At 41.9% G+C, this 288,358-nt stretch overlaps 1 protein-coding gene across 5 annotated transcripts; it reads left to right on the top strand.

Annotated features, from left to right (window-relative positions):
• Positions 1–77,874: 77,874 nt before the first annotated feature.
• On the top strand, positions 77,875–280,376 carry XYLT1 (xylosyltransferase 1). 5 transcript variants are annotated; one of them, XM_075105158.1, is made up of 12 exons: positions 77,875–78,320; positions 133,154–133,192; positions 183,609–184,140; positions 215,171–215,343; positions 215,991–216,193; positions 241,586–241,666; positions 254,106–254,322; positions 256,421–256,597; positions 258,602–258,861; positions 262,375–262,570; positions 268,889–269,222; positions 277,392–280,376. In XM_075105158.1, the coding sequence occupies exons 1-12, from the start codon at positions 78,087–78,089 to the stop codon at positions 277,712–277,714; spliced, it is 2,769 nt and encodes a 922-aa protein (XP_074961259.1). In that variant the 5' UTR covers positions 77,875–78,086; the 3' UTR covers positions 277,715–280,376. The 5 variants fall into 5 exon arrangements, with proteins under 5 accessions (XP_074961259.1, XP_074961258.1, XP_074961261.1 ...); XM_075105157.1 differs by having other exon boundaries at positions 258,599–258,861; XM_075105161.1 differs by lacking the exon at positions 77,875–78,320 and adding an exon at positions 124,848–124,892 and having other exon boundaries at positions 258,599–258,861.
• Positions 280,377–288,358: the final 7,982 nt, after the last annotated feature.

Here is a 288,358-nt window from a genome sequence, read left to right as displayed (position 1 = left end):
TCTTTACAATTGTTAATCACATGATCAGATGGTGAAACCCGATGGGGATTAGCATCTGCTCTTCACTGATTTTTCTAATTTGAGTAGTTTCTTCTGTGAAGAATCTAGAAATTATAATTTCTTTTTAGTTCACCACACCTACCGCCGCACGCATACCGCCATCTTGCCATGGGTTGTACTTCCAACTTATCTCAAATCAGTGGCAGTCACAAGAATTGTTCCTTGATTACATGGGCACCACAGATCAGCATGGACATCTGGGGTCCAGGTCATCTATTTAAATTTTATTTAAACAATGAGATTAATGTTAAATTTAGAGGAAATGAAGATGTTGGGGGGGGGGTGTGTGTCTTGTTTGGAAGTACAATAAGTTAGAATTTCTGAGTTAAAGAAAATATTTTCTATCCTTCATAGTGCTAACATTTGTTATGGGTTAGGGGAGCTCAGTGGTTCCAGCAACACAATACTAAAGCTAAAGTGAATATCACAAGCTTCCTGGTAGTCCTTCAACTGTTTAAACTGTTCAGCCCTTGGAGTTCAAAATAGGAGTTAAAGGAATCCTCAGTCTGACTCGGTTAAGACTGCTGTGGATTTGGAGCAATTCCATAAAAGCCAGAAGATGTCTCATGATGCAACTTCATTGTAAACTCTGAATATTGGATTCAAGAGTTTCAAATGAGGTTACATTATATACTATAAATGCTTCAAACAATGAGTAAGAAAGGAAAACCCACCAAGGCAGTGGTATAAAATATGAGCGCCAACAGAAATGGAATGAAGAAATCCCCTCGATCTATGCCTTTGAGCACTGGCATTCAACCTGAGGCAATCTTCAATAATGTTAAATGGTCAAGAGACAGCTAGATCTATTTCGTAAAAACTGAACTACCCACATCCACCCTGACTTTTCTGTAAACAGCCCTGCTATTGATCCTATGATATGGTGATACGGAAGGATAGGTAACAGTTGTTACCCAAAGGACATCTGACTGAATGTAAACAAGTTCTAACTTTTGGCAATGGAAAGAAACAGAAAATGTTGTGACTCTGAACTGAAGAAGTTTGGAGCTGACACATCAATGTATTCATGGCTGATTTTGACTTGTCCATGATATGTTCTAAAAACTCTTTCTTGTTGTGAGGTTTTTGGAAGCAGCTAATGGCAGTGGGATTCTCCCCTACCTGGCATCTTACTTGGGATGTGCTGCCACAGCAAGGCTGATAAAGCTAAGTGACCATCAGTACACATTTAACTAATTTAGGGCAATGTGAAACCCTTCATGTTCCACACAAGTTTTGTGTCAGGGTTCTGTTTGCCCCAGAAGATAAGAGAAAGACTCTGCTCTTATTCGTTAGCAGTTTCCAGAAATTTAAGATTACTTTCATTTAACTTGAGATCCATATGTTCATCAGATGGTGATCAATGATAAATAATTTTGAATCATGACTGGTATTTTAAACATATGACATTCCTCATAAAATTATTTTGGACACTGTTATTCCAGGCGTACAGAGCAGTTTTCATTCAAGGTGAACTACATCAGTCACCAAAATTAGGTATTTATTGCTAGGGGAAGAAATTCCTTCTCCCTCCCCTAGAAGTCAGCAATGTATGCCAGTATGTATTTTTACAATGTTGGTTTTATAAGAACAGTTTCTCACTTTTACTCATTTGAGAATTGAATTAGTTTTTGCTGCTGCTTCACTGACTTCACAGAACATTTCCCCGCAATCATTTAACACGCTATTAAATTCTAGAGTATGTTGTCTGTACATCTGATAATTTGATTTTGAGTGATGTTTGTGTCATTACTAAGCATTTTAGTCAGCAACAACAATGTTAGTAATATGTAGTGAGGCTTTTAACAGTGAGCTCAAAAAGAGATGTAGAAACCCCGGCGTAAGGCTGGCAATGACCAGAATGGATTACTCCCGAAGCCATTATCTTCCAACAGCTTCTGAGGGCCAATTCACTTAAACTTGCTGCTTTTGCATTTTCATCGGCTTATTTAGTTTCTTCTAGTTAGTCCAAACTGTGCAAAATTGGGTTTCATAAAGCTATTTTTAAACAGCTTGAAGCTTCCAATCTACAAAACAGGAGGTACTCTTGAGGATTGTGCTTCCCTCTAAATGTCTTTATATTGCATGTTGTTATTCAGGGGCTATCAAATGCCAGAGAAGACCTAACAGATCATTAACATGTGGCCATCTATTCATTCTCCTATTCTGGGCCTTGTCACCCAGTGCAGCTCATTCCACTGAAAATGAATACTATTGAAGTCATACCAGTTTGAAAGTATTGAGCATGAGACAAAATTTGGTGTCTAAATACCAAATTTGACAGAGAAGTTACATCGGCTTTAGCAATTTATCATGCAGAAGAGTTGAACGAAAGGGAAGAAAAAATAAAATCCTGTTTAGTCAACAATGCAGATTTATCTTTCTGCCCACAAACATTCATGTTAAGGCAAAATACGTTTATGCCTGGGGTACCATGTTACCAATTTGTCAACAGCAGAAGTAGTTTATGATGTCTCCATCCCTACCCAAGAGCTCCTTAGTGGCCTCCTCTCTAGTCTCTCCCACTGGAGGGGTGTCTGCTCTCAATGAGTGTTTGACTGATTGTGCTTTAATGCAGATCTCTGATGTGATCTAATTAAAAGAAACCATCAAAGTATCAGTGACTAGAAGCCAGTGTGGCTTTATTTCACCCTTGCAGATTCTGGAAGTGCTCAGGCCCTGATCTGGCTCCCTGTAAAAGCCAACACGAGCTCATATACCGAATGGTGATGATTCCAAGAGCAGGTACCTTTCCTGCATGCAATCAGCAAGTAGAAAATGCATGGTCAGTTCCCATTACTGCCTCTTGCTCTGCTGACTTTACCATTTATGCAAAGGTTCACTGAAAAAGCTGGAGGTCACTGTTTGCTGGGTTTGTATTGCCTATCCAAACCTTTCTGGGTGTTGTGACAACTCAGCTTTCTTGTAATTCAGTATATCAGCAATAACTAACTGAAGCCATATGCTAAAAGGAAGCAGGCTCTGCTCTGCACTCGGTGCCGAGGCTGGTGTGGGTATCATTAGACTGAGCAGGAGCAGCATGAGAGGGGACAGGGCTGAGGCTGCCCAGCCCTGGCATCACTTCAAGTCCATGCTGCTAATGAAGAGACAGCAAGTGAATACAGTCGAGTACTGAACCCTGAGTAGTCACACAGCTCTGACTGGCGCTCACTTGGACACAACTTTCTTCAGACCTAAGGCATGTGGACACGAAATAGCTGGTACCTTTTCTACTAGTTTGACTTCAGACCCAGAATCCGTCCCTGGCACTCTAAATTAGCAGGACAAACAGCTAATAGAGATGGTATTGCGTTGTTTGCTTTCTGTTGGTGGTGGTTTTTTGGGTTTTCTGTTTTTTGTTTTTTTTTTTTTTTTCTGGGGATGGGAAAAGTGATATGCTCTGATTAGCAGAAAACTTATTTTGCTGCTTATTGGGTTTTGTGTATTTTTGGTTTCTCCCTACAAGTCTTGTCCTAGATAATTCTCCTGTGGCTTGTGAATGCTTTGCTTTGTGAACATGTAATCCAGTGTGGGCTTCAGCAGTAATTAGTAACGTGGCTATTTATGGAGACATTCTAACCTGCATTGTTCATGAATATTTCACCATGGTGGAAATTTCACACCCAATAAATCACTAAGGAAAATGTCATTTCCCAGTTGCATTTACCTGACGTGCTGTTAATCTTGCTGTATCCATTGGAGGAAGAATTACTGTCAGATTTGCAATACAGAAAGGAATTGATTTTTAATTAGTGACCCCAATAGTGTAGGTTAAAAATTATTTTTAAATAGTGATTTAATGGCCCTTTTCATGTAATGCTATCAGCTTCATTGCCTGTAGTAATGTTTTGTAGACTTCCATTCAAACAGCTGCTTTGAAGGACAGTGCAAAAACTGTTGGGATCAAAGGGATTAAGAAGAAGAGCAGTAGTATGGGGAAAGTGCCTCTGAAAGCAGGAAGTGTCAGAGGGACCCCATGAAGCCCCCTGTGTTGACAAAGCTCACAAGGCAAAAGTGCTAGTCTCCTGGTATTCAGTTTCTTCTGACAGTGGTCCTGAGCCAAAGTGGTCCTGAATTGGGCCATCTAACCCTTGGATGACATTTCATGACAGCAGTTATTACAAGACAGATTATGGTGTTTGGAAAGATTATAAATTATTTTGCCTAATTTATGATTTGTGTCCTTGGTTTTTTCATAATGTAATTTATATCATTGCCAGCGTTCATGTTGTCAGACTGCTCTAACTTATGGGATAACAGAATAGCACAACACAAAAAAGGGTACAGCTTCCCTAAGATCATTACTGCAAATTAACTAATTGACTAAATGAAGAAAGTTAATAAAATATTAGAATAGGACGGTTACTGTTTGAAAAAAAGCTCATGAAAAAGGATATGAATCATGCCATATGAGGGAGCTATAGCATTCTGCTTTCTTGAAAGTCATACTGCCTAGCTACATTTTATTATCCTGTATATTGCTGACTGTAGATGCTCACTGAAAAAAAAAAAATTTAGACACTGGTTGGTGTCTGTGAAGGCTTCGGCTTAGTAGATGCTGAGAAAATCTGAATTTCCAGAAATCAAGCCCTGCTGCTGAACTTGTAGGTGTGCGTACCCTTGTACAGACTGGTGCTTCCCAGTGAGCACCTCTGTAGTCAGCCAAGTGATTGTGATTAGGGAATGATAAGGCCATCTCCTTCTCTCAAAGGAAGCCTTGGGATTTTCATGTGAATTTTGAATACTCCATAATTAAGGGTTCTCTTCATCTGTGGTGATTCAGCCCTTGATAAGGTCATAGGCTTCTTATATCTACTGCTATGACTTGTCCTCCAGGAAGGATAACCCAGACTATCTGTGGGCTAAATTTTGAGGTCGTTTGTTTAGTCTTTAGTCTTGATCATTAAACAGACAAGTTTGCCACAATTTAGCTGATAGAGCAGGTATCTTGACATGTCTGAAATAAGGCCTCTTTCTATAACTGCCACTAATATGAATTTAAGAGTTGGAACCACCCAGGTTCCACTGAAATCAAACCCAGTTTTTCTGTTCATGTTGCTAGGTTTTTGATCAAAGCTTAATTCCTGCATTTAGAGCACTCATGTTTGAAAACTTTATCTTTCATGACTAACAACTCCGTCATGTCGGAGACCGTGGAGCTGAGGCAACACTAAACACCCCTTCCCCAGACTGCAGGCTTTTTTATATTTTATAGAGGTTCATAACTGTGGTGTTATTCACTGCCTTGAGATAACTCCTCTCTCTGAGGTACTTTGTCTGAATCAACACTCCAAAAGCAACTGTCTCTCACATTAGTTGTACTTGCCTTCAGCAGTAACACAGGGCACTCTGCTTTTTGAAAGGAGAAAGCAAATATCTTTTTGAGAAACATATTAACCATAGGAGTCACTTTTGATTTCTTAAACGGGGTGGGGGTGGGGGGTGTTAGCTGTCACAGAGGAAATGCACCGAATAAGAAAAGCAGCCTACTCTGTACATCAAATCATGTCAAAGGGAGTTGTAGGGCTAACATAATACATTGCCTCTTTGAGGGCTTGTCCATTTGTATTCTGTCTTAAAGCGCATTTGCACCTTGTGGGGAGGTTGTAAAGCAGTGTTGATTCAGAGCCATGCGCTTTCTAAGTCTCCATGCTCCCATACTGAGTACAGAAGGTGGAACGAACCCACCAGTTCTTTCCCACTTCTCACAACATTGAAGGGCAGCCCCACTGTACCTCTGCTCTTAGGCAACATTTTTCTTTAACCAGAATTAGTTATTCTGTGTTGCTGCAGTTTGCAAACAGATTTGTTCCTCCTGTGCTGATGTGAGAGCTCCAAGCAGCCTCCTGGTGAATTCAGCAGACCAAACCCTGCAGGGCAAGGCAAGTTTGCAGGAATGGATCCCCAAGTATGTATTGTCAAACAATTTGACAAAATGGCAGATGAAATTCATTGTTGATAAATGTGCAGTGATGCACATGGGAGGAAAAACACACTCGGTGATGGTCTCTGAACTAGCTATTAACTCCAAGATCTCTTTCCTGAGTGGTTTTATAGAACTATCCATTATATTGTCAATTCAGCAGCAAAGCAAAACAAACTAAAAACCCAGCTAGAATGGGAGGAATTACTAGGAAAGGACTGGACAATAAAGCAGAAAACATTGCTGTGTGGCTGTATAAATCTGTTCTGCACCCACATTTTAAACACTTTATCTAGTTTTGGTCTCCCCCCGCCCTGTTTCAAAAAGGTATGGTACATCTGGGAAAAATGCAGGCTTTCAGTGCTGAAAAAGAGGGTGTGTAAGAATGGATCAATGGACTCATGCTTTTTATGACAGTAAAGAGATAGGTGAGGAGGGATATGTTTGAGATGTATGACATGATGAGTGGCTTGGAGAACGGCCACGGGAACTTAGTGCCAGAACAAGCCACCTTCAGGTAAGATGGTCACATATAAGATTTAGGACAACTAAAATGATGTACTTCTTCACACAACAGTTCAGCTGAGCTGAGAAACTCTGCCATTTATTGTTGTGGATATCAAAAGTTAATTTTGTGTCAGAGCAGGTAGGTACATTCTCAGAGCAAATAGGTACGTTAATGGAAGACTGGTCTGGCAAAGGCCACTGATTGTGTGTATATCACCCCTGGCTCTGGAAGACTGAGCCACTGGTGAATCAGGGCATATAGAAGGGAAGTATCACTCACTATATGATTGTCTTACACTTGCACTCTATCCTTGGCATCTAGACACAGGACCCTGGATCTCTGAATCATCTTTGAATCGTCCCATACAACTTTCCTTAGCTCAGTTCCAAGACACAGATATTTGAAAAGGCCATTCCTTTGAATGCAAGCTGGCTTGCTACTTCACTTTTCCATGTTGTGAGCTCCCAGATGTTACTGGTGGAGCATCAGTTTTTCGAGTTGAAATGTAGTCTTTCATCTTTCATTAGTAAATTTTCTCAGGAGAAAGGGTGATGGTATTTAACTGTTAGGACAGGCAAGGAAATGGTTGTAGAAGCTGAAGATTCTGCATATTTGCCACAAAAGACTCTTCAAGGCAACAGAGGTCTCAGACCCCTGTAGAGGTACAGTCAAATTAAAAAGATCTTCCCCTGAAGGCCTGGACCTTTTCAGAGAACAAAACCAAACCAACGACCAGAGCACTCTGCTTGTGAAGGTTCTTCTGGCATATGCAGCTGTCCTGGCTTTGCACTGAAATTTCCAGAAAGAAGCAAAACAGACACCTCACCTAGTTTGAACTGAAATTGTTGCCTGTCCCTCAGCTTCCAACTTTTTACTCCTAAAGTCACAGAAAAGAGTATTTATGAACCTGAAGACCTCTATCCTTAAAGTTTTTATCACTTTGTAGTTGTATCTGAGCACCTTGTTTGATGAACTGAGAACTACCCTTGGCCTGATGGGTCCAGATCTTGCTGTCTTCCCATTTGGGAAGCACCTGCATTTGATCCAGATGGAACCTGGTCTAGGCGGTGGGGCTGAGGGATGTGAGATGGCCCTGTAACGCTGCACACTACCATGTCCGATGCTGTTCAGGTGGGAAAAGAGTTAGGTATAGAAAGAGAAGAACTGATCTCACAATACAGCTTTGCAAATCAAAAGCCTTGAGTCATCTGTTTAAATCTGGATTATATCACAAGCTAATATAGATATCCTAGACAGAAGTCAGATTTTCTGTCTGCCAAGTTAATAAATTTATTCTTAAAACAATGTCACTCCTTCGAAAGGCCAGAAGGACACCTTTTAAAAGTTATATTGTATACTAAGAAATAACTGAAGAGAATATTTCCTACAAAAAAACAAATTTTGAAAATAAACTCATTAACCAAACCCAATAACCAGCTAGAGGTAAAAGCGTTCTTAGCTTGTAAAGCAACATAGGGAGGAGCTTCACGCATGGCTGTGCAAGGACTTATTTGAAGAGATGGGGAGCTGTTTTATTCTTAACTGTGAACTTTGGTGACACCAGTAGGAAGAAAAGATGACAGTGGGCCCACTGCACGAGGGTCTATTAACATCATACAGATTATGATGAGTTTTTCCAGGATATTTTTCTTCACACCTCATTTCAGATAGGTCTCTGAAATTTCAATGGTCCATTCAGGCTGAGTCCTAAGAGAAAAGCGAAAGCTACAGAAAAACAATCTGAGGTTTAAAAACTGGATTCTATGTATTCATGTGTCTTTTGGGACTGGTTCAGATACGTGCTATGCCATGTAAACAAAGCTCTTATAACATGATTTTTTGGCCTCGTGTTTCACATGGGTAAATATAGCCTTTCATATCTGATGTATTTAATTTAATTACTGGAGATCTTCAGTATGTAAGGGAAAAATTTATATAATTTGGCTGATAAAGTCATGAAAGACTAGCAGATAGTGAAAAATGATGGGAGGTTCTAAGAGGGAGAAGGCTGAGTGTGTGATAATTTTTTTTTACTCTAAAAGGATGTCACCTTAGCTCATTTAAACTTCTGATCATTGCAGTTCATTATTTAAGGAAAGGGGGGAAAATCCCACATGCATAAAGCTTTAGGAAGTTTTTAATAATTTGTGATTGGTCCAGACATAAATGCTGTACTCCAAAAGGGCTAAGTGTATTTGAAGCCAAGATTTTAATCTGATCATGGGATTAGCCAAAACATTAAGATTGCGATTTATGTTTCAGACTCTGTATAGTTCATTAAAATGAATCAAAGGAAGAAGAGCCAAGGGAGCCACGGGGACCACAAAGGACTTCTCAGTTAGGCCACTATTTCAGCGCTTATTCAGAATTGTGCAGTAAAAGAGACCTTGATGGTTGGAAACTCTGGGTGATAAGAAAGAGAAATTGTGGCCCAAACCCTTTCTGTGCTCTTTTACGATTTATTGATGACTTTGAGAAGGGTAACATAAGCTGAATACTGAAGCAGCAGTTTTTTCACTATTTTTCTTCTTGAACAGCAAAGTGAAAGGGAGAGCAGAGGGAAGCCAAGAGGGACAGTGTCTCCCTTCCCATCTGAAGACCAGGGAGCTCGCTGTGGGACTGGAGGTCAGAGAAATCCTTTAAGACATTGAATGCAAGAAAGGCAGGTGGCTACGCTAAACTGATTTATAGATGACTAAGCAAGATTCTTACACAACTTGATGTCTCTGCATACTGTGATACCTGCCTACCTTCTGAGCATCAGCAGTTGTGCTTTGGCTGAATCAGTCTGTGAAGCAAAAAAACACAGCTGGCACTGTGCTGGAGAGGGCTAGGAGCACTCGCACAATCTGTCGCAGTATTGCAGGGCTGAGGGCAATAGCAAGATCTGCAGGAGCATGGTGTCCTGCAGCCATAGACAAATGGGTATTTTGTTACAGATGTAACAAAGCTGTTACTGGCATGTACAAAGGGATTGGCACACTTTAAAATTTATCCTTTCTAGGCTGCTACATTCCAGCAGTATGTATCCAGAAAGTGAATTTTTCTTCTGCTTTGTCTGGTTTCACTGCCTTGAATCAGTCTCCAGTACCCAGGTCTTGGAGTTGGTACCTGGCCCATCTGATGGCTTCACGAGACATAAGAACAACCAAACACTTGAACTCTGCTATGCCTTTTGCACAACTTTATCACATGTAACTGGCTCTTCTGCGTCTCAGTTCATGAAGGGAGCGTGGGTCTTGTAATGCAGGAGTGGAGGAAACCACAGGCTTGAAATCCTTCTTCCCTTGTTGTGCTAAAACTGAGCACCTGCAAAAGGAGAAAAGAGGGGGAATTTGTCAAGACTGGGAGAAGATAAAGATATAGGTTCAAAAAGGAATTGAAGCCTATAAAGATACAGAGAAGTTTCTGATAGCTTCTCAAAGGCACATATGAAAAGTCAGTACACAGTTCCCATGGGAATTAGGCATTCAGCCTGAGAATTTATGAAAATCCTTGGAGATGCATGTTAATTATAACTGCATGTTTAGGCACCTAAATACATATGGCTTTTGCAGGCTGAAAGACCTTGGTCTGGAAGGGAGAAGGGGATTGTGTGAATGCTGAAGGCAGACCTCTTCAAACTGTCTAGAAAAGGAAGTTGGAGTGATGCTCCAATTCACAGCCCTCCATACTCTTCTGTAAAGTGTTCTGATGCCAAAGAAGGCTGTTGCCAAAGAGCTGTAACAGTAAACGGAGTGCTCTGCAAAATATTTGTCCTCCTTTTGTTCCTGGTTGTGGGAAGAAGTGCAGTGAATGCAGGAGAGGTTCAAGGTTTGGTGAGCTAGAGCAGGAGCTTTGGCTCTAATGGTAAATGTGGTCTGGTAAGGGCATTAGTGTGTACTGCAGATGAGTGATCCCTGTGAAAATCTGTCTTTGGCTGGTTAGATAAATCCTGTGAGCTTATATAAAGGTGGTGACCAAGACTCTAGAGAGCCCAGTTCCACTCTGCTGTTCTAGAGAAGTCTTTGTGTGAGCGTGAACAAGTGTCTGCTCCTCCTTTCCACCATTGCCCCATTTCTGGTTATAAATGTGCCAACTAATGGTCTGGAGCATTCCTTTATACAAAACAGCCTGCCTTCAAGTTTAGTTGCGGTTTCTGTAAGCTTTCCTGAGATAAGGCAGACAAACTGCCCTGAAAAACATCTGGCTTGTTGTAAATCTCTTCCCAGTACCTATCAGACAATTGGATGATGACTTGCTGTAGCTGAAACATGTATTGGAAAAAAATGTTTTATCCATATCAGTCAGATGCTGTCCTAAAAGAGAAAACATTCATTGTTAAACAATATACTTAATGTGTAATTCAGGAAAAGTCTAAAGGCACTTGTCCTTCCCCCATTCTTAGTTTGCACTAAGACTTCCAAAACCTGTGTCCTGCGGAGAGCCTGCCCTGTCCACACTCAGCCTGGCTGCTCCTCACACCCTTACCAGCTTTTGGGCAGAGCAGCCGCAGCTCAGCTCAGAGCAGGGCACTGGTTCTCCCAAGCACCACGGTTTTACTTTATTTCTTGCTGCCAGCTAGCAGCACTATATGAATACTGTGCTGAGGTTTCTAAAGCTGCGTAGGGTGTGTAACACAGGAGTAGACAACTAGAATGGGAGAAGGATTGAAAACTGATTTGAAGTATTCATTTAGATTTCCGTTGTAATGATAACATTTTGTAATTTTTTTTACTTCATCTTCAGTGCTTAGCTGCTCCGCTTTTTTATTGTCTCATTACTGTATGGCTGCATTGCTGAAAGGCCTATAGCTATTTGGTTTTATGTCCCTTTCAAGATGTAATTCAGACTGATTTGTGAGAATCCTCACCCTATCCCTATCTCCTAGCCTCTAAGTGTGATTTCTTGACAAGTTGTACCTTTTCCCCATTCTTTGTGCGTTCTCCCTTTACTTATGATATGCCTCTTTGAGTGATTTTTCATTTAGACTTGGAGCATTCCATAGGGTTTTTTATCACACCTGTGACAAAAGCTTTTGGGAATTTCACCATCCTGAATTAAAGAACTTCCAGGCCATCACGCACCCACAGACCCTAAACACATTGGCCCAGATGGCATCTAGGTTCTTTAATATACCAAAGATTGTCCTTACAGGCTTGTTTTTGTTTATCTTTCAATTTAATTTAAACATAATCAACTTCTTGTTACTCAATGCCAATTTATTATTCACAGCCAAATCTTCTGTCATGTCCCCATTACTTACAAAACCAAGAGTAGAATAGCAAAAGCTCTTGTTGGCTCAGTGTCTCGGTGTGTTGGACTTCATGTATCTCACATCAATAAAGGCCTTCAGAAATGCACGTAGAATCTGTCTCCCAGCTTCCATGAGAAGTAAATGTAGCTAAATCGTCTTTCTGCATTTGAAGGCTTTCCTGTTAGTGTTTTGTTGATATAATTTAATCATGCATAGAAAATTAAACAGGTTCTGATCTTGGCTTTACCAGTGTTTCCTGTTACACCCTCTGTCAGATACTTTTGCCCCTACTGACAGCCGGCATTCTCTGTGCCATGCTAAATGTTAATTCCCTCCCATAATTCTTTTGTTGCTGAGCTTTCAAAATGTACAAACTGCTTTCTAGCAACTTGTCAGGCATAGTCATTCTTATGAATCCATTCAGCTGACCCCTACAAAACATACTTACTGTTTTAAATCTTGATTGTCAGTGATGGATTTACAAACTCCTATTCCCCAGGCTTCTCCCTGGTCCACCCCTAAGGCACAGGGCAGCAGATGGTGTCCCTTGGGTCACTCTGAAGTTGTCCTGATGGATACCTGTGGGAAACATTGCTTCACTTTTCCACACAGCAGCCTCCGTATCAATCAACACTGTTTAGATTAGAGCTTTCAAAACTGGGTGCATAGCATTCTCCATTTGGATCACATTTACCCATCTGCTCTCAATGTGTTGCTCTTGAGAGAAGGTTTGGTGACTAAACATTAGCAATGTAGTGACTGTGGCGGGTGTCCATGAGTCAGAGTTAGCTTATTCCTTTGTAATGGAAGAGACGTTGAGTCAAAACATATTTGATGATAATAGAAATGGTAGTACAGCTCTTTCATAGCCATGGTTTATAACTGAAGGTTAAGATATGCTCCTTACTCATCCTTCCTTCCCACAGCGCACAATTTTGGAAGGCAAATTTGAAGGGGAGAGCACTGGAAAGCAGAATGGCTATGCATGAAATGCCTGTCACTGAGAGGGCTGGTGCATCCCATGGCACGTTCAGAGGAGGCAAAGAAGGGCACAAGGCTGGTGGGACTTGTTGGACTGAGGATGGTTGTGTTGCTTTGCCTTGTTCCTCTGGACAAAGCAATTTCATGGGGAGACCTTTGTGTTTATCATTACCTAATCAGACAGATGGCTTTTTCACAAGGAGTTTTCTATGCAAAAAAAGTACTACATAAAGAGAAAAAAAAATACAGAGTCTCTCTTCCCCCTTTCACTTCTCTTTTCCTCCTCACTTGGCCTCAGATGAAGAAAACCCACAGCTGTATGGAGGAAGAGAAGAAAAGTAAGGGCCCAGATTTACTAAGTGTTGGGAAGTTTATCAGGGAGCCTGAAGTGAGGAAAGATCATTTAATTCTAATGCGAGAAATGCTAAGGAATTCAGTGAAGTGGTACATGGTTGGAAATATTTGCTCTATAGCTATGCAACTTGTGGAAGACCAGCTTAGATCTGGCAGCTGAAATCATTGGCACAGTTGAGGCTGCCAAGAAAAAGTATAAGAAGCGACTAAGCGGTGAGCTGCTGAGCTGTGGAGCTCATTCTTCGCAGCCGTGTAAGCTGCAAGTGGCGTAACAGTGCAGTCCACAGTGGAAATACTGGTTTTTAAAAGTACTCAGCATCAGGCTGCAGTGATCATTAATTACAGTGACTGCAGAAGTTAATAATACTAATAATTAGATTAATAATGTTACTAACTGCTTGTGTTACAGTAGTATTCAGAGATCATTTTCCTGGATGGAATATAAGTAAGTGATTAGGAGACATGTAGCTGATCTGTAGGTGCTGTGCTGGTAGCAGGTAGTTTGACACTCTGAATGCCTGCCCGGGTGTAAGATGGCTTCATAGCACGGCTGGTGTGGTCAGTCAGGGAGGATGTGGCAGAGCTGTCTTTTTGAGTAGATGGCAGTTACTGTACAGATTCATTGTACCTTCCAAATAATTTGAAGATGAAACACATTCCTTCTTGGTCCATCTCTTTCCTGAAAAGATCTCACTGAAATCTGAAAGTCCTGGACAATGCAAATTACCCACTTGTTACATCCAGCAATTGTGTCAAGCGGTGAATTTTAAATATATTAGAAAAGAGGTCTTCCTGGATTGGAACAATGGCTAGGTTTTATCTGAAAGCACTGACCTAGGCTCATAGCCTCACGCCTCCCCAGGTGCACCCACCAGAGGCAGCTTGGCCCCTGCACCTGCGCATCTCTGATCACTACAACCTTCATGTGTCACCTCGTGGGCATGCCTGGGCTGGATGTCAGCCCCACTGTGGGTGATATTTGCCCATATGCCGGAGAACAGAAAATGGGAAGGCACACTTCACCCCATGGCTAGCAGCAGGTGAGATGGTGTGACTCACCCTCTGACTGCATGGTCTGCCCCTGGGCCCCAAAGGCAGCCATAGCTCAGCGACAGTGTCTAACCCATACTTTCTAGTGACCTCGAGAATGAACGCAGTGTTTGCTAGAGCATGAAGCTGATTTGTTTTGGCGCTGTTCACTCATTGCATGAGAGTGACAGCAGCCATCATAAGTGATAAGAGTCTTTGTGCCAAAGGCTGAGAGGGTGAGACTCGCTAGCTGGGAGCAATAGCAGACGTGTGCAGTTTCAAGCAGGAGTAATTGGGGGGCACACAATCTGGTGGTGTCCTGCTTCTTGTACAGCTGTGTCGCTTCCCTTGTCAGTCCTTCCACTACCAGCAGTGCTGGTATTGCAGCTGGGGGACTGCCTTTTGTCGTGAGTCATCACTGAAACCCAAGCAAGGATAAAATTTGCAGATGGCTTTGGCCCACAGTAGCCACTGTGAGGTGAAGGGTGGCAACCAACTGCAGCGGTCTACAACACACCCTGTGTCCATGCTGCTGGAGGATGGTGCCAATAGCATTATTCTGGTGAGGGCTTAAGCTCATAGAGAATTTGAACAAGACAACCTAGCTTTGCTCAGGGAAAAAAATTAACTTAGCACTTTGTTTTATGATAATGATGTGGAATTCAGATATGAACAGACTGTGCCCTACATTTTACATCTTTCACTCAACTTCACTGTAAAAACTGCTATAAAAATGAATTAAAAGACTTGCTTCACTTGGGTTAGCTCAGTGTAACTTTTACTCTGTAAAGTGTAGGCATCTAAGCACGTGTCAGGGACCTTTAGAGTGATGAGGACACTGACCCACTGAAACGCAGGGTGCAGAGTTGCTATGAGCAGTGGTCTGCCTCAGCATGTAACTGTTAACCTGAGCTACTGGAAAACCCAGCCTTTGCCATGTGCAGGTCTGAAAGCCTCTCTGTGCACTAGGTAACAGCCGCATCCATTCCCAAACTACTGTTTCTCCCTACATCTGACTTTCCAGCAGCACACTATTTAACTAGTAACTACAAACCCCTTTAAAGCACAATCCTTGTCTCTAAATCACTCCCAAAGCCAGTCAAAAAAACCTTGTTTCCAAGCCGCTACCTGCAAAGGCTGCTAGAGGTGTTATACTTTTGGGCTTTGACCCTTTATCAGATTTAATTGGGGTTTTAGCTCATTGCTTACATTACCGAGCACTCAGCATTACAGTTACCCAGCACAGGCCACCTACTAATGACCCATCAGTTGCTGGGTGTTATTCAGAATCATCTTTGATTGCCTGAGCATCCACATCCCTAACAGGCACGTCTGCTCAGAGTAGTTCCCGTTCGGCTGTCCAGGATCCTCCTCTGCATTGTGCTGCTATTCCAGTCTCGCTCTCTGCCTTTTGCGTTACTGTTCACGTGATGTTTACCCCCTAGTCCACCATGGTGTGCAGATGATTCACTGTCCTGCTTTTTGGTTTATAAATATATTTTCTGCCTTCCTATCTAAATAATTACCTGTCTGGAAGCTACAGATTTTCATATCAGCTTGTGCCCTCTTCCACGCCCAGTCGCACCTTGACTCTGGAGACCCACACCTTTGGTTAGGAGAGCAGGTCCTTCATCCCTGCACACTGAACAACTGACACAGCATCCAGTGCTTTCTTTGGAGAAGAAGCAGTCTCAGGTATGACCTGTTTTCTCAAGCAATGACCAGTTTTATTCTGTTTGCTCCCAAGTCTGATGTACAGAATTCTTTCAAAGTTTGGCTGGGGGCTAACCATTTGATCCCTGCCAAAAATAGAAAGGAAAAACTGGTTGCAGTCACTCTTCTCACTTGATCTTGGTAATCCCAACTGAGGTTAATTTGTCAGCAATACAATTAGGGGAAATGCAGTGTGCCTGGTCTGCATGAATGGAGCAAGAGAAAATACACAGTGTTCTGATTTAAATTAATATTGATTCCACTAATGGGATTCAGAGGACCAAAATAAATTACATAAATGGAGTTAATCAAGACAAAAAATTTCCAAAGAGTAACCTTGTGTTAATGGAGCTGATTTTGCTGATGTCAAGTAAAGACATAGAGAAGGATAACAGACTGTTGGGAAAGACACTGGGTAGTTCTGCCTCCTGCTCTGCCTGCCCAGGGCTGCCAAGGTGGGAAATTATTTCTGAGGACCTAATACATTACTTTAAAAATCCCTATTTTTTTTTCCTATTTTACCTGACACTGAAAATACCCACAAGCCTGAGGCTGCCAACACGTTCGCTGTGTCTAATTGATAGCCCTAATTCCCTTCATTTGTGGAGTCTCCCCAGCTTGCAGGTGTAAGTAACCTTTGCTGGCAGGAAGCTCTGGTAATGCTGGCAGGCGGTGCCTGTGAGCTCTGTGCTCCAGTGGAAGGGCAGAGTAGCAACATGTGTGGCAAGCAAACAGGTAGGGATGAACAGGAGCTGGGGGCAAGGGAATCAGTTCAAAGCTTCTTGGCAGAGCAGATAACATTTTAAAATGCTTCTGCTCCTACACTCAGCCCTTGCTGCATGTGACATTGCTAAACAGATGTTGTTTAACCTGCCAATCCAGCTGCTGAGCGTTGAACTTCCCTTCCCTGGGGAGAGAGGGAGGAAGGAAATGGTTGCAGGAGGAGCGCACTCTGGGCTCACTGGCCTGGTGACCAGCACAGGGCCTTCTCCCAAGGATCTCAGAGTATGTTTTTCAGCGTTGTGCTCTGCAGGTAGCAGAGAACAGCAGTGGCAGGGTTTGTGCAGTACAGCTTGTGAGCATCTTTCCTGTCTGCGGGCAGCCTGGTACAGAAACAGGGCACTGCCACCGCTGTCCTGGTAGGTGGGGCAGAGGAGACAGAGCTGGTTATTTCTCTGTTTGCCAGGTGGTAACTGCTGTACTTTGGGAGAAGGAGTTCAGGAGACTTCCCTTGCTGAGGAATTGAGGAAGTGGTACTCAGGCATACTTTGTCTGCCGTGGGAAAACCTGGCACAGTAGAAACATTCAGTCCCCCCCACGCTCACCTCTGAGTCCTAACACAGCCAGGCACCAGAATCGTTTCACAGAATCCCAGGTTGGAAGGGACCTCAGGGATCATCTAGTCCAACCTTTCTGGGAAGAGCGCAGTCTAGACAAGATGGCCCAGCACCCTGTCCAGACAACTCCTAAAGGTGTCCAACGTGGCCAAGTCAACCACTTCCCTGGGGAGATTATTCCAATGGTGACTGTCCTCACTGTGAAAAATTCCCCTCTCACGTCCAGTCGGAATCTCCCCAAGAGAAACTTGTGTCCATTCTCCCTTGTCCTCTCCATGTGACCCCTTGTAAAAAGGGAGTCTCCATCTTCTTTGTACCTACTCCTTAAGTACTGGTACACGGTGATGAGATCCCCTCTGAGCCTCCTTTTCTCAAGGCGGAACAAACCCAGCTCTCCCAGCCTATCCTTGTATGGCAGCTTCCCAGTCCTCTGATCATCTTGGTGGCCCTTCTCTGGACCCCTTCCTGCCTGTCCACATCCTTTTTGTATAGTGGGGACCAGAACTGTACACAGTACTCCAGGTGTGGCCCAACAAGCGCTGAGTAGAGAGGGATAATGTTTTCTTTATCTCTGCTGGTGATGCCCTTTTTGATGCAACCCAGCATCCTGTTGGCCTTCTTGGCCGCAGCAGCACCCTGTTTGCTCATGTTGAGCTTTCTGTCCACCAGGACCCCCAGGTCCCTTTCCACAGAGCTGCTCTCCAGCCAGGTGGATCCCAGTCTGTGCTGCACTCCCGGGTTACGTTTTCCCAGGTGCATGACCTTACACATCTTGTTGAACTTGATAAGGTTCTTGCTGGCCCACTCTTCCAGCCTATCCAGATCTCCCTGCAGAGCAGCTCTCCCTATCTGAGATACTGTATCTCACAGCATTCAGAGTAGGTCTTCTAAGCCTGTGTTTCAAAATGGCAATGGTGGCTTATGGGCTGCTTGTTTCAAACTGCTCAAAATGTGTTTGGAGACTGCCTGTCACTTCTCCGGCTCAGCAGATCAAGAATTTGTTACTACTCCTTACATAGCTCTGTCATCTGAAGCTCAGGAGGTATCCACCAGAGTACATTCAGAGGGCTATAGTGTATGTTGCCTGGGTGTCCCCCAGAGCAAATCAGGAATATGGCGTCTCCAGTTCCACCAGTTTGATCCGTGCCCTCCCTTACTGAAGTCTTATGTCACCTTCTCCCACCACTGCTACCCCTGACAGCAATAGTGGTGAAAAAATTTTAGAGTGTGGTGAAAAAAAGACTTTAAACAAAGTCTGGCATTCACTGAAGCTGCCTCCAGTGACTTTGCAACAGTTCAGGGAATTTGGACATGTCACTTTAATTCTTTCTGGTTCAGTTCAATTTTTATTCTATAGATTTTATTTAAATGTCTCACACTGCATCAGACATTGCTATTACTGGATGTGGAGCTGTACTGTGTTGTTTGTTGCTAAATGTATTACAGACTGGTGCTTGTTCTTGAATTCTAACATTTTTTCATCACATTTTTCTGACATTATAACTTTAGTAATTCAAACTTCATGTCACGTTAGTACTTTCTTGCATATTTAATACATTTCAGTTTTGTCTCTGCAGCGGTTGTCAAAGTCTTCAAAAAAAATCTTGAAAAAAACCTAAAAAGTGTAAATCTTAATTAGAAAGTTATAAGATTATTCCAGGTATTTTCCTGTGGTAACAATTTCCATGTGTTTGGTAGAGAGCTTGTTTGCTGTTGTGTTCTGGGACGCTGTGTGCACAAATTCAAAGGACATAAAAGAAAGCCTGAGATAGTGTGTCTATAAAATAATATGGCTTCATAATAAGTGAAAAGCTACATTATCCCAAATACTCAGAAACAAATCTTTCCTATCCATTAACTATACCATTACTAGCAGAACATTTGCTATCAAAAAGGAATAAAAACAGTCAATATGGACATCTTAAAAATATTAGCTGGAGGGATGCCAGGAAGTGAAGAGGAAAGCGTGCACATATGCAGTGTACAGATGTTCTCCACTGCATTATGTGGCCAGCAGAAGCGTGCCCAGACAGTTCTGTTTATCATGATGTCAAGTTAGTAATTTGCATTTAACACTTGTAAGATCTTCTGTCATCCCTCCATTCCTTCTTTATTTTCATAGAAAATCCTTCCAACATTAAAATAATTTCTTCCAGCTTTAAGTTAGTAATATATGCCCAAAATAATCTTCTGACTACTTGAGATAAATGCAAAATGCCACCATGTAATAAAGAACTAAAGTTTTCAGCAGAAGAGAGCGGCTTTGCCTACCTTGGGGGTGCTCTTTGTCTATGGTCTGTGCTAGAAAAACATCTCTCAATCAGCTTTCTTCCATTGCAAAGGCCCTGGTGCTGCTGTACCTCCATCTTCTTTTGGTACACAGATAATTCATCTCTGGGGAACTGCAGTAGCGTGGTTGCCCCCAGTTACTGAGCTCAGTTGAGGGGTAAATATATAGTATTTAATGGTTTGTGCTTTACAGAGGGAAGGAGGAGAACAGTCAGATTTGATAACCAAATAATGTCTTCTGACTTTTAAGTTCTGTGAAATCATTTGAGCTGTCATTAGATCTCAGGCATTTGAGAAACTCATGCAATGAAAGCAGAGGAATGGAGATCTGAAAATTCTCCTTCCCAATAAAATCAAAAGCTACCAGCTGGAAAAAGAAATGAGGGTAATTTTTTAGGACTTAAAGAAAAAAAGGGGAAGAAAAAGAAGAGAAAAGTGTCTTGGATAGTTCTTGGCTTTGCAATTATGGAAAAACTCTTTCCGTCCCAGGATTTTGGCTACTGTCCCTCCAGATGAAGCCCTCACATTGTTCCAGGTTCAGGAGATCCTGTTGCACACAGGGAAGGCGTGTAGAAATTGCTGAGTAAAAGGGAATAGGAACACATTTAGGCTTTGATTTAAAACCAGTGGACCTCACTCGTCACTACTTCCAGCTTGTCCCAGCCTTTTCTACCAGTATAATGACAAGGGCAAGATGTATTTCTCCTTTGACACGCAACCTCTTCTGATGTGACAGCAGAAGGTGCAGGTGACTGAGAATCAGTGTCATCAGGAAAACACACAAAACACTTGAAATTCTGGCTGTGTCTTATATTCCCCTTGTACCAGACCAGCTCAGAAAGCCTCAGTTATCATACCACCACAAGGCCTGGAGCCTCTGCTTTTGAGCAGGGACCTGTGAAAGAGCTTTGCCTCCAGCCCTGCGGGCGCAGGGTGGCTGAAACAGGCCTGGGACCCCAATTCCCTGAACTCTGGGCCCCGTGTGCTGCTGGACCAGCTCTCTTCCCATCAGTTCTTGATTTATAGAAGGCAGCAGAATAGCTTGGCAGGGAGAATGATGTATGAATGTGGAGAGTATTGAACACACTGCATGAAAAAATCATCAGTTTCCAAAATCGGTAAATCGACTTAACTGAAAGCTGTGCCTATAGAACCCCCAGAATATGGAATATTGTAATTAATTGCAATTAATAACTAATGGTAGGCAGTTAATTAACTGATTGGCATTTGTACTGAAATGCAGAATGGTGATCCACAATAGCAGAGGCTTGTTATTTTTGGCCAGCTGTTTTTTAGCTGACATCACAAGGTGTCCGACGCACACCAGGCAGGATCGCTGCACGTCAGGGACCCGCAGAGGGTGTGGGGGAGACCTCTGACAGTCAGAAAAAACTTCCTTCAGCCCACCTCCACCTTCCTCTTTACATGGAAAAAGCAAATTAACCCAAATTCAAGTATTTAAAATGCTAACACATAATCATTTGGCATTTTGAGAGATGAAGGAATGGTCAAAGCAGAAAATTATTCAGGCCTGACGTGTTCAAGGATATGGACTTGGCTGGTCTAAATTCTAACACTAATTATCTCATAGAAAACCTGACTACAGAAAGGCGAGAAAAAAGTAGTATTCAATGCCAAGGCATTCAAAGGGTTTTAAAACCTTTCCTTAACCTGTAGGTCAGAAAGAATGGTAACCAGTGACCTGGGTGCTTACAGCTAAAATGTCCTTAATTTCATTCATCCCCCTCTCCCTTTTTAGAATAATTTATTTGAGCAGAGAATTTTTGCTAAAGATTAGGCTGCTTTTAATTTTACCCCTTTATTGTGCATTCATACGGCTGCCTGGCACGTGCCCGCATTTTGTTTACATGAGCATGTCTAGGGGACGCTGCACCACTGATGCTAATTAACACCCCCAATGTCACTTTCTTCCTAGTTCATGTCACTCATTATGTGATGCTGCTAGTGGGAAAACAAGAATTCAGGGGAGAATATCCTGCCTGAACTTTGAGCTGTAGCAAAGATGAGGTGCCTGCAGTCTGAGGCAGAATGTTTCAGATATCTATGAATTTTGCTTGACTGAGTGTGTGACCAGCCTGAGCCTCCTTAAGCACTCACAGCTCTAGTTAAAGAAAACCCCAGTCTGCACTCTCTTACTTGTAAGTGTGTATTTGTTGACCATCAGCTGGGATGCTGTGCCTGCAGGGCCAAATCAGAGGCAAAGGTGTAAGCAGGAAAGTGGGAGGTTAGCACAAACCCACAGGAAGATTTTGCAAAAAGCAAGTGTGGACATAGGACCATGGGAAGGAGGCGTGAAGGACACGGGGACGTCGTGGTGGGGAAGCGGGAATGCAGGGGTGAAGGAGCTGGAAGGAACTGGAGAACCGTCACTGTTGGGAGACAGCGATTGCGTGTCTGGTTGGGGACTGAGGGCATTGCACAGGTACGGACAGGCCTGAGGGATATTGAAGCAGATGGAGAAGCAATAATTCCTATGAAATTTTTATAGAAATATTTGAACCTCTTATGTATGAATCTGTGTGAAAGTCTATACCAGCTATAAATATAACATATTCATCCTGGGGCCTATAATAATGTTTTATGGAAAATAAGATAGCACTTGTTTCATTTCTTCTTCATGCTTGTGAAGGGCAAGTATTCAAGTATTCTTTGGTAAATTTTCCTAGCACTTTTTAGAGCTGAAATACAATCGGTCAGTAATTTATATTAAAACTATTGCTAAAATTCAGAATTAATTAATGAGAACAGTGTTAACTCACTGAACTTTAGAAAACTGAGAAGGGAACACAGAAAGAAATCTGCCTTGCTGTCCTTTTCACCGAGTTTCTGTCTTTCACATCATGATGCCGAAAGGCCAAAGCAGCACTGGGGAAATAAATTGTTGAAAGAGGAAGTCGTTCTTCCCTCCTTAATTAAAGAAAATGAACGATTTAAACACTCAGTTGATGGTTAGAGAACCAAAGCCAGACTCATGAACTTTCCAAACGTACTTAAGTTCCTCAAAGTCTGCATCAGAGAACTGGCAGGGGCTTTGTCTGTAATTGCTCAGCTGGATTACTTGGTCTATCATTTTTTCCTTTTTCATGTCTGACTCTGGCGAATAAACTCCAGCAGAAGGACCTACTTTTGCTGTTTTATGGGCAGGGTCCTGTATGCAGCAACTATTTCAGTGCTACATCCAGCCTACATAGCGTGTGCTGGGACTGAGGTTGCACTGGGGCTGGTACACCACTGCCTCCTTGGCAGTGTCAGCATGACCCTCCAGAGGTCTGTCCCTGTCTAGAAAAAAAACCTCATCTCATGGCTACAGTGTAAGAGTACTTGCTGCATTTTTCTCCGTACCTCACACAGACAGGGTGAAAAACATTTGCAGTTATTAATCTCGCTTTCAGCCAGCCTTCTTAACTGCTTGAGCAAGTCCAGTAGAGAGCTACAAAGATGATCAGGGGGCTGGAGCATCTCCCTTATGAGGAAAGGCTGAGAGGCTTGGGTTTGTTCAGCCCGGAGAAGAGAAGACTGAGGGGGGATTTCATCAATACCTATAAATATCTAAAGGGTGGGTGTCGGGATGATGGGACTAGGCTCTTTTCATTAGTGCCCAATGACAGGACAAGGGGCAATGGGCACAAGCTGGAACACAGGAAGTTCCACCTAAACATGAGAAAAAACAGGCTGCCCAGGGAGGTTGTGGAGTCTCCTTCCCTGGAGACATTCAAACCCCGCCAGGACACGTTCCTGTGCCCCCTGCTCTGGGTGTCCCTGCTCAAGCAGGGGAGTTGGACAAGATGATCTCCAGAGGTCCCTTCCAACCCCTACCATTCTGTGATTCTGTGATTCTTCACAGCTCTGGTGTCCAGCTGTTTACAAGGAGAGCACCATTAGACCATCATCTGTGGACAGTCATTCACACCAGCTGCTAGAGGGGGATTAGGCACATTTCTGTACAGATAATAGCCATTGAGATGTTTGGGGTTTTTTCTCAATGAGCATCAGTTGTGGTTTTGTCCTTGGTGGACACGCAAGGCTTGCAGCAAGGTATTAAATGAAATCAAACCAAAAAGCAGGAGCAAATATATGGATCTCTAAACTTGTCAATGTGTTCGATATGCATTGCAGGAAACAAAAAGAGGGATGCTGTAAATCAGAATTTGACTTTCCTCCCTTCCCTGTATCATAGAACATAACAAGTCTTTATGGGCAGGCAGGAAGGCCCCACCTCCTTCCTTGTGACTGAGCGATGCTATAGACTGTAGTTGTATAGAGATGACTCTGTCAGGTTAGATGGGCAAGACCTTGACAGAGTTGTTTAGGGCATATCTGCAGAGCCAGACATGAAAGCAAGCTCAGCCCAAGCTAAATGTGAATCTGCAGGGGCAGGGGAGCCGGGCTGGGTTTTGGGCATCTGCTGCTTTATGGCTGTGGGCTGGCACTGCTCCAGGCAGACTCAGTGGCAGGTTCAGTTCCTTGTGGTGAAGGCATGCCAGTGCTTCCCAGAGCAGGGAAACTATAAGGAGATATAACCTGCCTCCTCCTCAAGAGCACTATGAGAATAAATATGTGGTATTCTGAAAGTACTGTAAAGGAATGCTATCAGTGTTTTTACCAAAAATCAGTTAGATGAGACTCAACGATTTACTGTGCTTAAAATTACTAAGAACCAGAAAGCTGCCTTTGTCTTCCAGTTAAAATTTGCATCTGCTCTAAAACAAACAAACAACATAAAAATGCCCCAAAACCAAGGAACTCTCTTCTACTTCTGAGCCATCTTTTATCTCCTATGAGTTCTCCTTAAAAAAAAAATCTTTTATCAAGTCCCCTGACAAGCAACAGAGCTGGATTCCGCAGGCTCTGATTTACTGACTGGAATTCACTTGCCAACTTTTGCTAGAGAGCAATCCGGCCTGATAAAAGTTGTGTGTTTTTGAATAAAGTTCTCATGCAAATGCAGTTTGGAAGAGCTTTAAATAAACAATAAAAATCTTCTATTATATATATGCATATATATTTACATTAATCTGCATCGAAGTTAACAAATGCTGGTTTTGCCTTAAATAGCAAAACAGTATTTTGTGCCGAGCTGGTTATAATGATCATGCAATTCAGAAAATATATGAGGTGTTAAAAATCTGTCACATCTTCTTCCCATGCTGAAGACTGTAAGGGGGATTGATGGGACCAATAAATCCATTCCCATAGGGAAGAATGTAGAAAAACTAGGAAGCAGTACGAAATATAGCCCACCTGGTAGTTTTATGGCCCTATCTGAATGCTGTAATCATTTTAAAGAGATGCTGGTTAGTATCAGCAACAGGAGTTGAATTGGCAGCATCAGCAGCATCAATTTCAACAACAGGACTGGAGGTCCTTAAGTTCCCGTTTGGTGACTTGGATGCAAATGATTCATCCAGTCAGCAGGTGCTGTTCAATCTGTACTAGAGATATATAACTAACAGATAAGGAAATGCATGATTTGCACTTAAAGAAATAATTGAATACCTCAACTGTCACCAAAATTCAATTATTTGAAAGGACATTTTAGAGTACAGACAGAAAGTAGACAGAAAAGATACAGGCCCAGCTCTTCAGTGAAGTGACAGCAGCCATGCCAGTTTATCCTAACTGGGAGTCTGTCATGGAGATGGTTCTTTCACTTTTGTCATGAGTTTCTGCAGGTTTCCACAACCAAAACTGTCTCTGCTAAAACCCAGTCAAGCAGCAGCGGTTGACTCCAGCCAGATCATCAGGATTCATCTGGATGAGCCTGAAGGAGAAAAGGCAAAGCTTTGTAATTCAGAAAAGCAGAAACACCTTCCTGCAGCCAAGGATGGTTTTCAGCTTAGAAGCTGCATAAATGTGTTTCATGAACCTGAAAACCAGCATGACAGCATGATGCCATCAGCAAGAAGCATCAATGATTATGCTTTGCAAGCTATTTGGGTCTTTCATTTGATCCTGTCTGGGGTTTGCGTGTTTTCAATATCTTCCAGAATGTGGTGTCTGAGACACACAGATACACGCTACATATATTTCTTGTGAAGGGAGGAATAGTCCAGTAGTCCACAGGTTTGCTGTGAAATGAGGTCATTAGAGGGTCAATGATGTTGATGTTTGTCATGTACTTGATATTCAGCTGCAGATGAAAATCACATCCTCATAAGTCAGTTTGTTTTGAAAAATTATTTTTAAATTTGATTTTAGATATAATAAAAAATACCTTAATATAAAGCTGACACATTGAGTTCTCCAGCCGTTTGAGATCCGGGAGGAAGGACTTTCTCCAGCAGACTGTTCCCATCTGATGTTGTCCCTTGTGCTGCACAGAAACACTTGGCTGTCTTGCAAGCAAACCCACTGCTGTCACACTAGTCAGGAACACAGACAATACATTCCTGTGCCCACTCTGCTGGGGATGACAAGCCGAAGCGAGGAGTCTTGGAGCTGCTCCTGTTTAAGGGGAGGAAGAGGTTATAGGGGTATGCATCTCTGGCATGCTCCTCCTTCTATGAAAAGTTGTGGTCCGTGGATTGGAGAAGGAATTGGGCACAAAGCAGACCTAATTTCACCCTCTCTGATCTTAGATAGGTAGCTGGCATGCAAGGTGAAGAGTCAAGTGTCCCCATGTTGTCTTTCTAGTCAGTCATGCAGGCGGTGATGCTGATCTCTGCGTGATGTGCCAGTGTTTGTTCAAGGCACAGCTTCTCTGGGATCTTGTCTCGCTTGCACTTTGTTCATTTTTGCCTCTTTTATACAAATGGGCAAAAACTCTTGGAAGAGCTGCTAATGGAAACTTGTGCATGTGTCTGTAGTTTTATCTGGAGCTGATGTTTTAAGGGGAAGCATAATAGGTTTTTGTAAGTATCCTCAGTGAAAGGTGGGTGTCGCACCATTCCTCTAACAGCCACCAGTGATAGCTGTTTGTACAACTGTACATGTTGCTATGGACCTGGCAAAGTTTTATTCTCCAAAAAAAGAATTGAAAGTTCACAAGCAGTAAATGATGGTGTGTTGTTTATCCAAGATACCATATAGGCTTTGAAATGGGCTGTTGGTGTTTCACCTTCCTGCTGATAAAGGGCCAGGAGACATACTGCATTGAGACTATTTGTTACCAACATTTTTACATTCAAGCTGTCCATCAGGAAGTTTTAATGTGCCAGGTCTATAGCACATCAAAAGTAAGATGAGTTTGTAGGAGTTGTGTAGGGCCATCTCTGAATACCAGACGTGGAGTTCTTAGGGCTCAGCAGGATTTGCAACAACCCACACCTGGGACATGCAGAGAACATATGGCCCTTGGACTAAACCAGTCACATTTTCACCTGCAGCAGGTGAAGCAAGAGAACCGCCAGTGTACACATGGTCCTAGCACAGTGAACCCCACTTATTTGTAGGCTGTAAAACATGCATTTTTCTCCTTACAACCGTTTGGGGCTCCAGCTACGGTGTCTCATAAATACAACTTTTGCTGTACTGATTAGCCTGGCACTTTGGTTTTTTGCACTCTTTTCTGTGGAACCAGTTTCTACAGAATTTAATGACAGATGGGACTTACATCAGCAAAGCCTTGAGTGTGCTGGCCATTGATCTCGTGGCAGAATATATTGGCTCCGTTATTCATGGTGGTTTGGTTCCTATCACCGCTTCTTTTTTTCATTTCTTTGTCATTAATAAAAGGATGGTGGGAAACACCTACTGTGCTCATTATCTTTTCTATTCCCAGATTTTTCTGCTAATTTCCTGATATTTTAATTTCTTCCTTTCTCGTTTTGGTTCATTTTCCTTTAAGGCATTGTAATTAATGGACTGTTCTAATTTCCTTAGAGACGACATTCTTAATTGCTGTAATTCTCACTTATGTCTTTTAGGCATCCCTGCTGGCATTGATTCATTTCAATTTGCGTTCCTGAATGCTGCAACTATAAATACTCAGTCAATACATGTAGCGAGCTAGTCTCTTGTCCTTTTGAATGCTTTACAGGTTTTTCTTTGCTTTTTTTGTAGCAAAACTAAATGGTGACTTACGGTTGTAACATCATCTTAAAAGCTGGCATATGTGTGCCTTTATCCTGTTCAGTAGGTTGTGCTTTGGGTGGGTGGTGAAGTGACGGGGAGTTTTACGTGATGTGTTCCACTGTGCACACCTGCTGTTTTTTTATTATTTTGAGAATAACAACCTTGAGGGTTTTTTTAAAAACCAAATAGTCCAAGCAAATGGGTTTTCCAGGGATAGAAATTATACGTTATGAAAAGGACTTGCAAATCTGGAAAAAAATAATATGTGCTGGTGACACAAGATTTCTTTTATAATGAAAAGGAGTGTATAAGATCATATGAAGCTAAAGATCTCCAGCTTGGGTGCTTAATAAAGGCAGCAGGAAGAGCACGGCGAATGCCATTATGCAGAAATGTTTTGCCATCTCTGCCTCTTTGCACTTGTCCTGGTGCCAGCCATGACTCCCACCCCAGGGATCAGCCTCTCACAGTTTGCAGGAGAAAGCAAGTCAAGGGTCTCCTGCCACTGGCCTCCTGACCCCATCTTATGTTAGCTTTGGACTGAACAGCTTTGAGTAGATGTTTTTCCGCTGTCAACTCATAACCTACAGGTCACCAGAAGAGCCACAAGGAAAATAAGTTTTAGTCACAGCTGTAAACAAAATGAAACAAAGCAAAGCAGCTCTGTGTCCTGTTACAAAAACCCTGGGTCACTTGGTCCTTGTGGTTTCTTGTTTGGCCTTTCACACTGGTACAATTAATTCTTGCAGGCACAGAACTTTAAAATGAGATGAAAAATACTTGGTTGAACTTTAGGATAAATACATCCAAATTGCTCCAAATGCAATACAAATATCCCCTACAGAGGAGTCCTATCTATAGATCAAAGAAATACAACAAATAGTCCACTATATTTTTAGTATCCCTACAAGTGCATTCCCATGAAAGGAGACATGAAATGCAGTTCTGTGATCAGCACTTGAAGCAGTTCCGTTTTCTGTAATCATAACAGAGAGCTGCAACAGGGGAAGATTGCTGGGTTGCAGTAAAGTGGAAAAGGATTGACTGATTGTCTTCTTAGCAATTAAGATGATTAATCAACAAATTAGGACAAGAATTAAAAGTCTAATGCATTAAAATAATACTTTTACTGATGATTTAAACTGCTTTCATAGATTGCTTCCATTCAAATTTGTGTTCGCTGCACATCATTTACAACTAGCACGTGATGGGCAGCACCTAGAACGGGCAGGAGGCCGAAAGCAGATAGATCCGTGCTAACGTGTGCGCTTACAGGGCAGCCACTGGCAAGCCTCCACTGCACCCTCTCCTACTCCCACATGTTTTTACTTGGAATTGTTTAATTGTTTTTGAGTATGCTGATTTTTTTAAATGGAAAATGTTTGTGAACTATAATCATGTTCAAGGAAGATTCCCATTTTGCCCCACCCCATTTATTTTTGTTGTCAATTTTCCATTCATTGACAAAAATTAATTCTGATTACCTTGTTCTTTATAAAACATATAGTAAAGGGGTTTCATTGCAACCAGCTTAAATGCTGATTAGAATGAAATGCGACATCAGCAGGCAGGAAAGCTTACCGGCCAGGCAGCCAGTGAGTCCAGATAGAGTCCAGATAAGGCAGTAATGTGCTCTGAGAACAGTCTGTGCTGCTGTTACACCTTTTGTTGTCACCTTTGCTCTTAAATAATGTGCTTTTACACTGCCCTGGGTGCTTGGTGGCAGATCACGCTGCCAGCCCAGGGCAGACGCATCTCACGCCTCCCCCCAAGAACGCAGAAGCAGGGAAATGGTGGGGTAAACTACAGCTCCCGTTTCCACCTCCTGCGTAATATAAGTCTCCTCCAAGCTGAGGTCAGTTGTTGCCAGCCAGCAGTCTTTGAAATGCTACCAAATGCATGGTGCCTTGCAGGAGGTGCGCTGACAGCAGGGTCTCTGTGCGAAATCAGGTTGGTTACTCAGAGCTGCAGCTCTGGGTGCTCTAGATGGCACTATGGGGCTTAGAGGGCATTTGAGGCTTTCCCTGTCCTTTTGCAGTAGACTACTGGGCCTAATCACCTGCCTAGGTCCATACCATGTGTCTGCGAGGCACTGAAGTCCCTGAGTACTGGCCCCTTTGCAGCCCCGCTGCCATGGGTGGCTCCAGCGTGGTGCCCACCTCTCTGGTCCCAGCAATGCTGGGGGGCTCAGGGGTGCTGTCTGCTGGAACAAGTGCTAATTACCAAGTCCTGAGGGCAGCTGTAATTAGATGGGGTTTGCATCTTACTTCTTATCTCAGGAATTTGTGCGGGGTGAGCATGAGGAGAGCAAAGGAAAAACCTGTCACACGCTTTTACACTAATTCACTTTCACACTTTCTTCATTCTTATTAGCATGACAGGTTGTCAGCAGGATGGAGAAAAACCCCTAATAAGAGTGCTGGAAAATAGAATACAAGCATCACTGCGAAGAGCACAGGCTGTGAAAGGGGAGGTTCAGGGAAGAGATGAAAGCAGTGGTATGAAAGGGTAAAAGTAACTTAATTATTACTTGGCAAAAAGTATATACAGCCAGCCACAATGTTCAGCGAAGTCTGTTTATTTTCAGGTCAGTTGCAGTACTCTGGCAACTGCCCTAGAAAATTCTTGGTGGTCACAAGGGGTTGTGATCAGGGACATGATGTCCTGCTGGAGACCAGGCACTAGTCATGTATGCCTGGTGTCAATACTGGGGCCAGGGAGGTTTAACATCTTTGTTCACAGTCATCACTGACAGTGTCCTGTTAGGGTAACACAGAAGTAAAGCCCAGGAAAATCAAAGTAACTTTAGTTATAGGGATGGTTGAAGCAATGGAAGGCCTGAGAAAAAGGTTGCATGAGAGAGAGGAACGGCTTGGTTGGGAGACTTCATTGACTAGATTCCCTGTCCTGGTGGGTTACAGACCTCTACAGACCAGACCCTGCCCTAGCAGTTTTACACCAACTCCAGACTCAGTTCACTTCTCAGCGGAGCCTGCTTGACCCAGGTCCCACTTCGCTTGGTGATGCATGCTGCCCCCAGGGTGGAGGGAGCGATCCCAAGCCAGAGGAGTAGGTGGGTTTGCAGCAGAAGTATGGTCATTCCATGGTGACAGACAGGGAACATTCCCACTCAAATTTTGAGGGGCACTGACTTTCAGACCTGCTCTTCACCAGCTGTAACTGATTTCTTTTGCACCTGACAGAGGGCAATGGTAATGGTACACCAATGGTGGCCAGCCAGAAGGCTATTTAGTATTTCATTGACCCACAGGGCAAACGGATCTGTTCACTGCATCATCTATTTGACCATTGATGCATACAGTATTTGTAGCATCTTTCCAAAGTGGGCTATCACCATACAGTGAGTTTTGTGCCCCCAGTTTGCTTACCTGCACCCCTTCAAGTCAGCATCCCCACTGAGCTGGACATGCTGAGATGTCCCGAGAGTGAACAGACCAGGCTCTCTCTGCAGATTTGTTTTGTCTTATATTACTAATAAATTGGCTCATTCTCCTTGTGGCTTGGGTTAAAAAAGAGATAGATATCTTCAAATGAGAGTAAATTAAAATTCAAGATGTGTTGGGAGCTTGAACAAGCTGGGCTGGATTCCAGGATGTTTCATGAAGAGACAAAGACAGGAGGGGAGGCAGCAGAAGTGGTGTGAGCAGACAAGAGAAAGTAAGTGGTAGCTGGCAAGGGGCAGGGAAGCAGCGATTCCCCCTTGCTGGCAGCGGAAGTGATACAAAGGAGGTGCTGCTGTGCCTGTGCTCTGTGTAGAGCTGACTTGTATTTTAAATTGCTTTCAAGTTAATCAAACTAGGAGGGAAATGCTTGAAAAACATTGCTTCTTTTCCCTTTCATTCCTTCCTCCTGCTACCGATGCTATTTCAGTCTTTGCCATTTTCTCATTTTTCAAAATCCAAATGTTTCTACTGGCTCTGTGCAAAATGAAGGAAAATACTACTTTTTCCCTGATTACTTTTCCCCCAAAACAGTCCTTCCTAGGATGAAAATCTGAAAACACCTGTACGTAGGCAAAACACTGCTTCTTTCTGGACAAGCCAGATGTTAGGGCACAGATAGCCTGGCCTCGCCTGTGAGAGCATGGCTGCAGCCTGCAGCGGCTGGGAGCCCCGCCAGCCCCCGGGGGGCTGTGGCCAGGCGTCAGAGGCACGTTGCAAATGCTGAGTGCTGAGTAGCAGTGGGAGGAACAATATCTGAGAAAAACAGCAATAACTTGGTATTTCTTTGGGCAAAGCAATAGGTTGCATGGTAAACCGACAGCATGACATCTTGTCTCACCTTTTAAAAAGTCTTCGGAGGGGTGTGTTTAGGTAATGCAGCAGTACCTGGTTGACTGAACTGCGTAGGAAAGTTGGTTTTTTTCCAAGTATCTTTTTAAGAGAGGAAGAAAGTGTCAGTTCTTTTTTTTTTTTCCTACTTTTGTAATTAGTTTGCATTCATTGGTATTTTCTTATGAAGAAAATGATGAATGGGTCTTAAGTTAACACCACTTTGCTTGCAAATGAACTTAAAATAAGTCCATTTAATAAATGATAAAAAATTCAGTAGAGCTGAAGGGAGGGCCAAGTAATTTATTGGGTTTTTTTTCCAAATTAATATATAAAAGAAATTTGAGCAATATAATTTTCAGCTGGCTTCATAAAAATAAATAATCATTTTCTGCAAAGCACTATTAAAGCAGGAAGAGATGTAAATAAGACACATTGTACTATGGCTGGGATTCCATTTTTACAAAAGAATGACATACTTAGGCAAAGGAAATTATTAATGAGTGCTTTTATCCTCTGAAATACAAAAGGACATATGAAAGATTTTCTGTTATTATGCACAATTTTCAGTGAGGAAAGCATATGCAAAAGGTAGCCAACCTGCACTGTAAGAATTGCTCCTCCAGCACTTTTTCTTGTCTATAAAGTCACAGAATTAATTGTATTCCTCTCTGCTCTTTACATAAAGTTAATGCGTACATGTATGGCTCAGCTTGCCTCCTGTACGCGTAGCAGCCTGTAGCCCTGTGAACTTGTGTGTTGTTGTTTAGATGGTCATAATAAATAGCCCAGAAGCTAGTCTGACCCAAATGTTAAATGTAGTTAACTTGTTATCCTAAAGGGGCACAAAGAATTAAACCAAATGGCTGAATATCGGTGGCTGCATCCTGCACTGTGAACCTGGACGGCATCTCTAGCAAGAGTAACCCAACTTTTCGTCCTTCCCTGAATTTAGCATCTGCCTCATAAATTCTCCTTCCTGGAACTGCCTGACATAGGAGCACACTTATTTAAGGTCAGAGCTAGCTTTTTGATAGCTTCCATAATAGTGACTGCCATTCTTAAGAATATATACTGGAAGAAATATAAATTGACTGGCCTTTGCTGCCTGCCACTGTTTATCACAGTTCTCAGCTGTAACAAATAAATATCATCGTGCTCTTCCATTTGCTGCTAACACCACTGAAGCCAGGCACTGTGGGGCTGACGAATAAGTGGCTAATGGGTCTGGTTTTAACTGCCTGGCTGCTGCCGGAGTGTTACTAAAGCCATTTGTTTGGGAAAGGAAATGCCGCTTGTGTCTCAGCAAGCACTAACTTTCCTAAGAAAGTGCAGGAAATCTGTATTTAAATTCTATAATAGTTTGCACCAGTGTAACACCATGGAGGTTCACTGTGCTCCTTCCCCAGCCTCTGCTTCTGCCTTGGTAGTCTCTTCACATTAACATGCATAAGTGGGGGAAGTTAAGCAGGGCTTTCTAGATAGCACTTCACCGAGTAAAAATGAAAGCCAGAACACATAACTTCAGAAGCTTTTGAGAGCAGTTAAGTGTCTGAGAGAGTGATGTAATGTGCAAGAAACAGTAGAAGTTCACCATGGAAAAAACAAGCTGATGTGCTGGCAAGATTTGTCTGTTCACATGCTAAAGCACAACAGAGATCCATAAAGGTGGCCTTCAATATTTGTGTGATTCATGAAATTCAACTCTTCCTTGCCCTTTATGAGTGGCAGCAAAGGCACTGGCTGAGACTTGCTCAGGTTGGCTGGTGTGGCTGCGGAGCACAGGGTTTCTCCACCGGCGCAGTAGATCTCTTTGGGCATACCACTTCTTCAGCACTTTTCTTTTGGTCCTTTGTGTCCAGGCTCTTCTCCTGGAAGAAGACAAAAAATATAGTAAAGAATGCTGATGCTACAGAATAAGTATTTTCATGTGCTGTGCAAAGTTACTTCTCTTTGGAAGACTTAACTGTGCTGGCATAGCGAAGTTCTGGATACCTGTGCCTGTCCCTGTTGTCCCAGCCAGGTATAAAGAGTCAAACCTGAGATGCGCTGTTGATCCTTAAGGGCTGCTAAAAATGCCTAAGTGACTCATGGATTCTTGGTTCAGTTGTTCAAAGAATTGTTACAGCAAAGGTTGAGATGTACAGATTGTTTAGTCATGTCTTAAAGGTAGATGCAGTACCATAGTTAGACAGAGCCTATAGTGTTTAAGATTTACACATGATATGCAGAGAGGCTCAGTAACACACATCAAACTCTTTTCCCCTAAGGAACAGTATAAGTAAGTCTGTGGAAACATCTTTGGGAGAAATAGCAAAAAATCTGTACCTCTAGTCCAAAATTCAAAGTGAACTGAAACTAAAACATCTGGGGCATTTTGGAAAGGTTAGTTAACTTTTGTAAAAATGTAAATATGTCCCTACACTCCTGATTTTCAGGTTTGACGTTATCTTACCTGTAGCTCTTGACAGAAATCTGCCATAAGTTATTGGCTGGATCGCTTTGATCTTCTCACATTCATTCATCCCCGCTTGCATGACACCACTTTCAGGTTTGTTAAAGCCCCTGCGACTGGGCCATTGATTGCGCATGTAGGTTTCTCTCAGAGTTTTTAGAAGAGGTCCCATGCAGTGAGCTCAGGTTGTAAAATTCACAGTGGCTGAAAGGTGAACTGAGAAAAATGCAAATGTAAGGAACACTTTACATCTCTCTGCTGGTTGCCTTTTTATGGTATGCACCTCTTATTCAGGTCCTTAGTATAGAAGATCTTATAAGGATGAAACTGTGTCTTTTCTGTCACAGCCCTTTAGCATAACAAGACCCGTATTTTCTTCAAAGCTTCTGAGTGCAACCTAACATAAATATTAAATAAGTTGCACTGATAATATTCCTTGGCTTCCACTTAGAGCTATTACATCATCCTACATTTCATGTGTGAATTTTCCCCAATTGGACGTAGCATTTGGCGAGGCTGTGAGCGCTGGAGATGATACTGTATGCAAACTTCCCGGCTCCGCCCGCACAGCAGAGGGTGGCTTCAATATAGGTTCTCCTTCCAAAAATACACTAAGATCGGTAAGTGTTATAACAGCACCCTTCTTTTTTATTAACACAACCTCATCTAAGCTTGAGTGAAAGCTTTTGCGAGCCTCTGGTGAACACTTCTGTGGTGTAGGCATTTTGCTAATGACCTCTAATGAGCGGCAGCACTTACATGGAGCAAGCCGAGCGGCTAACGGACTCGCACCCACGTGCGGGGGTGATGCTGCACACCGCGCGCAAACAGACCGAGCGAGGATGGGCTTTGTCACGAGAAGTGACTAACTGCGAAGTGTACAAAGTTGAAAGCCTGCTGGCTCCCGTCCCAGCTCTTGGCTGGGAAGAAGAAATTGGAGGAGGGAAGAGGCTGCAGCTAGCAAAGGCATTTCTCTGCAACACGGTAGGGTGTGAATCAGAAGTAGCGAGGATGGCTCTTAGCAAGCTGTTCTGTAGCTGTTTTACTTTCTACAGCAAAGCTCCTTCGTCTAGCACCAGAGCAACTTCCCCTGGGTTATGGCATACAGTCACCAGTGGCTTCAGCTGTCCCTTCATGGGGACAGATTTCTGCCCTACTGCTGTCATCTACCATCTCTCCCAGTCAGTGACACCTTGTACCCTTCTTGACTTCTCCCTCCTGCCCATCATCAAGCAAAATGCATGATAAACCCATTTTCAGCCTGACAGAGGCCGTGCTGTTTCTCACGGCGCAGTGGCTGTGCAGAGCCACGGGGTTTGGGTCGCAGTGCACGTGGTCGCCGAGTGCTGTGTGAAGGTACTGGCCCCGAGCCTGACGTGCCCCTGCATATGAGTCTGACAGCTCTACCGTCCTGCCATGGCATGCTTTGAATGAAATCTTTGAAAATTAGAGGCTGTAGGACTGAAACAACCTTCTCACCACCCTCATCTTCATTGCTGCACTCCTTCCTTTGCTTATGTTCAAGAAGTTCTGAGATGCAGCTGGAAATCTTGACCAAAGGCTATTTGCTTGTGTCCTTGGCTGTTTGCTGGGGTGGGGATGTGCACAGCGCGGCTTGCTGAGAGCCGTGCCTGTCGGAGGCTGAGCTCTGCAGCTGCCAGAGCCTTTAGTGAGAATGAGGAGGGGCTTTGCTGTTTGCTGGAGTACATGGCAGTTGCAGGAATCAATTCCTAATGTGGAAGGAAGCAGTTTATTTCCTAAAATGAAGAATGCGGGGAAGTCTCAGATACCAAGGTCAGATCTCTACAATGACAAGACGAGCTGTCTGTCAACTCTTAGCATCAATATGATGTCCTCTTGTAGAGACTAGCAGAGGTGTGTAAACTCTGCACATTACAAACCACTGAGGAACTACCCCTTCCTAATCCATGGAAAATTAGGAAAGATTTCAGCCCATACCTCCATTGCACTGTTTTATTCATGTAACACACACCGCATTAAAATCACATTAAAAACACTTAAAGCCAAGTAAACAAGAGAGGGAGGAAGAAAAATCGTGGTGAAGGCTGAAACAGATTTTGCTGTATTGTGTCCCTCATTACCCAGTCACCGAGGGGTGCTATTTGACAGCTTTTTCCTGCACCCATTTGTGCCAAGATACTTGAGGAAATACGCCTTATTCTGTCCTTGGCTATGAATTTCTTTGCCTTTATGGTTCTTATTATCACCTTAATGTTTTCTTACTGTAGTTTTTAGAGTGTGAATAAAACCAGTGGCAGGACACATGGTGCTTAGAAAATGATATATTGTGTGTCTGGAGTTCCACTTATGGCTTTTTGTTCTTGCTTCAACAGTCTAACACGTGGCTAGAGGAAGCGTTTTAATCTCTTTCAGATGTTGTCTGCAATAGGGGGAGGAGAGAAACCTTCAAACAAGCAGGAAGGCTAGTGAACAAGAGATGGCTGAATGCTGCAACACATTGTTATTCAGGCCATGCCTTCCGAAACACCCTGGTTGGTCAGCATTTTTCATGTGTGCCATATCTGAGGTTATGACTCACTTGACATTGGACCAGCACTGAATTACTTAACCCAGGCGTTGGGCCTGATTCTGGGCTTCTTGAGCAAAACTTGTCATCATGCAAGGTTGACATGGGCAGCAGATCAGATTGCCATGTTGGGCCTCTGTCTACAGCATGTTGCTACTGTTGGGAGACTTAAATATTTGTGTTTTGTTTTGGTCTTTTTTAATTACATGCTTATTTAATTTATTGGCAGTCATATTTCCTTTTCTTTTAGCACTAACACTGTGATGCTGCAGGGCACTCTGGAGGGGATGAGGGTTTGCAGGGTGACTGGGTTAAAAGACTGACCATCCAAATTCAGGCTTCACTGGGAGACCTGTAGGGCAGCAAGCAAGCCAGGTGCTGCAGAAAACTTTAAAAGCTTTCTTTTTAGAACTGAACTCTCTGTGAAGCTTTGCACTTGTACCTGCAAAGTGCCACTACTTCTGGCAGTGTGTAGATGTCATGAGAACAAAATTCAGACAGATTTTTCTACCTGTGGTATTTTGCAGGTGATTGTCAAGGAAACATAACTTCAACTCTGTTTAGGAAGTATACTTTTATAACCTTAACATAGGTAAAGCAGTGTTTTTGTTACATAGCAGATGGGAAGAGCCCAAACCTTTTGAGTGTTTGTGAAACTTCACAAGTTCTTCCAACCACTTATAAATTTTCTTTGAGAACTGAAGCTTATTTCTGGAGTTATCCTCCACACTTTGATGCCTTTATAAATGCTGCAAAAAATGTCTCCCTGTCTGCTGTGGCTCTACATTTATAGCATGCTTACAGCAAAATCCTATTTCTGTTTGTAGTTTTAAAAACTCCCAAGCTGATCCTTAAATAGAGTTGATTGCTCTGTAGTCCTTACTGTCTCAATTTGTCTTAAAAATATTGGTCTATCCTTTCCAGTCATTAAACATATGCCCCTTCTGTCTGCCACCAAGGATTTTGTTGGTGTAAGCGCAGAATATTTCATATTTTCCACATGGGGATTAGAACAGGCTTAATGGAGTGTAAATCTTTATATTATTTGAATAAACAGGTTTCTGCCTTTCCCTTGATTGTTAATTTTGTTCATTAATTTTTGGCATTTTGTTCCATCTAGCAGGCCTGCCATAGGGATCGGTGAGACCTGAGGTCAAGAATTGCTGGAAATGAAGGGCTAGAGGCAAGCTGTGGTTAGAACAGGTTTTCCAGATCTGACTGGGAATCCTGAAGAGCAGGGCTGTCCTCTTACGTAAGGAAGGCTCTGTGCATGGAGCTGGCCCACTGCTCCAAGCTCTTTAAGAGACATGGCTGTCATTTTTATTACCTTATGTATATTTACTGCTGGCTTGAAATACCAGCATTTCAATATGAAGTGAGTTTCTCATTTTATTAAATGTTTTAAATCCTGAATGTGGGCAAAGATGTCAAACATACAGGGGAAAAGCAAATAATAAAAAAAAATCCAGGGTTTTTGCAAAAACAAAGGATTTGTTGTTTTTTATCTGCCCCGTTTAAGGACTGCCTGCTGTCTGCAAGCTCTGGCCCAGGGGAGGGCTGTGAAGGAGCCCAGAGCAGTTCCTCTGGAGCTGGTGCACCAGCCCTCCCTGCCTCGTCCATGCCAGGCCAGGGGTACTGCTGCTGGACCAGAGCCTTTCTGGGGTAAAGTACCCTCACCAGCTTGTGCCCCCACCAGCCCCTGGCACAGAAGATCAGCTTGTGGATGGTCAGGTCTTCCACGGCTGATATTTGCACCTGTTCTGCAGTAAACAGCCATCATATCAATGGATCTGTAAGGTAATTTTTGTAATTGATTTTGAGGTCAGAAAGATGTTTTTGATGTGTTTTCACTTGCCACTCTTACGGTTTCTCCTGACATCATCTATGGCACTGTCTTGGTGTCCCAGGTTGGGTTTCCCTGCTGGAAGGATTATTGTCACATCTGTGTCACTCCTGTAGGCGCACACCATTACTGTAATTACTCTGGTGCCATTATAAGCTAAATGTAGTGTACTTTCTTCTCCTTTGGTGTTGTAAAATGATATTAATAGGTATGGTTTGGATAATGTTATTTATGCTAAAGAAATTATTGGAACTGTTCTGCTACTTAAAGCTTTCTTGGTTATTTTCCTTGTGCTCTTTATACTTAGCTCTTTAACTCACACTTAGGGCTGGGTGGTTGAGAAAAGGATCTGTGGCAGAGTGAACTGAGGTCTTTGGGATTAGTGGGGAGTTTTGTGTCAGTAAGTTATTCAAATTAATCCTTAAAAGAGAACAAGTCTGGGGGGAAGGAGGACATCTGTCAAATGATTTGAAGAAATTTGAAAGAGTGAAGGATGCTGGTGAGAAATTAAGTGCTGTTGCTGATAGACATTTCTTTCAAAAAATGACAAATAAACAGATGTTGAGATCTGTTTTTATAAAATGTTGTGTTGCCTGTCTCAAAAAGAAGAGGCATGCATCTGAGGCCCAATATTGCTGTGGGCTTTATCCAATTTGCCAGGGGAGGAAATTTTTTAGGAGCTGTCATTGTAGAGCATGTGGCCTCTCCAAAGATGTCCCCAAGACAAGAGCTCTCCTTCCTGAGCAAACCTTGCGCACCACAGTGGCAGCCATTGAGAGTATGTGTCGTCTTTTATATATCTGTTTATGTTACAACGTCCCACTCGTTTTTAATAGAAATACAATGTGGAATAAAACTCATTAGTTTCTTGGGTTTTTTAGCTTTTTAATCAGAAATTCTGGGAACAATGCTTCTGTTTCGTCCCTGCAGGTTCTCTAGTTGAGGTCCATAGTGACATCCTAGGGACGTCTACATTTCTTCCAATACAAGCTCTCTCAGATTACCTACTGTGGTTCACCCTATTAAAGAAACAGCTGAAAACCTCTCTTTTCATTTCAGAGCAACTTGCACTTATGTTTTGTCCCTCTGAGATATTTAAAGCTCAAGCGCTGTGCAGTGTTTTAACATAATTGTTGTATACAGTTCTCCCTGTGTACTTGCTCATCTCAGCAAACAAAGAATTGCACATCATTGATGTTCAGAGTCTGCAAAACTTAGTCCCTAGGGTTGTTTATACACTATGCTTGTTTTATTTTTCTCTCCCAATGCTCATATCTGTCAGATAACAGCTGGGAAATTCAAGATAGTAGCGTCTATATGAAATGAGAAACAATTTTCTGTTGGTTTAATAGACAAGGCAGCAGTTCACATAGGGAGGTACCATGGTTTTGTCTTCCCCAATTTAAGGCCTGAAAATAAACAAATAAAAACTCTGGATATTTCTTGTTCTTCTGTGAAGCGAGGCTTCCTTTCCTGTGCAGGCAGCGGCAGGATCAAGCCTGGGAGCCCAGGCTGGAGCAAGAATTGTGCCCAGGTTTTAGGTGATGAGCAGGGTAGTTGTAACACTGAGTGTCAGCTAGTGGTTGCCTCCGAATTTTGCTCTAAAGCAGTGACCACATGGAAGATATTTGGCATTCGTGTAGGTGATAATTACATATGTGAAGGTTAGTACTGTTTTCTGGCGGTTGAGTCAGGTATGAAGCGCTCAGATGTGCTTCCATGCTGCCCATACTTGGAGTCTCTAACACTACAGTTACAGAAATTGGGTTGTTCTTTACATCTAGAGGAGCTGCGTTACACGGTGTCATATCATATGCTGCATGTCAGCACATACCACATACAGATACAAAGTGTATCTGTGTTTTTTGGGGGGTTTGCTTCATATTCATGAATAAATGGAAAGGCAGGAAGGCCCATGGAAATGGGCAGCAGATCAGAAATCTGCTAGTGATCTTCTGAAATGTGAGGCTGTCCTCTCGCTGAGGAAAGCCACCCGGCATGGCCAGAGCTGGCCCCAAGCATGAGAGGTCCCCTTGCCAGCCTGCCTTTGCCTCTCGTTTTGTGGTCTTGGGCAAGACAGAGAGATGTGCCACTGAAATGTCCCCATCTGTAGAGGAAAGATAACAATACTCTTCTTCCAAACAGGGATTTTGCTAGGATTAAACAGTTAATGTTTCTGTGGGTCTTCAAAATATAAAGTGTTACATAAATGATGAGTGTCCCTGTTAAACAACAAGGACATCTGTGTTGCTGTATAAATAGCAAACAATAATAAAAATATTAACTTGGGTAGACTTCTTAAATAGTTATTTCTCCAAGCTATCAGTAACATCTTTTTTTAATCTTTCAGAAGTAAATCAGCATGCAAGTGCTTCTGCCTCCATTAACAGATGATTTTGCCAGTTTTTACTGTAAAAGATGAACTATACAAGATTAGAAGTTAGAGCCTGTTGTTCTCTGGGTGACAACAGAAATCGGCTGTCAAAAAGAATCCAAGAGATTTCTGCTTCTCATTAAAAAAAAAAACCACCCACAATTGCTTAAAGGAAGTCTAGAGAAGAAATGCCATCTAAGATCTGGTGACCTCAAGGACCAAATAACTAAATACAGAATAATTTTTAAAACTTGCCTACACCCACCATGGGAAGGCAGTGTATCTAGTAACTTCTCTGCACATGATCTACCTTTTGAATTTTGCAAGGTTATACATGTTTAGTCTCACCCAAGCACACAAATCAATGAAACCCAGCAGTGGGTTATGACTGACAGCCCCGTTTGTAGTTAGGCTGTAGGATTTTGAACAAATCCTAAATGAGTTCAGAGTTAGTCTGAAGCAACATGAGTGAAACAGATGGGTTTTGCTTCATATGAGTGAAAGGAAAAACAGATCTATTGCCTGGAATCAGAGCGTATTAATGGATCTCTCGGCTATTTTTGCATACCTTTTTCTGCTTATCTCCAGTTTTCACTCTCTTCCTCAGCATTGTTTCTGGCTTTCAGATTATATAAATATCCTTAGTCCCTTTAAGGTAAAGTCTTACGTTACACCTAAGCCTATTTAACGGCAGCTGCTGTCAGAAGTGCTCCCAGCTCCACTCGTGTCTTTGCATTCCTGTGGTCCCTTTTGCTTTGGTTCTTGCCGAGGTGATTGGCCAAACCTGATGGAAAACTAACTCACATAAAAAGTCCCACAAAATCCCAAACCCTACCTTTTCCCTCTGATTAGCCCAGTCATCAGATTCAACACAAGCAAGGGGACAGGAGCCTGGAGTTTGACATTCTATGATTCTATGATTCTAAAGGTGCCTCGATCCCCGTATGCGACTTCAAGGCACTCTGTGGTGGGTGACAGAAGCAGCCAGACAGCAGCCTTCTGTTTTCTGCTGAGGCTGGGACACTGTAATAGTAAATTGTTCAACACAGCAGCACCTCAGCTTTCAGGAGGGAAAAAGGAAATCCTTTGTTCCCTCTGTTACTTCTAAAAATAATGAGAAGCAGCATACTCGAGAGATGTAGGTAGCCAGTGGCCTTTCTGAAAGGTAGGCTATGAGTGAGTGTATATATGTACCTCTGCCCAAAACATAAATGTGCCCTTCATCAGAAGTGCGGTCCCCACCTCCTCACAAGTGGAGGAGATCACATAAGTTGTTTTCATTTGCAGCATCTTAAAAATCTGTTCTGCCTTAATCATCAGTCTTTAAAAAAAATCTTTTTATGTGAGTAGTTTTGTTAATATTGGGACTTGATCTCTTGTGTAATATGTTTCATGAAGTATTCTAAGATGTAAAAAATGCTATCACTCATTTAGAAATAACTAACAGTTTGACTGACTGACTGAAGAAGAGCCGTGCAACTTTGTCTGGCAGCAAAATAAGATCCCATTTTTTGTTTGGGACTCTCTGTGTACTGTGTGGTTTCTGTAAGTGGCACGAGAGGAAGGGATGAGTTAATCTTTTCCTGTTGAAACTTCTCTAATGCCTGCAAACTGAATCAAGTTTGATGTATTTTTAATTAATAGCTCCATACAGGGACACGGTTTGGGATGGTCAGCGAATGAGGAGCTTAGCATAAATCATTCTGTTTGTTTTTTTTCCCTGTCATACTTAAAACTTGACTGTTTTCTGCATGGTTTTCATGTCATTTCCTCCACCAGGATGAAATAAAACAATTTTATCCATGATAAAGAAATCCCTGGTCAGTTCAGTTCTGAGAGACCAGTGTTGGAAGCCTTAGAGTGAGATAAGTGAAAAGACGACATAACTTTTCAATATTTATTTCAAAGAATTTTATCTTGTCACATCTGATATAATTTTGATCGCTAATGTATCCACAGTGCTCTGAGGTGATGGGGGGTAGTATCTACCCTTACTAACTTGGAGGCACCAGTCTCCTGCAAGGTAAACTGTAGTCTCTGGTATTTGCAATAGCCTCTCATGCACAGGTACAATCAGCAGGAGTTGGCATTCAGTGTAAACCTGACAGCGATCAACAAAAAATCCAAACAAATAACCCCCCTCCAAACACTCTGAAAGCATTCGATTTAAAGCAAGTGGTTTGGAAATTAATTCCTTAGACATTTCTAAATGCAGAAAAAGCATCATGCCTTTGAGTACTAATTGGATGCAAAGCTCATGATTTACGTGTGTATTTGTGGCAGGCAGTGATTGCTGGAGCGATGTGCCTTGATGCCAGGTGCCCAGTGGATTGGCGTTGGCCTCACAAGATGGATTTTGTGTCTGATGTCGGCTCATCCCTCCAGAAAATGCTGGTGGAATGACTCTGCTGCAAAGTCTGACTGCACGTCACCAGTAGCTTTACCGCTCTGTTTTGCTCTTTTTGGTGTTTTAGGAACTCCTGTTACACCTGGGAGCAAGAAATTTCAGTGCTTTCCTGAACTGTGTCTAAAACAGTTTCCCCATCCCATGAAACTGGGTGCTAGGGGATTTCTCAGTGCTCAAATCCTACACACCCCTGGGCCCCATGTGCAGCCAGGCTGCCAGGGGCCGGGAAGGAACATGCTGCCATGGGACACCTCACAAAATCACCCCGCTGCTCTCTCACAGCAAGCAGAGGTCGATCATGCTCTGTTGTAAGTGAGCTCAGATTCAATCTCTGTCTTTGAAAGTGCACAAAGCCTACTCAGCCTTCCTCACAGCTATTCATCAGAACTTCAAAGTAGTAATATTTTTCCTGCAAGGTAGGGGGACAGCCTGGTGTCCCATTTTCTCTTTTTACTTAAAGCAGTAAATCTTCATTTTCTTAGAGCTCTAGGAGCAATTTCTCATCTCCATATATCCCTGTTTACAAAGACGTTACTTATGCAGACATCTCTTCTGCAAAATCTTTTCTGCCTCAAAAGGCTCAGTACCCCTTCAAGCGCTATATTCCCCTTTTAATGCACGTCTTGTTTCCAGCCCAGTACCCTGCGTAGCCACAGGACTCTGCCTTCTGCTGTGGCTTCAGCCTTCTACTGACAGCAGGTAATTTGCAGCTTGTTCCCCTCCATGCAAAAGCAAAGCTGATCATCAGCTTCTTCCAACCCATGCCTCTTACCTGAGATAAAAGGCTGTCCTTCTTCACAAGGCAGCATGTGAAATGTGTCAGAAGAGCAACTTATCACGTGGCCGGACTTGTCACGTTACAGGAGAGTCTGATCCTCTCCTTCGGGACCTGTCATTCCATGTTACAGACCAGCCCAAGCAGCTACAGGGCTCTCTCATTAGCATTCACGGTATTTAATGCAGAATTGTAAAACACTGAACTCAGATGAAAACAGACTGCCTTAAGTTACATGGCCAACTGCAAGCTATCATAGAAACATGCTCTTCCTGTGATAGTGGAGCAGCATTAGGCCAAATCTGAATGCTTGTGGCAATCCCATCTGGGTTTTATTCAGACATAATTTGATAATACTTGTGGGACTAAAGAAGCAAATAAACACCAACAGGTAAGCAAATGCTGGGGGTATTTTCAGGCACATTCTGAAGATGCTGTTGAAACACAGTGGGACAAAGGAGAGAGGTTGGGGTGCTGAGTGCATCTGGGGGGATAAAGGCCCTCAGCCCAGCACCTCTGCTGGGCCTTTACTGACCTGGTTTGATTCCACACCTGCCCTGCACTAATCAGGGTTTAATGGCTTCACCAGGAGGCCACCAAAATTACAAATGTAAGAAAGAGGAAAATTTGATGCTAACCATAATCACGGTAGAAATACCAGCACTTGCTGCTTACGGTGGGAGGGGAAGAAAAAGGAAAAAAGGGGGGGAAAAAAGAGCAAAGACTGAGCAGAGACACTGTCTGTAGGCTACCTCTAATAGCACAAGTGCTGGCAAAGCAAGGCATGAAGATTTAATAGAGATCAGACCTTCACAGACTGAAGCCCTGGTGGCTGCGGACCTCGCCATAGCAGGAAGGCACCATATGCTGCGCTGGTCTTCACTTTAGCTAACCTTCCCCACTTAGTACTTTCTTAATTCTAGTCCAGGTGCTGCATTTTTCCAGCTCATAGTCAGCCTTACCCCATGTTTGCTACTGTACTGATATTCTAGTCTTTAGAACTGACAAGTCTGAAATCAAGCAGATGAGAACCATCAGCTCCATCCCCAGCTCAGTGCAGGCGCTGCATGGGAAGGAGCTTTGCACTCCCTGCTCTGTTATTATTTTGGTACCTCCAGCTTTGCAAACCCTTCTAGCATGGGCCGATTCTTGGACACAGTAAATGCCACCATGCTGCAAAGACACCAACAAGTTCCCCAGGACTCAGCTACATCAGTGAATGGCACAACTTGTAATTCATCCTGTCGATAAGTGGGTGTGTTAATCAAGGGGAAAATCTGTGCAATTGGCTGATCTTGATTCCAATTAATTTCCCGTTAACAGATTTCCTAAATCATTAACAGAATGCCTAGTTACAGATGATGCCAATATGTCTTTGGCACATATGGCCTTCCTGCCATTACAGGAGGGAGTGGGCTGGTTCAGCCTGAAGGGAGAACTTTGAGGATCCTGGTGCCTTTCTTAAAGTAAAGATTTTTATCTGAATATCTTTATAGAGGGGTCTGCTTGCCAGAAGACCTGTGTGTTGGTTAACCCTGATCTCTTTGTAAAGGGAAATTAGGTTTTCTGTGATAAGAAGTAAAGTTTACAGTAGCATGTGTATTGTGAAGTTTGATAATTTTGATTTCTATCTGAAATTATTGTGACTTTATGCAAATCTGAAAAAATCATGTTTTGTTTTTATCCCTTGCTTTTTTTTCCTCTAAACAATGAGGACTTTTCACAGGTAAATACAAGGGCAAGTGGGAAACATTATGTGGATGAAGTATATCTATCCTTTTCTATCCATCCTAAAACAGGGCTATGGAAAAGCACTTTGGAGTTGTTAATAATTGGGGTATTGATCAGGTAGCAGGGAGTCAAGATTCTGCCTTGTGATTCAGAAGACTTGCTACAGAATCAGACCTTTAAAACGTGCAGTACTCAGTGTGTCAGAGAAGGAAGAAAGTTTTAGGGTACATAGGTGTTTTATAGTGCTTCTGGTTCCTGCTGTTCTACAACACTCCACTGTTGAAGAGTTGCATTAAACTCAGCCTACCAGGTGGGACTTCTCAGCAGAGAGGAAGTTTTGGGAGCTGCTAGGTAGGAACAGTGGATTTAGACCATGAGCAGGATGCCATAGCAAAGAAAGTTAAATTTCATGGAATCTTTTTATAGTTCTGGATATCTTTAAAAATCCCTCTTTGGTATGTTAGATTTCAGTTGGTAGAAATAAGGCCTTTTTTCATGGGGGAGTTCCTGGTGCCTCTGAAGTTGGTGGGAGTTGTGCTGTGGACTACAGCTGCTGAGACCGTGACTTTATCCTTCAGCTTCATGGGTTGCGGTGTGCCACCAGGGCTCACCTCTGCTTCTAGACAGTCTGATTTAGGATGCTCTTCACTTCTAGCTGTGCTATAGACCACTGAGTAAGGATTCTGCTATTGACAGAGAAAACCCTTAGGACTAACCCCAGTGGAGTTAAGACTGGTATCTTCATTGTGGGCACTTCATTCAGAGCCTCCATCTCAAACAAGCTTGATGTCATTCCCATCATTGAGGGTTGATTCCATTAAGAGTTACTAGACCTCTGTTTTCTACAGGTTTGTTGCCTCTTTCTACCTGGAAACTGTTTAAGCTGTCTGTTTTCGGGGAATGTGGCAGCCCCCATTGTGCTGTAGAGTGACTGGGTAGATGCAGAACATCACAAGTCATCACCCAATAACTTAAATAGTCCTTTGACTTTACAATAACGGCAGACTTTAGCTTAAACATGATTCTCTTTCAGCGTATCTCAGATTCAACTACTTAGAAGCATGGTTTAGGACCCTCGCAGTGTATGCAGCTTTTCGTACGAGCGCTGCATTAACCACCAGCCCTGGGAGCAGCCACTGAAGTAGGACCTAACGGATCAGTTACACAACCCTGGAATGTAAAACAGCAGCATGAGGAAAAAAAAAAAAATCCAGAGCAAATAGTCTGACTGGGGGGAAGGAAAATAATTTTATTTTATAATTAAGCTACAAAGCAGGATGACAGACTTCATACACTGAGCCCTGTTTCCCTAGAAAAGCCAATTAATGTACATGGTTGGAATGATACGTGTTTTAGCAAGCAGCATGAAAAAGAGTGTGATTCAAGTTAGGAAAGTTGCATGAAAAGCCTTTAACATGCCCAGTCAGCTAGATACAAAACACCAACAAATCTATCTTAACAAGCTTTTAAAATGTATTTGGTGTAATGAGGATAAAATATAGGAAGACTTATAAACACACATGAAAGTAATTTCAGCAGTTATAGATTGCATAGCACAGTGAAAGCATTTTACTTACTGAGCAGCAGTAAAATGTGTTGACTGTTTAATTTGTACACAGTTTTATTTTATAGCATTTTTAAAGTTGCCTTTTGGCAGAGAGAATACATAAGGATGTAGACTTATTGTAAGGAACACGACTGATGAGAGAGCTCAAGTTGTCTTCAAGGTTAGAACTATTGTGGGAGAACAATGCTCCTGAGGATCTGGGATGTACGTGGCCGTGTCTATAATCAAATCCAGGTATGGATCCCACCAGCAAAGGTACACTTGGATTCTTGCTGTTCATTAACAGCTATGTTTCAGATACTTTGGAGGGCCTGATCCTGGCCTCATGCTGGGCAGCCTGCTCTTCATTCCATGGACTTCTGATGGAGCCTTTAATGAGAAATTGTCTTTTTACAGATGTGCTGTAATTAAATAGAACAGGTTCCTCATTGCTGTTTGTGAAATGGCTGTGACTTCCCGCATATTCATTTTTATCTAACAACCGCACAGGAGTCCAGAGTCCTTATGAGGTCTAGAAACTTCATTATGGATAACTTTACAGTCAGTATCTTCAAGCATAGCTCAGATTAAAAATAATGCACTTTGAATAGTATATAATAGTTCTTCACCCTAGCCAAGAAGTTTGGGTTCCACTCTTCCATCTGAGGCAAGTGCTTTTGAGCTGTAAGAGCAGTAGTTAGAAAGGCAGTAATAAAATTGTATAGAACTACTTGATCATGTATGAAGTCCATGTAGCAGGGTGGGCAGTAGTTACACCTACTGCATATTAGAAAAGGGAAAGAGGATGGTAATGTTTAACTAGCTTCAAGTCTCAAGAGAGGAGGCATCAGTCCCTAATAACTAAATGGCAATATAAATGAGCAAAAGCAGACATTACACTTTCATAGCTGAGCATGTTGCTCTCTCTGCATGCTGCAAGGCTTATTGATGATGAATTTTTTTCCTCTCCTACCCTGGCAATGCCTGAGGAGAATATCTGATCTGAAGGTGTGTGAAAGGGGCAGCCTGGTTCGGGCCAAGGGCAGAGCTGAGCTCCTCCAAATCCAGCAGCCCTGGAAGCACCACACTGTGTGAGTGCTTGCAGTTGTTGCCTTCTGTAAGGAATGCTTGGCCACTTGGGCTTGATACCAACTGAAATAGAGCCATCAATGTTTCAACTTGGAAAGTGCTCGATCAGTGCTCGCAAATCTCATGCTCTCATTCATTGTGTTAAACTGTTGTTTCTTGACTGCTCCAAGATAAATGCACATGATCAGCAGCACTGTTTTTTTGCTGTTCTTGGAGTTCACATGTGACACCCATATACTGTAGGCACAAGCCAAGGAGTCATGGGTGAGCTCTGTACCATCAAACCCATGAAAGACTCTATTCAGTTGTGTCATTACTACTGAGTGAATGGTTGGAGGAAAAGCTCTGCTGTCCTGAAGATTAATAAGAGCTCTCAAAATAGCTGCCCAAAATTTACCTCTCTCTGTGGTTTGGTGCAATATCCTATGAATCAGCGGTGGTTAAGGCGGTTTCCATCTATTTTATTTTTTCCCCTATGTGAGATGAAAGACCAGGACTCCACCCTCCTTAAGTAATAAAGTTTCACCAGCAGTTCGTCTCCGTGGTAGATGGACCAACTGCCTTCCATGAGCAGACAGCCAGTTTCCAGCCGTCTCTAGGCCAAGTTATGCTGTAGCATCTGGTTGTCATTATATAAAAGTGAATAGGCCTGTTTTTCCATCTCTCTTACATACGTTAATATAGAACAGCTGGACTCCAAAACATGGAGGGAAGCTCTTTGCAGAAGCATGAGACCAGACATTTGCCACTTTCTGTTGCGCACAGTCCAGCTGTGGTGGTGGGCAGGCATCAGTGCTCCTGTTCTTCCCAGGGTTAACCTGCTGACGTAAGCATGCCTCAGACCCCACAGAAAACACCCTGTATTGTTAATGCTGCTGAGAATCACTGCTTGGACAGAGCAGAAAGTGGCCTTTCATTAAAATTATTTAGGAAGAGTGCCATTTCCATGTGGTTGGTCATCCCCATCACCTGGTACCTGGGTGCGCAGTGTTGGGAACCACCTGCAGAACAGCTCAGAGAGGCTTCTAAGCAGCACAGGTCCCCTTCCTTGTCAATGTTATGCCTCGTTTGCTCTCTCCGCTGCCTAACTGATATGTAAAAGAAGTACCAAACCAAGCTGCTACAGCCTCCATCTGTTCTCCTTTAAGCTCAAATCCCATAAAACAGCTCTGCATGTGTTTAATGCTCAGCATGGTCTGGTCATCTTGCTGAAGTTAAAGATCTGGATGCTCAGTCATGTGCAGGGCTTGTATGGGAATACCAGCATGGAGCGAGTAGTGTAGGCACAACTGCCACTTTGGAAGCCAGATTCAATAAATATCCTTGCTGTGCTTTGGTCTCTTCCTCTTCCCAGTACTTAACATCAATTGATGTCTCCTGCTTACCTTCCTTTTTGAAACACTACAAGCCAAGCATGTACCTTTTATTACACTAAAGGCAAGGTAACATGGAGGTGAGCTCAACTTGCAGGATACACAGAAGCCTTAAATGTAATCTGACATACCTTGATGATGGTCCCTTAAATGTAACCTGAAAAAAGGAAAATAGATCACAATTTCGGTTTAAGTTGATAGCTTCATTTCTCTTACTTTCTACATGTATAATTTATCTCAACATTCAGAATTCCTCATGCAAATTATCACTGCCTCTGTTTAACTAATTGGTACTTGTATATGCAGGATTAGTGATCAACTATATTAATATTATTGACCCCTGTTTGCCTCTTAGTGCCATCTATTTTTCCCAGGTGAATGCAATTAGAGTGTAATTAATTATCAAATAGCTATGTTCCTTTTATTCCAAACACTGTAACAACTACACACTGAAATCAGCAGAAAATCCTGGATACATAATTCATTGTTTTATGCTTTCCCCATAGAATCCATGGGAGATTTGTTAGAAAACAGACACAAGTAGTTGATACATAATGTATTTAAAGACCTATAAAACTTTCATCCTTGAGGGTCCACAGGGAATAGGATGGTTTGAATTTAACTTTTAATTGTATAGCTGAGAAATGAAACACAGATAAAGGGATGGTTATTGTGACTGGCACCAGACCAGAATTTCTCTTGATGAAAAGCTAACTACCTGGACAAGGTGTGCATGTGTTGATGACCTGTTGTGTCAGGTGGCTGAGTCGCAGGAAAGAGTTAAAAGGCTGTGCAGTATTAGCAGAGCCAAGGCAGAGATCGATAGGTGGTTTCAGAACCATGTTCCTGTAGCGGACACCACTGGACCCACAAAAACAGGGCTCCGCTTCAGTCTCTGCCCTCATCATCACTACCAACAATAGATATGAAGCTTTAGCAGCTGCACTCACGAGCAAGGTCTGCAAGGTGCAACTGTACCAGCAGCACAGAGGGGATACTATAAAAAAGAGACAAGTGCTTGTAGTGGGTGACTCTTAAAAGGCACTGAGGCGCCCATGTGCCAACCTGATAGGGAGTCACGGGAGGTCTTCTCCCTTCCGGGAACTATGATCCAAGACATCACTGAGAGGGTGCCACAGCTTGTCAAGAGCACAGATTGCTATCTGCTGTTACTCTTCCATGTGGGAAAAAAATGATGCTATAAGCCAGGGCCAGGGCAGAAGCAAGGAAGACTATAAAGCCTTGGAGGAACAAGTGAAAAATATTGGTGCCCAAGTCATCTTCTCCTCCACTTTACAAGTTGGAGAAGAATGGGCAGCAAATAACAGAGGAATAATGCAAATCAACTCTCGGCTACATGGCTGGTGCTGTCACAAGGGTTTTGGCTTTTATGACAATGGGACTGTCCCCAGGAACCATAGCCTATTAGGGGGGGATGGAATCTACCTGTCTAGAAGGGACAAGGGAATCTTTGGCAGCAGGCTGGCCAGCTTGGTGAGGTGGGCTTTAAACTGAAGGACTCGGGGGATGGGGTCCAAAGTGGCAATGCTAATGCCATCACATCCAATGGGGGAATAAGCCAGGCCAACCAGAGCAATGACAAAGGTGCCTTAGCTGCTTCATGGGATGACAATCAGAAGACCAACCACGTCAAGGGTGTGCATGGCTGTAGCAAGTCCTTGTGCACCCCTCCAGGGAAACCTGCATGCTCGGTTACCTCTCTGCAATGCCTGGTCACCAATGCACACAGCATGGGGAATAAACAGGAGAAACTAGAGGTCTGTGTGCGGTCACAGAGCCACGATCTCATTGCAATTACAGAGACACGGTGGGATAGCTCACATGACTGGAATGCTCTCATGGATGGCTATATACTTTTCAGGAAAGACAGGCCAACAAGGCGAGGTGAGGGAGTTGCTCTTTATGTGAGGGAGCAACTGGAATGTATTGAGCGCTGCCTAGGGTGACACTGTTGTAGGTGTTTCCTACAGGCCACCTGATCAGGAAGAAGTCAATGACGTCTTCTGCAGACAGCTGGAAGTAGCCTTACAGTCACAGGCCCTGGTTCTCATGGGGGACTTCAAACACACTGATATTTGCTGGAAAAGCAACATGGTGAGGCGTGTGCAAACCAGGAGTTTCCTGCAGAGCATCGAGGACAACTTTTTGACAGAGGTGGTGGAGGCACCAACGAGGTGAGCTGTGCTGCTGAACCTTAGACTAACAAAGATGGTCTGGTTGAGGATGTGAGAGTGGGGGTAGCCTTGGCCACAGTGACCATGAGATGGTGGAGTTCAGGATCCTGCATGGTAGAAGCAGGATGACAGGTAGGATTACAACCTTGGACTTCAGGAGAGCCAACTTTGGTGTCTTCAAAGGCCTGGTTGGAGGAGTCGCATGTGTTAGGCCTCTAGAAGGTGGGGAGGGTCCAAGAGAGCCAGTCAATATTCAAGTACCATTTCATCCAAGCTCAAGATTGGTGCATCCCCATAAGAAAGAAGTCACGCAAAGGAGCCAGGAGACCTGCGTGGATGAGCAAAGAACTTCTAGAGAAGCTCAGATGGAAGAAGGAGGTTTACAGTATGTGGAATAAAGGGACTGGTCACATGGGAGGAACCTAGGAACATTATCAGGGTATGCAGAGATAAAATGAGGAAGGCCAAGGCCCACTTGAACGACATCTGCAAGGGGTGTCAAGGATAACAAGAAGGGCTTCTACTGATGTATTTAAAGTAAAAGAAAGACTGGGGAAACCATGGCTCCGCTGCTGAATGAGGTGGGTGCCCTGGTGACACAGGATGCAGAGAAGGCAGAGTTACTGAATGACTTCTTTCCTTTGGCCTTCACTGCTAAGGCTGGCCCCCAGGCATCCCAGCCCCCAGAGGAGAGAGAGAAAATCTGAAGAAAGGAGGACTCCCCCTTGGTTGAGGAGGATTGGGGTAGCGATCATTCAAGCAAACTGGATCCTCGCAAATCCGTGGGCCCGATGGGATGCACCTGTGAGTGCTGAGGGAGCTGGCAGATGCCATTGCTAAGGGACTGCCCATCATCTTTGAAAGGTCATGGGGGACAGGAGAAGTCCTGAGGACTGGAGGGCAGCCAGTGTGACTCCAGTCTTCAAAAAGGGCAAGAAGGAGGACCTGGAAAACTATAGGCCAGTCAGCCTCACCTCTGTCCCTGGAAACTGATGGAGCAGTTCATCCTGGAGGTCATCTCCAGGCATGTAGAGGACAAGAAGGTTATCAGAAACAGTCAGCATGGATTCACCAATGGAAGGACATGCTTGACCAACCTGATAGCCTTCTATGATGGCATGACTGGCTGAATCGATGAAGGGAGAGCAGTGGATGTTGTCTGTCTTGACTTCAGTAAGGCATTTGACATTGTCTCCCTTAGCCTCCTCACAGGCAAGCTAAGGAAGCTTGGGTTGGACGAGTGGACAGTGAGGTGGATAGAGAACTGGCTCAGCAACAGAACTCAGAGGGTTGTGATCAATGGAGCAGAGTCTGGATGGAGGCCTGTCACTAGTGGTGTTCCCCAGGGGTCTGTGCTGGGTCCAGTCCTGTTGAACATATCCATCAATGACCTGGACGATAGGACAGAGTGTAACCTCAGCAAGTTTGCTGATGATACCAAGCTGGGAGGAGTGGCTGATATACCAGAAGGCTGTGCTGCCATCCAGCGAGACCTGGACAGGCTGGAGAGCTGGGCTGAGGGGGAACCTCATGAAATTCAACAAGAGCAAGTGCAAGGCCCTGCCCCTGGGGAGGAACAACCCCATGCACCAGCACAGGCTGGGGGCTGACCTGCTGAAAAGCAGCTCTGTTGAGAAGGACCTGGGAGTGCTGGTGGACAACAAGCTGACCCTGAGCCAGCAATGTGCTCTTGTGGCCAAGAAGGCCAACGGTATCCTGGGGTGTGTTAAAAGCAGTGTGGCCAGCAGGTCGAGAGAGGTTATCCTCCCCCTCTACTCTGCCCTAGTGAGACCACATTTGGAGTACTGTGTCCAGTTTTGGGCCCCCCAGTTTAAGGACAGGGAACTGCTTGAGCAAGTCCAGTAGAGAGCTATGAAGATGATCGGGGGCTGGAGCATCTCCCTTATGAGGAAAGGCTGAGAGACTGGGGTTTGTTCAGTTTGGAGAAGAGTGAGGGGGTATCTTATTAATGCTTATAAATATCCAAGGGGTGGGTGTCAAGAGGATGGGACTGGACTCTTTCCAGTGGTGCCCTATGACAGGACAAGGTGCAATGGGCGCAAGCTGGAACACAGGATGTTCCACCTGGATGTGGGAAAAAACTTCTATCCTGTGCGGGTGCCAGAGCAGTGGCACAGGCTGCCCAGGGAGGCTGTGGAGTCCCTTCCCTGGAGATATTCAAACCCCGCCTGGACGCGTTCCTGTGCCCCCTGCTCTGGGTGTGCCTGCTCAAGCAGGGGGGATGGACATGATGATCTCCAGAGGTCCCTTCCAACTCCAACCGTTCTGTGATTCTGTGAAAATAAATGTCAGATCCAACTGTCCATAGCCTTGAATACAAGAGTAACTTTATGATCCTGGGTTGTTTAATTTGATTCTGTGGGACTCTGAATTTGAGTAGACTTATTCCTGCATGGGTATTTTTTCAGGATCAGGCTGTTGAAAGTACTTTCATTGTTGAACAGAGGACGTGACTGTAGATGAGGCCATGCGTTTGACTCTGGGGTGTCAGGTCTGGTCTCACACAGGGAGTGCTCTTGTGCATTCGGCATCAGTGCACTGGAATCCCACTTACCTGGGCACCAGCTAACTCTGCAAGGGCGAGTACACTAAAATTGAAACATTAGAAGAAGAAATTATTTCTGTCCTTTCAAGGCCAAATCTAAATGTAAATTGGATTCTTCATTTGAAGTAAAAACAGTGATAGAGTAGGAAGCCTGTGTACTAGGGAAGGATACCTCACATCCAAACCATCACAAGCCACAAGTTGCATCAGCTTTATATATCTTGTCCAAGCCAAGCCCGGACGCTCGTCCTGGTGCAGGGTACGCTGTTCCTTGCCTGCTGCTGAGCACCGAGCTCCAGCAGCGCAGGGGGAGGCTATGGCCACAGCGATTCAGAGCAGGAGTCAGACCCTTGTGCTCACTGGAATGCCTTCAGCTTTCCCACCACCCAGTTAGTGTGTGGCATACTTGGGGATGCAGGGGGATGGATATTAAGAGTGAATATAGCCCTTTTACCTCGGGTAAAAAGCTTTTTGACATATTGGGATTAAAAATTAGATGCATGCTGCAATAGTTGCAGGTTTCGTTTTTCCCCTTTAAAAAGGCACAGAGGAGCAGAGCAAAAGAAAACCGTATGTTTGGTGAGAAAGATTGGCAAGAGTGATGAGAGTTCGCATGGGGTGTGCTCTCAGAGCAGACTCTGGATTCACTTAGGCCCTTACAGCTGTGCCTGTGTGCATTAAAGACAATGCAACTAGATACTTGTCTTGGGGGGCCGGGGGGTGTTCCACCTCTCCCATTTACAAAGGACCACTGGAGCATGCTGCACAGGAATGCAAAACACCTTGATTTTTCTGGTTTTTGTCTGGGTAATTTAGATAAATTTCTGTACCCCTGTGTGTCCAAGCTTTCCTGCTGCAACAACACAAATATATGCAGCAACATAAATATTATTTTTATAAAGTCCTTTGAGACTTTTTTTTTAATTACTGTGACAGCCTGGGATTTGAGGGCACAAACATATGAAGCCTCGTAGAGCACAATGTTTCCCTAAATTTAAATTACTGTTCTGAAATGTGGGTTTAAATTACCAAAAAGGGAAGAAGGATCTGTTTATGAGCTTTGGCCAGTTCTCTCCCCACCCGTCCCCTAATTAGCTGATTACATCTTAAGCTCGCCAGGCTGCAGTGAACAACAGCAGGCGCTTTCTGAAGGTTTAAATACGCCGGTGTCTGGGTCGGGTTTTCCCCTCGGTGGTTCTCTTCGCTTCCCTTGCCTTTTCAGCAGGTCTGGGGCAAACCGGCTCAGTACCGCCGAGCGGCGCCTGGCCCCCGCCGAAGCGCGGGGCGGGCTGGGGCTGCGCTCCCTGGCAGGTCGCCGAGCTGCCGGCCCGCAGCACCTCCTTACCGGCCCCGAGCGGCTCCCCTTGCGCGGGGCCGGCCGGACAGACGGACAGACCCCGGTCCCGCGCGGGGCTCGGCGCCGCCCCCGACGCCGGTGCTGCGGCGCCACCTGGCGGCGCGCGGAGGCTCCGGCGCTCCCTCCCGCGCCCGGCGGCTGGGGGCCGGGGTGCGGCCCGGTGCACTCGCGGGTTTCCCTGAACTCGGGCACTTCCCCCGCCCTTCAAGGCCCTCCCGGTTCCCCCCAGCCGTGCTGGGAGCGGGTGAGGCAGTCGGCGGTGGCGCCACCTATTCGTAACCGTTCCTCCGCCCTGCGTGGCTCCCGCGGTTCGTACCGCGGTACAGCTGGTAACAGCCAGGAGTCGGCATTCGAGAACGGTGCCTCGTTACCTGTTTTAATAGTTTCCAAGAGATTTTCCGGGAGTGGTGCTTTACTAATGCTGAGCTCAGCTTTCCACGGCAGGTTCTACTGGTTTGAGATGGAAAATAGCTGTTAAAAATGAGAAGGTGGAGAGGGAGGAAAAAGTAAAGAAAACACCCCAAACTCTAGTGATGACAGGTTGGAATACAATTAGCTGAACTTCCCGTGGCTGGAAAGCCCAGAATACTGAGGGCTGCAGGAGACTTCCGGAATGGTATTGCAAGAAGTTTGAAAAATATATTCCATGTGGCCCCTAGGTTTTAATTGGCATGGATGAGTAAGCCCAATTTTATTGGTAGAAAAGCGCATCAGTTCTGCATATAATTGTCCTCTCTCATTATGGTACTTTATATATGTTTTCTAGCATAAACATTTATTTGAATATGTGCTGGGCTGTTCTAAAACCTTTTCATTAGGTTTCATTAAGGCACTGCTCTTCTTGCCAGCTTATATGGCTGAGAAATTGTGAATAAGAAAATGTCCAGCTTTCTAATATCCATAAACACATCCTGGGGCAGAGAGAATGATTCCAGGTCCATCAACTCTGTGTGTGGCCTTAGTGATTCTAACTTCAGTTGTCTCTATGTCAGAATCTGAATCAAGTAGAGCAACGAGCCAACCTGTCTTTAACTCCTCCTTCCAATTATCAAAAATATCAGCACATGAAGGTAAAGCTTATTCCCCTAAATCAAGAGGATTTGGTATCTGGCTGTCATGAAAATAACTCTAGAACAATAGCTGGAGATACCAGACCTCTCCTCTTTCACTTGTATCACTTGGAAATTTCTCATTTGCTAAATTAAGGTTATGCATGTCTTAGCTTGACCCAAGGCTCTGGATTACATAGCGTTCCTTCTGCTGGTTTTCAGTGGTGTTTACACGAGAAAAGATGATGTTCTCCACCCTCCCGCACTTTCATTTCTGCTTCTCATTGAGAGCTTTTCTTAGCCTTTTGCAATTCTGAGAACTGTTTTTTCTTCTCATTGAGGGAAGGCTGTTGTCTTTGACAGCTGCCAAGGTCTACATAGCCTGTCACTCACAAAAGAAAGTCACAACAACTAAAATTCTGGCTGCATGTCTCAAAAATAGTAGTTTTGAGAGGTAGTTAGCAGAAGCATTAACAGAGCGATTCCTTATAAATTATGATTAATTGAGCATGAATTATGAATTATAGTTCACATTTGGTGCTCAGCATGCTGCTTAAGAACACTTGTCACATGTGGTACTCTTCCATTTTCCAGAAAGAATTAAAGGATGTTTATAGAGGAGAAGGAAGTATTTTGATGTTGCTGTGGCATAAATTGGAACGGCTCCACCGTTCAGTGATTTTAGCCTGGATTTCATCCAGCATTACTCAAGAGAGAATTTTACCCAATTTTTATTGCATTTCTTCCTTCAGATTTTGTTGTTGTTGTTGTCATTCTTGTTGGTTTGTGGGTTGTTTGTTGTCCCTCCACCCCCATTTCAAGCGAGCTCCTGATGCTCAGCTTTGTGGCCTCACCTTTGTTCCTAGTCCCTATGTTGTAGGGCAGGCCAGTGATACTCTATTTTGGGAGGAGAAATCAGGTTGTAGGCTTTTCGTCTATTTTTTTTGAACCAGGTAGAAAATGAGAGCTTTAAAATCAATGTTATATCACTGTATCATTACCATAATGCGGTAGGAGGGATGAAAGAACTGTAGTGAGCACAGAAGGAAAATTAAAAATGTAGTACACTGCATTAGATGTAAATCAGGGCAGGTATTTATTCCACAGGTTAAAAAAAAAATTCTCAGTAGGCAAACATTACTACATACTGGGACTGAAGATGTTGTTGTTCTGTTCTCATGTTATGCTACCATAAGGTTTTTCAGTTGAGTGCTAAAGAGTAATTCTGGTTAAACACACACACACAAAAAAGTGGTCTTTTATCCAGACTTACCCCAGCTTCTGAATCTTCTAATCTCAATCCCACTCTGTTTATGCCTCTTGCATATCTCTCCGGGATACCGCTGTCCTCTCCACCCCACCTTCTGCAAAATCCTGGTGGTGGAAACTAGATAGGTTGGGCTGGAGACAAAAGCTGATTTAAGTCCAGCGACCTTTGATGGTCAGGTGCTGGGTAGGACTTTTAGACCAACAGAAATGCTTTGACTGTGGCATAGCAGAATCAGTTACTCCAGCCTGAAGAGCTGGTCCAAAGCCTTCTTTCAGCTGCACAGATTTCCACTTCATTACATGTTACAAATCACTTAAATCTTTTTTTGGATTTGTCCTTCCTTGATTTTTTTGTTATTATTAAAACAATCATCAACACTTATAAGCCCGCAATGGGATGAAGAAGGGGAAAGAGTTCTTCAAGTCACTGATCTGTTTTAGAAATAATGCTGCCCTACACTTAGTTATACAGACAAATCCATGCTCCTAATTAAAAGGGCTATTACTGCACATGCGAATGTAAATGGATGTTTGCTTACACCCTGGAGGAGGTGCAAATACACAGCTCTTGAAACTTCTTTGTAAGCCTCATGGCTCTCCCATGGGAAGTTCTCCCTTAGGAAAATCGTGACTTGGCTAATCAATTGCAAAGCACAAATTATGGCAGTGAAACAGGTTTCAATAATCCATTTGTTAAGTAATTGTGAAGAGCAAATTCAGAAGCAAATGGGCTTTCCTCATCAGAGAAAGTGATTATATTTTGGAAGTGGGGATTTGCTGAAAATGGTTCACCCAGTTTTAGAGACCTTACTTTCACAGGCTCTAATGCTTTTGATTTTTAGGAAGATCTTGTGAAATAAGATGTTATTCCTCATACTGAGTAAAGCTGTGCTAACTTCCTGTTTTCGGTGGAATGACTCGTACTGTGCAACTCAGCAGAATTTCTCCCTAAATTCTAGAAAATGGCATTGCTTTTTTTTTAATTTTTTTTTTTACTATGTTATGTTTCAGATGCATCTGGTTTGTACTACCTTCTCTATTTGGTTAAAAAATTACCTGGTGTACAAATCAGCACCTTCAATGATGCAAGAATACAGAGGAAATATTAAAAATGCAATTGAATAATAGCCACTGTGTCCTTGTTTAAAAAAAAATTATAGGTAGTCGATCCCATATTTGTCCCTGGGCTCTCAGATTGAGTCTCTGTGTTGGGTCAGTATGGGGACTGTGAAGCTGAAGGCTGTGATGGCAGCAGCATGGGTGCCAGTTCTCTAATTAGCCCACAGGAATTACAGGTGACGTTACTGTTGTTATGCATATTTTGAGCTTTGTAGCTATGTCTGTGAGCACTCTGACATTTTTGGCACCCTTATGCCCCATTAGCATTTGCTTTAGACAGATATTCCTCTATTAATCATTCTGGCACAAATGATCTACAGAAGAATATTCCAACGACCCAAGCAGAAAGCATTAACAAAATAAGCCTTGCTGCAGTTGTTAGATGAAAAAGGCTATCATTGATCTGACTGTAGAGGGTTGACTATTCAAAGCTGAAGCTCATGGCACTGGGAGGGAAGGTCTTACATTGGAAATGACTGTGGAGAATGCTGGAAGACAACTGAGACAGAAGGGTTTTTTTTTCTGGAAGTCTAAATGAGCTAGATAGCCACTGATGCTTGCTTTCCTTTGCGACTGCCAAGAATAAGTCACTGCACTGGTGTGAAAGGGTTGTTTCTGGGACCAAAACCAGTACCTTCATACCATACCCTGTGTGCTGTGTGGACAGACACATCATCAAGATACATTGAGTATGAGGGCTGCTTTTACCTTCTTCACAGTATCCTTGGATTCACTTAATTTAAGTTCCACCAGAGGAATTAAAAGTTAGAAGATTACCTTCTGCTCAATACATATGCATCAAATGAGAACATTGCTAAAGTTTACATTAAAAATTCCCATAATAATCTAAATAAACACTTTCAAGGCTAAGAGTTTAGCTTGTTCACAAAGTGGACTTTGACATCCATGCTTCATTTCCTCTAGATAACATTACTGTAGCATGTTGCTAAGAGCTCTTCCCCTGCCCCGAGTTAGCTCACTAAATTGCCCCCAGTTCCTGCAGATAGGACTGTAATCAGAATACAAGGTCTCTTTGCAATCTACCAGCCTCAATAGATTAATTCCCATTTCAAATGCATTGATTTTTGCAGCACTCACTATAGTGACAGCATTCTGCTCTCCATGCTTTGTACCCTTGACAGATCAATGTTAGTCTTCAGCTGGAAGCCTGGATGTATCTCTGGTATGAACTTCAGCTTTATGTTCAGTTAGAGTTTACAAGCCTGAGGAGTTTCAGCCTGAAATATGACAGTGAGTTATTAGCAGCTCATAAAGGAGGTTTGTCATGAAAATACGTGGGAACCTGAGCAGTCGCTGGATCAGGTGGATCTATAGTGTCTTCAGCCACATCTTCTTTTATTACACTCTTCCACAGTCATGCTGACATCAGCAATGAGAATCATGACAGTGGTATTAATGAGTCCTGTTTCCTGACCTGACATCACACCTAGCACAGCAAAAAAAGAGAAGTTTTAACTGACTTGTATTACTCAAGTACTGAATTAAAGCTTCTTCTAGTGCTTTCTGTCAGTCTTTTGGTCTGCAAATATTTTGCCTGGAAAAGTATCCCGCTCTTCCCCTGGATGTAATAGGCTAAATTTATTTAGAGGCAAATATGTGCCAGAAGAATACAGGGCATAAACCAGAAAATGTAGAATCACAGTGAAATCTGAATGAAATGATCTTGTCAGCAAAGAACATGGCATCAAGCTTCTTATTACAAGAAGATACAAGGATGGAAAGAAGGGTCATCTGGATGTTACCCACAGATCCTCCTAGAGACAAGTCTCGACAAGCCTAGAAATCTAATGTTGTTTATTATCTAAAGGTCAAGAGCACAATAGCAGGGGAAACAGGACATATTACATCAAATCTAAATGTTTTAGAGGTAGTTATGGTTTTTGTATACAGAGTATAAATACACATTACTAGAACTCTTGAAAGGGTGGAACTGGATTGCTCTGGAAGTTCTCAGTTAATGTCCTCAGTTCCTACAAACTGGCAACCCATACCTATCGGCACTTAGTGCCACACTCTTAACTTGTCCTACCTCATCATCATTTTATTAATATTTGTTTCTGTAACACTTATTTTAATAGTTGGAACTTTAAGCATATGAACTAATGTGAAATTCTTTATAATTAAAGTAGAACGTATCACTAAAAATTATAATCTGTCTAGAACAACCTTTTTCCTATGTTCATAAATTAAAATAAAAACCACAGAGACCATTGTTGTGATCTTCTCTCACCTTGCACTGACATGAATTATTTATGTCTTGGACCTTTTAGGAGGATTTTTTTTCCTAAACCTGACCTTAAAACTACAGATGATGAAGATTATTCCCTAAGAGTCCTCAGGGAGAAGCTCTACAGGCTATTTCGATCACTGCTGCTGACCTTTCCTTAAGATGCCCAGCTGCAGTGTCAGCCAGCCGATCTTGCTGACCTTGTAAGCCATGCTAAACAACCTAGTCTCAATTTTTTGTCTGAATTTGGAACAACGGTCTTAATTCTTTTTTTATTTGAATAAACATTTTCAACTTCCAGAAACTTTCAGCAGAAAGGGTGTTCCTCCTAACCACCCTCCCCACTCCCCAACCCCCCCCATTATTCCTTTGTTTGTTTTTTTTTTAACACCTTTCAATTTATTAACTTCACCAACTGTGGATTCTGGTGCTGGATGTAGTATTCTGACAATGGCTGAGACAGTATAGAGTCTATATAAATTTCTTAGTCTTCAAATATTCAAACGCTTGAGGCACATCAAGGTCACATAAAACAGTCTTCATTTTGGCCAGGAGGAGGGAGGAAGAGGAGGAAGATGGCCCTTGCTCATAACACTTCTGCAGTTTCTGTGCCTACTGTATTTGTCTGAACTTATATTGTACCTTTATTGCTGATACAGTTTCTTGCAGAGGGGGGATATACTACAGTACTTCATCTTCTCTGTGCTTGTGCTGGCTCTCAGGGGAAATTTGGTCTTTTTAGTATGCAGTTCAAACACTGTCTGAAAAGGCGTCATGGTTTGGATAACAATTTTTCAAACAAATTTAATACACTGATTTCCTTGGGATGAAGATCAAGTAGTGTTCCATCTAAGATGCACCTAAAGGGCAACTTGTTTAAGTTTACTGAAACAGAAGTGACAGAATATCAATTTGTTTTCTAACTTCATGTCATATTTGAGAATCAAATAAGCAATTACATGAAAGTAAATTGGATTTATTTCAATATCAGATTTGCAGTCCACTTGTTGTTTTATTTGATTGAGATAAAACAGCCCTTCATTTTACAGTAAACATGCTCAAATATTATATTTCTTCCTTGGCTTCTTCAGAGCTTGTAGTTTCTCAGCCTTAAGTTGAAAATATTACCAATATTACCAATAGGTAACCAACTTACAGGGGAGGCTTCTGCTGTTAACTATGAAGGTGAAGAATAGTCCCAAATCTCTTTCTTTGCGATGAGGCGATGTGCAAACTGGTGCCAATGTATTCATGTCAACTTTTTCCGTCATTTGCATTTACCAATATCCCAAATTTGAATGTAAAAATAAAACCTCACACATATATCTGCTTAGTCCACAGGTGCAGCCATGTGTAAATATAGGTCAAAATCTTATGACCCAAAAAGGGTACAATTTTGTCTTTTGTCTTAGAAAATATGGCATTTTCAGATTCTTCCCAGACTTCTCCAAATGTTCAGATGCCTCCAAATAATCCAAATTGTCCTACTTAAAGGAAGCAGATTTCAGCAGTCTTGTCCTTTCTGTTGTTCATCAAAGAGCTTTTACTGTAATTTGGTTTATTACTAGGTATGATTCAGAGAAGTGTTTCTGCTCCCTAACACTATGTAAGGATCCTAGACAACTCAAAGGATTACTGAAAGGAAACTTAAGTGGTTCACCTCTAGGCCTCCTGCTCAAGATTAATGCTAACAGAATTGCTTCCTTCCCCTACTTTCACCCACAAAATATTTTGCAAAATGTGTCAAATCAGACTTCCAACTCCATATGTTTTCTGAATCTGAATTAATTCCCATGGTGGGGAGACAAAGATCATTTTGCTTTTGTCTTAGTTCATAATTTACACAGAATTATTTTGGAACTTATTCTATTACAAATTACTTCTGTATAAAAAAGCACATTCTTTATCTAGAATTGTAACACCCCTCTAGGCCAAACAGAATTTTTGTGAAATATGTGAACCTCTGCCAGATCCCTGAACCACTGCAAGTCACTTGTTCTACACAAATCAAACTCATGCATTTAGAATAAACGTTAAAGAAACTCCAAACATGACAACTGAGGTTTTACCAGCCTGAAAATTATAGCCCAGCCACTATAAGTGAAGTTCTGACAGCAATGAAACTGAAATTTGGCTGCCAAAAGCTGTATTTAGCTGTTCATTCTAACGGTTGTGATCACCAAGGGTTCTCAAGGGAATTGGCGATCTCAGTCCAGAAGCAGTCGCAGTGCGTGCAACGTGCATGAAACAGCCAGGTATCCACATGCAAAATAACTGTTGTCAACTGAAGGAATGATCTTGGTCAATTAAAGGCTAAATTAGTCTCCTAAATGAACTACTCAAAGGAGTTGCCTACAAAGGCCTTGGCTGAAGCTCATTAGTGCTGTAGCATCTCATACTGCCATGCCCTCTGGAGTGGTAAATGCAGCGCTTGCTCACTGGGTGCAGCCAGCCTTTCAGAAACACTGAATTCATATCTCCTTTTTCTGATAGATAAAAAATGCTCATTGCAAATGTTTCTTAAGCCATGATTTTGACCACCTTATTGCAATTGTTTCTTTAGATCCTTTCAGTAAAATCATACCATTTATTAATACATGTGACTATGAAAGTATTTTTCTAGCACGCTACAATTTGCAGACAGGAAACATTGAGTTCATGTGTGTTTCCACGTGGAATTGGCAGGGCTCCTGTCCCTTTCATTCACCCACCAGCATATTTTGTAGAACTATAGAATATTGGGTGGGAAGGGATCCTGAAAGTTCGTTTTACCCTCAGAGAAAATCAGAAACACTTACGCCATGCCTGACAGCTTATTTGTCTAACCTGCTTTTGTGGAGACTTCACAGCCTCCCCAGATGATCTTACCCATGCGTAGAAAGTTCTCTTAATGTCTTTCTAAATATTTTTTGTTGCAGTTTCCTTGTGCTATCTTCATTTGGACTCAGAGAACAATTTATTGCCTTTCTCTTTGCAACAGTCTTACATGTATTTGAAGGCCATTAGCATATTTACTAGTATTTTGTCCAAGATGTGTAATGTATATTTTCATTTATTGTTTCTTTTTGCATTACAGGATGTGCAGTCAGACAGGCTGTGTCATAGAATTTACCCCCTCTGGTGTTACTCCATACTGTGGTGAGGACTTAGATAAAGAGTTTGCCTGTTGGCTTTTAGTGAGAGGTGCTGTAAATGTATATCAGCTCAGGAACCGGCCGAGGATAAAGTCCTTATTGTTCTACCCTCTTGGGTGCCTCATTGCTTCAGTCGGGAAGTAATTTCCTTCAGTTTATATGCTGTTAGCACATTCCTTCCCAGATGTAGGGACCGAGTTGTTATGGCTTCGTCAGTGGCAGCAGAAAGGATTAAAACCCAATCTTTTGCCCAGATCTGGTGACAGTGGGGAAGAGAGAAATTGAAATTAATTGGACTTCAGAGACAGCTCTTTGCTATGCTGGCCCAGGCAATATTTTGTTCAGAGTGGAAGAACTGTACACAGTGAACAAAAGGCTTGTCTTGAGACATACCTTAATTATTGCTTTTCTTGCCAGTATCTAGTATTATTTAGCAAATGAAAGTTTTCTCCCCCCCCACCTTTTCTGATGAAGCTGTGGGTATGTCTCTGGGCCACAGAAGGTAGGTCAGTCATTGGTAGCATCTATGCCTGCCTACGGGCTTGGCTTCCTGACTGTCTACTGATCTCTTCAGTAGCTGGAGCAGCTCACCCACACGTTGTTTCATAATCTCTGTGTGTCTTCATTGCCTTTTGTTGCCTTATCCTACCACCTTTCTTTTTTTGACTTCTCACCTTTCTTATCTCTTCAGCAATATCTCAAAATTCAATCAGCTGAACTGTTCATTTAATAAAAAAGAAGAAAAGCCACTTTGAGGTGTTCAAAGCTATTTTGTCAACTTGAAATGTTTTCAGTATGTATTTCTGTGTACTAAGTGCAAATGCATTATGTGATTCTCTTTTGTAATTATTTAAGGCCCTTTCGTGATATTGCACGTCAGTTTAAATTTGCACCACTGCTGAAGTTATCTGACAGTAAGCTATAATTCTGACATACAGTTACAGTGGTGTAAACAATATCCTGTCTTAATGGCAAAGAAAGCCAACTTTGGAGGCTCCTCTAAAACACTAACACGATAGTAGATGGGTATTTTTCCTGAGACTCTGTAAAGAGTACAGGGCTTTTTCCTCCAAAGGTTTTTGATAGTTCCCATGATACTTGTACTTTTGTTGTCAGGTCTTAGTTATTGTGTTTGGCTGATGATGATATTTCACAGATTAATCTAAAAGAGGAACCAAATGGCAATGTGAGACAAACAGCAGCAGAGCTAAAAGGATTCCTCCCCGTTCAGGGTACTGGTTTCTGTTTCTCTATAGTAGGACTAAGTGCTTTTTTCTTTAGCCCTTTTGCACAATTATTTAGAAACCCGGGTTGCTCTTTTCACTCCTTTCTACTTGTTTCCCAATCCAGCTGTGTCAGAGGACAAGGTCACCATCCTCAAATGCTCTTTACTACTGCTCTGAAGCAGAGCAGTTTGCGAGAGTGCTATCTAATAGGCTTCTGACGGAGCCAACTGCACAAATTTGAACAGGTTTTAAATGGATAGTCTGAGCTATCTCAGACAAATTTGCTTGAAGAACTACAGGAGTGTTCTTGTAAATGTATTCAGTAGAGTTATCTCCACCAGGGAGTGGTGACAAGTGGCTGGATTTGATGATCTCTCCCACTAAGACAGCTGGATGCTGAGATGATGTGTGTGTCTCCAGCCCAGTCCCCAGGCCAGCAGAAAGTGCTACTGACTGTATCTTCAGAGGCGGCTTGGCTGCATATGGATGTTTTATCAGTCATATGCTCTCTAAGCATGCTGACTTTCTAGTTTAGTGTTAACCTTTCCCTAAATACCTTAAACAGAAGATCTTGTTATACCTGCAGGAATTACAGTCTTATAAATAGTAACGGGAATTTACACCTCAGTTTAGTGCAGCATAATTTTTCCTTGCATCCTGAAGCTTGCTGTGCATCAGCTGAATTACAGTCACTTATCCTATGTGTGCTCTTAGCCTATGATAAACTTGGTGATTTCATCTCAGTCATGCAGTAATAAAAATAAAAACTAAATATACCAGATTATTTAAAGGCACTATAACTGTTTCCAAATGAATCCCCATCTATTGTTTGTAAGGAGATCACTTTGCTATTTCAACAAACGCATCGAATTTGAAAATTGGAAGTGGGAGAGAGATGGGAAGACACACTTAAAACTGTTCTCTTGACTACACTATGCACAGCAAAAATGGATTAAGAACCTGTTCCTGAACTGATGGTAATGTCTGTGATTGACACCAATTTTAAAATCTACATGATGTCTAGTTTCATCATATTTAATTTTAAGTTAAATATTTAGTTTATAATGCCTCATATACCAAATAAATAAATCATAATCCAAGCTAGTGGTGGTAAAGGAAACGTGAAAGCAAAATGAGAAATTTGATGGAAATGCAGTATTATGAATTTCACCTATATTTGATCTGCAAGTATCCATTCTATCTTGCGCTTATACCTTTGGAATGCTTCCTCTGCATTTCAGAGCCCATGCTAGAATGATTCATTTTGTCATCATCAAATCAGGTGGCAGGAGGCTGCTTAAGCAGTGCAGTGATTAGAGTCGATTGGGTGGCATAACCTTTCTGAAGGTTATTCTGACACCTAGAACACTTTGTACTCTACCACGTGAAACTGAGAAAATGCCTATGGTCATTGAGTAGGTTATTTTGCCTTTTAAAAAGGCCAAAATTATGCTATCAGGCTAACAAGTGCCTATGTTTCCATTCCATACACCATGTCAGCATTGCTTATGCAGCCCAGTTTACATTGTCTTCAAAGAGATTTAAATTGGTTACATGCATTCCACATCCATTGAAATTCAGTGGCATTTGGACACCAGATTCACTTGTGCATCTTTAAATACTTTGGCCTTAATTAGCAATAAACTTTACAATACTATTTAATCAACCAGTGATTCTCTGCCTAGTCTTAATTTTTTTTTCTAGAGTCTTACTGTGTATGTGAAACAAATGGAACTAATATCAATGGATCTCTTAATCCATTAATCTAGCTAGTTTATGTGTTATGAATATGAGTCTGGCTTTCAAGCAGCTCCTTCTTTGTGTTTTGCTTAGGGTTCTAATATTTGTTCTCAACATCTTTGATGGAATAATGAGTAAAACCAAGCCTGCTGTGATATGCCTCTGGATCTATGTCTATTACAGTTTTTCCTTGCAGCAAAGGTGGTTCATAAGGTTTCAGAGGAACCGAGAACAATGAAATTATTTTGTGTGTACTTGGCTAGAATCTGCATTTCTTTGGAAGAAAGCTTGGCTTTCTCCACAGTATTAGCAATTTGCTAGTTTGGAGCAGGGGAAGGCAAGGGAAGAGGTAGTCAGCCATGGAGGGCATAAGAAAAATAAGTTGGACATGAGACTCACTGAAGGCTCACAGCTTGCCACAATGCTGGTCTTAGGGGAATGCTCACAAGCCAAGACACTATGAATAGGCAGCAGTCTTTTGCAAAGGAAGAGTTAGAAATTTTGCACCAATATGAAGAGCTGATGCCCCTAGAGTCAGACATGATGGTAGATATGGTACAAGCCATTGACCGCAATATCTCACTCACGTTGGTGTAAGTCAGTAGCAAGCACAGTGAAGTCCAAAGATGTATGCTGCTATAAGAGCAGAATCAGGCATAATTTCTACATACTGTGGGATTTATTTGCTGTTCAGGATTTACAGTCATCTCTGACAATTGCTTCTTGCAGCCACAAAACCAAGTACATCCTACACTGAAGCACAGCAATAACAAGATTTGAATGTCATTAGGGGCTGCTCCTACACATCTTGTATTAAAGCAGCTAAGTATTTAACCCATGAATAGAGCTCCTATTATCTTTGCTTTTGAAACCTCAGTATAGATCACTTAACCGCTCTGCAAGAAATCCCATGGGAGACCAACAACAGCAGGGAGCAAAGTAAGGCAAAAAGGATTGTATCTGCTAGAGCTTTTTAAACACATTTTTCATACGTGCGCAGAGTCAACTTGAATATTACTCCTAATATAGATTAACCTAAGACAGATTTCTTCAGAGCATGAGGCTGTAAGAGAATTTGGCCAGATACTGAAAATCTCTGCCAATCATATGCAGCACAAAGGAGACTAATGCACAAAATGCATAATAAACCTCCTCCTTTGCAACATGGGGCTTAAAAATAAATGTTACAGATCCTATCTGCGTTTTCCATCTGTGCTCAGGTAAGTCCAAGTCTGAGATAAGAATCTGTTTCAGCATATAGTTCATCTAGCAAGATGAGCTACCAAATTTGTGGGTTCAGGTTCTAGGCAAGAATGTGGCCATTTGAGAATTTTCAGTGTTGTATAGGGTCAGCTACAGTCTCATCAACAGTTGTGTAGATCTGGGAGACTGGGGTTGAAGGGGTAATAGAAGTGTGAGACCTACCTGTATATAACTGACTGAGGAGAAACCTAGAGCCTCTCTGCTAGCTAACAAGCACATTACCTTATTCACTTAAATATATTTTATAAATAGCAACTGATCATTAACAAATATATAGTATCCTGGCATTTTACTTATGTTTTAATGCTTAAAACAGATGTCAGATTGACAGTATATCATACAAATTTCTTTGTTTAGTCACAGAAAAGTTATGTACTGAAAATGGTGAAAAAGTCTGTTTTTCCCTCTGCTCTTAACCCTGTGACTTAGGACTGACTTGAAGAGGCTCCTTCCAAAGGGAGACGGGGTCAGACTCTAGCTTCATCTTTGGCATTCCTTCTGAAGTTGGAGACAGATAATTATGATGATGGCAGTTGTATGCAAAGTGAGGTGAAGAGATTAAGGCTATGAAATGCAATCAACCTATGCTACCAGCCAGCTGCAATCTACTCTTTTTCTGAGTGTATTTGCAACAATGTTCTAGCAACAGTTTTACAAATTAAACGTAGGGCTATATATTGAAGCAAACGGGCTTGCACATGCATGCATAAAATCTGTGTGAAGAGCTGGCTATATCCTGCTTCCTGGAGCAGCAACAATGCTGGAAAACAGATTTGGGATCGTGACTACACGGTGGACCTGCCTGCATAGCAAATCAGAGCATTTCCAGAGTACTCTCTGCATGATCTGACTATGGACTAGATTAGCTCTCAGCCTGGATGTCACCACAGGACTTGGATACAAATACACCTCTCTTATGAAATGTGAAGATGTTTACTGTTAGACAAATGAATTATAGAAGCTCATTTCCTAAGCAAAAGCTTAGCAGGCCACTGCTAAGCAAGGAGAAACAGGGATGCTGACTCCCCCTCCCTATTCTGCACCTCTGAGGTTTTCTTTCATAGGTCTGCAATGGAGGAGAAATGAATCTCTCATCAGATAAATCGGATAAGCTTTTGTTGAGCTGGGTAGTTTGTTTCCTAGTTCAGCCACAGGCAAAGCGCATCCAGAGACAATAACGTGTTGCATGTGAATTTTCAGGAAGGAACACCTCATGCCTACTAGTGAACAGCAACCTGAAAAATATTTCTGAATATGCAGGTAGGAGAATAACAACTTAAAAACCCTGTACAATTATTTCAAATACAGCAAAAAAAAAAAAAAGCCTACGAAATCGCTGTTGATGAGCGGTTACATTCAATTTCAAGCCAAGTTTAGCATCTGAACATTTTTAAACTGATTTGTATAGCATGATTCTGTAAGGTCTCAACTCAGCAAAGCTCAGAAGTATCAGAAGTACATGCTTTATTTGAAGCTCTTGCATATGCTACCAAATTCAATGGGATCATACGTGTCATTAAGTGCTTTTCTGGGTTGAGACCTAACTGTTTGAATTTCCAGGAATTTCCAGGTGCTTATCTAAGGCAAAAGAGAGCCATACATTGTAACAGTCACTTTGCTGAGAATGTAGATTGTATCAAATAGGATCGTTTATGTGTTGTCAAAATTTACTACGTGGTTCAAAATTAATCAGAACTAAAATTCACCATAACTTAACATTTTGCTTGATCTTAAAGGTGGCTTGCACATTATATACAAATAACTTGCTGCATAAACTTCCTGAAGAATTTATTTTATACTGTAATTTAGTGTCAAAGACTTAGAGGTGACTATATTTGAATTGTTTTACAAGCACAGTGTAATCACTGTAAGGTCTACTTACTTATTTTCCCTTTCACTGAATAATATTTAGTTTCTTTTGTAAATCTTCTCTGCCTTTACCAGAGAAGTAACACTTATTAATGTGATTCCTGGGGCAAACTAGTGTAATTTAAGCTCCAACCCCAATCTGTATTCTGTAAGCTAAGGTGTTTTACCCATGGCATCTACTTCTCTATTCAAAAATGCCTATACATGTGCATGCCTGGATCTTGTGCATATAAACATGTAGATATTCGAGTAAGTCTGCAATAGAGCACATGTATTACGCACCTATGGTGGGTTATGGGGGAGTGTGTTGTTTGGGTTCTTAGATGAAAAGTGGATGTCTCCTGCACATCGGGTCACTGGCAGAACAGTTATCCTTTGTGACAAACACCCCTGGGCCTTTCAAGAGCAGAATGTTCTCCAGGCAAACAGGTTGTCAGACATGTGCCATACCCGCAACTTAATAAGACAATGGGTGGAAGGAACCAGTAATTTCAGCACTGAGTTGTCATGGCAAGAACTTGTGCTACCCAAAAGGTAGATCTGCAGTCATATAAGTACTTCCATCTTACCAGGCAGACCTGAAGGCAGTAGAAGCAGCAGGACTTAGTACCTCGTGTATAATCTCCCTTAGTGAGACCACAGAGAGCAAGCAAGCCACTACCTCCAGTGGCCCATGCTGAAGAGTCAGCACATCTACGGTGCTCTTACGTGAGATAAATATCAGTTGTCAAAACTGATGGAGCCATGATGATGGGCACCAAATCACACCTTTTCCTTAAAGGTGGTCACAACAGTATGTGCTGTACTGTGGCGTAACTTGGCCATCTCCATACGTACGTAACTTGTGCAGCTGCAGGCATGCAAACCAGTGAACAAGCCACTGACTACATGTGTGTGCAAGTGGTCACTACGTAGTAGCTGCTGCTTAGGCATGGCCAGCAGCATGACTCTGGAGATCACAGGCAGCTGGTATGTTTTTTGTGATGCTGCTGATGTGAACAGATTGGTTTACCGGCTCTTTTTCCTCCCAGTCCTTAAGTTCATCAAAGTAGACATCATTATAAGGCCAAAACCATATAGATGTAGAAGATCATTTCAAGATAATTCTGCTGTCTGCTACTGCAAAACTAACTGCTGTTAGTTAGCTAGCTCATGAGGATTTTCCTCTGGCTCCTCAGTCTCCATTCCACTTCAAGGACCTGCCTTCTTGCCTTGCAAACATAGGAACTTGTTCCCTAGAGGAGTATGTTTGCTAGATTCTCAATGATTCTTGCATTTTTTGGTCCTATTTATGGAGGTTTTTTCATTGTGATGGAAGATCTGGGGCATAGGTAAAAGTCAGTTCTTGAACTGTTAAAAATTAACGTAATTCTCAAAGATTGTAAAGGAGGTATCATCTTTACTAAAATCTTCCCTGATTCAATAACAAGTGTTTACAATGTGTTACCAGTTCAATTAATTCAAAAGCTTCTAAAATAAGAAATCATATAGTGTACAACACAGTCATCTTTGCTGTACAGGGACTAATGCCTTACTCCTCCAAAAACTGTATTTCTTTTAAGGCACATCAAGTATCTTGACTGAATACTTCCGTTTCTTGTAGCATCCAAATTATAACCAAGCAGGTTTTTGCACCTGCTTTTGTTAACACCTATCTAAATACAGCAAGATTAATTATAGTTATCAAGTTCATTTATATAATTGTCTTTGGTTTATAATATCCTTGATAAGTCTGTGATGTTGACAGACCATTTTCAGAGGTAAGCTGAAACACTTCTTTGCTAACTCGTCTCCTAGGAACTGCCGCAGGAAATGCAGACTACCTGCTCTGTTCCTCTCCCAGGGGAAAAGAGCACGCTCATGCTTTCCCTGCCCCGGGCAGCTCGGTCCAAGGGTTTGGACAATTTACGCAGAAGTTCAGCAAAATTTCCCTGTCACGCATGGGCAGGTAGCACGAGCTCCCCCTAGCACGCTGTTTTCTGTGGGACTAGCCAGTGTGGTCAAGGCACTTGGGCAAGGAACTCAGAAGGATAATAATACAATTTTAGTTAATGAGAGAACATCAGAAAAAAGAACTGCAAGAAGTTGTGAACTGCAATATCTCCTTACTGGAGACAGAATGCTGCAATGCCACATGGCAAGACCATATGGGTAACCCTTCTGTGATTATCTTCGACCACTGGCTAAAAGAAAAAGCTGTCACACACTGAGGGCTGTATATAAAGTACATATACGTCACATTTCCCCTCATTGGTAGTAAAAGGTTATATATGGTAAGAGATTATAAAGCAAAAGGGATGCTTTAATGTGATGGTGAAGGGAATAATTCTTCCATTTTCCTTCACTTCCTAAAGCGGAGCATATGCCAAGGTCCTGAACTAAATTTATCTCTCAGAAGGAAGAAGTAATATATATTCCACATATGTATTGCATATTTTATATAAATTGAACATAGAAAAGTACCTGGTTTTATTGTCTTTGACTGTACTAGCCAAGAAGTGAAAAATAAGGATTCTTTCAGTTGCTAATTTACAGGTACTGTTACCAGAATGAAATGTTGGTGTTAAAAATTTGGCTTTTGCATATACGCTGACACCAGAGTTTGCATTTGCAAACAATTAAATGGCAAAATGGAACAAGAGTGGATTAAGAATGGCTTGCTGGAATCTCAAGTTTTACAAAACCACCAGAACTAAAGGTGTTTCTTGCACACAATGGTCACATCACCATTGACTTTAGTTCTGCCAGTGCACACTAAGAGAGAACCTGGCTGTTATAACTGACTTTGAGAGTAGCTAGATGTAAAATGAGTACATAGCAAGGAATCTTGGGGGTTTGTTTGTTTATGAAGAGAAGAGATGGAATAGTGAATATTCATGGTGCAGTATACCTGAGTGGTGAGGAATGTACATGTAAACCATAAAATGACTGAACTGGAGAACATAGAGTAAGTTGATGATGGTGCTGTGGTTCCAAAAAAAATCAAGATACATTTCCCAAAAGAATCAAGATACTGTATAGAAAGACGCCAGTGTTTAAAAACAAGAAGCAATGAGTTGGGAACCTGTTGCAGAGCAGACACTGAACTGTAGTCTGACATGGTGAAATTTTTATCAGCCTCTCAAAAGAGTAATTCTCTTCCCTGTTTTGCTCTTTCAGATTGATGCAGTAAGACTGCCAGCCTCCTGGGGAAAAGGTATATGTCCTTGCATTGGGTTTGCATGGCAAGGTTTTGGTAGCGGAGGGGCTACAGGGGTGGCTTCTGTGAGGAGCTACCAGAAGCTTCCCCTCTGTCTGACAGATCCAGTGCCAGCTGGCTCCAAGATGGAACTGCCAGTGGCCAAGGCCAAGCCTGTCAGTGATGGGGGTAGCACCTCTGGGATAACATGTTTAAGAGGAAAAAAAATACCCTGCACAACTGCAGCTGGAGAGAGGAGTGAGAATATGTGAGAGAAACAACCCTGCAGACACCAAGGTCAGTGTAGAAGGAAGGGGAGGAGGTGTTCCAGGTCCCAGAACAGAGATTCCCCTGCAGGCCACAGTGAAGACCATGGTGAGACAGGCTGCTCCCCTGCAGCCCATGGAGGTTGATGGTGGATCAGATATCCACCTGCAGCCCCTGGAGGACCCCACGCTGGAGCAGATGGATGCCTGAAGGAGGCTGTGACCCTGTGGGAAGCCCACACTGGAGCAGGCTCCAGGCAGGGCCTGTGGCCCCATGGAGAGAGAAGCCCACGCTGGAGCAGGTTTGCTGGCAGGACTCGTGACGCCGTGGGGGACCCTCACTGCAGCAGTTCATGAAGAACTGTAGCCCATAGGAAGGACTCACATTGGACAAGTTCATGGAAGATGGTCTCCTATGAGAGGGACCTCACATTGGAGTGGGGGAAGAGTGTGAGGAGTCCTCCCCCTGAGGAGGAAGGAGCAGCAGAGACAATGTGTGATGAACTGACCCCAACCGCCATTGACCGTCCCTCTGCGCCACTTGGGTTTGTTTATGAAGAGAAGAGATGGAATAGTGAATACTCATGGTGCCAACCTACCACAGTCCTCTATTTGCTCAACGCTTCACTAAAATGATTAGGGGTGGAATGTCATTCCTGGTAGTGACAGAAGGAAAAGAAAAAAAAGAATTTGCCACTTCAGGGGAAAAGCCCAAACCTCAGGAAGATACCGCTACTGCTGATTGCTCATAAAACACTGCTCACTTGTGGCCTATTTTCAATCTTTTCTGTTCCTAAGGTGCATTCCTTAGGTGTTATGAATTTTTTAAAATAATATACACAAATTTGCTAATTGTTCTGGATTCTTCACAGATTTTCTTTTAAGACTGAGTATATTAGAGATACCTATCAGTTCATTCCCAGATACGCCTTTTTCCCCTTCACCTTGATAACACGTATCTGAAATCTAAGTTTTTATGTGATAGGAACATGACTGTTTTTAAGAAAAATGCAAATCTTCGCTCTGAAATAACTTAGTCTTTCACTGATTACAGAATGTGCTTCTAAACCGCCTATGAGTCAGCTCGAGTTGGAGTTCAGATAAGCCTGTAGCGTTTGTTCACCAGATGGACCGTAAGCTGTTCAAAGTAGAGGAAAGGATATTGCTTATCAACATTTCTCTAAACTTTACTTATTTCTTTGTACAAAGTCTGGTTACTTGATTCAATTTTAGACTATGTCTACACTGTGAGGAGGAGAAAATGTATTTTTATAACAGGGTAGGTAAATCTAGCACAGTAGATACGAGTAAAAATCCTAATGGAATGGAATATGGTTCTTTTTTTACATCCTTCTGAGTAGCCAGGATTGATCCCCACCTCCTCTCAACCACACCCAGGCTGAATTTATATACCTATGCAGAGGTAAAAAATATTTAAGCCAATTATGTGTTAGGACTTTAGAGCAAATTAGCCAAGTCACATTAGTTATCCTTGCTTAAAACACCATCTCTTTGACAGTTAAGTGCAACCATCGTAATACTTGTCTATTAAGAATCAAATCTGTTTTTTCTCTTATATTTGTTGTGCTAGATATTAAGAGTCTCATGTAACATGGGCAACATCAAGAATTTTCAGAGTGGTAACTCTCTTAAATGTCCTCTGTGTAGCCAGATTAAATATTTTCTGATACAACGTAGCTCACTTGAGCTGCCATTATTCATGAATGTGATAATAAATGTCCATTTAATGGTTTTAACTCTTATGTAATTTCTGATTTTAGTTTGTTCTTAGGATTTGTACAGTTCAGTTTTTCAGTTTTGTGATTTTTTTTTTCATCTTCAAATTCTCAAGAAGCTCAGCCTTGCCTTTTTTACTTTGCAGTTTGAATCAACACAGGAAAAAATTATTAGTTAAATTATCCTCCTCTTACTTCTATTTGGCTGTTTTCTTTAGCAACAGAAGGATGTTTTGAGCAGTTAGTGGTCATTGGTCATAGGATGGTTTTAAAAATGAATGCCATACCTACTGCACTCTCCAGATTTTACATAATCTCTATAAATAGAGGGAAAGGAGGATGTTGTCAGAAGAAGCCTGCTCCTCTCCCCGCTCCACTTTTTCACTCAGTGCAGAAGTGTCTCATGCTGAGGCTCCCACCCATACACAGGGCTGACTTTACACTGAAGACTCAGATCTTTATGGCCTATAAATTACTGTGGTTTTGGATACAAACCTTCTGTCCAGACGTGCTTTCAGTAGGACACACCTAAGACTGAGCATGCACTGTCCTTATCAGAAGATATTATTTTTCACCTTTGGATTTGGTTTGTAAAGTGGAATTAGGTTTACAAAAAGAGGCACAGTGCAGGCAGATTAAAAAAACTCCCTACTTCGCTACATCATCAGATAATGAGATTTTACAGATTAGAAAGCCAATACTAGTATGGGAGAAAAAGGCAACTAAAGCTATCCATTACATACACCTTTTAGATGCTGGGCATTTAATTACAGCCACCTCGTGCCTATGCCTGTTACTTGCAAACCTTGCAGGGCTGTGGAGGTGTTGCACCTCACTCTTGTTCTGCTGAGACCAAATGCTGTCAGAAACGCTTTTGCTTAAATCGCCGTCGTCCCCCCCCAGTCTTGTGGGACTTGCACCATTTTTGCCCATGAAACAGTTTGCACGCATTTGTGCCAGCATCGTACATGGGGATGACTGTTTGTCAGATGAGGGGAAACAACAGTGTTGTTAAAGGCGTACCTATGCTGCAAGCAGTCAAACCACCTGGCCGTTGGCAAGGCCTGCACAGACTGAAGGCCCCACAGACTGAATTCGCACTTGGGTCTACTTTGAGCAGAGATGGAGTAACAGCCTGTCAAAAGTGAAGATTGGTCAAGAGCTACATGGCAGGGAAATTAATGACTATACGCAGAGTTCTTGATAAACTGTGGAAGTCTGACGATTTATCGTCAAAATTTTCATTCATTAAGGAGTGCAAACCGTGACGCCTTTTTGCTGCAGCCATTTTTAACATGACCAGCCGAAGAGAAAAAGCCCCATCTGAAACGACTGCAGGTCAGTTCGGCGCGAATTGGCTCCAAGTCGGTTAAAAAAAAAAATAATCAATAATAATACTACTAGAAGAAGGGCGAAATGCCAGCTTTCACGGGGGAACGGCCCGGCGGCCGGGAGCGGTGGAAGGCGGGGAGCGGGGGCGAGATGCCGCCTCGCGCCCGTCTCCTCACGCCCGGTTCCCGCCCGCGGCGCGCGGCAGCTTTCCCTCAGAAGATGGCAGTCGCCGGCCACCGCCGCGCCGGCCGCCCCCTCCCCCGCCCGCCGTGAGGCGCGGAACCGCCCCGCGCCGGCCCCTTCCCCTCCTGCAGAGCTGGGGCTCGCCCGCCCGCCGCCGGCAGCAGCAGCCCACGCTGCCGCTCCTCCTCCGTCTCTAGCCCACCCTCCTCCTCCTTCCTCTTCCTCCGCCAACCCCACCCCTCGCCCCGGGCTCGCCCGGCCGCGGGCTGCCGCGCCGCCAGTGCTTCCCGCCGGCTTCCCCCATCCCCACGCGCCGCGCACACCTCCTCCTCCGCCTTCCCGCCCCCCTCCCCTCCTTCCCCACCTCCGCCCTCCTCCTGCTGACGTCTGGCTCTGCCCGGCTGAAAACTCCGTGCCGCGGCGGATGCGGCGGCTCTCGGGAGCGCGGCAGCAGCGAAGATGGTGGCCGCTCCGTGCGCCCGGCGGCTGGCGCGGCGCTCCCGCTCGGCGCTGGTGGCGGCGCTCACCGTGCTGCTCCTGCAGACCCTCCTCGTCTGGAATTTCACCTCCCTCGATGCCGGCGAGGAGCAGCGCGGCGGCGGCGCCGCCGGCCGCGAGAAGCGAGACCGCGGCGGAGACCATCGGGCACACCCGCAGCGCCGCGGACCCTCCGCCCCGCACGGCAAGGCGATGGTAGGTGCGGGCGGGGGGCGGCGGCGGGAGTGGGAGCGGTCGTGCCCCTGGTTCGGCTCACGGCGCTTCTCTGCACTTCGGCGGAGGGGCTGCCCGGGCGGCGCGGGGAAGTTGGGGCGAGCGAGGCGCGGTCGCGCGGGGCTCTGGTCCCCCCACCTCGCGTGGGCACCTCCCGCCGCCGCGGAGCGGGTCCGGCCCCGCCGCCCGGGCTCCCACCCGCGGCCGGGGTCCTGGCTGCCGGCGCCCCCGGCGCGGCCAACGGCGGAGGGACCGCGGGGCGGGGGAGCCTGGGGGGCCGCGGCCGCAACGCCAGAAAATGCGTGGGTAGGACCCTCCGCTCCCCGGCGCCCCTTGGGCACTGCCCGCCTCTGCAGCTGGCGTTTCAGCATCCCCGAACTTCGCCGGAGAGCCGCCTGCACGATACGTTCCTCGGCGTTCATTTTACTTCTACTTGAATTTTTTCACCTGAAAACCGCACAGGCGCTATTCTTTATTGCACAGCTCTGTCAGGCCCAGTAGGTGACAGGCGATGAAATCTAATGCAATCGTCTTATTAACGGCTAAAAACTCAAGGGTACTGAACCTGTGCGCTGTCGCCTTATCTCTTACCATTTTCTTTTGCAAACTCCTCGTTTGAGTGATTCAGGCCTGGAACGGCAAGGTGTTGCAAAGCTGGCCTTATTGTCAGCTGCATTTCTGAATTTTCTAATAGGCACGTGAAGAAGCAAATTAACAGTGTCGGTCAGTTAATGCAAACCCCAGAAACAGCAGTGGTGTGTACTACTGGTATGTAGTATTCTTCAGCTCAAGAGAAGCTTCCTTTTGGTTTTCATTCAATGCTTTTAGGAGTAGGCTTACATTAAACAAATGTTGCCTCTTAAAGTATGCATACATATTTTTGTTTGTTGCTCTATTTCTGTTTACATCTTGAGAGAGAAAGCAAGAGCTTGGGGCTCAGGGATGATTTACCCTCACAAATGACTGTGGGTGTTTTGACCACAGAGAAAGGCTGCAGAGAGCCGTGCCCTGAGCACACGTGTCTGTCTCCAACATTTGGGACAACTTTTCTGAAAGGTAGTATGTACCCATCCAGTGTGTGCAGATCCCGCTGTGCTTTCTAGATGTGAAAGTGAAAATTCTTCCTTACTGAGTTCAATTTTTAGCTCTACACATAATTGTATCTTGGTGCTTGCTGTATTTGTAAATCTAACTATTCAGGCTCCACTGTTTTTCTTCCAGTACTCTGCACTCTGTGTCTTTTCCTATCCATCTAGTCTTTTATTCTTTTGCCTTTAATTCTTCTCCAGCTTTTTTCCTTCTTGGTTTCTCCAGTGTGGGTTATCAAAGGTTGGCAGGTGCTGGTACCCGGGCAGGTGGGGGGCTGGGAGGAGGCAGGCTGTGTCTTGGGCTCCAGCCCCGCTTCCCAGCTCACCAGGCTTTCTAGGAAATAATCCTCTTCTGTGGGCTCCGGGGCAGTGTCAGAATGAGCGCAGTTAGCAGTTGTCCTACAAACGTCCTGGCACGATATCAGTTTTGAGCCTGGTATGTTGGAACAAACGCTGAGTTTGGGCTGAGAGCTGATTGTTTCTGTGCTGGTGACACGTAGACGTAGAATATGATTATTTTGATGCTGACAGTTATGAATCACGCCTTTGTGCATACGGATTTGATCAAAGACCTAAAGATGGAGCACTGGGATTCCAAATAGAAAAAATGTTTTAAAACACATGCTGAGTGTACCTATTTGCCCCTTGTTATCTAAATGACTAGAATGGATCACCCTGGGCTGTCTCACATGTCTGACATTGGTATGAAAATAAAAAAAAACCCACAATGCGTGAGATGACAAGTGATAGTGTGCATGACAATGTGCTTTGTCAAGAGGTGATTAGGCAATACTTCTTCACCGTGACTTTGTGGTACCTGTGGCTTTGCTTAACCTACACACTGGGAAGTAGCTGCCATCCTTAAAATTACTTTGTCAGAATACAAAACCCCACACTTAAGCATCTGTCTATTGATTAAAATGTGTGCTTGGTGGAAAAGCGATAGGGAGATTGCATTTGTGCAAACTTCTGCCTCAACAGCCTGACAGCTTGCTTAAATTGGTAGGTGAAGTTCCCAGGCACTCCTGACGTGCAAATGTTGATTTATCTAACCCTTCCTATGTTGCCTGTCTCTGAGGCAGGCCCGGTTCTGATTTCAGACTCAATTCATGAGGAAAATCTGTGTTTAATGGAGTGGCATGATACAGAATCGTGAAAGAAGATTTTTTTTTTTTTTAATGTTGCTGTGTTTCCACAATACAATACGATTTGTGTAATGCCTGAGCGAAGTTGTTATCCTTCTTAATCCAAGTTTCCTGTGGTTTGTGTGTATCAAATTGTTTTGCAGCAGTAGGAGAAGCTGGCTGGTGCGAACACAGTAGACCCATTATATCCAAATTACTTTGGGTTGTGCATGTCTGAGAGACCCTGCAAGGATTTTTCAAAGATTTCTCAGTCTTGGATTTTAACCAAAAAAGAATATTCATTTTAATGTATCTTTGGTCTGTTAATGGAGCAGTGTGTTCAGTACACCTTTGGGGAGTATCTTTTTAAAAAGCTGCTAGATGTTTGTCTGTGGTGCAATACCTGACTGCTTTTTTCACTTACTGGAGAGAGCCTTTAACACAGAGATGCCCTATTAACTGCCTTTACAAGATCCTTTATTAGTATAAAGTTTCACAAACAAGATTTTGGATGCTTTGCAGAACATAGTGCTTCTCAAACCAATGTCTGAAAGTTGCCATATGAAGTTAGTGTGTCAATGTTTAACCCCAGCTGGGAACTAAGCCCCACCCACTCGCTCACTCCCCTCTGGTGGGATGGTGAGAAAAGTGAGAAAACACATCAGTTGAGATAAACAGTTTAATAGGTAAAGCAAAAGCCATGCACGTAACCAAAGCAAAACAAGGAATTCATCCATCACTTCCCATGGGCAGGCAGGTGTTCAGCCATCTGCAGGAGAGCAGGGCTCCATCACATGTAATGGTGATCTGGGAAGAAAAATGCCGTAACTCTGAATGTCCCCCGCTTCCTCCTTCCCCCAGCTTTATATGGTGAGCATGACGTCATATGGTGTGGGATATTCCTTGGGTCAGTTGGGGTCAGCTGTCCCAGCCGTGTCCCCTCCCAAGCCCTTGTGCACCCCCAGCCCACTCACTGGTGGGGTGAGGAGCAGAAAAGTCCTTGACTCTCCGTAAGCACTGCTCAGCAGTAACCAAAAGAGCCCTGTATTATGGATGTTGTTTTCAGCGCAAATCCAAAACATAACCCCATACTAGCTACTATGAAGAAAATTAACTGTATTCCAGCCAAAACCAGCACACAATGTTTTTATTTATCATATTTTTTTCTTTGTCTCTGACCTATGTACAAGACTAAAATGGTCTCATGTATTTCACTTTACTGAGCTGGACATACGTAATGTGAGGATTTGGTAATTTGTGTCTGTGGGAAAAGAAACACAATCCTTTGAACCAGGTGTTTAAGGGGTATTTAGACTAATATTAAATGCTGTCAGATATGTGTAATAAGCAATTTCATTTGGAAAATAAAATAACATCATACTGTAGTAAAAAATGTTGCCACTGTACCTGCTCATAATTGCATATGAATTGCCAACTTGGCAGGAAGAAGCAATTTTGAATTGAGCTACTTTGCAACTGAAAACACTTACTGTGCTAGATCGCCTGGCCACATCTGGAGCTCTCATTACTCATAAGCAGTTTCCTGCAGTTTTTCCACATTTAATTAAACCAGGTTATAGATATCTTTAAAGATGTACAAATTGTATCGGTAGTGGTGACTTCAGTGGGTGTTTGCAACCATGTATGATTTTTGCAGCTGTTCAACACCCTTTGCACAAACTTTATTCATTCAGCAAAACTCAAGTATCAAAAGCAAGCAAGGATTAATCACAGAATGGTAGGGGCTGGAAGGGACCTCTGGAGATCATAGTGTCCAACCCCCCTGCTTGAGCAGGCACACCCAGAGCAGGGGGCACAGGAACGCATCCTGGCAGGGTTTGAATGTCTCCAGGGAAGGGACTCCACAGCCTCTCTGGGCAGCCTGTGCCGCTGCTCTGGCACCCGCATAGGAAAGAAGTTTTTTCCCACATCCAGGTGGAACATCCTGTGTTCCAGCTTGTGCCCATTGCCCCTTGTCCTGTCATAGGGCATTAATGAAAAGAGCCTAGTCCCATCCTCCCGACACCCACCCTTTTAGATATTTATAGGTATTGATGAAATCTCCCCTCAGTCTTCTCTTCTCCAGGCTGAACAAACCTCAGTCTCTCAGCCTTTCCTCATAAGGGAGATGCTTCAGTCCCCTGATCATCTTCGTAGCTCTCTACTGGACTTGCTCAAGCAGTTCCACATCCCTCTTAAACTGGGGGGCCCAAAACTGGACACAGTACTCCAAATGTGGTCTCACTAGGGCAGAGTAGAGGGTGAGGATAACCTCTCTCGACCTGCTGGCCACGCTCCTTTTAATGGAGCTCAGCATACCATTGGCCTTCTTGGCCACAAGGGCACATTGCTGGCTCAGGGTCAGCTTGTTGTCCACCAGCACTCCCAGGTCCTTCTCAACAGAGCCGCTTTCCAGTGGAAAACGGGTTGATTTTTATATAAGGGTGTTTATGTTTGAAAAGTATGCAACATCTTTTTGTGAAAATACTGTAAGTGTGCTACTTAGTCTCAGGTTTTTTTAATGCAGCCTGCTAGTGATGGTGGAAGGAGCTGGGTGGTGAATGTTGTGTATTGGGAGCCCAAAGGGAAGAGGAAGGAATGCAAGTCCCTGCTTCAGGGCTGCTGGTGATGAGAGGGACGTGACGGCAAGGCGTCTGCCATGGTCTTAGTTCACACTGAGCATTGCACTGACAGCCAGTTGTGCATTGCAGTGATGTGCTCACGTTACCCAGCTGTGGCCCCTGCCTTGGAATTAGGCATTGAAGGCAATGGCTGTGGATGCGTAATGCTCCTTCGGGCCCTGTGGCACCATTGGGTTTTCATTACTGCCTATTTCTCCATAAAGCAAAAAATGCCAGCATATTGTTACTGTGTCAGTTGAGTGAAATATAGCTCTTGCCTGCTGGTCAAAGCATTTCTTTAGTCCGAAATTTTGTGTATCCATTTTAAAGAAATGGTATGTTTCTTTCAGCATGAAGCTGTCAAAGGAACCAAATGTAGCTATCAATAGCTTGAAATGTTCAGAATGGTAAAATGAAAGGAGAAAGTGTGGTGTGTTTGGGGACAGTGAGGATTATCTGTTTTAACTCCAAGCAAAAGTTAATCTGGGAAGAACAGTCCTGCGGATCACTAGTGTCTATCCTCCTTATTTTCATTTCTACAGTGGGAAACGTGGTATTTCTTCTCCTGGGCGTGTGGAGAGCGAGGCTGGGTCCCTCTCTTCCATGGGTTGGTCAGCTGAATGTGCTCAAGCAGGTTATATTTCTTGCTTGTTCCCTCAGCTCACTTACGTGATGCATGCTGAGTTCCACCAAGGTTAAAGATGCAAGAAGGCAAAAATTATTATAATGTGTGCGTAAACTCTGTAATACCTGTTGGTTGCTGAAACTAGGAAAGGCATCCAGCTGCTACTCTATTCAACACTAACAGTTATAAAAACTGTGATCAGTCGTTGTAACTGAATGCAAAGTAGCAGCAACTCCGAAATGCTGGAGAAAACTAGGGGAATCATACAGCAAATAAAACCCAGGGAACTTTACTCCACTTTCTCTAAAGTCCATCCATCAAATACTTCCCCCTGCCTGTTCCAAATGCTTCCCAAAAGTAAGAACAGTGCAGAATTCTGACCTTGCCTATCAAGCAGAAGCTTGATGTTTTTTTCAGATTTGGAGACAAGAGCATTTTCATTCGAAGAGTATTTACCCCTCTAATGTTTAGATTCTGCAGGTGGCTTCCCAGCACTGTTGTGCCAGAAACAAACACGCAGCCCAGGCCTACCCTCTGCCAAGCATCAGTGTGTTATCCATGTGGGAGGTACTTAACAAGTGAGTTTCTGCACGGCCCACAGGTTTCAGTGCAGCACCTGCATTAAAGCATAGCTCTGACTGGGGTGGGAGCAAGGAGGGCATGGAAGGAGAGCTCCTGCCTTGGGCAAGGAACTGGGCTACCCGCTGGAAGGCTCACTGTAGTCACTAGGACTTCACTCTTAAAAGTTGCACTTAAGCATAAAATAATTAGTTAAGCTCCAGAAAACAAAAGAGACTTCAAGAAAAAAAGAATTATTTCACCCCAAATTTATCCTTTTTGCTTAAATTGATGAATGTATAGGTTCCATATATTATGACACAACTGGATGGCACCTATTTAAACATCTTCCCTTCTAGGTAGCTTGCTGAAATAGACTTGTGGCCTCAGTAATTTAATCTCTGAACATAAGAAATGAGGGGGAAAATGGTTTTCAGAAAGATTTCCACACCTGAAAAGTGCAAGGGAGCTTAATGTGAGCTAATTGTTTACATGTGAAACTTCAGTCCAGTGTAAATCAAGCTCTGGAAACTGGGTCCTTGCTTGTTTTAGTACACCTGCTGATCTCAGTGCAAATGCTTAGTTAAGGTACCTTAGATTGTGAATAACATTTATGGCATCAAGCTGTTATGTAGCCAGAAATGATACATTTCTTAGAGAAAGAGTCCATAGTACTGACTTGACCATGAAGTACAGTTTTGCTTGTTAACGGGAGCTTAATCATGCTGCAGTACAGCTTTAATAATAATTGAAAAGGAGAATGGAGACAACTAATCATTTTGTAATGGGAAAGGGGGGAGACAATACATCTGCAGCTAGAAGCTGCGTAACGATTTTTACGAAGTCTTAGCACTTAACAAGGCACACATTAATAAAACAAACAAATCTTTTCAGTAACAGAGAACTAATGTATGCATTATTTAAGAAGAGTATTAGAACCAGATTAGATTGATGGACTTCTGAAGCAGTTACCTCGTTAATACTTTCCCACATCCCCACAGAAAAGATAATTATATGAAATGGATCTGTGTTATTTGGTTATGGCATCGGAAGTCTTTTTCAGGCCACTGGTGTATTTTTGTTTTGTTGGTTTTTTTAGTCTTTAATGTACGATGGGATTTTGCAGATGCTCCCTTTGAAGTAGAAGCGTTTTCATTTTTTAGCAAGAGAAGACCAGCTGTTGTACAGGAGACATACAAATCCCATTTACTTCTTGTCAGCTGTTGCAAAATGGATACTTTTTGGTGTGTTAAAGGCCCTCATTACCTGCCACATCTCAGCTGTATTGAGAAATATTTTTCAAAATATTTTTTCCCTTCAATATTGAAAGTCAATGATATGTGATACAGCATCTTATTAGTGCTTGATGAAGGGACAGGAGTACAATGAAAGCATGAAGTAGGAGCACTCAAATCATATAACCTCAAGGATCAATTTTAATAAAATACTTCCAGTTTTTTCTTTACAGTGTCAAAATTAGGTCTGGCACTTCACTGGAACTTTTCCAGTGACTCTTTAAGTGAGATACAATGTCCTGTATTTTTTTGCTTCTAGTTTAGGCTGATGGGGTGTCTGATTTGGCCAGATGCAGGAGCATCCCTGCATGGATATTTGCAGGGTGCATGAGTGCTGGTGTGTATAACTGCTTGTATTAGTGCAGTTTATGAGGAGTAATACTTCCAAGTGTTGGAGTCTGATTTTTAGTCTTGGGAACCTTAGTCCCTCTTCAGTTTGGTTTTGGTTTTTTTTGAGTAATGGTAGGCCCTTGCTGTGCTGCAGAGTACATGTTGAACAGGAGAGTGTTCTGTGGGAGCAGGAAAAGTCAGTGTCCTGTGTTTTTTCTCCTATCACTAACCTCTTGATGTCTGTAGCAAAACATTTAAAGCCACACAGCTAAAAGCGACATGTGGTTTTGGGGTTTTCAGTTATTGGCTGTCCAGACCTAGTCCTCTTTGGTCTGATAATTGTCTTTTGGGTTTGTTTTTTTTTTTTCCCAGAGGAGCTGAGCCCTGGCAGGTTCCAACTTTACTTGTCCCTTTCATGTTTGGTGCTGCTGATTACGGCTGTCCCCTTTTGACCACTTATGCCCAGGCTGAATCTCACAAACACTGGGGTGCTAAATTCAGGCAGTCTAAGGCCTTCTAATGAACGGAGAGGGATGAGTGTCTCCAGAAGGCAATTCAGCTCACTTGAGGTCTGAATCCCTACAGAAGCCTGCTCCTCTGTGCTGGCAAGGGACAGGTTCCGTGGCAGTGATGCTCAGATACCTGCTGTGCCATTGTAGGAATCCATTCCTTCACATGCCAGATCTGGTGTATCTCTTTCCCAGTCTACAAAGTGTGCTTAATTTTTAACTTCCCATCTTTCACAGAAGTGGTGTGGGTCTGAAGTAATCAGTCCTTGTGAAATAGTTTGAGATCTTCAGCAAAGACTGGGACCAGCTTGTCAGCTGCCGTGCATTGGCATAGCTCCATTAAAGTCAGTGCAGACCAGCTGAGGATTCTGGACCCACAAATGTAATTATTGTTATAATAATAACGTCAAACAAGTAATCATTATTTTTACTCTCTCTTTTCATTTCAAAATGAGAAAATTATTTCCTCCTGGATCAGTGAAAGTAATTTACATTATGCACAATAATGGTCTACATGGAAATATAATTACTATTCATTTGTATGGCACCATCTGGGCACTAGAAGCTTTACAGACACATGTGAGGAAAGGTCCCTGCCTTGAAAAGCTTACAGGCTGAATAGGAAGTATAGCTGCTAGCACTTAGCAAGAGTCATGAGTGTAACTTTTGCAGTATTACCATCAGGGACCTGTTCAGCACAGGACTCGCACAAGTTCTTCAGTGATTTCCACTCACTGATCAGAATTTCTCTGTGATTGGCACTATACAGCCTGAGGGTAGGATGAGTCAAAGGATTGATTAGTGTGGATGGATCAAGAAAGAAATCAGCAAGAGGCTAGTATTGTAAATTGTCTGCCCAGCTGTTTTCAGGCAGGTAAAGGAGATTTCCAGGCTTCGCTTGGAAGCAGAAAATAGTCTCGATGCCTTGTGGACCTGTGCCTCCTATGGAGTTACACGCAAGCTTTACATTAGATACAGGACTGAATGCTTTACTGAGTTTGAGTATGAGCTAGAAGTGAGGAGACCAGGCTTTCTAATGGTGTGGATATAAAAATTGAGCAATGTGTAATATTGCCTAAACTTACATATGGTGTAACCTTGCTGAGTTCATCCTTTTATGTGAAGTACTAAACGGGTCAGTGCAGGACACTTAAATCATGTGACTTCTTATTTTTAGAGATGATTAGATGATTCCTCCAAGGAATGAGCTATTTATAGCTTGTCTATAATTGGCTTTTTTTTTTTGTGGCAATGAAATTAAACTTCACAATAAATGAATATCAGTTTAGTAGAAAAATGTTAGCTAAAAACGATTTCACACTAGTGCATGGTTGACTCTGAGGTCAGATCTTGAATGCTTCCCACATGTATTTTGTTTTCAAGCTACTGCTTTATTGCTGTTCTGTTATTAGAGAGTAAGTGGGATGCTTATTTAAAACAATTCTACAAAGCTGAATGACACTGCAAACTTTAGTTTGAGTTGGATTTGACTGAATGAGTCATGTACACTCATTTTTACTTCATACTGCAGCCTTTGCTTGCCCTTCAGATGTACTTTTTCAGTTCAGTTATGGTGGTGGAACCTGAGTATTTTTCTTAGAGTTGATGCTATTTGCTGACTTAATTCTTAACAGTGAGTTTTGGATTTCATGCTCTCTGAATTTCTGAGAGGTCTTTAGTTTTGTTCTTAAAACTCAGCCTGTTTGTAGTTAGCTTTGTTCTTTATAATTGCACTCTTTGATTCTGGATGACACATGGCTCACTTAAAACATCTTTGAAAGAAAAAACGATGGAGGTTTTGGCTGTATTGACTAAAGTGAAGCGAGTTCTGTGAAACTATATCCAGCCCGTTGACCCTTACTTGGGAGATGAACAACCTGAAAAGTGACATTTCCATGACAAATTTTTAGTTCTTCAGAAACATACAACCACATGTCATAGGGGCAGGTAGAGTCCTTGTGTCACATGTCCTATCTGTAAACTTAGCGGGGTGACAACTGGCCACCCTTGATGGAGTGCCCCACAGCTGCCAGGGTCATTAGTTATCTTTTTAACTGAGGAACTTTTTCCTCAATCGGGCAGTGTACGTGGAGGTGTAGCTAGGTAAATGGCCATCTGCTAGTTGTGAAAATTGAAGTTGGACTTTTGTATAGAAATGGAGAGTTACCAAAGATCTGGACTGGATCATCTTGAACAAGCATGTGAAGAAAAAATAATCTGTTATCAAGCTAGTATTACCTGGTAGAAAAAAATACTCTTGTGAAAAATAGCAACTTGTGGCCTGTAGAGGTCCACATTTGGGGCACTGGAGATAAATCTAGGCACCTAATTATGTTGACTAAGATGTCTACAGGTTTGCTTATGCACTTAAATTTTTCTATGGATGCCTGACACAGAAGTATAAATATGGATTCAGGTGGCTAACTTAAGGCATCTAAGTTCAGCAGATTGGCCTACAGTATGTAAAACCCAAGCAAAAAAGCAGAAGAGGAGTAAACGTAGTAAACAAAGCTGTTAGTGTGTATACACCAGGAGAATAATAGTACTTTGCACAGCTACTGTGCCTCAAATTGCTTATGTTTTGGCATTCACTTGAATTGAGTTTAGTCACTCAGTTGCATAAATAGAAACTTGGAGGTGCTGTCTGCCAGCAGCGTACATGGAGCAGTACCTCAGCAATGAACTAGATTTTTGGCAGTCTTACAAGAAAAGATGTGCAAGTCTTCAGTGCAATATTTTGATAAGTCATTGGTTCTTATTAAAATAATAATTATGGCGATAATTATAACTGTAGTTGGCTCTGACTGAGCTGCTAACTGAGTAGGGGTGGCGGGAGGAAGATTATGAAATATTCTCGTAAAACCACCTGAATCCTGCTCTTTTAGCTCTGTGCACACAGATGAGGATGTTCGTGCCTGTATTTTTGGCATGTCATGTGCCAGGACATGGCAGCACCCACATGCTGTGCAGCTCCACACAGGAGGAGCTGGAGATTCCCACAGTCTGCCTTACAGGCTGATCATCATCCCTGTGTTCCTGTTTCTAATAACAGAGATATGATCAAAATAGGTGATAGTGTTTTATGGTGGTACAGTGATAAAATGGTGTAATAAGCTCATGGCTGTCTGGCTTTCTGTAGTTAGCAGTTGTGATGTTTGCTGTGTCCGTGACTTTATAGCAAGATTATGTCATCTTGTTCCCAAAAGCCCAGGTCAGGCCCTGATAATATTGAAACCAAAGAAAATTTCCATTAGCAGGTAGCACTCTAGCTACGATGACACTTTCCTGAGGCTTTCTAATCTAATTCAGTATTAAACATTTACACTAGGCAGGCTGGAACTGCATGACCTCCTGTGCTAAGTGACTGCAAGTGATTAATGACTATTTATTAGAAAAAGATCGTCACAAACCTGTTAATTTTCCAGACACTGTAAACAGTGATTTGCCCTCCTCACCCTCACGCCCCTGTTATAAAATATGGTATTTTTCTGTTTGGTTCCTTTTCTTGAAGTTGATTTTTCTCACCCCTGGACATCTAAAGAAAGCAAACAGCACTGGCCCACCTTCTTTGAGGTTGCAGTGGCATCTGGACTGACTTTTGGGATGCTTGCTCCCCTTGCTTAGGACTTCAGTGAAATGCCTCATGAAATGGGCGGAAGGAGAGTTCAGGTTTTAAACTGTGGGACAGGTTTCTGTATGGGTAAGAATAGAAGGTTGGAGGTCAGCTGGAGAGCTCTGTGGGACCTCAGGGAGCCCAATCACTTTAAAAATGGGATAAATCTAAATGCATTTATCACGCTTTCAGGCACAGGAATTTTCCAGAAGTGAATCTCATAACAAGTGCTCATTTTGAGAGGCAGTTGATGCAGAGAAAGAACAAGGTTTATTTGGTGTTTTGGGTAGGTTCATGTGGCCTGGGACTTTGGTTCTGTGATTGCTATGGGATCCACGGGTTCATCCACATATTCCACACAATAGAATTTGACCCAAAGGTATTTTATGTGAAAGTAAGGTTATAGGGTTTGTTTGCCTTTATACTGCCAAATATATAAGTAAAAAGTGCTTTACTGGAGTTCAGACAAGTTTGACACAGTTACTTAAGGCGTTTTGGTTTTTGTCCATTTCAGTACCATCACCAGTCTGTCAGACTGAACAATGATCTCATGCTGTCAGAATGTTATGAACAGAATATTTCCATCTGTAGTTTAAGTCCTTCAGGGGATTTTCACTTTCTAGTTGCACTGATGAAAATTTGCAGTAGTTCTCATATCAAGGGCCCTGAATGAATGTGATCGCGGGGGAAAATAAGGGTCTTGCAGGTCAAATGGTTTTTCAAGGACTATTTGGACAATGTGGACATCTCAACAACTGACGGAGCATTTTGTTGCTTTTGAAGTGTCACTGTAATTTTGTAATGAGCATTCAGTGGTCACATATTATGCTCTAGATGCTTTCTGTTTGTGGAGTGTCTCACTTGGAAGGGATAAGTGAAAGGAAGCCCTTGAATTTCACACTGTCCTGGATTCAAATGCTGGCTTGCGTTTCCACTTTAGTTACCAGACCTAGCCAGGCTTTGATCTGAAGTCTGCCACCTAAGCAAACCTCTTCAGTGCTTTGAAACCTTTGGTAGTCAGTGAGCAAGGTGCTATTTGTATTGCTTGTTAGTAAGTGTTTGTATTTTGTTGTTAGTTTTAACATAGTCTTATGTATTAACTTCCTCCTCCTCCTTGAACAATTCACTCCTGTTTCTGGAGGTTTTCTCAGGGGTTACAGGGGCTGGTTCAAGCTCTAGTTTGAAGTTGTTGGGAGTTACGGTGGTGACTTCAGCAGCACAGCTGGGACTGTGTTGGTAGCACAGTTGCTTATGAGGTGGATGAGTGTAATTGGAGAGGAAAGTACTTCACATCTCTATTAGGCACTTGGTAAATAGTAAGTCTGTTATGGAATGCTGTTTCTCCTTTGAATAAATTGGTGTGTTTTTGTTTTCCTTGCTTGCTGTCATTGGTAAGCTGTTTTCTTCCTAACTTGTAGTTGTCCAGTTTGAAAGACTTTTTCCTGTTTTCTTAAAATAAACACCTTCAGCATTTGCCTGTTCTACACTGCCTGCAGACGGCAAAAGGTATCCTCAAACGTTTAAATCTGTTGCTATGGTTAGGGCTGTAGGTTTGTAGCGGTGTAGGGATGTTATAGGAGTTTGAATCATCTCTTTAGTAGAGAGTTGGTGGTTTGGTGGTTTCTGGGTTTCCTCCCCTCTCTGTTGACTAGGGCAAAATGTATTCAGGGCTAAGTTTTGCGATTCTTGTGTGAACAGAGGCATGCATACATACCTGTATTCCATAGTGGTCAAATATTTGTGAGTCTCAGTGCCAATTAGTATAAGCAAGAGTTGCTCATTTGCGTGATTTGGCCAGGGTTTTCCAGACTAACTGTTGCTTTGAAATATTTTGCTTTGCAAGGAATGGGTGGGGTTTTTAAATGGGTTTTAAATGCCTGCTTTGGTTTCAAGTGGATTACCTGTGTTAGAATTTAATTTAAATGTATTGATCCCTACTTAAGGAGATATTCAAATTACTTGTACATGATAGTCTGCAGTTTAACCTAACAATGGCTGATTGCCAGGCAAACATTGATGTTGAATGACTGTGGTGTATTCTGGTCAGCTTGTACAGTGTGTCAGCTTTAATGGTTGTTTAACAGTGTTTTTAACAGTTGGACTCGATGATCTTAAGGGTCTTTTCCAACCTAAATGAGATTCTGTGAGTCTAACTTTGATGAAAAATAAAACAAAACCTCAGGGTTTGGAAGAAAGGTCCTGTGTCTAAGGCTGTGCGACAGCAACTGGACATAGATTCAACTCCCAGCTTTACAGGGTGCTGCTGTGTGGCCTTCTCGCAGAGGAGGAAAATATGGGGTTGGCTGTCTCTGCTTCCCCTTAGTCAAACAGAAGGAGTAAGTCACTGGATAGTGGACCTTGTTTGTGTGTACTGCTTCCTGGCAGACTACAAACACATGGTCTGAAGCTGCACTGAGAGGCGATGTTTACCAAACATCCTTGTCTGATCTTTTTTTTTTTTTTTTTGGGTGGTGGGGAAGGAGACTATCCCAGATAGACCAGTCAGCCAAAGGAGTTTGAGGGTTTAAAGAGCATTCCTAACCTGACAAGTGACTCACTGGGGAATACAGAAGGGAAGGTATTTTTGAAGGAAAGTGTAAGGTCCTTTTTTTGCCACGATATTTGTTGGGGATTACTGTGGCTAAGGAGACTGCATAGATGTACTTTGCTGGGCAGATTCTTATTCCAATACCAGTGCAAAATGCAGCTGTTTTATACTGCTTCTGTGTGTTAGGCGTGTGCCCTCTGTAACCCTGTGCAGGTCTCCCAAAAGCAGGCGAGTTCTTCTCTTTGTTTCAGTTTCAGTGTCTTGAATTTGTTTGAGCCAAAAATAAAAATGACCGTTGAAAAAACAGTTGTCAGCCGTTAGCCTACCCAGGTGGGTTGTGCTAGCATCTTTCCTTGCACAAGAGAAGAGATGCTCCTGCTTCAGCTGTCTGATAGAGACTGGTTTGGTGGGATGGATTGTCCAGGTCTTGACAGTGATGGTAACCACTTGCCAGTTAGATTTTGTTACTAGTGCTAAGGGCTGGGGTTGTGCCTGGCTTGCCCCGCAGCAGCTGTTTCTGCTTCAGAGCAGTTGGTGGGAGGGAACGTATTTTATCTTCTTTCTGCTGCATCTGTAATCAGGATAATTTTTCCATGAGCTGTACACATCTGTGGCCTAAAACCTGTGCTCAGTCTGGATGTAGTTAATGGAAGGCAATGTTTCCCGCAGCCCAGCATTCACTTGCCATTAGTGAAAGCTTGTGCTTGTTCACTCCTGCGCATTTTATTTTTGAGGTTTCAACACTGATATTTATGAAGTCCACTGGTTTGCACATATCAAGATAAATATGAATAACTTCTGAACATACCTAATGTATTGCAAGCTTGATATTTCTTGTAGGATTACCAATCTCCTTAAGTAGTCCTTTTGTGTGTGTATGAAGGGGGGGACGGGCCAAACCCAAAAACCTTTGGCTATTCCAGCTGCTGAGTTGTGAGCACTAAGTCCTTGAGAAGAAGCTTTTCTATTATCCCTAATGCTCTAAAGCTAGCTGAATGTACAAAATGAACGCAGATGTTTCCTTGCCGGCGATACAGTTCATAAGACTACACTGCTAAAGGCATTATTGAGCTGCAACTTAAACTTCTGTGTGCAGAAATCTGTTGACCAAACAATTCAGTCTTACTCAAGAAAACTTCCTGCCAAGTTGAACAGGCTTGCTGAATAATACTTTTTGTGTTAGCAGTTTATTAACCACTTAATGAATTACCCAGATATGTTTAAATTAGCCAAAAAGTTGTTTTCTTACCACATGGAAATGTTGTGAGCACACTGTGATGTGCTGCTGAGGTTGTGCCCCGTTCCTGGAGAAACTGCCTGAACCATGTGAACAGGTATTTGCCTACAGTTCTGGGGAGCAGCTATTTGGCGCAAACTCGAGTGAAAACAGCATAAAAATCAGTGCTGTACAGAAACCCTTTACAGGTGTTTCAATTTTGGCTAAACTCTGGTTATGCCAATTTTAACAATTCTGTAAGAAAATGTCTTCACACAATGAAAGACGAATAACTGTGAATAAGTTGCAGTCTGTATTTAGTAAAAAGGCAACCCTTTGTTGCTACACTGATCAGGCTGCCTCCCTGCCTACTCTTTTTCCAACTATTTTCCCTGTTTAGGGAATTTTTTGTGAGATTTAAGATCTTTAGGTTTATAGAACAGAGTTTGACAGTGTAGGTGGGAAGGGGAAGCTATAAACAATGCCCAATTCTTCAGTGAACCTGAGCCACAGTGGTGGATGTGCCCTGGGAGCAGAGGGTGCTTCCAAGATGCCCTAATCTTAGACGGCGTTCACAGCTCACCTAAAGATGAGGTCATGGTTTGTATAGTAAAACAGATGTATGTTCAGGCTTCCGGGCAAGCTTGAGAAATCTGACTACTTTCACAGGAGCTGCTATTGTGTTTAAAAAAAGAATCATAAAAAAGAAAGACTACTTTCTTGGCACATGCATGCAAGGACTTATGTTTTAATAATTACTTCAGACTATGTATTTCAGGGATTTTAGAGGTATCAGTTGCTAATGGAAGGAAGATAACTCATGAATTGTTAGAAACAACCCGTGCGGGATGATATTATCTCAGAGTTGCTGATTTCTGTTACTATTCTATTAACTCATGGCTCTTCTTGGTAACTCTGTTGTTGCTTGTAGCCTAACTCCCTTTTTATTGAAAACTTACTCCTTTATTCCTACATCAGGCTGAGATGGCTGTTGCTGCTGTTCCCATAGCCCAGGGCAGTGACACATGGAAACATTCAGCTGTGTGTTCAGTTGCTGCACTGTGGCATGGATGCTCCCCAGGGCCCACATATGTGACTGATTGTACAAGGCTTTCCAGCACTTTGCCGGAGTTGTATCACAAGTGCTGGAGGCTTGAATTTCAGCCACACCTCATCCCACACAACACGTCTGATTCACCTGCAGGACAACTCATCACTGGCATAGAGAGGAACTTTCTGTTTGAATTCTCCCTCAGTGCGCCATGGAAACTTGGTTTCGTGTGTGTCTGTGGTCCCTCTCTGCTGGCACCTCTTTTCTTTCTAAAGATCAGATTTTCCTGCTCTCCCTTTCATTTTTTTTCATTCTCACTGATGTGCATCTCTGCTTCTGTTCCTCCCTCCCTTTTCTGAACAAAGAAAATTTTTTTATTCTAAGCATTTGAGTAACACAGTTTTGTTCCCTTTTCGCAGAGATAGACCAACTTTGATCAAACAGCAAAAGCAGATGGTTGTAGAAATTCATATTGTGCCCTTCTTGCATACTCTGTAGAGTGTCTTTGTAGCTGGTACTTAGCATATTGCCTCTGGAAGCACGTTTCTGGCACGTAGCTTTTATTTGTGCAGCCACAGACCTTGGCAAATGCTTCGTGTTTGATATGAAGCCACAGTACTCTTAGATATTGAAAAATATAAATAAGGACTTCTCAGCATGGGAAAGTGATGGCAAGGTAAGTGAAGGTGCGAGTTTACCTTGGTAGTAGTTTACGTGATACTAAGTCCCCATGTGGGCACTTTGATTCCACACGTAGGGTGCTGGTCTGTAGGTTTGCTTGATCCACTCCCAAAGCTGGCAAAGTTCAGCTGATAGGTGCTTTTACCATGGAGGAAAGCCACCACATAGGAAGCGGGCGAGGGTTAGTTACTCTGGGCTATTGGCCCAAGTCCTGAACATATGACTTGTTCCAAAATATCAATATTTTTGACCATTTAGTCTTTATATAAATAAAGCAAAATACAATTAAAACAAATAATTATTTTCAAACAAGTTGCTATTTTTAAGCATGTTTTTCAAGAGTAATTTTAAACTAGTATTTGCAATGAGTTATGTTATCCGTGAGAGAAACTGTGTTTTTTTTTACTCTAAATCTTAAAAAAAAAAAAAAAAAGTCAATTTTCTATCTCCATGTAATGTGTTACTGTTGTTTCCTCTTTGGATGACAGCTTGGAGGGGTCAGAGGTGATAAGAACCAACACAAACTAGTACTTCATGGCTTATGTTGTGATAACGAGGGTTTTTTGCTAGCTGCATCTGTAATGGAGCCTTTCCGTACTTGGACTGATTGGTAATGGATGACTCCTCATGTGCATCCCATTTTGCACTGATGGCATTTTTATGCCACTTCTGTGCAGAAAGTCAGTGCAACTCCTGTGCCAAACTTATTCAGAGGTCCTCATCAAACCAAGCTATGGGGTAAAAACAGAGCAAACAGTACAAAGGAATTTGTCATGACTTTCCACTCCAAGGAGAATTTTTATCCTAAAGTTGAAAGTACATTGGAAAGTCTCCTCTGACGTCACTATAGGCAGAAATGGAAGTGTGAATAATGGCGGGCACATCTTTTTCAGTCAGTTAGAAAAATTAGGTTTGATAATAATGGTGGCTGGAGGAAAATGTATTGAAGTGGCTGGCACTGAGGTCTTGGGGTCCTAAGTAATGTGCTTTAGGAAATAGCTACTGAGTTCATATTCTTTTAGTTAATTCAAAGGCCAGCTGAGAACGGGTGAGCATGCTTCTGAGGCTGTGAAAAGCCCAAAGTGAACTCTCTGAAGAAGCAGGATAAAACATGCACTTACTTCCCCCCCGCCCCCATTTCCCTGGGAATTGCTTCTTTCACATGTATATGTTCTTTATGATACCAGCTGTTTTATGAGAAGCATCTTTCTCTGTTGCATTTCAATACTAGTAATAGGAAAAGGTTGGAAGTTACTCATGGATGTTAAGAGCCAATGAAAACAAGGTATATCACATTTCTTATATTTTGTAAGTACTGTTGTAAAATAAATTTCAGCTTTGGGTGGGTGTGCATCTTCTCAAAGAGCATTGTGGTTTGAGCCCTATAAGGGTGGCATAATATAGTATGGTATAATGGGAAAGATCCAAACGGTATTTGAAATAGCATATATGTTATTAATGGTAAAAGCAATTAAATGTGGAAGCAGTTTCTTAGGAAGGTGGTGAATTTTCTGATGTTGAAGTCTCTTAAATGAAGACTAGAGGCTCTAGGGTAACTAGAAGTTAGTACAGGTATCACAGGGTAAGGTTCTGTGGCCTCTGCCATGCTGGCCTTAGCAGGATATGTCTGTGCACGTGGTGTGTTGGAAGGTCAGGGGAGACAGAGGTGGTGGGGTCCGGGCTTTAAGTGAAATACTGTCCTTGCACACAGCTGTGTGTGATTCATCCACATCACTGTGCAGGAGCTTTACCTGGTGCTAATGTATGTTTGTTAGGCTCAAGGACACCATGCTACTTGATATTTCTAATTTCTACCATTTCAAGATCACTTAGAGTTAAAAGAAAATGGGATTTTCCACCATCCTTTAATATGTAGCATCCACTGTGAATTCTCAACTCCTCTGAAGCCAGAGGAAGAATTCCCAGTTACTTTGGAAAAGTTAAGATTTCACCTTAAGGCTTGTTTGCTTCAGGTTTTGTCCTTTGAGTTATAAACTCCTGGCACAGCTGTAAGCCTGAAATATTTAGTGGTAATTGGTAGTGACTGACTGCGGAGTCACCTGGAGCATTTTGCCAGTTTGACATTTGTTTTCTATCAGATCAATGTTTCCTTTAATATTTCTTACTCAAAATGAAGTTCAGTTTTGATTCACATTGCCAGAGAGGTGTTACAAATCCTACCCTTATCTAAAGCAGTGTGTCATCATGTGACATTTATATGATGGCAGATGCATGGATGTCCTGAGCTAATGTTTGGGGTTCTTTTGACAATGCAAAGCATTTATGGGTTTTTCTCCCTGCTTATGAAACGCACTTGTCCCAAATATGGCATGAGCAAATACATCTAGAATAAATGTTTTTAGCTATGCCCCATTTATCGACTAACCAGCCAGCCTTACTTGAATATGCATATGTACATAGATATGTGTTTATATGTGCACATTGCCCATGGCCTGCTCAAAAGCCTGGGCAGGAGATCAAAGGGTTAATGCTCTCCCCGAAAGGCGGTAGGGTGTCAGCCCTTCCCAGTTACTATTTTGGTGCAGGACTTTCATGCTGCATGAAGCAGCTTTAGACTCCTGGTGAATATTGTGTTTTGTTGCATAGAGGAAGACAAGGACACTACCTCTGTGAAGTGTGAATCTTGAGGAGAAAGAACTTCAGCTGATAACATGGTGAAATTTGTATTCATACATGGCTCAGGTATTTGGAGAGTATAGGTTGTGTGCAGAGTTGTGCTGCTGTGACAGACTAGCTTTTTGATTCTTAACAAAATGGTTACTATTAGTCTTTTGCAGCACATCCAAAAGCTTTTGTCACATTTGATTTTGGGTTAAAGCTGTGCAAAGCCTTCAGTTTTTTTTTAAAGGAACATACTTAAATTTTCCTACTGTTTCAGGTAAGAAGTGGTGTCTGCCTGTTACTTTTTTTTTTTTCCTTGTTGTAACTTTTCTTGGTGATTGTAACAAAAACTGCCAGCTAAGTTTTGTTTTGTGTTTGGAACATGACAAAGTACATTCTTGAACCAAATTCTGTATAGCTGGAACAGAAAGCACAATAAAATAAAGATTTGGGGAGTAGCCTGTCGTTATCTAAAACAAATGCTGATAATCTGATGATCTTTTTAACAGCATGGAAATGTGGTATCTTGTTCCTTATTTGCAGTCTCCTTGGTTATTGAGGTCAGTAGGATCCTACCCATCTCTTGCCAGTTTCTGTATTTTTCCCTCCCAGTGTTTACGTGTCATCAGGAGTTTGGAGCATAAACAGTTCAGTTTCTGCAAAGGAAAATGAAGTCTTGCTAATCAGCCAGAAGTTATCAGCAAAATAAAGGATAAAGAGGTGAAGAATTATGAGTCTGTGATGTAGCAATGAGCAATTCCATCCTGGAGGTGTTGACAGGACACTGCTAGAGGAAGTAAGTTGTTAGGAAGCGAGGAGCAGCATCCTGCCAGGATTAGGTGTTGCCTGAAAGATTATAAATAAATATTTAAAATAAATTTTTAATTTTTATTGTTGCAAAACGTATGTTGAGGGTTTTCTCTGGGGTCCAAAAACCTAGAATAAGTTTGGTAGCGCTACTGAGAGAGGGTCCTTGGTCCTTGTAACAACTAGTCTCTCCTCATGTGTGTGAGCCTGCTCCAGAGAAACACTGTACTTCTAAATGTCTTGCCATTAAAAATAGATACCCACTGCTGCAGGGTGGCTTGCTCCCTACCTGGGCAGCTGTGCATCCAGCAAATGCCTTAGGCTGAAGCAGCAGCTTCCTGCTGCTGGGAGCCAAAGTAGGCAGCAGAAGTATGGGAGAAGGAGGGTTACTGGGGGCAAGCAGGGAGGTTGGGGGGAAATCCAGGGCAGAAAGGATGTAGTCTCTCTGTTGCAGTGAGTCTGGTAGTTTTATTCATCTATGCTCCTGAAAGACCTGTGGATATTCTGGATTTTATTTATCTGTAGGGACTCAAGGGGAGGTTCTTCCTCCTTCCCCTCTCTCTCTCTGGGTCTTGGACCTTGAGTCCCTGACCCCTGCCAGCCATGTTCCCCACCCCACATCCAGAACCAGTGGGTTGCCAGCATGCTGCCCTCCTGATCCAGTTGTTGGATGCGAAGGATTGCTATGTCTCTGCTTAAAATACAGGTTAAAATCTAGTGTTGTAGAAGCTCAGGAGGAGAGTAAAACAGGTTTGACTTTCAGTTTATGCTTTGTGTTCTTGCACAGCAAAACCTCAGAAGGCCAAACAGAAAAACAGTCTTATTCCTTCTTGTTGGGCTACTTGTAACCTCTGCTTCGAAGGTGTCTAAGTGGAGTTGTTCCTTTATTCCTAAAGAGTGACTCTTCTAACACAGCCCAGCAATTCTGTGCATCACCAAGATGATAACTTATTTTTTAAAAGCTGTAATAAAAAACCCTTTGTCAAAGAAATAACAGATCCTGCTTTCTTGGCTTGCTTTTTTCCTCCACTTCTAAGAGATCTCAATAAGTGTTTTCTCTGTACGTATGAGGTGTTTCTCAGTACCAGAAGAGCATGTCATCATGAAGAAGAGGTTGAGTATCCTTTTTGTAAGGAGTGCTTGGAACATGTTACAGTTGAGGGTAGGTGGTATATGGCAGAACTTGATAACCTCAGCTGAGATAATGACTAATCAGAAGTACCACCTCGGATGTAGGGATGTGATGCCAGTTAAAACCACACAGGAACTGATGCACAAAGTAACTTTTATTTGTTTGATTTTTATGTGCCTGTATTTCAAGCTGCCTGTTGGCATCTTTCTAGCTTGAAAAAAATTGAAAGGGCTGATATGATAGCAAAATGTAACATACAAGGGCCTCAGAGCCTTGTCTTCAAAAGTAAAATGTGCTTGAAGTTAGGCAAGCACGTTATTTTATGCACCAAATTAAATTCTGTAGTAAACTTGGAGAAATAGAAGATGACATAGCAAGTGAGGTGCTGACCTTGTTAGTTTATCTTTGTCATCTGGCAGCTTTTCAGAAAGTATCACTGTGTACATTACTTATTCACTGTTTTAATAGCTCTTGCTGCCAGCTTACGGTTGGTGGTGTCTTTCTATATGGTTTTGAACCATATTTAAAACGTTGTGTCTTAGGGTAAGAATATATACTGAATCAATCACTATTCATGATAAAGCAGCCAAAGATGAATAAATTAATACTATGTAAAGACTCTCTAATTTTATAATTTCAAATTCATACCCTGAATTATTTTTTTATTACTAAAGCATTGATAATTTACTAAACCTTGAATTTCTGAGTTCTAGCAATAATTTTAAATTAATATTACAAGTTGCAGTTCAGGCCATCTGGTGAAGTTGTCCAATACCTCTGCAGTAACTTTACCTTGGTTAAATTAAATATAGAGTGATCTTTGTGCTTGATTCCTGCAGAGAAGTGAACTTTACACTTGAGCTTTGTGAGGAAGACTATGTACCGATGACTTTTGTTCTGCACAGTGCAAGACTAGCTTCTCTTATTGTCCTTTGTCTCATCCTGAGTTCAGAGGATGTTACACTTTATTACTGGGGGTGGGAGAAAGGATTAGACAACTCTGGGAGACCTCTTGACTCTGCAGGGGTACTACTGGATACAGGAGAAACAGGACTCATAAGTTTTACTCTTGCTGACCTTTTTTTGTGGCCTTTGCTGGCCTCTTTTTCTTTCTGCATTTAGTCTTTTGTCTCTATGTATCTTGAAAGTTTTCTCTGAAGCAGGAATGTTATTTTACTATATGTTCAGCATAGAGAGGCCCCACTCACAGCAGGGGCATTCAGGGGCTTTTGTATTACATGTACTGGTCGGTCTGTATTGTAAAAAAGGCAAAGTAAACAAACAAACAGAGGAGAGTGTATGTGTTTCTGATTTGAAGGCAGGTTTGTGCATAAATATCTGTTCAGCTTTAGGAAACTGAAGTGTGTTACAAAAGAAAGGCTTAGCTGTAGCTTTCCACAAATTTAAATTTTTCTTTTTTTTTTTTTCTCCCTGCATCTAAATTTTCCAGCAAAATGCCTCTTCCAAACCACTCTTTTGCTACTTTAACATATGTAATTGGTCCTAGGCCTTTTATGAAGCTATCAGAATCAAACTGCTTTCTTTTTATTCAAACTTTTGGGGTTGATTGTTTTGGGTTTGGGTTTTTTTTTTTTTTTAACTTGACTGCAGGACTCTTAGAACTTTATTGTTGTCCCCTGAAGTTGTTCTTTGTGTGTTTTACCTTTGCATTCTTCTGTCGGATTCTCTTCAGAGCTCTGTGTCATCTTACTTGTATCCATCTATATAGAAATATTCTGCAATATGCTATTTACTAGGAATTTTGATTCGTTTAGCACTTCTTGTCTCCCAGCAGATTGATTTACAGATGTTGACTGGTACATGTTGCTGTTCGCTGCTGTCAGAAGTGCAGAGTCATGTTAGAAACTGTGCAGCATTTTGTTGCCTAAGATAGTTAAACCAATCCTTGAACTGCAGGGATGGTAAACTTTTAAAAAATGGACTTTTATCTCATAGAAGCCTGTTACTCAATGACAAAATAAATTACTACTTTGTAACATTTTCTGCTAAGATGTTCTTTCTTTAGCTTTCTGATTATTTATCAGCTTGTCAAACTCTTCCTATTGCCATTTATCCTTTTGTTTTAAATATCTCTCAAGTTTGATCTATTTGCCAAATTTTCCTAGTTCAGAAGAGAACAAATTTGAGAGCTTTGAAACAGTTGCTACAATACCAACCCCTGAGAAATGCTGTGTTTGAATACTAATTAACAGAAAAATTGGTTGGGAACATTATTTTTGTGGTAAATGCTGTTACATAAAATTCTCAGGGATCTCACATAAACATTTAATTCCTACAAACAAAGCCCCGAGCAGATGCTTTGTCTAACTCATTCAAAGTTAAAAAAAGAATTAGTGCTGTCTTTGCAGTGAACCTGCAGGCGTTTGGAAAGTCGCTCTGTTAATGTGATTGATTTTTACTTCAAGGATAAATCTTTCCTTCAGCAGCCAAGTGCAAAGGTTCACATGCCTGCGTGGAATAACTAAGCGTGTGTGTGATTTCAAAGTCTTCTGGAGGCAAAGGAATAGAGTGTTTCCGAACATAAATGGCTGTTCTGTTTCTCTGGAGAGCAAGAGGCCTGATGTGGACACTGTCAGGGAGAAACTTCTGGTAGGCTTTATTTCAAGGTTATGTCAGATGGGTTTCTGTGGACAGAGGTGCGCAGCTTTTCCTCCTCTGGGGACTCCTGACATGGTGGCTTGATCTGCATTCAGCCAGTTTTTTGCAGGTGTTACTTGGGATGTGATGCTTCCGTCATCTTGTAAAATCACAATAGTAAATATTGGTTCATTTGCAGTTTCTCAGTAAAGACCCAGCACTGTCAAAATTGTATCATTGCAAAGCCCAACGGCGCAGAAGAGCAGTGGAGAGCCCATCAGTATTCCACCCGCGTGGACTTGCCTTGGACAGACCATGCTAATGGGGTCTGAATGAGCACAACTGCCAGCCGCTGTTGGATGGCGTGGATCTGCAAATGCCGCTACTTCTGAATTACAGCAGTGAGTGCCTAATACCACGCTCGCTTGGGGTCAGGAGGCAGCTTAAAGTGACATCAATCAGCAGCAGTGATGTAGGGACAGCTGCTGAGGCAGGGTGGCGTCTTAGAGCATGTGCTGCAGGGAAAAAGGGGCATTAAACAGTGTCTGCTATGCTTGTTGGGAGTAGAGAGAACGAACCTTTAAAAAACAAATAAATTTCCTTTTTTCTGCCAAAATATTCTAGGCATAGCTGATGGAAAAAATAAATTAACTGGGCTTTGATAAGTATGTGGTTAGCTTGTATCTCCCTCTGTATCTTTGTATTTATGGAGCATCTTAGAAATTTTGCTAGTCTAATCTGAGGTAAACAGGTTGTGCGTCCCGCACACCTGCAGGTTTTATTTGTACTCTCCTGCACAAGTTCTCTGAATGTTGTAGCAGTTTCTGTGTTAGAGTAATTAGTTGTTATGGGCTATCATAATTGTGTTGGTATTGATTTCTCAATTGCAGCAGGCTTTTATGTTAGGTGATGGTCCAGAGCCCCAAATTAGGATGTCCTACTCTTGCTCCTTACTGTGTTGGTTGGAAATACTTCCAACGTTGTTAATCTCCTTAAAATCTCTATTTCATGCTATAGAGGTTGGTGTAACAGGAGCCTTCCGTGCTGCTACTTGGGTAACAAAAAGATGAACACTTAAATGTGAGCGAGTAAATGACAAAGCAGGAGTTTTATTGGGTGCAGGGGAGCTGTTCTGTGCTGGAACATTGCCATTTCACCTGCCTGTTGAGAAAAGGATGGTTTTCTCATACCGTTTTTCACTGCATATCTAGTTCATGCATGCCTGGAAGTCTTGTGCAAAGGGATTGTAAATGTTATGCAGAGGAATCCCTGAAGAAGTTTATGACAGAGCAGCAATATTGGTTATTGGTTGTTCATTAAGTGTTTGTAGGCCTCTTTTTTTTAAAAGGGAATTTTAGAGGCATCATTCAGCTGTAGATTTTGAAATTCTAATCCTTTGGATAAGGAGGCAGGGTATCTTTAATGAAAACTATGTTGGAAACAGCTAGGACTACGTGTTTCTTAGCACTTGAAATGATCGACGGAAGGAGAAGAGCAGAAGAGCAAGCAGCAGAGGATTATGTTTCAGGGCAGAGCTTAAGCTTTTGGGAAGAGGAAGGTTTATTTTTGCTGAAGTACTTGTAATGGAGATGACGTTAATGTTTGCTACTTTGCTACGCTCTGCCAGCCCCTGCAAAACAGGTAGATGCTCAAGAAGATGAGCTCGCATCTGTGCTTTCTGTAAAAATCTTTCTCAGCTTCCCACTTTTAAACTTCCTATCTTACGTGGTTTTCTTATATCTCTACCCTTTCCTCTCTTTTCCTAATTGCTGCCTGGATGTTATCACTGTTCCTCATCCTCTAACTGCTTTCCCCCCCCCCCCCGGCAAATCCTAGCAGTGCATGTGCTGTACTCTCACCGCTGTAACGCTTCCTGTTTAGGGTTTCTGCAAGGAGCCTCAGCCTGGGTTTTGCTGGGTGCTCATAGCAACCCACGACCAAGGCACGGCCATGGCTGAGCCAGTTCCTGTTTTCTCTTAGTGCTACACGGTGGCCACAAAACAGCACGGCTGTGGAGCTGCTGAGCACTGGCAGGTTTGTTCTTCTGTTGCTGAGGGAAACTTGGACCAGCAGCAGCACACAAAGTTAGGAGTGTGAAGGGATAACGTGTCAGGCAAGTTACTGTCATGGACCCCTGGAAAGGTGACTCTCAAAAGCCTTGCTTCTGCTTTCCAAAAGGGCAGTATTTTCTATGGGGAAGTTTCCTAAGGGCTGTTGGCAAACACAGTGAATACTTGAAACCAGTAATTCTTGCATAGAGTAACTGCCTGTATTTCCAGAGGTAATAAAATCAGCCAATGTCACAGAATCACAGAATGGTAGGGGTTGGAAGGGACCTCTGGAGATCGTAGTGTCCAACCCCCCTGCTTGAGCAGGGATACCCAGAGCAGGAGGCACAGGAACGTGTCCAGGTGGGGTTTGAATGTCTCCAGGACATTCCACAACCTGTGCCACTGCTCTGGCACCCGCACAGGATAGAAGTTTTTTCCCACATCCAGGTGGAACATCCTGTGTTCCAGCTTGTACCCATTGCCCCTTGTCCTGTCATAGGGCATTAATGAAAAGAGCCTAGTCCCATCATCCCGACACTCACCCTTTTAGATATTTATAGGTATTGATGAAATCTCCCCTCAGTCTTCTCTTCTCCAGGCTGAACAAACCCAAGCCTCTCAACCTTTCCTCATAAGGGAGATGCTCCGGCCCCCTGATCATCTTCATAGCTCTCTACTGGACTTGCTCAAGCAGTTCCATGTCCTTCTTAAACTGGGGGGCCCAAAACTGGACATGGTACTCCAAATGTGGTCTCACTAGGGCAGAGTAGAGGGTGAGGATAACCTCTCTCGACCTGCTGGCCACGCTGCTTTTAATGCATCCCAGGACACTGTTGGCCTTCTTGGCCACAAGAGCACATTGCTGGCTCAGGGTCAGCTTGTTGTCCACCAGCACTCCCAGGTCCTTCTCAACAGAGCTGCTTTCCAGTAGTTCAGCCCCAGCCTGTGCTGGTGCCTGGGGTTGTTCCTCCCCAGGGGCAGCACCTTACACCTGCTTTTGTTGAATTTCATGAGGTTCCCCCTCAGCCCAGCTCTCCAGCCTGTCCAGGTCTCGCTGGATGGCAGCACAGCCTTCTGGTGTATCAGCCACTCCTCCCAGCTTGGTATCATCAGCAAACTTGCTGAGGTTACACTCTATCCCATCGTCCAGGTCATTGATGAATATGCTGAACAGGACTGGACCCAGCACAGACCCCTGGGGAACACCACTAGTGACAGGCCTCCATCCAGACTCTGCTCCATTGATCACAACCCTCTGAGTTCTGTTGCTGAGCCAGTTCTCTATCCACCTCACTGTCCACTCGTCCAACCCAGGCTTCCTTAGCTTGCCTGTGAGGAGGCTAAGGGAGACAATGTCAAATGCCTTACTGAAGTCAAGACAGACAACATCCACTGCTCTCCCTTCATCGATTCAGCCAGTCATGCCATCATAGAAGGCTATCAGGTTGGTCAAGCATGTCCTTCCGTTGGTGAATCAGTTTCCAGGGACAGAGGTGAGGCTGACTGGCCTATAGTTTTCCAGGTCCTCCTTCTTGCCCTTTTTGAAGATTGGAGTGACATTTGCTCTCCTCCAGTCCTCGGGCACCTCTCCTGTCCTCCACGATGCTGATGTATTTGCTTTTACTGCTGATGTATTTAAAGAAGCCCTTCTTGTTATCTTTGACATGCAGTGCCGGATTTAATTCCAAGTGGGCCTTGGCCTTCCTCGTCACATCTCTACGTACCCTGACAACATTCCTATATTCCTCCCAAGTGGCCTTTTCAGTCTCTTTCTCCACATACTGTGAACCTCTTTCTTCCATTTGAGTTTCTCTAGAAGCTCTTTGCTCTTCTGTGCAGGTCTCCTGGCTCCTCTTCCAGACTTCTTCCTCCTGGGGATACACTTCTTGAGCTCAGAGGAAGTGGTCCTTGAAAGCTGTCCAGCTTTCTTGGGCTTCCCTGCCTTCCAGAGCCCTAGCCTATGGGATTCCTCCTAGCAGGTCTTTGAAGAGGCCAAAGTTGGCCCTCTTGAAGTCCAAGGTTGTAACCGGACTCATAACCCTGCTTCGACCTTGCAGTATCCTAAACTCAGCCCTCTCATGGTCACTGCAGCCAAGGGTACCCCCAACTCTCAGATGCTGTCTGAGCCAGCATCTTCTGTAAGGAATTTCACAGATAGACTAGATAGTCGCTTTAGAAGATCTGACTATTTGTTTAGTTAGTTTAAACAGAGCAGTTGGCATTGGAAAATGCTGTTTCTCTGAGAATAGCACACCTGCCATGTGTGAAAACTCACTGTAAGATTTTAAATAACTGGAGACCAGAAGAAGCACTACTGCATTGCCACCCTCCTAGCACTGTTGTCATCTTTCATTCTATCCCATTAGTTACAATATAGTCTGAATATATAGTAATATACATATGTGAATAATGTATGCATTAGATTGACAGAGTAGACGTTTTGGATGTACTTAATGTGAAAAGCATAGAAAACATTTAAGAAATTCCATCTAGAATTTTCACAGAATGAAATTGAAATTTTTCGACTTCTGTTTCATATTAAGAATTAAATTTAACTTCAAAGCATCAGACTTGGTTTGTGCTGGAAGATCCATCGACTCTTATGGTAGTGTCTGGGGTTTTGTTTTATTGTTTCACTGCGTGGAAAGGTGTAAGACGATGTCTGTGTTTTTACCAAATGGAAAGAGTTTCATCAGGAATTGTCTCCACTCCAAATACGTTCAGGTTTTCTTTACTGCAATCAATACAGTTATTCATGGATTTCTGCTCCCAGCTTACTTGTGGCTGTATTTAACACATGTCATTGTACTAGGCTACATAATTTTAAGAACACTTTTTATTGTTGTACAGATGTGGGTTGCAATGAGGCCAGTGTTGTATACAGTCACAGTGCTGTATAAATCTGTCTCCTACTCCTGTAAACATGAGCAGGGTTGCTGTGCATGTTGAGTTTTGTGGATGGTTGATGTCTGTTTTAAATTCCTGTAGTGGCTGAAAACAGCTCAGCAGATCATCCTTGGTATACGTTCAGCAGCCTTGCAGCTTTGCATAAATAATGGCTTAGATGATCTGCATAGTTTTTCTGGTGCTGAAAATAATTAGCATTTGCTGCTGATGAGGCCTATGGCATTATAAAATCCACTTGTTACAATGATGTGTCCTTGGTTGACAGAACAGGGTTGTGTGGTTTGGTTTTTTTTTTGTGGTTTTTTGTTTGGTTGGTTTTTTTCTTGGAATTTTGAGTCTTCTGAAATGAAATGACTGTTTAATTTTCAGTGACTACTTTCTTTTAAATATCAATGGTTACACAGGCACAATTAGGAGCATCTCTGCTTTTTTTTATTGACAGGGATGAACAAACGTTACATAGGAAAAGAAAATAATATATTTTTTTTTTCTTCCTCTCTCTTGTTTGTTGCCTCCAGGTGATTTTCTGTTGAAATATGGTGCTAGGTAGTAAAGTAATGAGATTTAAAGTGAAGACTGCTCCCAAGCTGAGCTTTGGAATTTTTGGGGTGCATATGTGGAACCCAGTTCTTATGGGTGCCAACTACCCATGGTTTTCAGGAACTTCAGTAAAGACTGAAGATCTCTGGCACCATGCAGAGGGCATTTGGTGCTTTTTATTTAGGTCGCAGCTGGATATTTATTAACACCTGTCATTTTGAAGAGTTGATGACACTTAGGCATATGGATGCCATTAATTTTGAGTGAAGTTGGCTGCCTTTGAAAATCTCAACTCTGTCCATCAATGCTAACACTGGAATCACTAGTTGCTTCTCCCTTATGCCATGTTGGGATCCCCTAGTTTCTTGCATGCATTTGGCTCTTTAGTAACCTGCCAGCATTATCTTGAACAAGTTTTATTGCTCCATTCTGCAAAAACAGCATTTAAACTTAAAACCCCAAAACTTTTGTATTGTAGGTTTACTCAGAAAATGCTGTCATGCGTGGGATCTGGGGTCAACACCTGATTTACTGGTTTAGGTTTGGATAGGTGTAAGTTTTGTAGCATCCTGTGTCGTGTGCTTCCTGTGGCAAGGCAGGAAGTTTTAGTTAGCAGATGACACCAAATTGGGTGGGAGTCTCGATCTTCTTGAGGATAAGAAGGCTCTGCAGAGCATCTGAACAGACAGGATCCATGGGCCAAGGTCAATTGTATGAGGCTCAACAAGGCCAAGTGCCTGGTCCTGCACATTGGTCACAAGAACCCCAGGCTTCAGGCTTGGGGAAGAGTGACTGGAAAGCTTCCCAGTGGAGAAGAACCTGGGGGTGCTGGTTGACAGCCATCTGAACATGAGCCAGCAGTGTGCCCAGGTGGCCAAGCAGGCCAACAACATCCTGGCTTATATCAGCAATAGCGTGGCCAGCAGGAGCAGGGAGGTGATCATGACCATGTACTCGGCCCTGGTGAGGCCGCACCTCGAATATGGTGTTCGGTTTTGGGCCCCTCACTACAAGGAGGACATGGAGGTTCTGGAGCAAGTCCAGAGAAGGGCAACGAAGCTGGTGAAGGGTCTGGAGAACAAGTCTGATGAGGAGCAGCTGAGGGAGCTGGGCTTGTTTAGTCTGGAGATGAGGAGGCTGAGGAGAGACCGTATTGCTCTCTACAACTACCTGAAAGGAGGTTGTGGTGAGGTGGGTGTTGGTCTCTTCTCCTAAGTCACTAGTGATAGAATAAAAGGAAATGGCTTCAAGCTGCATCAGGGGAGGCTTACATTGGATATTAGGAAAAATTTCATCACTGAAAGAGTGGTCAGGCATTGGAACAAGCTGCCCAGAGAGGTGGTGGAGTCACCATCCCTGGAGGTGTTCAAAAAACGCGTAGACATGGCACTTCAGGGCATGGTTTAGGAGGTCTGGTGGTGTTGGGTTGACAGTTCAACATGATGATCCTAGAGGTCTTCCAACCTTAATGAAGAAAAAAAAAAAAAAAAGTGGAGGTATGAACATTGGCCAGCAGCTCTGTGGCTGTTCTGAAGTGCTCCATGGGCATACCATAAGAAATACCATCAGAAGCTGCAATCATGTTTGTGTTTTTTCAAACAGGTGTTTGAGACACACATAGTCACCTCTGGAGTGTATATCAATTACAGAAACCTGGGGGCTGGTAGACATCTGACAGGCAGTAGTGGTGTAACTTGGTTCATTTCCACAATGCTGTTCTAATAGGATGCAGCTTACTAACGTAGAGAGCATGGGCTGGCTAAAAACCAACTTTGATTTAATACAGTGAAATTTCTACCCAACTATAGGCAGGAATTAAGTTAATTTTTTATTACTAACTTTTATCCCCCTACAGCTATGATGTAATAGGCCAATGTGAAGTTATGTTTATATTTGTTTCAGGTGTCATCCCTTTAGGGTAAAGCTGTATTACGTGATTTTGAAAAAGAAGATAAATGCAGAGATTATCACAAAAGTAACTTCCATCATTTCAGTTGCTCTGTTTCAGACTGCAGATTGCAACTTGAGAAGAAAAACGGGGTTGCAACCTTTTTTGAAATGCTGTCACACCTGTTTTTGTGGTAAGCCTTTAAACTTTGAAAGGAAGAGAGCCCTCAGGTGAAGGAGGTACCTCTTCTTTGTCCCGTAATATTTTGTTGAGGTTAGGCTGCAGTATGAGGTTGAAATAGCTCAAATTTTTGCCATCAAATTGTTTTAGATTGGATTAGGTTAGAGTTATCCACTTCATAATACTACTGGAAATCTGGTAAAATGTTAGATTGTGATTTTATTGCCTTTTTTTTCTTTTATTTTTCTTTCCTTTCCTTTCAAGAGAGTGTGTAATACCAGCAGTAGCAGCAGCAAATACTTCAGTAAGTTTGCTTCATTGCATTCAAAGCTTGCAGTAAACACTGTGGCAAAATTACGACTCCTGCTTTTCTTTGACCTCAGTGCAAGTGTAATGCCTTGTAAATGTGCATGAGTATGTTGCCACGTCTGATGAGGAAACTGCTGCAGAAATGTACGCCTGAGGCCTTGCAAAGGATTGGTGGCAGATCTAGAAAAAGAAATCAAGGCCTGTTGACTACCTGAATCTGCTCTCGTTTGTCAGGATTGATGCTTGCTTTTAATCAAAGAAGACATGCATCTCTCCACATCATCCACAGTTAGTATTGCCTTTGGCCATTGTAGGAAGACTCAGCAGTTTTGAAAAATTCCCAGTTATTCAGCAAGCACTGCCAACAACTGATTTTGTGTGTGTGTGTGCATGCATCATTTATTTCAACCCAAACCGATTCATCTTTCATTTTCTGGGTTGCCACGCCTTGTGTCCCAGACTGGCTGCGATCAGTGGGGTGGGTGAGGCAGCCCTAGCTCATTGCTTGAGCTTTCCCACAGGAGTGTCAGCTGGAACAACTCAATTTCTTATGTTTTAACTTGATCACCTAAACACTATCGTCTTAACCATCCCCCCTCTTTTTTTAAATAAGGAGAATAAGTCTGAAAGTGGAAGTATGACTTTAATGCCTGAAATAATACAGTTATTGCAATAAGGTTTTCTCATTTTACTTAAATCACAACTGGCCATGGTTTGCATAGAGGGAATAAATTAAGCTACGTGCACAGTGTGGTGTTACATCTCTTACATAAAAGGGTAGGTCAGGCAGAAATATTTACATACACCCTGCGAATATGCCAAAGTCCTCTCCTCCTAAGCACTCTTGTAGGTTGGCTTAAGTTATTAATAAAATTGCTTATCCCTGGTATCTACTGACACGTAGGCAGGCAATTGGTATAATTTTGTGAGCTACACAATCCAAAATGTTTTTGGCCACAATTTTTAATGGCACTGTATAAAAGTTTTTAAGGAGCATCCGTATGACCTTGAGCTGGCTTCATGGTTAAGGTGGCCGTGGTAGGCTGGTTCATCTGTGACAAGTGGTATCACTGGCTTCCAGCTGTGGCTGTTGTTGGGAGGATGTGAATAAGAATATGTTAATTGATAGCCTGTGAATAATCAACTTAGCCCTGTTATTTTTGTACGAAGCAGACTAAAGAGCTTTTGCATTACATGTTGAAGTGTAGGAGGGCTTTGCTCTGCTTTTTTTTGTCTGGAGATCCTTTTTACCAGTTTTTACTTTCAGAATACTCCATGGTGGCATGCCTCAGACTTCCGCTCTTTCTGATACTTGCACCTGACAGTTAAAAAGACTTGTAAATGATGTTACATGCCTAATATTACTTTGTTCTTTTTTGCATCTGATTAAACATTTTAAGCACTAGACTAGGCAGGATGGGGTAACTCTTGGTCCGCTGACTAGACTGGGTTTGCCCTTGGTCCCTCTGGGAGCTGAGCAGTGGGCAGTGCAGAGTGTCTCTTCCATCAGTGCAGATTGCTTCCACTTGTGTCCGTCTCCCTGCACCGCTCAGGAGCTGCAGCGGCTGCTTTGTGAATATGGTTCTAATTGCCTTCCACTGCTCTTCACAACTTATTCTTGTGGCAAAGCTTGTCCGAAGCTTTGAGCTGCTATTAGGTTGTTTGGTTTGGTTTTTTGCAAGACAATCCTGTTTCTGGGCTCATCTGCAATCATATGCTGGAAGTACGTTTTTACTTTGTGGCTGCATGTAAGAATATGAAATCAGATGTCAGGATATGTGGCTGCGAGAGAGACCAACAGTGAGAACGAGTCAGGCTCCTGTGCCGTGGGGATGGAAGCAAGTTGCCTGCTTGAGCTCCCACCCCCGAGAAAAATTTTTTCCCCACCAGTCTCGGAAGTGGTGTCCTCTAGTGAGCATAGTGTTATCCCAATGATGAAGCTTTGTTCAGTTTGCAGCACGGAGATTTATGGGTGCTTTACCTAGAAATTAAATAGTAGTGCTGCTGAACTTTCTTTCTGTAAACAGAATATTTTTTACAGGAGGTCTTGAAACTTGCACTTAAGTATTTACATTTTTAAACTTTGAACTTAGCTTGGTATAACTAGGCGAGATACTTTGAGAGATAACCGTGCTATTTGCTGGCATTTGAGAAGGTCAGTTATGCAAATAATGAGCAGAATAAAAAAGCCAAACCAAAAAACCAAGTTTGTCAAATGTATTTGCTACTATGAATCCATTATCTGGATGCAACTGTAGCGGTGTCTGATGTCAGTTCAGAAATACTTAAGTATTCTGCTGTGCAAAATTTTAAGTCCAGTGTATGTTGAATATACGTCTATCTTGTGAACTTGAATGGGATTGGCTGTTTGTGTGTCCTTTAGAAAGTACTTGGAAAACACCCCACAGCATCTTATGGTGACAGTAAAACTGTGGCCCCCTAAAAATTGAAACGCAAATACCTTGATTGTTTCACAAAGCATAGCCAAAAGAGAAAAGTTTTGGCTAGTATGTTGCAAGAACTATAGATGAGGTTGTGTGTAAACGAGGTGAGACAAAGTGGCAGATATTCAGCTGGTGTCTCAGCTGTATTTTGAGCAGCTGAAGGTTGAATCTCTGTGTAACTTCTAATTTCAAGAGCCAGTCCCAGCTTTCTTTGCCCAACAGGCGTTACTGTGTGGGGTTCAGTGAAGTAATTTTTTGTTCAAGAAAAAGAAAAGTGAGGCCCCATAACTTTCATAACTGCTTTATTTAAAACCTCATAATCATTATTCATTTAATTTGGCCAACAGTCTTTTCAATAATCCCAAGCGTTAACATGTCTGTCACTCTGGGCTCTCGCAGGTGAGTGCTGTTTGACAAGGAGCGCTCTCTCTCTGCCCCTGCTTCCCTGGGATGCTGCCCGAGCGCGGTCTGCGTGTTGGCAGGCACGCTCAATGGGCTTCTTTCACCAAAGTGTAAAACTTGGCTGTAAGGCGGGGTTGGAAAGACACACTGACTTGCTGTTGCACAAAGAAAATTGTTGCTCCTCAGGGAAATAACAAAGTTAGAACTCTGGTGCCAAGTGTTATAGGATGCCGGCACAGCGAGTGTTTGCATTCTGAGAGATCTCTGCCTTGCCATTAACAAGGAGTGATTGTGCAGGAGGAAAGTATTTGCTTTGCCTTCAAGACCTGTGCAGCAGTGAGCAGAATTTCCATTAGAATTTATTCGTTGCCTGACACTTAGGGTTTTTTTTCTTAGACACCATCAGCTGGCATACTTGGCTTTAAATTGGAGGGAATTAATTTGTAATAGGTTGCTGTGAGGTAATACAATAATCTCCCTGTTTAGTAAAAGTCTGATTTATATGGCATGGTTTTCATCCCAGGATATACACGTGAAAGGGAAGAGCGTCCTAATTGCTCCTACATCCCATGCAGTAAGAACATAGATTTTGGAGGAGTTTATGCTAAAAGCAAAGTTGTCGAATAGTTAAAGGTATTTATAAAGTGTTAATATCCTTTTTTGGCTCCTGAGTAGGTGATCAACTCATATTATTGCATGTAGAACTTGCTGTTAAAATTGTGTTTTTATTTTCTTCATCAGAAATCAAGCTCAAGTCTTTCTTACTGCTTAACAGAATTTTTGAAGGCACAAAGGACTTTTCTGGTGAATTCAGAGAAAGGTTTTCAAAGCTGTGATGCAGTGTAGGAAGGAAAATAATCCAGTCTATTGGAAGTTTTGTGAGAGCATTGGTTAGAAAAGCATCACAGTGTATTTCCAGGTAGAAAGGATGCGGACATCTTGAATACTCAGTTACTATGGAGTAATGCTCTAAAATGGAGACGTCCATAGCTGTGGTTATAGATGGGGCAAAGGATGGGAACTTCCTAATGGTAAAGAGGCATTTTGGGCTTATTGCGAGTAGTGCTGCGGCACATCAGTGTTTGAATGTATGTGGTTGAGTGTTCAGGAAGAATAATGCTTCCTTTCTTCTGCAGTGCCTTTCTCCCCCCACTCTTGCTGAAACACATTTCAGTGAAGTACAAACCAATTACATGTTTCACACCTTACCTGATGGTATTTTTTTCCTCCTCAGCAGTGATGTTTTCTCATCCTGTCCAGTTATGTTCAGATCTGTGCCGAAATTGGCAAGTAAAACTTTGTGCCTTCTGAATAATTTATATTATCAGATCAGATTGGAACCCATGATCAAATTACTGGCAGATGTTAGTTGCTAGAATTGTACCCTGGATTACTGGTGATCATTAATTTAGCAGACCTTAAAACTGCAGTGTCTGTTCTTGAGAAAGTACAGAAATTGGAGAATAGAGGCACTTTACATTTTCCAGCAGTACCTGAGAGAACCATACATTAAATCCCGATATAAAATGGAACAACTTTTTTGTCTGAGTAGAATTACATCTGCACATACTAGCTTTGACCGAAATATTTTATGATAAATCAGTGTTACGAACAAACTATAGCACAGAGCTTATAGACTGTAGTATGCAGTACTCCTCTCAAATGTTTTGACTGTGCTATAGATGGTTTTGCATTAGTAGAACAAAAAGAGCAGAGGATTTTCCAGGATCACGTGGGAGGTTTTCTGGGTTGTTTTTTTTTTTTGACTCTCATGACATGAATTCACAGCTTTTTGCCCCCATTTGCAAGGTGTAACAGTTTATGTGTACTTTGCTTTGAAGCCTCCCTCTTCTGCAAATGAACTGTCTGCTATGGGTGATTAAAGCATAGGAAAAGGACGTGTCCCCCTTGTAAACTGCTGCAACATCTATTTGTTTATGGAGTAGTAGTAACTCAGTGACTTTTCAGGTTTACGCACACACCATTTCCATCTCCTATCATTAAATCTGCCTCTGGATGTTTCATTACTTCCAGAAGACTGGCCAGGATTAATATGACCCAGACCACCCGTGCCTCTGCTTCTGTCCTCCTGAGGTCTGTCTGCAGGTTTTAGCTCTTAATTACAGTACTCAGAGTCATCTTACTTTTAACATTGTACCTCTTTCTTTTTAGGGTTTTATATATTACTTTTCCTCAGCTAGCAATCAAAAACTCAGAGGCTCATTTCCTTGCTTCCTTTTCTGGAAATGAGTTGTCTTTTTTTTAGCTGAACTGAAGGATAAGGCCCAAGCATTACTATATAAAGATCCTGCTTACCACATGTTAAGGAAGGTCATGGAGTTTCTTAAACTTCAGTCCATTAAAACAGCTCTAAAGGGCTGTGCATTAATTACATTTCTGCTTAGCTTAGTACAGTGGTGTTTCTTGCTTACTGAGAAAGCCCTGACTTCAGATAGCACGAGCTCCGTTTCAGGTGCCTGGGACAGGTTTTCTGCTGGTCATTAAGGAATGAATGAATTCAGGGTATACTTTTGGTTGCTTTCAAATATATCTGTTTTAAAAAGCCAGTGACTGCTATTCTGATGATTCTTTCTTTACAAACACCAACTCAGATCTGTTGACTTGCTCTATTTTGTCCAAATTAAAAACATACCCAACTCAGCCAGTCAAATTCCTGGTTGCTCTGGCATGAGCAGTATTAGCTCATCTAAGAATAGACTTACGGTTTATTTACCCTGACATTTTCAGCTTCTTTTCAATCAAAATAGTAAGAATACATTACTTTTTTTTTTTTTTAAATGAGTATATTAGTAGTCTCTTCAAAACAAAAAAAGCCATTGCCTCAGGAAGAACTGAACACCCTTGATCTGACTGGCAGATTTTGCTGTGGAAATTCTGTATTTTAAGTCATTCGGTAGAAAAAGAACTTTCTTGTTATCTCTGTAAAAATATAATTAGGTGTGATACTATATTGAAAAAGTGCGTTATTTTTCAAATATAGGAATCTTGTCATTTTTAGTTTGATGTGTTTAATACATATTGCCTTTACTTAAAGGAACTGTTGCTCACGGAAGCTACCAACAGAATGAGCTGAGGTATGTTTCCTGTTAGATAAAGCCAAATTTCCTATCTGCAGCCTGGCAGTCACCTGTCAGTTGTGGAATAGTTAGAATTAGAAACACCTTCCTTTGATTTTTTTACTGTTTTGGTTTTTTTTTTTTTCTTCCCTGAAACACTTGCTTCTTGGATAATACTGCTATTAGCAATGTAATGTTCAGTAAATTATCTGCCTCTGACAGAGCAACAGTGTTTGTTTATGCTTTAGGTCTGTGATGGTATCCTCAAGAAAAGAGGAGATGTATATGTAGCAATTTTGATTTGTTTTGTTTTGTTCCCAGTGTGTCCATCCCTTCCCCCCCACACCCAAGCCTGGATAGTCAGTCTGCACTCATCTCCAAAAGGTCTGATTTTGTTCCAGCAGGTAGGAAATTTTTACTTATGCTTGCGGGAGAACCTGCCTGCAACATCCCATGAGAATACAGTTTCCATGTTGGTTTAGTTTAATGTATCCTGTCAGAAACTGAAATACACACCCCTCAGTTTTATTTAGGTAAAAAAAGAAAAAGAAAACGGGGGGTGGGGGGGAAAAAGGTGATAACTTTCCCCTGATGCAGGCTCCCAGGAAGATGACAGGGTTGTGTTCCCACTCCTCCCATTTAGCTTCAGTTGTGTTTTAAAGGCAGTTCATGGTTCCCAGGACAGTAAAGAAACCCTGCATTTTCCTCTGTGTGCGTCCCACAACAGTTATGAGCAGTGCTTGGATAGTGAAAATTTCACATGATAGATGAGAATAAACTGTTGTTCATAGAGGCATAGAGCAGCCCCTTAGACAGGACTCAATCATAACTCACCTAGTCCTTTTAATCCTTATTTTCTGGTAGCTCTTAGCCTTTCAAAAACAAAAATCAAACTATAGGAATAACCACAATGACACTAAAATTCAGCCCAGAAGAGGGAGAAATGCTAGACACACAGCGTGAAACCCACTGGGAAACTGGCGCTTGCTTGATGTGTGGAAGGTGCTCAAATACAGATGAGTGTCAGTAGAAATCTTCTTTGATGGCCTTACGTGATGATTTCCTGCTTCCAGGAAAAAAAGTGTGCTTTTTTTTTCTTTGTGTTTTGTTGAGAGGGATGGCAGTCTAGGTAGCACAGTCAGTTATTTCTTTTCACCTGTTATGTGTCAGAAAGAAGGGTGTGCTTGTGTTATTAGCTGCTTCTCCCATTAAAAATAATGCTTGTTCTGGAGTTTGTGCAATATTGTCTATGAAATTCTGTCCACTGGGAGTTGGGGATGAACTGGCTTCATCCATCCTGCCTTTGGTTCAAGTCTGAGTTTTTCAGTGTGGCTGAGAAGGGGACTTGGGATGTCGGAAACACCCTTGAAATTTGTGTCAGTTGTCTTTGCTGTACTGTCATACCTTTCATTTCCACTGTAGTAATTCACTGTCCCAGATACCAGCACTGGCTTGCTGGCAGAAAGTGTCCAGGGCCCATTTTTGTGGCCAAAAGGCACTCTGAGTGCAGGAGAAGTCAGGGCTCTGTGCCTTAATGTGCAGTGATACCATCTCAGAGGATTTCTTGGCTATGAAGGAGTTCCTCTCTGAAACAATGATGTGCTGTCTGCCTCCCCTCCGTCTGTATGCTGTTATGAATGCCATGTGTTTTCTTCCACAAACTGGAAGGAAGTTGTGGTTTCACAAGGACCTACTTGCCTTCCATTCCACAAGGAAGAAGATAGGTTTTTTAATTTTTATTTTAACTGGGTCGGCAATTATGTAATAAAAAGGGTATGACTGCAGTGATTAAGATGAATTAGCCAAAATGTTTAGCAAGCTACTAAAGCCATGAAATCATACAATTAGTGGTGAAGCGGTAACAGCAAGTTGGCCTTTCAGCTCAATACTGTACAGATTTTTTCATTCAGAGACGTAGAATAGATTCAAATTCAGACCGTAGGTGTTACTCTAAAACAAAAACCTTGGGTGACAAGTGTATTTGTAAAGGTATATATTTGCAAAAGCAAATTTTCAAAATTGAGATATGTGGTGGGTAGTAGAATACTCCTGTTCACTTCAGTGGTGGTTATGGAAACTTAGCCTGCACGCTGCACAGTTACAATTGTATGTGCAAATGAGCGCTGTCCAGGCTTGGTAACTTACTGCTAGAGCGCTCAGCCAAAAAAAGGCTTGTAAAGGAGCTTTTTCTTATGGGATGTTCTGCTTACATTGTGTTTGTATTAATCTGCAAAGATACAGCCCATAAAAAAGCAGTCAAGTCAGTAGGAGCCCAAGGAGAAATAGGTTCAATTTCAAATAGAAATCTAAAGCTGGTTTTAAATGCTTCTGCTCCAGCGACATCCAGCTACCTCCTAAAACATGTATGTTACACAAGAGCTTTGCATCTTAAAGCAGGGTACTATGAGGTTTTGATTACTGTAGTTTCAGGCCAAAGGCTGAACCCTTATGGCTAAATGAAATGCCTATTTTTGTACAAGACATGACTCTCTTACATGGAGGTGAGTATGTCTCTGTGTCAAAATCCGTTGATATTCTCATGGCATGTCTTCTGCTCTCAGCATGACCTGAGAATGTTGTAGCTCTGATCTACTTAAGCAGCTATTATATTTATTTAGATGTGCTGTTATGGGATTTACGGAGAGCCTGTATTAGGCCATAAATTCAGCCTTCAGCCTCCTGCAAAAAAGATATTATGGAAGAAGACCTTTCAGCACGGGATCCTGGATGCAATGATAATGTATTTGTTTACATGTTTTTTCGGGCTGCATTCAGAGATTCTAAAAGTGTAGACAGATTTCAAATGATGATTTAATTGTTTACAAGTGAGCGTTTTCTGCAGCATACAAAGGAGATGAACTAATCCCAAAAGGCTTTTTGATATAACTCGAACAGATGATTTCCTGACATTGTTATATATCCTGGTTTAAGGCGATGAATAATTAGCTATTTAAGTTTTTTTAAAAAATACCTTGAGAACTAGATGTCAGCTGAAAAGCTGTCAGTAAATTTGGAACAGCTTTGCATGTCAAGTTGATTATAGCAATGAATAAAAGGAATTACCAGGAAAATGAACCATGCAGTGTGCAGTTTTTAACTTCAGTCTCCCCACAGTTTCTCCCATTTCATTCTCCAGATTCCTAGGGTGCTTGTGATATTATCAAGCTGTGGAGTTCCCTTTCACAAAATCCTTTTCTGTGGGCAACTCTTTCTTGCTATTTACTCCACTTCATCAATGTGCAGTCACTTGAAACTTTACATTCAAGGATTTCCCCCCCTCCAGACCCAAGTGCCATTAATAGCATCTTTTGTCTGACTTCCTGAAATATGGAAAGCCACTTACTGCACAGCATCAGTTCCAGGCGACAGCCCGGGACCAGGCAGCGCAGCTGAGGGCAGTGGGTTCTCCTCTCCTGCACATCCAGCAAGCTGCCATGTTTACCCTCTAGTAACAGAGGTTATTTTGTGTTTTCTAGAGTGGATCAGATGGGCATATTCTCTGTGCAGTTAGTAACAGAGTAGTTGCTAGGTCTGAGCTGAACAGTTTGCAGGCTTACTGGGACTGTACTAAGTGAATTGCAATAAACAGTTTTGGAGCGTTTTTAACAAGAGCATTAAGTTGGTTTTGAAGGTTTGAATCCTGCACGTGGCTGTGCATAAAAGTGCACTATGGACATATAAAAGAGTCAGTGTCTTAAAAATCGGGTTCATTTAAGCAGATGGGACTGAATTAATGTTATTTGAATTATTCAGCTTGAAAATAAAATCATGCATCTGTATTAAAGTTAGGAAATTAGATGGGCCGAATCTCCTGACACCTACATGTGTGCAAGCAGTCCTGACTGCAGTGTGGTGAATGGAGATTCATTAGCAGGAATTGCGAGACTCTGTGTTCATGTTATTACATGAGCATTGCCATGGCATCTGAAGGCCAGTGCAAAATGGAGCTGCTCGAGGGCCATCTTGTGTCTAGATGGCAATTGCTGTTTACCAACACAGAATACCTGTTTTGATATGCTGAAGTGGCAGACTTAGCCTTTCTGCCATCGTCACTGTCACAGAGGTGCACAAAGTCACATTAGGCAGGTGATGTAACCCAAAATAATAGTTATACTAATCAGAAGTGTTTTGGTACTCTGACAAATGGTAGTAAACCACAGGTACAGGATGCCAACAGGAATTAATACTACACCACCGATTTGAGAATTCCTAAGCTTTAGAACGATGACTCAAGGTGTGCACTCACCTAATAAGGCAAGGGCTCTCGGCCTCGGGGAGTTACCTTGGGTGGTGTCCCGAGCCAAGGGGAGAGTCCCCGAATGCAGAGCTGCTGCGCTGAGGAGGACTGACTCCATTTGGACCCCATTTATACCCTCGTCAAACCTGACTAGGGTAATACATGATCGTGTCGGTTCCTATTGCCTGCGGACTCTGCCCGCTGGTGACTGGGTACATGCTACAGTCATCAACAAGGCATAAGGGCGTGAAAAGAATCAGTGGCTGCTTTGTTTCAACAGTCGGAAAGCCCTGGTCTTTATCAGAGTGGGTGCACCTGCCACAGTCACAACTGTAGTGAGCCAAAGCAGTGCTGGAAACCTGTTTCAGAAGTGAGAGGGAGGTTCCCCTGGCAGAGGCAGCTGTGCTGTTTATGAAGAGGAGGCTTATAGAAAATAGATTGCAGATGGTCTGACAGCAGTGATGCACCAAAGAAAGGGGACAAAAAAGGAAAAGAAGGAAAACCTGGAAATTAAGGATGGCGATGAGAGGTTCCTCGCTGACTGCTTCCCTGTTCAGAGAGTGAGCAGCAGTGAAGTTGCTTTCCACTGGGTATTACTGCAACTCTTTCTTTTGCCTGTGCCTCTTTCTTGCCATACCATTTAAATGGATGGCGTGGAACAAGGCTTGCTCAAGAATGCTTTAAAATCATTGGAACTGGGCATTAATAAACCATGTGTCCCATTTTAGTACAGCCATGTTGGCTTCAGCTGGTCAGCTGATCACATGGGAATGTTTCACATATGTTGAAAATAAACAATCATTTTGGGCTACAGTAGTTTTCACACTGATTCAGCATAAATACAGTAGCCGTGTATACCAGTGTGGTGTATAGTGATACAAAACCAAACTCCTACAGTGTATTACTAAGTACTTGGCTGTTTGTGAGGGGCTTAATGGCATCACATGAATGGATTGGTAGCTAAATGAAGGATTGACTAAGCTAATCTCTGTGAGAATCCTCTTTAATGAGTTAATGAGGTGTTCTTATGGGCGCCCTACACACACAGATGCTGAGGAGAGATTTTTCCAATTTACCAAGTGATGAAACTTGGATCTGCATCCAGGCTGATAATAAAAATGATGGATAGGTTCCGTTATTTGGGAAAAATATGTTTTAGTTCTGGCATGAAAACTGCAGAAGGGAGCCAAAACTGCTGCTCTACCTGCATATTCTTTATCTTTTCCTGTAGCATATTGATTAAACTGAAAGCCTGATGCTGAGCCCTCAGTACTTCCAAAGTCTGAAAATCAGCAGCTATACTTTAAAAAGTTATCTATTTCGTCTTCTAAAAATCAGCATTACCAACTTCTGTTCTGATTCAGTTGTTATTTTTTTTGTTGTGCGGTTTTTTTGGCTTTGGTTTTTTTGGGGGGGGGGGCTGGGGTGTGTTCTGTTTTTTGTGGGTTTGGGTTTTTTTTTTTTTCCCTCACCTCTCCTAAAGATTGGAATGTATTCAGTTTATGCAGAGGAAGTGTCTGGTCCTAAACTGATTTATTAGGGATGTTATTGCATAAAACCACAATTTTTTCAGCTATATGAGGGAAATGGAGAATACAAATCTTGGTGGAATTTAGGGCACTGTATTATGTGTGGTGGTGGGATTGTTTGTTTTCTGGCTGCGCCTGAATGGAGGTCTCACCTTTCCTCCTGTCAGTGGACTCCTGTATACCTGACATCTGCGAAGGACTGAATTTCTGTGATACAGCTCATTTGACTCTCAGGAGACAGAGAAAGTTATGTTTATTTTCAGCGTGGCCAGTGCATGGGTCTGTGTGAGAGGGGTGAGGGGGATGGGTGATGAGCGGCTGTAGACTGAGTGTGTCTGATCTGCCTGTCAAGGATCTGGGAACAGTATCCTGGTGCTGGACACGTCCTCTTCAACTTACGGTAGGCTTGCATCCATCAGACACAGTCTGGCTTTAATGCAATCTAAAGATTTCGTTAGTGTGCTCTTTAATTCTTGTTCCAGGTCATTAATGAACTTGTTCAGTCGACCTCCCCTCAGCTCAATACAGTGCCATTTATCATTATCATTTGTTTACAGTCCTGCAGCCCGTTCTCAATTCCAGTGCTGTGCACTGGTCCTTCCCAAGTCTTTTTGAATTAATTTTTCAATTAGGGTTTTGTGAGACACAGTATCAGATGCTGTCCTAAAATCCAAAAAATATGACCTCCACTGTGTTCCTTTAATCCACTCTGTCTGTAACTCTGTCAAAGAACAAATAAAGCAATTAAATTTGTCCGGCAGGCTTTATTCTGTATAAAGCTACGCAGGCTGCTTCTCATTCTTTTACCCTCAAGATTTGTAGCTGGATTTTCTTAATGAAGCTGACTTCCCCTTGTCTTTTTTTTGTTGTTGTTGTTCTTTTCCCTTTCCCTCATAAAAGACCTAGGGCAGTGTTCCCAGCCACTTGCTGTCCTCAGTTTATTCTTTTGAAAGATCCTGTGCATGAGAATAGCAGGATGGAAATGCTCAGGGCATGACCCAGGCTCTGCCCAGCTGTGCCCCTCTGCAGAGGGGGCCCAAGTGATTGCAGAAGGGCGCAAGATGGTGAAGAGCTGAACCGAATCCTCGCAGCATTAAATGACAGCATGGCTGTCACCGAATAGCCATGCTTTACTCCTCTTTGAGACCAGGGATTGTCTTTTTCTGTGCAGTGCAAAATCAGGTGAAAATGTGCTTTTTTTCTTTTATTGTTTTTGTTATTGGGGTTATGCAGAGACCACTTAAACTGGCCTACCACCGTACCTCTTTCGTTTCCAAGTGCTTTGGTACAGATTTCCAGCATGATTACCTGTGATAGATACAATTGAAATATGCAACTCTTCTGCCGGCTGGCTGACTTCTGTTCACACCATAGCAGTGCCTGACTCAGCTTTGAAGCTTGTTGTGCCTGAAGCCTGTCCTCTCTGGCTGCTCATTTAAGTTTTGAACGTGTTCCTTAGTGCAGGCTTTAATTTTCCTCTGGTAACGTATCTGCCTGGAAACTTTAAATGAGCCTGATCTTTGAACTCAGTCACAGCCTTCCTGCTGATTTTCTGTACTGTGTGCTGTTTCAGATAATATTCAAGGAGAGTGGTTTGGGATTGTTCTGGTCAGAGATGATGACTGGAGCTGTTGTCAGCCAGGACAGTTCTTTTTTTTCCCTTTAAATGCTATGCTTATACACTGAACTGAATTAGTGTTTCCCTCCATGTGCTTTTTTTCTCTGTAGCTTTTTATAACACTTGGTTACTCTGTATTGTGAAAATGTTGCATAAGGACATGTATCTTTTTTCTTTTTTTTCCTTTTGCCCTTCCATCACTAGAGCGACAACTAACCCACATCCATGTGCCTGAATATAATTATACTCAAAATTGTACCCAGGCTGTACCTCCTGGGGTGCTCTCTTGGAGGCTTCCAGGGAAGCATCTGCTAGAGAAGTGCTGAGCTGTGGGGCTTTCAGAGATGAGCTGGGGCATGCAGGGAGAAATATCTTTTTTTAGTATCAGCCAGTACACTTTGCCATCTCTAAACAACCCATTTATATTGATCTGTTAGATTCATATTCCTTGTCTTTTTATGCATTTGTACTTCATGCTGAAATTTGTTTGCTGCCCAAAACAAACTGTTTGGTTCGTTAGGACACAGCAAAGCCACTGCTCCTGTCTGCTCTTAATAAACTGTTAAAGAAAGCAGGAGAGTTGATCTTTGCTCTGAATTTGTTAGACGTATCATTCTTAAGCACAGATTCGAAAAGGGGTGTCGAAGCAGCTATACTGTGTTAAACTGTCAAGGCTTGAAAGATAAGCCTGCCCTGAGTTAATAAGTTAAAACTTTAACTGTCTTTCAGTTTGTACCTGTGAGACATCATGTCTGGCCTGTGTAGCTGACATATTCAAAATGTCAAAGCAGTACTTGGGCAGCCGCATCTCTGTGGCCAGACGTATTTTACAGACATCTGGGAAAGCTTCCTACTGGTATCTGCACACTGCTGCAGCTGGGCCTTGGCTGAGTTCAGGGGTCTGTGCTGAGCTGGTGGCAGCAAGTATTTTTTGTATGGTAAAAGACACCAAAGGTAGGGGTAGTAGCAGCTTCATTTGTAACTGGAATTTCAAGATTTAATAGACAGAAGATTCAGTCTGTGGCTTAAGTGTTCAGTAAGATGGTATGGATTTATTTTGGGTAATGGTTTTTATGGATGCATATGAGAGTTCTAGGCTATTTCTAGGCACTGACTATTATTGCAGGCTAAGGAATAGCAGGTTTTGATGCAGTTCAGGTTCTGTAAATGACTGTAGTCTTCTGTAAAGCTCCTGCAGACAAGAAAACAGATTTATCTTTGTGGAAAAGCAGGGAAGCAGCAGGTCTTGGATTTAACTGAAGTGCCCTTCAACTGCTGGATAAGCACGCGACTGTCCATTTGGCAGAAGACACGTATGCTGTGCTCAAGTCCTGGGCAGACCCTCAGCTTTCTGGCTTTGAAGGAACTACACTGATTTACTTTACTAGCCAAGGATTAGAGCAGTTTTTTACCAGAGTCACTGGCTATTAAAGACACTGCAGTTGTTTCTAGCAGTGAAATATCCAGAATTGGTGTGCAGAGGCATTGGGCACATCAGTTTTTTGACCAGAACGTTATGTTCTACCAGTTGATATGTACCTCAGCACAGAGAGGGTAATATTCACAAACTATATCAAGCTAGTCAAGGACTAAGCAGATGTGAACTCTTATGTCTCAAGCCCTGCTGACTTGTTTCAAGGTAAGAAAACATGAAAGTACTGCCCTTTCCTATAGCTGCCCAGTGGCTGAGTAGAAACAACCTGGCAGCTTTGGCCTCTTCACATTTCTAATACTGTTATCACAGGCTTAATATCCAAATGCTTTCTAATGTCCTTTCTTTCACATGGAAGAGCTGTCCTGGTATGGCAAAGGGTGGTAAGCCTTTGCCACACTCAAGTATTTGTTGATAAAGTTATTCACTACTGTGCTATTTTTAATCTCTGTAATTTGGGTTATCTTAACTCCCCTGTAATGAATCCAGACAGAACCTCCAATGCACTTGGAAATGGAGTGGGGAGGAAAGCTGTAAGCACTGAGGGTCTCAATCTCAGATTTTGCTATTTTGTCTTGAATTGTTGTATTGTAAATGGTATCTCTATAGAGTTATCTTCTCCATGGTTTTGCTGCATGTGCTACTTTCCCCTTTCAGTATGTGTCTTTCTATGGTTTGTTTCTTCCCACCTGTGCTGCAGCTTTACTTGATCAATATCCTCTTCTAAAGGATTATGGGTAGTTTCAATGTATTTGTATTCTTGTTCTTGTTTCTTCTGCCTGGTCCTCTCTCCTAGGTATGCTACAACTGAGAACAGTGAGAATAGCTCAAAGTGTGCAGAGTAAGAATCCAAATTAAGTGCCTGTATTGTGTAAGGGTGTTCACCAAGATAGTACTTTTATGGAGCCAACCATGAAATTCTGTGTCTTAAATTTTAGTGGATAGCCTGGCTTAAGCTGCCTTCCCACTCTTCGCAGTTTCTCGGCAAACTAGAATAGGAGATGATCTTGCTTAAACATATTTTCCCCCAATGGTTTGTTTTTAGTTAGGACCAGTTCTCCAATTTGGCCGCACAAACATTTCATTTGTCAAAATTAAGGGTTGGCAGAGGCCACGTGGGCTGATGTTGCCACTGAAGAACAGGTTCATTAAGCTGTGTATCAGTGACGCTATTAGCAGTGAGTGCACTAATTGCAGCTCAGTGGTTTGGAGCAGCCTCTCTGCACATTCCGGCATCCCGAGAGCTCGCAGGAGCTGCAGGACCACCTGGCATGTTTGGCTGGGGTTGCTCCACCTCCATTATGGCCACATGTTGTCACAGGCGCTAGTTGAGAGAGGAGCCCCTGGAAGGTGTCTGCATCTTCCTCATGCTGGCTTCGCTGCAGGAGTTCTCCCCTCTCCTGGGGCTTCAGTGTCTGTCAGTGCCACACACGTCACTGAGAGCAGAGCTGAGACCTGAGATTGGGTCTGTACCAGGTGTAGCGGGTGGTGGCTCTCAGGCAATTGAGAAGCAGCTGTTGTCCTGCCCCAATGCTGGCCAGCAATGGGGCTGTGCTGTTACTGGATGACACAAGTCCCTGCTGCTGGAGGAAGGGAGACAGCAAGTGGGGCTCAGCCTGGCCCTGCTGGTTGTCCCAGGGGGTTGCTTCATGCTAACTACATCTGTCAGTGTTTCTGCTCCTCAGAAGCTGTTTTCATAGCTTGCACGCTCCATCTCCCCTCTCTTCCCTTCTGTCTCTTCAAAGGATATGGTGTCTGCGGCTCTTAGTCGTATGAAAATTCGGGTACATGGCTTGCAGAGGAGACAGATTGGCTGCTGCTTTTCTGCACCGTTAGTTTGTGTAACGGGAAGTTGTACACAGTTCGGACTTGGCTTCTGCCACTGCTTGCCTAGAGCCTGCCACACTGGCTGAAATCCTGTCTTCTCTAAATGTTTGTTTCCAGGCCATTGCAGCTGTAGTAAGTAGTGGAAGGATTGGTATATTGATAACACAGTGATTTCTTCCTGAGAACCACTATTCATTCAAAGGGGGGGGGGGGGAGCGCGTGGGGGAAGGATGGTGCAAATGTGCTAATTTCCTGTCTTGGCAAGATCAGTCTTTCATTGAATAATTGTTATTAATGTGTAGTAGGAAACATTCTCTGTAGTTTTTTCCTTTCTTCTAGCTGCTTTTTGGAGGAGGAAAAAAGAAGTAAAATAATAGCTTTTACACCTGTGTACTCTAGAGCCTCCTGGATGTGTGTTAAGGTGTCCAGCAGAAATAGTAAAATTTTGATTAATGTGGCCTGTGATGATAAGCTGAGATTTTTATGGAATTGGTGTATTTTCTTGGAAGGATCCTTTGCAGAGAGCAGTTACACTGAGGCTCTGGATACATTAGTACTAGCAAGTCCTTCCCATCTTTTCATCTTTATGCAATGGTGGGCAGTGTGATTAAAAAGCAGATCTGCAAGAGCATTTTTGGGTTTTATTTTCTTGAGGTATAAATGACATCCTGTTGCACAAGCCCTGCTCCTTAGAAAGTGCTTAAGCGTGTTGGAAATGTTGCTGCTGTGACCCCTCTGCCTTGCAGTACAAGGACGTGAGCCGAGTGACTTTAGGATTGCTTGTACCCCTGGCCTGGCTGCTCCTGTCCAGGCTAGTAGTACTGGCACTGCCAGGAAGCCTCTCTTCTCCAGATAAGTCAGCGTGTGTGAGCTAGCTGGTGGTGTAGAGGCAGTTGTTAACGTGACTGATATCTAAGGGTTACAATTAAGGTTACTGAATACTTCCTGTAATAAGATGCTGGGTTTCACTTCAGGCACATGCCGCACCCCCTCTGTCTCTGTGTGTTGGTGCCCAGGGTGCTGCTCTGGGGTGCTTGTGCCACCACTGTCTTTGTGATGTGTGGGAGGTTACCTGACTTGCGTTCCCTCTTGCTAGTGGAAAGGTGGGCAGAAACGTGGGGAAAGGGCAGTCCAGGAGGTCCCTTCCAATCCTGGTTTTTATTTGTTTTGGTTTGGTTTTTGTTTCTGTGAATATACAAAGGTTTTGAGCCAAATTTGAGCGTAGGATAAAAACCACAGGCTGGCAGGCTAACAAACCCTTGGGTCATAAAATGAGTCAGCAGAAGAGGTAAAGCCACAGTGCCCTGGGATAGTTGTAGCCCTCAACTGCAATTTGTAAAAACAGCACTGCCCACACAGGGAGCTGCTGTTATGTGGTCCTGCCTTGCAGGCAACAGAGCTGTTGGAGAGGATGTGTGAAATGTCACTTTTAGGTGAATCTTTTGTGTCTTAATCTGAAACTGTGGTTTCATGGGAAGAAGTATCTGGTGGTGATGCTGGCATTTGTTACTGTTACTTGCCTCCTTACCCTGTCCCCCACTGCTGGTTCTTCCTTTGTATCCTCCCCCTCCTGGTTTTGCTGGCCATCCTTCTGCTGTGCCAGCACAGCTGTCCTTGCCTTGTGTCATGAGCTGGGTGAGGAACTGATTCAGCTGTAAAATGACACAAAACAAATAAATAAAATTTTAAAAAGACCCTTTCAAGCTGGTTCAGTTCCCCTGTGTGGGTCAGGGCCTGGCTGCACAAAATGTGGGTGAAAAACTGCTGCTGTGTGAGCACTGCAGTTCAGGGGTGAGGGCACCTGCAACTGGCACTGCTGGTAGGGAGCCACTGCCTGTACCAAGCCACACGCAGATCAGTGTTGCCTCCTGGGATTAAGTGACTAGAAACTGAGTTAGAATCAGCCCATCAAGTAAAAAAAAACCAAACCCAAAAAAAAGCTTTTCAAGTGGCTGCTGTGCTTGTCAAAGCTGAACAGAGCTGCATGGGAACCAAAAGTGCACAGTCCAGAAGTGATGTAAGGGGCAGCGAGCAGAAGGCATGTCTTCAGGATTGGGTCCAGTGCAGCCAATAGCACTTTGCTGAGCCTAAGCACTGGGCTTTCCTGCAATCAGTCTTGGACTGTCACCAAAAATATGTGTGATTAGATTGAGGTGTAGATTGAGTTACTGTATTCAAACCTGATGTCTTTTGAAATGGTGCTAGAAAAGCGTTTTTCGTGGCGTGGGAGAGATGCGTCTTGTGGTCAAGGCCTTGGACAGTGACTTAGGGCTTCTGTCATTTTTCCTGTGTGACTTTGTAATAGTTGGTTTATTCGTCTGTACCTCAGTTCCTCTCAGTCTTCCCATCCTTTAGTTCTGTTTTGGGAAGGTTGCAACCTCTGTGAAAACACCTGTATCTTTGGTGTATGTGAGAGAGATATTAACCCTTTATGAAAAGTATGGTAACTAAACCCCAGACTAGAATTGCTATACTCAGTGTCACCTTTCAATAGTAAACATCCTTATACTGATCAGTCTTTAAACATGATAAATATGTCATGCTGTTTATACAGCAACACCATGCCGTTTACACTCCAATTCTGCTACAGATTTCACTTGATCACAAGCACTGGATATTAATGATTCATAGCACTTGAAAAATGGCAGCCTGAAATTTCAGCTGGGATGATTGCTGATGTCCCCAGGGTTTAGTTGTAACAACTCTTGTGGTACTGTTGCAAGCTGCTGAAACCTGGTAGGCTTTAAGTGGAGCATATACAGACCAAGCAGAACTTTGCTCAGAATGGTGCTGGTTGTTCTGCTGTTTGTTCATTAGTGTTTCCTTCCGTAGACATGGACAAGTGAGAACTTTGCTGTCTGACTCAGACCTTTCATCAGCAGTTAATAATCAATGAGAGCAGGCAGGTTGGACAAAGCAGAGAGGTTGTAACTAAAAAAAAACAAACAACCCTAAACTAAAAAAAAAAGCACGCATACCGTCATCCCTCACATGAGGGCTATTCCTCTGCACATTACCATACATAACTGCATCAGGCTGCGCACAGGAGCTGGGGAAGAGCAGTGGGATTACCCAAATGGGATTTATTTGGCACTAATGATAAGTAGATAGTTTCAAGAACATGCCCCTTCCTGCAGTAAGAATGAAAGCCTTTCTTCTAAGTTGCTGACATTCAGCTCAAATTTTAAAACTATTTTTTGCACTTGAAAACTAAGTTTGACTATATGTTTGTGTCCTCCCTCCTTCTCCACCCTCCTCAGCTTCCTTATTGCCTCACTTAGAGAGAAGAATTGGGATGCATTTTCCATGGTTGCGTTTTGGGGACCTTCAGGTCAGCTCTGAGAGCTGTGTTTGGTGTGGTACCTGTAAGTGTGTCTGTGAGGCAGAGGCACTGAGTGAAAGTAGTAGCTTGTGTGCAAGGCAGAGGTGACATCCAGAAACAAACTGTCAAAGTCTCTTCATCTTTGTTTCACAGTCAGTGGATGCTGAGAGGCAGCATCGTTGTACCGTGTGAAATGCTGTTGGGAGAAAGGGGGGAAAAAAAAACCAAACCTGCACCATTTCTAGCAATTGTGCTGGTGCAAAAAGGGAGAGATGGGGATGGTTTGTTCCTACCTTTTCTCCGTAAAAGCCAAGCCTTGTTTTTTGTCTCGGGTAATTCAGAAGCAAACATCATGTCATGTACATGAATGATGTGAGTTCCCATTGATGGCAGGAAACAGGCCCCCCTGCAGTGCTAAAGTACAGGTTCCCTGCACAATGGCTAAAGTACAAGTTAATACAGGTAACCATAGCCAAAATGAGAAGGAGGAAAATAAACAGGAAAAACTGTAGCATCACAGTTTAATAAGCCCATGCTGATGCATCATGTTCCATGTGGTGAAATAATGCCATTCAAAACCTGTTTTATATTTACAATTTTCTTTAGTCAAGAAAGCTTTTGCAATTAATAATTACCCTAAGAAATCTGTTCTTCTCAGCAAGCATTGGACTTAATTGGTCTGGCTTTTTAATAGTCTGAAGCCTTATCTATTACAGGAATCCCCTGATCTTTCCAGGATGTTTTATACATACAGTAGCTGCTTCCTCTTGTAGAAATAATGTCTTTTGGAAGTGAACAGTACACACTGAAAAAGCTTTTGTCTACAATCAGATTGGCAGCAACTGAGAAAATCCAGATGATGTCCCAAAGGGAAGTCTGTGCAGCTGGGCCATTCTTTGTTACAGTAGTATTTTGCTCTTTCTATTTAAACACGTTTTGTATTCTATCTGCCACACACACCTGCCAGTATTGTGATCTTCCTGCTATGATATAAATGTGAGTGGGACAATGTAGGACAATGCTGTGACCAAACCAGCATCGCTTGAGTCCAGCTGCAAAATGGATGAGTTTATCCCTGCTAAGCCTATAGAGAAGAGCTGTGAGTGCTGACATAATTTGTTTTTAGAAATGTAAAGCCACCCAAGGACAAGATTCCTCTCACCTCTTCTCTCACCTTCAGGTGATTTCTGCCCCCCCAGCAGCTTAGCTGGTTACATGATATGTGGATTTCACTGAGGTTTCTCAGTCTCCTTCCAGTCTTGATATCATTCGGCCAGTTGTCAGACAGTATCTACTATGTGTGTGTAATAATGGTACTCCGGTGTTAGAACACATTGATGAAAGATTACATTTAGATTAGCAGTGTGACAGAAGTGATCATAGACTTTTTCACCTGGGCACGGTGTGCTGCCTGGCCCATGACTGACTTAAGCGTGGAGGGTTACGAGGCCAATTTCCTCCTTGACTTTTTTCCCCGGGTTAATACCTTGTTTCTTCATTAGTATATTTACAGTGAATATTAAAGCAAAAGCTGCTTTACAGGCATAATTAAAAGGAATACTTAGTTTCTTGGAGGAAAGCCTGATATTTTTTTTCATTCTGTTCTATGGTTTAGCCAAAGTGAGAATCATAATGACCTGAGTATCTGGGGGTATCAAAACTTAAAAGTAGTCTCAGGAGCCTGATAATCTGACAGACAAGAATTTACTCCACTAAACTAAAGCGGTCTAATTTCAACAGATGTGATGGATTAAAGGGAAAGTATCATTGACCTGGGTCTACTCTGTTAGGCTTTCCAATTAAACAGAATGTTGTAGAAAGTGAGACCTTGCAGAATAATACCTGGACCAGCAGGACTGAGGTTTTAAATGTCCCTTATACTTTAAAAGATGTTCCTTTAAATATTTTGCTTGAGCGCTAATCCCCGAACACTAATGACGGAGTCTCCAGTAGGGATGTCATCTCTTTCTAACCTCTCAATTAACTGGCTAAATAGGCCATTTTTGTGCTTTTGTGTTTAGAAGCTCTTTAATGACATTTGAATCCTCTGGCCAAGCCAAGTTAAAAGTTCTGATTTTGACACCAAGGAAGATGCTGGGCCGTAGAAAATGCACGGTGTGCTTGCACAAATAACGTGCAGAGCTGGAGAGACACATCGTCAGTATGAAATTTTAATGGAAAACAAAACAACCACGGCGTAACTGCAGCTGTTGGGAGGAAAGATTTTGCCAAGGATGTGGGCAACCTGATCATCATCAAGTCCTGATCAACCTTCTGAAAAGGTTCTAATGCCTTGAAATTACAGGAGCACCAGTCAATTGTAATCTAAGGATTAAGTCAAAGATGTAAGGCCCTGCGTGTGGCCTTGGGTTGTCATGTAGCTAATCTGTCTCTGATATACACCAGTTACTGCAACTTCCTTTACTCATCCATATATTGTAGAGATCCTGTAATTCCTGTGCAATGGTAGGATGCCTGGACATGGAGGATCTCTTTTAAAAAAAAAATCTTGTCATCTTTGTTCAGGCCGGTGTGTTTGTTCCAAACAGTGCTACTTTGGACCAATAATGGCTCAAAACACCTTCTTTTCCACTATTCCAGAGTAATGGCTGTTTCTGTCTGCTCTTTTTGTAGATTGAACCTCCTAGTCCCTACACCAGCTTGGAGACTCAGGTTAGTACTGCCCCGCGCATTCTTTCCCCCTGCCTTCTTTCTTACAAGACATCCTCTGAAAGAGAGGGCCGATCTGCTGTTGCCCACTGTATTTATGATATTTAATTGCGCTGATGGCTCTGGAGAAGGTGCAGCTGCAACAGCAGTACCAGTAGCTCCCAACATGACTGTATGGGCAAGAGGAGAACCAGACTCTTTACAGGGAACAGTAGGTGCAGGTGCTGAGGAAGGGGCCTGTTCAGTTGGACAACAGCAGAAGTGTCTTGTATTTGTTAGAAGACAGGATGCAGTCCTCAAGGCAGTGCAAGCATCCATTCATGGGATTCTACTCAGCTTTTGTTATGATCCCTGCTGGTAGTGTGTTATTCTAAAATACTGTTACACTGCTGATTTCCTCTTTAGACATTACAATGAATGATAACGAATCCTTGGAGATGCCTGGCATCAGAAGGTCAAAGTGACAGAAGGGATTTTATAAAGTCACTGATGCTTTGATTTGTGTTTTCTAACAAGGCAGCATCATTGATTTCCATTCTCAGTGATCTTTGGGAGACAGCAAAGGCAATAGTCCTTGCATACTGAAGATGAGTGTTTATTCAGAACACACGTGTCCCTTAGTGACTGCATAAATATTTCTGCCTTTGTCTTCTGCTGGCCGTTCTCTGGGGAAAGCTTTTGACTGTTGTTATTTGTTTCAACAAACCTACTACATCTTTTTTATGGACCTCACTTTGGAGCCAAGCCTTTGTGAGTTGAAACTGGCAAGGAAGGATCACACAAAGATTGTTATACACAGTGGCATTATGAAGTGGTATCAAAGCACAGAGTACATAATAAAGTACTAATCCATACATGATGTAGAACTAGAAATACACAGTAATAATGAAGACTTGTTCTATTACTGACTTAAAATAGTGTAAGAACATCAGTTTGTGTCAGTGAGGGTACTAGGGGAGAATGCACGTGTGAGTATGAGCAAGAGAATTTCACACTTGGAGGAGAAGGAAGTGAAAGGGACATCATCAGCTCCAGTTGGTACAGCTGCCAGCTGCAGCAGATTACTGGCTGAGGTGATGCCTTCAGCCGCAGCATACCACTTCCTTGTCCTGCTCTGCCAGTCTGCATCTTCCCTGACCTGCATGCCATTCACTCTTCTCGCCCCATTATGTCCTGTTGTGGTTTAGTCCTAGTCAGCAGCTAAGTCCCACCCAGCCTCTCCCTCACATCCCTCTGGTGAGATGGGGGAGAGAATCAGAAGAGTAAAAGTGAGAAAACTTGTGGGTTGAGGTAAAAACACTTTAACAGGTAAAGCAAAAGCTGCATGTGCAAACGAAGCAAAACAAGGAATTCATTCACCAGTACCTATGGGCAGGCAGGCGTTCAGCCATCTCCAGGAGAGCAGGGCTCCATCATGCCTAACAGTTACTTGGGAAGACAAATGCCATCACTCCGAATGTCCCCCCTTCCTTCTTCTTCCCCCAGCTTTATATGCTGAGCATGATGCCATATGGAGTGGGATATCCCTTGGGTCAGCTGGGGTCAGCTGTCCCAGTTGTGTCCCCTTCCAGCTTCTTGTGTACCCGGCAGAGCAAGGGAAGCTGAAAAAGTCCTTGACTAGTGTAAGTGCTACTTAGCAACAACTAAAACACCTCCACATTATCAACACTGTTTTTAGCAGAAATCCAAAACATAGCCCCATACTAGCTACTATGAAGAAAATTAACTCTATCATAGCCGAAACCAGGACACCTCCTTGCTCAGACTGTCAGCAGGAGTGACAGGTGACTCCAAAAGTTGTTGTGCTTACAAGAGGCCTTAATATCTTTGGGATCAGGGAGGGCATAAACACATTGTTTAATGAATAATTAAGGTAGAAATTAAGTGTATGCTTATATGTGTTGATATTTCTTTCAGTGTTATTCAAAGCCACCTCCACTTCTGAATCCATTTTCTGTAGAAAGCTGCTTTCTTCTAACCTTGACATAGAAGATAATAGCCAAAAGCAACTCAGTATGGGCAATGCACTTACATCCCAAAGTGTTCTAGACTGCTGGGGGCTGCTCAGGTGTATGAGATGAGACCAGGCAGGTATCCTGGGATATGGGGAGGGACGGGACTGTCTGTCTCTGAGAGGTGGAAGTAAATCTGGGTATCACAGTTGAAGGTCAGGGCATGACTTTGGTTTCTAGGGGTATGTTTCTGTTTAGGTGAAGTGGTCAAAAGCGTCTGCATTGGCAGTGGAAGTTGTTGATTTATATCCAGGGTAAGAGGTTAGCAATTTGAGACTGAGCCACAGTCTTAGCTGCAAGTGTCTGTTTCCTTTGCTGGGAAAAAGCACTGTGAGAAAAATAACACCAGTAGCTTTAATGTTTTGCCGACTCAAACAGGATTTTAACTTAATATGGTTAGTAAAGAATCCCCAAATTTTCAGAAGTTTCCCTGCATGCTTTATTTTCTTCCTTTTTCTTTGGAGTGGAGAGTACTGCTGCATTCATTTGAGACGTGTTGAGTAGACTGGTGAACACCTTCTCTGCTTTGGTGGTTTCCTGCACAGTCTTGGGATGAATCAGCTCATTTGAGAGTTTCTCTCCACTGCCCTCTGATTTCCTGTCTCAGCTCTGGTTTGGTTGGTATTTTGAATGTTGACATTTCAAACCCGTGCTGCGTGTTAAAAGGGGACCATATTGTGGAGGCTTCTCATGAATTTTACGTATCATTTCCCCTCCTTTCCCTAGTCTTACAATCAGCTGTACAACTGTTGAAAATTTTACAGGTATGGCTGCAAGTGATCTAAAGAGAGAATGGGTACTCTTCCAACCAGCTCAGCTTCAGCAGGGAATCTCTCTGAATTCCCCTATAAAGGTATATTTCGGGTTGTATGTAAGTGAACAGAGGGAAAGCATTTACTTGAGAGCTAAGCAAGTGTTTTCAGCTTATATTTTTTCCAGGGAAAAGATGGTTCTGCAAACAAAATAATTTTTGCACAATTCCCTCATGTTCTTCTGTTTTTCAGAGGCATATCAAAATACTTTGTTCAAATTAGACTGCCAAATCACACTACTCATGCTAATCAAATATAGCAGTATATCAGGGATTGGTCTGATTTATTTCTGCCTATCTGTGCTGGGACAGTTTGTCAAAAGATGATACAGTCAGGTAGTTCTGTTCATCCTGTTCTTTTTTTTTTTTAAGTGGGATGATATAGCTCACAAACAACAGTCCTTTGGCTTTTCTGATGCCAAATGGTGTGCAACAAGTGTGAATCATGTAATGTATAAATTTGGTGCAGCAGACTAACAACTATTTAATCAGCTGTGTTTGAGGGAGTAGGATGTGGCAAATTTATTTGTACTGTGTTGCAAAATGATACTCATCTAGGGTGAAACACAGAAACTTTGTCTTTACTGTATTGGAAAAAATATTTTGAAAACAAACCTCCCATTTCCTATTTCTAAATCCCACTGTGTGCTAATGCCAAAACGAGATACCCCTGAGCATCCTTGAGGTGTTTGATAAGGTCATGTTGTCAGGTTCTTTTGGAGGGTTCAGGCATGTTTGCACTATCATGCAAGGAGAAGCTGAGTGTAATTTGGAGAGAATGAAGAAAATGGAGAGAATCTCAGGAGCTGAGATGGTTGCACATAACATCTGAAACAGCTGTGACTCTGTTTGTAACTACTTTTCTCATTATTTCAGAAGCTATCTCCGTCAGTGAGGTTGTGGTTATTTGCATTTTGCGCTTCCCATCCTTCATTTCACAAAAGTACCAGGAGCCAAATGTAATGGTTTCAGCAGCGGTTAGCCCAGAGATAAATTTTGGCCCTTTTCTTCATTCCTTCAGAGCAATGGAGTTTGTTATCGTGTTTGGGTTAGAGAGGTCATTATCGGTCTTCTTCCAAAGCTGTAGCTTTGTGACTGCTAAAAGTTGTGTGATCAGATGCTAGGGAGCCCTCTAAGGCTTATTGATATAGGACCATGGAGTATTGCAGCTGGTGGAGGGAATGGGGCTCTGCATAGCAGGTAATGGGACTGAGTAGTCAGTGCAGCAGTTACAGTCCTTAGCTCTTTTTTCACCTGTGAGAGGTAACCCTTACCAGGTGTTTTCTCTTCACCAGTGCTATCTGCAGCATGAGTGCGCTGCAGTGCTTGCCCTGAAAGCCACAGTCTGAGGAGTGCTGGGCTAAGCTTGCAGCAGGCAGATGTGCACCCTCATGTCTGTGTGGTAAGCGGTTGGTTTTCCACCACTTGGAGGTCAGTAGCATCTCTTCTAAGCTTATGGCAATAATAATTAAAAAAGTTACAATTCTTCTTCCCAGAATATAGCATACTAGTTTTTCCTGTGTTGTTAGAAGTCAAAATATGAACTGATTTTTGCTGTGCAGGTTCCAGAAGATGCTCTCACCAGGGTAGCTTGTGCGAGAACAGCTGGTAGCTTGCAGCCTCCCTTTAAATGATGGGTGCAGTTCCCAGGTCCTGCTGAAGTGTGAAACTTGGAGATAGTTGAAATAACATGCACACTCAGAATCCAAATGCGAGATGTGCCTATAATACATATGCCACTCCAGGAGGATTTCAGCTGGAAAGTTTCCTTAGCCAAGGGGGGATGCCAGTCCAGAGAGGATTGCATTGGCAAAGAGCCAGTGTGAAAGATGCTTTGAAGGCCTCTTCCCATGGAACACAAGTGCTCTGCCATGCTGGTGAAGTAAATATTGATGCTTGAGTACGGTCAGCAGTGTGCTTGTCATAATACAGTAAAACCAGACTGCTTTTTCATACCCTTCTGTAATTGGGGTGTACCCTGCCTGCAGCATAGTGGCTCAGTACCTCCTACCCATGTCAGCCTCTTGTCTCTGAGCACAGCTCAGATTCTGATCACTCCCAGACAAAATTTGGATTTTAACAGTACTGCCTTTAAAGAAACGAGGGAAGAAGACTGCTTATTATTGTCCTCTCTACCATTTAATTTAATATTTTTTTTAAAAGCTGGTTCTTTTTAGAATGAAAATGTCCTGCCCCGGAGAGCATCATGTAAGGAATAAAAATTGTCATATTAAAAGGTATTTATTATCCTGTAATTCCCTTCTCTGAAATTGATTTCTGACTTAATTCAGTAAATGACTTGGAACTGAAGGTTCGCGGTGTGCCACTCTGTTGTGGGTGTTGCACTTCACGATTAAGTGGCCACTTTGAACAGCAAAAGCGTACTCTTGGTTTGTTTCTTGCGAGCGCTTGGCAGGATGCCTTTGTCATCAGGTACGAGTCAAATAACTTTATTGCCTATAGGACTCTCTAAATAATTGTGTACTCAGTTGTTTGACCTTTAATTATTTCTTCCATTCAACCCAGAATTTTAAAACCATAACCCTCAGCTGTGGGTGCCAAGAGGGACTTAGGTCTGTGATCTGCCCTCATAGCTTGCAGGCAAGAGAGGGGCTATCAGGAGGCACGCTGCTGCCTGGAAATCTCATGCACCTTTTGCCCAGTTCTTGTTTGGGAACGATGGGGTGCTGTCAGCCCTGTTTGGATCCAGAGCACAAGTATGGCAGCAGCAGCAGCTGTACAAGTTGGCTAATTGTGCGTCTTAAAACAGAGATGATTGCAGGTAAGTGAGCGTTTTGCCCTTTGTGCATGGCCTTGGTCAGGATCTGCCTCGCTGGGGGCTGCACAGCTGATTTCACCTGAGTTGCATGTGATCAGCATTTCCCAGTAAGGTTAGATAAGAATTGCAGACTTAAAGGTACTACATCCACTACTAAAAACAAGACTAGAAACACTCCCTGCGTTATTTGTTAGTGTGTCATATGGAAAAGAATCATTAAATAATTAGGGAACTGGTTTTCAAAATAATATGACTAAAAATAACACTCTGAATCTTTTGTGTCTCTGGTTTCAGGTGTATTTGGGATTACTTTCTGAGTCTTTTGGTTATCTCACAAGTTAGAAACTTGGGGATTTTTCCAGTTGTAGTCTGTATTCATGAAAAAATCATCAATCCAGGAATTTTGGAGCCTGTGGAAAAAGCGCATCTTGCAGTTTTTGTGACAAGATGATTGTGACTGGTACCACCAAAAATATGGAGTCTTTCATAAAATCATGTTGTGAAGATAAAGTAAACTCCCAGGGTACTTGCTTTTCAAAATGCAGATAAACAGTTGCGGGACGAGGAGGTACACACACCGTTTCATAAGGTGCTGAAGTGAGTAAAGAGCTGAAATGCCTATGGGATATATGGCCACTGGAGAAAATTCCGCCGTTTGTTGTCGTGGCTGTACTCACTAATTGAGGATTTTGCATTCTGCTGTCAAAGTGAGGAGGAAACAGCATGTTTTACTTCCCACTGGAAAACATGAAAATGCAAGTAGAATTCATGGGTTTACCTCTGAAATCCTTGTAGTGCAGTCCCCATAGAAACACCCAATGCAATCAAATTGCTGAGCTGATATTGTCGAATAATCAGATATGCTGATTTTGGCAAAGATAAGCCCAGAAACACAGCGTCTAGAAACGTCTCCACTGTTAAATCACACAAGAAAGAGAATTTAGGTCGTTTGAGGAGAATGCTTCTTTCAAATATATCTACTGAGTGGGTCCTTTTTGGATATAGGTGGGAAATACTCTGCAGCTTTAACTGAATATTATTTGCATTGAAGATACCTAGGTTCAGTCTTGTGCAGCATTTTGGGAAGTTTTAACTTTTGTTACACGTGAAGTTTTATGTGATTTGGTCATGGGAGAGGGAGAAAGAAATGAAGAGCATATGACTTTGAGCTCGCATCTCCAGCCCTTGTTTTCTGCACTATTTCCATGGACAAACTGAGAAGTCAGGCACTGAAGGCCAGTGGAGACCTTTGCAACAATCAGTTGCATGAAGAAGGTACACGCAATGTGTCACTTAGATTCCTTCCTACCAATGCTGTGAAACTTGAATCTGATATGGAACTACTTAAAAAAAAAAAAAGGAGAGAAAAAGCTTATATAAAGCTTTCTAACTTATGGAGAAAAAAAGTGCCTAGCCATTGGCTCACAGTGGCTTGGGTGCTGTGCAATAAGTAATTCCTTTCTCCTGTTCTTTGGAGGACATTTGATATTTTCAGTACATTTTCAGTCCACTTGGTGCTTGCAAAAGCTGTCCAATGGACAGCGCTGAGAATGAAATCTCTTCTTGGAGAGGTACAGCTTGGGGAAACTTCCCAGTCCCAGCACATGTAGAAGGGAACTTCTGTGGTGGACAGGATGGTATTTTTGACTCTTCTCTGAACTCTGCATCCAGAGCTCGCTAAGCATCCTTGCTCTCATTTAATCGAACTATAGCTTGTAATCTCTGCATTTCAGCAGTGGGTTGTTTCTTTTTTTGTTGCCAGAGTATTTGTGACCTGTCCAGTGGGTTGTCTGTCCCTTTTAGTACTCATTTGAGAAAATATTCTTGTCCTTTCTAGAAATGGGAAAGTTTCTAATTGTCCGTAAGTCCATTCATGCATGATGCAGCTTCGGGAACATGAGGTGCTCTTACGCAGTTATCTTTAATTATGAATATTTTTAACAGTACACCTACCAAAGCCTTATGCTTCCAAGCTAAGATCTTAAAAAGATATTAGAATTGTGATATTTCCCAGCAGAGGCTGATTTTTCAGTACCCTTTTAATTTGCACACCATTCAAAATGCTTACCAGCAATAGTTAATGCCTGTGAAGTGTTTAGCCTCAGTTGGAAAATTTAGTTCTGTGCTTGCCTCTTGTTATTGTAGAGGGCAAATTGGCAGAAAGGAAGATACATATATTATGTTAATTAAGTTATGTTATGTAATTGTGACCCTGTTTCTGCTGTACAGTAAAGCTATTGTATGCTGTCGTGCTCTGCACTTCAAATGACATCACAGTACAGGAAAATTCTTGATTATTCCAGAATAATGCTATCTGGGCTAAAGGATAAATTATTATTATTTGATAGCATGAGGTCTGGTGGATTGCTTAATGCAGAACTGTTCTGATAGCAAATAGGAATTGTGCCAACAAACTGAAATATTCTGAGACTAATTGGATCCTTGGGTATCTGTTGGTATTCTTTAAGTGAAATATATCTAGAAGTTGTTCTGATAAATATATCTAGAAGTAAATAAGTACTTCATATCTTACAGATTGCAAATACAATATATATTTGTGGAAGTTGCAATATTACAGTGAGGGGCTGTTAAGAGTTTTACAGTTGTTTCCTTTTTCCTGTGCATCCCTTTGTGTCAGAACAGCAAGATAGGAGGAATTCACACAGTATTTTCCAGTTAAATGTTAGGTAGATGCCCATTCAACACCTCCTAGACTAATATTTGAAAGCATGCTTAATTACACGCACCCACGCAAGTGCAGATGACTTCAGGGAGACTTCTTGAAGTCCCACTGTGTATCACGCCTTCATTTCTTACCTAAAACCAAATTTCCATTGTAGTAGTTTAAAAAATATATATTCTTTTTCTCTGGATCCCCTTTACATACAGAGAACTGGATGTTCTGGTGAATGATTCACTTTGCCTCTCCTGACCGTTGGTTTATCCTCGCTGAGGAGGTGACTTATTGTATTAATGTGAGCAGTGAGTAAAATGTAGGTCAACTTACCAGCCTGGAGAGTCGCCAGTGTGACTGGTGTGTAGTTGTGGAAGGTCGTGCAGCAGGTAGAATGAAAAGCTACATGCAAGTGACCATTGTCTGATGTTACCGCTTGTGCGGTGTTCTCGGTGAACATCTCGGGATGCATTTTGCTTTGGGATTGGTTTGAAATGATACTGCAGTGTGGGATCTGTTTCTGTTTTGCTTCATTTTCTGTAACAGCTACAGGTAGATGCAACTGAAAAGGCTTTTGTGATGCTGCTGCTTCCCGGCCCGCCCCCTGCAATTTTCTCTTGCTATGGTTACGCTGGGATTAGACCTCAATGGCATAAGTAGCTCTTCTGTAGCAATGCGGTTTAAAGTGATAATTCCATTTTTTGGGTGGTGAAGCATAACACAGCAAATAAAAATGCACAAATAATTTCTTAAAAACAGTCAGATGATAATTGGATAAATATAGATATGCACAGCTGTGTTTTGAATGCAGTGTTTTCCAGATTTAGTTACAATAATTTTGTAGCCAGGGCAACTTTGAAGTGGCAACATCTACTTTCATGTAGCACACTGGGAATTTTTTCTTTTTTTTTTTATTGCCCAGTACTTCAAGTACTGGAGACCACAGTACAAGGAGAACCTACTTCTAAAACTGTTGTTCTCAATTTACAGAAGTAGGACGAACTATGCAGAAAGTTCTTTTGCTCGCTTGCCTAGGCCACTTCACAGATTGCATATGCACTCCTTCACGTTAACCTTCCTCCTATGAGTGCCTTGTTTTACAGCCTTGTTGATGTACCTTTGCAGTCTCTGTAGTTCTGCCTCATTGTCAGAGTTCACTGGTATTGCTAGAAGAGGAATTAACTGTGCCATAGAGTATAAAAGTATATTAGTAGCTGGTAAACCCAATGGAGATATGGAGCTAACATCTGTATTACATACTCCTGTGTTTTGTGTTCTGACTGGGAAAATGACTGCAACTGGTTAGATTGCAGTGCTGAACCCAAAGCAAGATTTAAAAGAAAAAGATGCGACTGTTTTATTGTCTTGACTTATAACAATGTTTGTTGTTGCAGTCATGTCCAGTCACATAGGCAGCCCTGGACTCCGCTATCAGGTATGTTTCGACTGCACCCAGCCACAGCAACCTATGTGTTAGAAAACCTTATCTGAAGAGTATGAGCATTTGGAGGCTGCATCCAGTAATCAGCAGAGCATCTGAATTTGAGGCATGCCTTTCAAAGCTAAAGCCAGACCCTGTATTATTGCCTAAGCTCCACGTATTGTGTGTGTGTAGAGAGCTGACAGCCTCAGAACAGGATTAGCAAAATCTGTCATGCAGTGAAAATACCGAGGATGTGAGGTTTCTGAATCTTGCACCACTGCAGCCCTTGGGCAGAGCCATAATGTGCTCTCTCTGGCTGTTTGGCATTCACAGCCCATCACCCTGAAGTGTTGCTAATGTCCATTCTCAGAGGAAAATAAAACCAAAGACAACACCTTGCCAAGGCTGCTTCTTTCTGTGAAAGGTGTGGGATTCTCCTGCACAGGGAGTGCTTGCCCAAGAGGCACCCTCTGCTTAGGCTGGGAGGGCGCCACCCCTTTGTGCTGGCATCCCTGGCCATGCTGCCCTGTGACCCCCAAGCAAAGCAGTGGGACTTTGGAGAGTGCAAGCTGTGCTGTCCCTCATGGGAAGGGTGAGTTCCTCTCCTTGTTGCAGGACTGTTTCCCTATTTCATATGTGCTGCTAAACTGGAGAAAAAAATCTGCCATTCTAAGGTGCAAATCAAGATGAAATTAGCAGTTGGGGAGCCTGTGGTACAAGCTTCTGTTAGGTAGCAAGTGCCAGGTGCTGACATTCATAATGGGTTAATAATTTGTATGCATTATAGCAAAGCCAAGCTTGAAGAGGAACTTGCAAGAAGGGTCATGCTACAAGCAGGTTTGATAAACTCCTGGCTCTGCTTGGAGAGTAAGCTTTAAAATAATTGTAGCCCTGAAACAGTTTTCTTCTTGCTGTTTGCGTATAATATATTTATTATGCATATTATTCCATGACTTCACAGGAACCAGAAACAATTTTTATTATTATTTCTTTCTTCCTGTGTCTTCTGGCATTTAATTGTACTTTCTCCTGTGTAGTAAGTGTTAGCTAATGTTTGTAATTGCTTATAATATGACTGTCTTCTAATATTTGAGTTTACATACAACAAACAAAATATTTTTTATAAAAGCTGATAATAAAATTGTTATATTAGAAGAGCCAGCACTTAGTGCCTGTAAAATGACACTGAGTTAATTATTTGCAAATTATGTAGATGCTAATTTGGTTGTGGCCTTCAACAGCGTTTGGTTTCTTAGAAAGCAGGAAGCATGCAATGTTTGACAGCTGCTTCCAGAGCACCTTTCTGGCTGCTCAGCTTTGAACTTTTGTTGGCACTTTTATCACGATGCCTGGTAGCTGGACAAAGTGTCTTAAAAAGGTCAAAAAGTTAGTCTTGACTAATAGTTTGGAAAAAAATAAAAGGGAAAAAAAACAAAAGGCAATTTAAATAACAAATCAATGAAGCTTTATCGGTAAGTGCCAGGTCAGGCTCATGGTAACCTTTCTCAAGGCCTGCTGCCTATTCCTTTGCCTGTGAAAACACAGAAACGTAGCATAAATGGAATAAATGGAAGTTATTGCCTCTTTATTTTAGACATCAAACTGATGACTGAGTACTTTTCTCAGTGTTTTTTTCTCCAGTGAAGTAACACTATAGTCTTTATAGTTCAGCCTCTCAAAACTCACACAGAGACATAAAACTGTTGATGTTTTTTTTATTTTTAAATTTTGATGTGGAGCCTAAGTTAAAACGGACCCATGTCTCTGCTCCAGATTTCTTGTGTCTGACCCCTGTTCAGGAGTCCCTTTCTGCCAAGCATAAGGTGTGGCTGGCAGTGTTTTACTCTCCCAGTCACATAGCAGTTTGGTAGCCCAGGCCAGAAAGTGCTGGTGATGTGCAAGTGCTGTTACTGTGAGTGATTTGGTATAACTTGGCTGTTCATAAGGAAATTATTTAGTTCAGCAAGGTGGGGTTTATTTAAAAGGTACCTGATAGATTACAGGTTGTGCCACACAGGAGGAGCTGCTCTGGTTGTAGCTGGGGAGTTCTGTGGGTTTTGGATGGGTGGACGTTTGCTGGGCAGAGCTCCTCTGGACTTCCTGTGGGAGGGCTGTGAATTCCAGTGTGGCTCCGACTCACCTGAGGCAAACTAACGGGCTTGGAAAATACAAAAGTTTCAGAGAAACAAAAACCTCAAGTGAAACTCTTGTTTGGGGTCATACTCTGCAGTAGTGACCATGCGGAGCTCTTCTACAGCAGATGTGTATGAGTAGCCTATATATTTGACTAAGCAGCTGGCCCTTGTCTTCATGGAAAGGAGAGGTTTCTGATGTGTAGCTGTTTCTTGTGACTCCAGAAGGTGGAAGTCCAGATTGGGGCTGTTGCCTGTAGGTCGCTTCCAGTGACAGCAGAACGCTGAGTAACTTCTGTGGAGTTAGTGGAGCCTTTGTGGTGCCTGTGAGTCCAGGGGTGTGCAGACCCTGTTCATATTACAGATATTTATAGATTGTGTCTGGATATGTAGTACATATTAAAAATATTTTTATATAAATTTCCCACTGTTTTGTCTTGTACTACCATTAATATTTTTGATAAATACTTGTTCCAGCTTGGAAGCAACAATTTTTCCCTGTACATCATACACCATGATACACACACTGCTTTGGAAGCTGCAGTGAAAGAAGTTAGTGAAGACCTGTTTTGTTTTATTTTGACAAAAAGTGCCAGTATCATGAGTGATCCATGGGTCTATGCCACTTTTTACCATTACCTGCAAATTCACTCTGAAGGCCATGCTGTTAAAATATGAGAGCATTATTTCTTATTACATTCACTCCAGAGTAATTTGGGAGGCTTTGGCATAGTGCCTAGTTTACACTAAGCTTGCCAGCAGAGGAAGTTAATCAAGAATTGTTGGTCCAAGGTGAATTCTTGCTCTGTTTTATCTTGAATGACTTTCCACTGAAGACAGTCCTACATCCTGAGCTAATCTGTTCAACTCCAGGATTAGGTCGTTTATTTTCAAAACCATGATTTCCTTGAAGATGCTCCTGAAACAGCCAGCTGAGCCTGTCTACTCCCTCAATCCCAGCTGTGTTGCTGGGTGTAACCACAAACTACAACAGCAAATATTGGCATCATTCAGTAAATGTCATCCATTTGCTGTGCTGAAGTTGTTCCATGTGAGGGAGTGTGAGTCTGAGGCTCCCCAGTGGGAGAGCGGGCATTGCAAAGAGTCAGTCAAGGACTTGGGGTGACCCAGCTGGCAGGTTTCATTTTTTATTGGGATCATCAAACCCCCTCTCCCCACCAAGATCTTTGCTGGTCATGAAAATAGTGTTAGCAAGCTGTGGAAGGTCATCCTGGGAAATTCAAGCTGTAGAGGGTCAACAGGGCTTGCCACTTGCCTGAGAGGGAGGTTTGCTGTCTGGCAGAGATGCTCTTTTCCCAGCAGAATGTTTATTATTTCTTTAAGTGTCTGTGTCCCTCTTCAGTCCTTCCTGCCCTCCCTTGTCACTTCCTGATGTAACTGTTGTGGCTCTGGCAGCATATGCATTTTCTCCTAGGTTTCACGTACTTAATTAGGTTTTAACTTTTATGCTTTCCATTATCTGAATGTTTTTCTAACTGACATTTCTTTGCTTAATATCTGTCTTCCTTCTCTGGCAGTTTATTTTGTTCCATATAGGTAAACGTGCTGGCTGGAGTAGAACACTTTCTTGATGTCCTTATTTCCATTATTGTCTGCCTTTGCATATATCTGAATAACCAAGTATTTTGACATCTGAAAAATACAGTGGGGGCTAAATTTTGTCGTGCTATTTGCTGGGAAAATGCAGTATTTTTCTATTCATATTCAAAATTATAGGACTTAGGCTGAAATTAGACTTGTAGCTCATCTTTCTAGTTATGAAACTGTTATTTTCACTAGGTATTTTGAAATCTTGATTAACTATATGTTTCTACAAGGGAAAATAATTTACAGAGCTGGGTAATAGCCCCTACTCAGTAGAACACAAGCAGACTTGCAAGTTAGGCAGTTGCATCAATGTGAATGCTCATGTGTTCATTCAAAGCAATGTGAATGCTTCGAATTGAAGGTGTTGTTTAAGTGTTTCCCTAATTCTGGCCCTTGATGCAAAAACATTTGCTTATAATTTCAGTGAATTGGCTTTTGCTGTCTTAATAGGCTTTTTAATTATTTATTGGCAGTAATGCTGAAAGGGAGTGAATTTCAGAGATGCATGCACTTTAAGTCAACACATGCGAGCAACTGCATTTAAAATGAGTGCTTCAGCATTCAATAGGGAAGAAGGATCCATTAGGTGGGTCACAATCACAGGACTGCTAATGCTGTGCAAACACGTGCAGAGAAATTCCTAAAAATGCTGAAGGGTGTTTGCCAGAGTGCTTAAAGGCATCCAGCTCTTGTTACCTTTGAATGAGAGACCCGCAGAGCTGAGTAGGAAAAACTTTTCTCAGCAGTTACAAGTTTTAGAGATTTGAAGTGGTTTTGCACTTCACTTCAAAACAAAACCAGATCTTTTGATATTTTCATAAAAAGAGAGCAGAAGATACTCCTTAAGCACAGTGCCGCGTTATGCATGTGTGTACCAGAGGAGTCCTAGAGGTTCAGGCGTTCTCCCTGCTGACGTGCTGCAGAGCAGGAGGCTGCGTGAATAGTGGCAGTCACCAGGAAATACAGATTTTGGATAAGTCTTTTCTATACCAGCCTTTAGAGCATAGTGGAAATGCATCCTAGTAATGGACAGAAGTAACATGTGTGCTGCAACCTTCTGGTCTTAAGCATCCATATCCTCCCTCACCCCTTGAAATTCTTTGGGATAAAAGGAAAGGTTAGAGCAGGAATTTTATTTTCTCAGACTCCCAGTTGTCATGTTTTTGCCATAAACCTCAACCATGCAATAGAAAACATTGAATGTCTGCCCAAAGGACCAGTCTGCCTCAGCCAGAGAAATACCAATAGTGCATATTTCACTGAGGGTCAGAGCCCTGGCTCAGAGGCTGGGCAGTAGGACAGAAGTGGTAGGTGGTACCTCTGTAAATGCAAGTGCCAGGCAGTGTGACCAATAGCCAGAGGCAAAGTCTTACATTAAAGGTTTAATTAAAGAGTCTCAGGGAGTATGCATCATCTGAGCATTATAACGCTCAGCAGGAACTTTGAGTCAAAGCCAAAGGATAATAAGAATTAAACCACATTTTAACCATGTACATTTCAAGGATTTATATTCTTTGCTGGAGCTGAATAACACATTATTGTAGTGCCATAACTGGTGTTATATATGACCTTATAAAATGTTGTGATCCTTTCAAGCATTTATTATTACGTAAAAACTGAAGTAGTTTTTCCACTTTCATAGTTTTTCCAAGTTTAAAATTGGTTTTGGAACATAGCCTGGAAAGAACAATTACGCTAACATCATTATTAGGGAAAATTTACATAGCTTCTACACAGGTATATAAAGATGTAATGGTACTGCATGTAGAAGGATAGCTGTGAAGTGCTTTTCTTTTCTTTGCCAAATTTCATTTAAGCATGAGATATCATCTCAGCCATTGAGACCAAACCTGTCAATTCAGAGCAGAATATGAAAGCGGCTTCTTTGAACTTGTTATGTGTTACCAGAGACTAACAAAAGTGATAGGAAACAACAAATAGCTTAAAATAAAGAATATTTTGTGTCCATGTAATAAAGCATGTGTGTATCTAAAAAAGAAAGTGGACAAAAAGGACTCATCATAGTCATTGTCAATCACCATTTGATCATTTGGAGGAAAAATGGAGTCACAAAGTGCTTGCAGTATCTTCTTCAAGATCACACCATGAGTCACTAGCCAGGTCACTAAGTTTGTTAGGCTTTTTGGTTTCGTCTCCTGTTACTGGTATTTGACAGCCACTTCTCCTTGCAGCCCTTCATAAGGGCGATGTCTGCTTCTTTTACTGATTGCTGCTGTTGATTTCTAGGGAGTGCAGGGTGCTAAAATAATTTTTTAATTTTGTCCTGGGTAAATGTGGTTAAAGAAATGGAGCTAAATGCAAATAATGGTTCTAGCTCTGGCAATGAAGAGAATAAAAGGTGAGAGTTCATAGGGACTGTGGGCGAACTAGATGGTGAACCATCAGTCGAGTGTCTGAGGTCTCTAGAGTTTAGAGTCTGAAAATCCTCTGTGAACTTGAAAACTTCACCAAATTCATATTAAGCTGAGGTAGGGCTGTGACTTGACGCTTGGATAATAGAGAGCTGTGCTGGCACGTGACATAGCTGGACTGTCCTGGGCTTGTCTCCTGGTGGCAGAGGGTAAAGGGGGGTTCACAGAAGATGCTCCCCACCTGTCACTCTGGTGATACTTTCATAACAAAAGCCCATACAATGTTTGTAACACTTATGTGCCCAGGCTGGTTATGTCTTGAGCACCTGAGCATTTCTTCCCAGGTATGACTGTGCTAAGCAGGCTTTTTCTCCAAGGACCTTTATTATAACTTTACTTTTCTTCTAACTGACTTTGAGCCAGCCTTCCAAACTGTTCCAATGACGTGTCTAAAGCAAGACTGCTATGTAATCTGTAAGACCATAGGTAGGTAGAAGGCCCCTTCCTTTGGTCTCTCTAATGATTTTTCCTAGCAGATTTTCTGCCCTGTAGCCCAAACTTTCAAATATTTACCAAAAACTTGGAAAGGTCTTGGAAAACTTTGCCTTTATTATATGCCTTCCTCTGGATCATCTGGCAACAGCACTCTGCTCCTTAAGCACTTTCCCTTAACGTAAGTATTGCTGGTTCCAAGTACAGTCTCCCTGCTTTTTATTATTTGTTGTTGTTTATTTTTAGCCTTATACGTTAAGAAGTATATTTAATAGTTTTGCTTCAGAAGGAATGTGGTGCTCTTTTTGGTTTACAGTCTTGGCGTAGCTATGTTATACCAATATGAATTTTGTATGAGGTATGCCCAGTTAGTGGGATCAGTGAAAATGAGTCAATATTGATGTTTCTCCACCAAGCTACATAAATACAAAATTTCTTGGTATTAGTTTCCAAAATTTTAACAGGATCCCCTTGTTACTTAACAAAGCATTAAGTACTTGTCCAGAGAGCACCGTAACAACCTTCAGGCAGATTTCTAAACACCAAAACAAGTTTAAGGCAAGTAATTTGGTATTTCTGCATCACCCTTCATGTCTTAGAGTATTTTTGTTTTCTTACTCTTCTTGCGTGACTCAGAAGTTTATAGGTAAATGCTAGCCAAAACCAAACATTATTATTTTTATAATCATCATTATAAAGTAGAACTGTGTAAGTCTGTCTGGGTAACTGCATTTGTACCGTAGCTGATGCTGTGGTCTGAGCATGAGAAAGGGGTGCACTGGTTGCTGTTCTGTAGCTGGTGTTTTATAGTGGACGGAGTACCAGATAATCTTGGACAAGGCTTGATTCTACTTACAGTTTTGCCCTAACTGGGCAGCTGGAAATTTGTCTTGAACTTCTAGCTGTCATAAAGTACCTGCTATTTGTGCCAACTCTTCAGCCCTCCAGACTCTTGATGAAAGTGGTTTGAGCCCTGTCTTGCTCTTCAGTAACAACCTGAGGTGTCATTGGGTGCAATTCTGTGTTTTCTACAAGGGACTTCCAAATTTTTATGCCAGCGTTTAAAGCTGAGCTCAGTTGCTTTTAGTGTTTTCATGACATCTTGAACAGCAATGCCTTTGGAAGGGATGTTAATGGTTTGAGTGGCTCATCAGGCCCTCCAGTAACTACTGTCCCATGCTCTACGTAAAAGATGGTAAGCTGTGAAGAAACTGCAGTGAAGAGACTATATCCAGCTTCAGCTAAATAATTTGCTGTGCACTGTTTCTCTGTTTATGATTGTTTTAAAGGCCCTTTTAAGTGAAATTGGATATACTACAAAGCATTGGTTTCATGTGCTTTATTTGCAGTTTAATCAGCGTGATCCAGCTGCCAGTGCAGGGGAAACCAGAGCTTGATTTTTAATTATCCCTGCTTTGCCTGAGTTAGGAATTCCCAATAGTCGTCTCTGAGAAAAGATGCCAAAAACCGCATTGTTCTTTAATTAGCTGTTGTAATTGTTTCAGTCTAATCTCCGTGATTAGCAGCAGCATTAAATATAGCAGTAAGAATAGGCATGCCCTCTTTGTGCCGCCCTAGTAAACACAATATTCTTACTTCTGGTAAGGGACATAATATAAAATCAATTAGAAGCCAACTAGTGTTGATTGGAAAATGATACAGAGCAGCTACCATGAAGTGCATATTGCTTTCTAAAGTTGGTTTATAACCATACTTCTGGGATGGCTTTATTGCCCAGTATTGGGGGAAAACACAGAATAACAACCTCTGTTGCAGAGAAGCCTTTGGGGATCTTGCAGACTTCATCCTGCATAAAGCTGTAATACAAGCTTCGGAATAATCTTTGTAGTCACTAAGGTTAGTGCCAGTCCAATTTGTAGGAGTGGGTCACTCTTACCACCATGCAAAGCAGGTGCACTGTCAAATATGACAGTTGCAGAATATTTCCCAGAGATGAGTTTTTATTCTGCACTTATCTGGAGGCTCAAAGATGCTCTGCAGTGGTACATTTGTAGTGGGGAATTCTGCTTTGCAAGGACCATTTCTGCACAAGCATATGTGTTAGATCTGTTCCAGAATGGATTATGATATTTAGACATGTAAAGATACAGGAAAACTGCTTCATGAAATAGAAGTGTAACTCCCATGCCTGCTTTTATGGTGTTGAGGTACCTGCTGAGGTACCAGTTATTATCTTTAAGTTGCTAAATACATTTGTAAATTTGGCTTTAAGTATTGCATGTGGGAAAAGTAGGAATAATACTCTGGGAAAATGCAGACTTAAGGTAGGTCATGTACTTTAAAGTGAGCATTTTTGCATGTAAAATGAGCACTTCTAGAGAAACTTGATTGGTGTAGTAATGGCTGTAGCCACAGACTGTGGAAATGTGAATATTTTGGCTGGTGCTGTTTTTGTAAAGTAGTTGATACAACTTCTTATATCTTTTGATGACATCTATCAGAGCCACTACTCTCAAGAGTCACCAGCGGAATTGGCAGCATAAGTTGAGGTTTTGTATGTCAGAGCGCAGGTATGGCACAGACCTGGGAAATGCTGCATCTGGGCATACACCCAGGAAAGCTCAGGGGCTCGATGAATTTATTCTTGCTTAAGCCATATGAAAAAAGATGATCTTACCATCATTAGGAGATTAGAGAAATCAGGTTTTGCTGCACCTAAAAACCAGATTTCCTGATTCTAAATCCAGTGCTTTGGACAAAAAACCAAAGCCAAAACCAACCAACCAAAAAACAATCAACAAAAAAAACCTACCACAAAACCCCCTAAAACCAATCCAACTAGAATTCCAGAAAAGCAACTGTAATTATGGGTGAGTTAATGAAAGAATAGAAGTGAGCTTATGTCTGTATCAGATTACTCTTATGTGTATCAAGATTACTTTAGTTTACAAATACAAAACCTGACCACTTTCTTGACAATGAAATTGAAAGAAGTTGCGCAATGTTTTGTTCAATGCTTTTAGTTACCTGAAGAGTTCTCCCTAACTTTTAGAAGGGTCAGATTAGAGGAGCAGATGCTCAGAGCCAGTGTCTGATGCCTTGTTTGAGTAGCTCTGCAGAGGAGTTGATCCAAGTCTACAGCAGAAATCCAGTTCAGTTAAACCACTGAAAAATCAGGCTGTCCAATGAGAAATAAACTCAACTAAAATCTCAATGTATTTATTAGATTATTTCATTTGAAGGTACATGGCATAAAAGACAAAAGCTACCTGGCCACTAAACCAAAACTTTTGTGATTGTGGAAGTCACTGTGCAAGTGGTTAGTGTTGCAAAGCTGGATATTTCTGAAATCTGAAACTGCCCATACTAAAGTGCTGATTAAATAGATTTGGCTTTATACTGCTCTTGTTTTCTTTCTACGTATAATATAGATAGGGAAGAAGAAAAGAAAGATGCCTCTTTTCCTCATCAGTTTATCTATAATCTTCCAGTTTATAGACCTGATTAAAAACAGAAAGGGGAAATAACTGTACATAATCCCAGTGACCTTAAAAGCACGTGTAACCACATGTGCTCTGTCAAAAGCACCACTTGATAAATCCAATTTAATGCCAATTTCACCATTTGCTTTGTAGTAACAATATTAAAATTTATCAGTTAAAGTAGGTCTGTACCTGGGAAGGACTGAAAACTAAATACTGCACAGTGGTGACACAGTCTTCCCATACATTTATCATCCAGGGTTTCTTGTATTTTCTTTTCACTGTGGTGCAAAACCTCAGCCTATTTAGGAAAAACCTATACTTGGCTTTTATGGTTTAGGCTGGCTTTCAATCTGAAGATGATAAGCTCCAACATGTGTGACCATTGCTGTTGTACAGAGGACCATTTCTCTACCAAGCATCCCATCTATCCAGCTGAACTTCGCTGCTAACACAATCCAGTTACCAACAGACTTCTGCCATTGTTGTGTTTCACGTAGAGCTTAAGAAACCTGGTAATGAGCCAGAACGCTGATAGGTGTTGTAAAATGTCAGTAGTGAAGGGACACTGACTTACACTGTAAGGAGATAATAAAAAAATATAGGCTGGTTAAAGTACTGAAATGAGAAGAGTTGAATCAATATAAGATGGAAAAGGTTGGAGAATTAAGTCTGGTTTCTCTGCAAGAAGCAGTTATTGCTTTCTATTAGTCACAGGAGGAGGCTGAACTACGCATTAATTAGCTGACCATTTATATTTATGCTGAGGTGTAACCCCATGAAGATCTCTTTAAATCACTATAAATAAGCTGGACTAGTTTTAGTGCTTCCACAGCTAAAACCAGAGGATTTTGTAATAGAGGCATTCTGAGATGGCAGTAAATGTGTGACCTGCTGCAGCAGCTGGATTTCTGGATATTATTTCTGCCAGTTTTTAGGAACCTGTAACTGAGAGGTGTTATGGAGTCAGGATGTCTTCCTGCCAGCTTTAATCACAGTAAATGGAACCAACTGCTTCTGACACAGTATGTTCATACCTGGACAACAACACAGGCACAGGCTGCCCAAAGAGGTGGTAGATGCTGCATCCCTGGAAACATTCAAGGTCAGGTTGGATGGGGCTCTGAGCAACCTGATCTAGTTGAAGATGTCCCTGCTCACTGCAGGGGGGTTGGATGAGATGACCTCTAAAGGTCCCTGCCAACCCAAACCATTCTGTGATTCTAGCATTTTGAATTCCCATAAGAGAAAATACAGACTTAGCAGACTACATGCTAAGTATATGAAAGTCTCTGCACAAAAGCTGAAGGGAGCGGTGTTAATTGTTATGTTGCCTTCCTCCACTGCCAAAAATCACCGATTTTGCTGCAAGTTGAAATGATTGCAGTATTTCCTTAACTTCATATTTCAGGAAATGTCTTGAAAACAACAAAAGAAGTTGGGGTAGTTAGTAAGCTCAATACCACTCACGCCACTGGGATGAGCTGAAAAATGGCCAGAGAATTTGGAGATACAGAAAACACAGCAGCATCAGATTTTTACGTTAGTCCTTTTACCTCGGAGGTAAACCAAAATACTTCCTCTTCATGGAAACTACTATTATTCCTTCTAAAGAGGAAAGATTTTTAACTATCATGGCTTTCAGTTGGGAACACTTTACAGCACTTCTTTCATAAATAAATCCCTGAAACTTCTGATTGCAATGAATAGAGAGCACCAGAGTACCATCATGCAGTTACGGGATCATTAGCTTTTACAAAGACTTAACATATCAGGCATAGCTACATTACATGGTAAGCATAAAAGCTCTCATTGTTGTAAATGTACATTGATTCTGTACTCTCATATTCTGCAGAGCACTGCTAGAAACTGAAGCCAAAGTTGCACAAAAGAAATTATATAGAAGAGGCCAGCAGGCAGGTTTGTTGCTGGCAGGAATGGCCTGTGCTCAAGTGGGTTTGAGGGAGTTGCACAGATTTGGGGCAGTGGGAGGCAAAGGCTGCCACATGTCCCTTCTGCCAGTAAGCGCTCTCCAGCATTTGTCTGACACCCCTGAGACACACCTTGGAAAAACCTTGGGGGGATGGACTGATGGTGCTTATGGATTTTTAATATGTATATATAAAGTTAGGTAATTCTAATCTCTCTCAGGCTCACCAGCAGTGCATCTAAACAGCAGGATTGTAAAACCTGCTTTACGTTTGGTGTAAAATCACCTGCAATGTCATTGTAGGAGCATAATCCTGTCTTGTGGCCATTATTAAAGAAAATGTGTTTATGAACATGAATTTAAAAAATTGCCATGCAAGCAGTGATTGCATAAATGTGGCAGAGGTCCCTCTGCTGCTTTCAGCAGAGGCCGATCCGTTCTTGGGCTGAGGGGAGGAGGTACTGTCCTTGGCAGCCGCACGAGTAAGTTCTCATCGTCTAATCTTGCATCTAGAAACAAGTGATACGCAGTAAATGGCCACCTAAATTTTTTGTAGCTCTTATTTTAAGATTTTTAGTTAGCAACAAAGAATATTAAACTTTCTGTTCTTTGCTTCTTGGGTTGCGGTGCAATTATGCCACTGATGTGCTCATTATAATTTGTCTCCACTAATCCTTAGGGACTCCAGAGAGCTGCTTCCATTAGACTATTAAGTTCAGGCTGTACCAACTCTATCAACCAGCAGAAATTCTCTTTAGAAATAAAACTGCATTAGAATCAGAGTACATTTATTTTGAATCTTGCATATGCACATCTTGCTGTGGGACTTTCTGTGGGGCTGGTTAAAAAGGTAGTACTCTGTTTTCAGTTTAAACAGGCATCACTCTGCTTGTTCTTCAGTTGTGGGCTGCCACAAGCTGAGGGTGTGGAAGAGATGATTTCATCAGCCCCAGAGCCAGGTCCTTTCCCAGCTAGGGCACACCCCACCCCTTCCAGTACAGAGAGCTCCTACAGCTCTGAAAGGCACAAGAGGCTTCCCAAATAAATATAATTTGGCTGTAAATCGTAGGAGTGTCTGCGGGGCTCTTTCTGGCAAAGTGCTGTGTAACACTTTGTTTCATAAAGTACCCCAAAAATTTTGGTGTGTGATTGAGAAAGGCCACCACCTTCAAGAGCAAGCACGTAATCTAAAGTGACCGAGGTCCCCAAGGCTCCCAGGTAGTGCCGTTGCCACATGAAGTGGTGCAAGAGCCTGTCAGGCCTCTCAGGAGGCCCAGCAAAATTTTGGCTTTCTTTCTTTGTCACTATCACTGCCTATAAAACAACTGAATTAAATAAATGGAAACCAATTGCCTCCATCAAAGCATTTTTCTGGTTTAAACTCAATTCTTTACTGAGCAGTAGAGCTTCTCTGTTTTACTAGCTGAAGATGTGCCCTGACAAGGCAGTCTTTGTTTGGTTTTTTTCTTAGGAGGGTTTTTTCTGTACTTTCAAAAATTTTTTTAAACATAACTGCTGAATGTTTTGTGAATTTCCAAATTGTTGCAGGAGCAATCAAGGATGTTGAAGGCTTCTATGGGAAGTAGCTAACAGGCTGCTTTTCAGAGAATTATATTGAGAATTACCCTGGAAGGGTTCATGGCAAGATTGTTTTCCTGCAGTTACAGGGGATGGTAACAAAACTGGTTGTTCTGAGACCCACCTCCTCAGAGCTGGCCTAGTGTTTTGGACCCGTTCCCCTCCCAACAACATGCCATCTACGTGGAGGTGCTGGGCAGGCGGCTGAGCCAGAGCGACAGAGCCAGGCGCTTCCTGTGGCCACAGCCAGGCTCTGCCCTCTGCAAGCTGTGGCCGGCTGCTGAAAGCACCTCTGTGCTTCTGCACAGGCCGTTTTTGTCTAGAGACCATCCCAAGATGTCCAGAGCTTGCTCAGGGATCACTTTGCAAGGCTACGTGGGGAGGATAACGATTGTACCACATGCCTACTGCCGTGGGGCTGCAGCTGCAGACAGGGCACTCTTTCAGCAGCTGTGTGACAGTCACATTATTCTTTCAGAAAATGCAAGACTCAGAAAAAAATCTCCAAGGTAGATCCGTGGAAGAATTCCTTTTCTGTACTCAAAAAAAAAAAAAAAAAAAAAAAAAAAAAAATAGCAGTGAACATCATTTTTTTAGTTCAGTCAAAGTATACAGTAGTAAAAGAAACCTTTTTAGTCTCTGGGTTGCTGTTAGTACTAGGAGATGTTTCTTTTAACTCTGAAAATATTTGCATTGATCTGTTCCTTGTTTGTACTTCAGCCACTTAATGACATACCAGATCTTAAAATCATAAAATCCTGATTGTCCTCTTGCCTCCTTTGCTACCACATCATGGTGGTGACAGTTCTGCCTCCATCTCACATGACAGACAGTTTCAGGTCTGTCTCTCCTCCAAATAACAACTACAAAGAGTATTTTGAAACAAATGAGAAAGAAGGGGTGAGGCAAAATTGGCAGACTGGTTACCTGGAGGATACAGCAATGAGTTCATATTTTATAGCCTGCTTGGCCTCAGTATAAAAGTTAAGATCTTTAACGAGGGGTATAGACCTGTCATTATGTGGCACATTATCCTTTGGATGTATCACTTCATAGTGTCTTTTCTGGCCTTCTAGTAAAAGCGAAAGGCAAATAGAGAAAATCCCAGATCTTTGGGTGGGGTGGGAAAAGGTGATCTTCATTTTCCTGGTCATCTCTATTTCGCATACAGTAGGGCTGGAAGAAAAGTGGGTTTTGTTCTGTTTTTCAATTTTGAATTTTTTTTTTATGTCTTCCTGCTAATCCTAGCGGGCTTTTAAAAAATATTAAATGTATTTCTCATTTACCTTAATATATGAAAAAGCCATTAAATTAGATTCTGAGAAATCATGTAAGAGTTTAGACTTTATAGCTTGTGTATAAACACGGGCAGAGCCCATGGAAATGTGGCCGTGCTGAGCCACTGGTCGTGTCCGGCTCCTGGGCTCCTCCTGGCACCACAGAAACATCTGGCTTTTTGGCTTTTGCTCTGTAGAGGCTGTTAAGAGGAACAGTAGCACATGAGTGTAATTTTGGTTAGTCAAACGTACTAACCAGGAGAAAGAGCACATGAGCAGTCCTTTCTGTCCTGGTTTTCCCACATCCCTCATACTTAAGGGATAATTTATAATGCTGTGGTACACCTATCACCTCGCTGGTTTTGCAGGTAACTTCATAGCCTTGACCATCATCCTTTGTGTATATATTTATGTGAGTAAATAAGGCTGAGAGCGTTTAGGAGGTACATATAGAGTAACTATTTAAAACTTCAGTATGTATTGGGACCTACTTGGGTCCCTGATTTGACTGATTCTTTTTCTATACTAGGAAACTTCTTCACCTGGAAAAATTCCCTGTGTAGAATTAAAAAGTGTTCTTGTAATAACTGATTTGTTAAAAACCCAGGACCTGCAAAACAAAAAACTGTCATTCATTAGCTCTAAGTGAGCCCTTATGCTCCTTCGAATGGCAACAGGAATTCAGAGCCATGCATACATACCATTTTACAGCTTGTCTCAGTTGTATCTCAATTTGTGTTATTCTTGCATAGCAGACTACACATCTTAAATTATTCACATTCCCATCATTTCCAAAAGAAAACCTAAACAAAGAAAAAGAATTTCCCGACTGACTCAATCTCACTGTGTATTGCCATGCAGTTAGGTTCTCCAGGATGGCAAACTGCTGCATTTTCCTATGCTAGTCCATTCCAGGAGTTTCTGTGGCTTGTGAGGCCAGGTCATTCAATATGAGGCTCTGAAAGCCTATGGAAATTTCTGTGGGAAGCTTAAGATCAACTGCAAAGACATTCTTCAAAAAAGAAAGTTTCTAGACTTGATGTCTGCTTGTCAGCAATAATCTGGCACGTCCTCAGAGGCCCCTGCTCAGAGCGGTCCTGCATGGTAGGGAGGTGCACTGTGTGGGAGGCAGTTCCTGCCTCAAAGAGCTTGTAAAACAACTTGACAAGGGTTATGGATGGAGGTAGGAGTGGAGAAGTTAATGTCTTCCTGTCCATATGGTTTTTGTAATAGCTACTAGGAGGTTTTCAGGTGAAGATAATCATCTTGAGGTGTGTAATTCCTGGACAATATTTCATTTTCATACTGTTTTCTATCCATCTTAACCGTGTTGGGAAAATAAGATGAATTCTCTGTGTTTTACATTTGAGAAATATGGCATTGCATGTTTTCTGTTGTACTCTGGAAAGGTAAAAGTACTGAAACGTGCAGGCAGTTTTGCTGCGAGGCACGTGGGTGGGCTCCTGCCATGGCCAAGAAGGTGGCCAGCAGGTTCAGGCAGGTGGCTGCTGTAGCTGCCAGTGCTTACTGGCTAGGTAGATCACAAAAGGCAGTGAGGAAACTTGGTGTGCAGGTCGCTTGACCTAATGAAGGATTGACTGTGAAAGAAATAGCAGTTAAGAATGATGATCGGCAGCAATTGCCAGGTTTAGCTCAGGTATGCAGAGAGCATGCAGGCTATGTCAGTGGCTGAACTGCCTGGTTGCAGTCATACATATATGTTACATGATACCGATAGACGCCCTCTTGACAGTTGCTAAGCTGAACATTGAGTGTTTGTATCACATCTGTTGTCTGCATAACTTTCCTGCACGTGCTGTGACATTTGCACCTTTCTGATCTCCAGCGCTCTTTGGGACCGAACAATGTTGGCAGCTAGGTAATTAAACAATCTCCAATATAGTATGAGAGTTTTCATTTCTTTGATGTCAATTCGCTATAGTAACTTCAAATTCATCTGCAATTGTCTTCTTGAGGCCCTGACATACAGAAAAACATGTAAACTCCCTGCTTTCTTTTTCTTTCCTCTTAAGTTTCTACCTTCTGTCACTTCTTTTTGTGGATGCGTGGTTTTCTGTTTCTTCACATCACGTTAAGCAACAGTACGGACCACAATTCTGTGATGGCCATGATCTATTGAAAAGCTGCTTGGTCCTGATTTGTATGTCACGGAGTAACCAGTGTGGTTTACTTGACAAATAATTCCTTGCTGCAGATGAACAATTAGGATAGCAGGGACTGCTAGCTTCTGCTCAGTAGTTTCTAAATTAATGGTGTCATTGGAGTACAACAGTTGTATCTCTTATTACAGCAACACACATTTGCTTTACTGTTGGCTAAAAACAGCTGTGGACCATATGGGTAGCTTCTAAGCTCTTTTGGATTTGCTAAAGTATAATTTAATGATCGTGACCTCAAACATCTGGCATAACAATGTCTAATATTTGACCTATAAAATCAATGAAACACAAACTGACAGCTGCCAGAACTGTCAGAAAGACTTCATGACTTTACCTAATTTAATGTTGGTGTACATTCTCATTTCTTTTTATATGGACTCTGTGAGCTGGTTGTGAAGCCTCCCTTATGTAAAATGAACTATAAGCCCAAATGAGATTTTGTTTAGATTTTCTAGAAAGGGAAATTTGGTTATAGGAGTCCTGTTTTGATATTTATATAGGATGTCTTAACTGGGAAGTCTTTTGCCAACAGCTTTCCAAACCACTTCAGGAAGATAGTGTGTTTTGGATTTTGGTGGAAATTATTTAGTGCTTGTGCTAATATTGAAATGTCCATATTTCAGTGGAGATGTGTGGTATGGAGTGTTTGAGATGAAAGATGCTGTATAAGCACTAGACACTTACTGTATTTTACTGAAAGCTGGCCACAGACTGCAGCAAGAATTCAATAGATAAATCATCCTTGTTTTCTCCCTTTGAATTTGCTGAATCTGCAAATTGAATTTGCTGCCTCCTGTTTTGCTTTAGATGAGCTGTAGTTTTCCCATGGAAAATGCCTTCTGTTTCTCTTACAGGTCTGGACAACTCTCTCTCCTGTCTCTTATTGATTTTTGAATTCTCACAAATCAGTAGGTTAACCCTATTTAGTTAGGTACGTACTACTTCATGATTGTTCTACTTAGTGCTGTGCTGCAAAATTCATATGCCTCAGGCCTCATTCTGGATTGACTTGTGTCTGTGTCCAGCACAGTTTGCTGCTGCCTGAAGGAAATACCTTCTGGCTGGAAGCGAGCTGCTGGAAAACCAGTGTGAACTGTTAGCCTCCCAGAGCTGCTGCTGGTCTGTGCAGGCTGCACAGAGCTGGTCCCGTAACCAGGTCTCATCTAGCTCTAATGTATTTGGGTTTTTTGCTATTTTATGCACATATTTGTTTTAGTGGGATGAGTGTCATCTGCATGATAATTACAGCTATCCTCACTTTAAAAAATGACACCAAAAAGCCCTAGGCTTCCTTGGGAGCCCAGGCTTTGTCAGCAGCCATGAGTCACCATGAATTGCGTGAATGTATGAGATGAAGCAAACGTGATGACTTTTTCCTTTGTTCCCTAACCTTTTCTAAATAAACAGCAGGAATTGCCTCTCTGTGCCTTAGTACCTAAAATTTCATTGGGGCATGAAAAGCTTCCAATTACAAACCTTGTAATTCTTGGACATCGTGTTCAAATACTGGGAAAGTGCCACATCAGCAGCTTTATCTGTTGCCATTGCAAAACAGATAATATTTTTTTTACATTTTAACTACTTGTTTGAATATCCAGCGTCCTTTAACTGGATCAGCAGATGATGCCTGACAAAAAAGGTTTTTTTCCTTCCATGCACTCTTGCTTATTTTGTTGTAAACTGGATTCTTAATAGCGAGATTGCAAATTTATGAGGTTGCAGTGAAGACAAACAGGCTTTTCCTGAGCTTTATTCAAAAAGCTATTTGATAGATAAGTTTGCTGATTTTTTGGGGGGGGGGGGGAATAATATGTAAATTTTATGTAAAATGTAAATATATAATAAATATGCATAATAATGGCATCTGCTGTTTTTACTCTGGTCTTCAGCATATGTAACGTATTTCAGTTTCACAGTTTTACAAATATTTTCATTTTGTGTGCATCTTCAGAAAGACTGTAATGCTACTTGAAAAGTAGGAGGAAAATATCTGGTGTCAATATGAGCCTATCTGAGGGAGTGATAATTCAAGACAGGGACTGTGGTGCTGGAGATGGCAAATTAAAGGAAGGCAGAAAGTTGTGAAAACACTGTGTGCTCTTCCACGTTCAGTCTCCTGGCTGAAGGTCATTACCAGCAGAACAGGCAGAGACTTGCAGGGAATCAAAAATTTGATTGAAGTGTCTGGGAAAGGAACAAGGAATCCATTTCTATTTGTTTTCTGTGATAACATAAACCAGATTTTAGAAGGACATAAAGTTTTTTGGATTGGAGAAGCTTTATCCTGACTTGTAATTGCTTGGTTAACTCTTCATCTTACACATACAGAAATATTTCTGTTAAATAATATATGTAGTCTGCGTGCATTTTTGAATGCCTCTTTCTTGTCTTTCCAAGACCACCATCATATCTGTAGGAGGGAGATTGATTAATACAACTTTAATAAAGGTGATCTACATAAACACTGAGATAGTGATATTGTACAAGGAGCATAACGTCAAAGCAGTTTAACTGTAATAGGAAAAAATACTTATTTCTTTGAACATTGCGAACTGCCGTATCCTTCTGCAGTGGGGTAATAAATGCCTGCTAGATCTGGCAAATCCTTTGTTGCTGTAGTTAGCTGGCTTTGCAGTGCCATGACATACAAGGCTTACAGACTAACTTCGGTTTAGGACACTGTTAACCTTTCCAGTGACTTCCATTTGATTTAGCCCTTTCTACCTTTGTACCAATGTCATGGCCGCAATGTTTGTGGCTGCAGTACCACTTAAGTCTGCTATTCCTGTCAGCTGGGGGGATTCTGTCCTGTGGGCCAACACCGCCTGCAAATTCATTTCATGTGGCCCGTAGCCTGGTGGATGGAGGCTGTTTTTTTCCAGTGGGTGTTTCTGAGGTGCACTGCGGCATGTGGCCCAAGTATTTGGAAGCCCTAGAAGCCTTCAGCAAAGCCAGGACTCCCATCCTTGTTTCAGCTTTGCATGGTGCAATCTTGAAGCTTGCTCCAGCACCTTGACAACCATGGAAATACAATGTCCTGGGGAGTGAACCGCTAGAAATGTCAAATCCACGTTTTCATTTGTACTCAAATCACTGGCAGTTTGACTAATAAACCTTTAGATCTAAGCTACTAAGCTAATTGGAAAATGTTATTTTATCTAGAACTTTGGGATGAATAGTAAAAGAAGAAAGCAAAGTGTTGATGCCAACTTGCTGGGGTCATTGAGAAAGAAGAGGTAAGATTTTTGAGCTCAAGGGTTATTAGGGAGAAGCCTAGAAGTTTTGTTTGATGACTTCCATTGCTGACAAAGAACTGAAAGATACAGGTGGCTTTTTTGATCCCAGTATGCCTCTGGGTGGTTTTGTTGCCACTGTTGCAGGGAAGAGGTGTTAAATCCTGATGAGCTCCTGAGCCATGCCAGCACTGAGGCCTTCATGTTGATGCAACTCTGCTGGTCCAGCAGTGCAAGAGGCAGCTTCACGTAGGTAGATATAGTGCAAGGGCGGATCGGATGGGGAACAGGTGCAGTTGTCCTTTGCTTTGGTGTTCTGGTCCTCACCTGAAGCTGTGTTACAGCTTTAAGACTGAAAAGTTTTTGGAGATCTCATCTGCTTTCACCAGCCAGCCAGCAGATGAGGAAGTCTGACTCATCTTGACAGCACTTCACACAATCCGGCCACTGTTGTAACTGCAAGCAGAACCTGACCCATGGCTATTTTTATGTTCCCTTATCTATTTAGAAAAGTCTTTTGTTCCTTGTCTGACAGTTCTCCAGATCTGCAAAGGTTGGAACCCAAGCAAAGGCAGCAATCAGACAAAAGGTGAACTATTGAACACCAAAGCAGAAGCGGAGAGATGTGACAAGATTAAAAGACAAACACAAAGGGCATTGTATCAGCTGTAGATGGCATCTGACAGGAAGGATGCCCAACAGCAAGGTTCAAGTCTGGGTCAGAAATTATAGTCCGAAGGAGATTGAGGGCTAAATAAGTGCTAATTTCTTTAAACTGCCTATGTTTTCTAGAGTATGATTGTAATATTTATGGCATTCCTCATTCTTTCTCATTGTTAATACCATGTACATTCTGATGAATGTATATGACTTTTGTTACTTATACATTTACATGTATTATATTTTAGATGGGTGTTTGCTTTATATTCTGCTTTCTTCTTGCTTGATTTTGTAAAATGCTCAGGATCTCAGCAGTCTGGGCCCTTCGTTTAACATTTCTGAAAGCTGACTATCTACCTTAGCATCCTCATGTGCTGATTTCAGTCTGCACTTGCTTGACTTGTGCCATCTTGAGATTGTGCCATCATCTGCATGAGAGGTAGGTTGAGTAGTCTATTGTTGGCTTGTTGGTTTACCTGCCGACCCAGAACTGAACTCTGACAAGGGGACGTTACACCTTGTTTTCAGAATATTGGGAAAATTTAGCCCTTGAAAAAAGTGATCCTGGACAAACTGTGGCACGGGATTTTCCAAATCTGGAAAATTTATTTCAGCCTTGTTATTCCAGTGCTCCTTTTGCTTCATATTCTCTGTAATGAAAAGTGACAGTTGTTTTACGTACTGGAAAATCTTGCATGATTGGTCTCAGCTCAATATCTGCAGGAGGAAATTAAGATTACACTACCCACACATTAATGATGACGTTCCCATGGCTTTTTAATGACATTTTACTTTAAATATAAAGACTCTGTGTTAGTGAACAAGATCACTGCAGTAAATCCTAATGATCATGATCGGATCATATTTGTATTAATATGATCTGTAATTAAGAACAACTGCTTTATAATAGCAATTAAAACATTCTGTGAGTAATTAAATGCTGCTTCTTAAGGACTTTTTTTTGCACTTAATGAATGTCAGATTGACACTCAAGAGGACTGGTGTTAAACAATTTTCCTGCAAATACTTGTCATTTAATTTTTTTTCATGTCAGATAGTTGACTCGCAGTTGGCATGCTTGGCGCTGCCCTTTCCCTGCTTGTTGAGCTGTGTATCTGTGTTTTTACTCCTGTGTGCGATTTCCTTGCTTAGACTCAATTTTTATTGGCTTAGTGCATGTTTTTTGTCTGGTGTTGGGTATTCTTCATTTCACCATTCTTCCCTGCTCTGCCTTCCAAAACGCCTAGAAGAGCAGTGGAAGTAAATATACAAGTACTTCATTTCAGCTACTGCCCTGTTAATACAGCCTTGTTCCTGTGGCGGTGGGCCCATGAGAGATCTCTGCTCTTGTGGTGGATCCCATGTTCTTGGGAAGTGCTCCAGTTTAGGTGCCTCCTTCTTCAGTGAACTGAATCCTGTAAAACTTTGTTGAGATACTAAATGGCGAGGGAGTGAGGAGATGAATTGCAGCGTGGATACATCTACTGTTTTATTGGCTGCTTTGAATTCTACCATTTTGCCCAGTCCCCACTGCGTACACTGTTCTCCACATGGCTTGCACGAGTGTAACCGCAGAGAAACTGGTGAACAGCTTGTGGTAAAAGTATTTTTGTGTAACAAAAGCAGTGGCGTAAGGAACAAGGGAAAAAGGAAGCTTGCTCTTTGGCAAGTTTCTCATGCAATGTTGTCCTGTTTTGTTAATGGTTCCTTGCTAAGGAGTCTGTTATTTTGGACATGCTTGGAGGCAATTTCCATTTGGTAGATGTGTTCAGAGCTTCAGAAGTTGCTATGCCAGACAGTTCACCAAACATCTTTTAATATATCTGAAATATGTTGTAAAAAAAAGTATTGGTTCCATATAGGAGATTGCATTAAAGTATATGCATTGCAAGTAATCCAGTTGCTCAGTACAGTTAAAAACATGTACTTAATTCACTTCTTTGCTTTCTGCCTATGCATTTTTGTTGGTGATAAGGCACATTCCAGCTTTAAATTACAAACAGAAAAAACCCTCCTATTTTACCCAAGCAGTTGCTGTTTATGATTTAAAAATCAGTCCATGGTTGGCATCTTTTAAGGGACCAAGGACTGAATGATAATGCTGGATCACCTGTAGAAGTGTGGCTCATCCAGGTGAGAGACAGGAAGCTGATGTGTCTCAAGCTGTATCCGCTGCTTGGGCACTGTGCACGTACAGCCAGTCTCGATGCTGGCCATTGGAGCTTTGGCCATGGATTGTAGCTCATGATCTAGATTTGTACTAAGTTCAGTCATTGACCCACCGATGAAGACTATTATGTATTTTCTGAGCAGGAGCATGTTGTATCATGCTGGATCTGTGTGGGGACTATGTGGCATGCCAGCAGTGAAAGGCTGGCTGTCTCCTTTCTATTGATTTCTGAGTGGGGACTGCCAGAATTTACCTTGATCTATAAAACCAGCTCTGAAGTAATAGACTTACGTGTGAGAACAGTCTTGTTGACTGTGCAGACAGAGGAATTTGTATTTATAGCCATTGTGTAACATTGTAATTGTTGTTCCTTGGACAATTGATGGCAGATAAGATGAATAGGGATTTTTTTCAACCGCTGCTTCTGTCTTGCTGCATTGTTCCAGGTCAATGGGGACTTTTGGCTAACTACCGCATATTTATTCATGAACAGGGAAGGGAAAAATAATTCAAGTGACTGTACTTATTTTAATCACTTCTATAAAATCATCACAAACCTTTTGTTTACTGGAAGCAGCCAAGCTCATGCGTTGGGTCAAAGTGTTAAGGGTGATAATAAGCTTGTTGCTCTTTCCAACGCATTCATTATCTTAGAGGTTTCAACGCAAAGAAAAAATGTTGCCTACTAGATTCCTATATCTGCTCTTTTTGATTTTCCTTGAGCAACTCTAGGACCCTGTGTACATTTTAACAGTCATTCAAAGTATTTACTTTCAGAGGTATGTAGAATTTACGTGAGCATAAACTAAGAATCTGGGCCATAGACAGGGCCTAATGTTGTTTCTTCTTGATAAAGGCTTTTGCTATTATAAAGGACAACACTTGAATTAAAATGACAACTTATTCTTGGCTTTCATTGCATGCAAAATGCATCTTTTCACATCAGTATTTACAGCAGGCTTCTGCTTGCATCAGATTTCTTCAAAACTGTTTGGCTAACATAATTTGATGCTAATAAAGAGTAGTAAAGGGCAACAATTTCAGATCTGCTGACAATTATCAGTGGTCCTGACTTTATAAGTGATAAGAACCTAGAGCTTGTTTTCCTAGAGGAGCCTCCTGTATTGCAAGTGCTGATCTCTGATACCGCCATGCTCTGAATTGCAATGTGGTACCTGCTGGGAAAGCTCATCTCCGGCTATTTGTTTCTTTCAGGCAGAGGGTTTTTTCTTCCTTCCTGTTTGCTGTAAAGCTCATTGCTGGGCTACATTGGTATTCCAGCCAGCACAGTCCTGAGGAAACATTTCTGTGCCATCCTTCTTGTGCAGCAGGGCTTGCCCAGCATGGGGGTGGTGCAGAGGGAAGCAGGGGAAGCGAGAGCCAGGGAGCTGGTAAAACCCTGTGTTCCAGCATCTTTCCCATGCTTTTTCTCCTTAAACTCCCCTGAGTTTAAAAAGGGAATTATTTGCAACCTGTCACCACAAAAAGCTTTTCCAGGAAAGCATAGAGGTGTCTGTGGGTTTCACACACTGCTTCCCTGGGAAGTGATCTGAAGCCTTGCAGATGTGCACAAGGACCCGAAGTCTGGAAACTTGCCGAATTCTCTCATAGCGGCATTATGTCACTGAGAGGCAGTAGGTATTCAGGCAAAGTAGGATAAAAATAGTAGTTTTTTCTTGGATATACGGAAAGCAGCAACCAAACAGACAAAGCCTGCAAACTGACAGTACTTTATCTGCACCCATGACAAAAGGTACACAGTGTATGTCTGTCTCTTGCTGGTATTGCTTCATGTAGAGCTGTTGACCCATCCTTACAAACCATGGATTAGAAACTGCTAGCTTCAAATCTGTAATACCAATAGTTCCATTAGGCTGATTTCTGGCAATACTCTCATCTTTGCAGTTTATGCATCCTAGATAAGATTTTAGAGAGAGATTTTCTTTATTCAAGCCCTTGAAAATGCTGCTCTGCTGAAGCATTGTTATTATGTTGGTAAATATATAGCATTATTCTTGCCACGTGTCACCTTGATAATTGGATTGGTTGGCATAGTAAGAATACTAATGGGAAATACACATTTTGGAAGATACAGCATGATGTATGTTCTGTCTGTCTCTGTAAATGAAACTGTGTTCCAGCAACCAGAAAACTCTCAAAACAAAGTTTCTTTCTAAAAAGTGTATTACAGTAGTATGTATACCAAGGTTGCTGTAGATTATTAAATATGCTTGTCAAAGAGAACTCTCCTGTGTATAAAAAAGCAAATCCTGTCTTGCATGCCAGGCTTTTGAGATATAAAAACGGAGGGCAAGCTGTGAATGAAGTTCCCATCGGCCCAGTGAGAGAAAGCACCACTGAATGTGTGGAGTCACTAACAGCTGGTCACTCTAAATAGAGTACTGACTGAAAGGTGTCTTTGCCTTTCACCGTATCACAATGCTTGTTGGGAGTTGGAGTGCTGCAAAGTCAAGCAAAAAATCCAGATGACCAAAGAGTGACTAGTTAGAAAGCCAAAGGTAGTAACTTCATCCTGCAAGTTCTGCTACTGTTTAATTCCAGTTAAGAGGAAACAATGCCACCGTTGTGTACTGGTAATGTTATATTCCCACACAGCTTGATTTGGACCAGAGCTAATGCTGTAGAAGGCAAATTATCAAAATCTCAGGTAAATTTGATAAAATTCACACAATATCTATTTGTAGACCGAAATTTAAAGTTTTACGTTTATATTATTTTGGTGCTTTAGAATAGGGAGATATGAGAAGGATACAAACCAGAATTTCTTGACAGAGACAGACAAGACCTGCTTTTCATTACTCTTTCTCTTCGTGGCTGTAAATATTTTTGTTTTGCTTTTTACATTTGTCTTTTTGTTTTGTTTTAACAAAGGAAATTCTGACTACTTTAGAAATGGCTGGTCCATTGAACCTTTAGGTATGCAAGTTAGAAGTTGCCCAGGTTTGTGCTGCTGAAGTTAATTGTGTGGTTTTTTCACATACTGCTCATGCTCATGGATGAGGTCTAAGAGAGCATGTTGTGTGGAGCTCCTAAAACATGCACACACCTCTGCTGATGACTGAGCAAGCAAATGACTTTGTAATACCGCCCAGAGCTGTTACTTTGATCAGATATTTTATTAGTGCTTATTTATAGTTTCCTCAGTGGCAGGTAGTAGACTGGGAGAATAAGAGGGAAAAAGAGCTGAGGGATGCAGGTTGTTCACAGCGTGGATGGGGCAGGGTTTCATGGTAGATATCCAAACCATGACTTTAGTTCATTGAGTGTTCAAGAATGGTCAGTACCACAGGTGGGGAGTTAGAATGGCAGATATATGTAATGAAAAAAATATTTAGCCCTCAGTCAATAATACATGTCGACAGTAGTGCCACAGACTCTGTTGGGCTTATTTGGAAGAAAATTTTCACCCTATACAAATTCACAAACCAGGATCATAGGATGGAGGACTGAGTATAAACTCTAAAGCTTGCCCAAGAATTAGGGAAGACTGTAAAAGAGGGACTGGAGAGCATTCAGCCAGGGCCTGGAGGAGGGTATTGCTTATGGTGGTGTGTTCGACCATTGTACAGTGTTGCATGCCTGAGCCTGTCCCTGCAAAGACATTGGGCTCCCTGTCAGTGAAGTGTGAATAGCCATGTCGCAAAGGAAGACATTGCAAATTTCTTGCATGCAGGAAGTTATTGAATTATGTGTCCACCAAGAATATAAAATCATAATAGGACTTGAATTTCCCCATGCTTTCAGAAGAAGCTGTTATACTTCCTTAAGGTCCCTGGGGTAAAGTTTATTTTAGATCACGTGAAAACCTGCTGATCGTAAATAAATCTTTGACATAGTTGCAAGGCCAGTGGTTGCCCTTAGAAAGAAGTATTTTTGTAATGTGCTAACCTAATGATGTTAGTTAAAACAGTGTAGTATATCTGATTTGAGTTTTCTGCATGGCATAGTCTATGAATAGTGACTAGCTGAGTTAATGTTATGCTGTGCTATGTTGATCTAGTTCTGTCAGTTGAGGATGTGTATATGCTGGGATACGATCATTGACTGTGTGGAGTGATTCCATGTTTTTGGCATAATTGTAAGTGGGAAGTTATGGAAATATGACCATTGTTAAATGCAGTGTAATTACAAATCACTGTTTTGACAGCACTGTGCTTACAGCATGAGTGAAAGGCTTATGTGGCTAAAGAAAGTACGGCACTATACAATCTGGTATTTGGCTCAGCTGTAGTCAGCATGTTTAGTAGAGTACAGAAAAAGGTTTTGGTCTGCAAAATTAATATCCATTCAAGTAAGGGTGGAGGGCAGTTTCCTTGAAAATTTGTGATGGCTTCTACTAATACATATATTCTTCCCAGTCATTACTGGAGCCAATAAAACGACAAGTTTTTGAACTTAAGGTGCATCTTTATTTGTTATCGGAAATCTGTATTCTGTTATGTCTTTTAACCTCAAGTCTCTGTTATGTTTCACCATGCTGTTAAAACTGATTATTTGCATAGCTCTTAAAGAGCGTATTTGCAAGAACAGAGAATGCAGTACCATATATGCAATGCTTGCTGAGGCCAGGTCCTGGACTGAGTGTTCAGGAAGGCTGAACTGCTGACAAAGGAGCTAAGGAGGCAAGTGGCAGAGACCATAATAATATCCTCTGGCCTATTCAGTTTTTATTTTATTAATGTAACTTACTGATCTTGCAGAAGAACCTTCTGTGAAGATAGAAACCAGTATCTAAAAACCTGTTTTCCTGAGTTGCTTTGTCATGGGTCTGGAAGTCTGCCCCATGGTCAAGAGGGCAGGACACCTTCCAGGATTAGCATCCATGCCTAAGCTTTCAATTTACAGAGAACAGTTAATTTTTTTAAATTGCCTCCTAGCACTGGCTGGCACACATCCATGAACCTATAGGAGTCATGCCAGTTTTATATGGGCAGAAAGTTTGGCTGCTGGATGCAAACTATATGTGGTTTTGACAGGAGAGAGGATTTCCCTCTTGCCCAGTGCAGGGCTGCTGTGAGCAATGTGCCTGCCTGCACCTGGTCACTGCTTTACCACCACAGTAGGGACGGCCAAGGCGGAGTTGCACCGAAAGCTGTGGAGCAGCTCTGGAACAACTTGAGGTCAGTGACCTTGAGGCAGTCCTTCGGGAAAGAAGTATAAGAGACAGTCTTTCCACCCTGCCATCTCTCTGTTCAGGGGAATGGGCAGGGGAGAGAAGAGTTGGTTAGAAGTAGCCTGGCCCTCATGGGTAGAACTGAAACGGTAGAAGCAGAGTTTGTCTCTCACAAGCAAGAAGTGGTGCCAGCTTCACTGGGTCTGTACTAGAAGCAAGTGTTGCAAATGTCCACCCATCCCTCCCAGTCCTTAGGGTCCAGGAGCATGAAAGGGTCTGCTTGCCTCATTTCAGTTACTAGAAACAGGGTAATATATTTGGGCCTCATGATACCAAATTTTGTGTTGCTGTGTATCCAGCACTGGATAACTGTTGCTCATCTGCAGTAAGCACAAATATTAAAATGTTCGTATTTCAGTGTCACTCAAAACAAGAGGAAACATGGAGACTTTTCATTCCTACATGCCTGGTTCAAAGACCTGTGGTGCTGAGCAGGTGAAAAAAAGATGTGAATGAATCTATTTCTTTTAGTGCTGCTCATATTAATAGGCTTTGCTCTTCATGCTTGTCGTATTGTAATTCTGATTTAACAACATTTATCAGCAGAAGATCACTGCAGGGTCTTTAATGATTATAGTTGTTCAAGCTGATAGTCTGAGACTATTAAATAAGCTCCAATTACGTCCCATTTATTTGTGTTGTTTTTTCCCTCCAAGTAACAAAACGTAATCCTGAAGTTCATTATTATTCTTTGCATTGTATTCATCGAAATAGATTTTCTACCTAATTAAGGCTGAATACGTTTGTGCTAAACTGACTGTATTTTACAAGGATGTTTTCATTTGTACATGAGGGCGTCTTTAGTTTCTACCATCCATATTTTAATTATGTTTAATTTCTATAGCTGCCAGAGATCCTATTGTGTGTCTCAGCAATTCACCCTGGGCTGCTCGAGATTGTTTAGATTGGAGTTGGAATAGGCCTCCAGATGAATTTAGTTGGAATCCAGTTAATAACAAGTCACCAGGAAGCAATTTCAAGTGTTTACTACTGCTTTGAAAGATATATAGTATATATTGGCTGAATTTTGGATGAAAGAAATAGAGATGAAAGCAGAGGAATTCAATTCAGATTAGCTGTGCTGGTTTTTATGGGGTGGATCACTGAGAGGGGGAGGTAGGAAAAAAAAAGATTAACAGGTTGGCTGGTAATCAGTATTCAGCACGGTTATCATGTCCATATTCTGACCATTCAAATGATTGAGCTTTACCTCTATACTGATTTTGTGTTATTGATTTATATGTGATCTCTCTGGGGCACCATTGTCAAATAATGAAGCAGTACAATTTGGTGATAATTAAAAACAGAATGTCACATATTCTTTTCAGTATCAGAATAACCATCAGGAAGAATATCTATATAGATATACTACTCTTGACCTTACCTGGTGAACTCCCGTCCCACGCCCCAGAAGATGATGATGTGCAAGCCCAAGGGCCAGCCCTGTGCAGACACGGGCGCTGTGCTGTGCCGTGCCATTCCCTGGGCGAAGCGTTCTCAGGAGGGAGTGAGAACAGCACAAGTAGCCACACGTCTGTTAAAAAGTTGTGGGGCATTAGTATCTGCTGCTACTCTATAAAACTGTGTGTCTCTTCAAATGCTGTTTGAGGGTCCTGTTCAAGGACCACAAAGTAACAGACATTAACATAAAAAGTCACTTAAATTACCTTTCCCTTGAGAAAGTGCTGACTTCTTTGTAAGCTCCTTCATGTCTGAACTCTTCATTGGAAGGATTATAAGACCCACTTTATCTTGGGAAGAAGCTGTAGGAAAATAAACCTCCAGGGTTTTCCTGAGCTTCCTCAGAAGCCGTGTTTTGCACTGTCAGGCCAGTCCTCCTTCACGTCTTTCCTAGTTTTGTGGTGCATTCTGTTTAATGATGTGGTTAAGCTGAAATGAATCCAGGAGGATTAATAACGCTGGTAAATGTTCCAGGACAGTTGCTGAAAGTGAACGGTCTTGTGAGGGTTTTTTCGCCTGGGAATGGAAGAATGTGTCATGTCATGCAAGGGTGGGTTCCCTTGCCCGCACCGAGGCAGAGCTAGCTGCGCTGCAAAGCAGAGGCGGACACCATTAAAATATGAGTGTGTGCATATATATGTATATGCAGGCAAAAAAACCTGCCCGAACTCAGTTAGTGTTGATGTTACTGTTGGTGAATTTGACTGGGAAGGACCTTTGCCAAGGGAAGGGCTGTGTGCATTAATCTGGAGTCTGCTAATGAGATCAAGCATCATTTGAAAGGGAGCAATATGTGTAAAGTGGGGGCAGGTACTGGTTATAAATCAAGTTCTGCTACAGTTTGAATAAATTTGACTAGTCTGTGGTGTCTTCCAGTCCTCCTGTGTAAGTACAAATTTTCCCCGAGAAATTTAAATTAGCAGAAAACAAAGTCATCAATTTTTTAAATACTATGGATGTGTGCTTTCACAGCTCCATCTAACAGTATTCTGAACTTTTTAATATCCAGATTAACATTTGAAATTGCTGTTAATACAATATGGCTGTTTATACAGTTACTGCGCTAAGCTGGAGCAAATATAGAAAAACTCTTTGGACTCTTGAGGGGTGCAATATTGTTTTACTCCCTAACCTAAATCATTCTGAAAGTAAGTCACATGTTACCAGGAAACAGAAAAAGTCTTTTGAGGAAAGCAGCCAAAGTTTTGAAGCTATTTCCGATTTATTTCAAACCAGAACATCTTTCCTTAATGTACAGATGTTACGTATGCAGCAAGGAAAAAACCCAACTTCTATTAACAATAGTTTTACAAAGTAGTTTCTACTGTTTTGGAACACACTTCTGAAGCTGATGTTAAGAAAAAATAAAAATCAATGGTAACATTTTTTGAAATAAAGGGAAAAATAATCCTCCAAACAATTACTTACCAATGCAGATGTTCCAGTGCAGGGTCTCCTGTATCTATGTGCTTTGTGGTGGTCCATCTATTACTCCGCAGCCTTGAAATGCAAGTGTAACAACAGTTTGGGGCTAGCAGTGCCTGTCAGTATTTGTGCAACTGAATCCTGAAGGGCTTATGAAGGACTCGTGCTTTTTCAAGTCTCAGAATTCCCCTTTCAATAAAAATGATCACTTTTTCTCATAATCTTTTTACATAACAGAAAGGACTGACTGTATTTGAAACAATTACATCTTTTGTCTTTACCAGCTTGCAAGTTCAAAGTAAATAAATTTGTTTTCACCTTTTGTATCTCCCTCTTTAATGTCAGACATAAAGTAACTTAATATGTTCCTCACAAGTCTTCATCCACTGACAATTAAAGTACAATGTACTTAGTACAGGGAAATGGAAAAACATATGGAAAAATCTAACTACATTAACATCTGCTGTCTTTTCTCCACCTGCTCTCTCTGGCTGTGCATTTGTCCAAACCTGCCAAAAGTACTTGGTTTTCCAAGGGTCTCGTGGCACATCAACCACATCTGCGATTAAAGTTCCCAATTTCTTGTTTGTCTTGACGGCGCGGCAGGATGTCTGCATCCCTGAGGCTGCATGATGACTTTAAGCAGAGCAGTGGTTGTTTTGTAGTTTGAAAGATGTGGATGTCGTAGGACAGGTGACAATAGGGTGAGTACTGGATCTGGAGTTGATTCGGTATCGGCAGAGTCCCACCCTAACTGGGAAAACACCTTCTGAGCCATTGAAATGAGTGTCTGAAGGATGTCAAAATCAGTGCCACTGAGCACAGGAGATTATTCCTGCTGTGATGCTCAGCCTCTGGATCACAGTGGGCTGCAGCACACAGGTGAGGTGCCTGAAGCTCCTGCAGAGCCAGCAGTGTGTCAGACCTGCACGCTCGATCATCCTGGGGAATGGGCTTGCTTGTATCTGACAGTGGGAAGGGAGAGAGGATCTAACTCATTCTCCTGCCTGGCTCACCAATTCTTTGCTGTGAATTTTTTTTATTATTATTTATTATCATTCTGATGGTGACCATCCTTCTGTATGCATCTAGCAGAAGAGTGAGAGTTTGGACAATTCCAGGCAAATGCCCTGTAGTTTTACGGTAATGGAGGAAGATGGTTTTTCTTGGAGTCTTGCAGAAAAGGAGAATGGAGCAAAGCTGCTTCCCATGACAGCTTTGGTAATCTGCTGTGGGGCTGAAGTTGCCATGCTCCTTAGTTTGGCAGCCTACAGCTGCCTGTGGCACGGGTGGTCTAAAGAAGTTTCTTTGGCCATGCGCCAAGGAAGATGGGTGCCCAGCTGTTTCAAAAAAAGGGGATGAAGGCAGATTTTTGAGCCGACTAGAGCATGAGGAGTATTTCTAATTTCTGCTCTTGTTCTGAAGACCATAGTTTGTAGTTCTGCTGGGGAAAAGGTTTTGGTTTCAACTGAAAAACAGCCCTCAAATAAGCAAAGCTTGGAGCAGGAAAAAAAGGATTTAATCCAGGAGCAGCCCTTGCTTGTAGAGATGCTGTCCTCTGACTCCTCTGGCGATTGGAAGGTATCATTATTGAATAATTAACAAGCATTATAAAATTATATGTCACCGAACTGTAATTAATATTTAACAGAAACTTGTTTTAATTATCTTCTCATAGTGCTGTTTAAATTCTTCGTGGTCACAGGACAGGTAAAATAGATGCTCTGGTTAAAACTGACCAGGTCCCTTTGAGGCTTTTGACATATGGTGCAGATTCGGAAGCTGTTGACCACCTCCTCAAGCTGTGAGTTGGACTGGAGCCTGCAGCGGCACAGCTCTGCCCAGAGCTGGTGCAGACTTTGCTGGGCTCTCATTTTGTCTCAGACATGTGATCCTGCATGACTGGCCAGTGATTGCGTATTTTGACATGTGATCAATAATTGTTATGTCTTATAATATGTGACAGGAGAAAAAAAAGTAGATTTTTAATAATACAGGGGGTTGATTTATACCTGGCTCTCAATGCCAGCATGTCTAGTACTTTGTATTTAGAGGAAGGTCGGTGTATTTTGTTGTTGCTCAGTGTGTGCACATGCATATTTTTGGTTTGTTTTGCTGTGTCTTTAAGGTACCAGGCTTTGCCAGAAGAAGAACATGAGAATACGTTCTCAGTACAAAAAGGCAGCAAATCCCTCTATGCTGGGGAGAAAATCAGTTGTGTCAGATAAACTGAAAGTGTGAACATTTGCCATTTGGGGCTTGATTGCACGTGGTCTTCCATCTGTGAGTATTTATAGGACTTCCTTGATACAATGAATAACTTTTCCTGAGAAGGGAGCATTTTCTTATTGTCGGGAGGAAATGATCCGCGTGATGCAACGAACGCCTTTCACAGATAAATGCAAGCTCTTATTGTGTGCTTTTGTGAACTGATTAGGGTTTTCTTTAACCTTCATTACAAAGCCTCTACAAAAGGAGCCATCTAGTGGCACTGTATTTCTGCAGGTGTGTAGCAGGTGATGCTTGAGCAGTGCCTACCTGCATGGTATGGGCTCTTCCTCTTGGATTTGGCGTCTCAAGTTGGATCCCTCAGCCACACACACTCTGCATGCCCTTGCTGTCTGCAGAGCTGGTGCGCATCAGGCTGCTGATGTTTGTGTCTCTGCTGATTTATATGCACATTAGATTATGTCTCTGAAGGCAGATTTGAAATTGGTCTAGTGTTGGCTTTTTGCATATTGCAAAAATTAAGTCATACCACCTCATCCTGGCTGTTGGCAGTGGCACCCCTTCAACTATGTGAGTTGGTTCCTAATGGCTTTGTAGTGTATTCTAGTCTTACAGCAGAATAACCCACAGAGAATGTGCTGGTTTTTTGGAGTTTTCCCGTGGTCAATTTTGCAGCCATAGTCTTTCACTTCCTGCCTTTAGCATGCAGGAAACAGAACTGTACCTGAAAGATTACATGAGAATTTGTGACCTAGATTTTCTAAAACGGGCAAACCCCAATGCACATTTATGCTTCAATGTGCTTAACTTAGAGGCAGATATATGTGACAAATGCAAATGAAAAACATGGGGGCAATCTGCAGGTATGTAAACTACCTGGGGTGTGGCTGAGCGGTGTGTTGTACTTGCAAAAGCCTTCGAGAATGTTAACAGGCTGTTATTGAAATCCATTTGTCATTACAGACAGCTGTAAAGTTCTTCTAAATTCTCTCTATTTGTGCTAGGTACAGTGAGTGGCAGCTGCTGTTGGGTCTGTAGTAGGTAACAGCATCAATTTATTCCATGGTCTTCTCAGTAGATCGCAAAGGCTCTGCCTCCATCTCTGCAGAAACCTGGGCTTTCTCTCCTGACGTGGATGTGACTTCGAATTCAATCAAGCTGGCAGTACCTGAGCCCCAGGCCCTCAGTTACCATAGATATAGTACCTAATATACCAAAGAGCATACATTTTGTGTGACAGATTTTAATAAAACACACTAAAGGTGGAGTTTGGAGAATTAAACCCATGCGTTCAACAAGGAGCAGAATTTGGAGCAGAATTCAAAATCTCTCATTACATGCAATGACTCTGAGCTTAAAATGTTATTTTTGCATTAATGTTATATTATTATTATTTTTAGCATCAATGGCAATCAGTGTGTAATTGGCAATGATCTCATGCACGCTCCTGGGTACAGACTGTTCCTTCCCAGCTGGGGAGTAGTTGCTTGTTATTGCTGAACTGCAGCATGCGCACATACAGAAGAGGCCTCACAGTCATTAAAAGTCTCCCTGCCAGGGCTCTTACCATTGAGTACTCATCAGTTAACCTCTCCATGTATCTTTTGAGAACCAGTTAAAGTTAGGACAGAAAATTTCTGTTTGTGGAAATCCTTCTCTTAGGCCTGTGTTCAGTAATAGACACCTGCAGTGTCACACGTGGTCTTTGAAATATGGAGCTACAAAGTGATGAAAACCCTGCAAAGGTTTCTTTATAAAGGCTGTAAACTGAATTGGCTTTTAAAATGTGGGAAAACATACTTTGACCTGATCCTGTGCTTCATTGGCGCTGGGAGCACGAGTGGGTCATTACTGAGCTACAAACATGACCTCCTGCGGGAAGGGGACATAATTTTCGCTATTAGTCCCCAAAGGGAGGCTGTGTCACTCTGGGGCTGCTGGAGAAGTATGTGTAGAATCACACAGAAAGGAAGTGTTTCCCAGGACTCTAGTGGAAGCACAGTTGAAATACATGCTTTTGGGTGTCATGTGTTGTGTTTGACACCTGTAATAGTGAGTCATTTTAATAGGGTGGCCTCACAAGTAGCCTTGGATAGAGCCTCTTCCAATCTGTCTGTTCTAGAGAAAAATACAGTATTGCAAAGACCAAAATGGTGCTTTCCATAATAACTTTTTTGTGCATTCTGTGGATGAGATTAAGTCTATACAACAACAAAAAGTAGAAGTGTTAGGTGTTGGTTTGAAAATGCTGCTTTCATCTTTGACTGTGGATACACACAGGCTATATTAATAAGCTCACTGCTTCTAATTTAGTTGCAGTATAACCTTCCATTTTTTTCAGTGTGTTTCATGTGATTTGCAAGCACAAAGATAGATAAGAAGGTGCTACTAATTAATAGCTAGACAAAAGTTGAAAAAGATGATAAACAGTGAACCCACTGACATACACCCCATGGTACTGTCAGAACTGGGAATGTCTGGTTCCAAGATCATCTTTCTGTGGAGTGACTTTGTCCCTACTTGAATGTCTTAGACATCCGTGGCAAATGAAGTCTGCAATTATTCCAGCACTGTAAAATTAAATATTGTAGAGCGAGTCAAACCCATCCTCCTGTAGCCAGCTGAAAACCAGATGTGCTGCTTTTGTTTGAACCCCTGCACTTCACAAATTTATTGTCGGCAGCTGCTGCTGTTTTAAACTCAGAGTGCTGAGCTTTATTTCCCCTGCACTGCAAACATATACATTCTGCTGTCACATATGGATCCTATCTTGAAGTCATTGTGCTGTAAAAATCATGCTTGGCTTTGGTGAAAGTTATTGTGAGAGAAATGCAGATTAAAGGTGAATGGAGATTTCTGGTTTTGTGGCATTTAACGCTTGCACCAACAGGTGTGGGGTGGCACGAGGCTGGATTTGACTGTGTATATCTATAGCTCTTGGTACAGTTGTTCTACAGACCGTACTTTATTTTTAGTCCTTGCTCCTCCCAGAGACACATCTTTGCAGACACTGGGTGTCCTCTGTGGCGGGAAGCTTTTGTCGTGTTTGCTGTCCCTGCGGGCAGGGAAGAGTTACAGTAGAGCTTAGTTTTGTGTCTGCCTTTGAAGCATTTACAATTCATTTGTCTTTTCAAATTCCAGCATGTATTCTTGGAAAGGCATTTCCCAGAGGGGGGCAAAGCACTTGAAGGAGGAAAACAGTTTAAAGAGGTGAACTGTACACCAGTAAATCTGTTGTTTACTTTGCTTTTTTCTCCTGAGGTTTCATCACATCTCTCTACTGCTCCGTGTAGAGCAGAGCATCAGCCAGGTGGGAACGCTCTGCTTAAACACTCAGAGTTGCAGCCTCCACCAGTCCTGGGGGACCCACACAGCTTGACTGGCCACTGATGGGCACAGGGGTGGTAATATGGAGCGTGAAGACCTTGACTGAAACATCACGAGTATCATGTCAGATGCTCTTTGAAACAGGAATGGCCCTGCACCTTATCCTTCAATGCTTTGTCAAGCTACAGAGAGGTTTGGATGGAGCAGGAGGGCAGACTGTGGGGCAGGGCTGTGCGCTCCTCGGGACATGGGAGGGTGTGTGCCTGTCTCTCTGGTTTGGGCCAGTGTCTCATTTGTGGGCAATAAGAATTACCACGAAAAACCAATAGCAGTGAACATCTCCTCTCCCTTCCTTTCCCCTTTATCAACATGCCATTTGCTGTACAGATTAGGATTTAATTATTTTTTTTTTTAGCTTAAAGACAAAAATCATTTAGCAAGAGTCAGACTGTGAGAGGGAATGTTGCCAAGATACACAGAAATATTCTATCGCAGTATCGCCTTTAGAGACCTTGGAAGGAGTTTCATGAATAAGACAGATTTTCCCTCCCGCCCCCCCACCCCCATCATTGCAGCTGGATATTTTGGCCCTAAGTTACAGCATGGTGGAATGCTCCAGTTACCAATAAAAAGTTCTTTAAACTGTATTAACAATGAAAACTAATGATAGGAATACTTTGCATTACTGTGGAGTGGTGTCCCTGTAGCACTCTATACACTGCTGTTGTTGAAATCCAACAAATAAAGTTCGCATTTTCTCTTTTGTAGTTTCCTTCGTATTTCACGTCTTAATCTGTTGAAGTTTAAGGACTATTTATAAAGAATAGCTGAGGCTGTGTTTGGGAAAGAAAATTTGTATTAATAGAATTAATAACATCTTGGATGCCTCTTGTATTTAAGTTTCATATAACTGGGGGACAAAACAGTTGAAAGAGACAAGAGAAAGCCCTGGCTGATGCACTGTGGTTATGGATTGCACCGTCCACACAGATCTATCTTAACCCTTTTGCGCCTTGTTTAGTTATTCTCATTTATACACCAGATATCTGCAACTCCAGATGGCTCTGTGTGTTCTTGGCTACATTGGAGGGCTGATATGATGCCCTGCTGTCAAAAAAGGAACAGTATGTATGTATTAAAGGGTAGTCATGGTATGTTTGTGGTCAGTGTAATTTAAATTAGGCATATAGCTCTATAGATATATACACATATATAGACACGCACGTATAAATATAGAGATATATGCACAAGAGTGCAGGGCATCTTGCATCTAATCATTTGATGAGGCGGAAAAAAGGTGAATTCCGGCGCCAGCTTAGAGGAAATGTGATAGCACAAACAATTAAAGTTTCTGAGCTATTTCACATATACAAATCCAAGATCCAAGTGCATTAAAATAAAGCAAGTCAAAGTGTACAAGTGGAATAACAAAGCTGAGGTTTTGGAGTTGGCTGAACAACAAAAGAAACATGACAGCTATCAAACATCTGAAGTCTCAGAGCTGTGGCACCTCAGTGGAGATGTTTTGGGTATGATGTTAGTAAGCTTCACATTTGTCTTGCTCATTTTGCAGTTTGCTGCTGGGTGTGGGAGCAGTCTTTTTCTTTGAAGATACATTGGAGATGTAGGCTAAGCAAAAGGAGCTGGACTCTGAAAATAATTGGTTTGTTTGTTTTTTGGTTTTGTTTTTTTTTTTTCCTTTTAGTTTGGTTATTCATGGGAATAAGGGCTGTCTTGAAACCATTGTTTGCTCTGTTTTCGTTTTGATGTCCAAAGAAGAGCAACAAAGCTGGGGAAGGGTCTAGAGCACAAGTCTTCTGAGGAGTGGCTGAGGGAACTGGGGTTGTTTAGCCCGGAGAAAAGGAGACTCGCTCTCTACAACTTCCTGGAAGGAGGTCGTAGCTAGGTGGCTGTTCATCTCTTTTTCCAAGTAGCAGGATGAGAGGAAACAGCCTCAAGTTGTGCCAGGGGAGGTTTGGTTTTGATATTAGGAAAAAATTCTTCACTGAAGGGGTTGTCAATCACTGGATCAGGCTGCCCAGGGAAGTGGTTGAGTCACCATCCCTGGAGGTGTTTGAAAGATGTGTAGATGTGGCGCTTAGGGATATGGTTTAGTGGTGGGCTTGACAATTGTTAGGTTTATGGTTGGACTCAATGATCTTAATGGTCTTCTTTTAACCTAAATGATTCTATGATTCCATTAAAAAATGCTATTTTTTACAGAGAGAGAATTTGTTTTCATGTGTGCTCTTAGATATTAGAAAGATAATTTTTTTTAAAAGATAAGTTCTCTCCAAACTAAAAATATTTTGGTTGAAAAACATTTGAGTTTTGGTTTGTGGGGTTTTTTTGTTTATTTGTTTTAAAAATTTATCTGCATTCCTCTGTGTCTGATAGTTAAAGCTACTTGTGAGATGGAGATATTAATGAATAAAGAATCAGTTCTGTCACTTACAGAACCACATCTTCTAATGAATAAACTATTCAAACATTTCTCATTGCTGAGCTGCAGAGGTCAAAGCGATACTGACTTCCTGCGTGGCCTTGGATAGGTCATTATCTCTCCTTCCTCTGCAAAACCTGACTGTTAAATAGTTCCTCACAGAAGAGGTGTGAGAAACAATTAGCTAATGCTGGTACAATGTCTTGAATACAAAATGTGGTTCATAGGCGGTAAGAGTGGCTCCCATCAGTCATCATTAGTGGATGCTGTCATTTACCAGCCTCTGATTTTTTAGTTAGGTCTTTCACCAGTGGAAAGAAAACAGGACAGACTCAGAAAGTCTATCAGTATTTATACTCCTGTCTTCAGATGTTTCAATAACAATTCGCCATTGATTTCATCTGCTACTGATCACTTTAAGAAATTGAGATATTTCCTGTTCTACAGGTCTAAAAATTGTGTCCCCCACTAGCCTGAGGATTAGTTTCTGGGGTTGGAGCAAAGGTAGCTCAACCTCACCTACCCATGGCTATCAGATAGGTTCCCATTTTATAGTAATATACACATATAAGTGTGTCTTGGTTTTGTTCTAGTCTTTTCTAGAGCAGATTGCCATGTTCTCTATTGTCTCTAGGATCCCTGGGATAACCCTGCGCTTTTTTTGGTGGTGTAAACGTGCTCTGCTGTTGATGGGCTAGGACGAGTTCCCATGGTAATAGGTGGAGGCAGGGGTGAAATCGTGAAGCAAAGCATTATTCTGCCGCAGACAAATATTTCACATAGTCTATTCCCTTTCCTTTATATGATATATTTTAAATGTTGCAACGTTATGGTCTGTGTATGTATCAAAACATGCCCAGTGTGGAGAAGAGGAACATGGTGGTTAAAAGCTGACATCTGAGCCTGGCTCTGACCCTCCCAGGGAGCTTGAGCGTCTAGAGCTGCTCACGCTATCACACAGGGCTTGATGCTACCACAGCTTCCTACCCGCAGCAAGGGTGCAGTGGAAGTGGGAAACACTTCTCTGAAGTTTTATTATGTAAAAACTCAAAAAACCACAACATTAGGAAGGGTTTGGTTTGTGGCAAAGTTATGTCATCAAAAGAAAGTTCAGGTATAAAGTTGCGTGGTGCTTTCTGCAAAGGAATGGGGCAGTTCCTGGGATGCTGCAGTCATTAACACATTGAGTGAAGGAAAGTGTTGAAGGACCTGCTCTCGCTCCATTAAAACCTGTGTCAGTTTTGCCATTGATTTTTAGTAGTGTGAGGCTGAAGTCTCTGTTTAGTAATGGCTCACAAACCTGTGTAAAACCTCCCTGCTCCATCTGAGTTGGGGGTTGGACTCTGGATTGGTGATGAAGGTGGTGCAGGCAGTGGTTGTCTGCACTGGCTTGGGCAGCTCAGAGGCCTCTCTCAGTTCCGCCTCTCTGTTATGAACCCTAACATGGGGATTTTTTGCAGGATGTGGAATTGTAATTGACTTATGTTTTCATGTAAGAAATGCTTGTAACGCATGTGATATGACTATTTGTAGTAAGATGAGTATAATTTTTCTCCCCATTTATAGGATGGCTATTTTTCCCACCGACCGAAAGAGAAAATGCGAACAGACAGCAATAATGAAAATTCAGTCCCCAAGGACTTTGAAAATATTGATAACAGTAACTTTGCTCCCAGGACTCAGAGGCAAAAACACCAGTCTGAGCTGGTGAAAAAACCCCTTAGCAAGCAAAAGGAGCACTTGAGAAAGAAACTGGAAGAGGAGAAGATGAAGGAGAACTTGCTGCTGGGAAAGAACTCCAATGAGGTGGTGCAATTCAGTGATCACCCTGGAAAAAACAGCAGCAGCAGCAACACCAACAATTTGAAGGAGATACACAGATCTCCCAGACAGCACCATTTAAAAAAAAGTGGAAACAGCTCCCCTGAACTGAGATACGACCAACCACCAAAGTGTGAGGTAACGGGCAAAGAGGCAATCTCAGCCATGTCCCGGTCTAAAACTAAGCAGTGTCGGCAGGAGATCGCAGAGGTGTATTGTCAGCACAAGCATGGAAAGCTGATGCCGGAGAAGGTGACACGTTTCTGTACACTGGAGGGTAAGTTGGTAGATGGTGAAGGAGAAATAACCCAGTATCTTGGGGGAAGGATTCTGTAAATTTGAAATGGCCTTCTGATGACAAAAAATTGCTTTATTGTAGGAATGTATAATGTACTTAGTCTGTGAAAACTAGGGAGGGTTTGAGGATGTTTTAGCCAGGGAGTTATATGGATGTCACAGGATCCTTGGTAGAATCCTACAGAATTTCTTTTCACTTCACTTCTACCAGATTTTTATTATAGCATGCGATCTAGGTATTCAGCTGCTACTCCTGTTTCTTTTAGTTCTTAATCTGCAGGCACAGAGAAGAGTAGTTGAAGTCTTGTTATTCTGTGCAGGAGTTGCATACTTTTTGGGGATCAGGGAACAGCCGTGGTGAATTTTGGTGCCTTATGCTAACGAATAAATGAGTGCCATTGCTGTTATGGCCGTATGGCCGTTTTTCTGGTACAATGGAGTTCTAGCTAATAACCAGGACTGCTAAGCATTTTGATAACCCAGGTAATTATCAGAAGTATAATAAAAAAAATTCCAAAAGCATGGGAAAGAAATCCAATTTTGTGGCTTACTTCTATTTTTAATGTTCTTCAATCAGCAAAAGTAATTTTCAAAATCACTCTTGTAGAGTCAGTTACCTCTGCTAGCTGAAGCCAAGCTTTGATTTGTTGCTTTTGGTTTCTCTGTGCAGTCAGATACATGAATTATCTCTCAGCTTGCTGTTGGTTTGCACATGTGAACTGACCTTCTCCTACTTTTCAAGAAGAGTGCCACCATTCATTTAACTGTAAGCCTCCCATGCAGTAAAGTGCGCTTTTTTTAAAAAAAAAAGGCATTGATCAGTTGATCAAAGTACGTATTGATCAAGGAACAGCATTATCTGCAGCAGCACTTGTTTTTACATAAGTCCAAAGCCCCCATCCTCTAATTGACACATCAGCCCATGCTTGTAAGGATATGTCAATGTCTTTGTCCGAGCTGAAAGTGCAGAGGAACTTTTATAAAGAAGAGAATAGGTCTTGTTTTGAGATGGTTCAGTAAACATGGTGAGCCATGGGTATTAGGGAATGTTTTTTTTCTTTCATTAGGAATATTTCATTGCATCCTCTAAGGTCCCACGGCTTACCTGTTTATTGCACCATTGCAAAGTGGTGGTTACTACTGGGTAACCACCATTGGGTGGTTTCAGTGTGGGAGGGAGGAGGTTCCATGTTCCTTTTGCCTAAGTTAGGAAGCTAAACTGTCAGGCAGTGGAAAAAAGGAGGTGCCCCAGAGGATGATTCCAAACAAGAGCATCTCTCTGTAATAGGAAGCTTAGGCTTTTAATTTAGATGATATATATTACTAGGATGAACAGTGTGAGCACCCCATTTCCCACCCTAGTGCATCTGTGACTTTTGTTTTGTTTTATTTTTTTACCATGTCTCTTGGTGTTTTTTCTCCCTTTCTTGTCATGGTAATACTGAAAATTGTTAAGCTGGATGGGCAAACATTGGGGATAAAGACTTAATGGAGCAGGCAGAACACTTGGTGTTCAGTTCAGGGAGAGGGACAGCAAAGGCAGCACAAGTTGAAGGGAAGATAAAAGAACAGTAGAGAGGTAAGATTTGAGTAAAACCAGACATCAGTGACAGGCTGAGCATCAGGATGCCCCTGAGGTCCCATTGGGGTGCCACTCAGCGAATCCACTGTGATAAGCATGCCCTTGGTATCCTTCCCTCTTCTCTAATGGCAGGAGAGTCAGCTCTGGTCTGTGAGAAAGCTGATGGAGGTCAGCAGCTTGCAGACACTGTCCTACACTTTTTGGGATCAAGGACATATCCTAGTAATGTCAGCAATGCCATATAACTTGCGTAGGGTAAATGCATCACAGATACAAATATGCAAGTGATACCCGGAGAGAGCTAGAAGATGTGTTGTTATTAGTGTGGGCGCACACTGCAGCTGTGTGTAATTTTACACACACACCTACGATTCCATCCCCTACCTGGTAATCCGTCTCCCAGGGATGCAGAGTGGCTTTCCAGAAGTTTTAAACAACTTCCATTCTTAAAAACAGGCTTATCAAGAAATATTTATTGCTTCTTTTTTAAATACAGATTTTCTCATATGCCCTGCAGTCAGGATAATGGCATGGTCTTAGAACAAAGAACAGTGTCACCTTTTACGCTTGAAGCCTTTCAGCATACGTACATTGCACATCGGTATAAATGCTTCCTTTGATAAGACATAGTAAAACATCCAGGAAAACTGGGAGCTACAAACATGACTAGAGAAATGGATATGTTGTCCAAATATGGTTTTACTGTAAAATACACGTGAATTTAGTAACAACTGATGAGGTATGGATATATACTACATTAAAAAAATAAAGTGTAGAAAGACTGTGGCTACAATTTTTAGGTTTGCAGTGCTAGTATTTAATTTAGATTTTGATTTTAGGCAGTGATGCTTGTTTAAAAAGAATAATCGAGGGATGTCTTAACCTAGCCAGGTGGATCCTTGTGGAAAATGTTGATTTTTTTCTTTGCCTCAAGGTTATTTCCTCCTGCCCATGTTGGCAGCTGAAATTAACAGCTTTAACAGATTTCCTTGGCAGAAAAGCTGGACATCCTGTGCTACATACAGGGTTGCTCTAGATTAGATTTGGGAGCTTTGCTGTGGGGCAATGATAAAGCAGCAGCACATGGAATGGGACATGAGTTGCTTATGCAGGAGGCACCAATGCACAAGCAGATTGGGACATCAGACTTACAGAGGAGATCCAGACTTTGAACTCACTTCTCAATTATCTGAATACAGAACTATGAAGACAGACATGTAGGAACCCCAAAACTGAAGGTGCCCAGTGCCTACCAAAAGGCCTTATATGTATATAACTGGGTAGGTCCTTCAAATTTTACAGCCCTGTTAAAGATATATTGCGTAAGTTGTGTGTTGTGGTCTCAGATCTTTCCTCCCCACTGCAAAACATAAATACTACTGCTGTTCACTCACAGACTGGCTCCATCCTTCATCAAAGGTGTCTTCATCAACTCCAAAGGTTCTTTAAAGGAGTTGACCTTGGTTAGGAGATGTTTGTGAAGCACTGGCCATGATCTTTTGGGCATATAAGACATCCCATTGTTAGGGTTGCTGGAAAGGGGAGGTCACGGTAGAAGTCTTGCTACTTTATGCACAAAAAAAATCTATATGCTGTTTGTCAGCAGAAGTCTGACATCTGGGGAGTGAGTCTCAATGTATTCAGTATGTGAGTGATATTCCCTTCAGTTTCGTTTGAAAAAAGGTTTCCTGTCTGTTTTCAGCAGAGCTGTGAAGTATAAATATTTATGCATTGGAGCAGCACATTCATCCATTGTCCCAACATACAAATGTGTTCCCAGTGCTATGGTTTCCATTGAGATGTTATCCAGCATTTAATCCTCTTGGATCCTGTCTCAGGTGATCAAAACCATGAAGTGCTAAGTATAACTATCTATCATGGACATGACTCCATCCAGATGGATTATCATAAATGTTAAGTGATACATTCACCTGAGTGGTTATCAATGGGAGCAGGGTCTTACAAGCTGTTTCTTTTTTCTTTTAAGTATTTTATTGTTTCCAAAGACAACAGGCAAAGGAAGTAGAATATAACTATATTCACTGTATAAAAGAAAGGATTGTTAAAACCAAGAGCATTGTGTTTGCTACCTGTTTGACATGCAGGCATTCTTTCCATGAGAACAAGAGGACATGGGCTGCCGTTCCTCTAAGGACATTGCAGAGACAATGTGCTGAAGCAGCAGAACAGGACATGCCAACTTTACCAGTTACCTGACTTGCAGAGCATGTGAGCTGGCATTTACCAGCAGCTGGTCCTGAAAACAGGGCGCAAACACTACGAAATGGGATTGGTGTCAAAGGTTTTAGGTGAAGCCTTATTCAAAGTCACAGCTGAGATGAGGGTAACAGGCAGCTTGCAAGTCACCCTTCGCTCAGAAGGGAATGTTTGGAGTTTGTAGAAGTGTGTTTTGAGGGGAAATGTAGTCAAGTGAAGGTAAGAGGGGAAAAGTAGGCTCAGCACAAGGTTAGATGAGGAAAGGGCAAATCCAGTCCTGTGCAGGCTAGGGAGAAGGTACAGGGAGACATTCTTTTGGGGAGTTCATTTCTTCTCAAGAGATGTGATATGGAGATCAGCAACCTGTGGACAATGTGGCAGATTATTTCCTTGCTGGGGCTATCTCCAGCCTGGTCCCCTACAGGCCAGAGTAGAGACACCAATTCCCCTGGTGTGCCAGACTTGCTTTTCTCACTAAAGCTGTCGGTGGACCTGGACCAGCTGTGTCTGTAATCATACACGGTCCCCTCTTGTGGAGAGGTACTGGGATGAAATAGAAGTTTCAATGTGAATTCTTGGCTCTAAAATAAGCTTCACTCTGTACCTAGATAAACTCCTTTTTGACAAGGCACAAGTGACCTGATCTGAGCCACGTTTCCCCTGGCAGAATCCCTTATTACCATGGGCAGGAGTACAATTTAGAATGGCCACTGTGACCCTGACTGCTGAGATTGCTGCCCAGATTATTGGGCAGCAATGAAATTAAAATTACACAGCTCCACGTTTCGACATGCAGATTAAAGTTGTGACTTCTACCTGCAGTCTTCCTTCTGCGATGAAAAGAGCACAGCTTCTGACCCACTGGCTGGACTGAGTCCCTGAATTCTGTTTTTCACACCCACGTGGATCATGGTAGTGCGTAGCTCTGAATCCCTTAGCTTGCAAGCTTGCTGGATATCCAGCATGGTTCCTTCTTAGTCATTGGCACCAGGTCCATGAATCATTGCAGGCACAGTGCCAAGTGGTATCTGCATTAGTCCTCCTCTGGGGCAGATTCTCTAGGCTGCCATATCCCCAGGGGAGACTCTGGCCTAATCCTTAAGATGAATTACCCAACTGGTTTTATGCTTGACCCAGATCTGTGGCCCTAGATAGACTGAAAGTATGTAACAAGTGTTTTTTGAGAGGTGTTTTCTAAGATGTGGTTCTGGCAAAAGAAGAGTCCCTAGGAAAGCAGAGAGCCTCAAGTGAGCCTGATTTATTTCCCCTTGGCTTTTCTGTTGTTTCTTCTTAGTTTGTAAATCAAACAGGTTTTTTGCTACCTTCATCCCTGTAGGGTAAACCCAACTCATAAATAAAGCAGAAAAATAATCAAGCTACCCTCATTCCACATCTTTCATCAGCATTGAAAGAGTTCTTTGCAGGTTAGACTGCATTCTCCCTGGTTGCTTATTGATAATGCTGCTCTGGCACATTGAAGCAAGAATTTTGTGTTTCTTACAGGCTGCTGAGAAGAAAATTTTCCATTTCATTTTAGAAAACACAGACGCCTTTTGGTTTTCAAACTGAGAGAAAAGGGCTCTGGAGCTCTGTTTACTAAGTAATACTCACAGGTAATAGCAATCTGCATGTCTATAAGGGTTTTATCTGATTACTTCAAAGCACTCAACTGAAAGAGGTATGATTTGGAGGAAGGGAGAGGATAAACCACTAAGATGCCAAATACTTATGGGGTGGAGCACAGCAGTTCTTCAAAGTGTGGAAATGAGGGCATCCTCTATATAATTTGAAAAGAATGGGAGCTGTAACTGAGCAAATACAGTATTTCATCTGCTCAGTATGTATGCATATACAGACAGTGACATATAAACATATGGCTTTGTTTAGCTTTGACATTTTTGGACTCACTGGGTTTGATCTAAAGATTTATTGAACCCCAAATCTGTCTTTTTCTCCGGATTTCAGCATTCCAAATGACATCGGCTGCTGCTGTTGCTTTTCTGTATGCTTAGTCTGTTAGTGTGACAGTATTACTGTGGTGAGCTATACATGGTTTAAGGAGCATGTAAAAGCCACTGCATGTGCAGCCCAGACAGCATTTTAATTTGCTGCACCACAGATGACTCCAGTTGCAACAAATTTACTGTGAATAAACTAATTGCAAAATAACCCTAAGTGAGTAGGTATCAGTGAACAACATCCTGTGGAACAAAACTGCTTACAATTAATAGCATTTAAGCCATACGCAGAACACTGAGATGTAATTACAGTGTGTACAGAGATTGTGTTCAGTTCTGGAAACCATGTTTCCAGCCCTTCTTTCACTATAAAGGGCCATTTCAAGATTCAGTACTTGCATTTCAGGTGAAATGAGTTTATTAAATAAGTGGTCTGTCTCTCCTCTCCCCGCACATGTGTAAAGGAGAACCAACTCTAATAAAATCAGTGAAGCTGTGGCACTATAAGGAGAAAAGTGAGATCTCATGAAGAATGTATGTTGCCAGTGATTCTCAGATTAACTTTTATTATGGCCACATGTGCAAGTTTGGATAGTTAAAATTAGGATGTAAGTAATGAAAAGATACTTCATTGTTTTAGCTGAAGATGGACCCTACGTCATTGTACAGATGAGGACTGGAGTATATCATTTAGGTGATGAAAATGCTTGTAAATACTAGGACCCAAAGTACACATCAGCTGCTGTCACCAGACTGGATGTGCAGACAGGTGTCCCACCGTAGGGCTCCCTCTGTTGCTGTTGGGCGACCGGTGCACTCTGGTCATTTGAAGAGAGTGATGAGTCAGCCTTGATGTAAGAGCTGCTGAAACACTTCCCCCAGCTCTCAGCTGAGTTGCTCCCTGGGCAGAGGGCCAAATGAATGTATTATCCTCAGAAACTGGATCTAGCCAGTGGGCCAGAAACTGGACAAGTTTCTTTGCAGAAGAAAGATCTGCATACACCTTGTAAGGGAGCTGGAATTGCTAGAGACATCCTTGGCATCCCAAAAGAGGGTGACATTGTTTTGCCACCTCCCTGCATTTCTGGGGATAGCTACAGTGTAGAGGACAGGAGACTGGTCTTTCTCCAGGATGGGTTAGCTTGTGGTGTTGCAGGGCTGAGAGATTCTTCTCCCCAAAATAAGGCCATTATGAGCACAGGCTGGCTCTGTCAGTGCTGTCTTGTGCAGTTTCAGCTTTGCTAATAGAAGAAATTGAGTGAGGGGAAAACTGTTGGGTGTCTGTGCCAATTAATCCTTTCATTTAAATACAAGACAATTCCTGTCTGATCATCTGCAAGTTTAGAAGTGGGAGAATGAAATCAGACTGATGTTCCTCTGTTTTTTCCATGTGATGGTACTGTCTGGTCACATTTTTACATGTTAGGCCTGTCTGGTCACCTGTGGATCTGGCAGCTGCAGAGTTGGTCCGACAGGCCAGGGCAGCAGACTTGCAGAAAAACATCTTGACAAATGGCATCTTAAGGAAGTGCCAAGAGCAATGCATGACACAGGGAATGGAGGGCAGAAGGGCTGGAAAATTTATGGTCCGCAACCCTAGTTCTCACCAAGCCTCTGTTTTGGAAAATTATATCATTTTATGGAGTATTAAAAGGGGAGCGTGGGCAAGCGTGGGAGAGGATAATGGCTAAGTATGTCCTCACTGCAAACCTCCTGGGAAGGGAGCGTGAGGGTTGCAGAAGCTCAGTGAATATTTTGATAAAGATTACTGTGTATGTACAGAGATGAAAGAAAAGTACTTAAGTGATTGCTAATGCTTCCCATTGATCCTGAAACCTGTGGACAGAGTGTCAGAGGGGAGAGTCAAATACAACTATGGCTAGAGAAAATTGTTGATACAGTGGTATGAGCTGGTAGGGTTGGAGGGAAACAAGAAAAAAATTTCAAACAAAAAACTCCAAAACAAAAAACCTAAAAGAAAACCACCAAACACAAGCTCCCCTTGTGGTAGGAAAACTTGAGCTATGCTGGCAGTCATGGCTTTTTTCCTACAAAACAGGTGCTGGACCTCTGGAGTGGACTCATTACAGTGATTTTAGTGGACAGACCTTTAAGAGGAAATGTGGCATCTAATTCTCTTATTTTTATTCATTGCTAAGGAAGGAGCTGTGCGATGTGGATGCATGGTAGTACTGAACTGAACTTGAGTTAAGGTTGCACGAGCAGCCTCAATGTTATATTCTTTCCTAATTTGACTTTGCAACGATAACAAAACTGTGTGATTGCTAGGGCTGACTCGCTAGAAATTCAGCTCTGCCTTTCTAACCATTGCACTTCTTTAAGTACCAATACTTAGAGAAGTAATACTGTGCTTTCACAGGCATCCACAGCTGATGAACTGTTATTTTGAGAATGGGGGAGTGCCGTGTCCCAGAAATCCCACACTAGCTGCAGCTCGAGGCTGCCACAATTTGTTTTGAAGTCAGTGGCACTGACTGTATTATTTTTAAAATAATTAGGGGGAAAAGTCTTGACATTTAGTTCCCTCCTCCTGAGCTGGGACAAAGAATTCTCCTCTTTTGTGGCTTCTTGAAACAGATGCCTTAATTCTGTAACAAACTATGTAAATAGTTAAGTATATAGTTAAAGACAATGCACCCCTTTTCAGGCAGGTTTTTGAAAGGGTACATTTATTTGATGTATTTCAGGAGTCGCTGGGTTTTATGAGTCAGTGGCTGGTTTGTAATGCCTTTCCTTGGAAATGAGGAAGAGTTGTTTAAGGGATCTACTCTGAATTAAAATGCCAACAGTCTAGGCATGAAGCCAATCTTACAGGACATTAATGCCATTTTAAGACTCCAGACCATAATTTAGTTGTTTCTGTTGCAAATATTTCTTAGGCAGAAGGTAGTTTTAAAACATCAGTCTTTTTTCTCCCTGGGTAATCATGACTTCTACAGAAAAAGTCAATGACAAGAATCTGCAGCTGAGCAGCCTTGGAAATGATTTTGAAATTGCTCGATGTATATTTAGTCTTCCAAATAAATGCTCATCTTTGATAGTTTGAGAGTGTGTTAGAAGTGAATAGCCCTGATTCCCCACTGTCACTATTTTAATATCGATGATATGTCACTGATTTATCATCTAGTTGTGTCAAAGAAGTTATTCCTGGTTGGCACTTTTGTAAGGAAGAACAGGGTACATCCAACTCCCAGTATTTTCTGCTGTGTGCATTGGGCTTAGTTTAATGCTGCAGTATTCTATTTACATTTTTTTACTATCAAAATAAGATACTGGTTTTAAAGTCCTGGCCCTACTGAAATGTCCATGGCAAAAGTCCATCATTTCCCTTCTCTAGTTTTCTCATCGGTCTCTAGGGAGGCCATAGAATTTTTCAGTCCTTTCTCCTAGAGCTTACTGAAGCCAAATCATCGTTACCATCTCTTGTGTTTGGTGCTTACCCATCTGTCTTCTTACAGTGGATGTCACTGTAAGAATGGTGGGAGACTTAAGCCAAAAATCCAGAATTATACCTCAGGAAAACCATTATCTATTAACTCAAACTCTTGCAGTTTATTGAAAATAATGTGAATAGCAATTGTGTGTGCTCAATTTGTGACATTCATAGGGTTTATTCTGGAGGGCTGAATCACTTATTGTGTTGTAAAACAGAATTTCTCCATAACACTGTTCTCATGATAAAACACACTCTTCTACAGGCAGCACTGACAGGAGAGCATTGGCCGTACTCTGTTGGCTGCATTCCCCTGCTGGACCACCTTCTGTTATGCTGCTACCGCTTTTCTGGGTGTTAAAGGTTTTGAAGAAAGGCCCTTCTACCTCCTAAAAATGTGCTTTTTCTAGCACATTCTAGCATGAGGAGAGTGGGTGCCTTTAGGTTGTCAGTGGGTGGTACATATTAAGCTCATTTGTAAGCATATGAAGGCTTGGTTCAGACTTGGGTTCAGGTTTTCTATTCATCATTACTGCATATACTTGCTGGCTGTGTTTTGGAGGGACCACATTGCTCTCCACAGAAAGCGAAATTCAGTGAAAACTTCAACTTCACACATTTTTATTAACAGCAGTATAGATGCTGCCTTTGAGATATGCCAGGAGTTTACAAAAAAAAAGCTTGCGTCCTCATGAATCAAAAGGTTTTATTTAGACACCTCTCTCCTTACCTTGCATTGTACCCCGAGGAATCACTATTATGACAAATGAAGATTCTTGTAGGAGGACACCCTTCTGACCTCTGTCATGCTGATGGTCTGGGGGCCAGCTTTGTGAGTTTGAGAATGAAAACTTTATGGCACCATAAAGATATCACATCATCTTTGTGTGGATCAGCTTGAAGAAGTTAATCTCCAGAGCTCATCCGCCACTTTCTTGCTAATTCCTCTGGCTTGCATTTGCTTACTTTAATGACCAGTTGTCCTTGAGGCGTGATAGTCTGCAACAGTTGTAGGTCTTGTCAGGAAGCACAACAAAAAAAATCCATTTGTCAAAAGGATCTTTTTCTACAGATCTTGTTGGAAGCCTCACAACTCAACTGAAGTTCAAGGCAGCCCTTCATGTAACTACAGTATAATTGCGTGTATCATTCCCATTGTTGTAAGGTGATTGCTTCTCTTTTGTGGAGACTTTCTTGCCGAGACTAATGGTGGAGTGTTTGGTTGAAGCCTTGATTCATTTGTATAACTCATTAAAAGTTGTAAGAGAAACACATCACCAGTCAGAATGCACCTTTGCTTGTGAGCAGCTGTAAATAGCAGCATAAGCAATCTTGCTACTTATTCACCTGTGTTTTTAATTGGAAGGGAAGGCTTCCATCCAGCCAGTGGGTATTACCATGCAGTGGAGTATTTTAAACCATGCTATTTTTATACTGAAAGCTTCTGTGTATGCAGTGTGTTACTGTGCTGCGTAATATTGTTGAGCTTGACAGGATCATGGCTAAACAGAACCATACATTTTCATGTTCTCCATCTATTTGTGGGCTGTGATTCTTTCTGGGCAATTTACTGAACAGTGGGGAGGAAAAGGGAATTTTAAGAGAGAAATTTAGGGCAATATATGCTTTACCAATTTGTGCTTTCTCTTTTGCATGGGACCTAGGTGTAGATGCTCTGAAAGAATTTCAGTAATATATCTGTAAGTCTCTGAACAGGTTTGAGGATCTACCCCAAAGTCATTCTCTATCTGAGAAAGAGCCACACACTTTGGTCGCTTATTCAAAACCATTGTAAGGAATATACTCCCTTAAAGAAGGCAAAGCTGGACGGGGGAACCCAGCCTGGCTCCATTGCCCACCTTGCCAGAGTAAGCAAATGGCTAATGGAGGTGTGGCTGAGATTAACTGTGAATAAATCTACAAGATTAATTATGAATAGAGCTACTGAGATTAATTGTGAATAAGACTTCTACGTAACACACACTGGCTTTACCAAGCCACAGCAGAGGAAGGCTATGTGGAGCTGATGTGTTTCTGTAAATAATTCTGCTGTTTTCTGCCAGGAGGTAAAGACAAACCCAAGCTCCCTATGAAGTATTACAAGCAAAGTGGGCTAGAGGTTTAACTGATATGTATTGCACTAGCTTTGATGACCTCACTTAAATAATATATTATTTCAGTAACTTTATTTAATAACCTCGTTGGTGCACATTAAAATGTTTCTATACACTTCTATATCCATACTTTTAAGATCATTGAGGACAAATAAGATGGTTTTGTTCCTACAGGAGCAAGCAAAGATCAAGAAGAGAAAAGAGGTATTCAGGGCTGGGGGTTCTTGTCTTACCTGTCAATGGAAGTGTATGGTCCAAAGCAGAGCACATCTGTCCAGTATTTTGGGAATAAGAACAGTTTATGGCAATTATGATTCTGAAACTGTTCTACCAGCAGATCCCTAAAAAGCAAATGGGAAGATCACTTCTGTCAGGCTCCCAAGGAATACTGCAGGGAGGCTTCAGACATCTCTGGCATTCTTCACCTAGTCAGCCAAAAGGAAATCTACTCCAAGTGGTCGACTTCTGGATCTTCCTAATGAGAAATCCCATTAGATTCAGCTCCATTGTTTACAATGAAGAGGCTCCAGTTAACACACAAGTTCACACGCTTTCATTTCTCTCTATCATTTATGGCCATTTATAGGCATAATTTGCCAAACATGCAGACAGGATCATCTCTGTTTTTCATGATGTTTGCTTTCTGTTGCTGCAGACTGCAAAAATTTAGGGAAGAAATAAGAGTGATGTTAGAGAGCCCCAGTGCAAGCTTGAAATGGCTCAGAGTTGTTCTGGAATCCATCCAAGCAGAAGTCTCCTTTAGAAGAAGGGGAAAAAAAGATTCTCGTTTCCCCTATGATGAAAGAATATTTTTCAAAGTCTGTTTATTTCTACCTGGGGATGTGATTACTCAGAGAAGTCATTACAGAGCTCCCAACTAAAGAGTGACAGCAAGAATGTGCTCCATTATGGCATATCATAAACCAACTATATAAGCACTAACTAGAAAATAAGCCCTAGACTAGCACTGTGGAAACTTGGGTTTCATTCCTTGATGTGTCACAGGCGTGTTGGGACACTTCAGACAAATCATGCCATGTACAGACCAGGGATAACAGGTACTTAACTCCATTGCAAATATATGCAGAGGAAAACTGGTGTGTGGTGGTATTGTTGTTATAATAACAACCTTTTTCTGAGTCCCCTAAAGGAGTTTGCTGAACAAAAGTATCTTTAAGGAGGCAAATTGAGTTTCTCTGGAGTCACTTAATTTAAGCGCTAAAATCTGTAGTTCTAACCCTGAAAAACCCTGGTGTTTTGCTGGGGGGATGAGGGCAGGCAAGAGAGCAGTCCAGCTCTAAGTCCAGTCTGACTTACTGTACCTTCAACAAATTTATTAACACATCACTGGTGGCGGTTCTCCAGCTTTGTACCACAGCAATGCACAAATGTGAAATCAGAGGAAAAGTTTTCTGCGATGTTTCCCCTCCCTTTTTATCGGTACAGCCCAGTAGCTTCAACCTGGTACAGGGACTTGTGTGTGATGGCTGCTGTAAGAGGCGTTGGTTATGCAGTGCATCAGTTGATTGCTTCTGCATTAGAGACCTGGGAAAAGCACGACAGTAACTTTCTCTCTTGATCTGGTAGCTATTAGCATGTCTAGTATTTTTGCACCAAAACAAATTTGTTCCATTTGTTTCAGGGTGGATAGGAGGGGAACTGTGTTTTTAATTATCATATATTTTGAAGACTGCCTGGTGCTGTATTGGTTTCCACACTAAATTTCCTAAGGTAAAGTGACAAAACAGTAATTTTTTCATTATGAATCAGCTATCCATGAAAGATTGGATCTAGGCCAGAATTTATTACCCTACGGAATTGAAGCCAATATTTAACATAATGTCAGCTATCTTGATATTAGAGGTTTTTAACGGCTATGCAGTTTTACTCAATGATGAAGTTATTTCAGTTGTGTAGTATATGTCTGGGCAATTGGATGTACAGAGCCTTGAGATGAAAATTGGATAAACATGGAAAATGGTGATTGATTGGTAGAAGGTTGCAATAATGTCTGCCTTGATATACCTTTTATTGTTAAATTATTTATCTAATGCAATCCCCTACACTTTTAGGAGTCTTTAAGTTGGCATTAAATCGACGTTTAAATCTTCACAGTCAGAAAGGACTCATAACTCAAACTGATAAATATCTTCTAACATATTAGGAGGAATAATGATCCATCTTAATATCTGAAAGTAGGAAAGATATTATTCTTTCTATTTGCTATGAGTCCCTGTAGAAGGACTGAGCCATAAACCAGAAGAATTAAGATGAAGAGACAGAAAGAAATATTAGAAATAAAAGAGTAGTAGTAGTTTGTCTGGGGAATTGAGAGCAAATTCTGTTTGCTTTGAAAGATAAGTAAAAATTTTCACTAGGGCTGAGCAGAATAGATCGAGTTCACATACAGGCTGTGCTCAGAGAGCACACACAAATCCTTCCAGAGGTCTGTGGGGTGGCTCATTCCTGGAGGCAGAGATGAGAACGGCCACAATTACTTTGTCTGCCAGGATGTATCGAGCACCTACTCCAGATGACTAAGCCTGTCTTTGACTGATTTGTGCTCAGGATATAGAAAGTACACGGTGGATCAGTGGAATAGAAAGATGTGGCCTTGGAAGAGCTGGAAACAAAACCACGGAATGGCATTTGGATCTGTGCCTCAGAGCTAGTGGGTAAGACTGAACCCATGCAAGTGCCCCTCGAAAAAGCCCAAATATGGTGAAGCCTTGGTGGACTTGTGCCCTTCTTGCACGTCCTCACATATGTTCTCTTGCCTGGAGTTTGCCTAAATACAGATTAATAATTTTATATTGCATGGTCCAGAAAACCGTATAGATAACTTTTTTTTTTCATCTACTAAGTGTTATATGGCAAGGGCCTGGATTATTTGTCTAGAAGGCCAATAATAGGACCAGTAAGCACAGCTCAAGCTGCCCTTTTGCTGTCTGTGTACAAGTTTAAACACTAGAAAATAAATATTAAGCACAGTCAATAGGCAAAAAAATAAAATCCTCGTTCAGATGGTAACTAAACCTAGTGAAGAGTGAACGGGAAGTGCAAGTTCCTTTCTGCCTTAAGGGCGGCGATATTGCTAATGCTAACACTGCAATTTTCTTTGAATAGTGGGAGTCTTTTTACTTTTTTTGAGGTAGAGATGGAAAAAATTATCCTATGGATAAATAGGATCTTCCAATGAGTTTTCATCTTTGAGTATTACAAATTTATTTCAACCTGTATCTAAAACTATCCATCTGCAATAGCATAAAGCTGGCCTAAATAAACCTTCAAAACTTACAGAGTTTGTCCAGAATTTAAGCAGAATGTGAAAACCCTGAATAACACATTTCAAAGCTGATGAAACATATTTCGTAATTTGCATAAATCTTGAGTAGAAAGAATTGTGATTGACAATTTTCTTTTCATTATCTTAGCTAAGAACTGAAAATGATAATTTTCAGCTGGCCTAAATTGGAGTAGCGTCATTTGGATAAAGCAATGAGTATAACCGACCCTGCAGTTTCTCTAAAATGCCATCATATTCCTTTCAAAAAGCATTTGCCTATGCTGAGGCAAAACACAGAAAATCCTACATTTCTTCAGATTAATTGGATTAAGTTAGACTGGAAATTGTGTAATACTATACAGTAAGCATTTAGCATCCCTAAAACTTCCAGCTTCAAAGAGCAGTTTCCCCTGCGGTTCAGGCTCACTACCTGGGCTTGTTTTATTGCTTTGAACATGCAGACATACTTTTATGATTCATAATTATCCATAAAGAAATTCAACTGTTATTTAAAATGCTCTGTTGGGAAGGCTCAGTAGTTACTAATTAATAATGCATCAGTAAAGTAACAAAAAGGCAGGTAAAGATGCAGTTAGATGTATTGGCTGGGTCTCTGCTGCCTTCAAAATTGTGTTTATGTCTCTCATCCCCAGGGTTAGCCCATCGGTGTGCATTGGCTCTGGGTTCTCCTCTTCGTACTCCAGGCACTTTCTTTAGAACATACTGACAGATGCACGAATATGTCCATAATTAAAAGTAAATCAAAATGCATTTAGCATGCTGGTGTGGGTTAAAAGGTATAAACTGACTCTTAACATCATTTCAGTGCCAGAAACCTGTCAGGGGTATGTGAGAAGAGAACACAAACACACTCAGTAATATCTTTGGAATGCAGAAAATTTAAGGCTAAGTATAAAAAGGAAGAAAAAAAAAGCCAATCCAAAATCTGCTTTGAACTGCTGTTATATATTGCTAAAGAGAATTAACAATTAATGTGTACTTTAACTAATGAGGTTCATAGACAGCAGTGTCACCACTTTATTACAGTGCCAGTGAGGATCAACACGGTGAAAGTCAGTGTAACTCTGGGGTAAAGGGGGTTAGAGTTAGACCAACTGAACGCTGCTGCTTTTGAAAAGAAAGGATGAACTATTTGGAGATTTCTTATACCCACTGATGGCTCAGAGTTGAGCTCTATTTAGCAATATTTTGTTAGCATTTTACTTTCATGCTGATTACCACATTTGCAATGCGTCCTGTTTTTGTGTGGTAATTGGTAATCTGGAAAACTTACTTGGTGTGCAAGATTTAATATTAGTTCCTGCTGTCATGCTGACAATGAATTAGCTTTTTGGACTCTATCATATGTTCTCAGCAGGCACATATGTAATTAAAATGAGCACACGTTGGGTTTCATATTAACACTTAAATCACCTTTGGCAACAGGTCTCTGTGTTCTTCTGGGATTATACACTAGGGCAATGTAATTATAGCGTCAGGTGTAATTGTTATTTTTAAGTATTTCTTCATTTAACATAATATTAACCCTTTCCATACTGGTTGACTTTTGGATTTGGAGAGTGACTTTGTTCAATAAAAGGGTTGCCAGCAAAGAGGCATTCTATTTCAGATTTGTCTTCAACTCTCTGAAAGTTGTCCTGCTGAATGGTAAGCATTTGTTGTCATAAGATATTGAATTAGTTTCCATAAAGTCATTCCAGAAATTGAAAGTGATTTTACAATAAGGAAAAGATGGTACTTACTGTGACAGTAAGGTCCGTGTCGTAAGCAAACTGTGTTTTCTCTTCACTTTGCATATTTAAAATAATATTCTGAAGTATTCTAAAAGATTTCCTTCTGAGGAAATTTCTTGAAGTACTGCCTTAGAGGTATGCTCTCTCTGGGTTTCTTCTTATAATAGTCAACGTTGGTGGGAATGTTAAAAACTTCTTTCAGCTGATGATAAGCATTATCATTAAATTCAATATACACATAAAAAGGGAAGGAATTGTTTAACATTAATAAACTAGAATAGTTAAATAGTAACCTGGCTTTGATAGGAAATATAATGCTTTCTTCTTAACCTTTAAGAATTAGGTGCAGTATTTTCAATAAGCAGTTATTTTGTGCGGTCCTTGCGTAGGCAGCGCAATTTGCACACTGCGGTTTGTTTTATAGACAAGCAGGCCGATATTGGATGTTTTGAAGTAAATGCGTGTTGGTATCTGGATGACGCTCCTAGTCATACGATTTAGTTTTAGGGTAGTCCTGTCAGGAAAAGGGGGTTGGACTCAATGATCCTTAGAGGTCCCTTCCAACTCAAGGTAATCTATGAGTCGGTGATTCGAGTGTGAAAAAAACTTTTTGCTGACCCTAGAAATAAATACTCAAACTGATTAGATATGAATATACAACTACATGTTTTAAAGCAAGGTTACAGCAAAACCAGCTGACTTTTAAAAGGAGTCATGGGCAGAATCTGCTAAGGAATCACAACTTTGCCTGGGGAAAAATAAGTTATACCACTGCAGACTCTTCTAAGCATTCTCAACGGGCTACTTTGGCCCATATTTTTGACAGTATTAATCAGATCTACTGCCTTCCAACACTTCAAATTAGTGTAGCAGGACCCAGGTGCTCAGACCAGTAGGGAACAGTTTTCCAGAGGGAGATGTCGCTATGGCAGAAGGAGAAGGATACTCAAAAATGACTCAGCTTTAGTGGGGCCCAGGTGATGGGTTCTGCCCTGTCAGTCTTACAGAAGAAAGGGAGAGAGTGAGTGGTTTGTGTATGAGTAAACCGTTCGCCTTCTAGCAATACTGTCTTGGGAACTAACATAAAGAGATTTTTTTTATCATTCTTCTAATGTCAAAATAAAGATACTGGAAAAGAAATTGTATTTAAAGGAAATTGCAGCTCAGTTGTATTTGATTCTTTTAGCTAGAATGGGGGATTGTTAAGGAAGCTCAAAGTTAATCTGCATTTATATAGATCAAGAATTGTTCAGAGCTGGAACATGAGCAAACTTAGCAGAATTTGGTTCAGACATGCTAATTCTCTTTTGATACTAATTTTACACTGTCAATTCTGCATTCATTTCAGATGGGTGACTTGTGCTGCATAGCAGGAGATGGACTGAAATGAGTCCAGCAGATCAGCTGAAAATAATTATGTTGCTACTACTCATTAACTAATGCCTTGCCTTAAAAAGTAATATCTATCCTTAGCTACAATTAAAAATAATCTTAGGGGGGGGGGTTTGCTTTTAAGCTATGAGAAGGATGAGTCCCTGATAGTTCACAGCCACTGAGAAGTGTTTGCAGCAGCAGCTGCAATAGTAATTGGAGACCTTGCTATAACTGGAGGCCTCAAAAATTCCTGATTCTTCAGTGCTGTGATTTTATACCTTTCTTTACTTGAAGTGCTAGCATTAGGATCCTTACTGATCCTACCCTTGCAGATAGTGAAGTATATAACTGTTTTTGCAACAAACCTGTTGGGGCTTTTTCCCTGTTTCTCTTCCCCTCTCTACCTCCTCATCCTCTTCTTCCTGAGGATGCTCAAAATATTGATTACGGGAAGAACTGGCTTAACCTCCCCGAAATGCTGATTTAGTTGCTGTCACTCAGGTGCTTGGTGTCTGAGGGCTGCGGAGCACTTGCTCTTCAGTTTGGGAATCTGCAGTTAATGGCAAGCATTAACCAGCTGACAGCCAGGGAGTCTTTCGGTTGCTACTGCTATGCTCTGCCAATATTTCTTATTTTCCCCAGTCTCTTTTTTAAATAAACATGTCTTTTTACAATCTGTGAGATGTTTCTTGTGTTTCGCACTTTTTCATGTCCTAAATTAGTTTTGCTTAGCAGTTTTGCTGCCAGTTGATGATTTTTATGCCCTACGGTACCATAAAAACCAAATTGTGAATTAATTTGTCTAGTTTGGGGCTCCATCTTTTTAGAGAAGAAGGAACTGAATTACATCTGAATGCAAGCTTTTTTTTTTGTTTGCTTTTTGTTTTTTTAAGCTTCTCCTTGTGGTAGGGGTTGTCAAAGAGCTTGTGTATGAGTGAGCAGGTGGCAGGAAAAAAAACCAATTATATTGGAAGCCAGTGCTACTGAATTACATCTAGAGCTTCAAAGCATTTTTTAGCACTCGCTTTACCAAATTAAAATGCATAACTACTTGGACATGTGCCCTGTCTCATAGTACGCTGCACCGTTAAGTTATTCCTAGAGATCCATGCTCACTTCTGCCAAACTCCACAAATTCAGTGGTGTGGGATAGGCTGCACACAAGCAGAGCCTCCCTGAAGCCAAGGTCCTGCTAAAACCTTGCCAGCACGCAGGCAGCAACACTGGAAGGGCAAGATCAGTTCCAACTGCAGTGAATGGTAAGTGCCTGGTGCCAAATATAGTGCCTCTGATTGCTAACATGAAGTGGAGAGTTGCAGAATGGGAAGACTGACTCTGAGGAGCAGAGCTAAAATAAATTTAGAAATAATATACATTGTTATTTTTGTCTGTAAAAGGTCAGCATTAATTTTTTTTTATTATAAACATTGCACAGATATTAATCTTTTGCAGTATAGAGCAGACTTCTACAAGTTACTGTTTAAGCAGTTCCTTGATGTCCAGGGGCATCATAGCCTTGTTAAAATCTGAGAGAAATTTATAACTCTGGTTTATAAATTATGGTATTATTGCAAGCATGTATTTCACATACAAATTCTCCCCAGATGCTTTTAACAGCAGCCAATAACTTATTTAGTCAATACAATGATATTTTCTGCACATTCAGGTTTTTTTTAACAACAAAACTGAAAAGTCTAGTGAAATACAGAAACATCACTGTATTTTGCTTTTGTTAAACATTTTCCATTGCCGGCAATTTGATTTTTCCTTTGTTTTCCTCTAGTGGTATGTTAATGGGTGGTTCTTGTACCGTAATGGAGCGATAGAGGGAAAGTCCTTTATTTTAGCAACAAGACTACGCTGTTTCTTTCTATTCTTTGCCCATAAAGATAAGTGTGAATATACATCCTTGTGAAAAGCAATCCAACTAATTTTCATGAGAACATTTTAAAAATCAAGCTTATGTAACAAGTAGTTACTTTTTTCTTGCTTGCAAAAACGTTGTATTAGGATTTGTTTTCCCTATTGTGTCAAAGGGATGAATGTTAAAAGGCCAGCATCCATACCCATACCTGCTAAGGCTGTAGTCCTCTTATTAGTGAAGTTTCTAAGTAACTGATTTTCAGGTGTGAGATGGGGAGGTAAAATTATGTCTTCAGCTTCTCATGCATATTTAATTATATGTTTATGAATGAAAGAGTTTTTAATATTGAAAAATCTCTTTTCTGGGTGGCGAGCTTGCTTTTGAAATTGCTGGGAATGCTCACCTTGACTAAAGTGTCAGGGCACACGTGTTTACTGCTAAAGCAACTTGCAGGACTGGAGTCAGCCTGTTCGAGGGCAGGCTTTGGGTTTAGTTGCAGCGGAGGGTGAAGAGCAGGCTGGAAAGCAGAGCAGGCGTTTAGCAGCTGTCTTGTAAATGGATGTTTCACTAGCACAGAACCGATCACAATGAAGCATGGAATTCAAGATAAGATTTTCAAGACACCCTAATTGGATTAGAGGGATTGTATTAAAGATATGTTGGCTATGAAATGTTTAGAGGATTAATGCCAATGATTTTTCTTCTTAAACCATCTCTACTAATCCCTCTTGATCAGAAGCAGCTTCTGGAAAGCATTCCAGCCAGGAAGGAGAGCCCAGCTCTACCTTTCCCATCTCCAGGAAGAGAGATGTAGGTTGTAATACACAGTGCACAGACCAAAAATCTCCCCCCTTTTTTTTTTTTTTTAGATCCAGAGTATTTATTGTCACTAGTGGCTGCTTTTACTAAAAATGTGCATATTTACCTCCTGAATATTTTCACTGTTAATGAACAGTTTCGCAGTATAAGGGTGGCCTGTGCAAGAATTAACATCCATCTATTTCTTCTGTGGTTTGACCTGTCCATTTATGTTAAAATCTAGCTAAAGTAATGTGGTGTCAAATGTTACTGTAACCTAGCATGCCATATGAGCAATCTTTTAAAGTCTGCCAAAGGAACCCATGCTAATTGCGTACAATAGAATCTATTTGCTGTTGGAAATGTCACAATATAATTATGTTGCATTTCTCTGTCTGACAAGTGATATACTAAGAAAAAATTGGTCCTCTTTACCTTCTGTGTAGGGTAAAATTATTCACACTCATCCTTTAAGTAGTACACATGGTAACAAGCTTTCTTGAAGTACAAGAACTCATCAGTGATAAAGTAATGAATGTGTTACTCTTCAGATGGACAAATGAGAAGTACTTTATGTAGGGAGTATGAGGTAGACTAGGTAAGGACATGTACGTCTCTAGAAATTTAAATTACACAGAATTAGCTGATTTAATGCACATAATACAAAGGAAAGTAAAATGATCATATAGAGTAATGCTAATATTAAGGGAAGGCTCAGATCTCTGAAGAGCGTTTAGTGCTCTAATTCCTGTCTAATGGTTCCCACTTCTGCTTATCAAAACGACTGTGTCACCTGAGGACCCTTTAAGCAGTGGGTGACAAGCTGGGGAACTTTAAGCAGGGAGGCTGCAAATGTCCTGGTCTTGCTGGGAGTACCAGCTGAGCTGAGCCTTGTGATCTGCAGAGCTAACATCCCCATATTGTGCTGGTTTTGCTGACCAGAGATAACAAGAAATCACAGGTTCTGCAAGGGAAAGCCTGCAGAAACAGAATGGCTGTGCTTCTGCAGCTCTCTTTCTTGGGAGGAGATTTGCTTTGGGTCATTTGGGAAAACCATTGCTTACGAGTATCCTTTGACATAAAGGATATTTGACAATATGTGTCAGCACACATGCTGAAAAATGTACACTCTGAATGCAGAAGCTGCATTTGTTTCAGTGGGAAGCTAGTTTTTAGGTGTGGCATTTTAGTTTAAATTTTTCAATTCCATTTTGTAAGTAACCTACCAGTGTATACCATGTGTGTATACACACACACGGCTTATAATTATTTATGGTACTTACACGTACATGAATCTGATATCTCATGCATCTTTTATTGCCATAGTGATGGCAATAAATTCAGGTAATTCAGGCCACCTAAATCAGTGGTTGATAATCTAGTTTAGGTGTTCTTAAGGGCAAACTGAAGGACCTGGGAGCACCGCTGGGGCTTCCCTCACACATGTCCCCAGGCAACAGCTGTACTGTACCAGGAGGAGACTGATGTACATACAGTCCACCGCTATTGCCTGAGAGAAACCTGAGTCTCTCAGCAGAAAGAAGCCTTGTAAAGGAGCCTTGTTGCCACTCTGGCCAACTCTGCCTCTATTGCCATCACTTGAACAGCCTCTGGAGAGTCCTTCTGTCTCCACAGACTGTTTGGAGAGGCTGATGTGTTGAATTAGGCACTTAAATTATGTTGGTGCACTTGGGCAGTGTGAATCTCCACGCTGCCACTGATCAAAGGAGCAGGGGACTGCGAGCAGCTCAGTCACCAGCCGCCCTAGTGGGGCTCTGCAGGAAGGGTGTGCTGGTGGCCCATAGTCTGCACCAGCCAAACAAGCTGCCCAGCTGAACTGGGTACCTCCCACCACTGCAGTGCTGGTTTTGTGGAAGCCAGAGTGCTGTTGACATGGCTGTAGTTGCGTCCAGAAAATGCAGATAGTGGGTGAGGTTTTATGAATGCTTCGGTTTGAGTTTGTCTTCAGTTTTATCAGGAGTGGTGGGATGACTTATCTCATCTGAAAAATTCCTGTTCTCATCAGTTTTGGACTGTTGAAAGGAGCATCCTCAGCAGCAATCAGTGGTGGATAACATGTCTAAACACGTGCCTCATCTCAGCCCTTTCACTGCATTTTTTTCTTTCTTGTAACCTCTCCTCTCCTAATGAGCAGAAGGTTTCTGGTACAGTGGCTGCTCTGCTGGGCGGGGTCAGCTCTTGGGCCATAAGACCTGAATGAAGTGTCTCATGCTGCAGGGAGCTCGCTGGGAAAGGAGGGTGGCTTCACACATTAAGACGACCTTCATGCCTTCTATGTTAACCATAAAAGACAGGACTGCTTTTTTTTTTCTTTTTTCTTGAGTGTATTGTCACAGAACTGGCGCATTCAGGAATTACTCCAGGTTTCATTGATTATCTGGTTGGTCTCCACAAGTTTTGACTATGAGCTGGGGTCCCTCTCTAAATGGGCTGCTGGTAGTCCTGAGAGCCAAGCTGGAAAAATGTCTCTTAGAGCATTTTCTTGGGGCTGTAATGGTACAGGTACCTGTAAATAGTGGTATTTCTCTTTTTCATGGTTTCCAAGAGTGTTATCTCCCAAATGTTAAGTCAAACAAAAGTATAAGGTGCGAGAAGAGTGAATAGTCTTTGCAAGGAATATTTGTATCTGTTGTTGGATCTGCTTTATATTACCTTTCTAAAGTCCAGTAATGTCACTGAATATAGTAAAAATAACCTAATGCTCACTTAGAAGGCATTTTATATTCACCCTAATAACACTGATCATGATATGCTAATTGGCTGTTAATTGATTTGATAAATATTATTAGGAAATTCATTCTAATTCAACACTAATTAATTTACTGTTGCTTTTGAGTGTTCTTTATTTATTCATGAGAGTCAGTGGGAAAAGGGAGAGAATGCTTGGCTAACACACTCCAGCAAATAATTGAGATTTGTCTCCCAGGATGCTACCGTTTTCATAATTAGAATAGTCAGAAAAGCCAGCTTGTTGCTGTGATTATTGGCCTGCCTAGATAAGTATCGTGGTAAATTAAGTTAGTTTGTGTTGCAAGTGCAGTATAGCAGTATCTGATAATTAGTCGGTCATTTGCAAATTCTAAAAATGGTTTCAGTAACTACTCAAGACTGACTGCAAAACAGAACAAAGTTTTTGTTTGAAATATGGCAGGCTGCTTCAAACCAAATGCTCCCTGGTTTTGTTTGAAATTTAGTGGATATAAATGTGCTGTTGCAGCACGTGCACGTACACAAAACCTGAAGTTCTGTACCGAGATTGATTTTGAACAGTCCTGTGTTATCCCAACTGCTTTCACAGATTTTGTGATACAAAAGATTTCTGTGTTTGTTCTCAAGGTTCTTATATTTCTTCATTTACCTTGAGTCCTTCAAATCATGTGAAAAACAGCCACAAAGTTTTCTGGTGCAGGGTGTGACTTTCTGGATTTGCTTAACAGATGATACATGCCCCAGTGGGTTCTTGAGTGAGTCTTGGAAGTGGTGCATGCAGCACAAATGTTAAGTAGCTATAATGGAAGGATGACAAAGCTGGGATGGAAATGCTTTCCTTCAAATTCCAAAACAGATTTTTTTTTTTTGTCATCGAGAAAAGATAGAAACAGTTAATCTTCTTACAATCCAGCTGTGAATATGAAACAGTTCTGCCTGTGTCCTCTGTCTTCCTACCTTCCTTCCTTCCTTCAATCACTTTATTTTTCTGTTCATAGGCAAGGTAGAAATATGTCCAGTACAGGGGTTGCAGAAGAACTCAACCTAAATCTGTAACGACAGAGAATTTCCCTTTTTATATGAAATTCTGCAGGGAGGCAGAGCTGCTTCTCAGTTCACAGACTTACAGTAGAGAAATTTCCAGTGATCTTCTGAAGGGAGTTGTCCAGCTGTAAGGCAGGGTTCCTCTCCTCTGACTTCCCTAAGTTTATACTGTCACCCTCTGAAATCATTAAAGCAGACTCAAAATACCCACATCAGCAGCCCCTTTGTTCCAAGCCAGGGCTTCTGCTCAGCATGGAAGGAACAATACTGGACTCTCTATTTAATGTTAAATGAACTAGGCATCGAGTGCTTGTAAATTATGTCTCTCTGCTTCCCGCCTACCTCACATTGATTTTTGCTTATGGGTTACTTGATCATATGAACTTACAAAGGGTCATAAATTATTTCTGTAATTTGTGGTAGAGTCTGAGAATGAAAAATACTAGAGCGGGGTTGTTGAGATAAAACATTACTGCAAAAAAATTGAATATCCACTTTTCAATAGCAGCATGATTTCTGAAATTTTATCTGAACTGCTCAACACTAACTCAAAGATAAAAAGTATGGGTAACAGCAATTTTAAGGAAATCTACATAATGTAACTAGCAACATTTAATTCTGTAAACCATAAATATTGCTCTCAAATCCCTGTGGACAGTTGCACAGAGATAATCTCAGCTAATGTCACTTCTCTTACTTTGCTGAGCAAGCTAAAACCCACTAAAAGAAGGCACACATATGACCGGTCATGCTAATTATCTTCATCAGGAACTTGGTTTGTTTCGCTAGAGGTGAAACCCAGCCCCTCTTTGACCTGGACTGCGGATGAGCTCGGTTCAGCTGGCACATAAAGGTGCTGATTTCCTGACATGCTGAACACAGTTAGTTCATGCTGCTTCTTAGAAGCACAGGAAAGCAGGCAATGGCCTTGTAGCAAGCAGGACGTGTCTGTGATACAGAGCTCTGTGCGGCTGGTTGGTTGTCAGTATATATATTCACCAAAATAGCACATGCTGCTCAGCCTACTTTTTGGTGAATACCCTTATTTGCCAGAAGGGTCTTATACACAGTGAATAGACCAGTGGGCATTTCACAAATAAATAGTAATAATAATTAGAAAAAAAATCAGCACTCACCTAAAATCTTTTCTTTCACTGAAGATGTTTGCAAGGGCCACCATGGAAATGAATGAATCATTTCCTAGACTGGAGGTGAAAACTGGTATCCCAAAGGTGGGATTAATGTTACTAAAGATAGTTTTCTAGGTTCTGGCATAGGAAAAATTGCTTCTCCATCTATGTATGATTAACACACACTGTGCTTCAGGAGTTACATTGCCTGTGCAAGGTGTCTGCTGGAGGGTGCTGCAGGAAGACACAACATCCCCTCTTGAGCCTGATGGCAAACGAGGCACTTGCTGTAATGGATCGTTGGGCCTTAACTCCAGCAAGAGTTCTGGATAAGTCCAGATAAATATTGCTATTATCAGGCAAAGACTTCTCATCAGGTCCTGATGTCTCACTGGTAAATTGCTCAGGGAAGTTTTTTTGTTGTTTTTATATAACTCCAACTACTTCTGTTACTAGGTCTGTTACAAAAATTGGTTTTTTCTAAATGAAGGATTTTTATTTTTTTTAATCTTGTCACCATTTGAACAAGGCAAAACTGTTTTTGCTGTAACCAAAGTGGAAAACATTTCCAGACAAAAGCCAAGCCTGGAAATTTTTAACCTGCTGTGTTGTCATGAGTTCTGAGCAATTGAAAAGAAGGAGTTTATTGTGGAAATCCAAGTTCAGCGACTACCACTCAGCTGGCTGTTGCAGAAATGGTCCTGCTGGAGGGAATGGGGCTGCTCTTGTGAGTCTAAGTAGGGACTGCAGAGCTCTGCCTCTTCGGAGTGATTATGGCTAGTACTCCCGCTATGATGACAGGGCTTCTGATTGCATTTATGGATGTAATAGCAGTAAATAGTGTCCTGAACTACACATCAATAACTCTTCTGATGTCCTCTATCCATTGATTCATGCTATCAAGGCAGAGTACACACACGCAGCTGTGTTCAGATGAAGTCAGCAGCATCCAGGTATCTCTGCACAGAGGTATTCTGTTGAACAGCCAGGACAATACCAAGCTGAGAATAGAAGTTGATGGATTGATTTACACAAAATAATGTGGCTCACAAAATTCATTAAAAGATTGCTTTGTGCTGCTAGAGAAGTCTGATGATCTCATTAATTAGCAATAGAATTAAAAGATTAGCAGGTTGGCTCTGAGTCATATTGGTGGGTGATTGACCATAATGTGGGACCACAACAAATATGAAAATGATTGCGCTATGTTTATTATTCTGGCATTTAGTAAAACTGCAATAGTTGAAGATTAGACTCTTAATTATGAATATTGATTTCTCTGGGCTCTAGTAGGTTCAAGTTGAAATTGCACTAAAGCTGAGGTTCTCCTGTTACCTGTACGAGTTTTTCTGCTAGCACATGTTGATGTGAGTCCTGTCATGCTTTGAGCAAGAAGCAGGAAGGGCAACTTTCGTTTTTCTCAGTAAGTTTGTGAAAGGCATTTGGTCACAGAGCAAAATGCCACATTTTGTTTTCCATGTATTCCATAAATTTGCTATGGTACAAGGGCTGGAAAATGTCCGTTATGAGCTGGTTAAGCGCTGCCACTTCTGTTGAGATTCCATGTGGCAGCTTCTCTGAAGCAAGGCGGCATGAGAAATCACTCCTATATCCACTGTTTGCATTGTGTAATGAAACAGCAAAATCTGAGGGAGTTTAAGACAAGTCCTGCTGCTTCCAGGCCAGAGCTACTGTTTCACCTGTGCCAGATGGCCACAAAAAGGACACTTCATTCACTCTTCCCCACTCAGTCATATGTGTGAAGCTACTTCTGAGGCTAGAGCTGTGCTCGCAAGATGTAAATGTAACATAATATTCTTCACAGTTTTGCTTTACCTTGTATTAATATTGGGGCTTTTTATTACATTTTGTAAAACACCGATCTGCATAAGTTGTCCTAGAAAAATGAAGTTCCCTAAACACGTAGGAAAGTTAATTCAACAGGCAGTGCTCGCACTCAGAGCAGCTTTCCATGTGAGATGGGTGCAGCTCCAGTCCCAAGCAACTGGTGCAGGAAGAGAAGATGGGAATTCTCCTGTGCTGGCTTGACTCATTTTTCTTGGAAAGGCAGATAATGGCAAGTGGTAGTGAAGGCTGAGTGTAGGGAGCACTGCGGAGGAAGGAAGCTGCCCATGACTCCTCTGTACCTGGTGGGCAAGGAGAAAAGTGAACAGAGGTGAAAATATTGTCGAGCTCTTTAGGGCCAGGGAGAGAAAGGTGATCTTGGCAACAGCTTTTTGTTCGACTGAAGTGACTGAGGGTGGAGGCCACTTGAATTAGCACCATGAGTGAGCTTTAGTGCATGTGGCAAATGGCAACATAGTGATGGCACTGAAGTAGCTATCAGATGCAAGTTCTACCTTAAAATCGTTTTTGATTTTTATCACTGCTGAATGGTAAGTGAAATAGTCTCATGCATCTTCTGTGTCTTCTGTCCTAACACCCAGAAGGGGATGCGCTCCTGCATGAGAGGCAGGTCATTAATATGCAGGCATTAACATGATGTACAAGACTTTAGTATTCACAAATTTTATAGAAATGCAGTGGCTAGAGCTATTCAGATCTTGTCATCATTCATACAGCTCTGAAGTACTACTGGTTTTTTTTTTTTACTAAGCAGAATCTCAATTGAATGTTTCCTGCCAATTTCATCTTATTTGCAAACCCGGCTGATTCTTTATCAGTGGAGTAGTCTGCAGAATAGAGGGTGCTAATCAGCCATGGGCTAAAGCCAGGGAAGTAAGAGTATAGAGCAGAAGTAGCTGATGTTCTGACAGATGGAAAAAATACAGTGTTCTTACTTTCATGAAATTCCAGGCAGGCAAGAATAGGATTAGATTAAAGAAGCCATAATAGTATGCAGGTGGAAAATGGGACTATAAAAACATAAACCTAAAAGAGAAAGAAGGAAGGAGCACATGGAAAAAGAGGTTAGAGTAGGAAAATAGCAGAGAGGAAAATAAGTCACTATAGGAATTTATTAGAGAAACCCAGTGAAGTAAGGTGGAATTTCAGGTGAAAATTTGGGAGGATTTTGTTCTCAGTAAGTCCTAGACAGATGATAGTGTGGGTATTGAAAGCAAGTTAGTTTAAAATAAAAGACCCACAATATGGCTATTTTAAATTCCCCTCCCCCTCTACATACGATTGCAGAAAGCCACTAATTTCAGAAAAGAGGTATCCAAAAATGTAATGAAAACCACTAAAAATATTTGAGTCTCTTGATGGGACATCATCAGCTTGAAATGAAAGCAGCTTAAAAGAAAAATGGGTTGTTTTAACAATTGCAATTGCTCTTCGTTCCCCTGTACCAGTTCTCCTTGCAAGCACTCTTTCTTTCTTTCACAGTCCCTTTCTGTCCCTGTTGCTGTGCAAAAGTCCTAAGCACACACGTTGGGAAGCTCATCAGCTATGCGGGAGAAACAGTAGAACTAGTCATAGGCAAACTGCCATAATAAACAAACTGAAAATAATAGACAAAATTAAATTTAGGTTTTTTTTCTAATCTTTTAATGCTGTTCACGCGAGTCTTATTGAATTAGTGGTGGAGCTTTTTTTAAAGAAATGTCAATTAAGTTGTTGGTGTCCCATTTAAAGTTACAAGTGATGCAATGGAGTTAGAAATTTCCTGATGGGTAGGCTGAATGCGACTGGGGCAACAAAGTTGCATTAATTTATGAGCAATACTACTGCAGATATATGTTTCTTGAGGGGCTGCAGAGAGGTAAGGGTCTTTCGCATAGGGCAGTGAGCCTCTGGGACTTTGTAGGCTCTCCAGTGTTAAGTATGTATATATATTCCTGGATCAGCACATAGTTGCTTTTAGCCCCGCATATAGTCCGTCAAAGAGCCTTATTCCAGAGACTGGGTACATCTTTTACACACACAACTTTCCTGGACCTCCAGGATGGAAAGAACAGATTCTGACTTAAAGCAAGTGTGCTAGGGAAGCACTGCTAAGGAGATAAAACTTGAAGAGAAGATTATGGGAGGTGTTGAAACCATCGCTTTCTGGGGGAATGCAGCAGGATATCTCTCTCTCATGGTTGTCTAAGAGGAGTGTTTCAATTACTCATGACATTTCAGTACAATTAAGGGGACCAAACTGTGCAGGTAACCTGAGACAGCGCTCTGCAAACTTTCAGCTGGTCTGTTTTTTCTGAATTCATGCTACTCCCTTTAATAAGAAAAAGGTGCAACAAGAATGATTAGACAAAGGCCTTGTTTCTATGTCCAACTTTTTGTTTCATAATTAATACATTTTAAAAATTGTATTGTCTACTTTTATCAAAATATGTTTCCAGTTTCCAATACCTGGGAAAAAGTGTCTTTCCCTCTTGCTTACTCTCTCTTCACACTTGGCAAATGCCTTCTTTCTTGTTCCTTGTATCAAATCAAACAGACATGAGCATGTTTTTTTAATAACTGTAGATGTTTTGGAAGGCACAGTGGGCTTTGTGGCTGTACTTACGCTGTCTGATAACTGCCCAGGTGCAGCCTCAAGTTCATCCTGCAACCTAGCACAAGCCTATTGTGTCCCCATTGTCTGCAAAAGGAGTCTTGAGATGCCCAAAACCCAGCCCAGCTCCCCTGCCCCTGCAGATTCACATTTAGCTTCGGCAGATCTTAGGACTTTGAAAACTTGTAGCTTGTGGGGGGAGGGGGCGAAGGGGCTAAGTAACTTATGAGACAATAATATTGCCTTTCATTTAAAAAAATGAAAAAGTTAAAATATGCAAGAGAAAAATTGGGGCAGGAGGGGTTTTTTGAGCTTTGAGGCACTTTGCTTCCTTGCTCTGCTTATACTAAAAATTTCAGGTTCTTCCCAAATCATTTTTGCTGAGAAAGGTCCTCACAAAGTTGGAGCACTCAAGAGGTTGTTTAACTGAAGAATTAATGTCAGTTTTTGGATAAAACTGTATTTTTCTTATATTGTATTCAGGTTTTTGAGTTGAAGAGCTATTGAGCTGTTATACAAACCAAAACCAAATCACTTTAGATTCCTGAGTAAAAATGTCCCTCTAGCTCTTCAGGTCATCAGTACATCCTGTCTTAACCTTACACTGTGGTGTTTGCTTTAGAAAATGGAGACCAGAAATTTCTCTGTTAAGATAAAATGAACATAAACTTTAAATAGGACCGTAAGGTTGCCATTTAGATGTTCCAGGATACATCTGTTACAAATAAATGCTATCAGTCGAGATAATCCTCAGCCGCTTTCACAGAGTTTCACCAGCTTCTCAGCAGAGCTGTGCTGATCATGGGAATGAGCATCTTTTGATAAATGGGGGTTTTAATATCTGGGGAGCAGGGGGGAAGTTGGCCTTGGTATTTTTTTAATACTTTGAACAGTGCTTACAAACTTTGACGTGATTCCTTTGAAGATACAAATGTACGTACCCAGGTAGAGCTTGGTCCGACTTATTTGGGTACTTAGCTGTGTTCATGTAGCCTTGTTCAGATTCAGGAACGCAGGCAGGGCTGCATGGGGAAGGCTGGCATGGCTGCTGCCCATGGTATGATGACCATACAATGATGGAGGAGAGGGGTATGATCTTGATGGCACACAGGCTGGCACCCCTTGTGAGTTCTCGCTTCTCCTGAGAAACTGGTTTTGAAGAAAGAGCCAAGGTGAAATGTATACTGCTCTCTACACCCCTGCCCTGTGGATACACTCAGATGTCCTGTGTTTTGTTTTTGAACAGGAAAAGCCAACAACAATGTACAGTGGGATGAGGACTCCGTAGAATACATGCCAGCCAACCCAGTCAGGATCGCATTTGTCTTGGTTGTTCATGGCAGAGCTTCTCGGCAGCTCCAGCGCATGTTTAAGGCTATTTACCATAAAGACCATTTTTATTACATTCATGTTGACAAGGTAATATATCATTGGTTATAAATTGCCTGTCGCGCCATCTGTCAATCTGCCCATCTTTGTCATCTTCTTCATCTTCTCTTTACCTCTGCTGCATAGTATGCATGTCACTTTTTGTCTCTCCATCTGTTATATACTTGGAGCCCCTTTTTTTTTTCTTTCTTGTTATCTTCTCTATGTAGCAGCCTTCATTTCTCCTTGTATGTCTATGAGTATCTATCCATGTCTGTCTGTTGTACATTTAGTGAACAGTAATTGATAAGTTGATGCAGACTGATAATAGTGGCCCACTGGATGGAGAGCTGACCCGAGGTGCCTTGGCAAGTTACTTTACTTCACACTGTAAAAGGGACGTAGTAACAGTCACCTCCGTTATGAAAGACCTTCGGGATCTGCTGATGACAGATGATAAATAAGAGCTAGTTACACTGATTAGTGGTTATGGTAGTTGTAATAAAGAGCATTAAACAGGGATCTCTGTACATTTCCAAATTAGCATTTAGCAAAAGAAGGTTGTGCACCACAGTGAGTGAGGGCAAAGTAATGGCAGGGCTCAGTGAGTGAAGAAGTAGAGTTGGTGGTGAGTGAATACAGGGAGGGACAATTTTGGACAGAGTAACTTGAATGTATTACTTTTTTCTCCTGTAAAGCGATCCAATTACTTGCACCGGCAAGTTCTCCAGTTTGCCCACCAGTACCCAAATGTGAGAGTCACTCCTTGGAGAATGGCAACTATCTGGGGAGGAGCAAGTCTTCTGTCCACCTACCTGCAGGCCATGAGGGACTTAATGGAGATGAGTGACTGGCCATGGGATTTCTTCATTAACCTCAGTGCTGCCGACTACCCAATCAGGTACAATGAGTATTTTAAGAATGTACATGTTTTGTTCTTAAAGGAAGTATGTATTGTAGGACATAAGGGATGACATGTCCGTGCTGTGCTGCAAGAAGCAGAGGTCAGAGGGGCAGTTTCTTCTGTCTTATAGCAGAAGACTCCTTGGTGAGGCTGGTGTCCGACAACAACACTTTAGCCAAGGAGACAATCACCTTACTGTACCCTGTGTGCCTGCTGCTTAGCTAGGAGGGACTGCATCTGTGAGCAGGCGAGCAGCACTGGTTCTTCACTTTTACTGAGGAAGCAGGGGCTGCACTATTTAGTCGTTATTTCCACCAAGGGGCACCTGCAAGAGAGGATGAGTAAAGTAGCACGAAGTACTGGATCTCTCCAAACGAACCCCAAGCATGGAAGATTCCTCCCTTCCAGGGTTTTGATCAACAGTTTGATTTGATGTCTCAGAAAGTGTTGAAGGTATGAATATAGATTCAGTGAAGGTAATGATCTCCTCTTCCTTATTTTAGTACTTTTTCTGCGGAGGATAATGAAAGCAGAAATGACAAATAAGTTGCTAGGAGTCAATAATATCTTCAGCATAAACCATTGCCTGAATATCTTTATTCAGATGGTGTCAGGTAAAGAACTTCACACACCACCACATGACAAGGCTCGTGATTTTAAGTGAAATTTTATTTTCTGGATTTACATAACCCAGGCCCCACAACTGCCTTCAATAAGGTTTACTACATTAGTCCATTAAAAAAAAAAAAAAACAAAAAACCAAAACCAAACACCACCAAAAAAACCCTCCTACATCCAAAAGAAGCCCCAGAAGACTCAAGCTGCCCCAAAAAACAGGTCTCCTTAAACTGTTGGTTTTAGGCTATAAGAATTATCAAGAAGAGGGAAAGAGGAAGTTCTCCTTGTGACTTCTGTTTCCCTATATGTTGAAATGAATTGATAAAAGGGGTAGTAACTTTCTTGGGTGATTTTCTGATGAGTGATGACATAACATGCTTTTAATACTCAGAAAAAAAGAAATATTTTAGATGCTTTTGTGGCATTTTGCTGATTAGGTTCTGCAAGATCTCTCTCAAAGTGTGGGAGTCCCTTCCTGAAGCTGCTACTCAGACAGAAATCCCCACTGAAGTGAAAAATGAAAAAACCCATGAGTGTATGCCTTAGGAAGGATTTTGTGAGAACTGCCAAAAGGCTTCATTGCTGGTGCCCATTTCTAAGCCTGGTCAGTGAAATGCAATACATTTCAGGGATTAAAAGTAGGGAAGTGCATGAGAGTCACGGAGATTGCATTGGTAGGACACAGGGATTTGAATTAAGAAATCACAATATTTCGTGTTGCATCTGATTTAAATACTTTTGGTGTCCAGCAGGAAGAGACCTAACAATTTGACCTATTATCCCTGTCTGTAAGGGAGAGCATGTAGTTCTCTATATCTCTCAAGTTTCAGGAAAAATTAGCTTGTTATTCCCTATTGTTCACTTTCTCAGTGAGGAATACTATACTGATGATAAAAACTAAGCAAGACCATGAAGGAAGAGTTAGGTGATGGCACTTTAAATCAAGTAAAATAAATTGTAGGAGAATAATTGCTGAAGGACTAGTATAATTATAGACTAGTTCCAGCAGATATACCCAGTTATCCTTCTGTGGTGTTGAGTCCACCCTAAACATTGTGTAATGCTGAGGCCATGACCTGCGGCAGTCTCAAGTGCTCTTAGTTCCCTGTGGAACAAGTTAAACCACAAGGCCAAATGGGATCAGTCACTTACAGACAACACCATAAACAATCACAGGATTTGTTGAGTAGACCGTAGTCAGCTCGGTGTTAATGGATTCTTTGTAATAATGCCGTGGTATCTTGCAGTCATTCAAACTCTAAACAAGAGCCATTCAGCTGGAAGAATTCCAGGCGCTCATTTCTTCATGGGGGAAATTCCTGAAGGTCGTGCTTCTCCATTGCAGCTGCTCTGAGCACTGCGTGGTGAGCTCTCGGCAGCTGGGCAGGCGTCTGAAGTCCTCGCTTCCCTTTCTGTCAAAGTATTCTGTTACCAGCACTGATGGAAATGTGCTGCTTCTCCTCACCACGCACTTCAACAAATAGTAAAAAGTGTTCCAACTTTAATGACAGTAACTTACAGGTACTGTAAATTTTTTTGAATATGGAAGATTACAGCTATAAACCCTGGAAAAATGTTATCAAATATATATATGAGTCCATTTCATTTTCATAGTGGAGATGCTATAAATTAATGTTCTTTATAATCTTTAGGAAGGCACTGCCTCTCTGGATACCCATAGAGAGCTGATTGTTTTTCCAGGAAATAGTAAATAGGGTGTTTGAGGGTTTTTTTTCCTTCTTTCAGACCTCATGCCATGATTTGTCAGATAATGGGCTGGGGCAGTTTACACATCTCTCACTGGTTAGTCATAATGCAGTAGTTTTTGCTAGGTTTCCCTGCATAAGAACATATGAATTTTGTGCATTAATAGTTTTATCCAGGGCTGCTTCACATTAAGCTTTCGCTTCCCATCTGCTGTTCCATCTGTAACATGGAAACCTTTACTACTTCTGATAATAAAAGCTAATCCAGCCTTAAAAGTCAGAAAAACACTTTCAGTATGTGGGGTTAATACTATATGATGAAGCCTAAATCTGTCCAGGGAGCAGTCTGGTATGTTCACAGGCTACGTTACAATTGCTAGGAGCCCTTCACCCTTCAGAAGAGACATCCAGAAGCAAATGTCAAGGATCATACTATATAAAGGCAAGGAGAAAAAAAATATTAGAGCCATTCATTTTGGGAGGGAAACAATTAAAAATGTGTAAAATAAAACATATGCAAGCCAGGAAGATTCAGATACCCTATTATTCTTCCTCATGCCTTAATGTTTATTTTCTGAAGGTCCAGCACCTAGCACAAAGGAGGTCCTAATCCATGTGCTTCTAGTTGTTACTGCGGTAGAACTCGCTGGCAAACAGGTCTGGACATAAAGCTGCCTCCAACAAAAATAGTTTCCCTTTAGTCATGAGGCAGCATGCTACTTATTGGCCTAAGTGAAATGCTGTGGTGCATTATCCAACATTGACTCCATTCAGCTCTGTTAAACATTCTCAGCAGGAAAATGAGGGATGAAGTGGCTAAAGAGAAACCCTCTACAAGTGACTCTGAGGTTGGAGGTTATGTGACTGCCCCTACTTTTGCTCTGGGGTTGTGAATAAAAAAAGGGCACAAGCCTTCAGGGTTCTCAATAAATCATCTCTCACAGTCACTGCATTCATTAAAAAAAATGAAAGAAACCAGAACCTTCTTTCCTTTTCCTTTTTAATTTTAGTGGTATTTTTTCATCATTTAAAGTCTTTTCTTTTGAGAACCTCTTTCAAAACTCTGTGGGAAATCTATTGATTAACCTCTTGCTTTACATGGGTATCTATTTGCATTATTTATTGCCTCTGACAAACAGTGTCAGGTAGTCAACCTTATGTTCAGGGACTGAAATTTCACTCCCAACAAGGTGAACTATGGTAGAGCATCTATTGATGCTGAATATTTAATGTGCATTGCAGGAGTCCTTGGATAATGTGGCAGGTGAAGTGTTGCACCACTTAAATTAAGAAGTTTAATGAGATCATTTAACAGTGAATGTCATGTCAGTGCTTACCTGGCCACAAAGCTTGTATAAAGAATAAACATCGTGAAACATTTGAACTATTTATAATTTACAGTAAATCACTGAGCCTCAATCACCAAAGGGCTCACCAAATCTAATTGCCAGCTAATGCTTGGTCTTTAAAAAGGTCAAGCAAAATGATTAGCAGAAGCTTGGGGAGTGCTTCAGAATAGTAAGAAAATAGAGTGGCTTATTTACAGAGCTAGCAATGCAGATACAACTGCATTTTCAATTATGAGCAATCACGTATAACAAAGAAACTTAAAAGAAACCAGTGAAACAACTTGTGTTTTGCTGTTTGGTACTATTTTAGGATAAAGGTTGTATGGCCGTATTTTCCATAGAAGCCTGTGTTGTGAAGACTTGGTGAAATGAGACACATTCGATAGAGGTTTTGGTCTGGAACTTGAATGAAATATGTATCATAATACAAATAGCACTCGGGGAAGGGTGGCTACAGACTCCAGGGGGTGAGTGGGGTGATCTGATGGGGGCTGGTCCTTTAAACAGGTGCCAATTTGGTGTAATTTATGGACATCATCTTTGTCAGTCAGAATCACACTCAGAAATCAAGAAAAATGAGCTAGCAAAGAACTATGGACTGACCTGCTCCTGTTTCATTGTGTCGTCCTCTGATGGTCAAGGTAACATTGTTAATGCTAAATAGCAGTATTCATCTAAAGATTTAAATGCTCCTTTAGAAACTTGAGGGATGTCCTTTGAAGTAGGTAAGCCTTTTTCTCAGGTCAATGTTTCCAGCCCAATCAGCTAGCAGCAGGAAGGCATCTGACTCTGTCCTGCATTTCCTCCAGCAGACCAGCACTTCTGACTTTTTAAGAGAGTTGTTGGTGAAGATAATCACCCAAAATCAACAGTTTTATTTGAACTCCCACCAGATCTGAATGTCATAGAGAGCCTAATAGCGATAAAGCTGTCCTTTCACTCATCTGTCGTCTTCACAGCTTTCATCTCTAATAAATTAAATGGCCAGGTCCTGCACTGGGGCTATACCAGGCTGCTGCATTTGGATATAAAAGAAGGAAACTGAAGACAAAATGGCTGTGAGGATGATTAATTACTTAAAATTCTTCTCTGCGAGCAGCCAGATGAAGTTTTGGAATTAATACAAAACCAAAGTGATGACTTCTGAACGAGGTCCTTGCACAGCAAATGTTTGCCAAGAGTGAAAAGGTGGAAGTGGAGGCAATAGGTCTTCATGTTTTCATCCTAGTGGCAGGTGGAAATAATTATAGTCAACAGGTTTTAGAAAGAAGTTCAACCTTTGGGAAAAATGCTTCAGCACTTTTTCAAGTTATTTTTCAGGTGCTAGAACTACCTGAGAGAACAGCAATTTCCTTGTTTCAACTACTGGCCCAGATTCATGCCCTGCAAAACATGGGTGACTACCACTCCATATAAACTACATTAGGGATGATTTTTTTCTCTGTCAAATTTACCATGACCTGCCCAGACTACACCTGGGCAGTTGACCACATGACAGAAACTTTGAAGCAGGTGACTGGGAGGAAAGAAGTGAGAAAATACAGTTTGCATGGAGTGAGTAAACCAGACTCAAGCTGTCCATTGCTTTTGCAAAACTTCTCAGCTTTTGCAGTGTGCAGGCTTGAAATGCAATATTGGAAATGCAGGAAAATCTCTTCTTAGAACTGAAACAAGTAACTTTCACATACAGCACACTAGCTTTGTGAGAAATGTCTGAGACCCAGTTGTGCCCTCTTGATGGTTATGAACTTAGAAATCTCAAAGCCAGCAGGGCTGATGGAAGCTGTGTAATGGCAAATAGGATCACCAAAACCATTGGCTCAAAAGGCAGCCCACCCCCCATCATTTTGACTTGATTTAATTTAACAGTTCTATGTCTCACTGAGATTCAGACTTCAGAGCTGTCTCTTACAGATATTTCCTTCCTGGCAGTATATAAGCTGGTGATGGACATAGAAGCCTGTAGAAAAGATACTGACTTTCCAGGGCTGAATTTGACCTTACACCCCATATGGAGCCAACTGTTGCAATGCTGCTCTGAAATGCAGGCCTTGCCACTAGAATAATGTACTGGGCACTAGGCAAATAATACAGCATTCTTTAAAGTGCCCTTTCACATGTTATCCTGAACTGAAGCACTGGTAAATCATATCTATACATCTAGATGGAAATACAGCACAGCTAGCTTTTGCAGTACAACATCTGTTAAGATGCCAGTGCCTGAGGTTTTTATCTCAGTATTGTCAGTGACATTGTGTGCAGCTTTGTTTGCTCAGAATATCTTTATCTAGCAAGCCAGACGTCAATCCACTCTTAACGCTGCACAGGGAATCTTTTTTCCTGTCCAAAAAGGAACTTTTATCAGTATTTTTGTTGAATCCTCATTCTCTGAGAATTTCAGATGTGCTTTCTTTCTTAAATCCCTCAAATAACCTTTTCTCCTCCTCTTTCCTCACTTTGCCAGCACATTTGCTTGAGATTTATATATATATTTTGAAGGTTATATTTTTGGTTTGCTTTCCCACTTCCCTGTATTACTGTGAAATTATCAGCGGTTGGCAAAGCAGTGTTTTTGCACGTGGTCACAGATGGGTGGGGTGAAATGTTGAAATGAATGTGGCTTAAAAATTTTATTTACATCTGGTGTTAACATAACATTTTCTTCAACCTGGCAAATGTTAGTGATGGGAGACCCACCCTTTCTCTGTGCAGCCACAGCAGCTGATGTTACTCTTTCTCCACCTCCCCTCCTGGGTTTAAGGCTATAAAACAGCTTTTGCTTTTGGAGAATTGTGATATCTGCAGCTCTTAGTTACTTTTGGGGATATTTAGTACTTCAGAAATTTTCTCCATAGCAGCCTCAGTCTGGCAACAGAAATAAACGCACCCCACATTAAGACTGGTTTGGCTATACAGGCATCTCCACAGTGCATACAGATTAAAGATGCATCAATAAAGCACATTTTTAGAATAGCAGTATTACTCAACGCACCCTTGTACTTGGCAACACGTTATCTAGTTGATTACAGTGCTAAACATTCAGCCCTTCATCTCTTCCTATGTGAACTGAAGCATCTGAGCCAGCGTCTGAGGACACTCAGAAGACCGCCTGGCAGATGAAAGCCCCAGATGCCAAGCTTTACAGTTTGATGGGCACTGCAGCATCTGAGCACTTGCTGGGCTGCCTGGCTGATATCCTCTTCTCTGCTGTCTTGGCTCTGGGGCTGCTCACAGGGAGATTCTCCAGTGAAGAGCCAAACGGTTTTCATCTGTTTGCCATTTGCCTTCTGGATGCCGTTTACTTTTTACTTATTTATGACTGAGAAAAACTTCTATCTCCTAAAAGAGTTAAAGGCAAGTCTTCACTGGATACCATTCTTCTTGATCTATAAACAATAACAGTACAAATATTGTGATAATGTGTACCATTGCTTCCTAGGCAACACAGTCTTTAGGATGCTAGAATAATATCTAAAATAGTATTTTTGTAAGAGTAACTGATGTGTCGGGGCTGAGGAAGGCATTGAGCAGTATGAGGGATTTTGCCAGCTCAACTATTTCTCTTTCACAGCTCCAGGGCTACTTATGAAACCTGTTTTTCAATTAGAACTTCTCTTTGTGTACAAATAGTCTGGGGTAACCAAGTCAAAAAAAGGGTCCTTCGTGCAGAATGGCGCTTGTACTTTAAATCCATGGTTAACATAATTCCCTATGAGCTGTCCCATACTGGCAAGCCCTTCCCATGGTACTCAGCGGCTCATTGCATTCCTGGGCAAGAAGCTGCAGTGGGGTTTGAGAGAGTAGTGGGATGCTGGTCGTTAGGGAAATCCCAAGTGTGACTTTCTCCCCTGTGCGCGCCCCTGCAACTTTGCTTCAAGTGGCTTTACTCTGTGGATTTAATTGTGAGGTGGGTAACAGAAGGTGAAGGGAAACAGGTTTTATGGTATTTACCTGGGGTTTTATGAGCAGAAACTCTTTAGTCTCTCATCAGCTGGGGTTTGGGTTTTGGGAGGTTGTTTGTTTGTTTGTTTGTTTAGAAAATTGAGTAAAATCATCAAATTCCAAAAGCTGAAACTGCTTGAAAGAGGGAAACATGCCTATTATAGCACTGCATTTTTAAACACGCTCTCCCTTCGTGGCCTCTCTGAATTCCCTCAGGAAATTAAAAATCTGTTGAAATTGCTATTAAGACACTTTTTGGTTTAGATTTCAGGATGCCACTTACAATATAACAGCTGCAAAATAATATTTGGTGGCAGTTCAAAGTGAAGATGAAACAACAACATGTGCTATAATACCTTTCCCAAGTCACTCTTAAATAGTTGCGAACCAAAAGACCATTAAAGGGTGAGCAAAAATGTTGTTCTGATGCAGTCTTTCAGTGATGATATTGAAATAGAAAGGAGAGGAACAGATGAACTCTTTTCCTCCAAAACAGGGCTCAATATATAAGAGTTGAGAGGTATTTGATGTTAAAGATTTTTCAACCATTTTATACGTAAATTCTGGTCTTATCTTGATATTAAATTATGCACTTTGACTTTTCTTTTTATTCAGGATTATTGCATGTGAATGAGCTGAAGGGCTGATTTGAATGAAATACTTTGCAACAGAATTAAAGCTGCTCTGAAACAATTGATATTTTTTTAAAAGTGCTTCTGTATAAATAAAATACAATAGTAATCCATTGTAGTTACCGAGCAAGGGTGCCACAAGGGTACAGTCCCAACTGCCTCTTCCCTTTACTCTGATCCAGTGGAAACTCCTTTTTCCCTAGAATTGCCGTGCAAAGTAAGAGCCAGCTGGCTACCAGCTGCCTCGCTCCCTGGGATTTATGGGGAGTGCTGATGGGACATACTGTATTAACTTGTACAGAGGCATCCAGCATTGCTCTGTCTGCCTGCTGCCGTCACTCAGTGAAGTCCCTAAGACCACATCACATGCTGATGCTCTAGTCCACAGGCTCCAGGAGCTGTAGGATGGAGGAGGGTGGTTGCAGGACAGAGGAGGGAAGCACGAGGCTGAGATTTTCCAGTGCGCTCCCTTACATGGGAGTTGCTTAAGAGGCTCCTTCACCTTCGTTCTCTTCTACAAGGAACGAACCCCACTTCATCAGTCTGTGAATGCTGCAGAGGAGGCCTGGCTCAGCTCTCATGTCTCGGTAGACCAAAAGTAATACCTGTGTGCGTGTTCAGGGCTGCAGAGCTTGGGTGGATCAGAAGAGATTAGGGCACTTCTGTGCATGCTTTATCCTTTGGGATGTGCTACAGAATGTGGCTTTTTCTCCCCAGCTTTTTTTTTTTTTTTTTGACAGTCTTGACTAGTGCCACCTAGTCAAAACTTTAGATCTTGAGATACTGTGGAAGCTTTGACCTGATGGTGCAGAAATTCAAGACCTACATTTTGCTGTGCAATCCCAGGTAGAATTAGTGGCCAGTTGGCTTTTACAGTTGTACCTTATTACGTTTGAATGCTTCATTTCTGCTCACCCTTCACAGCACTATTAGTTGCAATACATTTATATGGTACTTCTGAATCCCTTTCCATATAAATAGCGGTGCTGAATACCGTTGACTGTGTTTGTGACTGCACTTCTGTAGTTCCAGGCTGATTGGAGGGGATGAGACTCTAAATGGTTCATTGTAGCACACATTCTACTCTGCTGCATGCCGTTTAATTATATCCATCGTTCAGCATTACTTGATGAACCAGCTGTAGGCACAAGCATCCCTAACCTTTCATCAGGATAATTGCACTCTTTGGCACATTAGGAACTGGTTTGGGGCCAAGTCTTTTTCAAATACAGAGTCAATCTCTGTTTAAAGGTTTGCTGCCCCAAAATGATTTCTAGCAAGTAATCTTGAAACAATGCCTTCTTGGGGCAGCTGAAGGCTAAAAAGTCTGTAACGCCAAATTGGTTATTTGTCTTACATTACGGCTTTAAATAATAGGGGCAGCCTTGGAAGATGTTTTAGCACTGACTCAGACCATTGTATTCTGAAGATGGGATGTGTCTTGCCAGTCAGGTGCAAGGTAGCTTCCAGATGGTTTCCATTGCAGGAACCGTGGCTATGCATGTTCTGTGAAGGTCAGTGTTGTTGCTAAATCTTCGTATAGGTGGTATCGTGTAGGCACTGAAACCGCTCCCACAGGGCTCAAGTCATGTTGCTGGTGGCAGCTACAGAACTGTAGCTGAAGGCTGAAACATCCTGATCTTTTTTCTGTATGTGAAACTGGTACCTGTGGTGTGTCAAGAGATACCAGCGCTGGGTATCATCACAGAGTGCCTGGAGGACCTCCAGGTTTGTGAACCATTGCAACAGGGGAGGGCAGAGGCAACCAGGGTGTCGCTCCAGGTCACCTCCTATCTGCTAGGCAGTAGAGCTTGGCAGCTGGTGACAGAATGCCTAGCTTATATTCACATGTCTTTTTTATAGTCTTTTGTTTAATTGAAGTGAAACACTGGTTCTCTTCTGATCTCATGAGTGCAAAGACTTATCTCATCTCTGCAAAGACGGTATTGGTTGCAGCTCTGTTGAGCACAGCAGTGAGTGGGAACACCAGCCTCCCACCCTCCCAGTTGTCGTCTTGTCAGCTCCAGTTATATCAGTTAATTGATTTATGCGTTCCTTTTGTAGTTTTCTTACTTAGACCTCCCCTCTGCCACACGTTTGTGCCCCTCACCCCAGTGCTGCGTTCTTCACTGACTGACTCCAAAACAGTCCCAACGAAGATTAGGGCAAGTCATCAGCTGGCATAAATTGTCAAAATAAGATTATTGCTCAACCCAAATAAAGGTAACAAAATGCGACCTTCTGTTGTTAAAACCGATTAAGTTTCCTTCCATCAACTCTCAGTTCATTATCCCTTTCATCCCCCAGGCCCTGTTCTTCCACCTTTTCAGGCTTGGTGCAGAATTAATGTTAAATCCCATTAGCCTGACCCCATTTTCCCCGTTTTGCCTTCTGGTTGTTTGAATTGATGCACTCTGACAGGTTGGTTCTGCAGCTGAGGGATCAAGAGGAGTGGCAGGCCCATGAGAAGCTTTGGGAAGGGCCTGTTTACTCTAATTCACTTTACTTTTAAATGAGGTTTGGGAAAGGGCCTCAGCAACAGGGTCTCACTGGGAGGAGGAGGGACTCTTGGCTGCATCCCTGGCACAGAGCACCACACGGCCCCTCTGCTAGTGCAGTCCCACCACTCATTTCTTGGGATAACTCTTGTTAGGAGATTGAAGCTTGTCGTTGGATGAGTGTACATTCCCTCTTCCCTTTCCCTTGGGAAGTGTGGGATGGGGAAAAAAAAAAGTTTCTTTACTGAGATACATCTTTCCGTCAGCATTAGAAGGTCCATCTGCTCTCAGAGCAAGGTGAGACTATGTTGGCCACTTTTTGTCTAGGTTTATGCCACAAATTAAACAGGGAGATGGCAAGACCCAGTACCAATATTGAGTGACTAAGCTATACATTGTGGCCCCTCAGAAAGGACTTTCCTGCTCCCTTTTCCAGCAGTGGGATGGTGGTCTCAGGTTTCCTGCTGCTTGCAAACTTAGCATGAGTACTTTCCATTTCTTTATTGACATGAAGCGCTGGGTAGCCACTGTGTTGTGTGGCAGCAGGGAACGTGCCTGAAGAGCTTTGCAGAAGACACTGGACCTTTGCATTTGGGAGCATGCCTGCCGTGCTTTCCCCTGCATGGAGCTGGGAGGTGGCCCTGCAGAGGGGCTGTGGAGGAGTGGCTTCAGCAGCCAGCTGAGTATGTGTGAAGGAGCATTTTCACTGAAGTTCTGCAGTGAACTGCTCTTTGGTGTTTTGCCAGGCATGTGCTGATTCTGAAAGTGACATGGGGAAAATATGATTGAATGGCTCTCATTTTCTGACATGACAAACGGATGAGGGTGGGGTGACAGGGTGAATCACGGCCCATGGGGAGCACACAGTCGGAGCAAGAGCAAGTTACATTTCAGAAACTGAGAAATTACCAAGATTTAACATTTAAGCTGGAAAAGTGACACTTTAACAACTGTATCCAGAGAAGCAAAGGTTTCTCACGAGTCTTGAGGAATACACAGCCCACAGTGATGGACTGGATCCATCTCTGGCATGCAGCCTGGCCTAGCCTGATACCTGTGTTCGTGTCACCCTCACATTATCCTTCTACGAGTGACGATGAGGATCATAGCCCCAGGGTGAGATGTCTCAGGAGGGGAGTGCTGTGCACATGGCTGTGTTTCTTCACAGGTGCTGGAGTGTCTCCACTCCGGCAGGACAGCAGGATCGCACCCCCAGACTGACCAACTCTGCGGTCTGCAGGCAAAACTCTGCAATGATGAGCAGGGTGGAGAAGGCAGCAGTGTTAATACTGCTTTTGACTGAGCTTTCTTCACGTAAAACATTCTCAAGGTCTCTTTCTTCCCACTTTCTTGGAAGAAAGTGAGCATTTTTTATTATAATTACACAACCTAATGAGCAAATAATTTTTCTTATTGACTTGTACAAAAACAGTTTCAGATGGATGTGGCAATGTATAAACTAGATGAAGTGAATGGTTGCTTTAAATCTATGTTCATATTTGATTTTAATTTCTTCTCTTTTACACAAAACTCTTGGCAATTTATTTTCAGAGATGGTGAAAAAAAATTGCTGAATATAAAATATGCCATGTAAAATACACACGGTATAAACAAACAAAAAGATTCCATTCAGCCTAATATCTAGATTTTTTTCTCTTAACCAAAGTCTCACTAATTAGAGTAATGGACGTGATAATTTCTACAGCTCACTCCACTTGCTTATTTAATCAGTGATTATTGTTTTCATCAACATGGGATGTATCGTGTAGGCAGATGAGGTTCTACATGAATATGCAACAGCGGACAAACACTGAAAAAATGCAAAGCAGGGAGCATCATTCTGTACTAAATAAAATCCCAGTGCTTTGATAAACCTAAAAATTTATCATGTTTATTTTTAATAATTTAATATCCTTGGGTATTAGTAGCTGGTTAGGCAAGTCTTTCACTTGTCGTTGTTGTTGTTAGATAATTTTCAGCAAGCGTATTAAGTGGGCTCAGTTCTTTTTGAGGAACAGGATAGTCATGTCTGTCTTAACTCTTTGTAGTGCTTGTATCCTAGCATCAACGGGGGATGGCTTGTGTTTTGGTCCATCAAGAGTTCATGTGTTAGCTTGTTAAATGTGGTAGTTTTCTATATTGACCTCTACATTGATGCAGCTGACTAGTAATGCAATGGCTTGTTGTAATAATAGGTAAAGACAACTTTGTGAAAATAAGTTGTCTTGGCAAATACATTTCAGCAACTCTTAGAAGTCATGTAGTAACTGGCAACAGTTACATTTTCTGCCACTCTGACACATTAATGAACGGGCCTTATGGAAAAAAAAAGGTTGCTCAGGAACTTTTCCTGGGAGAATTACCTACTATGAAACACATAAGCAAGGACAAACAGAGCAGTGCTCAGAGTGATAGGAAGACAGTGCTAATTTTCATCCGTTAACTATCCACATGCTATCCACACATGCTAACAACGTACCTTTACAGTCTGTATCAGTCTAACCTCTAAAACAGGAAACGCCACAAAACTTTTGTTACAATTTCCCATAGCCCATTCCAAGAACACAGAGACAGGTTTATGGTTTGGCTTATGCTAGTGTAAACTGAGTGCACTGCACTGATTTTGGAGCATTACAGCTATGAAAACATAATGAAAGGCAGTCTTTTGCATAGGGCTTTATCAGCTGCAAAGAGGATAGAAAAAAAAGTATTTTTTCTTTGATTAAAGGAATTGCACAAGAGAACTTGTCTCACTGTTGAGGGTACTAAGAATATTAATATTTTGAGGAATAAAATAATGGTTCATTTGTGTACTGCTTTTTCTCAACATGCACCTCGTAGAAGAATGGGCAGAAAGTGCATTTACCAATGCTTCTGTCATTCTGCAAGTTTTTTTCAGTGGGAGAAAACCCTTAACGTCATAAAAGTTGTTAAATAGGAATACGCTGAAAAAAGAGAAAATAACACCCAAGACTTTTTTTTCTTTTATTTTTCCTCGCGGGGTTAAAATTAAGTAAATAACACCATTAAATTTAGATGTTCTGGACATGAATCCTCTTTAAACATGCATCTCAATGTAAATAACAATGTCGCTTAAAGCTGTGTATCTAACCTAGTCAAGTACACTGCTGCTTCCTGCTCACTGTCTATCAAAACGATCATTTATGTCAACACTCGACTTCCTCATAGGTGGAAATATGATAGACCTTTGACAGTATAATATTAAAATAGCCTTTCCACGCTGAATTTTCAGCAGATAGCATGTGTTAATTATCTTTGCACTCTGCATTCAATCACTTCATACAGTCTTAATAGAAAAAGGTTAAAAGCGTTCACACTTAGACTCATTGGTGTCATCCACCTAACTGGTGCAGTTTTATCATGAAAATCATAATTCTTTCCATTTATCCTAACTACAGTTACCTTGGAAAGTTGCTGACTAAAGTGTTAATGGCAGCTATTATTGGAAGGTCAGCTAAAGTGACTAGGAACATTGGCCTCATTGTACTTTGTCTTGAACCCATCTGGCTGCGTGTGACAAGTTTCCCGTGAAGTTCTTTGCAATAGGTGCAAGCTCCCCTGCCCCTGCATGCACTGATGCCTCTCATCCCTTCAAAATTAAACAGTTCACTTTGAACCAGACCAATGGCTGTTGTTGGCTTGTCTTCTGAAAATCCGCCATGTGGCATGGAGAGTAAATATGGAAAAGAACAAGTAATTGATTATGCTGCTCAGGGGAGAGCGGAGTTGAGCTGAGGATCCTGATACTGCTTGGCTCTGGTGTGGCAGCAGTGCCCCTCTGTGGCCCCCGCCTTGGACCAGAGGCATTCACCTTCCACTCTACTGCTGGAGGATGTTGCATCCTGTCTGCAAAGGCAGAAGAGACACAAAACACCTATGTGGCTTATCCCTTACATGCCTGTAACCACAGCAGGGGTGGTAATATTTAACCATTGCCTCTACCAGAGAACAAAAATTAAAACAGAAGGTTGTATGTTAGGCTATTTTTTTTTCAGTTTGCAGATTTGTGTTGGTGGGATAAAAAGCCAAAAAAGGCTGGAAACAAACTAGAAGTGTGCCAGAGCCAAGATAAACAGGCTAAAACATGGCTAGACGAATTGCTTGTACTTCAGGCAGACAGAGACTGAAGTGGGGAGCAGGCAAACGTGGCAGCTCTCTCTCTTAAATAGCTTTCACAACTTTTTTTTTTTCTCTCTTTTTTTTTTTTAATGCCTGCGAACAGAAACTTCTGCTTGTGAACATGAAATGTGCCAATGCCAAAAGGAAATCTGCTTACTCAAGACTGGCACCTTAGTTTAGGAGAGCCCTCTCATAGTTGGAGCTGAGATAATGCTGAGTAAACATCAAAACTTTGGGTTACTTACCCAAACATGCTAAGCATTTTGCATCAAGCTATAATTTGAAGTCTCTAAACCCTACATGGCTTCTTTTCTCTTCACCAATCTGCATTATATTGATTTTTTTTTTTAATATGAATAATGGGAATACCAGCAAGGCTTGATAAACAGTTTTTGCCAGCACTGGTAAAAATGAGCTTTCCTCCATATATGCAGTTCAACTAAAGTACTCTTGTGAATGTAGTGGGAAAGGAATTTTGCTTTACTACAATATATACCTTTAACAACTTTTCTAGTCCTTATCTAAGTTAGACACATGTCTTTGGCTTTACTTAAAAATATTTGCTGGAAATATGCAATTATAGGACTTTTTAGCAAAGGCTATCTGTCAGGCACTCAAGCTCTAGGCTAGCAAGATTTAAAAAAAAAAAGTACTAGTGGTGATGTGCTGATCATTCATACACTTAAATAGAGAAATAAATAGAAAATTGTTCAATAAATCAGGGTAAAATGTTTCCTTCCTTTCTAGAAAAATGCCTCTGAGTTGAATGCATCAACACCAGGTTATTTAGGGAATAATTTGTCCTGCAGGTAGCTGATTTTCTTTGATTATTTTCATGTGTACCAGGTTATGCGCAGTTGCACATTTGGAAGGAGCTTCAGAAGCTTTTGTTATTCAAGCATTTTTTCAGTGCATTCATTGTTGATAAGCACACATATAATCTAGGTTTAGCAATTGCATAAAATTAGATTTATGAAAGGAAAACTACTTTAATGCATTTCATACTTTTACTGTGAAATACATAGGTTGCTTTAAAATTGGGGAAGAAAGAGCTACGTATCACATGGTATTACAGAACAGTGTTTTTCTTATTTCTTTACTTTTTATCACAGCAGTAAGGATGCTCAAAAAATGCCATTGTCACAAACAAATGAGTTCCTAAGATCAGTTCAGAGGTACCCCTGGGATGGAAGGGATTTTTTTTAAATGTTTTGTAAACATCAGTGGGTTAAATCTCAAACCATCATGAGTTGTGTGATATATCTGTGGTGTAGAGATGGACAAATTAAGGTACAGCTGGATTGACATCCCCGGAAAAGTCTTCTTAATAAGTACACTTGTGCGCCTAAGAGATCTAAGATTAGTTGAAAGGCAGCTCTTAGTCTTGTGTGTAATCATTGCATATGCTGCTTCCAAACACACAGACATGTAGACCCTTACCCATAAAGTAATTTGTGAGAATATAGTGTGAAAGTCACATCATTTCAGAAGAGCAACAAATGTGCCACAGTTAAGCACATCAAGTGCTTTACCAGATCAGACATACAGTGGTCATTGTATAGTGTAGTGTGTTTGAAAAGATCCAGGATAATTTAAATGCTTGCATTGAAATTGCACTATAAAATAATTGGAAATTTAGTAGATCATTTTATATCTAGAAAATCACTAAAGAAAGTCAAAAGCAACAAGTTAAAAAGTTTTAATGAGTGCATGTGGTACGTATTTATTATTATCATAAAAGCTGTAGGGTTTATTAGCTGATACAGGGCTCGAGCTTTTCATTAGCCAAAGGCATTTCAGGGTTTCATGGGATATAGCTGGAAAACATTCCAACCAAGTGGATATTCTGTTTTAAAAGAATAATGAGACGTTGAGAGTTTTTATAAACTCCAAAGTTTGCTAAACCAATATCTAATTAGATGAAGAAACTCTCTATAGAGGCTTTGCATCAACGGCTGTGCACATAGCAAATGTTTTAAGCATTTACATATCAAATACTGCTGGCAGCGTTTTGGCAGCAATCCAGAGCTGTAGATGGTTTTAATCACATTTGTTCATTAATCCTTGATGGAATTCTCTTATATGGTCTCTTCAGGATTTTCATTTAAGCATGTGCTGCTGCTTGTCAGCAGTGGGCTTATTTATTTATTTTATGAATGCCATCTGAAGCCTTGAGTTTATAGAAAATGGGTTGTGGAGTGGCTCAGGAAGCAGACGATGGAGTATATTCTTTTTCTCTCAGTAGATCCCCTTTGTACCCAAGCATTCACGTACTCTCACTAGGAAGAGGTTTATTCAGCAGTGTGACATTTAAGGAAGACTTTCATTCTTTTGTGACTGTTAGTTCTTTTCTTTTCCGTAGGAAATAGACAATGGTTGAATGGGAAGCAGTAATTGAAAGTACAGCAAAGATGATTGTATTGCTAATAAAATGTCTTGAGAGTCATACAACACTGGCAGAGCTGCACTGAGAGTAGCTGCATCCTGTATGATGACTGATCAGTGCCTGGAGCATCAAAATGCAGAAAGCTAATGCTTTGAAATACACGGGTCCAACTTCCCAGCCCAGATGGCAGCGCTGCTGCTGGAGCAGAACTCTAATCTCTCAAGTACTCGAGTAAGCTGAGCTGCTAAAGCAATAGTTTTCTTCCATTATCTTGTTTCTCTGTTAAACCTGACTTGAAAGACAAAACAAACCATTTAAGACAACACTGTTGTAAAAGCAGAGGTGTTAACAGTCACCTAGAGCTTTCCACATGCAGTTAGCCTCCGAAATTGTATCTGTCGTTCTCGTTTTTATGGTATGTTTTACGAATGACTGCTGTTACGGGAAATCAGCTTCTCTGAGAAATGCCTGCCATGCTAATATTTGTTTGGTGATAGATAGCGATGGCTAAATATAGCCTTCCGCTTTCTTTGCATTTTTAGATGGCAAAGTCTTTTCTTTCTTGCTACAGCCAGGGTCAGGCTCCTCTGAGCCTCCCCTTGCACTAAATTGCCTTTGGGGAGAAAGGAGGAGTTGGGAGCATCAGTGAGATGAACTCTGCAGTGAGAAGTTTTTTCATGTACTCTGGGGATGCATTTGCATGGTTGATCATCTTGCTCTAAGTGTTTCCTTCAGGAACAGGTATTGTAGGTTTTTGGGTTTTCCGCTGAATCATTCTGCTGATGTATCCTTTTGTTAGGTTACCTGTGCATGCCGTGCACACACACCCACACGTGTGCTAGCTGGCATGGTGGAAGGGCCAGTATGGATTGGGGTCCCTTACTGGAGTAGGAAGATGCCACCCAGCTTCACTGCCAAGTGCTGCCATGTCCCCAGCAGATGGGGGAGCAAAGCTTTCAGAGTGCACTGGGTGCCACACAGGTGTAAGTGGGAATTTGCAATAATTCTTCCCCATCTCCTGGATTGATCTCCTTCCTCCCCACCTCTTCTGCACCTCAGGGTGATGCAGGGCTGCTGGCAGCTGCAGAAGCTGGTGAGCCGGTCTGAATGCACGCAAGGGTACACTGCTTGCCTAAGAGGGAGAGGGCAGCAGGACAGGATAGCTCCAGGCCAGGAATAGTCTGAGAAGGAACTCTGCTGCCACAGGGGTCTTGACAGCCATGGCATGTCCTAATACTTTACAATAACGCGTTGAGTAAGATTAATCATTTATTGAAATCAATAAGCTTAATCATAATTATTAGAATTTATTGAAAAGAAGGTAGCAAAATCAAAGCTTTTCCACATCCAGGCTCTTCTGTGCACATCCGCATGTTTAACCATGGAGTAATAGAATGCTTAACTCTGAGGAGATAAGTTTGCCCCACAATTCCAGTTTTCTTCTCTGAAGTCATCTTCTTCTCTAGGGACCTTCTAGAAATAGTTTCTTGGCAAAGAGCTGCCGGGGTTGCCGTACATCCGGGCTCTGTAGGGCTTCACACAGTCACAGTGATCCTGGGAAAGGAAACTGGGGAGGAGTCAGGCGGGTACGGGTAGAAATACCAAGGCTTTGGGCACTGAGGGAACTTGTAACCGTTTTGACTCGCCTCTTCTGACTATGTGTTTGCCTTCATCATTCTCGCTTCAGAGGCCCTTCATTGCTGCTTCAAACCACATTAGCCTCCTTGCCCTACTCTCCCAAATGCTTTCCTGTTTGTTCAGCTGCTTTCATGATACTCGCCTACCTCTACAGCAACCCACACCATGGTAGAACTGCTGCTATGTTTGCTGACACCACTGTTCACCACAGCGAGGACTAACCCTCTCCCTGTGCTCACATCCCTCTTCGTTGCAGCAGCAGGGTCTTGTGCAGCAGCTAGCAGGCTTGCCTTTAGATAACGCTAAATTAATCATGATTAATAACTTTATCCACTCTCAGTGTGCCATCTCCTCACAAGTGGGTATGTTGTTCTGTACCAACCTAGGCTGTTGGAATTGCACTGAAAGCAAGCGTACAGCCCAGCATGGACGTGCATATGTCCATGTCTCGTGTCTGGTGAGACCTGCTGCCTGAATTCAGGAGCTGCCCTCAGACCACAGGTGCTGGTGTCATGACACAGCATCATCTCAGTCACTGCAGTACAGCTGTTTCAGTTCAGCACTTCAGTATTGTTCTCCTAGGGAATACAGCCTTTGTCTTTGTAAAATATGGTAAATACATGAAAAAAATCTCAGAGTTGTGGCTGCAGAACCATTGTCAGCAACGCTGTAGGTGCTGGTCTGTGCTCAGCTGTAAGGACTCCAAGGTTTGGTGATTGCTGGTCACTGCAGCGAACAACTCTTAAGCACTTACCTAACTCTGTTGGGATGGTTTGCTGGAGAAAAGTTGGGCAGCTTGTAGGAGCTCCGATACTGCTGTTGCCTGTCCTCTCAGTAATGTCGTGTGGTTAACATAGCAATTACTTACTGTAACCAGTACTGTGAATTGTCACATCCTAGGCACACTTATATTATGCTGGGAGTGTGTCGTTGTCAGAATAGAAAATGCATAAGAAAAAAACCCTTCCACACATCAAGATTACAACTGTGACAAAAGCACTAAAGGCAAATATCACATTCAAATCAGATTAGCGCTTGGGGAGAGAAACCACTAAGAGGCCAAGATACTGTTGCTTCCAGCAGTCTTTGCCCTTCCCTTCTGGAGAATTGTGGAACCAGGACTGAGCGGGTCTGTTTTAAAGAAGTTTAAAGCCACATTTTAATTGTCTCGCTCTTGCTTTTCATATTCCAACATTGTAATTTACAAGTAACCACATTTGTGGTCAAAGTGAGTTACAGCTGCCTGGAAGGGGTAGCAGAATCCACATCTCAGTGCTCATGCTTGCATGTAAGAGCAGGCATTTAGGAAAAGAGAATAAAAGAAAATAACGCCAGAAAAAAAGATTAAAAAAGGAATTTAGTTTGGGTTCAGCTTAGCAGCTGTCCCTAGCCCATGCTTGTGCATGTAATTCAGGATAAGCTCATGACAGACACTTAAGCTGGGACAATTTGAGGTATTCCTGGTGAATGAAGTGCTGAGAATGACCTGGCAAGAGCCAGTGCAGTAAAAGCCATCCTTCTGGGGCACTGCTAATGAAGCAGGGCTGAAGAGAGTGAAGTTGCCTGTAGAAGTCTAAAGCCCAGCAAGACGATAGAGAGATTTCCATGGATTTATTAGATTTTGTCTCAAACCTTGAGCCAGTAACAAAAGAATACTGCACTACGAGAGCTGCTTTCCAAGCAGAAAAACTGTATGCGTGCATAATGTCTAAAAATATTTATTTAGCCTTACCTTTCTGATAGATCAGATCTGGGCAGCAGTGGAACAGGCTGCCCGGGGAGGCTGTGGGGTCCCTTCCCTGGAGACATTCAAACCCTGCCTGGACGCGGCCCTGTGCCCCCTGCTCTGGGTGTCCCTGCTCAAGCAGGGGGGATGGACAAGGTGATCTCCAGAGGTTCCTTCCAACCCCTACCAGTCTGTGATTCTGTAAGTCGCTAGGAGACAGAGAGTTGTCTATACTTTGTATGCAGATGCACTGCAGCCCCTAGCACTTTTCATGAAGTTATGAAGTTTGAAACAAGATTGCCCACTCTAGTCCTTGATAAAGGAAATAGTTTATAAATCCAGTCCAGGGATTTACCTGAAATGAGGATATTTTTTTAAGACCTCACTGGTGAGTTCACTTGTGAGATGGCAAGCTGAACCTTCCTACCTGTCACCTCACCCACTGAAGCAGAAAAGAAACCAAAAGAGATTTTTGGCAGCGCTGCCTCTGCCACAACATCATTGTGGGTGGGCTCTGGAGTTTGGGCTGGGTTTCAGTTAAGTTGGTGGCATTTTGGGTTGCAGCAATCTGGAAGTTTTTCTTACTGTCACTGCTCCCTGTTTTAACCAGCAGGGTCTCATCTGTCTGCAGAGTCACAGCCTGCTCTGTGCCCGGCAACCCCCTGGTTGTCCAGGCTGTGGAATGGGGGAAGCCCCGGGGTCTACACTGGGACAGGCAGAGCAACACCAGTGTGTCTGAAATATCCCTCTGGAGAGGGGCACCGGCCTCCTGCCATGCAGGGGCAGCCCCTGCAGTACCACAATGGCAGAGTCCAACCCCAGAATCCAACAAACCAGTTGCTCTTTCCTTCATCTGATTCCTACACAGAATCAACAATATCTTGTTTCTGTACATGTGTGCTGCCAAAACTTTCTGAACTTTTGATCTAACTTAGCCAAACTGTTATGTAATTGAATGAGTTTTGATATATGAACGGTCCCATTGAAGTGACTGCTGTTTCTTACGCCCTTCAACTTGCCCGTGCATTAAGTACCTTGCTGAATCAAGGATATTTATATTAGCCTTTGCTATCTTCCAAAAGTAACAATTGCTTGTTTTCCTTTTCTCAGATTCTCCAAAGACTTTCTTAATCTGTTTTCACAGCTGTAAACTAAGGGATCTCTGCTCTTTGCTCTTTGCTTGGATTAGTCCCCAGGACTTGGGGGGTTTGCTTAAAACCAGCAAGACCAGCACTGCCTTTTGTTCTCTGCAGTGTTTGCCTGTGGCTGTGTGCAGGGATGCACTCATACCACTTCCTGGACAGACCTGCCAGCACATTCAGACAATGCAAACACAAAGTCAGTGTTTCTCTTTCCAGTTTTCCATTTCAGTCCCCAGTGTATACACCATATTCTGAAATTCTTGCAATGCTCAGCATGTATATGTGCTTACTGAGTGCCTGATTAGCCTGCTCACACCCTGGGACACCTTAGTCCCAGGCCAGGCACTGCTCATGAGCAAACACTAGTGGCAGACCTTACTTTGCTTTGACAATATCTTCTGAGTTCCCTTCTTGCTGTTGGACTTGCCGTTCTCTTTCATAGACCTCTAACTCTAATCTTGACCCTAACCCCAGGCTGAGCCCCAGCCCAGAGGTGCACCCACATCCCCAGGTTGAGCAGTGCCAAGGGTTGGGTCACCAGAAGCCCTGGAGCTGCTTTTGCTGCCTCTGGAGCCCTCCTGCCTGCCTGGCCAATTGCTCCCGTTCTCTGAGCCTGACCCCATGGGAGGCTTGGCTGAGTTTCGCTGTGTGGCATCTCTGCAGGCAGGCACAGTGCTCTGCTCCTGCTACCTCTGTCTGTCCTTGCTGCAGGAGGGGAGCAGCAGTACTTTACTGAGGTGACTTAAGCAAAGTTCTGATGGAGATGGGCTCCTCCATCCCAGCTGGCAGACCTGCCCTTTCTTAACAGCAAATCTTCATCAATGAAGTTAAAAATGTTTTATTTCCCCATCAGTCATTTTCTCATGGAAGCCCTCCCACATGCACAATTTTTCACCACACTTTGGGTTCACTGGAGGATTAGTTTTCTGTTTCCCTCTGCATGCTGCACAGCTGAAAGCCTGCACACTTTGTCTCAGCCTCACTACTCTCAGATTGTCCTCCCTTCTGGCTAATGGCACAGGTAACCAGCTGACTAATCCTCCTCCCTGGTGCCTTACCCTCTGAGTGAGTTTAATAACAAAAGAAAATAAAAGTGAGAGCTGTGTGGATGCATCCATCAGCTCCAGCCTCACACACCAACTGTGGAAAGGCTTTATCCTTGATCTGTATTTGTGCTGTGTTACACACTAGGGAAACTGATAGGGATGTAATATGTATATTAGTGTGTTTTAATCAGTAACGTGAACTACTCTCCCTGTCCCCATGACTTTTTTAGTTCCTTCTTAGGAAGGAAATACTAGAAATATGTTGGACTTGTTACTTTTTGTTGCACTGCGATGGTTAGTAAAAGATTTTGTGCCAGATTTATGCTCAGCGAATTATCCCTGAAATTTTGGAGCTGTAGCAGACTTTAATTTGGCAGTGTGGAGTCGATGTTGCTCCCAGTGATGTCTTCAGCTGAAAATCTCAGCTTTCCATTGCCTTACTTAAAGAAAAAATTGGCCCATGTCTTTAGTATTTCTCAGGAGTGCCAGAGGCACTCCAATGGTGTAGACTCTGCTGCCACCATAGATTAAGTGTGGCAGCAATCTGCACCAGGGGCATTTACAAAATATACCCCTGGAGGCAAAGTTTTCTGAGAGGTGAGGAGGATGTTAGCAGCTGCATTAGCATCTATGGCATGTTCAGTACCTTTGATTTTCTTTTTAATGTTGTGTAGTGGAATAATTTAGAGGTGGTGCACAGCATTCTCATGATATTGGGGTCAGGACAAGCAGTTTGAATGAACGCTTAACAGAAATTCAGCGTGCTCCCATGCTGAGCACAGAAATGGTTGACTGCATAAATCTAAATGTCAAATAACTAGAAAGTTTTACCAAATGGGAATGCGATGTTTTACTTCCATGTTGTCACACATGGAAAGAAGCGTACTTAATTGACAAAAACTCTGCATAAGTTCTTTTTTAAAAAATATTAGAATTAGGACCAAGTTGCCACCAGTGGGAAAGTGTCAATTATTAATTATTTTGAGAACTAGAAATCATGTGGGCATGAAGAATTGAAAAGTTTGTATGGCAGCCCCAAGTCCAAATACACTTGGCAGAGCACTGCTGAAAAACAAAGTATAGGTTGGTGAGCAATCTAGAAACGATATTTTATTGAGTGGTGTGGATTGTTACTTCAGTTGATTTGATTTTTATCCTGTAAGGAAATCAAAGCTCAAGCACTTCCAAAGTTGTTTATATTTCTAAAGATCATTTTTGCATGCCAGCTTTTGCCTAGAAACTCACCCAAAGATGTTAGCCGTTGAAACCATTTCATGTGGAAGCACTGCTAAGTAAATTCACTAAATGTCTATTCATCCCAGTAAGATGGAGAATCACTGGAGCAGCAAATGTGAAAATCTGCACAACTTACTATACAGAAAGCAGTTTTCTGAGGTTGCCAAATTGAGATGCAGAGTCTGACCCTGGGAGGTATTACAACTCACATGAGTGAGCATAGAAGGAGGGTCTCAGGCTCCTACAGCCTGGTTGTTCAGGCTGGTTGATAGGCAGATACTTCATTTGATCCAGATAAAATCAATGGTTAACTTGTTCTTTATTCATCAGTTCAATAATGAAATGCTACCTGTGATGACAGAAGAATTTGGCTTTATGAGAAACAAAGATAGTTTACTAGGCTGATAATATTTTCAAGTTGTTGCAGCCTGACCCCAGAAGTTAAGCACAATTTATACAGGACTCTGGTTTAACTTGGTTTTCTGTGACTTATAATAATAAAATACTTTCAAGATACAGTACTGGCGACAGATGTTTTATCTTTAGTTTTTCTGCCGTCAACTCCATTAGAGACCATTGTTTGAATGGTGTTGTATCTGTAATGTTGTGGTTTTGAAGGCAACTCAGGAGATGAAGATCTTTTTAATATCATTTATTCAATTTTCCAGAATATGCTGACCTAGATAAACAGAGAATGTTTTTGCTCCATTGTTAAAGCAATAACAGACCACAAAAGCTGTCAAGTGTAAATACATTCTTGGACATGTCAGCTGAAATTTTGAAAATACTGGTGTCAGATTGCCAGTCATACTAATTGGAATTAACCTTCTAAATTTCTTTGTTCCTATTAATTGTATTGGGATTTTGACATCCAAATTCTCTTGCTTTATGCATTCCAACCTTGGCCTCTTCTTTGTGAAAAATGAAGACAAATGAAATGTCAATAGATAATTAACCAAATTCTGTAGGAAAGATCGAGCAAAGCATATAAAATGGGACTACCAACGCATTCATCTTGCAGTTGGATTTTCATACTTTAAAAGTGCTGAGCAGTATTACTTAACACATATTCTGTTACAATGCTTAAAACATCTGCCAAGAGTCGATATGAAATTCATTAAGATGTAATAAAGCTGTGCTTCTTTCGAAGTACCCTTTCCTGAGTAGAGGGAGGCAGTGAAGTGCAGCAGCAGGCTGGAAGTTTTTCAGCAACTGCTTCTTCAAAAAGTCTGTAGATGGTCCACAAATGAGAGCAATAAGTATATAAATTACTCTAAACGTATTAGTTTTCACAGTGTAATTTGTGCATCTTCTGTTCTTTCTCTTGCAGGACAAATGACCAGCTAGTAGCATTCCTGTCCAGATATCGTGATATGAACTTCTTGAAATCACACGGCAGGGACAACGCAAGGTAAGCTGGCCCTTTCCTCAGCTTATTTTAACCATGGCACTGAGAGTTTTTGCATAGGGACAGTTTTCCAGCATTACCTGAGTGAAGAAATCCCTAGTCCAGGAAAGTGAAGTGAATGAGGAGGAAACCCTCTCCTGAGGACAGTTGTTTATTGGTCCAGAATGGCTCCTCCCCAGAATCAGTTTGTAAAGATGCTATTGTTGGGAGGAAGACAGTAAGAAGACTGATGCTTGCTCCCTTCTTGGGGCCTGGCACAGATCAGTGTTTCGGGAGCAAGCAGTGATTGTCCCACACGAGCACTTTTCTGCCCCAGTGGGTCCCCGCCACACTAGTGACCAAGACCTGTGCTAGCCAGGGTCTGCGACAAAGCTGTGTGCAAGCAGAGCATCTCTGCAAGGTGTGGAAGCCTGTACCAGCCTGCACATGCTAGTGAGGGTGAGGATGGTGGCTGAAGGGTTATCAGCATCTGCTACAGTTTTGAAGTCCTTGGATCAATGTCCCTCTTCCTCCACCCTGCACGGGTCTTAGGGAAAAGTGGATGCACTATGTTTCCCACAGCACATTGGTGATACTTACAGCTTTGTGGTTTGAGGGAGCAGCAGTGACCAAACACCGTGTTTCCAAAGTTTTAAACAACCTCTGCAGGTGGAAGATCTTTCCCATCTGATTGCAGTGGTCCTCTTTTCCTTTTTATTGATAGTTTTTCTTTTCCTTTTTATTGATAGTTTTGTACCATAACAGCAGTCTTGCAACAGTTCCAGCAACTCCATATGCTGAGTCCCTCTGGCTTTGCATATAAAAATATTGTTTTATTCTGCCTTGGTCACCAGGTCATCTCTTTATTTTGTAAAATGTCAAGGGTACTGTAAGGCTGGGTTCAGATAATGTACACAGAGGATGTGACACATTGAGTCGTGTGTTCAGTGCAGCGGGTGGGTAGAATAACACACAGGTCTCCCTCACTTCTTGGCTGCTCTTGCTCTTGTCACTAGATTTATCACTTCTGTCATGTTCCTGTTTAAATGAAGTCCTCATGAGCATTCATCTTGTGCACGCAGAAATTCTGTAACAGGTAGTAAAAAATAATACTGTGAGGAATATTTAAATCCGAGTCTCTTGTGTGTTTTCACAAGAGAGTCTTTAGTTTGGGAAATGCAGGGTGTCAGTGATTGGCAGGCTCAGCTCTAGCTGGCAATAGTGATTGGCAGCAGAGTTAAAGTAGAAAAGGGAAGAGAAATGGCCAGGGAAAAGCAGTTGGTCTCCTACACCTTTTTGCTCTTCTGATGCACCTGATTCTTCTAAAATTCCCTAGCTGGCTAAGGAGAATAACTAATGAATTATGACGTGCCTGCATCAAGCTGGTTCAAACATGCTAACCTCAGCTGGGTTAGAACAATTCATATCAATTGAACACACTAAGCTGGTATTAATTTACTAATAAAATGAGCTAATGTGCCACTTGTCCTCCCCTCATAGGAATAACAACCCATTTATTAGTTCAATGCTTCCATTTGACTGTATAAACAATTAAATACCTTTTAGCCTATTACAATGTGTTGCCTTGTTTTATTTTTTCTCCTGGATTTCTACCATAAATTCTCTGTGCATCTGGGAACGTGATGTGGGACACGAGTGCAGATTTGCTGCCTCTGTCCACCATGGTTGTATAGTCCCTGAGTCCCATAAGCGCTCCCACTGCTGACCACTGGATGAATGGATTCCTTCACATTGCCCGTTGGCAGGTCCCCAGAATTTGTGTCACGGAGATACAGTGGCTCCCCTCCTCCTGCATAGCCCAGATAACTGTAGAGACAGGACTCAGGACAGCAGCTGCGGAAGCCTCTGAGTAATATTGGCATTTGGTAAAAATGCATTCCATTGGTATCAAAAAATGATCAAAAAGCCGTTAGCCCTCTGCTTGTACTGCGGGTGAATTTCCATCTCTACAACCACTTCTTAAGAGAGAAATTGTATCTAATGTGAAGATCTCTAGCCTGATCTTTCAGTTTTAGTGTTTCAGTAACTCTGAACTGTCTAAACCAGTAACTGTACCATCTGCTCTGCTCATTTGATGCACAATTTCCAATTGAGTTTCACTTTATACCCAAGGTGTGTAAACTGTGGTCGTGCCGGTGAGGTTTATTCCTGTAGTTAGAATGATGAAATCCACTGGACTGAAATACCTTGTATAAGCACAGGCAGGTGAGATGAGACCGAAGGCCCATCTAGGCTGCCACCCTGTGTCCTGCTGCCTACAAGCCAATGTCCCCCAGAGGAGCAGAAGAAGAAAAAGAGGGGTAATGGTGCTTCCTTACAATATTCTCCCAGTCTTCTGTGACCTTTGCTTGGGGAATTTCCAAAGCCAAACTTGGTGACTTGCTCATTTAAGAGTAAGGGATGATTTTTTTTTTCTACTAAATTTTCCAGTTACTTTTTAAACGTTGCCGTTTGCTTTGTCACAGCCCTGTGGAAAAGAAATATCCCACGGGGAGATTGGTATGGCCAAGGGCTTAGAAAGGTCTAGAACAGAAGCAACAGAGTCAAGGTTGGGCAACAAAAAATAATAATTAAAAAAAAGACAACTTTTGGAAAGGATTTGGGACATAGGCCACTCTCCCAAGTTATTGAGCAATAGGAGAAAACTCCCTTGGGACATCCTATCTCAAAACAGACGAACAGGATTTTTTATTTAAAATGGCTAGTTAAAACCATGATAACAGAGGGGACACTGGACTAGACTGACTGCCGCCCCACGTACAATAATAATTTTGCTATTCCAAGGTGTTTTTCTCAAAACAAGTGAACTAATAATACAGAAACTAAGCATTTAAATATCACTGAAAACAATCTATAACCCTTGCTGCTACTTTTAATTTTGTGGATTAATAATGGCTCCTAAACAATAAGCTTTTTATCTGTCTAAGTCTGCTTTGCAAACAACTGGAAACTCCAAATTTTAAGTCATCATAGTTTCTGGATCATACAGCAGAGGGAGAAAGGTTAGAAGTGCCATCTTAAAACTCAAATGCTTATACAGCTCAATTACAATGTACTTTGTATTCAAGCCATGTTCACAATCAGTACATGTTTTACTGCCAAATAAGGAGATAAACCAGGCTTCCTTTTACAGAATGAAGTTTTCTTTTAGTTATGCCAAAGTCATTAAAAAGTGCATCGCTCTGGTTTTCCTTTAGTGGCTTCAGAAAAGGGAATGGACATGAAAATGGCTCCTTAACTCAGCTGGAGAAGCATTATTTCCTTAGAGAGCTGGAAGTATGAAATGAAATTACATACAGTGGCTGGAGTCGTTACATAGTGCTTCATGGGCAACACTTACATTTTCTCCTCTTTTCAGTGTCTTAGACTATTAAAAGCAACAGAATAACCCAGTGGTTGTATAAGCTATTACAATTTGGAACACCTGGGAGATTTGGGGTTTTGGCAGGAGCAGCACCTGGCTGATGTATTATAGAATATAAAGACAGTCAAATGTGACATCTTCAACAACAGGCAGGAAAAAGGGTGGGTTTTTTTCTAGAAACCTTGCTACAGTAGTCATTTGGGAAACTGTGTGAGCATGCTGTGAAGGTTGGATGCTGTTGCATCTTAGAGGAATCTGGATCTCATATGAAGAATACAAACAACTATAGAAAAGGCCATTAAAAGTTTGTTATGTATCTGAATTTGTTTTTTGTGCTGTTTTTTTTCCCCTCATTAATGTTTTTCTCACGGTTGTTTTGTCCCCTTTCTGGATCCTGGGTCCACATACCTTCAGAGGTGTTGCTGAACTGTACGACTTTTAGTAAGAAGTATCACAAGGCCATCCCAGTTCTCAGAGGCTATATAGAGACCTTAACTCCCAAAGGGCCAGAGCACATTCCCAAAACCTCCGCCTCTTCCAGTCTAATTCTGCTGATGCGTATCTGTTTCATCACCCTTTCAGACGTGCCTTTTTTGCACTGTGGCATATGCTGTTCATTCGCGTTCTGTACACTGGGTTGGTGGTGGTTTGGTGGTCAGTTAGAAAATGAGTCAACAGTAAATGCTGTTGTGTATTGCACTGAGAAATCGCCCAGTTAAGTACCCAAATACTAGGAAAAAAAAATTACATATTATCCCTGCTTCCAGAATAGTTTAACCACTTAGCTCCCAGCAGTGCATACTTTGCTACTCATGTGGAACGTTTGGTGGTTCATTTGGCTCATATTTCCCTCAGCCGTGCTTTGTTTTTGTTTTGTTTTGTTTTTAAATGCTTCAGTATTCTGAAGCACACAGACTAGGAAAATCTATTTTTTGCTTGTAAGTTGTTCAGCCCAACAGTTGCATGTGAACTGTAGTGACTGAAATAACAACGTGCATCTTCTATGAAGAGAGACGGCACTTAAAAATTTTAGACATTACAGCTAACTTTCAGATGATCCTTATTGCTTTATGCTAAGCGTTAGGGGGACCATAAAGCCTTTACTGCTTTGGCTTGACAATTTGCCTCCTTGTAGGGCTTTTATTTCTGCACAGTTTTGGAAAACAATGCTAAGTTGTCAATGCAAAACAAAAATAGGTTGAAGATGATAGGAACACGCAGTAAAAACAGCCATATGTCTTGATGTGCAACAAAACAGGATGCTTGGTGGTCTTGGTGGATTATACAAGCAAGATCATCCACCAGTTCAGGAAAGTGCAGTAAGTGAGAACGTTTGAAGTAGCCATGATTTGTGGTGGGGGAATTAGGAAGGAGGTGAAAACTAAGGTACCAGTAAAGTAATCAGAAATGTGATTGCTATTGAAGAACATTGAGCTGCACGCTTCATTTTCAATGGTGTATATATAGCAGCATTTGTGTCCTTTCATCCAAGATTCTGCAATATTTTATGAAACAGTTATAGCAGGGAACATCCTTTTAAGTTGGACAGATATTTTTGGCCCTGTTTTACCATGGGTCAATAGCCTGATTTGGTAGCTTGAAAATCTGTATGGAAGTGACTCACACTTGCCCTCAGTCACTTGGAAAGTTTGAATACCCATTTCCTTTCCTTTCTTCAGTCATTTAGTATGCAGATCTGGAGATGTTAAGCACAGTGGAAACACCCAGTGAGATGCTGTTGTGGTGACACCTGGCTGTGCTCTGCGCGGTGTGGTGTGTCACTTTGCATTGCCTGCGGGGTCTGCAGCAGCTGTGGTCTGCTGGCCATGGTGGAAGCAGCACCGTGTGCTTTAGCTGCTCCAGCAGCAGCATCGTGTCGATGAGGTGGGTTCAAGCTTAGCTGCTTAGGCCCAGCAGCATTCCCAGGTCGGAGACTGCTCAGTCATATGGGCATTGGGAAGAAGAGGAGGTGAGAGGACAAGAAATCTTCTAGAGAAGACATTTATTGGAGACAAATAGATGGCAGAATGTCAGGTTACATATCATTGAGTCTCTCTGTGGTGAATTCATGCTACATCTCTGCATACTATCATTTTTCTCCATTTTTGCTTACTTTTTATATAAAAAGAAACAAAATCACTTGAGTTGTGGCCTTCCTGATCATGAGAGGTATTACATTTTTATCCTTGTAAAAACTGTTTCAGTGTTTCTTAAAAGATGTCGTAAGTGAAGAGTAGTGGAAAGAAACCCACAGGGAAGTCTTTGGAAGTCCCTCCCAAGCCTTGTACTCATGAGGGACTGTATGGAACTGTTGTCAAAACAAGACAATTCCTAGTAGAGTCATTAGTGGAAAAAATAGACTCTGCAAGTTTTCTACAACAATTTTAGAGGGTTGTTGGGGTTTTTTTGGATACTTGAAGAGTTTGCTCCCTGACCTGCAACACTGAAATACTGAGAAGCATTAAGGCTTTTTAAGACTTCCTCTGAAGGAGAGATTTCCAGAAGATGGAAAGTAAGATTTTTTGAAGCCGGTGGAAGTTAATGCTTAGGAAAAGGTGGGTGAGAAGAATGAATTGTGAGGAATTTCTTCTAAACATAATGCAAAGATGTGGTATGACTAAAACATTAAATGGATATACTGAGAAAATTACATCTGAAAGAAGCAGAAACAAATTATGTAGAGTATGAGGCACCTATTGTAAAGCTTGAAAAATCTAATCATGTCCATATAGAGATGGAATAATGACCAGATAAAATGTGTGTATTCAACAGCATCTCGTGTGGAATACCCTAAATGCCATGGATGTTTGGTTTCCATAAAGATGCTGTTGATTGAGAAGGGCCATGTTTAACATAGTATTTCAAGGTAGACTTGTAACTTGAAAGAGCCAGTCAAAATACTGTCCCATTTTTGCTATGCTGTAAATAATCTATACTTTATATTGTCCAGCAATTTGTGGCAGTAGACCAGTTGTCTGTCCCAGATTTACTTACACACTGAGTTTAAGACTGTTTAAACATACATTGGAAACAACTGTGGTAACTGCTTGGTTTTGTGGTGACTTGTAGGCCAGCTCCTACAGACCCACAGAAACTGCAGGAACAAATGTCATTAACTCAGTGCTGATTTATTTTTCGTGGCCATGTCACCTGTGTTTTCTGCTCTGAATTCAATCCCTGTCCTCGCCAAGGGGCACCTGGTGATCCCACGACGCAGGGTGGGCCACGCTTCCATTCACACACCAGCCACACTCTGCTGCTCCACGAGGTCTGGTGCCCTCCTCTGTTGTAGGGCGTGTAGAGCTGCGAATGACAAACACTAATCGTATTTTAAAAGTAAGGTTTCCCTATGCTCCTTGTTAACTTCTGAGCATATAGCACAGTGGGCAAAGCTACTAAAAGCATTTCAATTTATGTGCTTACTTACAGGTCTGGCTTCTGCATGTGAAATAAACCCAATCTCACTATAGCAAATCCAGTCAAGAGAGTTCTTTATGATATTGTTGATGTTTGTGCATTTGCATTAAAGTTTAGGGGATTGTTAGGATAGTACTGTGTTTTATAATATTTTCTTCAGAGTAAGGGAATTAAAGAAAGCTAAGTTTGCTTTCAACCTTATGATATTGCATTCAGGATGCTGCAGTTTAAACACATTTGAAACCAGGTTACAATTTTACTTTCTCCCTCTCTTCATTGTTATCTATACTAAGAGGATTTTTCATAGCCTTTTGAAACAGCAGGAATTGTGCATTCTGCGCTTTCTCCGTGCGGCCTGTCATACCGGGGAGGAAATCTTCCTCATCTTGACAGGCTAAGTAGGTGCGATTTCTTTTTGACATTGTTCCCCTTTTCAAGATTCAACTCCATTTTGGGAGTGGGGGATCAGCCCTGGAGGCCTTCAGCATGACAGAAAGAGGTCTTGGGAAACATACTGCCAGATCATATCTTTAGAAGAACAGATGTTTGCTGGTACAGTATAGACACTGCTTAAATAGCCAATTGTTAGTTATTTCAGATTTTTTAAATACTGTCTAACTCTTCGTAGAATGGAGTTACTCACGGAAATGGGGTGAAGTCAAGCTTGTGTTGTAAGCAACTGGAAATTCATCGCATATCCAGTGGCGGCCAGGATTTCTGGCCTGCAGCGGGCAGGGAATGAAACCGCTCTATGCAGGTTTGGGTTTTATGAACTTGCTTATTACAAAGAATTATTCAGTAACTGGTTTATGGAGATATATTGTAGCCTAGAGATTGCTCACAGATTACTTGTTGCAACTGTTGAACTCAAGATTGTCAAATTACTCTTCTGTGCTTTCTACTTGGTCACCTAAATTGCAAGTTACTGTTTTATGCTTCCCAACTGACTGACTCTGGTAAGTGTTTCCAAGGTGGCTGTACAAACACTGCTGGCAAGAGCCTCTCATATTTCTCATCCATAAAAATATTTACTTGACTTTTCCCACCGAAATTGGCTGACTTCTTCAAATTTCTGTCTAAAGAGAGTTAAAAGAGGAGAACATAGTGTCAAAGCAATATGCAGAGTTTGTCCACGTACTTTAAGGAGAACATGGATGTGGTGCTAGTGGAGCTCCAAGCTCTGCAGATCCTTGCTTTGGTATTGGTTTTCGAGTTGGGATGAATTGTTTTGCTGATGTATTGTTACCTTTTATTCATAGTTCATATTCTTGTAAAGTGAGTAATGATGATGAGGTCCTGGTAGGTGCACCTGGTTAACAGTGAAATGTCGATAGGAGGTTTTCTAGGCAAGAGTTCAGAAACAGGAAACATACAGGAAGAAACCTTTTAAACCTTAACAAATGTATTCTTTCCAGACAAAAACCCTTTAGTGATGAGGTTACTGATAAGTAACGTTTAGCAATCTGATAGCCTTTAATGCTTAAGAAAGTTTTATTCATTCCTTGACTTTGGAAAACAGAAGCAGCAAACTCTCTGTCTTACATACTGCATGAGTGTGAGCATTCAGGAGCAGGCGTCTCTCAGAGTTGCTGTGGTATGCTGCAGTGTCACTTGCAGAAAACTATCCAAAAGGGTGATGTTTGATTGTGATATTTTTGCTGATATTAAGTAACTGTGCAACAATATTTATTAGTAGTCAAAACACATCATAAGAAGAGCTGAGCTATGTGTTTATGTTCGTGTTTTAGGAGTGTGTGCTAAACATCTTATAAATGCTTTATGTGTTACACAATGCTAGAGTCTCATCTGAAATGCATTAATAAATATTTAAATACACTACAAAATAAGAGGGATTCCCTAAGCTGGATTGCAATCATGAGCTTCTGGACAGTTAACTATCTATACTCAGTGTGATAGACCACGTGCTGCAGGCAGTAGGTTTTTTTAACAAAGTATAAAAATAACCATCTGGAACCATGTAAACCCTGAGGCTGCATCCGCACATAGTGAGGGCACAAACATCACCTTTCACCTGTGTAGTTGCCTGATTGCTGAGCTCAGTTGGCAAGGCACATTCATATTATGCTATGCTTGCTGCTTACTTGCAAATGCAATCCAGGCTCCTCCATATTGGAGGCTCTTTAGGAAGAGCTAAAATTGATTAATGGTAAGCATAAAATGTCTTAGATGGAGTGTTCCATACAATAATGTACAATGACATGCTTTTTAATAACCCTAGTCTTATTTTATTTTCTCCTGGTTGACTCTCTTTTCTTATCATCATTATTTTCCTCCTGTTGTTTGTCTTAGATCAGGCGAAAGGTCAAGTGTCTTCATCTGATGGCAGTCTCTGTTGTATTTGGCTAACGATACCTTGGTGCAATTGTATGTCATTATTCTAGCAAGCACATTTGCACTTGTCAGAGGTGGGCCGGTCTTGCCTGAAGTTCAGGGTGCCAGGAAGCACCTGAATTTTTCCAAATTTACTAAGATTAATGAAATACTGTACTAATCCAGTTTTTCTACTTCAGTTTGGGAGTTGTCTGCTAGATGTCCTGTAAAACCCAAGAGAGAAAGACCTGAGGGAAAAAAAAATCACCATTTTTTGCATTTCATTGCTCTCTGAAGCTTAGCATGCCCTCATAAAAGACACTGTTTTGGTATTACATTGAGTATAACCAGAAACTAATGAAATACAGAAATACAGCATAAGACTAAAACAAATCAGTAAGGTCATGCTTTTGCCCTCCATCTTCTTATCTTTCTTTTCAGCAATGGCTGCTTGGATGGCTAGTCAAGAATCTTTATGAACTGTTTGTAATGTTTAAGGGTTTTTGATTTCTTGAAAAGGCCTACGTGGCATACAAACTGTACCTTTCCCTTTCCCTCAGGCAATATCCAATATGCTTAGAGTAACTTCTTGCCTCCCTGAGTGCCAAAATTGCTATTGCTGGAGTAGCTAGGAGCACCAGTCATCCTAGAAGATAGTCTGGAGGAGAAAGAAAGCCTCATATACCTTTTCCACTTTAGTTGCAGTTCAGCTCTCTGTGTGCCAGCAGTGCAGCCTAGGCTTGCTAGGGTAACCCACTGCCTCCTCCAAAGGCAGGATCATTCAACTTCTAGCAGATCTGAAATATACTTGGTCCACTTGTCTCCCAAGGACCATAAACAGAGGGCAAGCAATGGCCCAATGTATAACTGTGTCTTCAGAGCCCCTTGTATAAATTATTGCATTATAGATAAAAGGAAATTATTTGCTATGAATATATGTGTTATTCTGTTCAGGTGTAATGACTGTGTGTGAAGCAGGCCCAGTAAGGTGAACCTTCTGAGAAATGCCCTCTTATTCGGTTGTTACTGGTATTTAAAACATGATATGATGTTTCTAGGAACATTTCAAGAAGCATTAGCAAAAGGGCCATCTCTTTGCAGGTCTCCAAAGGCATTGCTGCTCTTCTTCAGCTGGGTTACGCTGCCTTGCTGGAGGATAATGTTTGGAAAGTACATTTAGTTTTCTTCTAATAACCTTGTTGCATAGGATGTAAGGACTGAGAGTTGTTGTGAAAACACTCCGAGAATGCTCCCAAGAATTGTCTTATTTCACTCCATGTGCTGAGATTTGCTGTTCAAAGCCATTAGCTCAAAAAGTCATAGAACTGTGTATGTATGCAAAAAAGGAGCTTGTCAACTGTTTTGGAAAATGTGAGCCTAGATTTGCTGGCACCTTCTCATCCTGAGTGTGGCCATACTCTTCTATTACCAATTTCAGGCAATGAGGCTGAAGCTGTGCAACTGAGCTTTCTGGTATTAGTTAACTGTAAGCCCTGTCATGTAATATAGGCTGAGGGAGTTTGTAAGTAGAGGGGTTTTTGAAATGGGCAGGTGGGGTTTTTTTGTTTGGGGGGTTCTATTGCGGTCAAAGAAACTTCTATTTGAAAATGAGAATGAAGGGTGATAGATTGGTAGAGATAGCAGTTGAAATAAATGATTTCATGGAAAAGAACTTACATTCCTATTTAAATATGGTCGATAAAATTCTATTATTTTCTTAAAATAATTAACTCAAATGAGCATTTAGTTTTGAGGGAAATAAATAAATGACCAAACTTTCAGGCACATTAATATTTGATTTGGAGATAACTGCATAAATATTGAATTTGAAGATTACATTCCAGAGCACTGCATTAAAATTGCAAGGCTTTTCTATTATCCTTCATAATGGAACATGAAATTAGAAACTTGTTCATGGAAAGAAAATTTCTCCACTCTCATCTACACATTTTCTGCACTGTTGTGTTAACAGAGGAGCTCTCCTTCTCGTACTGTGAGAAGAGACATAGCTATCAGTAGGACATAGACCCTGAAGCCATTTACGGTCCTTTTGAAAATTAATATGCACCATTTCGTAATTGTGTCTCAGTTCTTTGATTGGTATAGAACAAAACTTTAACCACGGAGTTAGGCTACAGGGTTAACACTCACATCTACAGATGCAGGAGTCCAGAAGGCTTTGGAGGTGTTCCTTAACTTTCATTTCTTTTCCCCTTCCTTCAGTTGTGTGTGTTTGAGGACCACTAAAATGTCTTCTTGACCTCCTAATCCTAAAACTTTTCTAAGAAACCTGGTGTAGCTCTATGTTGTTCAGGAAGGAAACACAGGTCTTGTGGTGTCCTCCTCACTGTAGGTGTGGCAGCCCTTGCTAGCCTGCAGTGCTTACATCCAGTGAGGTCTGTGGTCTTGTGGATGTTAGTTACTGTAATGGTCTGGTTAGCTAGCATTTATTATTGCTCAGAACATGTGGGGTTTATTCAACACAGCAACACACCATTATTAACAGCGCTCAGTCCCCCTTGCAAAGCCATGTGGTAATTCATGGCTGCCCTGCTTCCCTATCTGGGAAGTAATTCTGAAAATGGGATAAAATAGAAACCTGGATCAGACAGTCTCAAAACATGTCTGGGCATCCGGTCCAAAGTGTTTTCAAACATGGATTGATTTTTCAACTATTTTTCTTCTTATATTGGTCTCAGATAATTCATTTCCATAACTATACAGTTTTGCAGTTGCTCCTCTTATTCATGGTTCAGCAATAACAAAACATTGTTCCCCATAGACTTGAAAATGGAGCAAACATACTCATTCTACGCGAAAGAGCAATGCAACTGTGTTTCTTCCCAATTAACTATACCCCAACAGAGAAATTTGTGGAATAATAGCATAGGAGAAAATTGGTCATTTTACCTTTATGTATGGTTTGCTGTCTTTCAAAACCTGTGTATTTATTTAGAGACAGAAGCCTATCACATAGATTATGTTTAGTTTTTGTTCCTGTTATGGTTATTCTGCAGTAGTTTGTTAGGAGTTAATGAACGTTAGGGATTTTCATGCCATACAACTCTAACTTGCACAGTTCTGTCTTAGGGCAGCAGAAGGTGTAAATGATGTTTAAAAGCAATCTGTTGATCTTTACCCCTGTAACTGAATGTATAACTGATTAATCATTTATTAAACCTCTCTACATTATTTATGAGTAGAACAGAAATATAAACAAGTGACTTTTTTATCCTTCTTTGTTTGAGAACGTAGCTTCTTTCTTTATAGAGCTAGTCATGATAACAAAATACAAATTAACTTCTAATAGCTGCTTTTGTATTCCCTCAGATTTATCAGAAAACAAGGACTGGATCGGCTTTTCCTGGAATGCGATACCCACATGTGGCGTCTGGGAGACAGGAAGATCCCAGAAGGAATCACAGTCGATGGAGGGTCAGACTGGTTTCTCCTGAACAGGAAGTTTGTGGAGTATGTCACTTTTTCTAATGATGATCTGGTAACAAAGATGAAGAGGTTTTACTCTTACACGTTGCTTCCTGCTGAGGTAAGTAAATTCAAAGCAATCCTCTCTGTGTTCAAAACTGCAACATTTACACTTGTCCAAAAGATCACCAAAGTCAGAGTGGCTTTCACCTGATTTTGTTGGGCTTTGGATCATCCCACAGTGGATAATGAGAATTTTATTCCCATGACAAGTAAGTCCTTTAGAGTTAGAAGAAATTTTGCAGTTGTTTAGTTGCTTTGTTTGTTTGTGGGACTTTTTTGCAAGGAGTTGCTTTGTTTTATACTTCTAAGCCTATTAATCTATTACTGAACAACCAAAAGTCCAGCTGCCCTTTGCTTGCCTTTGGAGGCTATTAGAGATGGCGAGTTGTCTTCATAAATAGCTTTCCTTGCTATTATCCAACCCTTTTCTTTAAAAATAAAAACACTACAAACAAAGGTTTATTGTTCTGTTCAAAACTCAGCTAGAAGGCATAGTCACAAATCATTTAGATCACTCAGAAATCACTCTGGCTTCAAGTGATGCAGAAGGGGAGTGCACACCAGGATGGGTTTTCATGTAGCGTGCAGCAGTGTGTCAGGGAGACATGCGTTATCTACAAAGAGAGCACAGAGCCTGGCAGGTTGTCAGGCTGTGCTACACCTGCCTCAGCAGGTACATTGCTCCCCTGGCTTGTCAGGCTCCTTTCCCAGGGTATGTAGCATGCAGCCATCCCAAGAAAGACCTGATGACTGTCTTTAAAAGGATAACTTCCTCCCTCGCTAGTGGCCCCTGAACATTTTGGGAGATTGATGAGACCAGTCTTGCAAATCTAGGCTCATTAGCTTGTGGTAGAGCACAGTGATTGTCATCTTTTGATAGGGGTTTATTATTCCACATACATGTTGAATAATTCTGCTTTAATTCCGTTTCTATTAAAAATCACCTTTTCTCTCAACTCTGATAACCTGTTCATCCATTATCTAGGAGAAATTTCTGTATCATTATAAAAAGACACAGGGTAATGGGTAATTGGATAGGGTGGGGTTTTTTTTCCCTCTCGCTTGAATGAGAATGGATGCCTTTATGGGTTTAACCAAACAGTTCAAGCATAAAATCCATATTCGCTGGGCTGTCATTTAACATTAAAAAGGGTAGGGGGATTATTTGGGGGCCAGCCATGCTAAAGTTATACTGGGTATTTATAGGTCTTACCATTGCTGATTTTAAAGAGAAGTCACTGCTCCAAAAATAATCTCTTACAGGGCAAATTTTTATCATATTCCATAGCTTCTTTCTACAAGATTTTCTTTGCGCAGTACATAGCTGGTTTCTGAAAATCACCCTGCCTTCTCTGACCTGTTAACCTGCTGTATCAGTCCCCTTACACGATTTATATAATAGCTGATATTACGATGATATAATTAGGACAGCCCAATAGGAATTCCTTGCTGCCTTGAGTCAGCAAATAAAGACTTACGATTTCAGATGTAATTGCAGGAGGCAGAATGTCCTTCTGGTGCCTGGGGTGAACTGTATGTTTCAGAACAAGGCCATTCAACTAGCAATGCCTTTCAGAATGCTGAAGATAGACACACCGACAGAAGAGGTGTCTGAGACTGTATTTTTTTTCATAGTAACCAGGGTGATGGTGAAGGTTTGAGAATTTTCTTAGGAAGCAATTTGAGATATATCATTAACACATTGCTCAGGAAAATAGTCCTAAATCTGTTAGACCAGAGAGTAACTTACAGAAGAGAAATAACATGAATTTCTTAGAATTGCTCATACAGCTGAAATAAAAATAAAACCATTACTGGTAGTGGTACCTTTCCTGGAGTCCTTTCGACTCCCGATGCCCAAAGCTGGTTACTGAAAAAGTACAATTACTCTGTGCCAGGTAGTTGTAACAAGGCCTCAACTGTATGTTATTACAGTTTGCCTGGGTCTGTAGCGTGTTGTGATTTTTTTTCATGCTCTATGGAATGTGTACATGTAGAGTGCTTTTAATATATGGCAGACAAACAGAGCTTGTTAATTCTGTCATTTTGAAAGAAAATAAGTCACCTGCATTAGCTACAGGCCCATGGGCTGAAGTGAAGGTGAAAATGGAAGTCTGAGGAGCTGAATGTACTGATCTCCTCTGTCTTTCTTGCAGTCATTCTTTCACACTGTTCTGGAAAATAGTCCGTACTGTGACACCATGGTGGACAACAACTTGCGCATCACAAACTGGAACCGTAAACTCGGTTGCAAGTGTCAGTACAAGCACATTGTTGACTGGTGTGGTTGTTCACCTAATGACTTCAAACCAGCAGACTTCCACCGATTCCAGGTAACAAGCGGTCTTTTCTCTGATACCCACAAAGAAGATCTTCACCCTATGCTGGGGTGCAGAGAGCTGTCTGGCTGCACGGCTGCAGCAGGGAGTGGGACGGGAAGCTTTTACCTCATCAAGCAAGGTGGAGAAAGGTGTGAGGAAGCTCTGCTCTTAATTTCAGGAGAATAAAAGATTGAAAGATTGGTTCTCCTGTGTTTTGGCCCTTGAGACTTACTGCTGCTTGCCAAGGTCACAAAGCAGCTCTTTGGACTACTCCTCATTGGTAGATCTGCTGTGCTAGAAAGGAGGGAAGCTTGACACAGCTCTCACTGTACCAATATTACTTGGTAACTCTTGCAAATTTATTGCAAAGGGTTTTTTCCAAAGTTCCAGCTCAGATGCTTTCGTGATTTCATGAAGCTCCTCGCTTTCACTGTTAAGCAGTGTTTTTCATCTTTGAAAAAAGCTTAAAAGATGACTAGAGTGCCTGCTAGAGGCTTACATAGCACAAGGCAAATCAATTTTCATTATAATATTTGTCAATGTGATTACATTTAAGTTTATCTCATGGTTTTGGGGGCCAGAGTCATGAGGTTTCAATCACCCAGGCTTGGCAGGACTGCCTTAAAAAGTTTAATTGGTTACTTTATGATACGGTTTCCTCAAGGCAGACATGAGAGCAAATCCTTGTGCTCAAGGGTGCCCTCAGTCTCAAAACTGTATCTGGCCTATGTATCTTCTATTAAGAATGAATAACTGCTTATTTCAAGGTTACCAGATTTGCAATTCCATCCCTGCAGCTCCTCAGAGTTCCTTGCATAAAGCATGTTTGTTCAGGCTTTGTGTGGGATGGGGAATGTGTTACCCTACAACACAAAAATGATGACTGCACTGAAACAGAGATCTTTTCTTTATTGTAATATGCTGCCTACCAGGCGCGGTTGAAGTCAGTGACACAGGCACTCACAAAAAGAGCAAATGAGACTTTATCTAAGAGCAGCTCTGCTGTCTCAAACACCAGTCCCAGGGAAGTCTCCAGCACAGAATAAATGGCAAGTCTTAAAAAACTCCTGCCAGTCTGCAGAGGCTGACCTGTTCCAGGCTGGGAAAAATCCCACAACGACATTTCAGAAAGCAATGAGGTAAACTGAGCGGCAAGGGCAAGTTCAAAATTAGAATAGATGTAAAGGCAACTTCTGACACTTGCCTGACAAGAGAGCCTCTCAGATGAACATATGGCACTAGAAGACTTGCTCACGGTTCCCACAGAGGCACAAAGCAAGCTGCAGAGGAGGACATCAGAGAGGCCACAGCATGCACCATCTCATAGTAAAACTGAGCATCCACAACAGAATTTCTCAACCATCTGGGGCACTTCTGAACTCCTCAGCTCCTCAGAACCCATGCTCAAATATGAGCAAGGCAGAACAAAGGCTTTTTAAAAGCTAATGGTAGTTGTGTAGCATAAAAACTAGTAATGCACCCAAGACTCTGTCAAGTGTAGAGCAAAGAACCCATATGGGACCGGTCAGAAGCTGAGAAACCTCAGCCACAGATGGCACCTCTCGCAGAGTCCTCTTAACACACCATAGCAGCAAATCCATACATGCAAAATGCTGCTTTGCCTCTTCTGAGCTCCTGTGCCACAGGATGCTTTGCTCCCAGCCTAACCGCTAGAAACACATGCCAGTGCTGCACCATCTCCAGGCTAACACGGCAGTTTAGAGAGTGTTCCCCACCCCTCCAGCACTGGGAGAGCCTTCCAGAGCAAGGCAGCAGGGCGTGGCTGTTGGTACAAAGGGATTGGCACACCTACATTTTCGTTGAGTAATTATGTAGTGTTTATCTGAATCTTAATGACACTCTTAACGACAAATGGTTACAAAGGTGTCCTTTTAAGTCACCTTTGCCCGTGGGGAGAACTAGTTCATGTCATCAACTCCAACCCATTGCTTAGGACAAAGTGTCATCACTGAAAATGGGAACTCACTCCAATGTCTTTTCCTTTCACCACAGCAGACAGCGAGGCCAACTTTCTTTGCCCGCAAATTTGAAGCTATAGTGAATCAAGAGATAATTGGCCAGTTGGACTACTACTTGTATGGCAACTACCCATCTGGCACACCCGGCCTCCGGTCATACTGGGAGAACGTGTATGATGAGCCTGACGGTGTGCACACCCTCAGCGACGTCGTCCTCACCATGTACCATGCATTCTCCCGCTTGGGCCTGCGGAGAGCCGAGACTTCGTTCCATGCTGCTGGAGACAACAGCTGCCGGTTAGTCTGAGTCCGTCTTTCTTTTTCTGGGTGTTTCGGGGGACACAGACTGGACTGCTGAGTACAGGCAGAGGTTCATCTACTTGGCTGTGGTGGCTGGAGCATACTGTCACAAACAGGGCCAGGCAGCTGCAAGTATGCAGCACTTATTTCCAGGAGTATTTATGCCCATAATAAAGCATTGGTTATTCAGGCTTGACATTATGTGACCTGTCTGCCGCACTTTGAAGGAGCTCCTCTCCAGCGTTATGAAGACTGACAGGATCCAGTTGGACGGTGCTACCCCCACTGCTGCTTTTTTGATTAATTTCAGCAAGTGTATTATACCCGCAGCTCCTAAAGCCTCCATGTGATTGCAGCAGAGGTTATGTTCACCTCTATTATGCTTACCAAAAGCAGAGGACAGGATTTCAGAATTAATCTGAACACAGGCAGGTTAACGGTCCTTGCTTGTTCGTTCCCCTGGGTGCATACATGGGGTACAGAGAACTAGTTGCTTGAGCTCTGTTTGCTTGCTTGGTACAGCTGTCTGTGCCAAAAGTATTGCAAGTGGTGGGATCCATTAGCATCAAATAAATAAAATATATGTATGCATAAATATATATATAGTGAGAGAGCAAATAAAGGTCCATATTGTTTAAAAGCAACCCCCCCCCCGCCCCGTATTCTAGATTCCTTTTTCAGCTATAAGCCTAGCAAAGAAGAATTCAGTCTAAAAGAGATTTGAAGGAAGAATTCCTGGAGTTAGACTTGAACAGAAAAGGCTCTCTTCATGATAGATGTCTGCTGCCTGCAGACACATCTGAAGCTGTTTACATTCAAAGCAGAGAGGGTTCATCTCTCTTGAAGTCTTACATTACAATCTCTTAATTCCTTCTTCAGAATGTATTTTTTGGACCCTGCCTTTTTTTATCCTAATAGAAAACACATATAGCATAAGTCAGCAAATACTGAAGCCACTCCTTGTGCTTTGATGAATGGATTTTGCCCTTTCTGTGTTCTCAAGAGGTAACTGAACACACCTTGACCTTCCTACTTAGTCATGGAAATGCTGAGCAATGTCCCGTTTAGAAAGATGTGGCCGTAAGTGATCCAGATTCCTATTACAGTTTTGCAGGTAAAGGTTACTGGTGCAAAGCAATAAAAGATCAATAACAATTAGATAGAAATAATCACTAGTTGCATGCCTGCCTTATATGAAATAAAGGCAGACCTAAAGAAGTCCTGGGTCATTTGTCCTGCAGAGTGGAGCCAGCAGAGAGGATGGGAGCTATGTATAACCAGTACTGAAATAATTTGACAGTTACTTTTGTGCTTATTCCTTTTGCCGGTCCTTTTGCCAGATGATTAATATCAATAATCAATTTCATTCCTGGGGAGCTTTTCATTGCACAGGAACTCAAGGTGCTTTTCAAGCTTGCTCAGATTATAGATAGGGAAGCCGTGTCATCCACTGCTGATTGCAGCCATCTCTGGGATAAAGCATGGCTCCTTTACTGTAGGCTGGAGCCTCACGGAACAGTGCAGGGAGGAATTGCAAACAGTGATATTGAGTGGAGGCTTCATTTTCATACCTGCCTGAGCCCCCTCAAAACACTGTGAGTCAGCATCCAGTTTAAATCACAGAAAGGTGGATAATCCTCAGCTTTGTGATTCACATCTCTTCTCTCTTGATACTACGTTGCCTTTCTAGGTGTACGCATATATTCACTTCCTCTTTCCCCCTCGTGATTTTGCATGTCTCTAATATGGTAATGGCAGGGGTATATTTGGGCTGAGCACCTCAACAGTATTCCCTTAGCTATTGGGGCTAACAGCACGAAGTTAGCTGATATTGCAGTCACCACCCCAGCTCATTTCACACTGCTACAGGCACTGCGAGGAAAGCCTCTAGTGCTTCAGATCACATTTGGAGTCAGTCCCATGCTCCCACCCGCAGCATCCCAGGAGACTTTTATAAAACAAGCTGCCTTGCACACTTTTCTAACAAGGGCTAGCTCACAGCCTCAGAAAGCCATGCCCCCTGCAGACTGCTCTGGTACCAAATTAGATTGCATATCAGCATCTTCAGTGGAAGCAGCATTAATGTGTGATTGAGATTTAATTTATTTCTCTCCATCTCTAGGCATTTTTACTCACTGCTGCCAAGAGACAATTTATTCAAACTATTTCAAGGATATTTTAAATATTTGCTGCTGCACACATATAAAACAGGAGGCCTTAGTACTCAGAACAGATGTCAGATTGTTGCTGGTATTGGCTGTGTAACTTTGCTGTGTTTTTGCTCAGCCCATCAGTGCCTGCCCTGTTTGTGCCCTGTCTTGTTATGTTTATTTCTCAAGCACTAGACTTCCTTCTGGGTGGTGCGGGTCTCACATAAAGGGAAGTCCTTCTTGGTTAGCTTTTCTTAGCGTTTATGTCTTGAGATGTAATAACTAACACGAGGAGTCAGACTTAGCCGATTTGACTGGGAAGATATGATACTGGTTGGTTTTAAATGTGCTGTAAACATGCTTGTTTCACAGTTAATGTCAGTTCTGTAAAGCAGCAAAATATTTGGTTTCAGAGCTACGAATAACATGTTTTTAATTATTTATGCATCCATATGTACACAAACATCATTACAGATGTTTCTGAGACTACGGCAGACAACTGGCCATAAATTTTAATTATTTGAAACCATGACTGCAATGTCTTTAAATCCAAACTGTAACTGAAGGCTTCCCAATCTCCCAATGAGTGGTTTTTCCTATTTCTTTGACCTTTTTCCAGTTTATTTTTAATTATGAGTAAAAAAATCCATGGCAAAAGCAAATTCAAGTCTTTAAGGAATGTGAATTTTATTTCTTAAAATAAAGGAGACCTAAAATGGGGACCAGATCCTGGTATCCTTCACTGCAGTGCCACCCTACAGAGCACTGCCCTTGGAGAATTGGTTGGGGATCAGATTTATATGCAGGGAATGGAGTGGGTCATCAGCTCGCCCATGCCCGGCATCGCAGCACCCTCTGCTGTCCCCAGCCTGCTGCTGTCCCACAGCAAGTGAGGGCGGCACTGCCATTGCCAGGCATCTGTAGGGACTAACCCTGCCAAAGGCAAAAAAATAGAAGGCCACCTGATTTGGAGCAATAGACACATTTCCTGAACATCGTTTATCCTAGCAAAGAACGCTGCTGCCTAACAATGTGTATCTCTGGGTGGCACTTTTTACCCAGAAGAGACAGTAAGGGAGGGAAGTTTTCTGGCATGCAGAGGTATCTCCTAAAGAGCTTAGAGCTGTGAATATGTTCTAAATGAGCATATATTCTTAGTAACATTTTCTAATGTTTCAGGGTAATCAGAACAGCCCAAGAATATTTGATAATGAGTCATGAATACATTTGAAATCTCTTAATGTACAGTGGTGAATTTTCTAGTTGAAATGAATGCTTCTTAAGCCATTAGCTCCAAGTAAATGGAGATTTCATATCTCTCTTGTGTAACTGATGAGGGTGTGCGTGTGCTGTTTTACAGATACTACCCCATGGGCCATCCAGTTTCCGTCCACCTTTACTTCCTTGCTGACCGTTTCCAAGGCTTCCTAATCAGGCACCATGCAACCAATCTGGCTGTCAGTAAACTAGAAACTTTGGAAACATGGGTGATGCCAAAGAAAGTCTTTAAGATTGCAAGTCCACCAAGTGATTTTGGAAGGTTACAGTTCTCAGAGGTAAGTATTTGTAGCCACCCATGCATAAAGTCACGAGCCTCTGGAGAGATTGCATACTAATTCAGCAGCCTTTGCAAACTGTATTTCCACGTAATTTTTAGGTGAGAGTAGCTCTCTAGTGTAGTGCATATCCACGAAGGAGATAATGTTGCCGGTTGAGATCTGTGGTCAAACCTCACTTCTTGCGTTACTCCGAGTGTCCTCACTCCCTCTTGTTTCAAGAACAAACTGAAGGCATTTACTGTTGTAAAAGGGGCTCAGTACCTTAAAAGTTTGACATTGATTGTTTGAAAGTGTGACTGTGATTCTTGTGAGAGATACCTGGGAAAAATGGCATGTTTCTGCAGCTCCAGATGTGAAAGGGGATGTGGTAAGCGTTCCTCTCAAGAGTATGCTGAAAAAAACCTCGTAAAATTAGTGATAGTGAGGCATCGGTGCTACATGTGAGCAGAATATTGATGTTGTAACATGAAAGAGAAAATTATTGCAGTGGTGGCTGAGATTTCCCACAAATCCTGTTATTTCTTCTGGAAATTTGTCTCAGGATCTGACATAGAGTGTAAAAAATGCACCCTAAAATGTATTAGGAAAGTTGACCACTAATAGAACCTGACATCTGTGTTCTGTTTTGAAGGTGTAATTGTCTGAGCGGTTAGTTTCATGATTTTTCTTGTTAAGCCGCAAATTTCAATTAAGGTAGAAAATTGATTGAACAAATGTGTTCCAGTCATTATGGCCAGGTCCATAAATTACCATCTTCTTGGGCAATTAAGAAATGCCTAGGTAGGATTCAGTGTTTTGGTGTGCATGGCAAATCCATGACACTAATGTGCCATTAAAGAGATGGATGGAAAGTGTGTTTCATTTATCAATGTGTCTGACGGTAGGCTTGCCATTTCATGCAGTGATAAATGGTCATACAAGCTTTAATTCTTGTGATTTGTAGGAGTATTTCTGCTGTTTATTTAGTACTTTTAATCTGACTTTCAGCCTGATGCCTGCTCTGGGTCCTTCGTTTGAAAGCAACTGGGCTGACAGCGGGAAGAATTTTTTCTAATTGTATGATGAAAAGAAGTATGTTGATCTTAGTGTTCTAGAACTCAAATAAAAATCTTTAGAAAGAATACATCTGACTTCATCTCAGTTGTAGGGAGAAAACAGGCCTGGGACCGGAATTTACTCACTGGCCACTTGCCAGGTCCCCCATGACCCTAGTGCATTGGAACCAAACTTTTTTCCCCAACATCAGCCCTGCAGCAACCGTGAGCCTGATTGACAGATGTCCTCGAGCAGCAGTGCCCAGTGTCAGCCTCCCCCATGGGGGAAGAAGTGGCATGTTGGTGGCTTCTTTGCTGCACTGTGCCCACAGCTCTGTGGAGTGTGTTGCCCTGCAGGGAGGATCCCTGGATACCACAGGACTAATGAGCCGCTCTTCACTGCCTCTTAGACCACGGCTGGTCTGTAAGCAGCCCTGTAGGAACTGCTGCTGCAGTGAAGCCATGTGAGTGCAAAGCACGGGAAGGATTTAATCACCGGTTAGCTTTTTTCAGGCCAAGGAAACATTTTCTTCTATTTCAAATGCACAAAAAGAGTTTTGGTAGCTGTTTACTTGTTTTCATAATTTCTTCTCCCTAAATTCTTTAATGGTCCTCTCCTTTCATAGATGATTCATATTTTAAAAGACCAGGAGGTACAAAGTAAATAATTTAATAATTTCTTAATTGTTCATTTTACTTTCTGCCTTCCCTTGGCCTGCAGGCGTCTCTGCCTCTGAGCCAAATTTTTCTCTTAGTTAGCCTGGTATAAATCCAGCATTAACCTCTTCAGCTTCAGTGTGGCTGGAAAGCCTCTCATCTGCTACTGCTTATTAAAATGGCACTTCTTTGTCAAAGTCCAGCAAGTGTAAAACAAACTTAGCAGTTCAGCTAAGATGAGGACATCAATGTTCGCAGGTTAAGCACCAGAAAAGAAACTTGGGATTTGTGCTTATTGGGACACCTTACTGCTCTTTTTTCAACAACTTTCACCCCGTGATCTGGCAGAACTTTAAAACTGTATGGGGACCTTTTAGCTGAGATCATTCTTCCCTCTCCCAGCTCACACCAACAGGACCTGCAGAAAGAGCACAAATATGCCACATTGAATTACCCCCTGGTGTATTTGTGACCCTGATGCACAACTGAAATTACAGCAGGAACGATAGGATCTCTCCAGTCAGCCCTTCCTGCCCTCCACTCCTTTGCTTTGCTTCTCAGACTTTGCTTCCCGAGTAGCAGATTTCACCATATACCATGTAAAGACACGTGGAAAAAAATCAGCCAGCTGGGCTGCTTAATGGCCAGTGGGGTTAATGATAGCGCTTCAATGGCACATGGATCCTGCACTCAGTCTTGGGCTGAGTAAAATAAACTTACAGGAAGTCCAAGAGAGATGATTCCCAAGCATAAAATTCCCACACCTCCTAAAATTGGCTTGTGCACAGCACACACAGTGTGTATCCTACCAGCCTGGGTTTGTGACAACTTTTACATGGCGGGCAGAAGATTGATTTGCTGTACAGTACTAAAAGTCTCAGCTCAGTGAGTATCAGTTGAACACTAAGTTCATTTCTGGTCTTGTTAAGACTTGTGATTCATCACAGAGAATAAAATAAACTAGGTGGCAGGCAATTAGTGTGCATTGTGTGAACCTAATGGTCCTGTTTGTGGTGAGCAATGAGACACAAACCCATAATCAAGGCATAATTTATCTTGGGAAAATTTTATCTTGGGACCGAACAGAGATAGAAACAGGAGTTTTAAGCCAATGAGAGAGTTCCAGCATTCCAAACGTACCCTGTGCACAGTGCCTGCTCTTGAAGCTCAAAATCATGGTGATTAAAATAATGATGTGGAAAATGTGAGTTTCTGTGCCACATCCCTTCATGATTTATCAGATATTCATTACGGCTTGATTCCATCCCATACATTGTGTATTCCATTTGAAAGTGAAAGCCTACTTATAATGTTTTAAGGGGATATGAAAAATATTATAGTACTGTAGTATCTCATTGCCTGTAAAAATCAGACATCTCAGTACTGGGAACTCAGCTATGTAGAATTCAAGGAAAGAGGTATAAACCTCTAACTAGCGCTTTAAGTAAAATTCTCTTTAGAACACTGTGCTTCTAAAAGCAGCTTGTACTGTAAGCTGTGCAGCATGGGGAAGTATGTCCCCCAGCTGGAAACTGGACATAAAGGACATATCCTGTAAACAGATGTGTGCAGCTCCTTGCCTTTCCTTTCCCTAAGGTGCCTGTGGTGCACAGCCCCATGCAGTGTCAGCACCTTGTCTTGGTGTAAGCCCTGGCTCTAAGGCATGCAGGGTGTTGCAGGGTGCTCATGTGCCTTGCCTTTGTGTTGCTGAGGGCCTGCTCTGTGACAGTATCTTCTCCTTGTTGTTTCTGTGCTGCTGTTTTCATGGACCTGCACACCCTGACAGTGGTGTTGTGACAGGTTCTCATGGGAAGTGATTGCCACCAGCGTGAGAATTGTCCCTTCCTCCCAGTAGTAACTTCTGGTTTACATTAGGGAACTCAATAACATGCCTGCACAGAGCTTAACCAGCCAACAATTTTGTTAAAATTTTTACCCAATAGTAACCTTGGCTCTTCTATTCTACTCTAATAAACCTTTGCACATATGAACACATAACTTCTTTTGTGAAACCTGCTTGTTGAACAATGTCAGCTTGAGGTTGGAGCATGGGGATTATAACTTCCTGATTTCTTTTCCGAGGGATGAGAGACTAAACAGGGGGAAATGGGGATGAGGACAATCTTTTAGCAAGGCCTGTTGTGACAGAACAAGGGATAATGGTTTTAAACTAAAGAAGGGTAGATTTAGACTGGCTATAAGGAAAAGATTTGTTACAATGAGGGTAGTAAAGCACTGGAACGGGTTGCCCAGAGAGGTGGTAGATGCCCCATCCCTAGAAACATTCAAGGTCAGGTTGAACAGGGCTCTGAGTGACATGATCTAGTTGAAGGTGTCCCTGCTCATTGCAGGGTCGTTGAACTAGATGACCTCTAAAGGTCCCTTCCAATCCAGAGCATCCTATGATTCTGTGAAATAGTTGTACGTCAGGATGAATGTTGATTTTTTGAGGATGACATAAACTTTCTTTGAGGAGTTCTTTAGTAAGAAATATTGGATGTGATGGAAGGAGTTTCCTTATAGGTTTTTTTTTTGCCCAGGAGGGTGTAGATTTGTTTCACGTGTTATGGCTTTATTTTTTCCAGGTCTCTTGAGCTCCAGTAGGTGTGACGTGGCCACATTCAGTGAAGGCTGGCAAAGTAGATAATAAGATCTGGTCAGGAAATTTTCTTTCTGAGCTTATTTCCATACATATTCAGTCAGTCTTGTCAGGAGAGTATGCACTGACAGCTCCTCGAGGCAGTCAATGCTTAGGTCTGATATCTGGGCTACGCTGTCTGGTTTGATTAGCCGGTGTGCTAGGTGAAATACCTCTGGAATACCAGCGATTCTGCTGTGTTGATTGCAGAGTGGTGGATGGCTCATTTTGTCTCATATTCTGCAGTGTCGTAGTCTGGTAGGAGGAATTTGTATGATGACAGATGGATTTAGGATGGTAGGTTTTTATTCTACTGGCCTTGTAGCTTTTTGCTTCCAGTCCTCCTGTAATTTGTCTGTCCACCACAGTGATTTATTTAGAAGGGTTTGGGGTCTGGACAGTTTCCAGTACAGGTATCGGTGGTAGTAAGCATGAGGTAATTGTAACATTTTATGGATTTGGTGGGATTTTGGCATTATATTGGAAGGACTTATCCTCATCAAATGAGATGAAATCTAGGCGAAAAATCTCTGAAGCAAATGAGCTACAATTATTTGTTATGCGTTGAGGAAAGCAGGTTCTGACCATGCCCATGTGAGGTGAAGATTAGGGACAAGGACAGCTCTGTGTTGGGGAAATCTTCAATATCCACATATGCTGAAAAAGGGGATCCTGTCTGTGCATGCATGGGCCTCTGGAGACCACTTGAGACAATCCCATGGTTTCTGTAGTATAAAGAACAAATCAACTCTAAGATCATCTACACTGTTTGGAGATGAAGGCCAGAAAAGACCTGAAGGACTATGAGGGGTTTCGGTACCAGGCTGGCCAAAACATCTGTATGTCTCTCTGAGAAATGACATCAGATGCCTGCTTGACAAAAGGAGCCAAGGGGTTCTCCTGTTCTTCACTTCAAATGGGGTCCCTCAAATCTTTTTGTGTTTGGCATTGATCACTTTTGATTTGAGACCATGGGAACAGGACCTCTTGGGAGAAGGGAGGTGGACACTTCCTCCAAAAGCAAATATGCAGCCTTCGATACTGTGGTCCACCAGGTTGCCTTCTTAAGAAATGTTGGAAGTGGTGCATTAATGGTCAGCCTCATAAACACTGCTAGATTTATGCTGGGATAGTAAAATATATTTCAGTTGGCCTCAGAATACCAGTTAGTTACTACATTTTTATGCTATCTGTTTAGAGGTGCTTATTTTCAGCAGTGTACAAGTGTTAATGGCAACAGCTTCTAAGTTTGTATCATCCTGTGGGTTATGGGTTAACCATTAAAATTCATATCAAGAGATCTGAAATATGAAAGCTACTAAGCAAAAGAATGGTCCAATAAATATTTACACTAGGTTGTGAATCAGCTGCTTTACTGTTAGTTAGTGAATAAATAAAAAACAATCTCACTGTTATGGCAGTTAGAAAAGAGTTTACCAGAAATAGCTCCCCACATCAGGCAGGAAGGGAGTGCAAGGAGACAGCATCTCACGGATAGATTGTAGTAAAGGACCTGGTGTGATTTGTCCTAAATTCAGCAAAAGCCTCTTCCTTTCCCTTAGCAGTAACTGGGTAGGTCTCTACTGCAGTGTCCATCTCTCACAAGTATTATACATTTTCATGATCCAGGGGATGACAGGTCATATTGTTTTTCTATCCATAGGCTGTATTCAGGCTTGGTCCTTTATTGACAGCTTCCATGTGGAGAAAAAGGAGAGCTGCTATAGCCTGTTATGTCACTCTTAATGTAAAGAAAACCCTTATATCAATCAAAAGTGGACAACTGGACCAAAAACCAAGCCTAGCATTCAAGGTTGTCTCACAATTTGTGTACGCATTATGATTTTAGGTCATGTTACTGCCAACCTTTATATGTATGCATAATTACTGTAATAAGATTTGTGTGTCTTGAGAGCCCTTAGTTGATGTAAGGGTCTCAGATACTTACAGAGATGATGGTAACAGCACTGTGGTCTTCAATTTCAGATTGGCACCGAATGGGATGCCAAGGAAAGACTTTTCCGGAATTTTGGAGGAATCCTCGGGCCAACAGATGAGCCAGTTGGCATGCAGAAATGGGGAAAAGGCCCCAATGTCACCATTACTGTCATTTGGGTGGATCCTGTTAATGTAATTGCAGCAACGTATGATATTCTTATTGAATCCAGTGCTGAATTTACTCACTACAAACCACCTTTGAATTTGCCCCTGCGACCCGGTGTCTGGACGATAAAAATTCTGTACCACTGGGTGCAGGTAGCTGAAACCAAATTCCTTGTTACTCCTCTCACCTTCTCTAATCGGCAGCCTATCAAACAAGGTAAGTTTTGTTATTTGGTACAAGAATAATCCAATTATTGTGTCTGTATTCACTGTAAATGCTGCTGTTAAAAATGAAGTAGTGCTGTATTGGAAAAGGAGAAAAGAAAGGAATTTTATAGATACTAAATCAGAAGAAATTGTTGCACTAAGGCAAGCAGAAGTGTCTGTATCCAGTCTGTAAAACACAGGCACTTTGAACAAAAGGCTATTTATATCTTTAAAATATGCACAGTTCAGAATCCAGAGAATTTCAGGATCTCAATAATCTAACAGCTATCATAAAAGCCATAATTTAGAAATAGAAAAAAAAGAGAACCTTTCTCTACTGCTTTTCATTCACATTTGCTCATAGTTACAGATGTTTAGACTGTTGTCTTCACAAAACCTGCATGTTTGATGGTAAAAGCATTAATACACAGAATTACCATAGGCCAGAGCTCACCTGACATATCGTCAGGCACAGGCATTCGCTCTTGCTTGACACCTGCCAAAACCGGCTCAGTGCACACAATGCAATTGTGTTACAAAAAGTTTCTATGAATACAGTGGTCCCAGTAAGTACACTATCAGACCCACATTGACATTTTTTAGAAAGCAGCAATCTTCCTCCCCACCACAGCAGCCCTGAGCCAATGTCTACAAGCTCCCAGCAGCAGTTTACACTGGCACAGGGATTGTTCGAGTGCTCGGACCTTCAGCCAGTGCTGAGGATATTGGGCTGGGAGAAGAGAGAACATTTTGTAGCCACACCTGGTTTCTTATTCAGTAAGATCAAAACAAGTTTGTTGCTATGAATATCTTTACCATTCCTCTTAATGTGCTCAAGTGCTTCCATCTGCCCGGTATTAATATTCATAACTTCAGACATCTTAAAGTTGCTAGATACAGGAATGATCCTATTAAGTTTTCAGAAGTTCTCCTGACAAGGCAGCAAATAAACTGAGTCAGGCATTTACCTTCCAGTATAACGTGCTGCTTCTGTAATGCAAACACCACAGACAACTGCTGAGAGCTAATGCAGCCCTTATCTTGCTCAACAGGAGCTTGATTCTACACATTTCTCAGCAAAAGAGCTAACTAACTGATTTCTTCTTCTAACATTTGGTGGCATCGTTTCTTAAGCAGAAACTATACCACCAACAACCTACTGCTGTTATTACCTAATAGGCAATGATAAATTGTGAAGAAATGCCATGTGTAGAAGGAATAAATGTTAATGTTTGAGGCAACCTATTTCTAAATGCAGCTGTTACTGACTCATCTCCTGGAAATCAATGAATTCTATGTTCTTTGCTAATTTAACAGTTGAGGCATAAACTGGGTAGAAAATATGGCATGTAAAAGCAGCAACCTTGCTGCTTTTCCCTATAATATGAGAGCCCTGTGGGCAGTATAAGCATGTCTCAGACTTCAGTCATGAGCCCACACTTTATGGTTTAAAAGGAAAACTCCCTTTAGTCCAAACTCTGAATCTGGAATAATTCCACTGAAATTATGGATTTACTCCATGTTGCCCATTAATATCCTAGGAGAAGATCTGGTTCATATTTTTTGTTAAGGAGCCCTGTTCATGCATAGGGTAACTAGAATCTACTGTAGGAATGAAGTATAAAGCTTGGGAACAATATTATCTAGGAAAAAAGCCTCAGGAGTGGTTTGCTACTGACGATGTGATATGTCATCTCCAGGTGTCTGAGGCATGAAGGTAAAGAAGAAAATTAGAGGGGCAGATAGTGACACTCTGCTGCAGTTAGAATTGTATTTAGAATGCAAATTCCTGTTGTTTGGGTTTTTTAAGGCTTTCTGTCTCAGTGAGACTATTGTGGTCTATGCAGGCAATTGTCATTTAGCTTTGAATTTCAGCTTTTGTCAGTTTGTCACCACTTTATTATTTAAATACATGTTTCTCTGCCAAATAAAGGCATTGTGAGAGTATGACGGAAGAATTAGAATTTCTAAAAGAACAATTTGTGTTACTATTGTAAACAATGTGAAAGCTGCCAAAAATCTTCTAAAATGAAGGGATAGTATTATTGTCATGTCTTAACACTGAAAATAAAACATACATCAGACTTAGCCAGGAGTTGTCAGCAGAAGAGGGAAATATGATTTATTAGGGATTTATTTAAAATTTTCTTCTTCCAACCATCCTTCCTCACCCCCACCGCCCCCACCCAAAAAAAAAAGGGCGGAGGAAAAAAAAGCTATAGCTCTTGTCAGAAAGATTACCCTGGAAAGTAATTTGCTACTCCAGAAGCTTTTTAAATGACTGATACATTTCATACCACTTTGCATGTCATTTGCTTGATAGTGATTTGGCCCCCTCTGTCTCATACACTCCAGATGTAGAAACTGGAGTCCACGTAGTTACATACATAAAAATCTGTCCGTGGTCTTGTGTGTAATTTGTCTGTGTCATTCTAAAAAGCATTTGCACAAATCTGGCAGCAGCACAGTAGCCACTAAAATCTTGTATCTTGAGAGCACGAACACGACAACAACCACTGTATTTCCTAAATCGTTACTTATCTACACATCACTTCACCACAGAGCATAACCAGGCAAAGTTCATTTCAGTTTCCCAGCACCATGAAGGGAGCCACTTGCTCCTCTTATGAATAAGCAAAGTGAAACATGTTCGTTCCATTATCCTGACTCTCAAAATTCATGATTACAATTAAAAAAAAATAATTAATCATGGGACAGCTACCAGCAAACACATTTTGTTTAACAGTTTATAAAACCAGTATATGCAGCTAGTTTATTAATTTTCTATTCCAATTTATTTATTAATATTGGCCTAGAGTCTGTGCATGCAAGTAAAACCATAAAGGCAAATCAAGAGCAGGTGTTTTCTTTGATATTGTGTCCAGATGTGCATAACTGACACAATGTAAATTGTTTTAAAAGCACAGATTCACTGACCTTTTCAAAACCTGGATCTGTAAGTGTTAGAGAGATCAGTTCTAATATGGAACTACTGAGTATGCTGGGAGGTTTGGCGTGTTCCCACTCTAAATGAGGCTCCCAAAGCTATTCCATTGGAAAGTCTATAATATGATATTTTTTATTCTTTCTTGCTCCTCTTCCCCTCCAGTCATCCAAACCTGTGTCTATTTTCTCTAGGGTGAGCTGTGTCACTGATCAGCTCTACCTTCAGCAGATCCTCTGGCTTGACAGCACCTTCAAGTGTTTGCCTGGCTGGAGAAAGAAATAAATGAAAAAAAAAAGGAAAAATAAATGAATTTGTGAAATAAATAATTTGGAGAAATGACGTTCACTTGCTCCACCCTACACCCTACTTCCTCCCCCTACGTCCTGCACAGCCAGATTCTCTTTTATTCTTCTAAAAGGCAATTTTGAGCTCCTTACCATATGGCCTTGTTAAAGCCAAGTACTCCATGCTTACTGTAAGGACGTAGGAGGGCTGCCAAGGACCAGCAGGACGCCCCAGGATTAAATTGTGCCAAGACAGAGAGGGAATGTAACATGTGGAGGAGACAAAACAGGGAGAAGATCAGAAGATCACTAGCAGTGATAATAGACAGGAATGGGGGTTTCTTGCCGTCTGCTTTAGGCAGCATGAATTTAAGTGCAGTTTGGAGGCTTGAGGCCAGATGTTCAGGTCCCCTGCATAGGGACTGGAGAGGCAGAGCCAAACAAAAGGTATAATTTAGAGCATTTAGCCAGCAGTGCACCAATCATAATCCAAGCTACCAAGTAGATTTCAATTCCTAAGGAAACAGCTAATTCAGCAGAGGTTGGCTCTGCATCCCACTTTCCCACCCCTCTCTGCTCTACAAAGTCCACGTGAAGCAGTCATGCTGAGTATGATCACACATGCCTCTGAGGGGCAGAAAAGAAACCAAAGCAATTTCATTTTTTAATTTGAGTTTATATTCATGGCAAAGTTTCCACAGCAATCTCCCAGCTGGAGTGGCGATAATGAGTTGTCATGCGCGTAATGTATAGGACCAGTTTCATTAAAGCTAAATAGGTTACTGTGAGCCAGTAGGCGGATTCACATCTGGGGCAGAAAGAGCTCCAAACCTTGATACCAAACACTGGATTGAAAGTAAATAATGAATAAATAAAACCTTTCTTCCTTCAAACAGGGAGGGCAGTGAAGAGCATCCTCCTCCTTCTCTTTAAGAGAGGCCTTTCATGTTCAGTTCCTAGCTTGATCACATGCCCTGGATGTGTTGCTTTTGATCTCTGGTGCTCCACAATGGGACAGGGAGCCTTGAACACCAGCTCCTGGTCCCTGTGCCTTCTACCTGCAGCCGCCTCTTTCAAAGGCTTGATGGCATTAGCAGATGTACTGCAGTGCACACATGCATCTCGAAGGCCTTTTAACCTAATCCATATTTATAGACCATCTTAATTAAGTATATACTGGGAAGCCTTTGTTTTGCCGTTGGTTGTTTGCAGTGGCTTAATCAACTCTAATTGCGTCTATACGGATTATAAAGTGGTTGGCAACTTGTGTCAGAACGGCTGTGATTTCTTTAAATTAACCAGAGGTAACATGACATGTTCTTGATAAATGCAGTAATAGCAGCAGGCAAGTGCATGGCTGCAGAAGAGTAGGCATGCCCTGGAATCGTTATTCTGAGAAAAACCCTGAAGACCGGGATTTGCCTTGAAATTTAGTTCAGATCCAGTTGACAAGGAGTCGATTAGCTTCACAGTGAGCAAATGCAGCACTGTCTTGTTTGCTGCAAGAGAAAACAAACAAAATGTCAATAAAAAAATTACCTCTTTGCCAGAGGGTTTCAACGCAATTCAAGTAAGGAAATAAAGCTGTACATGCTGTTTTGTTTTAAAAAAAACCCACAGGTCTGGCGCCTTAATGTGTACCAAGGTAACCACATTTTTCGTTCCTTAGCCTCTGTCACTCTGTGTCTAAACTCATTTGCTTTTTCTGCAAAATGAAGAGCAAACCCCCACAAAAATGCTGAAATCCCAGGCTATGCAGCTGACTACAGGCTGTGTATTTAGTCCACAGAAGTTATACTAAGAAAAGGCAGTTGAGAAATGAAGTGTCCTCGCAGAGTGAAGAGCAAACAAAAATAACTCATCTTTTTAAAGCTATAGTTTAGAGTCAATGGAATATATTTTGCATTGATACATGTCCTCTTGAAGCCAAAGGGCTATTCGGATGTGTTTGCTGGCAAAAAAAAAAACTGGCTTAATGTCTGCAATTCAACTAATTTTGAATTGGTTGCTCTAACTGTACAGAATTAAATAGCTAAACACACATCTCATAGGGGCAAGCTTTTTCGTTATTTTTTTCATGAGCAACCACTGAAGTGTCAGTGCTTTAAAAGTATGCCCAGTAGCTCCAGCCTCCTCTTAGTACAGTATTTCAGGGCTTGGGATGAGCACTGTCCCTCTCATGTCCCAGCCCAGTAAGTTACAGTCATGATTACCTCTCATTTATTTTTCCTTTAATGCAAAGAGGAATATCCCACATCTGCCATAGCTTGGATGAGCAGCATCCTCCTTACTTTCTCCTGTTACTGAGCTCTTTCTTCATAGGACATGTAGACACCTAACTTGGAGTGTTTGTTCTGCTGTGGGGCCAAGCAATCCCCTATTGGTTCTCACGTTGGAGAAGCACATTTTCACTGTGGGCAGCAGTAGCCCTTAACACACTGAAAAACAGTGGTTTGCTCCCTTTAGTGCTGACCTCAGCAGTCTTTTCCTATCTGCTGATACTTGTGTGTGGTTTTTCCAAAAATTTTCTCTTCAGTCCCATTAAAGGCTATTACTGTTGTACCTGCCAGCGAGCCCTTGCAGCACAGCCAGTTCTGGAGGAGAGCACAGCAGTCACTTAGTGGTGCAGACCAAAACAGCAGTGTGTTGGTGTGAGAAGCATAGCATATCTGACACAATTACAGCAATAGCAGAGTGGAGAAATTTAAATTTGTTGAAGACACTGAGGTTATAACCCTTATTTTAGCAAAAGCAGCCCACTGATCTTAAACAACAAGGGTCACAGACGCAGAGAAAAAGAAGATCTCCTGCTGCATTGCCAGCACTGGCTCCTACAGTTTCTGTAGGTTTCATTCCTTCCAGTCCTGCTAATCCACCAAGTCCTGAAGCCTGGAACAAGTGTGAGACTGAGCCAGAGCAAAGACCAAGCTCCATTTCATCCTGTTACTTGTCGGAAAAAAGGTCTCTCTTGTTCCATGTACTAAACATGAGCACAACAGGCTTTAATTCAACAAGCTCTCTGAATTGCCTGTTTCAATCAGATGATCCTGGTAGTAATGCCAACTCTTATTTGTTTTGGAGTTTTTACTTAGAATGTTCCTATTTAATTAATATGTTGACAAAGAGTCTTCCATATTTAATTGCTTCCAAAGGAGGAAATTTAATCGTGTACTTGTTCTGTTTCTTAAACTGCAGTGCTCTGGCAGAGCACACTTCTGACACGTGTGCATGGAAAAAACTCATTTTGACTAGAGGTTATTGTGGATATCTACCATATAAAATAAAAAGAGGGGTTTAGATTAATGCAGGCGCAATTAAGTGATGTATAATGGTGATGGGGATGTGCCGAACTAATTTAATTGGGGATTTGAAGTAATGGACTTGCACAGTATTTGACATTAAAGACTTTGCAAACATAGCAGTGAAGCTCCACTTACATGTCCCTTTTTCCTCAAAGTAAATGTCCTAATTTATTGCCAGTGCCTGAGATACTGTCCTCTGCATGGAAGAAAGGACTCAGTGTCAGGCTGCAGTGCAGGCAGCAAGGACATGTGGAAGGAATTGTAGCCATGAATATGTAATTCCTGGCCTCTAAACACTATCTGAGCACAGTGGCTTTCCTAGCCTGGAGCGCCCTGAATGGGCCCATTTTATGTTCTAGACAGTGTGTATGTTGGCAGAGCTAAACAGATCCTCTGTGCTGCCAGAGTGACGATTCTAGGAGGGAAGTCAGCTGAGAACAGAAAGAAATGGTTGAAAATATACTCCCAAGAGGCATGTAGGGAACATTTTGGAGGGTACCATTCTGATTTTGTGAGCAGCACCTTGGTCCACTCTCAGACCTTAAGAAGTCAGCCATCTTTAGACAAGGGCAATCTGACTTGCAGTATCTAATCCAAGGTCTTTGAAGGCATTATCACACCCTGACAAGGATTTTTACTGCAATAATACAGTTTTGGAGTGATGTACTGCATTTTGCTGAGGTAGAAGAGTTACTGTAAGGAAAGCAACCACAATGCAAAGAAAAGTATCATTAGGAAATGGTTGTGATCCATTATTCGGCACAAGTGCTTGAAACATAATTGTCATTAGAGAATAGTTTCCCAGCGAGACTGGAGCACTTCCAGAAATGATGCTGGGGCTATACATTTTTCATTTGGGTCTGGTCTGTTGAAGGCCATGGTGGGGTTCTTCCAGTGCCAGGAGTGGCACCACCTGGTTTTTGGAGGCAGATTGAGCTAACAAATGTTGTGGCTTTTCCACAGTAGGGCAAGGTTCATCAGTTTAATAAAAAAAACTGGCTGAGATCTTGGCTCTTCCTCGTAGACAAATCAATGATAGCACTTGAAGGTCTGATAAGGGTCAGCAGCCTTCTCACACCAAGCATCCTTGAACTGTTTCCTAATTTCAAAGTACAGCCTTCCCTGGGTGTTGAGCTGCACAGGACTTATCTGCCAGACTTCTCTGGCAAAATGAGCTTCTCCTGAATGCAAAATGGGTTTCTCCCAAGAAGGAGCTGCATGTTGATCAGGCTCTAGGTACAGACAATAGCTCGTAGCTGGGATGCCCTTGAAGCTGGGCCTGCCTTTTTGTTGTGCTGTGCCAAACAGCTGTGTGTCATGCCTGGGTATCCTACAGCTCTGGGGATGCCAGTTGTATGTGGTGATAATGACGATGTTGCTTTCAGTCTCAGTGCATCACCCTGCTAACGCATCGCTTGCAGGGTTAGCATCACGGTGAGTGGAGCTTGTAGTGGTGAGCATGATGAGCTGAAAAGCTGAGCATAGCCAGCTGTCCTCAGGATGCAGTTTGTCCTCCATGCTGGGGAAACGGACTATAGCACACCACTAACTTTTGCCTCTTCATTTGCTGTGCCCTTAGATCCTGAAGCTTTTGTTGTTCTTTTTTTTTAATGCACTAATATTTGGGTTTATTTCTGCATTTCCAGAGGAAGCCATGAAGTATCACAGCGGGCCTCCAAAGAACGCGTACATGGAGCAGAGTTTCCAGGGCTTGAACCCCGTCCTGAATATCCCCATCAGTGCCGCCCGCGTGGACCAGGCCAAGAGGAATGCAGGGCTTGTGGGTGCCCGGCTGGAAGCCTGGGTGGACTCTCTAGTCAGCAGCGTCTGGTCAGCCGTGGACATCTGCAGCACCGGCCCCACTGCCTGCCCAGTCATGCAGGGCTGCGCTCAGACAGCCTGGAGCTCCCTGAGCCCAGACCCCAAATCCGAGCTGGGCCCTGTCAAACCTGACGGTCGCTTGAGGTAGCATCCAGTATGCTCTCCTCCGGCATAGGGTTTTTTAAAAGGGAATTTAACCTTGCTCGTATGAGAATCTCGCACCAGATTTCAGAAACCTAAGGGAACATTATACTTTTTTGTTACTTATTGCAATATAATTAATTTAAAAAAAAAAAACAAACAAAAAAAAACCAAAAAAAAGAGTTCCGACAAGGCCTTTGGCACTGCCCTCTCTATCAGCTCGGTCAGGAGCACCTTCGGTCATCCCACAGCCTCTGCTGTCCCATGGGGCCCTGGCCGTACCGCACACCCGCTGCCTCTGCGGGTTTCAAAACAGCTGTGGCAGCAAGCCACGGAGAGGGCATTGAAGGAGCAGCTGCTAAAAGTGTTTTTTAAAAGTAAATTTGTCTGTTCCTCTGCTGTTTCATAGGCTTTTATTATTTTGCTACCATGAATAAATCACAGCAAAATTCCCTTCTACTTAGGCTTCCTGGGGAGGATGGTTACTGCAGGCTAAAGCCTGTATGGCTGCATTACCTCACAGAACATGAAATAATTATGGTACACCCTCTTTTTTTTAATAACACAAAATAATTCTGGACTCAGCTAATGTCTGTTGTTATCCTAGTTAGAGAAAACAAGCAAAAGCAGAAACTTTCCAATTCTTTTCAGAGATTTTTTTTAGACTCATTTCATTATAACCTCGAAACGGAAGTAGTGTTTTGCTATATTAGTCTTTTATGTCTCATGCAGTCAGGTTCAGGGTCTGGATTCTAAGAGTATTAGTTTAAAGAACAAAGAAGCATTTTGGATTTCAGTCCTTTCAAATCTGCAAGTTTTTTTCTAAGCCCACCAGCACCTAAGCATTTTTGCAGACTTTCAGTACAGCAAGTGTGTATGTGTAGGTTGGGGGTGGGTTGTGATGAGTCTGCTCACACCCTTTGCTGATTTTGCTGGTAAGCTGAGCTGAGTTTTTTCTCAGGCAGTGGAGTTGCACAGAACCAGTAAAATGGTGGCATTGGGACCTAAATCTGCAACAACACATTTCTTCCCTAATCTGACTAGTGGCTAGTAAGTGTTAACACTAATTCCCTCCCTTGATCTCAGATCTACTAGCCCTTTGTGAAGAGTCCTTCTAGGCTTGTGCAGGGCATCTGGAAGGCTGTGCAGGACACGGGTTCCCAACTGAAGCCATGAGCTGAACGTGAAGGAGAGCAATGCCATATTTCTCAGTGCTTTTACTTTATTCTGGCAACAAACCCTAGCCTTGCCTGTCTTCAGAATTTCTAGCAGGCTGCATCCTGTTTTAAATGGGCATGTTTTGCATCATTTTAAGCTTCATTTTCTACAGTAGGAAAAAAATCCATTTACATTCCAAGAGCTTTTTAAAGTATATGTTTTATATGTAAATTCATCTCCAACTAATGCATTTTACATTAGTGTAAAACATGCACTTTGTTGTTGTTGCTGTGGTAATCTCTTGTTAACAACATAACCCAAAAAGGCTGTTAAAAGCTGTTGGGTTAATTAGGAAAAAAAATCCTGTTGATGTAATAAAGTAAGGTATCTCTTTACCCTTCTGTGTGGATGGCTAACTTTCTGCTGATGAGAGTTAAGCATCCACATCAGGAGGGAGATAGACCCTTAAATCACTCTGTAATCGCATCTCACAGAAAGGTTGAATTCCCTTTTAAACAGTTGCAGAATGACCATAACACAGATCCCGGTGGCCTGTAGTATCTCTCTCTGTAGTATTGGTTTAAAGCTACTTGCAGTTTGCTTTGGACTTGAAATTGTGGTGTCAGCTGTGCTGGCATTAAGGCAGAGCATTGAAATGTTTATCTGGCACAAAAACGGATGCATAGAAGGAACAATTTAGGTATTTATTATTTATGTTTTAGTCAATGACTAATTAGTAGGTGCTGCTGTTGCAGCTTGAAGATTATGTTATCTTACTAACTGAAGCTGCCTTTATTAAGAAAAGGCCTTCCTCCCCTCACACCTCCCGTTCTTTTTTTGTCTTGATTTTTGACAGTCACAAGAGCCGTAGTTTTAGGAAAGCTTGTAGCAATGAGAGCTGGTTGAAATATTTCAGTGAAGATAACGTTCCAGCTTTTCAACTGGCTCTAGAGGCAAGCATGTTTAAAACCAGGGTTGCCAACAGGTTTATATAATAGAAACACAGTGTTATTACTTATTCAGTAGGGTTTTTCTTAACAGTGCTTGTTTTTAATCTAACATTCCTTCGTGAAGTTCAAATTTTCTGGGAACCTCCAATCCTCACTGTGAAATCCGGGGGTTTAGTCACACTGATGCAATGGCAACTGCACAGTTCAAGCCCTGCAGATTAAATCAAGAACGCCACATTTAGTGCACACAATAAAATTCATTAACAATCCCAGTCAGTGATTGTTCCTAATAAGGCTACCAGGGTAGTCACAAAATCTTCAGTCTGTCTTGCACATAAGTATATGTATAAGGGTGCGCCCACACACACACGCATGCAGATAACTTGGTTTTTAAATTTGATACTTTTTTATTCTTAAGCAGGAATGTTTTTAAGTGCTTTGTTGGCAAGTTCTCATTATTAACTAGACCAAGCAGAAAGTGGCAACAATCCCGTCTTTTGTGGTTAGAAGAAAATCTGCCACTTTGATCATTTAAAACGTAAGGTGCAATTTATTTTGTTTCAGTACAAAAAAGGGAAAGAAAACAAATAGTTGCTGATATATCTATTTACATTATATGCTAGGTTTAAAATATCTCAAACCAAAATTCATATTAGTTTATTTTCTGAAAGACAAAAAGCATCTACACAAAGAAGTTTTGTAGCAAGCTGGCAATCCCAGTGCAGCTGTTAAAGTGTGTGATGTAAAACTGAAGAGTCTGGTCCTGCAGTCCTTTCTCAGGCAACATTTCCACAGAGTGCTGATGCTGAGTAAGGACTTCAGAGTCAAGTCCAGCATAAATAAAAGGTGTGACAGAATGCTATGGGTATATACTGTCTGCCTTTGAAGTCATCAAAGGATGAGCTGCCGTGTTTGGAACATCCTCTGGGGGCAGTGTCAAGCTTTAGACCTAAATGACAACCCTACTATAGCTGTTAATACGCAGACACAGAAACAGAAGTTATATATGGGACACTGTGTCTGAGTTACAAAGTGCTGTAGTTTTGAAGAAAAACCATGGAAAACAAGACTTTGCATCAGGGATCAGAGCTTGCTCCAAGCTGATGCTGTGGTAGAGCTGCTAAGACCCACGTCCTGCTTAGTGGCTTTTCTGGTTCTGAAATGGCAGGCACTTGGTGCCTGTGATGAATATTAGATATTTTTAGAAGAGAATAACTTCACAGATCTTACATTTGGTGAAAAGGAGAATTCAGAGCAGGGACCCACAGTTTGTACAAAACAAGCAAGTTATGCATCTTCATTTGAATGTGCAAGTGTTATTTTCCCATCACAAGGCTAGTTCCTGCTGAATAGGACTCCGGCTGAAAGACAGTTCTGACCAAAATCCCTTTCTGTGGGAGGGGGGTGTATTTTCATGTGCACACATTTGTCCTCTGGGTGTAATGCTTTGCTCGTTTTAACTCCCTGCCAATGCTGCACGATAGCCATGTAACACTTCTGTGATCAATCAGTATTACACAGAAAACGAATGTGGCAAAATGCAGAATATCTACATACATGATGTAATGTATTATGTCCAAAGTCGGTCTTAGCATTATGCAAACCTGTTTATATGGTAATGTTGAACCTTGAGGCTAATAGAAGTAGCTCAAATGACAGTTTATTTTCAGATTTATCCAATTCTTTCTTTGATGACATTTGGACGCTGAGTAGTAATATTTGTATTTTCATTTTCTGATATTCAAGGGTTTTTCAGAATTGAAAGTATGTCTTCATTTTTTGTGCTCTCGGCAAGCGAAGAATTTTAACAATTCCTTCATGATAGCAAGTGTTATACAGGGAAGTCCATCTGTATCTCTGTTGTGAAGCCTTCGTTATTGCTCAGCCTACAGATACAGGAATGTGCATTCGTGTATTACAAATTGACTTTCCCAGGTATTGCTTCAGCGCACAATGCATGTACAGTTGTTTAATGGCATATTAACGATGGTCCTGCAGCTCCCTCAAAAGGACCAGCTAATGTGTACGCACCTTCCGTCCATCTACAGCACTAATTGCAATACTAATGAAGTCTCCATCACTCTTAGCTACAATTATAGTGAACAGAGTAGTGAATTCAGTGAATCAAAACTGGGATATTCTAAACCTGGCCAAAGGGAGAGGCGGATGGTAAAGAAGATGCTGAAACTGTGCAAAAGTTTGACACAATTGTGCTGCAACAAAACTTTGAACAAACTGGGTGCCTTCTGCACAGCAAGGTTGAGAAGCAGTGATGCCGTGAGATCTCAGCTTTGACTTCCCAGATAAAAAGAAAAGAAGATCCAGATTATTACTGGGGCCAGGCAATGAAGACCAACTTTCTGTTGGTATCTCTAGTTCTCTTTCAGCACAGCTGTCAGAGAACTGCCAGCTTGCTGGCGGCTATCACACCCTCCTCATTGTCTTCCCAGATCCCAAAACTTCAGGAGTTGGCCACATGAAACCTTGGCCAACTCCACTGCCTTCCACTGAGCGGGAAGTTTTGTGCTTGTGTGAGCCAAATCCCTTAAGCTTCTTCAGAAATCCTAGCTGCAGATTAGAAACATTTGCTTTTGAGAGCAGCCTTCAGTCAGCTCAGTACTAACACACGTGAAGGGATTGGTAAAAGTGATAGCAACTTCCTGAATTTCAGGCATGGGTATTTAATATGTGTAATAGTAGGTTTGATTATTTCAGCAACAGCGTAAGACCAACCTGGTAGAAAGTGGCTAGTGGTGATTCCCACTGGCCTTTGCTTCAATCTGGTTGTGAAAAGATAATGATCCATATGTACTTTTATTTCAACCGTTCAAGGCCTCCAAGATAGTCTTAAGGATTCAGGAGCCATTACATTAAATCCATATTAAATGACAATTGAAAACATCATGTAAAAAAGTTTTTCTAGACCAAACCTCAGGCTTCTGGCAAGACAGCTCCCGATCTGATGCCCACAGAGAGGGTAGGAGTGCCGTAGCAGTGGAAAGGACAGGACACTGCCCTTCTAGGGGCCCAGCAGGAGGCACTGAGAGCAGGAATACCTGCCTGCAGAGCCCCTGCTGAGGGGAGTTGCTGCTGCAGCCAGGCACAGAGGAGCCAAACAAATGTGAATTAGGGTCAAGGGCAGTGAGGAAGAATTTGTAGGGAAATACCTTTTTTCCTGTACACTCTTCAAGAGTGAGCAAATGCTCTGAATTGTAACACCCTTTGAAGGCATAGAGTAGAAGAGTCTGGCCTTTGAAAACCTTTGCCACCACCCTCACAGTAAGGGAAAGAAGAACCAGGCTGAGAGCATTTAAAAATGAGACAAGAAGATCCTACAGCCCATGTTACCCAGGACCACAGTAGCATTAGGCTGTCTCCGGTTAAGTGTGGTGTTGGCAGCGATTAATCCTCATGATGTGATACTGCAGGTACCGTGTTGACTTTGCTCCTTTATACTAACAGTAGCGTGTAGATCACTCTCTGCTCTTTGCTTCTGCCTTGGTTACCTTCTTTTGCTCATGGGTGCTATCACAGCTGCTACCTCACTGTGTCTGCAAACACCTTTACCTGATAACAACAAAAAAAAGGTACCAGAAATCTCCTTGAACTGAATGTACAATCTATGCAAATTCTCTTTCTACTTTGTTAAAACCTAGAAGTATTACTTGTAACCTTGCCAAATAAGCAGCAAGATCTGTACAGGTGCCTCTGATAACAGAGTGACAATTTTAGGCGCGGTTCATTGCGCTGCATTTGTATATTGTAATGACTTGATTTGTCTCTGGTTCTGTTGTAATTAACACCCTCGACTGAGAAGATAGCAACCTCTTGCTAGGAGAGCACCTTCAGTTTGCTGGGAATATTCTGGAGGAGGATGTCTATGGCATTTCATTTTATTTTCCTGCTTACATCCAAAAGAAGGCACAGACCTCCTGGGCAAAATTAGGATGTTGTTTCAGATTTTCCTCGGGTGGATCCTATCAGCTTTGGCTTACTCGGTGTCTGTTCCCTTTGTGGCATCCAGTGCGTTGCCCCTTAAAGAAAGCCTTACTTTCATCCTTTCTAAATGTGGCCTTAAACTGTGTTAGGAAGTTAGGTGTTGTCTGTGTCTTGCTCACATTTTCTGTTTGTTGTGGAAGGAATAAAAGGCACCTTGAGATTTCTATTACAGCTCAGTTGTGTTGCTGTCAGCTTACACTTCACAGATACAATAGAAATTGCTTACAAATGCAGTCTTTAAGGGAAGAAAATGACCTTCCCTTTGGGCAAAAGGAAGGCTCGGATGCTCATACAGACCTTGGGAAATTATGAGCTCTGTCTTTCGCAACTCACTGTAGGTAAGGAAGGTTGATTTAATTACCTGCAAAGTACAAACTTAATAACTTTTAATTTATCTTCAGACTATAGCAGGACAGACTGCTTTCAGATGCACAAGGCAAATTCTGGGGTATTTTCACTCATTTTGACGTGACGTGGTACCACTCCTTTCAGATTTGTACTGGTAGCTGAGAGAAGATATAACCTCTTAATGGTATGGTCTTAAAATCTGAAGAACTTCATCACTTGGGGCCAGATTTTGCATGACGGTTGGGAATCTAGCAGTACACTTAGGAGACAGAGGAGTCTGGCTGTGTCATCGAAGTCATAAAAGCATTTCCAGAAATCTGGCTTTTGGAGCTTCAGCCAAAGGTTGTCAAAGTCAGCAGAAACCAAGGACTGCTGCTAAGGCTTGTATCTGTTGGGTTTCTTTCATACTTTTCTCCATGGAGAACTGTCGTGTTTCAGTAGCACCAATATTCCCGGCAGGCTGCAGTGCTTTTAGGAATCCCAAATTCTATCCTGTTTTGGTATTCAGATACAGATATAACCCAAAGGCAACTGAAAAGGGTTTACATATAAAACAAGGTTTGTGAAACAAAAAGAATTAATTTGAGTTAATGAAATTATTTTTCTGACTTTGTCATTTTGGTTTTATTTTGGGTTGATTGGATTTTTGTATTGCCTAACATAGTCCGTAATAAGTTATTCCTATTCTGTCATTTTCAAAGACTGGTGGTAATATAGTTTTAAGAAATAACTATTTTGTTATAGATCATTATATGCATAAAACTGTACAGAAATATTTTGTAAGCTATTGAATAAGAAAAAAGAAAACCATGTATATACAGCAAAGTTTAAAAAAAATTGGAAATTCAAATGAAACACACTGAAAGATGTAGATATTTTGCTATTTATTTAAAGGAATATTTTATGAGATATTGAAATGTCTTAAATTGACCGGTAATCAAAGTTCAAAGTCAGAATGCTTTTCTTGTAGTAGAATGTGATTTTCAGCAATTATTGCACTACCCGTTTTTGCACCCTTTTGTCTTTCATTTAGCAGAAAACAATGTGCCTTAGCTGTGTTCTTTGTCAATGGGAGTTTGGTTTTTTGTCCGACAAAGCAAATTTTTTTGCAGAAAAAGAAATGGATGTATTAAATACTGTATTATACCAAAAACACTGCAGTTGTATATAATTGCTTTCTGTCATACTGTGTTTTCAGAAGCAGAATTTTAAAATAAAAAAAAAAAAGGCTGTCTTTAGGAATAGATGTGTACTTCGTATTGTTTTCAACCCCACTAATATAAGTCTTTATTTAAAAGAACTTTGCTGCTTGGTGATATTTAGGAGGAAAAATGGGACCAAGCACTACTGATCTGTGATCCCAGGTGCTAATTGCAGCCTGACGGGGGGTGCCCCCGCCGGCGGCAGCGGTGGGAGATGGGTTGGACTCTGCAGGGCTCCCAGCGCTGCCTGCACTGTGGGAGCCAGAGACACATCCAAGTTTTTTGGGCCAAGTTCTCCTACTTTTCAAACTCAGATGACTACTTTTGGGCAGATTCTCCCTGGCTTTTCCAAAGGTACCAAGGAATGATAGGCAGAAGGGATTAACACGGAGCTTGACTTAGGTCTCTTTTCTGTTAACTATGAGGAGCGTTGCAGCAGTTTCTTCCACACACACACCCAGAGCGTACATCATCCCAAAGAGAAAGGACTTAGTCGTGGGCATGCAAATAGGCAGCTGGGTGCAGAAATAGAAATTAATGTTAGGGCTGGCTGGTTACAAGGACAGCAAAATATGGATCCTTTGCCTTTACTGAAAGGATGAGCTCAGAAAGACAAATTTCTTCCGTATTTCCCCCGGGGATTATAGACCCAAACCAGCCATTGCCTAACGTTCACCCAGTGCGAGCATGTAAATGTATTTTCTTAACCACAGGCTCCACTCTGAGCCCTGATTCCTTAGAGCCGCTTCCATGGCTGCGATGGGGAAAACCAGTTAAATTTTCCTACAAGTGGGTGATTGGTATCTTTAGCACCAGCCTCATGATGTATTGCAGGTTTGTCTCCTAGTGCTGCTTTTTGATGTGGGATGCTTGAAAAAAAACTCCTTGATGACCTTCCAAAAGTCTTTGACACCACCAGGAGTCTGCATGACTTTTTCATGCACCCCCAAGCAGTGCTGCAGGTTCTCTTGGCAGCCAGAACTGCTTTTGATCTTGTGTTTTCTTTTCACCTGCTGTTCAGGAATTCCACTTTTTTTGGCACTTAGATGCAATGAGGTCTGTTTAAACAGAGGAGGGAACACAGTGCTAATATTTTAGTCCTGGCACAAAGAAAAGGTTTTCTGTGGAGGGTAGAGGGGAAAAAAAAAAAAAGGCTGCTCTCTCAGTTATGAAGCCTGCTTTTATTGATAGATGGTATAAGAAGTTTGCTGCTTTTTTTGCTGGCTTATTCCTCAACCAGCTGCTAATACTCGTGGCATATTAAAAAAAGCTCAACCTTTGTTTTAATTAGCTCCAAATGTGTCGTTGGCCGCTACTTTAAAGAAAAGAGGAAAAAAAAAAGCATCGAGCTACCAGATGTCAACTGTTTTCTTTGTGGACTTCGGCTCGAATCTGCACGCTTTTGGAGGCTATGCACAAAAAAATCCCAGTGCATCACAGAAAGAGCTGTCTGAGCTCTTCTACAGTGTCATGCTGGCTTGAAAGGCTATGTAGCTCTGTCTGCTTGAGATACCATCATCACATTTTTGCATCTGCTATGCTTAATTTATCTTGATCTTAACTAATATTTATAGAGTGTAGAACATGGTTAATTCACGGTAATGACACAAAACTCACTGTAGAGCAGTTTGCCGCTAGGAAGGCACAGTAAACCAAGTGCAACAGGAACGAGGTATTTAATTGCCTTGACAATAAGGATTTCGTTTCAGTGCCTGGATATTTGACATTTCTTCATCCATTGCTAAAGAATCTGTAGCCTATTTTCTAAAAAGATCAGAAACGGTTAGTAATCTGAGACTTCACAAATGCAAACAACTGTAAATCTTTGCTGTCTAGTAATTACTAAAAAGCAGGAGCTTCATGATACTCTACTATAGTTAAAACCAGACATGGATGGCAATTTTTCATTCTGTTATGAAAGATGAGCTTGGCTATGTTGGTGCCAAATCAGCACTTCAGCATGGTTTATTCCTTCACCTGGCTGCTCTTGGCTGGAAGCCCTGGCTTGCCGGGCTATGAAATAGGGCACAGCTGAGACACCGACTGCTAATCCTGCCCTGCCAAGGAAGGGCTGAACCTGGAGCTGGGGGAAATCATGGGGGCTGCCTGGCATCAATTGCCAAACACCAGTTTGTTCTACACAGTGTGCAACCAAAGTGGTTTCACACCAGGACCCTAATTTCATGGGCAAGGCGTGTCAGGTTATTAATAGTATTAACAGCATCTATAGGTATGCTGCATTTTGCAAATTTAAGCCTGATCCAGAGTCTAGCTGCGCCCCTCTTCTAGAAAAGGCCAGCTTGGACTTTTCTCCTCAGCTTCAGATAATGCATGATGTAAATGTATGTGTTTTCTCTGCACCAATAACTGCCCTGTCCTGGGGAAATGTTTGAATCCAGTGTTTGTGAATCCAGAAGCAAAGCTTTCTGCAGCAGCATGAATGATCAGATGCCGTGGTCCCTGCTGGGTCGTCTCTCAGCCTGCTTGAATGGAAAAGACGTTTGCAATGCAGCAGGAATATGACGTGGCTTTGAGTGCCCAGATATTTAAGGCATAAAACAGACATTTGTGCTTAATCTGCCAATGTAAGCTGTAATATGTACATCACTTTTTCCTTTTCTCGGACGTGTTCTTCTGTGCTGGTTTCAGGCTGCCAATGGTCCCTTCACCTCTGAATTAATACCTCCACCAAAACACACCATGCAGCTCTCCAGCTGCAGCCCCTGCAGCTGGCCATCGTCCTGGGCAGGGCAGCCGCTGGCGGAGCGCAGCTGCAGTGGCGAGGGCTGGAGGCGCGGCGCCTCCCAGCCTCACGAGCCAAATGGAAACGCTGTACAGCCCTTGTCCACTGGTGGTGCAGAGTTCCAGCAGCACCAGCTCACATTAATTACAGGCCAAACATAATAAGTATATGTGAATGTACATATATATAAAAATACACGAGTATGTCTGCATTTATAGATATATAAAATTAGAACTGCAGAATAATTCTGG

The sequence above is a fragment of the Phalacrocorax aristotelis genome, chromosome 10, assembly GCF_949628215.1.
Source record: "Phalacrocorax aristotelis chromosome 10, bGulAri2.1, whole genome shotgun sequence".
Classification (NCBI taxonomy): domain Eukaryota; kingdom Metazoa; phylum Chordata; class Aves; order Suliformes; family Phalacrocoracidae; genus Phalacrocorax; species Phalacrocorax aristotelis.
This window is presented reverse-complemented; position numbering and strand designations above follow the sequence as displayed.

Coding starts and splice junctions, on each gene's coding strand:
- XYLT1 (XM_075105157.1), top strand. CDS start 78,087: ATGGTGGCCGCTCCGTGCGCCCGGCGGCTGGCGCGGCGCTCCCGCTCG. Junction 258,862..262,374: donor GCTGGAGACAACAGCTGCCG/GTTAGTCTGAGT, acceptor GCTGTTTTACAG/ATACTACCCCATGGGCCATC. Junction 262,571..268,888: donor GAAGGTTACAGTTCTCAGAG/GTAAGTATTTGT, acceptor CTTCAATTTCAG/ATTGGCACCGAATGGGATGC.